Source organism: Micromys minutus (genome assembly GCF_963924665.1).
Source record: "Micromys minutus genome assembly, chromosome: 29".
Classification (NCBI taxonomy): domain Eukaryota; kingdom Metazoa; phylum Chordata; class Mammalia; order Rodentia; family Muridae; genus Micromys; species Micromys minutus.
This window is the reverse complement of record NC_137964.1, coordinates 33,186,877-33,420,887: the sequence shown is the minus strand read 5'-3', so window position 1 is coordinate 33,420,887 and position 234,011 is coordinate 33,186,877. Positions and strand designations below refer to the sequence as shown.

General features: G+C 51.1%; 6 protein-coding genes and 1 pseudogene across 8 annotated transcripts; 4 read left to right on the top strand and 3 right to left on the bottom strand.

The window, feature by feature from the left end:
• The first annotated feature begins 17,318 nt into the window (after window positions 1–17,318).
• Window positions 17,319–78,607, top strand: CORO1C (coronin 1C). Its single transcript, XM_080940509.1, has 11 exons — window positions 17,319–17,407; window positions 39,149–39,348; window positions 57,707–57,829; window positions 69,482–69,611; window positions 70,950–71,131; window positions 71,900–72,019; window positions 72,893–72,997; window positions 73,899–74,044; window positions 75,045–75,102; window positions 75,797–76,042; window positions 76,733–78,607. Exons 2-11 carry the CDS (start codon window positions 39,154–39,156, stop codon window positions 76,850–76,852), a joined length of 1,425 nt encoding a protein of 474 aa, XP_080796635.1. The 5' UTR covers window positions 17,319–17,407; window positions 39,149–39,153; the 3' UTR covers window positions 76,853–78,607.
• On the bottom strand, window positions 55,647–56,209 carry LOC308439249 (V-type proton ATPase subunit E 1-like; annotated as a pseudogene). Its single transcript has one exon. The product of its transcript is annotated as a V-type proton ATPase subunit E 1-like (transcript).
• A 9,437-nt stretch (window positions 78,608–88,044) lies between the features above and the next one.
• On the top strand, window positions 88,045–99,080 carry SELPLG (selectin P ligand). Its single transcript, XM_080940804.1, has 2 exons — window positions 88,045–88,083; window positions 97,691–99,080. Exon 2 carries the CDS (start codon window positions 97,696–97,698, stop codon window positions 98,983–98,985), a length of 1,290 nt encoding a protein of 429 aa, XP_080796930.1. The 5' UTR covers window positions 88,045–88,083; window positions 97,691–97,695; the 3' UTR covers window positions 98,986–99,080.
• A 19,430-nt stretch (window positions 99,081–118,510) lies between these two features.
• TMEM119 (transmembrane protein 119) lies at window positions 118,511–124,774 on the top strand. The gene is made up of 2 exons (XM_080940564.1): window positions 118,511–118,624; window positions 122,862–124,774. The coding sequence occupies exon 2, from the start codon at window positions 122,877–122,879 to the stop codon at window positions 123,708–123,710; it is 834 nt and encodes a 277-aa protein (XP_080796690.1). The 5' UTR covers window positions 118,511–118,624; window positions 122,862–122,876; the 3' UTR covers window positions 123,711–124,774.
• Window positions 124,775–137,902: 13,128 nt separating this feature from the next.
• ISCU (iron-sulfur cluster assembly enzyme) lies at window positions 137,903–143,752 on the bottom strand. Its single transcript, XM_080940592.1, has 5 exons — window positions 143,595–143,752; window positions 142,254–142,367; window positions 141,464–141,574; window positions 139,129–139,207; window positions 137,903–138,327 (listed from the first exon to the last, which is right to left on the bottom strand). Exons 1-5 carry the CDS (start codon window positions 143,706–143,708, stop codon window positions 138,242–138,244), a joined length of 504 nt encoding a protein of 167 aa, XP_080796718.1. The 5' UTR covers window positions 143,709–143,752; the 3' UTR covers window positions 137,903–138,241.
• A 1,090-nt stretch (window positions 143,753–144,842) lies between these two features.
• Window positions 144,843–169,608, top strand: SART3 (spliceosome associated factor 3, U4/U6 recycling protein; the record flags this gene model as incomplete). Of its 2 annotated transcripts, none has more annotated exons than XM_080940404.1 (19): window positions 144,843–145,157; window positions 150,184–150,310; window positions 151,489–151,593; window positions 152,641–152,825; window positions 153,969–154,020; window positions 154,998–155,122; window positions 157,746–157,901; window positions 158,986–159,124; window positions 159,816–159,923; window positions 161,011–161,088; window positions 161,206–161,264; window positions 162,117–162,226; window positions 164,257–164,369; window positions 165,116–165,192; window positions 165,360–165,525; window positions 166,082–166,533; window positions 166,887–167,039; window positions 167,418–167,608; window positions 168,809–169,608. In XM_080940404.1, 19 exons carry the CDS (start codon window positions 144,843–144,845, stop codon window positions 168,981–168,983), a joined length of 2,886 nt encoding a protein of 961 aa, XP_080796530.1. In that variant the 3' UTR covers window positions 168,984–169,608. The 2 variants fall into 2 exon arrangements, with proteins under 2 accessions (XP_080796530.1, XP_080796529.1); XM_080940403.1 differs by having other exon boundaries at window positions 153,915–154,020.
• Window positions 169,609–171,482: 1,874 nt separating this feature from the next.
• On the bottom strand, window positions 171,483–176,112 carry FICD (FIC domain protein adenylyltransferase). Its single transcript, XM_080941307.1, has 3 exons — window positions 175,873–176,112; window positions 174,759–175,110; window positions 171,483–173,896 (listed from the first exon to the last, which is right to left on the bottom strand). The coding sequence occupies exons 2-3, from the start codon at window positions 175,060–175,062 to the stop codon at window positions 172,821–172,823; spliced, it is 1,380 nt and encodes a 459-aa protein (XP_080797433.1). The 5' UTR covers window positions 175,063–175,110; window positions 175,873–176,112; the 3' UTR covers window positions 171,483–172,820.
• Between the last annotated feature and the right edge of the window lie 57,899 nt (window positions 176,113–234,011).

Sequence of the window (234,011 nt, the reverse complement as noted above, 5' to 3'; positions counted from 1 at the left end):
GGTCTGTCAGGCTGTACTTCGGGGCTCTGAGGGTCTCGTGCCCGCTCTTACCCCCTCAAGAAGCCTGTGGAAGTGTGCGTTTGGCCAATTTTCTGTCAGACTGACACTATAGTCATATGAAAGGAGGGAACCTCAATTGAGAAAAAGTCTCCATAAGATCCAACTGTAGGGCATTTTCTTAGAGACGGGTGTGGGAGGGGTCAGCCATTGTGGGTGGGGCCATCCCTAGGCTGGTGGTCCTGAGCTCTAAGAGAAAGCAGGTTGAGGGGGTGGTGATTTAGCTCAGTGGTAGAGCGCTTGCTAGGCACTGGGTTCGGTCCTCAGCTCTGGAAAAAAAGACAAAATAACAAAAAAAAGCAAGCTGAGCAAGCCATGGGGAGCAAGCCAGCAAGCAGCACCCTCTGTGGTCTCTACCTCCAGGTTCCAGCTGTGCTTTAGTTCCAGCCCTGACTCCCTTCAGTGATGGACTATGATGTGGCAGTGTCAGCGGAATTAACCCTTTCCTCCCCAACTTGAATCGGTAGTGTTTATAACATTGATAGTAACCCTGACAAAGTGATCAGCCTGTTCTCACACCCACTTTCTATAGCTGCAGCTGTGATGGGGGCTTGGCTGGGATCTTTAGTCAAGGATGACATTTTTTTGTCACACTGGACAATGTGGGTGCCACCTCTTCAGAGGCTATAAATGACTTACACAGGTACCTCAGCTAGAGGCAGACAGAATCACGGAGCTGCCTCCTCCAGGAAGTCACGTCTGGAAGGACCTCCTCTAAACTCTGCTGAGATGACCTTTCACTGTGGGAATTCCCAGGACAGTGAACTGAAGGTAGCAACTGGGGCAGGCTTATCATGGTCTACCCTGTGCCAGATATAGTATGTGTTCAATAAACACTTGTTGAATTGAATTGAATACCAAATGAAAATCACTAATAAACGAACGCAGGAGCTTATCTCTCTTCCTTTCTTGGTTGTGAGATGTATCGGGGAGCAGGCAGGCTTGAGTTACGGTTTTGTTCTGCCACTTCCTGGCTGTCCATAACCTCTGAGTGTCTGTTTTCACTTCCACAAAAATAAGACATGCAGTCTGAGGGAGATTCGGATCTCTGGCTGGCGCACAGTAGGTCTCAGCAGCACTACAAGGAGATGATTCAGGCCCTTCTGTCCATCACCAGGGGTTTAAAGCTCTATGTCAGTACTGATGGTCACTGTGTGGCCTGAGACAAATGATTTCCAGACCTGAGACAAACAGTGTTTCTCGGAGACATTTGTGTAGTTAAAGCCCCTGTGAGCATGGCTTTGGTGACCCCGAATAAGCTACTAGAGAACAAGGGTGTGGTCGTCTCTTTCCACCCATTTAAGGCCACACTCAGTGTCACAGGCACACAGTAGGGACACAGACTTTTGGAAAGCACTGACTCTCCCAGTGTATGCCCTGAACATCATCCTCGCCCTGAGGTTTTCTCCGAGGGGCTTTCGGTATCTTTGCAGCCCAGGCGGACACAGCAATGCTCTGGTGGCCTCTTATGCCGACTGCGGTGGAGACCGGTCATTCTCCAGCTCCTCTGGCTGGAGGACAGCAGAGGTGTGGGGAGGACCTGGGAGAGAGTTGAGACACTCCAAAGGTGGCTCAAGGAGACCCGGTTACTTAGAGAGGAGAGTGGTATTGGACCTATCAGCATGATCCCTGTCCTGTGAGTGTGCCCAGGTCCCTCCATCGTTTGGAGTGATACTTCCTGGGTGGGGAGGTTGGCAACACTGGGGGCAGGATGGAGGTTGGAAAGTGAGCAGAGTGTAAAGTATGCAGTAGGTACTCCATTAGTGCACCAGTCTCTGCTGCCCCTGTGGTTATATTATGGCATCTCCCTAGCACAGATGGGAGACGGAGGCCCGGAGAGATCCCCATTTCTTGCTGGTTCCAGCCAAACCGTAACCACTCTCCCTGCAGCCAAGCTGTGCTCAGGGTGGACGGGGCAGGGGTCTCCCTGGTCTGAGGGCGGGCTGCACGTGGGTGGGGGAGCACGTTCCCCAGTGGCCAGGAGTGCCTTGCTGGTTCATACCTCCAGTCCTGAAAAAATAACGCCTCCAGAGCAGAAGCCCTGTGGTCACCCCCACTTTACACCTAAGGAAACGAAGGCTCCCACGGGGTGTGAAATCAGTCACCCTAGTGCAAGGGAGTGGGGCAGGCCAGCTCAGGGTCAGGCCAGGAAGGGATAGTGCACCCTGGGGTTGAAAGACCAGTTGTCCTCCAGGACCCCCAAACAGAAGGGACAAGGGAGCCCGTGTCAGCAGCATAGGGGCTGTGACGTTGTTGGCAGCTTACAAAGGAAAGCAGAAGAGTTTCCTTACCCTCAATCCCACCACCACACATGCCCAGGCCACGCCTACTGACCTACTGGCCTTGCCTATGGGACTCCAGGCAACCTCCCCATCCACCCATGATCTCAGCTCAGTGCCCTGCAGACCACGCCTTACTTTGGTCTGCAGAGGATGTGAGCTGGAGCTGCAGGTCTTCTGTGAGGTCCTCAGTCTCCCACACATCGGCATCATAGGGTTTCATCGGCATCATAGGAGGGTTTTACACACACACACACACACACACACACACATCACAGGAGGGTTGCACACCACCCCACACCCTATCCTCCACCCCTCAACTCCACTTCCCCACCCCCCATGGGCATCACAGGAGGGTTCCACCTGGGGAGACATTGGGTCCACACAGACTTTCTGTCACAATGTCTAATCCTCCTTTGGTCCCACTACTTAGCTCAGACTGACCTGAAACTCAAAGAGATCTTCCTTACTCTGCCTCCCAAGTGCTGGGATTAAGGTAAGGACACTATGCCCAAGTCTTCTTACATGCAGGATGCCAGAGGTACATTGTATTCACAGAAGACCCGAGTGGATGAGAGCTAGGAGCATGGAGTGTGCCCCTGACTGAGCTACTTCTGCGTCCCTGTCAGGCCTGTGGTCCAAGCTCCATGCTCTCTCTAGGGCTTTTTGCCATTTCCCTAGCCTTCCCTGCAATGGCGGAATCATAAGGGAAATGGGCACATGTCCCGCCCTTCCTGCTGGCCGCCATCCCTCTTCCCCGAAAAGCCCCTTCCTGTCAGCCTGGGGAATCTCTGGAGAACATCTTTGGTAGACAGGCAGCCAGCGAGGGCAGGCTGGCCCTGGTGCAGGCCCTCACTATGACACAAAGTTTCCGAACCATGTGTAAGAAGCCAGAAGGGAACCCAGAAATAGTGAGATAAAAAGCAGGGGCTGTGTGTGGGAAGAATGCTGTGGGTGGAGCGGGAAGCTAGTGCTCCTGTGTCCAGAGACTAAGCAATCCAGTGCGACAGTGCCCAGGACAGGTGATGGGAGGGGCCCGGCCATGATGAGTGTTGTAGGTCATTATCAGGAAACTGCAGTTGAGCATGGTGGCCCTGGAGCATGGAGGGGTTTGAAACTCCACGGGGCGGGGTCAGCATGTCCATCAGGGCCTTGGAGCATGGGGGCGGGGTCAGCATGTCCATCAGGGCCTTGGAGCATGGGGGCGGGGCTCGAAACTCCATGGGGCGGGGTCAGCATGTCCCCCAGACTCTTGCGTCTAAACTTCACAAAAAAGTAAACTAAAGTTCAGTTCCTCAGCCACCCGAGGCTCATTTCAAGTGTCCTTAGCCACATGTGTGTCCAGAGGACAGCACACACTTGGGACACCGGCCCCAACAGAGAATGGGCCGCAGGCGCACCGTGCTAGAGACAGCGCTCAAGGCTTGCGTGGAAAACGTTTTGGAGAGAAAGAAGGAAGCCAGTGGGGACCGGCCCCAGTGACTCAATGAGACTGTAGGTGGCCAGCCAGTGCCAGCGTGGGGCCTGGCAAGAAAGAACGTTGGATGGTTAGCTGGCCTGCGTGTGGGAGAGATGGCAGGATGGACACAGGAGGTGGTTGTGAGGACTCTCAAGGACCCGAGGAAGCAAAAGTGTGTCATAATATAGGTGGGAGGGAGGCTTGTCCCCTGAGGTACTCCGGTCTGTCTGTTCCCTGTTGTCATCGTAGAACACCTGGGACCAGATCGTTTATTAAGCAAAGCTGACTGAGCTCATGGTTGGGAGTCTAAGGTAAGTGTGGCCACCATTCGTCCTCCCTGCAAAGCCCAGATGCATATCTGCCAGAGACGTCATGTTGCACCAGAACCTGACAGAAAGTGGGACAGCAGGCGAGCATCTGTGGAACTGACAGACTCAAGAAAGGTGGCCTTGAGGACACTGCACTCATTCCCTGGGGACACTGCATTCATTCCCTGGGGACACTGCACTCATTCCCTGGGGGACACTGCATTCATTCCCTGGGGGACACTGCATTCATTCCCTGGGGGACATTGTTCACTCCCTCAACAAGCTGGTTGGTCACCTTGCAGCTTTATTATGACAAGGAACAGGTTTCAATACCATGTTAAGACGAGGCACCTCTGTTTTTAAATCCTGACAGGTAAAATCCCTGGGAGAGAGGAGGGTAGTGGGGGATGGGAGGAGGTGGGAATACTGAAGAATGAGGAGGGAGCAAATGAAGGGAAGAGGGAGAAGGGCAAGGCAAGAGGGAAGGAGGGGGAGAAGGGAGGGAAGTAGAAGGGGGGTAGGTTAAACTCACTGCCAGAGGTGTAAGCCTAGAGCTGTTGGCCTTTTGAGGTGAGCATGGTAGGCTTACTCACTCGGGCCAAGATAAAGAAGGAAAGGGGCAGGGACTGAGAGAAGGGGCCAGAGGATCAGACATGGAGTCAGGGTAGGGCGGTACATGTAGGTGTCGAGAGTCTAGGCAGTGACATGTCCAGTGCACATGAACATGCGGTAGGATCCTGACCTGGGACTCGATAGCCAATGACTCTGGAAAGAACATTCTGATGCAGAAGGAGAAAAGGCTCCGTCTTCTCCTCTGAGATGAAAAAAGATTTGTTGAGGTTAGTAGGCGGTGTTGGCATGTGTGTGCGCAGGCATGTGATCCTGTGTGCGTGCAACTGAGTACAACAGTATTTGTTATGTGTTTAAAATACATCCCCGTTCTCATAGCTGACCCTCTGCACATCAGCCGGATGGAGAGATGAAGACTTGGTGTTCAGAGGGTCTCGGTTTCTTCACCGATAGGCACACAGCACCTTCTCCCAGGGCAAAGGGCCAGCCGCCCTGGGCACTGAGTCCCTTGATGGGCTCGGCTCCAGATCACCTCCCCAGGCTTTTCCACCTTTCCGAATAAACAAGTCACGGCATGAGTTTTCAAAAGCGCCCCGTATTACCCAGTGGGCATAGCTTATTGAGAAGCAGCCAGGACGTATAGAACTGTGGGTATTTACACATTTCAACAGGTGCGCCCTCCTGCTCCTCCCCTTTAACACAGTAACATGATTGTGGCAGTCACTTTTTAAACGCTCCCAGTATGTCCCACACTTGCCTTAGAACTTAAGAGCTATCTCATTAAATGAGGGGTAGGCCCTGTTCTTCTCAAGGTCAGAGGACAGGAAATGGACCCGTAGAGCTGAGGTGGTTTTCCCAAGATGCATCACTACCAAAGACTATCCTTCTGTAAGCGCAGCTGGTCTTGCCCACATGGGAGCTGAGCTACAGTCATCTCGGAAAAGCACACCCTTTGTCTCAGTCACATCTAGCTCGCCGACCGACTGGGGGTGTGCTGCGGTACCGTCTGCCTCTCCACTGGATCAGCCTCTGCCCCAGTTGGTAACATGGGCTGAGTTGCGGCATTTTGCCTGGAAGAAACCTGAGTTTGCAGCCACAAAAAGCTTTTTCAGGCCTGGGAGCCTTAGGGAATATAGAACCAGATGGGGCCGTAGATTTCTCCCAGAAAGAGCTCATTTTCTTCTCGATCCCAGGATAATTAATGTGTTAAGGGTCAAGAACATGGCTGGTGTCTCTCACTGGCCTGGGGGTGAGGGTGGGGGTGGGGACCGGAGCAGAGGATAGCCATCTGCTAATAACCCAGGGACAAGGAGGACCTCTGGCCTTTCCCGGCCCTGGGTGCTCTGTTCTTCATGGGTGTGGGTGACAGAGAATTAGAGAGGTACATGAAAGATAGTCCTTGGAACCAGATGGCTGTCTAATGCTCGAGGGCAAACCCAGCAGGTGGCTGCTGAGCCTCTGATCAGAAAAGCCAGCCTGGTTCAGAATTGGGAAGCCAACTTTCTGGGGATTGAGGAGGAAGTATTGTGGGAAGACAGAGGCAAACCTAAGTTTTCCTTTGCCCCCCCCCGGGGGGGGGTTCCATGACCTTCAGTATTCTGCAACTTGTCCCCATCTGTGGAAATCGCCCTTGCTCAAAGCATAGAGATGGCATTCCTCTTCGTCCTCTGGACATCTGCATGCTGAATTCTCTTATTCCGTTATGAGGAGTGTCAGAGTCGATTTAGCCAGGGTCATAAGACAATTCACGATGGCCTTTGTTGTGCAGGCTAGCTTTATGTCAACTTGGTTCAAGTTAGAGTCACAGAAAGGGGGGGGAGTCTCTGGGGGAAACGCCTCCATAAGACCAGGCTGTGGGCAAGCCTGCAGGGCGTTTTCTTAATTAGTGACTGATGGGGAGGGCCCGCCCACTGTGGGTGGAGCCATCCCTGGGCTGGTGGTCCTGGGTTCTATAAGAAAGCAGGCTGAGCAAGCCATGGGGAGCAAGCCAGTAAGCAGCATCCCTCTAATGCCTCTGCATCAGCTCCTGCCTCCAGGTTCTTGCCCTGCTTCAGTTCCTGCCTTAACTTCTTTCAGTGATGGACTATGGTGTGAAGTATAAGCCGAATACCCACTTCCCTCCTCAACTTGCTTTGGCCGAGGTGTTTTATCACAGCAACAGTGACTCTCTCTAAGACCCCTCCTTAATTCCTTCTACTGTAACCAAAGCTGCCTCGAACACCCTTAGGCATACAACAATCCTAACACCTGCCTTCTTGTCTCTTTTCTTTCTTCCCTTTATAGTTTTCTATTTATCTCTTTTCCTTTTTTTCTTACAGGGTCTCAAGCAGCCCAGGCTATCCTTGAACTCCTTGAACTACCTAGAGGTTCTAATCCTCCTGCCTTCAGTTCCTGAGTTGCTAGGATGGCAGGTACTCCCCACCATACCTGGTTTATGTGGTTTAGGTGGGAATCAAACCCTGGGCTTCCTGTGTGTCCTCTTTTGTGGGCAATATTTTCAGAAATGGCGGGCCACTTTCAAGAGGTCCTCAACAAGCTGCGTCTGCTAACACGCTCTTTTGCGATGCCCTTAACATCGTGTCTCCCCAAAGTCCACAGGTTAAAGTCCCAACCGTAGTGCGGTGGATTAGAGGCGGGACTTCTGTAAAGTAATTTGGATAGAGTCATGATAAGACCCTGCGATGGGACATTTGTCTCTGTAAGAAAATGAAGAGACCAGAGCGTTCTGTGACAGCTTGCTCCGTGTGAGGATTCAGTGAGAAGGTGGATGTCTGTAAACCTGCGGTCCTGCTCTCCGCATCTGTAAACAGGGGGCGTGTCCTCAGCATCCGCAAGCCAGGGGGGCGTGCCCTCAGCAGAGGGTAGCTGATGGCAACCGGTCTCGGGCTTCAGGCCGCCCTCCTACGTGCACCCTTACAGCCTCTTCAGCCGACTAAGACACATGTGTTATCATCCACGTGGAGCCAAAGCTGCCCCTGGCTGTAAGGTAGAACCGGTGATGTTAGGTCGTAAAAGGTACCGCAGCCTCCAGAATGCTGGAATCTCAGGCATTCCGCACCTCGCCCATTGCCTCTCAATCAGCCTGGCTGAGAGCACCACCCAGGAGAGAGGCCAGGGACCTGCGAGCCTTCAGCGGTCCACAGCGCCAGCGCCCAGCCGCTTGCGACCTCAGGAGAGACCGCACCAGAGCCAAGCCCACGCAGTACGTCCTATTCCCAAGCTCGGAAACTGGATGTCAGCCTGCTATTTTCTGCCTAGCTGGTTCTGGTGGCGTCTTTTACAGCAACAGATAACGGATCAAAGACTGGAGCACCTTTAAGATTTATGACCCAGCCTTCCATAGTCTCCCCGCCTCGGTCACCAGATTGCTGCCTCCTGTTTTGTCACGGGACTGGCCCATGTGTGACATTGCATAACCTTCTGATAGGAGTTCCTGTGTCTTGGGGTGTGTTTGGATGCCACGTCCGCAGCCGCTCGCGCTTTCGCTCCCCTCGTGGAGGATGGGGTTTCGATTTGTGTCCACAGTAGGATGTTCACAGCCTGTTACTTGTGCCCAGTTAAACCATCTAATAGACCATGCTGGGCAGCAGGCAAGCCCAGCCTGGTTTCAGTTCATTCTTCTCGTCTCTGTGTTCTCTAGAGCAGAGTAAGCAAAAACATCTGGCTTCACTGGCGGCCACGCCGCTGGAATACGCGGTGCAGAAAGGAAACCGGCTTCCTTTCTGATGATGAAGGCCCGGGCCATTCGAAGACACATCAGGGCCTTGATTCTTTATTAGCACGTTCTACTCAGCATCCAAGACATCGTAGGGTTTGGGAAATTTAAAGGAGTGGGAGTCTCCTTGGTGTCTGACATGACCTTGTTGACATAAGCGGCAGTCGGCATAAAGAAGCCACAGACGCTGCAGCAGGAACCGGGTTCAAATTCCAGTCACACTTCCTACAAGCTGTGTGGCCCTAGGTGGGTTTTTGGACCTCTCTTTGCGTTACTTAGTTTCCTCTTCTAAAGGAGATACAAAGTGTAATTTTGCCAGTTTAAGCTTTTTTTTTTCTTTCTTTTTTTCTGTTTTGTTTTTGTTTCTTGAGACAGGAATTCTCTGTGTAGCCCTGCTGGCCCTGGAACTCTCTCTGTAGACCAGGTAGGTTGGCTTCGAACTCACAGATCTGTCTGCCTCTGCCAAGGCATATACCAGTATAGGCCTGCCTATTTGAGATATCTTAAGGATCCAATGGGAGATGAACATGAGCTAGTACCCAGCCTAAATAGTGTGTGTTAACCCTGCCCAGTGACAATCCAATTACTACTAGACAGTCCCATGGTACCTAGGTGAGGCTGTGTCACAAAACAAGACAAACTCAGTCTTTGATTCTAGCTGTGTGGTGTAAATCAAATGTCTTCAGCAGCACCCAGAGCCTCAGTTTATCAGTCTGTAGAATGGGCCCACAATAGGCATTTTGTTGTATCATTAGGCAGATTAATGAAGCAATGGATAGATGTAGAGAGGTACTTAGCACTGAAGAGGTCTACAACACACACAACGATTTCCTTTTGTAGAGGAGAGCATCTGGGGACCATCACACCCCAGTGTGATTTCTGACAATTCAGGCTGCCATCCTTGTAGGTTCATGGGACCTTTTGACTTCAGGGCAGAAACCCTGGATGACAAAAAGATCGTCCTGGAATTTCTACAAGGGATGAGGCTGTGAATGTCTGTTAGAGCAGCTTCCGGAATTTCACCCCAGCGCTGACTTGGTAAAATGAGGCTGGTGGTTGAAGAAGTCCCCTCCTGCAGGCTCAGGTTTCTTATGCACATGACAGTTCATGGACCAGCGCACACCCGGCACAAGCAGTATGCCAGGCTTTGTTTCAGATTCCCTGTAATGAAATTTATGTATGTATATATGTATGCATGTATGTATGCATGCATGCATGTATGTATGTATGCATGTATGTATGTATGTATGCATGCATGCATGTATGTATGTATGCATGCATGTATGTATGTATGCATGTATGTATGCATGTATATATGTATGTATGTATGCATGCATGTATATATGTATGCATGCATGCATGTATGTATGTATCATCTATGTTTCTGTCTGTCTATGTATATATGTATGTATCTATGTACTTCTGTGTCTATTTATGTATCTATGTATTTATCTATATATCTGTGTACTTATATATGTATGTGTGTGTGCACGTATCTATCTATGCCCTCTTCTGGTGTGTCTGAAGACAGCGACAATGTACTCACATATATACATATATATATATATATATATAAAATAAATCTTTAAAAAATATTAGCATTAATTCTCCCTACTCCGTGGCCCAGGTTCCCTATTTGAGTGGTGCAGGCCTGGCTGTGCTTTGGGTGTGCAGTGGGCACCTATGCACGAAGCACAGACTCCAGCTTCATTACCACTGTCATAAGATGCTTGTGGTAAGCGAGCTATTTGGGTGGCAAGATTCACATTCGAGTTTTGGAAAATCTGCGGTACTGCGCTATCTGGAAACTCCTCCATCTGGCGCTCTGCGGAGAACTATCAAAGGGAGATACTGGGCACATGGACCGTGAATTTATGGAATTCTTTTCCTGTCTGACTGATGGCCAACCACTGAAGACATTTGTGGGAAAATGAGTAAACACGGAACAGGAAGTAGGAACAGAAAGCTTACCCCATCATCATGGTTTGTCTTGTGGGTCTACTTGACTACACAGTCAATGTCCTGGTGGCTGATTAAATATGGCTCCTGGGTGTGTTTAGAGTCTGTGAGGGGGTTTCCAGAGGCAACAGGTTCAGACTGCCCTGCAACTTAGGATCTGCCTGCCTCCATCTGCCTCCTGGGTGATGAGTGCTTATGCCACGGACATTTAAATAGCCACACACATCTTACATTCCAGCACTCAGGAGGCAGAGGCGGTGGGTCTCTAAGTTCGAGGCCAGCCTGATTTACAGAGTGAGTTTCAGGACAGCCAGGGCTACACAAAGAGAAACCTTCCTGAAAAACAAGCAAACATACATACATACAAAGATACATAAAAATAAATATTTAAGTGGGGGACAGAGTAGATGATCTTCCCCATGGATACACACCATATTTCCCATAAAGAGCCTGAACACAAAGGCCGAAGAAGGTTGAATTTCTTCTCCATCTGCCTGTTTTCTGTTTGTTTGTGAGATAGCATCTCACATAGCCCAGGTTGACTTTATTATGTAGCCCAGAGGACACTTGGGGCTTTGCCTCCCATATACTGGAATTAAGGGCCTAGGCCACCACGACCAGCATCCCTCTGCTTGTTTGAGCTAGGACTTCAGTCTTCTGCACCCTCAAAGCTTCTGATTCGTAGACCTTATCACTTGAACTTTGTACGCTGCTGTGTTTATGCAGGAAGACAGGCACAGGATAGAACGAGGCCTGTCATTGGACGAGAGGAAAGGACGGGCGGGAATAAAGTTTTAGAATGAGGAAGGGGGAGAGTCAAGATGGAAGTAGACGTAGATGTTCCTCTCTGAGCATCTCTGCATAGACACAGGTTGTTATGAATATGTTATAAGGGATGGATGTGCACAGGATGATTTGACTTGTCTGGGTGGGCAAATTATATCATACCAATCGGATCAGAGTTTATTGTGTGGTGTTTTCCTTTACACAGTGACTCAACACCAAGGGCAGCCACCGCTGGGACCAGGGAATTCAAGTGGAGTTTCCCGCTAACAAAGAGGTAGCCGGGAGAGAAAGACTAACCAAAGGATGGCTGCCAATAAAATAAATATATTGTTAGTTCCTTGTGGGCTGTCGTCAGAGAGTACTGGGGAGCAGTGTGGAGCTGTGACATGCTCATGCCCTTTAAGATTTACTGCAACAGAACTTGACCCCACTCCACTGGCTGTCTGGTTCTCAGGAGTCTGAGCTGCATCTTCAGCATGCTCCGTCTCCAAGGAGACCAGCGCATCTGGAAGGCCTTTGTACATCATTAAATAACATGTATATTCCTTTAGAGAATTCCTTCCTGCTTAAGAAAGTTCCACAGCTTCTGGTAACCTGGATTATGTTTCCTCACAGAGAGTGGTCTGAGACCACACTCCGTGCTTCTATTGAGCCAAAGCCCTACCCAGAGGTGTGAACACTTGAAGGCCAAAGACACTGACTTCAGGAAGGATTGGGTAGAAGTTGGGTCCAGGAGTCATCTTTGCCTCTCTGTTGACGTCTCTAGTCAAGAGCCCCGGAATGTATTTTCCTAGCTTCTCTTGTTACACAGCAAGGGTGGTTCTACAGTGAATATGAGTTTGATACACGTTCTCACACATACATGGCTGATCCTCAACGGTTCATGGGTTCCATATCTATGAACTCACGTGCTAAGGTGTACATATGTATATGTACATATTTATGTGTGTATATACATATTTATGTATGTCATACACATAAATATATATACATATAAATGTGTATATATACACAAATATGTATATAGATATGTATATTGCAAATATGTAAATATGTATATATTTAACAAGTTTCAGGGTTTTGCTTATGTCTACATATGTGTATCATGTGTGCTTTATGCCTATGGAGGGCATCAGATCCCCTATAACTAGAGTAACAGGTGGTTTTGAGCCACCATGTGGGTTCTGGGAACCAACCCCTGGTCCTCTGCAAGAGCAGCTGATGCTCTTAAACACTGAGCCACTTCTTCAGCCTTCAAAATGTAAATTGTTTTAATATTTACACAGTGAAGGACATATATACCACAGAACACTACTCAACACTAAGAACGAATACACTCTTCATACGTGCAAAGACCGTGTGTGCCTCCCGAGCTTTGCCCTGGGTGTAAAGGACTGATACTTATGTGTTGTGGATTATATGATTTCATTTCTATGATTGTGTTACAAAGCCAAAATTTTAGAAATACCGACCCAGCGAGTGCTGGCCAGCAGTGATGGGGGTGGACTGCAACATGGAGGTGTAGTTCAATGTGACAAGAGACCCCCTGGGGATGGGAGTAGTTTCTATCTGGACTGTGTCAATGTGTGTGGACGCTGTTGTACCAATTTTGCCGGAAAACTGCTGAAGGCTCTGGGTGATTTGTACATATACATATATATGTATACACACACACATATATATGTATACACACACACACATATATGGAGCTAGAGAGATACCTCAGCTGTTAAAAGCACTGACTACTCTTCCAGAGGTCCTGACTTCAATTCTCAGTAACACATGGTGGTTCATAATCATCTATAATGGAATCAGAAGACTCTGGTGCATCTGAAGACAATGACAGTGTACTTATACACACACAAAAAAAATAAAAAATAAAAAATAAAATCTTTAAAAAAAAAAAGAAGCTGGTGCATGCCTTTAATCCCAGCACTTAGGAGACAAAGGCAGGTGAATCTCTGTGAGTTCAAGGCCAGCCAGGGCTTTGTAGAGAGACCCTTACTTAAAACAATAAAAAACAAATGGAGAATTTGAGGTTGGAGAGATGGCTGGGTAGTTAAAAGCACCGGCTGCTCTTCCAGAGGACCTGGGTTGATTTCCCAGCACCCACATGGTGGCTCACAACTATTTGTAAAGGGATCCAATGCCCTCTTCTGATGTGTCTGAAGACAATAACAATGTTCTCATAAGAATATGCAAAAATGACCCACCTATAATATTCAATAATAATAATAATTTAATAATAATAAAAATTAAAAACTTAATATTTAAGTAGAGAAGGACTAAAGAAGACTTCTAAGGTTGACTTCTGGCCTCCACACACAGATTCGAGCCAGGCCTGTTGGCACACACTTAATGCCAACAATGTGAACGGCAGAGGCTGGAGGGTCACTGAAAGTTTAAGGGTATGAAGGCAGGTAGACCCCGGAAGCTGGATGGCCAGCCGGTCGAGCTGCTGCAGGACAAAACTTTTTCTGAGGAGACGCAACGCACATGTCTATGTACCCTAGATAGGGAACCCATGAAAGACAAAAATACAGATACTACCATAGTCCAACTTGGTGATCAGTGAGTTTTATTGGGATTATACAGGAGTATGGGTGAGGGGTTACTTACAGGGGCAGATATGACTCAAAGACAGCTGCATCACCAAAGCCCACCCCAGCATGGGTGACAGCTCACAAAGCTGGGGAGCTGGAGCACACTTCAGGTATCGCAGCAGGTTAGAGAGTGTCCTTTCCAGGTGCCTGGGCTGGTCGAAACCTCCTCCAGGCAGCTGGGCTGGTCTCAGAGTCTTCTTTGCTGCTGAGCTTGGCTGAGAGAAACTCTCCACTTTTATTGCTGACTTTGGCAGGGAGGAGGAGAGTGAGTCTGGTCAGTTTCAGGGACTTCCTTGAAGTATTGTGAATTGTTTATCTTCCTGCTTAAAGAGTTTCCCTGAAGAATGAAATGTTTCAATCCTGGAGGAAACTGTTACACAACAATAGTGAATAATTGGTAAATTCTATTTTTTTTTTTTTTGGTAAGACTGTGTACTGGCTGGCTGTATGTCAACTTGACACAAGCTGGAGTTATCACAGAGAAAGGAGCCTTAGTTAGGGAAATGCCTCCATGAGATCCAGCTGTGAGGCATTTTTTCAACTAGAGATCAAGGTGGGAGGGCCCAGCCCATTGTGGGTGGAGCCATCCCTGGGCTGGTGGTCCTGGGTTCTATAAGAAAGCAGGCTGAGCAAGCCAGGGAAGCAAGCCAGTAAACAGCATCCCTCCATGGCCTCTGCATCAGCTCCTGCTTCCTGACCTGCTTGAGTTCCAGTCCTGACTTTCTCTGGTGATGAACAGCAATGTGGAAGTGTAAGCTGAATAAACCCTTTCCTCCCCAACTTGCTTCTTGGTCATGATGTTTTGTGCAGGAATAGAAACCCTGACTAAGACAGACTGTGTCTTAGAAATATAAGGTAGGGCATGATAAAGACTTCTAGTGTTGTCTTCTGCCTTCCCCATGTGCCATACACCTGGGCTCAACACGCATGTGTAAGGGTACTTGGAAGGGTTGAGCTCACTGGTAGAGGCCTTAGGTTAGAGACTCGGGGTCACAAAAAGTATATAGAGTAGAAAAAGAGGGGAGTTGGGACCATGGGTATCACTTGCCAGGTAAGAACACTTGCTGTGCAATCGTTATGACCCGAGTTCAGATACCCAGTACCTACGTTAAAGAGAGCTGTGGTTTTTTCCCATGCTCTGTTGGAGATGGGAGAGGATTTCTGGGGTTTCTTGAAGGGTACCAGCCCAGCTCCCCCATTCAGTGAGATACTCCGTCGAGAGAGAATAAGGTGGAAACTGACAGAGCAGGGAACCTGATGTCTTCATTTGACTTCAGCAGACACACACCCACTTCACACATAGTTGCATGTACACCACACACACACACATACACACACACACACACACACATATACACACACACACATACACACACACACACACATCAATAAGATGAAGGGAACTGATTTATCTAATATCTGTAACATGATGACTTAAGTTCAGTCTGAATCAAATGACTCAGTTGAAAATCCAAAGTTCATGGTTTTTCTTTTTCTTCCGCTGCCCCTGAGGCAGTCTGGGTAATTACTAACCAGATGAGGATTCCACCTGGTCCAGGCTGGGTAACTTTAGGCAAGTTCTCCGTCTTCATCTTTATAGCCGGATTTTGGGAAGTCTTTCTATGACCACGGGGTTGCTGAAAGAATTTCTGACAATTCTGCACTGCCAGGCACCCAGTGCCTGCTGTATTCAGCCGGATGGCGGATGGCTTCTGTTTCCAAAGGCGTGGCCCGTATTCTCGGTATCGCTCAGGCTTCCCTCAAGCTGTCTGCACTCCTCTTTCTCCCCAGCTCACTCAGCCCCCACAGTCTATGCCCTTGCTTAATTAAGTTTAAGAATCATAACAAAAGCATCTGGTTTTCCACATCACCATATGCCGGTGACTGCAACCGGAGCGTTGCCACCTCTATCTCATTTCAGCGGAGTGGCAAATCTTGGCAGTATAAGGTACTGAGTCCCTCTGGTTAGCATAGGCTGCTTAGAGGCAAAGCAAAACCTACTCTCCATACGGTTGAGTCACAGCAGTGACAGCAATAGGTGCTGTGTGTGTGTGTGTGTGTGTGTGTGTGTGTAAGAGAGAGAGAGAGAGAGAGAGAGAGAGAGACTGAGCCCTGCTAGGGAGGGGCTGCTGTCATAATCACAGATAATGAAATCAAGCTCCGGCTGGTCCTCTCACAACCCACTGTAACTCCAGGTCCAGGCTGGCTCAGTCTCTCCTGACATTACGAGAGCACTGCATGCAAGTGGTGTAATTACATACACAGATGCATGCATGTAAAACAAACAAGCCAGTCTTTTAAAAATGGAACATTGCACAGAATAAAAACTTGCTGAGAAAGCTGTTTGATTCTGGTAGATTTTGATTTACACAACACTTAATTCACACACACACATACACACACACATTGCTTGATTTTTATTTTATTCTTTTTGAGACGGAGCTTCTTTACATCCCCCTGGCTGTCACAGAACTCAGTATGTAGACCAGGCTGGTCTGGAACTGCAGAGATCCACCTGTCTCAGATTCAGTGCTGGGACTAAAGGCGTCCGTTTTGAGAAGGCAGTTTAACCCAATTCCTGACACAGGAGTTCAGGGAGCTCTACCACTGAACGCTGACCACAGATTCCTAGACATTTCTGAGGCTAAAACAGTGAAAATTCGTTCCCCTGTGAATTGTAAAGATGCCTTGCTTTGGTAAATAAATGACCCATTTCCTCAGTTTCCTTAGATCTTGGTATTTCAAAGCTCGATATTTCTGAAGGGGCTTTGGCTAGTAATAGGATAATCTTACACTCAGGAGTAGGATACTGACAGCCACAGAGGTGAGCAAACTGGCCCCCGGGTCACTTCATTTGAGAATAATAGGGGCTGGGACTCAAATGGAGGGACTTTAGCTAGGGAGGCTTCATAGCCTCAGCTGAGGAAAGGAGTCTTTGGATCTCTCGGATAGGTGCGGTCCAGTCCAAGGGTTGCCACCCTGCTCTGGATAGTAGTGGGAGAGCGTGGGTGAGAGGCGTGAGCCAGCCCTGGCGGAGGCGGGGCTTCTAAGATATTGGGGGCGGGGCTTACGGTTTAAGAACGCTCAGGGCTGTGGGCGGGGCTTGGGATATGGCAAATAGGATGATAATAGGTTCCCCGGGGCTTCAGGAAATCCAAGCGGGGATTTGCTGCGGCGAACTGGGGTTTGGGGGGAACCGGGCCCGGCTCACGGACTCAGTGGGCAGTTTGCAGCGCTCAAACGACCAAACTCATAGGAAGGCTCCTCAGGGCCATTGGTGGAGCTTAAGAACGCACGCTTCGGTTCTAAAGAACTGGGTGGGGCTCGAAGGAACCCGTGGGCGTGGCCACCGGGCCATTCAAGTGCCCCGGAAAGCGGGCGTGTGCTCGGAGCCTCCTTGCGCCTCCCCGCGCCACCAGAAGGGGCGCTCTAAGGAGCGCCCGGCATCTAACCCGGACCTTCCGGAAGTGGGCGTGACGAAGCGCGGTTCGCCGGCCCTGATTGGGCGTGGCGCAGCACGGGGGCGGGGCCTGCGCGACAAGGCCTGGGCAGCGGCGGCCGCGCCCCTCCCCCGCGCGGCGCTCAGTGCCAGGCGGGAGGCGGCAGCGGTTGGAGGCTTCGCGGGGCTTTGCAGCTGGGACTTCGGCGGCGCCTCAGGCACCCGGGCTCTGGTAAGCGGCGCGCGCTCGGGCGGGACAGCTAGGGAGCGAGCCGGGGCGGGTGGGCCGCCGGGCCCCCGCGTGTGGAGCTCCGGGCTGACAGGAGCCGGCGGCCGCGCCGAATGTGCGGGGCGCACGCGCGAGCCCGGGCGCTGCGGCCGGGGAATGGCCGTCTGCGGGCAGTCGTGGGCCCGGCAGCCGTGAGGCGGTGTCTGCGGGCTGCGGGGAGGCCGCGGCCGAGAGCTCACGTGGGGCTGGGTGCGCGGGGCCGGGTGTGCGGGGCGCGTCCGGGCGGGGCTCTGCCTGGCTCCCGGTGCATGGCCTCCTGGACCCTGAAGACCTGGGGCAGGGGCGGGCTGCAGCGGGGTGGCCTGGAGGAGGAACCCTGCAGGGAGTCCGGGTGCGGAACCTAGTGACCCGGGGGGCAGGTGGGGCTCAGCCGCGCCGGGATGGCTAGGATGACATCAGAGCCGGAGGGTGGGGACGCCCAGCCCAGCTCCGCCGTCGGTCCCCCGGCGGGCGTACGCACTGCAGCCCTATCTCCAGTGATGTGAATGCGCTGGGGGAAGTGGCCGGCTGCAGGGCTTGCCGAGAAGAAAGGGGCTTCCTCCCGGAGGGAGGTGCCGGCCCCGACGTCCTTTTTTGGGAGTGTTCAAAGGGTTTTTGCAGGCTGGAAAAGGAAATGCAGGCTTTCGCTCCATCGTGGTTTAGAATCACATCCTATATTTGGCCTTCATGTAGGCTGCCCTTGTTTTGTGGTGTCAGAACGGCTTGCTCTACACATTTCGGTCGTGGGATTCAGAGGGAGAAGCAAATTGCAACTTGTTCGTCTCTCCCGGGATTGCTTCCTGTAAGCATTTAAAAAGAACTGACCGCAGTGCGTGCTTATACACAGTGGCACATATGTTTAGTTTTGGAAATGATTAGCACAAAATATTGTACCCCCATCCCGTGGCGTTCCTTACCGGGATTGTATTCTAAAACAGTACTTGCGAGGCTCTTAGTCACCCTATATAATAATGTGTCTCTTTGTCCTTGTCTGGCAGAACCCTGACACTAGGGCCTGCTAACAGAAGCAAGAACATGATTAAGTACAAGCAGTTGCTTCCTGCTGCCGGCTCAGTTGTGAAGGCAAATTGTAGTTCATATTCCTGTCTGCAGCCTCAGAGCAGCTGAACACAGCACTTGGTTCTGCATATGTTAGAGAACACTGACCTGGGGAGACTTGGCAGCGTGTTTCGCTCAGTAATGTTTGGATAGACAGCCTGACATTAAACATCGAACCTAGGAGGTTACATATTGTACTGGCTAGTTTTTCTGTCCACTTGACACAAGCTAGAGTCATCAGAGAGGAGGAAGCCTCAGTTGAGAAAATGTCTCCATAAGATGGGGTTGTAGGAAAACCCGTGGGGCATTTTCTTAATTAGTGATTCATGGGGGAGGGCCCTGCCCATTGTGGGTGAGGCCACCCCTGGGCTGGCAGTCCAGGGTTCTATAAAACAGGCTGAGCCAGCCATGGGGAGCAGGCCAATAAGCAGCACCCCTACGTGGCCTCTGCATCAGCTCCTGCCTCCAGGTCCCTGCCCTGTGTGAGCTCCTGTCCTGATGTCCTTTGATGATAAACAGTGATGTGGAAGCATATGTTGAATAAACCCTCTCCTCCCCCACGCTGCTTTCTTTGGTCACGGTGTCTCATCACAGCACTAGAGACTAGAACTGAGACACATATATACATAGAAAAGAAAAACGTGTTAAAACAGAATTGCCTTGTATCATGGCTCTAGAAGTGCCTTTTGGTAGGTGACAGTCACACAAACAGACTTGATGTAAAAGGTCAGAGACACACTTCCTTAAGAAACGGGGCATGCTTTCTGTGTGTGTGTGTGTGTGTGTGTGTGTGTGTGTGTGTGTGTGGTGGTTATGTGCATATAAGCGCACCCTTGCCGGCCAGAGACATGGGATTCCCTGGAGCTGGAGCAGCAGCGGTTGCGAGCCATCTGCACGGTTGGGGAACTGAACCTGGGTTTTCTGGAAGGGCAGCAGGCGCTTTTAACTTTATCTTAATGTCATCTTTCCAGTCTCTTAAGTGTCATGAATTTATTTAGCGTAAATATCCTGGAGAAACGTAGGTGCAGAGGCATTGAAGGTTTCGAGGTTATCTGCTTGACTAGATCATGCTAATCAGCATTTGTGTCTGTGTACAGAGAGGATTGGATTCGGGACTGTTAAATACCGTTTTTAAGCATTATTTCTGGGATCCACTCCAGTTGTGTGGGGAGTCGCTCCAGTGCTGGTGTGATAGTGTTTGGAATGTTCCTGGTTTCTTACTTAAATGAGTGAGGACTTGGAAGACTCGGTTCTTGATGAGAGCACAGTATCCGCTTAGTATTTTGATATGTCACAAACGGATGCTTTAGAGACACAGTAATTGAGGTGCCATCTCATGGCTTCCCTGTGTCAGCGAGCTCTGGGTGATCAAAACTTTTCTGCTACTCGCCAGCATCTTTTAAACTAGAGGTGGCCTTCTGTATGAAAACATGGAATTCATGAATATTTCAGCACGGCCTGGGACCTAGATGTTGAGTAATGGAATCTCTTGGGTTTTCGTTGCCCTAGTTGAGGTTCTGAAGTTCATAAACAAGATCTGCTACTATGTTAGCGCCTGCTCAGTCCTCTGACCGTGCACAGTGGGCTCTTTTTTGTTTTATGGCGGCTTTATTCAGCTATGACTCATATATCACACACTGTAACTCACCTGCGGGGCACAGTTCACGGGTGTGTATTGTCACAGAGCAGTGCAGGGTTTTAACCACTGAAGCTCAGCCAGAGCATTGCCCAGCCAGGTGAGAAGCTCCCTGTGCACCAGTTTCCCACCTTAGTCTTCCTTCTCAGTGCTCGTCCGACCGCCTCTGGGTCAGCCGTCCTAGGATAGACCGTGTGCACAACACTCCTCACTTTGTCACCATACCTTAAGATTTATGTATTCTGTCGTGCATGTGGAATAATCTACTTATGCTTGAGTAATATTTCATTGTATGGACATACCATGTTTATTCATTCAGACTTGGTGGGTGTTTGGGTGTTCGCCTTTTGGGCTAGTCACTACAAGTAAGTCGGCTGTGAGCATTCATTTGTAAGTATGTATGTGAAGATGTGAAGAGAGTGGAATTGCTGGTTATCTGAGAAGCCTGTATTTAACTCTTTGGAGGAACTGCCGCGGTGATTTCCAAAGCAGCTGCAGCGTGGGGCGTTTTTAACCCACAGTGAGTGAACGCTGTATTCTCTGCCTTTGGTTCTAGCCAGCCAGTGGGGAGGCGTACCTTGTGTGTCTGACTTTCGTTGTGAACCGGTGATGGAAAGTGTTGTTTCATGAGATCGGTGGGCACTTGCTTGCCCTCTGTGGAGACCCCTCTATTTAGAAGCTTCACCTGTTTTTAAAATAAAGATTGTTTTACTTTTTAAGAGTTATTTTTTTAAAAGATTTATTTATTTTATTCATATGAGTACACTGCAGCTGTCTTCAGACACACCAGAAGAGGGCATCGGATCCTGTTACAGATGGTTGTGAGCCACCATGTGGTTGCTGGGAATTGAACTCAGGACCTCTGGAAGAGCAGTCAGTGCTCTTAACCACTGAGCCATCTCTCCGGCCCTTAAGAGTTATTTTTATAAACACCTTTTCAGTTATACAATTTGCCGGTTTCTGTTAGTTTTTCCTGATAGTGCCCATTGAAGTACGAAACTAAATTTTTATAAGTAGTCAGTTCTTGCAAACTAGAAATTATTTTCTTAGACTTTAAATCACATTTTCATCTGTCTGTCTGGTTTGTTGTTTTCTTTTTCGTGTTTCTTTTTTCTTTTGTTTTACATCAGAGTCTCACTCTAGCCCAGGCTGGCCTCAGTGTAACACCAGTTGTCCTGCCTCAGTCTAACACCAAGTGCTCTGGCAGTTTAGTTATGTAAGTTAAAAGCCAAACGTAAGAGGGGTGGAGAGAGAACTGAATTAAATCACTGAGAGGGCTGTTGAACAGAGAGGTTGCTTTTTTAAGTCTTGTAGCCGCTCACCCTTTAAAATAAGTTCAGGTTTATTTTTTGTTTCATTTAGCATATGAATGATGAGTATGTGTGAGAATGATCTTGTGTCCCTGTGAATGGTGCATGTGAATGGTGTGTGTGTACACTTATGTTTGTGCATGTGTATATAAATGGTGTACATATGTAGACACGTATGCCGCACAGTTCCCGCGCTGTGAACGTCTCCAGCCACTGAGCCGTGCTGTCAGCCCCAGACTTGTTAACGCGACTTCGGATGGAAATACTTTCTCATGGCAACCTGCCTCGTCTTGCACTGTTGCTCCTGTGTCTTCTCCAGGCCACTCCCTGAATTGTCCCTCCTCAGGTCTCCTGAGGTACTTGCTCACACCCCACCCCTTCCGCTCTCTGGATCCTTGTCCTTTGGGAGGTTTGACTCCTTGACAACTCCTCACTCCAGCTGACATTGCTCCTTGCCCTCGGCTATCATAATTTACCATCGCTGTCTGCCACAAGGATCCAGGCCTGGATTTGAGCAGGCAGCATAAAAGCTGTCTTCCCGGTGGAGGCAGAAGGCCAGGGCAAGCCCCATGGAAGGAGGACCAAGGTTCTTGTTCATAGCTTAGTCACCAGTGCCCACTGGGTGTTTCCTGGGCGGAGTTAACTGAGGTGATCCTGAAGACAGTAAGGTTCCTGATTGCTGACATCTTTATTACCTTTATAGAAAGAACATGAAGGATGGGTGGTAATTCCCTCTGCCTTTCTGCCATCCAAGTCAAAGTGCTCAGTTATAAAACTGAAGTGAGACCTTTCCCCAGGCCAGGCATACTTGTCTGGGCTTCCTCCCTCTGACACAGCCTTTCTTTGGGTGCGTTCTGGCTGGCCTTGATGGCACAGGTCTGCGGTACCACCTGCCAGACTGGTGCACTCAGAGGAGTGGGTAGAACGTGAATCCTAAGTTCACAGTCTTGTTGTTCGCTTTAGGACGGGGTCTCACTCTGTGCCCCTGGCTGTCCTGGAACTTAGTCTGAAGATCAGGGTGGCCTGGGACTCAGATTCCCTTGCCTCCCGAGTGCTGGGATTAAAGGTGTCTTCTCATCCTCTGTACTTTCTAGTGTCTGAAAGACACTTGAGTGTTCTGTAACTGGGATCATTTCTGGTAGTCTAATTAAAAACCTTTCCCTTACTGTCTTTCTGCACAAGGAGGAACCAGTTGGGGACTTTATCTTTCATTCACTGCAGCGGCAGGGTGGTAAATAAACGCCCTTGGAAGCCCAAGGCGTCCGATCCACTCTGGAGCTGGAGTTAAGCTTTGGAACCTCTCAAAGAGCACTAAGAGCACATGTGAGTCATGCCTCTAACCTCTGTCCTGAGCATTTTAGACATGGAATTGATGTTTAGGCTCTGCAGAGGGAAGAATGTTTAACTGTAGGGGTGGTTGATGAAACGGAGGCTGTGGTTTCACACCTATCTATCTGGAGATGCCTGTTCAAATGCGTGTCCCTAGTCTCCTTAGGCTTGTGTTCATCTGATCTGATTGGCTGTCCATCTGTCTGTTTTAAACACAAGGACTTAGTTCCAGGTATCCGACGGGTCTCCTCAGGGCTAGGAAGGCTTGCACTGAGGCACTCATTGATCTTCTATGGCTTGCCCCTCTCTCTGGCTTTTGGGTGTGTGTGCACAGAAATGTTAGAATAATAAGGGCTGGGCATAGTGGCACATGTCTTTAATCCCAGCACTTGGGAGGCAGAGACAGGTAGATCACTGATTTTGAGGCCAGCCTGGTCTTATAGTGAGTTCTAGGATAGCCAGGGCTATGTGGAGAGACCCTGTCTTAGAAAACCAAAGTGGGGGGGGGGGCAGGTGGAGAAAGATGAGAAAAAAAAACCATAAATATTAAAATAAATATTAAGCATTAGAAACGGATAGTGACATACCTTTTAGTATCAAGCCACCTTTTAAGGAGTATGTCTTAGGGGTAGGAGTCCTCATTCTGGCTGCCTGGGAAGTACCACTGTAGATCTATCTCTATGAGTCCAGCTACCAGCCTCGCGCTTCCTAATGGCTCTACTCATGGGCAGAGCTGGAGACACCAGGCTGCCCTGCCTCTGGCTTTTCACATGCCAGGGCTGCGCTCAGGGGAGCCTTCAAAACACACTCAAGAGCTGGAACACAGCTGTGCCCCCACACCCCCATTTCATTTGTAGTGTAAAGGTAAGGTGGGTGTGAACACAGTTCAGGCCCTTAGGTTAAAATCAGTTTCCTTTTGATAATTTGACCCTGCCAGTTTTAGTGTCTGACCCAGTTCCATGCCTCCTGGGCTTCTGCCAGACCTACAAACAGCAGGTATGGGGCTGTCACTGCAGTTTCCTGCCTCAGCCCCTTCTCACATGTTCTGGCTGCGCCTGGGTTAAAACACTGGTGGTTGGGCTGTGTTTTCAGGACCCTGGGTGCTTGCTGGGTGCATGTGGCAGTCTGGCCAGTCTTGGGTGAGCTTTGCTGTGGACTTCTTCCTAATTTTGTTTGGGACAGGGTCTTGTATGTTGCCTAGGTTGGCCAGGAACTTGTTCTGTAGTCTAGGGTGGCCCACAGATCATTTCCCTTACCTTCTGGAGTGCTGGGGTAGCAGGCGTGTATCCGGTCACATCTGGCTGATTTTTATTAATTAATTAGTTAATTAATTAATGGTGCTGGGGGATGAAGACAGTAAGTATTAGTCATTTTTATTTTTTCAATAAGATAAGCTGTGATCACATTTATGTTTTAAAGGCCAGTCAAAGATGAGTTTATCTTGTCTTGCTGGGAAAAAGGGCCCTTGTCTTGCTGAGTTAGGGTGGGAACAGCACTTGTGGCTGTTGCTGGAACAATTGACAATCACCGATTCCCACTGGGCAGCCAAGACAGCCTGCATGTGAGTGTAGTCACACGGTGGCTTGCTGGGTGAGCCACTGTGAGTCCCCAGGTGCTAACAGCTGCTGAGGGCCCCATCCCAGGAGAACAGAGCATGGAGAGAGCGCTGCCGGGTCGGAGGAGCTGTCTTCCCTTCTCGGCACTGGATGGGTGCCCAACCGGATTCAGAAGCTGCGCTCCTGGGGACGAAGGGTTAATCATTATTTGCTTACTTCACACAAGACACACTTAAATTCCTTTTCAGAACCGTCAGCATTCTTTCCCAGTTAAAGATTCTAATTCCTCTCATTCTTAGGGACTTAAAGAATGGAGACTGATTTGCTCATAGGAGAGCTCGTGCTGCCCCATAGGTGTCTGGGGCACTGGTGACAACTCGAGTTGTCATCGCCATTAAACAGAGATTTGTGTTAAATTTTATTTGTATTTTTAAATTTTACTTCGCTTTTATTGCAGTGTCTAACTCAATATGACATGTAGTTAAAAAAAGACTTTACTATTGTTTATAATGCTTAAAAAGAAAGTAGATGCTAAAAGCAGTGTTCCTAAGATTTAAGAGAAAGATCTAATTAAACACTTGTAATAAGTCTACATCCAAATAATTATTTTGGGCCAACCCTGAGGTCATTTGGTCAATACTTATGTCTGCAGTGTCTCTATACAGCCTCTGATTTGGTCTCCAGCCATTTTCCCAACATAGCAGGAAAGACACATACGTAAAATTATATTAAAGGAAGGAATGGAGCGTGCCCAAGGCCTCCGACATATGTACAAGCATTTACCTTTTCCAGAACTAAGCACTTCTTCCATAAAAATATTAGATAGCTAGGGCTGGAGAGATGGCTCAGAGGTTAAGAGCATTGACTGCTCTTCCAGAGGTCCTGAGTTCAATTCCCAGCATCCACCATCTGTAATGGGATCTGATGTCCTCTTCTGGTGTGTCTGAAGACAGTGACAGTGTACTCAATACATAAAAAACAGGGGGAACTGGGAAGGGGATAACATTTGAAATGTAAATAAATAAAATAACCAGTTAAAAGGGAATAAAAAATAAAAACACTAGACAGCTAGGGCTGCAGAGATGGCTCCATGGTTAAATCACTGGCTGCTCTTCCAGAGGTCCTGAGTTCAATTCCCAGCAACCACATGGTGGCTCACAACCATCTGTAATGGGATCTGATGCCCTCTGCTGGTGTGTCTGAAGACAGCTACAGTGTACTCATACATAAAATAAATAAATCTTTAAAAATACATATATAGAAAGAAGGGGCATAAAGGCTTTGGGTGGTATCTGTACATTTTCATTAAAATGTTATTTCCATTAAGCAGAGGGATTTCAATTCTTATTTAAAAATGATGTACTTTTTCTGTGTGCCTCTGTGTGTGTGTGTGTGTGTGTGTGTGTGTGTGTGTAGGGCTGTGTGCCTGTGAGTTCACTGAGGATGACCTGGAGCTGGGAACCAGACTTGGGGTTTATGAGAACAGTTTTACAAATGGGGCGCTGAGCTCATTGTGTGGTTAGCAGTGTCTCTAGCTTAACATTGTCATCTTAGTTTCTCTTGGCAAGCAGGAGCGCTGCGAGAGCCAGCAAGGGCAGGCCACTGCTCTTTGGATGATACTTGGTAAGGTGTGTTGTCTAGTCTTACTTTGTTTTTAATGTTTACAATTTACTGTGAGTGTTTGTGAGTGTGTGGTGTGTGTAGCAGGACGTGTGTGCTGTGCCATGGGTACCGTAGAGGACGGCCTGATGGGATTGGTTCTCTATCTTGATTCTAGAGATCGGCAGGTGGCTCTCTGGACAAGTGCCTTTCCTCCGCGCTGGCTTGCTGGCCCGTGGTTTTTTAGGAATAGGGTGGCTGGCTGCGTGGGGTTCTCTCCTATGCGGCCCACTGCTACTTTACAACAAAGCTTCAGCAGGAAGTTGGAAATCTTTGGGTTTTTTTTTCTCCCTAAGACTGCCACTTCAATCTAATGCAGTGTGGGTGTCTTGCATGCCCTGGGCTGGGCTCCATGGTGAGGGGAACTAGCTGTGACCCATGGAGTCTTCTGAGTGACTCTGAACCCAGATGCTGACTGCTATCTGGAGGCAGGCGGTGTTTGCAGGCCCACTTTGACTCAGAACTAGTGCAGAGACTGACTTGGGTGTTTGGGGCTCAGATGGCTTTTTAGCAACTGATTCAGCTTCATAAACCCCAACCACAGAGAAAGCGTTTGTTCAACTGACAGCAGTGTTAAACTGCTAACGGTGGTGGTGGAATTCTGGGTCTTGCTTGCTAAGAGTCGTGTGGAAAGGAAGAGGATCCTTGGTCCAGCTCCTAGCTTTTCTCTGCAGGACATGTATCCGGAAGTCTCCTGCCTCAGCTGAGCAGCATCTCCATGCCTACTCTGACCTCTGAATGGCGGGAGCCAAGCAAATGGCTCAAACTGTTCTCTTGTGCCTATTGATGGTCATTATCAAAGACTAACCAGTGACAGGCTGTGTGTCAGCATTGCAGCTGATGCTCAACCAGTGTTAGTTCAATAATTGCCTGCCACACCTGTGGGTAGAGACTCACGTGTATTTTCTTTAAAAAGCAAAAGCAAAAACAACAAAAAATTGCGTGTATGAAACAATTTGGTACTTGGGCCACTGAAGGTCGTAGGTCAGAGGGCCGCTCATAGAAGCTGTTTTTTCCTAAGTGTGGGTCTGGGACGGGAATCTGGGAGCTCAGGTTCTCAGGCTTACCCACAAGCACCCTTACTCTCACTAAGCCATCTTGCCAGCCCACATTGTAGGTATCGGAAGTTTACTTGGTTGGGTTCTTGAAGAAATTCAGAATATTGTAGGTATTGGGAGTTTGTATGTTGTGCTTGGCCGTGTGTGTGTGTGTGTGTGTGTGTGTGTGTGTGTGTGTGTAGCAGTGTTAAGTCGCCAGCCCTCTGACAGTCTCTGTTACTGCCTTGAGAAGGCCCTCCCTGAACCAGAAGCTGCCAGTGTAGCTAGGCTTGTTGGCCCACTCAGGACCTGCCTGTTTTGAGTCCCACAGTGCTGGGGTTCCAGCATGTGCAGCTACCCCCCTGGTTTTAGGTGGGTGCGGGAGATTGGAACAGGTGCTCCATCTTCCTAGCCCCTTGCTTGTTTTCTCAAAACACTATGGCCTTGGCTGCTCTCCTGCCTCAACCTCTGGAGTTCTGAGGTCATAGGCTACAGCACCTCCCTCAGCCAGCAATTCTTACAGCTTTGTTTCGTAGCTCTGGCCAGTGAGTTTAGCTTTAACCAAGAGCTGAGCTCACTTCCTGGCTGATGTTTTCAGTCACCTGAAATTGTCCAAGTGGATTCAGGGAAAGCGTAGTGGGTAGGGAAGGGTCGGCGTTCTGTTCAGTGCCCCTCCCTTTGAGACATGGGCTACATTGCAGATGTCCTCACCGCAGTGGGGACTTCTAGTCTAGTCCCAGGGGAGCTGTAGTGCAGGCCAATTGGGTAGGGCAATTGCCACTGCTCCTCCTGGTCAGTGTCCCACCCAGGGCTCTTTTGTACACTGTAGTTTGAACAGTGGGCTTCAGTGTTACAAATGGGTACAAAAATGGCTGCACCAGGCCACCCAGCCCTTTCTTAAGTCTTGATAGGGTTTGGAAAGAAGTGGGTTGGGGTGTGCGGGAGCTTGTTGGCCAAAGCTGCTTGTAATGGAATGGAGACTACTGGGCTCCACTGTCTCCTCCTAAAGTGGGTTTTCTTTCTTTGCCTCTCCTTCCCGGCAGCTATTTTCATTTTATTGATCAAATTGGGGTGTGGTGTTCTCTTCTAGCTCAGACATCCCCCCACACCACCCCATAACTTAAAAAAATTATTAAATGTATGAGTGCTCTGTTGCATATACATCCACCCTCCTGAAGAGGGCATCAAATCTCCCTATAGGTGGCTGTGAGCCACCATGGTTGCTGGGATTTGAACTTGGGACCCCTGGAAGAGCTGTTAGTGCTCTAACTGCTGAACCACCTCTCCAGCCCTGGCTCAGACATTCTTAAGGATTGCGTAGCTGTGACATATTTACAGTAACATGTTTTCTCAAGAGAGTTCTGACAATTTATTTGTTCTGGCAACATTAAATTGTGGAGATTCACATATTGTCATTTTTGCCATGGAACCCTCTTAGGACAGGGATTGTAAGAGCCACTTATATCCCCAGCCACAGAAGACGAGGGTGCTGAACAATCTTTCATCTTTATTTTCTCTCCTCCCCCTCTCTCCCTCCGTCCTTCCCTCCCTTTGAGATGGATCTCTGTGTAGCTCTGGCTGTCCTGGAACTTGCTCTATAGATAAAAGCAAACTCAGAGATCTGCCTGCCTCTGCTTCTCAGACGCTGGGGTTAAGGTTTGCACGCCGTTCCCAGCCATTCTTATCTTCAAGTACCCTCCTCAGTTTATTTCCTTTCAATACACTTTGTTTCAGGTGAAGTACTATATGTGTGTGTGTGAGTGCAGATGTGTGTAAGTGTGTGTGTATGAGTGTATTTTTTGTATATATGTGTGTGCACATGTGTGTGTGGTGTATGTATATGTGCATGCACATGTGTGTGTATGTGTGTGTGCGTGTATGTATGTGTGTGATGTGTGTATGTGTGTATGGTGTGTGTATGTGCTGTGTATATGTGCATGCGTATGTGTGTGTATGTGTGTGTGGTGTGCATGTGGTGTGAGTGTATGTGGTGTGTATATATGTATGTACATGTTTGTGTATGTGTGTATATATTTGTGTGTGCACATGTGTGTGTTTGTGTGTGTGTACATGTTTGTGTTTGTGTGTGTGTGTGTGTACATGTTTGTGTGTGTGTTTGGTTGACTGCTGAAGCTGGGGCTGCCAACATACCAAGCAGATATTTCAGCTCTGAGCTGTATCCCAGCCTCAAGTGGCAGATCAGCCATCATTGTGGAAAGGTGCTGGTTTTGTGCATCTGGCTGTGTGAGGAGGGTTTTGAAGCAGCTGCTGAGGTGGGAGGTCGGCCATCCTTGCCTCTTGCTCTGGGCAGGAGCGCACAGCCAGCGTAGATCAAAATTGAGCCAGTGCAGGCCTGGCCCCGAGTTCAGTCTTCAGAGCCCACAAGGTAGGAGACACTGTCCCAGTTGTTCTTTGACCCCCATGCCTGTGCAACAGCACACACGCCTGTGCAGTCAGCTGGGACTAACCCTTCTGGCTCAGACAGTACACCCCTGAGTGCCTCAGATTCTCCTGCCTGCATGTCCAGTCTCCAGCTGCATTCAGGAGTGTGTAAAATGCTGAAGTGATAATGCCAGACACTGGGCGTGTGCGTGTGTGTGGGGGGGTGAGAATGGGAATTAGTGTGTGTACCTCCCAGCCTTTGCAGGTGAAGATGAAATCCCTAAGTTGGCCTGGAGCTTTTTGTGACCTGACATGCTGATGTCCTGCCTATTTTCCCTCACTTGCTCTGGGCTCCACCCTCAAGCTTTCTGAAGCCCTCTGTTCAGGTGGCCTGGCCCTTGATGTCCACACTCTGTCCCATCACCCTCCTCCTGTCCTGTCCAGTCTGCCTATGCCTGGAGTTAGCTTCTGGGACAGCAGAAGCTTCTAAGTGTCCTGCGGTGTCCAGTGTGGTCCATGCATACGACTGGGGCTTAAGATGTTGTTGAAGAAATGAACCAGAAGGATAAGGGCCTTCACATTTGAGTGTGTCATGTGTGTGATGGATTTGTTCTTCGTGACCCACACATGTTTTCCTAGGGAGGTATGGGCTGATGGACAGTGTGTGTAGACTTGGGCTTTGCCTGATGATAAAGAAACAGTTCATTTTATTTCTTTATAAACAGTCTCCCAGTTTACAGCTGAAGGAATAACCAGGGGCTGGAGTAACTTAGGCAGGTAGGTGGCAGTCAAGGATGAACTTGTCTGTTACCAGAACTATCGTTTCTTGTGTTCGCCTGCAGCTTCCTGTGACTCCTCACCAGGAGTGTGTGTTCATGAATCCTTGCTTGCACAGGGTGTTAGAGAGACACCAGACGTCTTCAGCTGAAGCTGTGTCTTTAAGAAGTTCAGTTTCTGACTGCATTGCCAGGCTGGACTAACACTCCCAGCCTTCCTGCCTCAGCATCCCGGGTCACAGCTGGCTTCCTTTTGTTTTGCGACACTGCTGCTGTCTATGGCTGGTACTTCTTGTAAACCTGCCTTCTTATTTTATCATATTCGGATCAGAGAATCCAGTCATTGCATTGCTTGAAACAGTAACATTTCCAAAGAATTATTAAAATTTTATTGCGAGAGGAACTTCATTAACTAAATAATGAAAAACAGACTTAGCAAGTTTGGACAGTCATATTCAGCCTTTTCTTTCCTGTTGTTGATAAGAAAAGTAGGTCATCGGTGTAGCTGCAGAGTTTTGAAACACGCTGGGCTGTCCATATCTGCAGAAGCTCTGCACTCAGCCTGAGCACTCTTGGGATCAAGTTGGTTCTTTACAGAGGCCTCTGGGAGGTGCCTGCAGCCATGGATGGTTTCTGGGCGGCCACCATGTGTTTTCTGGGGCAGGGAGACCCTGAGCTGTCTTCAGATGCAGGCCTCTCCTGCCGCCTTTCAGAGCCCAGGATGGGGAGAGGCGGTTACTGTAGAGACTGGTGATGAGCAGAGATTAGGAGAGGGGAGGGCTTCTGAACACACGTCTTTGCATGTTAGATCTGTAGTAAGAACGTGTACTGTGACATTGGAGAACTGTCTCCTTGAGTCCTCTGTGTGTCACTCTGTGTGCTCCTCCTTGGGTGACTTAGAATGTCTATAATGCCACATGGGTTTTCAGGGATCTCTGGATGCAAGTGTGGGCATGCTCACATGACCCGACGTTCATTTCCGGTCATGCGTGCTGCTGCCGCTTTCTTGGATTTCTCAGAAAGTGCTCAGGTGCTCTCTAGCTTTTTTCTTAAAATGAGTACAAATTGGAAAATAGGAAGGTTCTAGAAAGCTTCAGAAAGTGGAGAACTGTTAGCAAAAGTTAGCCTTTAAGGATTACATTTTTGGTGGGTGCGTGTGCACACGTCTGTGTACATGCATGTGTATACAAGTTCACGTCTGTTTCTAGTGCTTTATGATCACTGGATGTTCTCCGACCGCTAGTTGAACGGTTATAAAGCTTTTTAACTCAGAAGTGAGGATTCACTTCCTTGGGTGTGACTAATGCCGTCTTTGCTTCATCTCAGTATAGGTTTTCCAAACCCTTTCTGAATTTCGACTTTTCCGTTTGTTCCTACGCTCATGAAGCATAGACTCAATGTAGTTTCATATTTAAAAATCACGTGGAACTGTGGCCTGTGAGGCAGCCCTGGGAAGGGCTCTGAGGAGCGTTGCATACTGACTGAGAAGCGGAAGGGATGTGTGATGTGGAATTTAGAGCTGAGGAAACAGGAAGGCCGACTGGCCATGCTCTGTGGTCTGGGTCACTGACTCTCAGCAGCTCTTCCTCTCTGGGCCAGTGGCATGATGTCTGCGGCGGGGGAGGGGAGTGTGGAGCCTGGAAGCAAGTCGTGCTTCAGACTCCAGTGGCCCAGGCCTGCCCCACCATGCCTGTTTTCTTGTTTCTCTGTTTCTAGAAACCTTTTAGAGCCAGGCTGTTTTGAGCTATGGAATGGAGACATGCGTCTGCCCAGACTGTCAGTCTGTGTCTGGCTGAAGAGAAGTTACTTGGAGGCCTTCATGAGTTTGACTGTTGTTAGCATTTTCCGTCATGATGTTCTGAATGCACAGCAGCTAACCCTGTACTTGCAGCCTCCGTGTAAGGAGGTAGCGGTCTCCAGCAGGAACTCCTTCAGCAAGTCCAGCAAGCCAGAGCACAGCTCCCTCCCTCCCCTCCTCAGAGCTGCAGCTTAGCCCGTTGGCTGTGTGTAACTTGCTGTGCCTGTGGTCCTCTTTCTAAAGCAGTTTTCATTGGAGACTACAGGGATGGTTTGATTCCCAGCACCCACATAGTGGCTTATAGTATCTGGAACTACAGCTCCAGAGGGTCTCAGCTTCTCTTCTGATCTCAGGCACCAGGCATGCACAAGGCACACAGAGAAACATGCAGACAATACAACCATACTCATAACACACAAAACTAATATATATTAAGTTAGGCAAGTCTGGGATTTTTGTTTTCTTAACTAGGTCTCACTGGGTAGACCTGACTGGATTGGACTTGCTTTGTAGGTCTGGCTGGATCATGAACTCACAGCAAACCACCTGTTTCTAATCCCCAGAGTTTTGGGATTAAGGGTGTAAGCTACTAAACATGGCCTTTTTCCCCCTCTTTAAATGTCTCCTGTGAGTGTGTTAAATGCAGTGAAAATGTGTGATTTATGAGGATTCTTTGAGCATCATGGACAGACAAATTAAAGGCCAGTGTTGCGTTCAATGTTTCATCAGGAATCTCTGCATCTGCTTTAATCATCTTCTCCTGTGAACATGTTCCACGTGGGTGGACAGGGAGAGACTTTGGGGTTCACGACATTTGCCTCAGCTGTTACCCTACTGGGTTTGTCTGTTGTCTTATTTTTGTCTGCAGTTTATTTTTTAAATATTTATAGCTTGGCCTACATACATACAGGTCTACCACATGTGTACTGATGGCACTGGGTCCCCAGAACTGGAATTACAGACAATGCTGAGCCATCTCTTAGCTCCCTACTGTTCTCTTAATATAAGACATCCAGTCTGCACTTAAGAGTGCCTGCCATGGGCCGGACAGGTTGCTCAGTGGTTAGAGCACCGACTGCTCTCCCAGAGGTCCTGAGTTCAATTCCCACCAACCACATGGTGGCTCACAACCATCTGTAATGGAATCTGATGCTCTCTTCTGGTGTGTCAGAGACAGTTACAGTGTATTCATATATAATAAATAAATACATCTTTTAAAAAAAGTGCCTGTCATGAAAACAGCAGCTTCTTGGGGGTATGGCCTTTTCCTCACAGAGGCTGTGGAGCCTTTCTGGGGTTGCTGCCGGCTGGAGGGATGCTGGAGGCCTGCGAATTCCTCACTGATGCACCAGAATGGTGTCTGCAGAGTTGCTGGCAGGGTTTTGCTAAGAGGAGTTTTCCTGTGTTTCTCGCAGGATGTGTTTCCTCTCACACGCACCATAGAAATACATCTGTATGAATCTGTAAACAGACAATGTCTCAGTGAGCAGGACAATGCAGAGATGGCGGTTGGTGGGCTGGAGAGAATGGAGGAACAACCACCACGGTGTCACTGGTGTCACCACACTCTGCTGCATCAGCTGCTCTTCCCCCTGGGCGGGCTTGCAGGGTCTCTGCTGGTCGCTCCTGCTTCCTTCCTTATGGTGCTTCTTGTTTCCTTGGTGTTAGGTTTAGGTTTTCTTTATTTGGAGTCAAAGCTCTGCTACTGACATGTTACTATGGCTGACAACGGTGGCAAAGGCCTGGAATCCAGCACTTGGGATGCCAAAGCAGGAAGACTGCAAGTTTGAGTCTAGCCTGGGCTACATAGATCCTAAGAAACAAAAGAAAAGCCTGTATTGCTGGGTAATCAATATCGCTCTTGGCTTCAGTGATACCTAGAAACTGGGACAGAGAGACAAATGGCCATGTTTCTGAGATTGACACCAGCCCTAGAGAGGACATTTTTGTGGGCCTGGGCCTCAAGCTTCCTCTCTACTGGGCTATTCAGATGTTCTGGGCACAGTCACTGCTGCTGTGAAGAAATGTGATCAAAGCAACTAGGGAGGAGAGGGTTAATTCGCCTCACACTTCCACATCCCTGTTCATCACTGAAGGGGGTCAGGACAGGAACTCACACGGGCAGGAACCTGGAGGCAGGAGCTGAGGCAGAGGCCATGGAGGGGCTGCTTCCTGCATTGTTCTTGAACATTTCTCTGATTTGCACAATGGCTCAACTACACCATCATTTTAAATAGCTTTGTGTACGTGTGTGCATGTGAGTGTGCAGGTGCGTGTGTGTTTTCAGGGAGGTCATTCTTGGTGATTTTCCTTGCCTTTTTTTTTTTCTTCCTTTTTTGACTTCCCCAGGACTGGAGCTAGCCAGGATCCCTAGCACTGGGTCACAAGTGTCCACCATCCCAGCTCTTCCACAGTAGTGCTGGGGACAGTCGGGCCCTGTTCCTTCTATGCCAAGTGCCTCAGTCTCCATTTTGCCTGGCTCGCTGCCCTCTTATGTCTGAGACGTTCTCAGCATCTGCCACGGAAGGTCATGTGCGGGTGGGAGCGCTCACAGCTCACAGACAGCTTCTTTCTGGCAGAGCGTCTAGAATTGTACCTGGCTCTCTGTGTTCAGGGTTGTTTCATTGATTCTTTCTCATACAGTTGGGAACCAGCTTCCCTTACAAAACATTTTAGTTTTTAATTCTTTATTTGATCACTTAGAGGAGGAAACTTTTAAAAAATCTAAGTTTGGTAAGACATTTACTTTTTTTAGTTTGTTTTTGCTATCTTAGTTTTCCAACTGAACTTCGGAATGCCATTTGTCAATGCTGGTGGCTCTTAGAGAGAGGTGTAGTCTTTAGAATAGTTTTTAACCTTTTCTTTGTTTGTAAGGGTATTAATGGTGCTGAGGTGGGAGAACACAGGGCTTTGTAGAGTTTTTGGTTAGCAGTGTTCTTTTGTATGAAAATTAAACTCATGTCCCCTAGTCCGTAGGGCATGGGTTGGGATTTTCCCCTTTGGGTAGGGAAACTTAATGGGCTCTTAAGTAACAGTTGCTAGTGTTTACAAATCAGTGAGGACTACAGAGTCTATGCTGGACGCTGTACAGACTTAAAAACAAACGCCCCTTTATACATGCCATGCATTCACTTAAAGCACAAGATAGAGAAAACCAAGCCAAAGCCACGTGCGACCATTCCTACGGTGACTTGGGAACAGTTTCATGACCCCTAAAAGAAGCCTGTGGTGCTGGAGAGATGGCTCAGTAGTTAAGCACACTGTCTGCTCTTGCAGTGGACTGAGGTTCTGTTCCCAGCACCCATAGTAGGTTTACAACCACCTGTAACTCCATTTCCAAGGGAACTGATGCTCTCTCTTGGCCTCTGCAGGCATTGTATGTGCCCCCTGCACACACGTGAGCACGCACACACACACACAGACACACACACACACACAAATAGGTCTTTTGTTTGCTTTGTTTTGTTTTTTGAGACAGGATCTTTCACTGTGTCTTTGGTTGTCCTGGAACTTGATAGTAAACTAGGCTGGCCTCTGCTTCCTGAGTCCTGAGATTAAAACATTTGCCCTAGTACTTAGGCAAAGTGAGTCTTAAGAAACAGCCTCATGGAGCTGCAGAGATGGCTCAGTGGTTAAGAGCACTGCCTGCCCTTTGTCTTTAGCTTTTAACCCACACAGCCCCCAAACTCTCTGTATTTGCCTAGTTCAGGCTTATACACAGTTATGCCCTGTAGGTCTCTGCTCTGCCTTCCCTGTGCTGTGCCGCCAGGCTCTGTCCTCACTGCAGGCTCGCTGCTGAGCTGCAGTCTTCTGTGGCAGCCGCCTTTTGTCTATAGACCAGTGAGCAGCGGCACTCAGGGTTCTCCTGTGCTGCGGGGGCGGGGCGGTTATGTGCTCACTTTCAGTTCTCAAGAGCCGGGTCAGGTGGAAATCTGGTAGAGCACAAGGAACATAAGGCCCTGCCAAAGCCGCACCCACCGGACACCTCAGGGATCCCAGCAGCCCACACTTCCATCGATTCTCAGACTGCTGGGTTTTCATTCTGGGCTGAGGACCTGTTCATGGAGGGTTTGGTTTTCGCTTCCCAAACGACAGTGCCTTGCACCTTCTGTAGGCGTTGGTCAGATAGGCGCGTGTCCCCTTTGGGGAGTGGTGCTGGTTACACACCTGGGGCCTTACATACGGTAGGCAAAAGCGAGATCTCTCATGGCTGAGGCTGGCTTTGAAGTCCTTGTCTTCCTGTGTCCACCATGCCTGGCAAGTCCATCCTTAAGTAGGATTTTAAGTTGCCCTCCCTACTCGTCTCCTTTTTAATAAGCTATGTATTTCAGGTGTCAGTGAGTGCCTTATTAGATTTAGGGTTTGCAACAGATGCCTTGTGTTTTTATTTACCTTAGTGTGTGTTGATATGACATGTGTGCCATGGTGTGTGTGTGGAGGTCAGAGGCTAACTTGGAGAGCTCAGTTCTCCTTCCTCTCGCTGAGCCCACGTGCAGGCCTCTGAGGTGTCAGCTCCTTGTCTGTTGTTGCAGCTTTGTGTCACACGTGACCTGCCTTTGCCTTCCGGGGCCAGGAGGACATGTTGCTGTGCTTTCTCCTGGGAGCTTTGTAGTCTCAGCTCTTGACCCATTTGCTCACCGGCTTCCTTCTGTTTGCTTGCTCTCAGGGCTGGTCTGTGTCACCACCCTTTGTTGACACTCCATGTCCCGGGAGTGGTTTTAGTTCCTGTGTTGAAAGTCAGCTGGCTAGAGAAAGTATGGGTTTACCTCGGACTGAAGTTCTTTTTAAAAAAAATGTGATTATTATTATTATTGTATGTTTATGCGTGTACACTGTGTACGTGTAGGCATGTGTATGTGGGTATACTGTGTGTGTATGTGTGGGCACGTGTGATGTGTTTACTCTGTGGGTACATGTGTATATGTGTGGGTTCATACATGTACGTGTGGGTATGTGTGTGTGTAGGCACATGTCTGTGTACACTGTGTGTGTGGGCACGTGTGATGTGTTTACTCTGTGGGTACATGTGTGTATGTGTGGGTTCATGTATGTGTGTGTGGGGGGCACATGTACAGAAATCAGGACAGCACTGTGAACTTAGTTCTCTCCTATCATTTTCACTGTGTTTGGGGACCAAACTCAGGTCACCAGGCTTGTACAGCAGGTGTCCTCTCCCCCTGCACCTCTCTGTGGCCCCGGACTTTGAACTCAGCCACATTGATTCCTGTCTGTCTTGTCAGCTCTCATACTGTTGTGACAACTATTTCCACTTCCTGCTTATGAAAATGTGCATGTGTGTGTGTTTCTGTATGTGTACGCTCTTTTCTGCTTCTGCTAGGAATTTACAGCGTGCCTCTGTCCTTGTGAGCTCCTCCCAAGGTGCTCAGCTGAGTGTAGGGTACGGCCACAGCGGTCACTCGGTGTCACAGGCTTTCTCTCTTCTGAGCTTTGTTGTTGGGTTTGTTTTCTGGTGGACTCCCTTCCTGTCCTTATCCATGTGTGTATACCTGTGTGTGTCTCCCTCTGTGTGTGTGATTGTATGTCTGTGCGTATGCATGTATATACCTGTGTGTCTGTGTGCAGGCATGTTGCTTGAAAGCATATGTGTGTGCGTGCTCAAGCGTGTGTGTGTGTGTGTATGTGTGTGTGTGTGTGTGTGTGTGTGTGTGTATACCAAATGTGGGGGCTCTGAGGGAGCAATAAACACTCTAACCACTGAGCCATCTTTTGAAACACTTGCTGAGATGTGCTGGTGGGGACTCTAGCCTTTGTGACTTGAAGAACTGTGGCTGAGGTGGTGGCTTTGGCGAGAGGCCAGTATGGAGGTGTGTTGCTTGAGTTTTTGCCACAGTCGAAGCTGTGTCTGACTCACTCCTGAAGGAAGAACTCCTACTGTTTCACAATTAAGGCTGTTGGCTGAGTGTAAGCCCTTAGCATCTTGTACCAAGCATTCAAAATGTGCAGCCCCAGTAGTCAGCAGGGAAGGTCAGGCAGCAGCTGGGCTACAGAGCATGGGGTATGGGGCCTGCTACCGGGCTTTTGCCTCTGCCCAGCCACACATCCCAGCAGTGCAGAGAGGACACTGCCACACAGGCCTTGCAAAGGTGACAGAGACTCTGGCATAAGCTCTGTCTCTGCATCTAGCAGTGGGAGGGACGAAGAGGGCGGAGAGACAGCATTGCCCACCTCAGCTCCCACGTGGCACAGACAGCTGTTGGCCTCTTCTCTTCCCCGAGGTCTGGTTTTCAGTGAATTTGTCAGGGTTTGGCCATGTGCCGGTTCCACTTAGCTTCATCCGAGTTGCATTTGTCTTGAGCAGAATGCTCTACAGCGGCAGACGGGTCAATTACATCAAGTGCTGGCTAGAAAACCCGAGGTGTGGGGAGCTGGGGCCCCAGGGCCCCAGCTCGCTGTCACCCACAATGCCCATGCCCAGCTTCCTCTGCAAGCAGTTGAATGACCTGACAGGAGCCCCATCCTGATCTTTCTCCTCCACACTGGCCTGTCCCCTCCCTTGTGTCCAGCTGCCGCTGCCGTGGCTTGTAGCCCAGTATATGGCTCTTCATGTTCGCCAAAATGGAGCTGGCAGACTCAGTGCCATCGGGAGGCCTTGATCAGCTGCTTCCCACTTAATTACAGCTCCTTGTTCTAAGACCGGGCTCTTGACTTCTGCGGCAGCCTCAGGTCAGGTTTCCTGCTTCTCATGGGCCTTAGCAGCCAGCAGTTGTCTGGGTGACTCTGCAGCACGGGGGGGGGGGGCGGGGGGGCAGCAGCCTCTCCTGAGTTGGTCGAGTGGAGTGACTCTAGGGAGCCAGCACAGTGCTCAGACAGGGCTGATGTCGGTGAGGGAGGATGTTTAAAACTGGGAAACGACCCTGGCAGGCTGAGGAGAAAGCCACCAAATCATTTCATGTTTGAGGATTTCCTTCAGCTTCCCACCTACAAGGTTCCTTTGCATCTTCCAGTCTCCAAATTAGGAAGGGGTGGGCTTTCCCACCCACCTGAGAGCGGGTCTTCCCTCGGGTCCTGGCTTCGTCTTTCTCTTGAAGTGAAAAGGCTCAGACTGCCTCTGGGTGTCATGGGGGTGCCATGAGCTCTCTGAGGCGCTGTTTCCAGCTTTGGCAGCACATGGTTCTCACACATTTCCTGCTTTCTTTTCACAGACACGATGCGGCGAGTGGTGCGGCAGAGCAAGTTCCGGCACGTCTTTGGACAGGCGGTGAAGAATGACCAGTGCTATGACGACATCCGCGTCTCCCGCGTCACCTGGGACAGCTCCTTCTGTGCCGTCAACCCCAGATTCGTGGCCATCATCATAGAAGCGAGTGGGGGAGGGGCCTTCCTGGTGCTCCCTCTGCACAAGGTGAGCTAGCGAGCTGGCGAGTGGAGGTACAGGCCGCTGGTTTCTACGTTGCCTCATGTGGGTGGCTGGGAACTGAAGTAAGGTCTTCAGCACTTCAGACTCTGGTCAAATCTTTTGGGATTTGAGTTGTAAGTGGGACACGAGCTCAAGGAAATGTCCGAAGGGGTGGGTTTGAGCTCTGCAGTTCCGCTCTCTTGTTGATCATGGTTCTGCTCCTGCTGCCAGAGTAGCGGGTGTTGGAGGCATCCACACACTCAGACACAACACAGGATTCAAGGTGAATCCCGACTCTGGGTAATTAGCTGTAGCCCAGGATGTATGCTCAACAAGGGTAGGAACAAGAGGTCCTGTCTGGGTGGCTCTGTGTGCACTTCTCAGTGTGTTTTTTCCTGGCATAGCCTTCCCTTGAGCCCTGTCCCAGCTGGGTATAAGATGGCTGCTGTGCCCCCTTCTCCTGAACTTGCAGGAGGGAAGGGGATTTGGTGAGTCCTGAGCTCTACAGCTAAGAGTTCAGTGCCCTGACCTTACGTAAGAGTGCAGGTTTTGGGTACGGCTACCTGTTTCTATCGGGTGAAAATCGTGTCTCACCGTGGATTGTGGGTTCTCAAAGTAGACACCGTGAAGTCCACGTTCTGTCTGAATCTGCTTGACATCACGTGTGGAATACGTTCCTACAGTCCCTTTCAGATGTCCATGACGAGCTTGTTCTGGGCTAACGAGGTGGGTGCCTTACCTTGTTCTGTGGCTGGATTGATTGTTGCACAGCTGAACCAATTCTGGAGAGGAAGAAGAAGCCAGTGCTCAAGGGTTAGAGGCTTGTCTCGGTGCACCTTCTAATTGCTGGAGAATCGAGAGAATCTATCATCAGTTGGAGCATTTTCTGCTTGGATACTTTGTTTCCGTTTACTGATGCCATACCATTGTGCCTTAGCCTGATTCTGGAGTGAGGGTTTGAAGTGAATGTCAGTTGTGTTTAGCTCACACATCTGTTTAGTATGTTCCTCCAGGGGTTTACTTTTAACTGTGTGCTTGTGTGTGTGTGTGTGTGCGCGCGCGCGTGCGCTCATAGGACCCGTGCATGTGGAGGAAAGAGGTATTGGATCCCCTAGAGCTACAAATAGTTGTGAGTCCCCTGCTGTGGGTGTGTGGGGTAGAACTTAGGTCATCTGGACATGCTCTTAGCCACTGGGCCGTCTCTCCAGCCTGTGTATTCCTTTATTAGTAGTAAGGAGCAGTCAGGAACTTTATTTTTTGTTGCTAGGGCTCAGGCCGGCCAACTGAGAGGACCGCCAGTCTGTCAGCCAGGTCAGGAACTCAAGGTCTGCTTGGAGTTAAAGCATTTTTCTTTTTATAAACTGAGGAACGAATTCAAGACATTCTTTTCTTCAAAGAAATGGAACAAGCCAATTAAGAAGCCCAAAATAAACTCTGAATGGCTAATCTTCCACTGAGTTCAGACAGTTCCTTCAGTGTCCACATCCACAAAAGGCTCTGTGAGTCCGCCTTCGCTTCTGCAAACCACAGGAGAGTTTGGCTCTCACAGCGCTTGCAGGGGACCAGTTTGGTCCTTACCAGTGTTTAGTGGCCTGTGCTAGTCAGTGTCACGTCGCTCTGTGACCCTCCTCATGGGGATGGGATTGCAGCGAATCCTTGGTTTCAGAGAAAGCTCAGTGGGTAGAGTTAGCATGAGGATCTGACTTCAGATCTTAACCCCATCATTAGGGGGGCGGAGTCAGGAGGAGCCTGGGGGTTCTCTGGCTGCCAGTCTGTCAAACTGGCAAGCTCCAGATTCACTAAGAGACACTGTCTCAGGGCGGGGGGTGGGAGGGCTGTAGAAGATACCCCCACATGTACACACACAGGTGAGCACATCACATGCACATGCACAGACACCCACAGACACACATACATATACACATCCCTCTCTTTTGGGAGGCTTCGATTTTGTCTGTGTGGCTTTGTCCTGAGTGTTGTTTGTGAGGAGAGGCTGACATTGGTGTGAGCTTAGTGATAGCATCAGGACGTAGAGGGTACTTGGCTGTTGGCTTCTCTGTCAGTAGGTCTCCAGGCTCCTCTGGTTTTCAGGTGTTACAGTGTGTTCACTGCTGTAGGTGTTAACTCTTTGTGTCTGAATGGCACTGTGGGAGGAGTGCGGCCTGGGTGTGGAAGAGCTGGGATTTGAATCCCGGCAGGGCCACATTGCTATTCGACACGAATCTGCCATTCAGTCCTTCACTGTTCCGTCTGTAATATGAAGGAGCGATATGTAAAAATGACTTTCTTCATCTCTTCTCCCACTGCTGTCCACTCCGAGGAGATTTCTGAATAGTTTGTTCAGAATCTGTAAAGAAAATGCTGGTTTCTCCTCGGTCTGACTCGTAACTCTGGGGAACAGATGCTGGGGCCCCACCCAGCAGGTAGGGGGGTGGTGGTCAGTCTTGTGCTGTGGAGGAAGGCCTGGCTCGCCCTGATGTTTCTGCTCTTCCTGCGGCATCAGCAGCTGTTGTAGATAGAACCGTCCTCACTGTTGGTAGGAAATGCCCACCCTGTAATAAGATGGTCTGACCCTAAGTGTTTGCGTGAGGGCTGTGGATTTTACGTTGTTGATGTTTGATTGTTAGTCACTCGGTCAGATTTCATTGTTGTGTGACCATCACATGTGAGCACCGGTGGTGTGCTGTTGGAGGCTCAGCACTGCCCTTTGCAGGGTTTCTGCCATTGTAGGGGAAGGATTGAGTCTAACCGCTGAGCCATCTCTCCTGTCCTGTAGACTGTTTCCTAAGCTGTCCCTTACTTATCAGACCGCTGCTGTCAGCCCTGTGTGGTGCTTCCCACCTGTAATCCCAGCACTTGGAAGGCAGTCCACATAGTGAGCTCCAGGCCGGCCATGGTGCGATCTTGTCTCTGCACCCCACCCCTCCCACCCCAAGAGGGGGAAGATAGCAAAGACTCGGCATCCCAGTGTCTTTAGAGTAGAGCTTGGGAAACCATAAACAAGTACACAGTCTCCGTCTTCCAGGATTTAAGATGGAAGATGGGAACAGTAACAGGGACAAATATAGTGACATGCACACATGTTCCTGTGCTCACACCTGAGCGGTCAGCACACACGCGCCTGTGCTCACATACAAGCACCAGCACACACATGAGCGGCGAGCCCATTGGCTTGTCGGAGACCACTGCTTGAGTAAGTGGGTTCCCAGCTAAGGTGTGGCAGCTTGGCTTAGCCTGCATGTGCCCTGGCTCTTTGGCAGCACCGCTCAAGCCGAGGCCTGCCGCTCTCCGGTGGTTTCTGCAGGTGTGGCTTGATGAGTGCTCTTGTTCTCCAGTCTCAGAGAGAACGAGACAAGGCTGTCTTGTTGAGCACGCCTCTCCTGCAGCACGCAGGCTTTCAGTCCCCCATCAGCCTGCCAGGCTCACTCGACTCCAGCACACAGCAGTTCCTGTTGGCACACACTTGAACTTCGGACCTCAGAAAACCTGCCAGTCTTGCCTGAGATAAGTAGGGTACAGGGGTGCTCTGAGAACCGTGCCCCTCACCTGGATGGAGGATCCAGAAGGAAGGCTCCCGGCTCCTGGTCCTCTCTCCATTCTGATTGTAAAGGTCCTTTGTGTCTAGGAGTGACTGCTGACTTTCTGAGCAGTAGCTGTCTACAGGGGTGTGGGTGTGGCCAGGGCTTCTTTAACCTTGCCACACTGTCTCATTGTCCCTGCAGGTAGTCTTGGATGTAGTGTTTGTTACACTGCATATGTGAGAAGTAAAAGATGTGCTGGCTACTTTTATGTCACCTTGATACAAGGTAGAGTTAACTGAAAGGAGGGAACCTTATCTGAGAAAACGCCTCCATAAGCTCCAGCAATGGGGTATTTCTTCTTAATTTGGTAGGAGAGGGCCCTGCCCATTGTGGGTGGAGCCATCCCTGGCCCCGCCCACTGTGGGTGGAGCCATCTCTGGGATGGTGGTCCTGGGTTCTATAAGAAAGCAGGCTGAACAAGCCATGGGGAGTAAGCCAGTAAGCAGCACCCCTCCATGGCCTCTGCATCAGCTCCTGCCTCCAGGTTTCTACCCTGTGTGAATTCCTCCCTGACTTCCCCCTGTGACAGACTATGACCTGGAAGTGGGATCTGAAATCAGCCATTTCCTCCCCAGCTTGCTCTTGGTCGTGGTGTCTCATTACAGAGATAGCAGTCCTAACTAAGACAAGTGGCTTTCTGATTCTCTGTCCTATCCTGGCCTGGTGAGCTGCAGCCACTGTACCCCTCGGGTTAGCTGTGAGTATTAGAACAGCTACAGATAGAGATATGAATGCATACACCTGTGTGTGAGACATTCTTTTTGAGATAGGGTCTTCTTGTGTAGTGCACATCCCTGAAGCATGAATGAAATTTAAGAGTGCTTTAAGACTACAATCATAGGGTTGTAGTAGCTCAGCTGGTAGAATGATTGCCCAGGACACACAAGGCTGTGACTCCCAGCCACAGACCAGGCATGGCGACCGCCCCTGCTACGTGGCAGGCTGAGGTGCAGGAAGAGGTTCAGAGTTGCCCCTAGTGGTGGTTTGCACGGGAAACCATCCCGAAGTCTAGCACTTGAATGCTGGTCCCCGATGGTGGACCTGTTGGAACCAGGAGGCACGGCCTGTCACTGAGAGCGGGCTTTGACGTTTCAGACACTCGGCCAGTCACTTGACTTCTCAGTCCTGTGACTGGGTCTCAAGATGTGAGCTCTCAGCTCTTGCCCCAGCACCGGAAACTGAACCTTACTCCTCTGGAAGAACAGCTTTTGTTGCTGAGCGATCTTTTCAGCCCCAAGTGCTTTTTGCCTGGACCCGTGCTGGGGTGTTACTACTTTCATTTAAACATTGAAATGAATCTTGCTGTTTGCCTTCCTTGTGGATTATTAGATGGTGGGAGGCAGAGCTGCTTCCCTGTAGCAGACAGAGAGCAGACAGAAAGAAGAAGCCTGGTGTTGTACGTAGGTCGTGTGCCAGCCAAGTCATGACAGGTGAGAACCCATCTTACCTGAGCTGTAGGTACAGGCAAATAACGGAAAAGAAGATAAGTAGAGAAAATAAACGGGCAGACGCCCTGTCCTCCCTACGAAGATGCTAACCCAGCTACGCACTGCTTTGGCGTGGCTTTGGGCTAACGGTCTGGCAGGCCTCTTCTGTGTGAGATGCTAGCACCAGCAAGTTTAGTGTCCCCAAGACTAAGATCCTATGCATGGAATAAGCTGTAAAGGTGCAGTGTCGCATGCTTGTGATGCCAGTGTTTGGGAGGCAGAGGCTAGATTGCTGTGGGTTAGAGGCCAGCCTGCTCTACAGAGCGTGTTCCAGGGCAGTGGGGCTACGTAGAGAGCCTTCTCTAAAGGGAGAAAGTCGTCATTTGTACCAGCAGGTTCTACAGTGGTCATGACACGGTTCATTTGCCCCTGCGCTCTGTACTGGGATGCGTGCCTCCTGTGAATTCCTGCCATTCTCCTGATGTCATACCCACTCTGGGAACTTGTCACTTGAGATTTCAAATACCGTGGCAGGAGGGTCTGTGTCTGAGACCAGCCTGGGATCCATGGTGAGACCCTATCTTAAAAAAAAAAATCTAAAAACCAAAGAATGTATTCTAGGTCAGAGCAAAGCATACTGTGAGTGTAGCCAGCCACACTCAGGCACCAGACAGCGTCTGCCATGAAACCACCACTGAACAGGCAGGACTCCAGCCTTCCTGTGACTCTCAGGGCAGCAGACATGGACATAATAAGTCCTCCCTCCAGAGGGGACAGGAAGATGATGTGCCCCTCATGTGTCTCTCAGTGAGTCCCTCCTAAGCCTTAGCTGCCTGTCTCCCACACAGGGTGCGCCCTGAGGTTTCATTTCTGTTCTTGTCTTACTCTACGGTGACCCATTGGCCCCCAAGCCCTTTACCTAGAGCCAATGTCTCCTTGTCCTTTTCTGTGTAAGAAGGGACCTACTTTCCATTCGGGGCCCAGCAAGCACTCTGAGGACTCAAGGAAGTCCTTCCAAGAGGGGCTGCATGTTCCTGGAGCAATGTAGGAGAAATGAGAAAACCCCAGAACTTCAGAGGGCTTGGAACTGGCAGCTGGCGTCGTTCCCGCTGCAGCGTGGGGCTGCTTGCTCCCTGAGCCTTCTGCCGGAACACTGTCTCTGTCGCTGTGCCTGCAAACAGTCAGGAAATATTTCATAAGGTGTCGAGAACAGTTTCCACCCTTGACCTGCTGCGTGCAGATGGCTTGGAGAGGATTCATCTGTCCCAGAAGGCTGACCTTGGGCCCAGCATGGAAGGCCACACCCCAGGTGGCAAACCTCTGGACCCTGGGTCTGTCCACAAGGTAGCGAGCAAATACCCGAAGGCATGTTGGCCTGATTCTTCTCAGGAGGCAGCCATCCGTCTCATTTGAAGCTGACCCTGTCAAGTTGGCCCTGGGTGGGGTGGAGCTTTTTCACAGGCACATTGAACAGGTACCAGTACACTGGGTCGAAGTCTCCTGCAGTGGGGCTTCTCTAAAGGCAGAGGGACTTGCAGCAATATTGTGCTGCAGGGAGATTCTGGGATGGAACATGTGGTAGATGTCATAGTTCAACAGTTCAGAAACACCATGTAGATCTGTGAATCGGGACCTGCACCTCAGGGAAAGGCCACATTCCGATTGGTGCAGAACAAACTCCTGAACTCAGCATTATAAAAGTGGTCTTTCTTCTCATCCTCTTCCTCTCCTTCCACTGCAAAGCCAGCAGCGACTGAGCCTGTGAGTGTTCCCACAGCCTACTCAGGTGTGCAGCAGTCAGGTGTGCAGCTGTCAGGTGTGCAGCTGTCAGGTGTGCAGCTGTCAGGTGTGCAGCAGTCAGGTGTGCAGCTGTCAGGTGTGCAGCAGTCAGGTGTGCAGCTGTCAGGTGTGCAGCTGTCAGGTGTGCAGCTGTCAGGTGTGCAGCTGTCAGGTGTGCAGCCGCACCCTTTCTGAATGTGCTCCCTCATATTCATGGTTCTGGTCTTAGAGCATGGTTCTGGATATGCGCCTGCCAGGTGCACTTGAGCATCATGTCTGCCAGATTCTTGTATGCATTGTTGCTAAAATACAACTTTGGCTCCTTTCTACCCAGTAAGCTTCAAAAATTCATGCAAACTGTTCTGTGTATACATCCGGCCTCTGTAACGTCAGGGTTTATCCCACAGTCAGATGCCGTTCTTGCTTTCCTCCCAGGGGTCCCACTTAGCCACTCGGGAGCTGAGCTTCTTGCCTGAACTGTGACCACATGGACCAGCCCCCCACTCTTTCCAGTGACATGCCTCACCCCTTGTCCACGAGCTGCCGGGGCTGGAGGTGATGAGGAACATCTTCTGCCCAGCGCAGAGCAGACTTTGCAGTATGTGCTGGCGCTGTCTGTGCTGTTCCTTTGATGTGGACATCTCTAATCGAGTCCTTGACATCTTTGTACAGGTGTGCAAACTCACACCAGACAGCAGTGTCATCCCGGGTAGAAAGATGTCCCTGACCTGCCTGATGGTGCTCCCTGAGGACTCTTCCCATGACGGCATTCATTTGCTTCAGGGCCATGTGGTACCTGTAGGCTTAGATTCTTTTTTCAAGACCTACTTTAGTTAGGGTTCTTAAACGCTTCAACCCCCAGTCTAGCTCGCCTACCAGAGGCAGGGGAAGAAAGATGAATAGGAAACGGACTTTGTGGACCTATTTAGAAGAAGTTCTTTGGGGAGATCTAAGTCTTCGTTGTTAGGATATCAGTAGTTCAGTCTGATCTGCAAACAACAAACACAAATCAGTAGCAGTGCCCAGATCCAGAGGAAACCTCAAGGCTCTGCCAAATCACAAGTCCAAGGGAGCAGCAAGAAGTTGCCAGAACATCACGAGAAGCTCTTTGGCGAGTTACTCTTTGTGAAGTCACTACACGTGAAGATCAGCAATGAGGCGCAAGGCAAACCAACGCAGGAGCCTGGTCACTGTCTGTGGGGTCATATTTACATCCTTCCTAAACGTCACGACCCCTTCAGCACATCCTCTCACCTGTGTCTGCTTTGCCCTGGACGCCCAGAGTCTGTGACTGCACAAAGCACCGGTTGATGAATCCCACCAGAGTCTGGAAGACATCCCAAGAGATTGTTTGCATCCAGGAGCCAGAGGGACTCTAATCCGAGAAGGGGAGGTGTCCCACCCCAGAAGGGCAGGGGCGGTGGCCACATCCTCCTCCAGACTGCTACTGCAAAGTATAGGCACGCGGGACATGGATCTGACCATCTGTGGGTCACATGGGCCAACATTTAAGTCGGAAGTGGATGAAAGTAACTTTATGGTAGGAAATCACACATTTGTTGTTTTTCCTCTTCATTTCCAGTACGGCTTGTGTATAACTGGCATTTCCCGTGAGAGCGGGGCAAAAACCAGAACAAACGCTCAGGTTCTGTGGCAGCTCCATCAGCTGGTGTCTTCCCTCAGCCGTCTCAGGAGCCAGGGCTGGAGCCACACAAAAGCGAGACTCCATACTCTGTCCCATGCAGTTGTCCTTCCTGAGCTTGGTGTCTGCTGCCTCCTGTTCCTCAGAATTTGAGTCTGGGGTGGAGTGCTTTGTTTGTTTGTTTGTTTGTTTTTTGACCTTCCATGTCTAAATCTTCTGTGACTTCCCGGTGTAAATTGTTATTTCTCTCCACTGGCCAGTTGACCCTCCTTTGCATTCTCTCCCTGGAAGGAAAGACAGTCGCTTGGCCTTCGTAGTATTGGCCCAGAGGCCCACAGTTTGCTGGCTTTCCAGTCTCCGTGTGCTGTCTTCTGGTCCTGATGAGGTCTGAGCAGCTGTCAGCTGAGGGCTTCCTTTGCGCTGCTGCCACACTGAGGAGTTGTGTTTGCACAGGCTCCCAGCGTGCCGTGCTAGCACCTGCCAGACTTGCATTGGCTGCACTGCCCCGTTGCTGAATACGCTGACAGGCGGTTGATGCCGATTGTCCACTGTATAGAGGTGACTCACGCGGCATAGCCACTGGTGTTGATGGTGGAGGTTTGATTAACACCATTCCTCGGAGTGTGTGACCTTCCAGTTCACTGCTTACCAAAACAGCTTCTGCCTGATGCCTTTAGCACCAGAATTCTGAAGTGTGGGGGTCTTGAAAGGCTGGGGGATGGTCTGGGGACTCAGCGGGAGGGCACCAGGTGCAGAACAATGACTTGTAAATTGTGTCCCGAGCTGCCAGCCACATGAGTGCTGCGTGGCCTCATTACCACATGAAGTGCCACAGAAGGGCCCTTTCATTTTCTCTCTGGGCCTGTGCTCTCCAGTCTCACTGGAGGGAGCAAGGAGGAGGGCTGCTCACCACCCCCAGCTAACAATGAAGCGCAGTGCTGGCCTAGGAGCCTCAGTGTGCCCTGGGGCTGTGAGTCACCGAGAGTATGCCCAGCAGATGATGTGTCCCCCCACCCCCCCATGAGCAGCAGGCTGCCTGTCCTTTGTGCACCCCTCGCCTCATCCAGCTCCTGCTGCCGCCCGGGCCCAGCCAGCCTGCAGCTCTGACAGTGCTTTTTACCATATAAGGCCATCGGCGCTCCGCGGCTGACAGCTGGCCGGGATAATTTCCTTCCTCTGCTTTGATTGGCTGCACAGCTGCTTTGAGAATGGTGGGATCTGGAAGTGTGTGGTGAGAAGCCGCCTCGCCCAGTGCGGAGAATGTTTAACTCTTTCCTGGGCTTCTGGAGATGGGGAATCCCTGCTGGGCACGCCAAGCCACCCGCACTCGGGCCAAGAAAGGGTTCTGAGCGCACGCACTGCTTCTAAAGTCCACCCAGTTTGGACTGAACACGTTTTTACGATGTCACTTACACGTGTAGCAAGCTGCTCTTGCCAACTTGAAGGTTGGGTGTGGAGTCCCGAAGACTGAGAGGGGAGGATGAGGCTCATCTGGCTGAGAGGTCTGTGCTCTATGCAGGCGTGATCCCAAGGCCCTCTCCCCGCCCCCCAAGGCAGTACTGTTCTGCTTCTCACCCCTCCTTCGGCTTCCCGGAGGTTGCATCCCGCCTCACCAGTTTGGACTAGACAAGCGGCCATTGTCCTTACTGCCGGGACTCCCTCTGTCCTTCCCTTGGGTCCATACTTCTGCTCTTGACTTGTAAGTTGGAACGTTGGTTCTGACTCTTGCACTCTGTCGCGGGCTTGTGATGTTTGTTCTCAGTGGTGGTCAGCAGTGCTGAGTTGTCACTTCTAAGTTCTTCTCCCACATCACTGAGAAAATCCCTAGGCAGCCTTTAGGGTTAGGGTTACAGTACACATCTTTAAATTAATCCCAGCATTTAGGGGCAGAGGCAGAGGTAAGCAGATCTCTGAGTTCGAGGCCAGCCTGGTCCAAATAGTGAGTTCCAGCCAGCTAAGGCTACATAGGGAGACTGTCTTAATAAACTAACCCCCCACAACCAAAAAGAAAAAATATTTTTTAGGTTGGTATTTTGTATTTTTTGAAAGCGGAGTAGACACTTGATTATTAAGGAGGCATAGGAAAGAACTCTTCGGGATGGGGGCCGAAGGCTGGTGGAGGGGCAGGTTCAGTGTGGGGCTTTTATGTTCTGTTGCCACAGAGATTGATTTTAGGACTTGCCTCTGTGTGTGTGTGTGTGTGTGTGTGTGTGTGTGTGTGTCTAAGGCTCTACCACTGACCTACAATCCCAGCGTACTTGAATAAGAACATGTTAGCTTTTTCACTTTTTTTTCCTTCAGGTAAACTACTCACAGTTTATCTCCTCAAGTTCTCAATGGCTGTACGTCTGGTCTGTATTAAATCCACTAAATCCAGTGCCCACTACTTGAGGCAGCAAGATGGCTCGGAGGGCAAAGGTGATTGCCGCACAAGCCTGGTGATCCGAGTTTAGCCCTGAAATGTGTGTAAAGTAGAAAGAGAAGCTGTTCCACACACTTGCCCTCTGAGCTCCATATGTGTGATGTAGCATGCACGTGGCCCCCACCATACACATGCATACATACATACATACATACATACATACATACATACATACATTATAATAAATTTAAAAGTTATGTTAGAGGGTGGGCATGGATATACACCTTAATCACAGCACTTGGGAGGCAGAGGCAGGCAGATCTCTGAGTTCCAGGACAGCCAGGGCTACACAGAGAGATACTTGTCATAGACAAAGGAAAGAAAAGGGAAGTTGGTGAGCCCAACTCTGGGGCTGCCTATGATGTGCCAGTTTCCTGTGTGCCACAGTCACTTCAGGCTCTTCTCCCAAGGCCACACCTCCCTTGCACCCTTAGCTGCTGGCTTGCCTCATAGAGCAGTTCAGTCTGAAGTTTTACTCCAGAACACTCCCCTGTCCCCGAGGCTGGTGTTTCTGTCCCCTTACAGCAGGGTTCCCTCTGTGTGTTTCATCAGCAAGTCACACATGCTGTGAATCTCTATGGCTGAGGCCATTCCTGTCATTTGCAGTCACAATGGCTCCTCCCCGTGGAGCAGCTGAGGCTCACAGATCCCAGAAGAACATGTACCCGCATAAATAATTCTGTCATAGGAAAAGGAAGCTGGAGAAAAAGAAGCGGCTTCAATACATGCCCTTTCCTGACTCCTTTGAACCCTGCGCATGTGAATGGAGCCCTTATGCCTGGTGGAAGTTTCCTCTGCTTCCCATTCTCAGCGCTGGAGTTCACGAGTCCTCAGTTTATCCCCCAAAGCCAGAAATGAACTGTTACTGACATGGGCACAGCAAATGGGTACAGTTGGTCCTCATTTCTTTTCCTTAAAAAGCAAACAGCTTGTCCCTCTTCTGGGAGTCATGAGACCTGAGACCTAGGGTGCTCTGGACCCTCACGTGTGCCTGGCCACACCCAGTTTGGGCCTGAGACACAGAGGAACAGCTGAGCAAAAGAAAGGACGGGAAAGCAAGGCAGCTGCCTAGATCTATAGGAGACCAGCAGAAAACAGGCCTCCGTAGCTGGTTCCGGGATAGCAGCTAGGATGGAATGTGTGGCTGTTTCAGCATCTTGAGATGGAGGACATGAGCTGCCTGTCACCGGAGTCGTTTGCTCTCTTTGCTTATGAAAATGTTAATGTGTTCCATGTTTCTACTCTGGAAGGGGCCAATCTCTGCCCCTTGGTCCTCTCTAGTTCCAGTTTTACTATTGCCTAATTGAGTGGAGTGGGAACACAGGTAGTGTGAGGAATTGATCTTACTTTGTGTGCTCTTGTATAAGCCACACAGCACACATTACAGCCTTGGGTCTGGGTGCTCTTCACTGAGTTCCTCTGTGGCAGTGTCTGGGGATCCCTGTGTTGTATGCACTGTATACACTGACAGTTGGAGTGCAGTGTGTCCTTAGCACACAGAGCATGCACCTTCTGAGAGGGACACAGCCTTACACAGAGAGGAAGCCACTGTAGTTTTCTCTTGGAATTGATGGGATACTTTGTAACTAGAGACTTGGGCTGTATTTTAAGTTCTTAAAGAGGAATGCCTTACCCCGTCAGCTCCGTTAGAACCTTTTTTTCATTTAGGGCCATTAGATAAGGCTTTATGATTACTGACATTTCCGTTGTTTTTGTTTTTTACTCTCTCTCCCACCCTCTCAAGCCCGGACAGGAAACGCTCTAATTGACTGGGCTTTGTTAAGAGGCTTGAGCTGGCTCTCTCTCCGCAGGCCCTGCTGAGTCTTGGTTTGAGATTTTAAGGTCTTGCCCCAGACCCAAAGCACATGGCAATGCTGGCATCAGCTTTACTGTTGTGCTGGGGGTTGCTGGCTGGGACATGCTCAAAGCTGTCACCCTCAGCTCGGGCCAGCCACGTGGAAAACTGTGCCCTTACACCTCTGCCTTGTGCCAGCTGTCTGCATGCCTCAGAGGCTGAATTTTCCCTTGGGTTCATGTTGCTTGGCTCAGAGCAGGCCACTAGATCTGTCAGGTACTAACGCGACTGTGCCAGGGTCCTGACCCATTTCACCACTGTCCCAGCACCTGGAACTGCTTCTAGAGTCTTGGTGATGGTTTTGACAGTCACCGAGTTGACTCCCGGTATCTCAGGCACTCGGGGTTGTGGCCGGAGAGGCATGGTGTGCCCTGTGGGTGAATTAAAATCTCCTTGGAGGCTCAGAACGAATGCAAACGGCTGTAGTTTCCATCCTAGAAAAGGACAGATGCTTGGTGACATGGCACACACACCCAGGATCCAGACCAGCCAGCTACACAGTGAGACACCGTCTCAGAGAAGCAAGTAAATAAAGCAAAACCAAGTCAGTGACACCCAGGCCGATGCAGCGTCAGAACGGCTTCCTATGCAAGCTGGGCAGTCTCTGTGACCTCTCTGTGACCTCTATAGTGTGCACAGCACTCACACGCAAGCACACCATACACACTAATAAATAAGATTTAGAAAGAAAAGGAGGGATACTCTGTCTAGATGAGGGTTGTGGTGGCTTACCCTTAAGTGAAGCAGCATCAGTAAAACAAAATTATTCTATATAGAACATGGGAAAATTGGAGAGAAGTCCTTAAAATGTCACTTTTTCCTTAGAAAAGGATACAGGAAGCTAGCTTTACATCTGCAGGCTTTCCTGCCTGGCTGTTTTTGCAGCATCACAGGGTGGATGGTCCTCATTGTTCATGGGATGGCAAATGAATGCATGTCTTGGGGTGCACTGAGTTGCTCGCCCCCCCTTCTCCGTGATGTCTGCTTGTCCTTACACATCAGTCTGTTGTCACGGTAACCAGAGTGCCCCATGATGTCCTGTTTTGTTTGTTTACCAGTTGCATGGGGTACCAAATGGAGGTTGGAAGGTGACTTGCTGAAGGCGTTGCAGGGATTGAACTCAAGTCCCCTAGCTTGGCATCAGGTATCTTTCAGCTCGGAGCCATCTTGCTGGGCCTTATTGTCATATCTTAATAGTATATATACCCTTTGGTAAAAGTCTGATAGCACTTTAATTTTGTTATGGGTGAGAAGGTGCCGGAAGGTTGTAAACCGTGAAAAGAGAGCTGCCATGTCCCGTTCGGCGTGCACGTAGACCGCCATCCCTCCCTCCGATGGTGCCTGCCTCACTGTGTGTAATGAGGGTCTTTTGTGCTGTGTCGCTGCTGTGTTTGTTGGATGGATTTATGGTGACGTCACAGCCAGAGGAAGCAGCTGCTTGCAGAGTGCCATTGTTATGAACTCCGTTTCCAATGGCAGCTGTCCGCACTGCTGCTGTGGGAAGGTTTTCCTATCCCAGTGATAGCTCAGACATTATCTCTGAGTAGCTGAGTTTCCAAGTGGTCTTGCCCACACCCTGAAGGCATTAGTTGCTATCTCTACCTGCCAGGGTTTATTTTATTGTTTGTGTATCTGTTGACTTGCTTGTAAGTTGCTATACAGACCAGGCCAGCCTTGAACTCACAGGAGCCTCTGCCTCCAAGGTGCCAGGATTAAAGGTGTGCAGTAGCTCGCCCTGTTTGTTGCTTTGGGTTTCCGTAGAGAGGATGTATGTGATCCTTCAGCTGTAGGCAGGGTCCTCTGCAGGCGTGTTGTGCCTCTGCTGGGAATGACAGCATTCTGCTTATTCTCCGGGATCTTCTAGGTTAAAGGATATGTGTGGACACCTGCCTAGTAACTTGTAGCTGGCACTGTTTAATCTGGGGTGCTTAGGGAAACTTCCCGTGTGTAGTTAAGCCAGTTAACTAAGCCCGGCGCTCCTTTCATTTTCGACTGGTCTTGCTCTCATCAGCGGCCCCACATGACCCACACCAAGTACCACCTGTTGTTCTGGGGACTTCAAGTTTAGAAATACATTTTCTGTCATGGTGCCAAATGGGTCTTGCTGAGGTGAGGCTTGGGATACAGAAGCCTGGGATAAAACAATTCAGCAAAAAACATTTGCTGGGTGAAAATATCGTTGGTGACCAGCGAGTGTCTCGGTGGATGAAGGCTTCTTCCACCACGCCCGGAACCAGATTCTGTTCTTGAGATACCCACACGGCGAAAGGAGAGACCTGACTTCCAGGAATTGTCCTCTGAGTTCCACACACCTGGGCTGCCATGACTCATTATGCACACACACAAATAGTGCAATTTAAAGTCCTACTGTAAAATTCATGATAGAGCATTGATATGTTTGAACTTTCCTGTTTTCTATAGGAAGCATTAAATAAAATGAGGTGCTCATGTACTTACCCCGAGGTTGGACAGATGTTTTCATCCCTATTGTAAGGAGAGTACAGGGCTGGACAGGTGGCTCAGTGGTTAGAGCACTGGCTGCTCTTCCAGAGGTCCTGAGTTCAATTCCCAGCAATGACATAGTGGCTCACAACCATCTGTAATGGGATCTGATGCCCTCTTCTGGTGTGTCTGAGGACAGCAGCAGTGCACAGCAGCAGTGCACACACACACACATGAAGGAGAGTACAGCAGCTGTGGCTGGCCCGCCACCCTTCTCTTTCCTCATCTCAGATTCACTCGTGTGTGTCTGTTCCAGGCTGTGGGCCTTCCAGTCCACGGCAGCCCCAGCGGTGCTGACACACGGCACAAATGTTTACACGCAAGTTCCGTACCACAGCCTAAAATCCGCTCCTTCCTTCTGCACTGCTCGAGCTGCTGCACGGAACCTTTCTCATGGAAAGTTCTCATGGACTTTTGTTTCCCTTCCCAAGGTCATTTAGGAGGTGACACTTCACCTGCCGCTGTCACTCACAGGAGGAAGTGTGACAGGGATGACTTGGTGCTTTGGTTAGACAATGGCACCTCCAGTTACACTTCTGCTCCCTCGCACACTCTGTAACGGAGATCACATGTTTTCTGTCACTGCTTCCTGTCTTCTTTAGTTGATTTGTGGGTGTGTAGGTGTGCACACGCAGATGTTCATGGAGGCCAGAGAGTGTGTGGGATTCCCTGGAGCTGGAGTAAAAAATGGTTGTGAACTGCCTCATATGGTTTATAGAGTATGTTTGTGGTTTAGATTCTAAATCACATTTGCAGATAAGGGAGACTAGGCCTAAACAGTAACAGTGAAGCTAGTGTTTCTGGAGGAATGTGTGCCCCACATGCACCGTACGCCCAAAGAGCAGGGTCAGCATCACAGCTCCCTCTAGACTAGAGCAGGAGCAGGGAAAGAATGGGTCCTTGCTGAGGGCTGCGCAGCACATCTGACCCCACCCATGCCGCTGCTAGACAGTGCACAGCTGTGGCGTCAGATGAGCTGGGGCTGGGGTCTTGCCTACACCAAGTGACCCTTCTGTTGACAGTGAGCCAAGGGCATTAGTGGTAGAGGGTGTCCACTGGTTACCAGAGTTAGAACAGAAAGAGGAAGCCACACAGATCATGTTTCTCCAAGAGTGTTGGAAACCTTCCTCTTGCGATCCCCATTATAGATTTCAACTCCACCAGCCATGCATGTCCTCAGGCAGGTAGGCCTGGTCAATCTGGACGTCAACATCTTTTTTGATGGCAATTTTATACATAGGAATTGCTTTTTGTACTGCAGCCTTCACCAGAGGGAACTCCTGTCTTCTGTAACGCAGTCATTCGAGGCCCCGACAGCTGGGTCAGGCCCTGGAGGACCAGCCCATCCAGCGGCCTTGGTACCTGGTCGTATCTTCTACCTCTTTGAGCAGATCAGTGATGAGGTCATCTCTTGCTCTGAGGACTTTGAGCCTTGCTTGATTCATCAAGTTGGACATCTGAATCTTCTCCTGCTCGATCTGCTTTTCTTTCTTCTCGTAGTCAGTATTCCGTAATCTTCAGTCTCTGGGTTTGCACGAGACGACCTTTCTCGGTGGCGAGCTCTTCTTTGCATCCATTTCTTCTGCTTTCTCATTGGATTGTTCGGCGGAAGCCAATGTGCTTAATCTGCTTCTCTACATCTGCATCGCTGAGCGCCATGGCGAAGGCAAAGCTCGGCCGGGGAAGCCTCGAATCTGGGCTCAAAGTGACAGAGGAGCAAACCTTACACCTAGCCTTGTCCTTTTAACTGGCAGTTATCCAGTCACCAGTGAGCCCCAATATCTTCTCTCTCATCTGCCGCTGTTCTGGCTGGCTGTGCTATTGTCCTGTGTGCTTGCAGACTTGTCTCTTTCTTTCGCTGGCCTATGTGAGTGTATTTGTTCTTTTGTTCTGCGGCTCTTTGCAGCCCAGGCTGGTCTCAGCTCACCTGTCTCTTGCTCATTTTCCTCAGTCTTTTAGAACAACTCACCGGGGCTGGCTGGCTTCCTTCCTTCAAATGTTACACATTTATTTATTTTTGTGTGTTGTTTGCGAATGTGCCTTCTTGGCACCCCCTGAGGCCAGCAGAGGGCACTACATCCTCTGGATCTGGAGTTGTAGGTGGCTGGGAGCTGGCACCTCAGTGTTGGGAACCAAGCCTGAGTCCCCTGGAAAGTCAGCTGGTTCTAACGGTCGAGCATCTCTCCAGCCCAGTTTTGTTCAGTGACCTGCTTGGTGCTCTGGTCTCCTCGTCCAGTGCCTGTGGCCCTCCTCCTGTCTCTGAGTCCACCTCAGTGCTGTTCCATCTCTGTTCTCTGGAAAACTGGTTCAGGCCATCTTTTGGCCAGGGTCTCACTGTGTAGTTCCTGATGGCCAAGAACTCATTCTCCAGTGTATTTCAAGGTTTCTATGTTTTTATTTTTTATTTTTTAAAAAAACTACGTTTCAACAGGTTACATTTTTGCACATAAAACTGTTCCATCTGGATTTTCAGAGGACTCTGGTGTTGCTCCTAGACTCTGACCTGTTGTTCCTTGTATTCCTCTTTGTGTTCTTGAGTGTATTTGTTCCTTCTCGTGTTTGCTAGGTAAGCGATCTCCCGCCAGGGCAGCCCCTGCATTTAATGACTTTTGTCCAGGAAGGGTAGTCCCTGAAGAAGCCTAGACCATAGGCCTGTGGGTAGGACAATCTTTAAGCCTCAGCATAATTTCTTCTTAGCAGAAACTCTTGTCTATGCTGTGACAACACACACTGTCACTTGCTCGTCAACTCCACTCCTTGATCAGCACAGGATCACAGCTTCCACACCCAGGCTCTAGTGCTCGGTGTCTCATGATAGAAGTTTACAGCTGTGGTGCATCAGCGAGTTAGTGGGTAATGTAAATACTGTGCTGGAAGAACCGATTGTGACAGATTTATTGATCCTCATTAGATTCATAATCATCTCTACATATACCCAGGTCACCGTCATGGGACCTTTGTTGGGTTCTCACTGTAAACCCGGGAGACGGGTATCGCTGCCACCTACCCTAAGGTGATACCTACGCTGAGCTGTTGGCTTTCCTTGGGCCAGCCTCTGAGCAGTGACCACAGCAGAGGTTGGGGTGGCTGTGACTGACAGCTGCTGATCCATGGATGTCACACAGTGTTACATGATCCATCTGTCTCTTCTTTCAGACGGGGCGAATCGACAAATCCTACCCTACGGTGTGTGGCCACACGGGACCAGTGCTGGACATCGACTGGTGTCCACACAATGATCAGGTCATTGCCAGCGGCTCAGAGGACTGCACCGTTATGGTAAGTCCCCAGGGTGTGTTGTGACACAAACCACTGGTGAACATGTGTGTAGACTCCTGGCAGTGTTGGCTTTATTGGTGTACCATACGGCTTTGTGAGAGGTACACCCTTCTTCACAAGCCTGTGTTGCCGAGTTTCTGTTTCTTGTTTCTCTTTTCTGAGAGAGCGCTACTCATCAGCAGTTGATATCTATAGGGAAGATTCGGGTGCAAGTAAGGTATTTTCTAATAATTTTATTAATGACATTTGTCTACACCCTCTACCAAAAAAAAGGTGGGAAGACTGTTGTCACCCACTGTGCAGATGAAGTAGGATAAGGCAGGGATGGGGATGTGGGAGTGGAGCAAGGCTGGCTCCCGAGCTCATGTTGGAAGATGTTTTCTTCTGTATTTTATAATAGTGTGTGGGGGTTTTACCTGTGCACATTCATGTCTGTCTGCACCCTGCAAGCACAGGACCTAAACGGAGCTGGAGTTAAATGGTTGTGAGCCTCCATGTGGTTGCTGAGAATTGAACCCAGGTTCTTTGTAAGAGCAGTCAGTGCTCTTAACCACTGAGCCATTTCTGCAGCACCAGAAAGTGTATTTTGAGAAAGAATTTTCTTGCTAGGTAACCCATGCTGGTGCTGAAACTCCCAGACTCTACTGATCCTCCTGCTTCAGCCCTCTGACTACTGCCTCACCTTCTAAGACAGTGTTCCTGAGTGTGAACTTGCCCTCTGAGTAAGTTTAGTGACCTGGTTTAGTTCTCAGTATGTACTGACTGGTCCGATGTTGTCTCCGTTAGGGTTTTACTGCTGTGAACAGACACCATGACCAAGGCAAGAACAACATTTAATTGGGGCTGACTTACAGGTTCAGAGGTTCAGTCCATTATCATCAAGGCAGGAACATGGCATCATCCAGGCAGGCATGGTGCAGGAGCTGAGAGTTCTACATCTTCATCTGAAGGCCACTAAAAGAATATTGGCTTCCAGGCAGCCAGGATGGGGATCTTAAAGCCCACACCCAATGGCATACCTACTCCAACAAGGCCACACCTTCAAATAGTGACAGTCCCCAGGCCAAGCACATACAAACCATCACAGATGTCAACTTGATACAAGCTAGAGGCATTTAGGAAGAGGGAGTATCCCTTGAGAAAATACTCCCACCAGATTGGCCTGTGGGCATTCTCTTCAGTAATGATTGATGTGAGAGATTCCAGCTCACTGTGGGCAGTGACACCCTTGGACATGTGGTCCTGGGTTCCATAAGAAAGCAGGCTGAGCAAGCCGTGAGGACAAGCCAGTAAACAGCACTGTCCATGGCCTCTGCATCAGCTGCTGTGTCCAGGTTCCCACCCTGACTTCCCTCGGTGATGGGCAGTGCTGAGGACTGTCTTCCACAGATTGCTTGGGTTGTGTTTTCACAGGCGTGTCAACCTAGGACATAACACTTTCCCAAGTACATTAACAAGGTTAGACAGAAGCATGGGCATGGGCAGGCTACTGTTGCCCTGAGATAGCAAAGATTAACCCACGAGAGTCCCTGCCTCACCTCAGGCAGGGACTGGAGAACCATACTCCTCCTAGTTCTTCCTAGTGGCTTGTCTTGTTGTTTTGTTTGTGTTTTAGATTCTTTCTGTTGTCTTTTGAGCAAAACATTGTTTAGGATGCTTTATTAGCTAAATAGTTTACATAGTCAAATTAGTTCCTGAACTGTATTATTCAAACAGTTCTCCACTGTGGGCTTTTGGCAGCTGAAAGTGTATTAAATATGCTGCCAGTTAAGGAGTCCTTCTGTATGTGCTTTCTGTGTGTGTGTGTGCCTTCTCTGTGTGTGTGCTTTTTGTGTGTGTGCCTTTTCTGTGTGTGCCTTCTGTGTGTGTGCCTTCTGTGTGTGTCTTCTCTGTGTGTGCCTTCTGTGTGTGTGCCTTCTCTCTGTGTATGCCTTCTCTGTGTGTATGTTTTCTGTGTTTGTGCCTTCTGTGTGTGCTTTCTGTGTGTGTGCCTTCTGTGTGTGTGCTTTCTGTGTGTGCCTTCTGTGTGTGCTTTCTGTGTGTGTGCCTTCTGTTTGTGCTTTCTGTGTGTGTGCTTTCTGTGTGTGTGCTTTCTGTGAGTGTGTGCCTTCTCTGTGTGTGCTCACTAGACTGATAACTAATGACTGAATACACTCGCTACTGGAAAGGAGCATAGGTTAGACCTGCTGAAAGGGCGGTCAGCTGAGAGTCCTAACTGCTGTGGGGAAGCAGGTTTGATGTGTTTCCTTGTTGCCAGCCTTGCTGACCACATTCCCCTTTAAAACAACTTCCACAAAACACCAGTGTGTGAAGAATGTAGCAGTGGGTGAATGGTTTCTTACTCTGCTTCTTACATACCCTCCCTCAAACCCTTCTTGTCACGGATGCTGCTCGCTCAGTGGGCCTCTGTAAACAGCAGGTGGGCGTGCAGTTTAAAAACACCAGCTTTTAAGTCTGTCTGTCTGGTCCCTGTTTTTTTCCGGGCGTCTGTTGTAGAGCACCAGCTGTCTGGCCTGTGCTTTTCAGTCTAGATTTTGCTGACTGTGTCCTTCTGGAGCAGGTAGGGCTCTGGCCTGATTTGCTGCAAGTGTGCAGATCCTGAAGTTATGTAGGCCCAGTCCCTGGAGAGAGCTCTTGTGGTTCCATCCTGTTGGGTCTGCATAGCGACTGGACTTTTGTTCCTACGCCTGGTGACTCACTAAAGGAGCCCAGAGCGGCTCTCGTAGTTGCTGCTTTTCTGTTTTCTGTAAATTTTACAGGGCACTGCTCTGTCTGTTAAGTTGCCTGGTGTTCCAGATCAAATAGGAAGGGGCAATAAGCACCAGGTTCTTCCATTTACCCCGTTTCCAAGGCGATGACTCAGTACTTCTTAGTCCTCAGTAAATGAAGTTTTTCCCTTCGCTTCATTTGAGCTAACGGATTTGAACATATCTGGTTTAGAAACTGTCATATCCTAAAGCTCAGTTTGTCCTGCCTTCTCCAGTGAGACCTGAAATGGCCATTGATCACTTTTTTCTGTGATTCATTCATGGTCTTGGGCATCTCTGCCAGTCTTTAAATTGTCTGTTTCTGTTGCCCCTAGTATTGTGGGGTGTTTATTGTAAGCCGCATCCCTGTGCTCAGAAGCAACATAGCTGAGTGTTTGTTCTGTTTACAGATATCTTGGCCTTGAACTTTGGCTCATTCTCCAACTGCTCCTAACCTAATATTCAGTTTATTCTGACCCAAGTTCTGCCCCATGGCCATCACCTCTGCCCAGCTTTCATGACTTTTCCTCCTTCCTCCTTCGTGTCCCGGGATGGATCTTCAGTGCTTGGCTCTGTTCCAGATCCCTTCTGCTTATGGGATACCCCACCTTGTCTTCTGCACTTTCCTGCTGGCCGTAGGGAATACGACAGGGAACATATCCATCAAATAGGAGATTCTCCCTACATCCTGGTTTCTTTAGATGGAGAATGATGTTTCTGCTTCCTGGTCTGGGTGCTAGGGGTGATTGTGACCACAGTGTTGTAGCCAACCCCTAGGGATCTAGATCTAGAGCCATGGTTCTTAACCTTCCTAAAGCTGCGACCCTTTAACGCAGTTTCCCATGTTGTGGTGACCCCCAACCATAACATGATCTTTGTTGGTTTGTTCGAACGCCATACAGTGTTACTGTTTTGTTACTCTTGTGAATTGTAGTGTAGATATCTAATGTGCAGGATATCTCATATGTGACCCCCAGGGGGTCACTACCAGCAGGTTGAGAACTGCTGATCTGGGGGGTGCAAGCATTAAAGGTGTAGCACTCTTCAGCTGAAGTTCATGGCAGGACAGAGTCAAACCTCCAGCAGTGTCCTGTCCCCTGTTTTCCTCTCTGAGTGTCCTGCTTCCCAGGAGTGCAGAGGGTAGATGTGAACATCCTGACCTGTCACTTCCTCTCCCACGTTACAGAGAACAGACTCTGGGAGGATGCAGGCACCTGTCAGCTGTCACCATTTGTCAGGGGTGGAGGCTCAGTCAGAAGGATGTGGCCTCCAGTTAGGGTTTCTAAGAATAGTGTGGCTTAAAAACACAAAAACAAAAAAAATTATGTGTCCAAGCGTTTTGCATGCATGTGTCTATGTTCACCACATGCATGCAGTGTCCACAGAGGCCAGAAGAGGGCATCAGACCCCCTAGGACTGGAGTCACAGTTTATGTTGTGGTCTGTCACATGGGTGCTGGGATCAGAACCCAGGTCTTCTGCAAGAGCAACTAGTAAGTGGTCTTAACCATGAAGCCATCTCTCTTCCCCCTAGTTTTAAGTTCTTCCCCTGATCCTGGAAAATTAACCCAAATTCCCAGGTCTCTTTCTGTTCTCTTGAGATTGGGTCTTGCTTATAGCCCAGACTGGTCCCAAACCCTCAGTGTCCTGCCTCCGTCCCGGGCCCTGTGTGTGCCCCACCTGCTCCTCCTCAGTTCTTGTCAGCTTGCTGCACACGCTGCCGTTGTATTTTGGGATACTCTCTGTAGTTCTGCCTGGAAGCTCTATGTAGACCAGGCTGTCCTGGACTCTCCCAGAGATCCTCCTGCCTCTGTCGCCTGGTGGGATTTGATTTGCACACCTGGCCTTTGCTCCGGGAACTTTCCTTCCTTAGACTGTAGGTCTTGGTCACCTTGGAGGACCTTTGCCTTCCTGGCTGTGCAGTTGAGGTACAGACTTTAGAGGAGGAACGAGACCCTCATGGCCTGTGTGAAGGCAGGTGGTGTGCCAAATGTGCATCTGGTCTTCCCGGTGACAGCGCGCTTAGAAAGCACCCAGCGGGAAGACAGCGGAAGACAGCACGTGTGCTGGAGCACCAGCTGAGCCCTGTTCTCACTGGAGCTGCTAAGGCCGACGGGGCTTTCCTCACCCCTGACCAGCAGTCTCTACTGCTTCCCTGGTCTGTCGCTGTCTGTCCTCGAGGACCAGCTTGAGCAGTTGGAACGTGGCCTGGTGAATGGCAGATGTTTGCAGAGAAAGCTTTGACTGCTGCAGCCTCCAGAGCAGGTGTGGGGGCCGGTGTCCTCTCCAGTGCCAGCACCCCTTCCTCAAACCAGGCTCTTCTTGGCCTCGTTGTGACAGCTAGGGCCCAGCTGCCATCTTCGCTTGGGTCTTTGCTCCTCTTGGCATCTCCGGTTGCTACTTTTTATTTGGAGTACATTATTTGTTTTGTTTATGTTTGGTTTTTTTTTTTGTGTGTGTGTTTTTGTGCACACATGAGTTTATGTGCATGCAAGAGCCCCAGAAACGGAAGACAGCATTAGATCCTTTGGGACCGGAGTTAAAGGTTGTGAGCTGGTGTGTGTGTGTGTGTGTGTGTGTGTGTGTGTGTGTGTGTTAGAAGTTTCCAGAAGATGGCTTTGGTTTGACTCACCACTCTCACAGAGTATGTTGATGTTCAGAAACTGGGGTGGGGGTGGGGGGAGAGAGTTGCCTTAGTTTCCCTAGCCTGGCTGTTTTGGGCCTTTCTCATTCCTGTGCTCTACAGGGGGTGGACCCTCCCCCATTCCTCACCTGCTCAAATGGCTTCTTTCCATTGGCCTGCCTTGGGGAGAGAAGCCCTTGCCGTGGGTTCTGAGAGCACTAGGCCCAGCCTACACCTACCTCTCCAGTCCTGGGGTGGAGGTGAGGGCTCTAGTGATCAGCGGCTGCTAAAAAAGGCAACCTCTCAGTTCCCAGAGTGTGACAGTGGCCTGCTCCGTTAGGTCAGAGAAGTGGGATGCCTCTGTCACTAGGATTTTGGGGTCCTTTGGTCTGTTACCAGCTTTGTTGTTATTTGAAGTTTGGGAAAATTTCAACACCAGCTGTAACTGAGACGTCTGTCTTAGGAAAGCCTCTGCTGCTGCTCCTGCATTGGCAGAGCAGACATCTTGTTAGGAATGGTGCTCTGGGCCAAATCTCATTTCTTTCCATCGTTAGTGTGGGCCACACGGAGGCTACTGGTCACTCAGTGGCTCCACGTGAGTGTGCTGGCAGGCTTGGTGTCAGAGTGGAGCTGTGCTCACACACACACCCCCCCCCCCACCGTGCTAAGAAGAATTAAAACTGGCAGGAGATTGTAGACTTTCAAGTCTCCACACCCCACCCCATTTTTAAGTAAACAGAAGCGGTCTAGATAGTTGTTCCAACAGGGGCTAGTGGCAGTGTCCCTGGAGCTGTGGGTAACAGGCAGAGTTCCAGGGTCTTGGCCCAACTGAGAAGTCCCTAGTCCCTGGGTGCGCTCAGCCTCCACCTCACATGGAGAGGCCAGGCCTGTGGAGAGAGGATCAACAGAGCTGGGCATGCAGGGCTTCCGTGGTGAGTGTGGGGCGCATCATGGATACCCGGTAGCAAGGACAGCTTTAGTCAGCGTCCTGTAGAGACCAGCAGAGCCATGAGAGGATAAAGCCCAAGTTCAAAACTGGTTTCGAGTTATTCAAGCCCGCTGAACTGTAAACATGGGCCTGTTCTCTCTGCCCTGACTTGGGAGTGATGTCTCTGTGTTAGGGGTGGAGTTTGAAAGCCTACAGCTCCACCGTTCACCTGCAGCTCTGAATTTAGGATTCTCCTGCTTCCGTCTCCCAGGTGCCATGTTATAGGAATGGCCTCATGCCTCGGTTCTCCTTCTTTTTGTTTCTTTGTTTGGTTTGATTTTGTTTTTCTTTTGTTCGAGACAGGGTTTCTCTGTGTAGCCTTGGCTATCCCGGAACTCTGTAGCCCAGGCTGGCCTTGAGTTCAGAGGTTCATCTGCCTCTGGAGGGTTGGGATTAACGGCGTGCACCGCCACCTGACTGCTTCTCCACATTTCATTATTCTTATTTTTGAGAGTCGGTTCTTCCCACCTTGCTGAGGCAGAGCCTTTTGATGCTCCTACACCTGTATTCCAGGGTTAACCGGCTGGCTGGTGGTCTCTAGGCGGCTCTCCTGTCTGTCTGTCTGTCTGTCCGTCTCCCTATAGGAGTGAACCACCACAGCCATGTTTTCACATGGCTTCCACCAACTAAACCCTGCTGTCAGGCTGTGCAGCAAACACTTCTGCCCACTGAGCCATCCTGCCAGCCTAGCCTCTACTTTTAAAGGGACTCTAAAGCCTGGAAGTGGAGTGTGGTAGGCAGCTTGCATTTTGGGGCCAGCTGTTGAGAGCAATGCCTGACACTAGCAGGCGGCAGGTAAACTCCCATACCATCCGCTACCCTTTGCCTCTCCTGCAGTGCCCTCGCTCTTTGATGATAGCGCCTTATGGAGTTTTTCAGATTGTGGTTTCTCAATATTTTACTTAGCAGAATCTTAGCCCCAGTAATTGGCAGTGATTGAAATAATTCCAAGAACAGTCAGGTCAGATTGTGGCTGCTGCTGCCTACCCTCGTCTGGAGAGCAGTAATGAGACACAGACGCAGAGGCTGTGGTTCAGACGGTGAGAGGAGACGGAGAGAGGCAGCCCTTAGCTGTCCCTTAGTTGTCTGTCCCCTTACCTGTCCGCAGCTGTCACATCCTAAACAGCTGTGATTGTTTATTTATGGTGAGTGCTTTCATCTCCTCCCACGTGGGTCCTTATCCTATGGAATTGAGCAAAGTGAGCGCTCTACCAGGTTTACCTGCACCTTTATTGTGGGTTTTTTCCTTGGACTGACTCAGTACAGTAGAAGCAGGAGCCCTGCTGTGTTTGCTGTGGTGTGTCTGACGAACAGCTCACCTCTGCGCTGTTGGCAGATCCAGCCTCAGTCCCAGGTCCGCTCGCCCTCTAGAAAACATGGAGGTGCCACGCTCTGCCTCATGGGGCCTCCTGGCTGTTCTGCAGCAAATCCCTCGCCTGGCGTCTTGAGGGACCATCTCTTCCTGTTCCCTTTGAATCAGCCCCCTGGGCTCTTTACAAACATGACCTTTGCAGGCAAGCAGTTCGCGCTGTAGCTCCAGTGTCTCACTCAGTAGTCAGTTCCCGGCGGGCCATCAAGATAGGAGAGTGGGGTCTGGAAACACTTTGTGTACTTTAAATCTGTGCCATGTTTGAAAAATAAAACCATTAAACCAATTGCATTGACTCCTTACGGGCGGCTGGTTTCCCCTGCCTGTCTCCTGTTGGCCTGGCTTCCTGCAACCTGTGTGCCACCCCGTCAGCCCCCAACCCTCCCCCTCCCCCTCTCTGTGTGCAGGCCTTCTCACTTGGAGGGGACACAGCTGCAGGTTTACACATCGGTGGGTTTTCGGTGGTTGAGTTCCACTTTCATCTGGAAGCCCTTTAGGCTGATTATGTTGTTTTCCTTCCTTTCAAAATGAAACATTACTATGGTCATGTGTCGTCCAACAGAATTTAGGGACTTAGAGATTTTCTTTTTAATAGGCAGGGTAGTGACCTGTCCTTAACATGCTGAGGTGCTACTCTGTCTGCTGTTTGTCTCCCTGCTCAGTGAGTGTTTTCTGAGAAAGCAGGTTGGTGTTGGGCACCAGTCTATAGCCACGGCCTGCACAGACAGCACTAATTGTCCCAGACATAAGCAAGGACTTTCACACACAGGACACGTGGGGTATAATAGGGTACTAGTGAGTTCACTCTAACCTAAGTGTGCGCCATCACAGGAGCATAGCAGGCCGTGTGCTCTGCCTGGTCCACGCCTTGATCTGCATGTTTGTATTGGGTCACGGGGATGGCACAGCATCCATCTGTGGAACAGGAGCAGAACACATCACATGGCTTAGAAACCCAGGCTCAGATGACAGTTTTGTCAGAAGGTTCATGCCACTGAGGAGGGCAGTGTGCAGAACCCAGGCCTTCCAGCTGCAGAGCCTGCGTCCTCCCCATGAGCAGTTCCTATTAGGGTAGTGCTGTGCAGAGCATCAGCTCAGTTGACCTTTCCAGAACCCTCTGTAAGCCAGGCCTTGCTCCCTTAGTGTAAACAAGGAGCTCGGCTCCCAGCACCTAAGGGTTTAGTGCTAACGTGGCTAATTAGCATCCCAGCCCCAGAGGCCCAGGCCAGAGGGCAACTTGTACAAAAGAATGAGAATCGAGTAGCACCTGCTCCTTGTCTCTGGAAGACCTTCGTCCACATTGACAGCCCATTACCAGAAGTGCAGCACCCTCCGGGCACAGAGCCAAACGGTGACAGCCTTGAGGAGGGCCTGCAGCAGCAGCCGGAGGGCGGGGAGGGCGCTGACTGTGGCCCACAGCTCTTTCCCACCGCTGTGTTAGCTCTGTTTCTCAGACTTGCCCAGACACCTCTTCGGCTGTCAGCATCATCTTGACTGGTTCCTTTCCCTGCTGCCCCCCAGCCTCTCCCCAGCATTGTTTACATGCTTTTTAGAAACTGCCTTGTGCATTTGTTGGGTTTCTTTTGGAACTGGCTACTTGGTTTCCTTTTTATTCCCCTTCCCCGGTTCTTTTCATGCTTACAAGTTTCTTCAGAGACTCCTGAAGGACGGGCTCCTGTGGTGTGACCCTGAGTGCACTTCTGGTTTCCGTCGGCACCTGCTGGTCTTGCGGGCATCACCCTAAATGTTCACGTTAGCACGCCCACTGTCCACCATCAATCACCTCACAGCACGTCGTCAGCCCAGCGGGAGCACACTGCTTCCGGGGTCCACATTCAGTCGTGGAGCGCCAGCGTCCTCCATCTCTGGTTGTCAGTCTGTGGGGAAGCTCTGTCACTGAGTCTTTAGTACCTGCTTTGTGGCGGCTCCTCGGGAGGTGCGTGTTGGACCCCGGGGGTGAAAAGAGCCAAGTCTCTGTCTAGTGCGTGTGCATGCCAGGTGGGAGCCATCACATCCGCTCGGCACAGCATCTGTATGATGTCTGAAGCCTCTTCTGTGTGCATGAAAACAAGTGCTTGTATGTAGAATACGCAAATAAGAGACATTTAAATTCTGTCCTGTGTGTTCTGATGATGCTTCCTCTCCAGCGAGAGGTGAGTGAAGGAATGGAAGCTGAGCTCTGCTGTGCCTGTCACAGTGCAGGTGCTGGTGACATCAGCCTTCACCAAGGTCACTATTGCTGGCCTTGGGAATCTTAGCAGCCGAGGCGAGGGCGACACCTGGGGGTGGCGTATGGAGTTACTACACTTGCAGTTAGAAAAAAAAAAAAAAAAAACCAGAACCCAAGTGCCTCCTGAGCTAGTCGCCCACATTCATGACTGTGTCTGCCAACACCATGCTTTCGTCAGAGGGAGCCCCACTGTGTCTTCGCGTGTTCCGTTCAGCTTCAGCTGATTATACTCGGCCAGGTTCAGCCGGAGCTGTTTGGCTAATCAGAAACCAACGTGTCAGGGTGAAGTGCACTGCCCTACTGGAAAGTAAAGCAGCTGTCCCTGCATGCCCGGGAGCAGACCTGTCCTGCCAGCTCAGGTCGAGGTGAAGCACACTGTCAGCTTTCCTTTTCCTCTGGCCTCCGCTGCCTGTGTCAGCTTCACCCTAAAACAAGAAACAAGACAGCCCTCGGCCCCCAGTGTTCAGCAGGAGTCGGCTTCCCTCCACTGCTGCATCCTCCCCTCCCCACCCTGTGAGACAGTGTCCAGTCTGGATGTGCTGACCCTTCTGCTTGTCACTGTCAGTCAGCAGTGTGTGTGTCTCTCTGTGTTTGTCTGTCTGTGTCTGTGTGCAGTAAATGCACTAACAATGTTGGCAGGCATTGCCTCTCTACCTTACCGCCTTCTGATTCACATCCTCACTAAACCAGGAGCCCACTGGCTGGCCCACAGGCTCAGAGTCGTCCTGTGTCTACCCCCCCTGCCTCCACCAGTGCTGGAATCAGAGGCATGCACGACCATGGCTGGTTCCTTATTTGGTGCTGGCAATCCAAACTCAAGATTTTCCTGGAGCCATCTACAGCCCCCAAAATGGCTTTTTATTATTATCATTATTATTTTTAAGTGTAACCTCATTAAGGTATAATTCATGGGGCCAACAAGATGGCTCCACAGGTAAAGGTATTTTCCATGCAAACCTTGTGATGTAAGTTCAATCCCTACAACCATGCAAAGGTGGGAGAAAAGAAACAACTGTGCAAAGTTGTCCTCCATGTACACACACATGCACACATGTACACACACAGGCATACACGCAGGCAGAAGCGCATGTGCGCACACACATACAGGGAAGCACACAGCAATAAATAAGGTTTTTTTTTTTTAAGATACAATTTCTACAGAATGGGCTCATTTAAAATGTACAGCTCTAGTTTCTAATACGCTCATGAATATGTATAACCTCCAACACAAACTTTTGAATATTTTCACCATCTCAAAAAGGAATGTGGGGTGTGGTGACTGCATGACATTTCACAAATGATGGTTAAAGCTGTCTAGCACCCTCTACACGATGGTTAAACACCGGGGGGGAAAAGCACAAAGTGGCTGAATCCCTCAAAGATCACTGAGGTACGCCTTCTGCCAGCACATATGTGTGAACATGCGCTCTGTGTTTTTACACATGGGATGTGGGAATATTTCTACTATAGAAAGGAAATCGTACAAAAGCGAAAGAACACTACTCAGTCAAAATGAATGACCGGTGCCAAGCAGGCCACAGATGAGGAGGCAAAGTTATCGAGTACTTAGTGTATTTGCATCTCTAAAAAGCCACACACGCGTTGCATGTGCCTTTCACCCAGGTGTCACTGGGTGGCCATAGGGAGTCGAAGGTGACAGGCGGTGTACAGAGCAGTGATCTTCCTGTTCCAACAGGTTTGGCAGATCCCGGAAAATGGATTGACCCTTTCCCTGACTGAACCTGTGGTGATTTTAGAAGGTCACTCAAAAAGAGTTGGCATCGTGGCCTGGCATCCGACGGCCCGCAATGTACTTCTCAGTGCAGGTAGGAGCCCTTGCCTTGTGATGGGCTGCGCTGGGTGGGACTCCACCTAAACACAGGGGAGCTATGGCAGACTCCAAGTGCCTGTTTGTGCCCTGGATGTGACACTCCGCTGCCTGCCCACATGCCGGGGTGTCCTTCCCCTCCCCCACAGTGTAGCTCTGTAACGGCCCACACTGCCCTCTGTGCCAGCGCTCAGCTGTCTGCCCGGCTCCCAGCCCTGGGCACTGACGCTGCTTCTGCATCTTCTGTTAAATGCTCCACGGTGAGCCCTGGCGCCTTCCGGCTCTCTACTTACCCGCTTCCTGTGGCCCGATTCCAAGTTCATCTTACAGAAATTTTTGCCTTTGCTCAAATTTTAGATTTGTCCATTCATTCGTTCGTTCATTCATTCCTTCCCCTCCCGCCCTGTCTTCTTCCTAAAAGCAGCACATCAGCCAGTGTGGTGGTGCAGTAAGTTTAGGACTCCCCTGCTGGGAACAAGACTTGTTCAGTAAAGTGCTTCAGAGCCTTGTTAGGGAGGCCGGGTGTGGTGGTGAGTCTTTGTTATCCCAGTGCCAGGGGAGCAGAGAAAGAAAGGCCGTTAGTTCCCTGGGACAGATTGGCAGGCCGGGCCTGTGGGACACTACCTCAGGAAAGACATATCCTCATCCTTTGGCCTTCACACACACACATACACACTCGTAGGAATACAGAAAGCAGTAAGTAGTTCGGCTTTTGGGGTAATGGAAATAAGGTATTTCTTATGGGTATTTGTCAGAACTTACCCTAGATATATGTAGTTGATATTGTGAATTACACCTTAATAATACTGGTTTGTTTTGTTTTAACATATTTATGCAAGCTGGCCAGATTAATTTTTAACTAAGGATAGGATCTGTTCATGGTGTGTGAGGTTAAGATTGTAATGCCAGATAAATAGGAAATGAAAGGCCTGTTTACAAAGGCGTCGTAAGGTACCAACTTAGCCACCGTTGACCATCTCTGAGCCCTTCTGATGATCTCAAGAACAAGGTCAGGGGTGGGGCAGTTAGCTGAGGGACAGCATGTCAGAAAGGACCTGCTGTCCTCCCTGGTCCTGTGGGAACCGTGCAGCCCACCCTTTTCCTGTTCGCCATGTGCGAGACTTCTGTGCTCTGCTTCTTGTGGGGTTGACAGAGGGTCTCACGGGGCTGCTTTAATAGTGTTCGTTTACAGAGATCTTGTCACTCTAACCTAGTAGGCGGGGCCTCTTGTCACCCCACCTTCCTTCCCTTGCCTCTATGTCCCTGTGGGGCTTGCAGCTTTCTCTGACATGCTGTGTGGACCTTTCTCACCCTGTGATTGATCTGTTTGGCACAGGCTGTGATAATGCCATTATCATCTGGAACGTGGGGACAGGGGAAGCCCTCATCAACTTGGATGATATGCATTCAGACATGATTTACAACGTGAGCTGGAGCCGCAATGGTAGTCTCATCTGCACAGCATCCAAAGACAAGAAAGTGAGGGTCATCGACCCTAGGAAACAGGAGATCATAGCGGTGAGTGATCTTAGCACACAGCCCTAGTGGCCAGTCAGTAACCTTTACTGGGCTCTGAGGGCTGCCACACATAAGCCACGCTGTCCTCATGGGGTATGGGTATCAGCTGAGTGGGGAGGTGGCTGCCCGAGTCTCCTGTCTCTTGTCATGGCCAGCCTTAGCTCAGCTCTGCCCCCTTGTGGTGGTTTAAGTCAGACTAGCCCTGTCTGTCCTGGAGCACAGAAATGCAGGAGGCTCTGCCTCCCCAGTGTGCACCACCACACATGGCACAGCAGTGCTTTGGAACAGCTGAGCGTGCCCGTAAGGCTTGGATGAGCTCAACCAAACTGTCTGGGAGTCTACGCTGACTGCACCCCAGCTGATGCCCACCTGACCCAGGTGCCCTGCAGACATGCAGGAGGTCCTGCTGTCGGCTTAGAGACAAGCCCTGTGTGTCCACCTGGCGTCTTCCAAGGGTGGATACTTGGGCACACTCATTCACCAGAAGAGGCCTCCATATGTCCTCTGCCGGTCCCGTGTGTGGCAGAGCCCACGTGTGTGCTCAGTCTGTAGTATGTGGGCTGAGGCAGCAGAAGAATGTGGGGGGAACCAGGTTCTCCACCTGGTTCTGAGGCTCTGACTTGGACCAGACCACCATGGCCTCAGGGTCAGCTCAGGATGGGCCTGTAGGGGAGGGGAGGGAACTTGGGGTGGGGTGGGGATCAGGGGTGTCTCAGTATGGACTTCCCACGGATGTGTGAAATCTGTATCTGCTCCCCTCCTTCCCAGGAGAAGGAAAAAGCACACGAAGGAGCCAGGCCTATGCGCGCCATCTTCCTGGCTGACGGCAATGTCTTCACTACTGGCTTTAGTCGCATGAGCGAGCGGCAGTTGGCACTCTGGAACCCAGTAAGCCAGTTTTCCTCCCTTTCCAGTTTTCTGTCAGTTTGAGTGAGGCTTTGGGCTGACAAGGGGTCAGGGCTTCTCTGTGAGTCCATGAGCTCTTCTGTCTTGAGTTAGCGGGAGGGTCTCATCCTCGGTGGCACAGGCAAGCTCACTGTAGAAATGCACTGTGGAGCCCCCGGGGCTTCCACTGATGCTTAGACCTCCACACAAGATTTGTTGTTGACCTCGAGGACGGAGCACACAGTCCTGCTGAGGGGCGTGTTCAGAACACGTGCACATGAGGTGTGTGACTCGAGTGTGTGAAGGAAGCAGTCCTCAGTGCTCCCTGCCACCTGCTGGGCTGTAGGACAGACGGACGGACGGACAGACGGGTTTCTCTGTTCTGTAACTTTGTCTACATATATCATTCTTTACAATAAAAAAGTAATGGCTGGAGAGATGGCTCAGCGGCCAAGAGCATTTGCTGTTTGTAACAACTACATCACCTACAGTCCCAGGTCCAGCTCCAGGGAATCAGATGCCCTCTTTTCTCTTTTGTCCCCAGCAGGCCACTGCACTCACACACACACACACACACACACACACACACACACACACACACACGGTTGGCCTGGAACTCCCCGGTTGTCCTTTAAAAACAGAAACCTTTTTCAAAAAGAAGACAGCTCAAAGGAGAAAGTTTTCTGTGTGGACCCATACTGATGTCTGTTGATTGTGCGTGGTCAGATCTACATGCTTGCCAGGGGTTTGCAGTGTTTACAGGCATGAGTCACCCATGTTCAGACTTTAGGTTCTGCTGGGGTAAGGGCGTGGTGAGAATTTGTCTTTTTAAACTGCATACATGTGTGTTTGTGTGTATTTTTAACTTATTTTCAGAAAAACATGCAGGAGCCAATTGCTCTTCATGAAATGGACACTAGCAATGGCGTGCTGCTCCCTTTCTACGACCCGGACACCAGCATCATTTACTTATGTGGAAAGGTAACGCAGCGTGTCTGACAGTGGGTCAGCGCGGGGGGGGGGGGGGGGTGGGACTCATCCTTCCGAACCTTTAGAAGCTAGGCAGTGTAACTAACGCATTTAATGTTTCTTAAAGAGTGCGTGCGTGTGTGTGCGTGTGTGCGTGTGTGTGTGTGTGTGTGTGCGAGTGTGTGTGTGTGTGTGTGTGTGTGTGCACGCTTGAACTCAAGACATTTCGTGCTTGTCCTCTTTCAGACCAGGTTGTAGTGTTGGGTAGCTTGCAAAAACAGCTGACCACTCTAAACATGATGACCACAAGTTTTTGTTTTGTCTGTCTGTCTTCCTTCCTTCCCTCTCTCACTCCCTCCCTTACTTTCTTCCTGTCTATCTACCTGTCTGTCTGTCTGTCTATGAGTGTTCTACTGCATATACACCCCCAGGCCAGAAGAGGGCATCATGAGCCTCTTTGTGGTTGCTGGGAATTGGACTTATGACCTCTGGAAGAACAGCCAGTGTTCCTAACCATGGGGTTTTACACTGCACTGAGAGCCTTTGGTGCTGTCCAGAGTTAGAGGAAGCCGTGAAATGCTGACACTTCTGTGTTTATCTTCCCTGGTTGTCTGTTGTTGCCATGGCCAGGGACTGAGGCTTGGATGCAGCCGCGCTCTCCTTTGCAGTTGTGGGCACTCGTGTGAGAGTAGAGGTGGGGGCCTACAGGAAGTGCTGGTGAGAGTAGAGGTGGGTGCCTACAGGAAGTGCTGGCTAATTCTCGGGAAGAACCTATCCTGCTGGGGAAACAATGGCTTTTAATTCAGGCGCGTGTTTGGAGAGAGCAGGGGGCACCATGGGAGGTGTAGGTACCACACACTTAAACAAAATGTCTCCATTAGCATGGGCACTGACTTGTCTCTGGTTCTCGTAGGGTGACAGCAGTATCCGCTATTTTGAAATCACGGATGAGTCCCCGTATGTCCACTACCTCAACACGTTCAGCAGCAAGGAGCCTCAGCGAGGGATGGGCTACATGCCCAAGCGGGGACTCGATGTGAACAAGTGTGAGATCGCCAGGTGAGAGTGGAACCCAAGTGTCCGGTCGTTCAGGACTACCTTGGTGTTGGTGTGTTCGCGGTTGGTTGTAGCTTGTGACCTGTCCTTGCAGTGCAGCATGGCGGTTCGACATCATGGCTCAGTGTCTTGCATGCTCAGCCCTTCGTGAGGCTGGGGGAAGGGGAAGGAAAGAAGGGGTAGGTGACCGACAGGAACAGAGCTGTGAGGACAGAGAAGGACAGGAAGGAGGAGAGAGTGGCCAGCGGAACATGTGGGAAGAGGAAGAGAAAAGTTCTGTGGATGGCTGAGTGGATGGCTCAGCTGGTAAAGCTCTGGTCTTACAAGGGTAGGTTACACTTAGGTTTAAGAACCCATGGCTATACACGGCAGTGTACACAGTGTACACAGTAATCCCAGCGCTAATGCGATGGGAGGGGAGGAGACCTGTCTGGAACAAAAGGTAGAAGGCAGGGCCAGCAGGATGGCTCAGTGGGTAAAGACATTTGCCATGTAGACTTGACAGCCAGAGTTGCATCCTAGGAATCCTATGAAAGTGGAAAAAGGGAGCTGACTACATCATTGTCCTCTGACCTGCACGTGTGTTCTGTGGCATGCATACCCACGTGCTAACACATGCAGACATGGCAGTGAACCGTAAAAATGACAGGAAGGAGAAAGGTGCCTGCAGACCAGCACAGCAGCTGTCGTCATGTTCACGTATGCGCCGTGCGTGCCGTACCTGAGCTTGCAGGAGACTCACAGGCAGACAGGGCTGCTGCTTCCTGTGGGCTGTGCGCAGCCCCGGCACCAGCACTTGGCAGTCCTGCAGCAGTCTTCCCCGGGCTCTCCTGCTTGCTGCGTACGCTGCATGGACAGTGTGTTTTCTCTGTAGCGGGAGCTCCAGGCCGCTGTTAGCCTGCAGCAGCCGAGGTGGTCAGCGGGGATGCGCTTTGGAGAGCAGGCTGAGGGCTGTCACTCACTTGTCTCTCTCTGCAACTTTGCCTTTGTTTCTCCTTCGCAGATTCTTCAAGCTCCACGAGAGGAAGTGTGAACCTATCATCATGACGGTCCCCAGGAAGGTAAGTGCCCGGGGTTTGGGTGTTGGTTTTAGTGTGTGTTGGTGTTTCACCTGCATGTGCTGCTGTGCACGTCTTCTGGTGCTTGAGGTCAGAAGTGTCCTGGAACCAGAAGCGCCATGAGCGTCCTGGGACTCAGACCCAGGTCCACTGCAGGGCAACAAATGGTTGTGACCACGGGCCGCCTCCCTTAGGGCTTCTGCTGCTGTGATGAAACTTGATGACTTTTACAACCCTCGGGTCCTGCATTGCTGAGCTCACTGTCAGGGCAGGGACACTGCTTGCTCCTCACGGCAGTCTACCGCCGTACAGCGCCCAGGCCCACCTGCCCAGGTCCGGCCCCACCCACCGAGTCGAACCTGTCCACATCAGTCACCCACCGAGGAGATGCACTAGACTTGCCCACAGGGAGTCTGATGGGAGCACTTTGCGCTGAGGTTCCCTCTTCCAAATGCCATTGGTTGTGTAGAGCTAACATAAACGTAGCCTGCAGCACCCCGTCTCTGCAGCTACACGTCCCCAGTTCTACAGCAGCTCATGTTTCAGAAGAGCTCAGGTCACTGGTGTACATCCCTGTCCCAGCTATTCCAGAGAGTGGGGACAGTAAAGGCTGGGGACACTTGTACTGCATCCATGCAGCACGGGCTCGGGGCCCAGCCTTTCATACTTACCAAAGTTCCCCACGTGCCTCTTACAGTCTGACCTCTTCCAAGACGACCTGTACCCTGACACAGCAGGGCCGGAAGCTGCGCTTGAGGCCGAGGAGTGGTTTGAGGGGAAGAACGCAGACCCCATCCTCATCTCCTTGAAGCACGGGTACATTCCAGGCAAGAACAGGGACCTCAAGGTGGTCAAGAAGAACATTCTGGACAGCAAGCCGGCTGCAAACAAGAAGAGTGATCTCATCTGTGCCCCCAAGAAGACCACAGACACGGCCAGTGTGGTAAGGAGTGTGGGCTGGGCTCTGTGGTCCAGGGCGGTGCACAGCTCTGGACGACTGTGGTGTGCTAGGCCAGCCAGCGCTGGCTTTTGTAGTGCCTACTGTGCTGTCTGAGAATGGACAGGATCCTTGCTGGGCTTTCTTAACCGCCTTTCCCTGATAAAACATGGGAGTTGAAGGAGTGCAGGGCTACGGAAGCCGGAGCGTGAGTGTTCTTGGAGAAGGAGGTGGGAGAAGGAGTTACTAGTGCTTGTGCATTGATCGTCTGAGGCTAGCTTGGGGTCGGGAACCAGCCAGCAGGGGGCACTGCTACCTCAGGACAGAGTGTCTGGGAGGGGGAACACGGAGCAGTGGCTGACAGGAAGCCGGCATCTGCCCTTGGTGCCATAGTTTCCAGTTAATAAGCTCGGGTGGGGGACACTGGGTCTTCGTCAGAGCTGAGCTGCTCCTGACAAAGCAGAGTGAGAGGCCATAGGTGTGCCCGGGCGTGCCCTGTGATGGCTCTGCGGTACACGCTCTATCCTGCAGGTGCAGCCGGAGGACTGGAGCCACCCTGAGGCACTGTGCTTTCTTTGTGGGCTCGTCTGTCTCAGAAGTCTCCGTGGTGCCTCAGGAGTCTCCACCCTGTGCTGTCACAGAATGGGGTGCGCTTCGTCAGTACTGTCTGGTCACCTTGTTCTCTTTGTCTCTCAGCAAAACGAAGCCAAGTTGGATGAGATTCTAAAGGAGATCAAATCCATAAAGGACACAATCTGCAATCAAGACGAGCGCATTTCCAAGTTAGAGCAGCAGCTGGCAAAGATGGCGGCCTGAGGCCCGCCCACCTCCACAGACGCTCCGAGGGAGGGCGGCGAGGGAGACACTGCCATTCGGTGACATTCCACTTCAGATCTGTCAGCCAGCGATAGGCCACATTCCAGTCAGGACTCGGTTCCTCTCCCAAATTTCCGAAACATGAAAGCTGAGCTTTTCGTCAGGGAGCTTTTGATGTTTGACAGGTCTGCTGACCTGTTGAACTTTACTACATTCGAAATGCCAGATATTCTGAATTTTAGAAACGGCCCAGCCCAGCGTCCTCCCCACACACCTGCTGACCAGGCCACCGCCTCTGCTCTGTCTCTTCCTTTTTAATGTTGCCAAAACCGAAAGTAGCTTTTTTTTCTTTGTATTTTGCTACTTTGCAGTATTTGTGTGGTTTTTTTTTTTTCTCCTCAATTTGAAAGGGACAGCACTGTGTATGTTTATAAAGTACATGAAGAGGAGATGATTATTTTGTATAAACACTCACGGGAACAATCAGCACAGCCCCCAGGGCTGGCTCACTCACAGCACAAACCTGGGCGTCTAACGGCGTGGACCCACACACTGCCCCTCATTCCGTTGAGTCTTCGATCAAAGCTCATGGCCGTCTCTCCTCTCGCGCTCTCTTTCCTAGAAGCTGGGCTGCACAGGCCGAACGCAGCTCCCCGGTGCTGTGTTCAGTGAGTATAACCTAACCCAAAGCCGCTCGTGTCTCTCAGCTCTGTTCTCGCAGATGGTGGCGCCCGTCCCCTCCAGCAGTGTGGCTCACTTCCGGGCACCCAAGGCGAGCAGTTACCTGTGTTGAGAGTCCTTGTCCACCGAGGCTGCTTGCCTGGCCCCAGGGTATGCTGTGGGGCTTGAACCCAGGCACTCTGCACAGCCTCTGTCCCACACCCCGTTTCCCTTGCTCCCCTCTTCCCTCCCTCCTTCGCTGCCTCCTGTCTCAGGCGCCCAGCCAGTCCTCAAGGGCTCTCGAATGGCGCAGCTGAGGGAAAGGTCCAGAACAGGGTAGAAAGGGAAGTTCAGAGGTGGGCCGTAGCTGGTCATGCACAAGCCCTCTGCCCCACCACCCACATCGGTGCGGCTGCCTCCCGACTGGAGCACTGCCGAGCCCTGGACAGACCCAGCCGTGACTTCACAGCCTCGTCTCGTCCCATGTCTGTGAAAGGGGACGAGCTGGACACTGCCATAGGGATCATGAAAGGCAAACCTTAGCATGTGTTCGTGCTGCTGTGGGCAGCACACATACAAGTCATCGGGACAGGGGGAGCACAGTGTGGCAGCAGCTGCTCAGAGTGTGGACTGACTGGGTACCGTTGTAAGAAAAGGCTCTCGGCTGCCTGGGTGGGGGTCACAGCTCCGCAGCTTCAGGGCCTTCGTGGGTTTCTGTCTGTCTTGTGCTTTAATGTTGGGTAATGAGATGGGGAGAAAACGGCTGGAGAGACACCGGCATTGTCCGTACGTGTGGTTTGCTGAGGACCTGGTTCAAGGCTCACAAATGTTCTGGGGCAGTTGAATTAATTAAGTAAACAGTTGTAGAGGCTGGTGGTGAAGCCAGAGAGAATGTGGTTCAGAGAGGAAGGAGTGACTGTAGTATGTGCCAGGCTGAGTAGGCATCTGACACGCTGTGGTGGGCTCTGTTTCCTTTGTCTTACAGCCCTGGCACCGGAGGAGGACAGTGAACTCCTACACACACTCTTATAGAGTGGCCATGGTGTTCTATCAAACACTCGCTTCGTTTTCAGAGATAAAAGACATTGATTACAACCGTCTGCTGTGCTTCTTTCGCGACCCACTCGGCTGTCTCTGAGGCAGCCACACCCCTGCTGGACACAGGCGCCCTGCGCTGCAAGGATGGGAGATGAGGGAACGCTGGGTCTAGACTCTCACAGACCCGCGGGCACGGCCTCCTGCCTTGTGGGCGAGTGTAGCCTGAAGCCAAGCTCACCTTCCAGTCTTCCCTAGTTTGGGGGAAGGATGGTAATCCCACAAGGAACGAGACACCCAAGATGCCCACTGGCCTTTTACAGAGACATCATGGCCAGTGTGAGGAGCTCCTCCCTGAATTTTTGTTGGTTTGTTTTCCTTTTGAGACAGGATGTCATGTAGGCCAGTTCAGCCCCAAATCAGGCCTCCACCTCCTGAGTGCCTGGGATCACAAGCGTGCCCCACCATACCATGTCTATGTTGTGCAGGGCATCCAGGTCCTCTGTGCATGGTCAACAAGCACTTTACCTACCAAGCCACATCTTCAGACTGGGTTTGGTTTTGTTTACTGTTTAAGACAAGGTCTCAGAGGCAGAGGCAGGGCCAGCCAGATCTACATAGTGAATTCCAAGACAGCCAGGACTACTTGGTACGGGTGCCTCAGGCTGTCTTCCGACTTGCTCTGTGGCTGTAGACAGCCTTGCGCTCCTGCCTCTGTATCCAGAGTGACCGGGGTTGCACTCCCCACCTGACAGACCGGAAACCTTGGCTGTACTTTTGCCCACCAGGTTCTCCGTGTCTTGCATGTTCCTTCCTGACTTCCCCTTTTCTGTTACCCCATCCCCTGATGACACTTCACTTTTTATACAGAAGGAACCCCCTTGTTTACCTTCCTTGGTACTTAAGATGTTCTGAGCAAGTACTGGAAGTCCCTCCCAGGCTCCTTCCTCCCAAGCTGGTGGGGGGGGGCAGCCTGTGGGTCACAGGCCAGGCAGGGGAGGGAAGTTGGCCGCCTTCTCTCTGAGGACCCCCGCTGTGGGGAGAGGCCGGTGGTGGTCTATTTACAACCAGCTCCTTGTCTGGTTTTGGCCACCTTGACTCTTTGCCAGAAGACCTAACAGCTTCTTGCACTGTGTCATCCCCAGACAGTGACCCAGACGGCGTCTGGAGAGAACTTACTTTTTAAGGTTACTTCCCTCCCTGGACTTAGTGCTCCATGGCCTGTCCAGAAACACTTTTTGTTGGGTTGTAAAGATCCTGTTAACTCTGAGTGGCCCTTTCACGGTCCAGTGCAGTAAACAGTTCTGATGTTGTCCCTGGGTCATTGGGCTGGGGGTGGGGTACTTGTTGCCCTCTCATAGGCTATTGCTGGCACTTCCGTGTGCACAATGACAGCACCTTTCTGTCCCAGGCTCACCTCTGGGACAAGACTTAACTGTTTGTAGCTTCTTAGATGTCTCACCTGCAAGCTTCCCTCCAAAACACCAGTGGGACGTAAAACGGAGGCCTTAAGGATTAAGAATTGTTCCCACCATCACTGGTCACCCTCCCATCACACGGTACAGCTACTTAGTCATTTAATAATGACACTGAGTTAGAAACATTAATCAATACGTTATAGCCGGGGCTGGAGGTGTGCATGCAGTTTGGAGTGTGTGTTTGTTGACACCCACATTGGGCGGCCCCATGCCCGGCAATCTGATGTCCTCATCTGGCCTTCAAAGTGCACACGTGCACGCTGATGTACAAATACACATAAAGCTGAATCTTTAAGAAAATGGAGAGTAAGTTACAGTTGGTGTTGTATGCACAACTGGCGGCACACCTACATCCCGGCACTCGGAGAACGGGAGTTTGAGGCCAGCCTGTTCTGCCAAGCAAGTTCGAGGACAGCCAGGGTTGCACGGAGAAACCTTGTCTTGAAAAACCAAAAAGAAAAAAAGCTAATAAGCAGGGTGGTGGTTTTTATGTGCTTTGAGAAAAGGTCTCCACGGTTCTCCCCGGCACAGAACTTACTCTGTGGACCAGGCTGGCCTTGAACTGTCAGAGATTCACCTGCCTCTGCCTTCCCAGGTGTGTGCACCTTGTTCTGGGGTGTGACTGTTTTGCTACAACCTAAAATCCTGCTGTTCTCAAAACCAGCTCAGAGAGGAAAGGCCTGGTTTCATTTAACGGCTTATCCCTCGTCCAGGAATTGGTAGGAAGTCAAGGCAGCAGGACCCTACTGGCGAGGGTCTGCCTACTGGCAAGGGTCTGCCTACTGGCGAGGGTCTGGAGAGGATCCGAGGCTTACAGGCTATGGTTCAGCCAGTCCAGCAGTGGCTGTCACCTGAGGGAGAGTCAAGAATCCAATAGCTGTTCGGTGAGTGGGGCCGGATGTCTTGGCTGGTCTTCATTCTACATCAGAATCCTGAAGAAGTAGTTTGCAGTGCCAATGGAGGAGTTCATTAGCAGCCAGGTCATGAGGACAGGACAGACAGACAGAAAGTAAGATCCTCTTCCATGTCCTTTGTATCGGCCCAGATTTAGGATGGGTCTTGTCACCTCCAGTCATTCAATCAAGAACAGTCCCTCTCGGGCGTACTCGCTGCTTGGATTTTTAGTTACTCCAGAGGACTGTGGTCAAGTTGACTCACAAGAGCAGTCACCACATGCCCAGTGGCAGGAGCAGATACAGAGGCTGTCAAGTGCAGCTTACTGACTCGGTCGGTTTCCTGTACCCTAGGACCATCTACCCATAATGGCTGTGCCCGCCTACATGAATGTCAGTCATGAAGATTCTCCCAGACTTGCCTGTAGGCTGATCTTACAGTCATTTTCTCAACTGAAAGTCCTGTTTCCCAAATGAGTCTAGCTGGTGTCAAGGTGACAAAGCTAACCAGCACAGTTGACCCATCCTCAGTCTGACATACAGACATAACACAGGTCAAGTAGAATTTTCCCTTTCTCATCTGTTGCTAAGGAGGCTTGCTAAGTATAAAACAATATAGCTATATACAATAAATATAGTATAAAACGTCCCAACTTTTAAAAGTCCCACAGCCTTTAAAATTTCAAACATTAGTAAACTCTCTGTGAGCCATCCAAAGTCGAGCTAGAGTTGACTAGGGTTAACTTGTACTTGCAGAGCCTGGGTCGATCACAACCATGTGTTAACTCCAGTCCCCTGACCCTGACCTCAGAGGACACCCAGTATACGAGATGTGCAAACATGTACAGAAATACTCATGCACAAAATAACATAATAAAATATTTAAAAACTAAGAAAAAATCTAAAGTCTCCTTCAAAGTTCAAAGACTAAAATATCCAAAGTCTCTAAAATGTCCATCTCGGTAAAATTCCAGCCTCTGTAAAATCAAAACAAACACTTTTTCACTCCCAAGAGGATGGAACCAGCACACGGTTCTGAGAAAATCAAAGTCTAATGGTGTGAAAAGTTCAATACTTGACCTCCGGGACCCACTCGTGGTCCCCTGGGCTCCACAGACCCGGGCGGCTTGTCCAGCTCTGCCTTCTGTGGCACATAACGGCTTGTCTCCGGCTCAAGCCAGCTCCACGCTTCAGTCTGTGGTGGTGATTCCACAGTACTGGCATGTGTCTCCAAGATGTTGGGGTCTTTACTGCAACCCACCCATAGCCTCCCCTGAGGATCCTTCGGGGAGCCCGGCCCTGCTGCTCTCTGGGCCCTTTGGATACTTACAAAACCAGGACCACCTGAGAAACCCTTACACATTACCAAGTTTGGGGACCACAGACTTCTGTGTGCTGACTTGGAGGAAGTAATCCCGAGATCTATGATTCTTTATGGTGCTGGTCTCTTTGAATCACTGCTGGCTTCTCAGCTCTGGATGACCAGCATCTTTTGTGCCAGTGACACAAAGGTTCACTTCAGTGGTGCTGCTTGCTTATAAGTCCACGGCTGAGTCTTCTGACTCCGCTGACTAGAACCACAGATTCTTAAAGCCCAATATATCAACTGACCCCCATAAGAGCACTTAAGGGACTCTGAGGGCTGGAGAGATGGTTAAGAGCACTGGCTGCTCTTCCAGAGGTCCTGAGTTCAATTCCCAGCAACCACATGGTGGCTCACAACCATCTGTGATGGGATCCGATGTCCTCTTCTGGTGTGTCTGAAGACAGCAACAGTGTACTCATAAAGTAAATAAGTCTTTAAAAGGGGGGAGGGGAAGACTCTGAAACTTCACAAGGCAGGGGAGCAAGCATTCAGGACCCAAACAATGTTTCAGATTCCAACAGTTAGCTCTCCTACACCGTGAGGACTACATGTGCAGCTGAGACCATGGTGGGTCTTCAGAGAAGAGCCGCATTCTTCAACTGCTCTGGAAGGGTAGGCTGCCCTGCCAGGCACAGGCTCCAGCAGGGTGCCCCAGGAAGATTGGAGGGGACATGGATATTTTCGTTTGTGTGTGTGTGTATATGTGTGGGGTTTGTGTGTGTGTGTGTGTGTGTGTGTGTGTATGTGTGTGTGTATGTGTGGGGTTTGTGTGTGTGTGTGTGTGTGTGTGTGTGACTGCGTATCACCATGCTTGCCTTTACCCTCCACCCCAGACCTTCAGCTGTGGGGAGAGACTTGGCCACTCTCTGCTGCTGAAGGCCCCCAGTGAGCTGGAGAGGGGACCGGTCCCTCTGAAGAAATGACCTACACTGTGGTCTCCAGTGTGGCGACGGCTTCAGGTGCTGCCCACGTGGGCATCCAGAATCTGGGGTTGAAAGTGAACCCCCAATACTGTGTTCCTGTTTGAGGAGAGGAATAGAATCTGGCGGGGGGGGGGGGGGAGCAGTAACCATTTCCCCTTCAGATAAACCGCCAAGCCCTGGAGTGGAAGAGGCTGGGAGTGAGGATGGGATGCGGGCCTTCCCTAGCTGGGCCTTGCACTCAACTTGATGACACCTTTGCGTCCCCCCCCCATCCATAGATGGAGAATCTGGAAATATGTAGATAGGCAAAGACTATCTGACTGGCCAGGTTTCGTGTTTTAAGATTTATTTTTATTTTTTAATTATTATTGTTTGTGTATGAATCATGTGTGTGTGTGTGTGTGCGCGCGCGCGCCCCACAGGCTTTTCTAGTGTCTACAGAGGCCTCAAACTGGAGTTACAGACAACTGTGGGCTGCCATGTGGGAGCTGGGAACTGAACCAAGTTCCTCTGAAAAGTAGTCAGTGCCGTCCATCTCTCCAACCCCCTTATAATTCAGCAAAGCCAATGCATGCTGGAACTCATCGGTGGTCTAGCCTGGGAACCAAAGGCTGTTTATAGGTCTGCTGAGAGAATTGTTACTTTTTAAAGATTTGTTTATTTTATTTATGTGAGTGCACTGTCACTGTCTTCAGACACACCAGAAGAGGGCACCAGATCCCATTACAGATGGTTGTGAGCCACCATGTGGTTTCTGGGAATTGAACTCAGAACCTCTGGAAGAGCAGTCGGTGCTCTTAACCACTGAGCCATCTCTCCAGCCCAGGACCTGGTATTTCTTATCTCTACAATGGGTACAGCAGTGGTACCTCCTTGTGGGATAATTAGAATGGTTAAAGAGCCCAGGCCAGGACTTGAGAAACCTGAGCAGCAGCTGTGTCTTAGTGCTAGGACAAGGAAATGCCAGGCCTAGCAAAATGGACATGTCTTTCCTCTCAAAGCTTCCAGGAATATAGGCACACATCAAGCAGGGGCAGAACTGGGCGCTCTGGAATCATGGGGGAGGGGGAGGTGATCTGGGAAGGCTTGGGGAGGCACAGGAATTGTTGATTACAAGGGGGAAAATGCCCCAGGCAGAAGGAACACAAGCCACAGCCACAGAGACAAATACTGTCTTTATAAATAAAGTTTTATTGAAGCACAGTTCAATTTGCCTTTATAGCTGGTGTTATGACTTAACAGATTCACAGAAACAGTCCATATCTACTGTCTGGGGCTGGAGAGATGGCTCAGTGGTTAGAGCACTGGTTGCTCTTCCAGAGGTCCTGAGTTCAATCCCCAGCAACCACATGGTGTCTCACAACCGTCTGTAATGGGATCCGATGTCCTCTTCTGGTGTGTCTGAAGACAGCGACAGTGTGCTCATATACATAAAATAAATAAAATGTTTTTAAAAATGTAGAGGGGAGCAAAGGAAAGGGCTGCCCTTAGCACTTCTGGGAACAGTCACATGAGCTCAACACGGAGCAAGACCCAGCACCCATACAACTGTGTCTTCTGCTTCTCCGTTGAGGGGTGGGCCTGCTTCATAGGCATCCCCACCTCTGTTTATTTGTTTGAAGCAGGGGCTCACCATACCTTCCTTCCTGAGGTTCAGTATGTAGACCAGGCTGTCCTCAAACAAATTTCACCTGCCTCTGCCTGGGATTAAGGTGTTCGCCACCATGCCTGGCCCTGTTTGTATATTTTTGACATAGATCCTGATCCACAGCCCCGGCTGTCCTGGAACACCATCTGTAGTTCGAGCTGAACTTGAACTTGATGTAATCCTCCTGCCTTGGCCAACTGAGCGCCAGAATTACAAGTGTGTGCCACCACACCCAGCTCCACAAATCTCTTATGCAAATGACCGCTGTGTGGTCTACAGCAGATTTGGAGTCTTTCCAGGCTCTGTTTCTAAAAAGCAGAGCAGAGACCGGCCTGCGATTTCAGCTCTGTGGGCAGGCGGGTCATGAGTTCGAGGATTGCCTGGACCACAAACTGAGTTCAAAGCCAGCCTTGGGGATTTAGCAAGGGACTGTCTCAGCCAAAGGGCTGGGAAAGAGAGTGCGTGCCACAATTAATAACAGTGACTCTGGTGCATTTCGAATACTCACAATGTGCTAACGGTGAACTGAGACAAAAGAAATGTTTTTGTAAAGTTTATTCATAAATTATGAAGCTTGGGACTGAGACGATGGCTAAAGGCACTTGCCAACAGGCTTCACAGCCTGAGTTCAATCCCCAGGACTCATAGTGCACCCCAAAACTTCCCTTTGACCTGTACATGTGCACACGCATGTATACACACACACATATACACACACTACCACCACCACACCACACGTAGTAAAAAGTAATAAATCAAGAAGCTTAAAGTCAGACAAGGTTCAGGAACCCTGCCAAGGGTCCTTGGAGACACAAAGGGAAAACAGAGATCTGATTGTCCTGGATATTGACAAATCAATAGTGATTGATTATAACTGTATTAGCTACTTCTGATTGGCTGAGTGCAAATCTGGACTGTCTGCAAATCAAGCAGTGTCTGTGTGTGACCACTTGTCTGTCTGTTCGGGGTCTTTTTTTTTTTTTTTTTACAAAGATCTATCTATTTATCATATATAAGCACACTGTCGCTGTCCTCAGACACACCAGAAGAGGGCATCAGATCCCATTACAGATCAGATGGTCGTGAGCCACCATGTGGTTGCTGGGAATTGAACTGGGGACCTCTGGAAGAGCAGTCAGTGCTCTAACCACTGAGCCATCTCCCCAGCCCTGTTCAGGGTCTTTTAATCTGCCTCCTTTCAGGTTAGCTGTAATAATATGGCTTTTAGCACCTGTGCCATATTCCACCAAGGGACAGATGTCCCTGGTGTGGGACTTAAGTGTTTCCCTAAATGTTCTTTCCAGATGAGTACCTTTGCTCTGTCCTTGAGCGTGGGGAGGGGGGTCTCCCCGGCTCCGTTCCTGAAGGCACAGAACTGCTCACCGTGAGCTCGCGCCCTACAGGTGTCAGGTGCAGGTGGATGTGGCTTTATGGTCCCGGAGAAAGCACGAACTGGAAGCCACGCCACAACGTGGGAGCCTCTAGGAAGCAGGTCTCCTGCTTGAAGGATGTTGACAGGGCTGAGGGGCTGCTGCCTCGCCCACAGAAGCAGGCTGGGGTGGGGTGGGGGACTTGCCGGCGATCAAGGTTGCAGCTCCCTCCCATACTGTCCCTGTCAAAGCCCAGATCTGAGTCCCGTTGCTGCAGCTGGTCTGTCTGTTCAGGCTCAGCGGTGCCCCCAGCGCTGGCTTCCTAAGGCCCTGACACGGCTGACCGGAGCCTCAGATCTGTCTGTCTGTCTAGTTAGTTGGTTGGTTGTTTGGTTTGCTTGCTTTATTTTAAACACTTTTATTTTATGTATTTATGTTTTGGGTGCATGTGTGTGTGAGAGAGAGAGAGACATAGAGACAGGAAGAGACAGAGAGACAGGAAGAGAGAGAGGCAGAGAACAGCTTTTTCAGGATTCATCTCTACTTAGCAGATTCCAGGACTTGAACTCAGGTTATCAGGGTTTGGTGGCAAAGCACCTTCGTACACCGGGCCATCTCATCTGCCCTGCTTTGTATTCTGAGACAAGCTATGTGACCCCAGTTGGCCTGATACTGTATAACTCAGCCTCTCGAGTGCTGGGGTGACAGGCACACACCCCCTCGCCCTCTGGCTTTTGTTCTTACACAACTTAAGGCAGGCATGGCCTTCTCTCTACATGAGTCCTGAGCCTGGCCTTGCAAACCTGCAGGGCAGACCCTGGAGGTCAATCCAGATCCCTGCCGCGCATGCTCGACCTCCAGCCTCGGCCTGTGCTATTTATTATCTGTCTCCTGCCGGAACCTATGGCTCACCCCGGAGTACGCGATTACTGGGGGGTCTGTGGTAATGGTCTACTGACCTGTTTATTGATCGGCCTCACCAGCCCACAGACAAGAGGGATGGCATGAGACACTGGCTGGTGTTCAACCTGAGATGTAGGGTTGGCCTAAGGAACAGATAAGGGAGAAATCCTTGATTGCTGCTAAAGAGACCTGACGGGGTTATTCATGGAGTGGTTATGAAAGGGTCTTACTCTTTAGCCCAGGCTAGCCTCAGACCCACAGTGTTCTTCCTGCCTTGGCATCTCTACTGCTGAGATTAGAAGTGAGAGCCACTACACCCGTTTATGTAGAACCTTGTGAGATGAAGAAAAGCCTCCTATAGCCCCGGGGGAAGGAGGATCCCAGGGCCAAACTGAGCTGTAGAGACCTGGAAGGGTTGGCAGGTATGACATACATACATGTACACACACATACACATGCATATGCACATACATATAGACACAAGTGCAAACACATGTATATACACACGTATATGTGTACACATATATGCACACATGTCCACACTTGAACACACAAGTACACACATGTGCGCACACACACATGTATACATACACATGATGGGACACACACAAAAGTCACTCTACAAAGTTCTCTGAGGTCTCATGCAGAGGTTCCCTCACCAGTAAGGCTCCTATCTTCCTTGAGTTTCCAAGATTGTTATCAGCCCCAACAAAGCCATTACACTGCCCACCCATCTTTAAACAGACTTGTCACCAAAGCTGTCACAAACAAGGGGGTGTGGGGCGTCACGTGACCAGCCCGAGTAACCACATTCTCACTTCCTTCTTCCACACCCTGCCGTTGGGGGTTGGCGGATTGAGACCACAAGCATCGGGCAGTGTGGACTGGGGCCTTGTCACCGAGGCAGAGTCACTTCTGGGCCCCGAGGCAACTGCTCCATGCTCTGCTGCGCACGGTGAGTCTGGTTTGCAAAACCAGGGGGCGGGAGTGGCTGGGGGCCCAAGGGACAACGCGCCTTCGCATTGGTGGTACCTGAGCTCTTCTGTGTGGCACTGGGCCAAGTCTCCCAGGAAACTAGGCTTCTCCACCCTTAGCGGAAAATGCTTCTCTGCATCAGCCTGTGGCTGCTGCCTCACAGTCTCAGAGCCGAGAGGAGACTCAGAGAAGTCCCGGCCCTCCCCCCAGAAACCATCTCGCCCTTCCTCCCCTCAGTGGGAAACTCAAGGCCAGAGCTGAGACTAAGTTTGGAAGGGTCCAGAAAGGGTGTCAAGTTTGTCTTGAAGGCATGAAACATTCTTCGGGATCCTCTCTCTCTCCCTCTCTCTCTCTCTCTCCCTCTCTCTCCCTCTCTCTCTCTCTTTAACTCAGATATGCTCTCCATTTGTTCATTAGGCTAGCCTGAAACTCTATGTAGTCCAGGCTAGCCCCTTGCCTTGGCCTGATGCTAGGGTTACAGGCACACACCACCGTACCAGCCTTCTTTGATCATTCTACATGTTTATTTTCATTTGTTATTAGTAATGGTGATTGTTAGTATCATTGTTTGTGTGTGCATGTGTGCTTGTGTGCACGAGCAGGCACATGAGTGTCATGGGGCACATGTGGAGGTCAGAGGTTAACTCAGGGGAGTCAGTTCTCTTCCACTGTCGGTTCTGGGGACCGAACTCAGGCCTGCAGGCTTCCCCAGCAAGCACTTTGCCCTCGGAGCGTCTAGACTCCACCCTGGCCCTTTGTTTTTCGTTTTTTAAAAATCAGATCAGATTGAGGAAATGGTACATGTTCATAGGAGATTGTTTTTAAGTGGGTCTTATCGATTTAAAAGCGTTATTGTGTGTGTGGTTTTGAGTGCATGTGTGTTTGCACATCACATGTGTGCAGTGCCTCATGAGGCCCAGAGGGATGTAAGCCTCCGTGTGAGTGTTGAAGATCAAACCCGTCCTCTGGGAGAGGAGGCATGCTCCTAACTGCTGAGCCATCTCTTCCGGGCTCAGTGTTTTCAGACAACCTCATGTAGCCAAAGCTGGCCTCAGACTACCATGTAGCCGAGGATGACCTTAATCCTGTGTTTCAAGGGCTCTGATTGTGGGCCTGGTTCACTGGTGCTGGAAGTCAGAGCTTCCTGTGTGCTGGGAGAGCCTGCAACTCACTGGTCACACCCCTAGTGCATTCTCCAGCGCTTGTGCTTGGAGACTGAAGACCCATCCCCCACTCCTGCAGATCTGTGTTGTTGAGCCCAGGCTCTTGCAAGTTCAGCAAGTGCTCTGCCATCCCCTCCCCCTAGCCCTTAGCCCTGTGATGGAGATCAGCTCCTATTGCCTGGGACTTCTCTGGGGTTTTGCTGTTTGCTGGTCTCCATTTCCCATAACTAATTTCCATCTGTAAGGGCCTGCCCTCCTGGTGTCGCAGGGTTAGGGAGGTGGCTCTTCTGGGTGTCTCCGTTGGTACCACACCCTGTGAGGAGGTTCCTTCCTCCCCAGGTTGGCCAGTAGCCAGAGAGAGCTGACACTGGGGGAAAAGGGACTGGGCCTTCCTGCCGAGCTCTCCAGAAAACCTGGGTTGGGTCCTGGGTGGGTCACCAGAGGGACTTTAAGGTGACCCAGGTGCTCCTGCTGGGTGGTACTCTTGTTCATAGGTGGGAAAACTAGGCTCTGAGGGGAGAGGCAGCCACACATGATGTCATGGCTAAGAAGGCACTGAGCTAGGATGTGGCTGCAGGACCCTGGACCCATGGTGACAAGGTCTCTCAGTCCCCTTTGCTGTACAGTGCAGGAGGCAGATAGTGGAGTGCACTGGAAGGATTCCGGCTGGCTGGGCTGTGTGGCATCCATGTCTCCTTAGGAAAACAGGCAATGATAAATGACAGGCCTTGTCTGTTGCTGGCCAGTGCCCCAGGGTTCCAACAAGCCAAGCCTGCTTCCTGGAGTGAAGGAGCCCCACTTCTAACACTGTGGGTGTGGCCTTGTGAGGGGCCAGGGGGTATTAAATAGACACACAGGGTGTCTACTGTAAAAACCCCAAGAATGGAGGCACACACCTTCGATCTCAACACTCGCTAGAGGCAGAGATGGGCAGAGCTCTTATGAGTTTGAGGCCAGTCTGGTCTACATAGTAAGTTCCAGGCCAGCCAGGGACATAGAGAGAGACTATGACCATGGATGGATGGATGGGTGGATGGATGGATGGGTGGATGGATGGATGGGTGGGTGGGTGGGTGGATGGATAGATGGATGGGTGGATGGATGGGTGGGTGGGTGGGTGGGTGGATGGATGGATGGATGGGTGGATGGATGGATGGATGGATGGATGGATGGGTGGGTGGGTGGGTGGATGGATAGATGGATGGATGGGTGGATGGATGGATGGGTGGGTGGATGGATGGATGGGTGGGTGGGTGGTGGGTGGATGGATGGGTGGGTGGATAAATGGATGGATAATAGGCCTGAGTGTCAAGACACACAGCTCTAATCTCAGTACTTGGGAGTCAGAGGTCGCAACCCAAGGTCTTTTGGGACTACAGCCATCTGTAGGCCAGCCTGGGCTACCTGAGCCTGCCTTGGAGCAAACATAAAGTGGGAAAGGGAATTGTCCTCGATAGGTTGACAGAAAAGGCAGATGTGTCGGTTGGGAAATACTGGAGAGGCAGAGACGGCAGCCTACAGTGCTGGGGGTTCAGGGTGCAGGTGGCTGTGGTGCTGAGCTTAGGGAGGTCATGGGTTCACTTGAATGGGGTTTTAGGAAACAAACGTCAGGAAGGTTTACAGAATAGAAGATGTTGGACCAAGCCTTGAGTCGATCCGAACACTCCAAGAACAAATGGTGTGGGACTGAGAAGGCTCTGCAGAGGGATTGCCTGGTGCGAAGCCCCTGCTCCTGGCCACCTGCTGCAGACATGGCTCTGGGCACCCAGTGGGCCTCAGAGTGACAGCTCCTGTCCTTCAGTGGGGGAGGCACCAAGGATCCACAGGCAGGTTTTAGAGCAGCGCCCAGCACACAGGCCTCACTCGGAACATGTGACTCATGAATCTGAGGAGGCTGAGACTGAGTGCTGTGCAGGTCCTGCCGTAGAGACTGGCTTCGGGGATCTCAGTTCTCTAAGGAAGCCAAAGAACAGTCACAGCCTGCCCCAAGGTTGGGGATTTCCCGGGCCACGGCAGCGGTTAGCAGGAGCCCCTTGCCCTAAATGCAAAATTCAAAATTGTGACAATGAGCCATGCGTGATTCTAGTCCCAGCACCGAGGAGGCAGAGGCAGTTGGATCTCTGTTAGTTCAAGACCAGCCTGGTCTACATAGTGAGTTTCCAGACCTGCCAGGCTCACACAGTGAAACCCTGTTTCAAGATAATGATGGTGATGATGATGGTGAAGATAATGGTGATGATGATGATGGTGACAACTGACGTTTATTGAGCATTTACTGTTTGCTGAGCATCTCACAAGGACCATCCCCGACTCACCCTCAGCAACCCCACGAGGACTGGATTCTCTTGTCTCTGCACACGCTGACCCGATCAATGCTGTGATGTACGATGCTCTGCCCTCATGGCACTGTGAAAGTGATAGTCATTCTGGTTTTTGAGTTTGATCTATCCTGGGCTATCGAGCCTTATACCCTGTAGGCTGCTGTTAGACAATGCTACCCAGCTGCAGGCTAAGGTGAGCGTTCCCAGCATGCTTTAGGTGAGCCTGGCTACTCCACAATACTTGTCAGATCAAGTGTGATGACGTATTTCTTACATGTTCGTTCTACCTTGGACTTACAGGGACTGCACCGTATGGTAAACTGAGGCAAAGCCAATGCTGCAGATGGGAGTTCCATGCCTCTCAGGGGTGAATTGAGGTGCTTTTAGGCTGTTTGATCTGACTCTCCAAACAGTGTCCCTTCCACCAGGATATAAATCCCTCATGGGACCCGGGCTATCTGTGCCTCAGTCTCCCCTGGTTGTATTCGAGACTTTGAGGTGGTGTGCAGGGTCCAAGATTCATGAAGGAATGAGCCCCCTAGAAGCCTGTTCTTCATAACGGCCAGGGGTCAGGGAGGTGGTTCCTGGTTAGGGGTGAAGGACAGGAAGCAGGCAAGCGTCAAGACGGGTCGGATGTGGTGTCTTCACCTTCATGGAGTTAGCCCAGCCTCACTATTCTCCTGTCCTCTGAAGAGGGAGGGGCAAGCCATCCCTGCAAGGCTTGCCTTCCTCCTCTGTATCATGAGGGTCAGGAGACCTGCTGGGGACTGGGGGGGGAGTTCATCCACAGAAGGACCCACCCACGGTGGGCTTGACAAGGGTCTTACACCAGAGAACACACAGGGATCTCAGGAAATACCCACCAGCTCAGCTCCCAGAGGGCAGACGGTCCACCTGCAGCGGGCCTGGCAGACGACAGCATTCCAGGGTCTGTCCTGGTGAGGTACACAGATGACAGGGGCCAGCCTGGAGCAGCCAGTGCGCCCTGGGGGAATTTCTGTGACATATGACTCAAGCTGGTCGCTCTGGCCAAGCCCAGGCACAGAGAGTTGGCCTTTCTGAGGGAATTTCATCTCTTCCTTTTCCTGAGCCGAGCAAATGTTCCACCCCAGAGGCGCACCCAGGAATATCCATCTCCAACTCTTGGTTTGTTTATCTGTTTATTTACCATCACACCTGAACCTCTTCCCGCCTCTGCCTCCCAAGTGCTGAGATGTCAGCTGTCCGTCAGCATGCCTGGCCATGTTAAAAAAAATTATAGGAATTAATGCCTTTACTTGTTTATGTGAGAGGATCTTGCTGCCTTGTCCAGGCTGGTCTCAAGCTCCTGGGCTGCAGGGGTTCTCCTGAGCCTCTAGTGGCCGAAGCCTCCACCCCGGTCCTTCCTTCCCACAACAGGGAAGGGCTCTCTGTTCCTGGCTGCCCACGGCGGCAGCATGCTCACCTCTGTGGCCTCCCTGCTTGCTCCCTGACTCCTTCCCTTCAGAAGCCGACATCTGGGGCCCTCTATGCGACATCTTCGAAGCAACGTCACTCATTTTGCATACGAGGCAGCTGAGGGTCGGAGAGGGCGCTCGGAGTCGCACAGTCTGACTCAGGCACAGCCAGACCTTAGGGCTCCCGTGCATACAGGCGACTGTGGGTAGGGCAGATGGCCGCCTGTGGAGAGAGCCCCTTAGGGCTCTTGATTTTCAGACCGTCCAAACTGCCTTGCCCCAGAAACCCGTCTTAGTAGTGCCCCCACCCCCTTCTTTCAGGAAGTGGTTGAGTCTACCTTCCAGGAACCAAGAGGGAGGTGTGTGTACTCAGAGATGGTGTTCTAATGATAGTGGTCCTCGGCACCGGTGGCTTCTTCCTGCATTGCCCGACCCCCCAGCCCCTGCCCCCACCGCCGCCCCCGCCACCACCAGGAAAGTGGGGCCAAGGCAGAGCCAGGTATTCCTCCCCAGGAGGAACCCTGTTCAGAGAGGCAAGCATCTGTCCCCAGGTCACACAGCTTCTACAGTGCAGTGCTTGAACCCCCTCCTGTCCTGCACCACAGTCTGCAGCCCTTTCTAGGACCTCGGTGGTTCCTGAACAATATGGGTCCTGGCCTTTCCCTGCAGCCTGGACTCAAGTTCCCAAGCAGCCCCACAGGCCTGAGCTGAGCCCTCTACCCGCGTCTCTGCTCTTTCACTACCTGTGCAAGCACCACACGCTGTCTTCAGGGTTTCTCTGTTAGATGCCATCAACCGGGGAATAATGGTGCACGCCTTAATCCCAGCACTCGGGAGGCAGAGGCAGTAGATCTCTGGGAGTTCAAGGCCAGCCTGGGCTACAGAAAGAGTTCCAGGACAGCCAGGGTTATGTAGAGAAACACTGTCTCAAAACAACAAAAAACAAAGGACAAAACCCCCCCAAAAGTCATAAAGATGCATTATAAAAAGGTCAGTGCAATTGTAAGTAACCTGTAAAGGAGGTCAGATGGAGCAAAGTAAAGGGCCCACAGGTTAGATGCCCCTCCCGCCTGCCTGCCAATCACACAAGCAAAGGATACAGGAAGTGACGGCTGTGAATGCTATCTGCTGCGAAGACACTATTGGAGGAGTTGTACCCTGCTAAAGGTCACTGTGTACAGGGTATCAACCAATACCCAGAGCCTGCCGCTCACCATAGAGGTTTTAAAAAGATTCTATGTGCGTTGGTGTTTTGCTTTTATGTGTGTCTGTGTGAGAGTGTCAGATCCCCTGGAAATGGAGTTACAGATGGTTGTGAGCCACCATGTGGTTGCTGGGAATTGAACTCAGGACCTTTGGAAGAGCAGCCAATGTTCTTAACCACTGAGCCATCTCTCCAGGTTCACCCCAGCATTCTTAAGGACCAGACTCTGACTTCTATAGCCACTGACCAATGACAGAATGAAGTGAGGGGACAGGGGGATGGTGGCCTATGGGAGGACAGCGGTCCTAACTACAGTCAAGTCTGGAAGCTGAGCTCCCTAAAAGGTGAGATTCCTCCTGGACACTGAACGTGTTAGTTGATGGCTCTGGGCCCTGAGGAACTTACAGGGCAAGTGGACGGAAGCAACAGAGCAACCAACGTTGTCCGAGAGCTTGCTGTGGCTCTCATGCCATCCTCAAAGTGGCTCTGGGATGGGTCTAGCCATCCCTACTGTCCAAGCAAGGACACAAAGGGAACGGGATAGAAGAGGGATGCACTAAGGGAGAGACGCTCGGTAGTCAAGAGCACTCGCTGCTTTTCCAAGTGGCCTGAGTTCAGTTCCCAGCACCCACATCTGGCAGCTCATGACTGCTGTAACTCCAGCTCCAGGGAATCCATCACTTCTGCCCGCTGTGGGCACCGCATGTCCCCTGCACACGCATATCTTACGGATAATTTTTAAATTTTTCTAAAAGGTTTTTTCTTTTAAATTTTCGAGATTAATATTACGCCATTTCCTCCTTTCCTCCTCTTTCAAGTTCACAGTCCCCCTTTTCGTTGTCACGTGCGTGCACGCATACGTATACACATTTTGTTCCCAAATACAACCCGCTGGGGCTGTATGATGTCACTCGCATGCATGTCTTCGGAGATGACTATGGGGTAGTGGATACCCAGTCTGTGTGCTCTTTCCTGGGGGGACTGTTTCTCCGTATTTCAGCATCTCGTGGGTGCCGGCGGTTCTTATGTGGGGCGAGGCCTTTCCCCACCCGCTTTGAGGTTTTTACTGGCGCCCTCATTGTTCAACTCAAATATATTTTTTAAGACAAAGACCTGAGGACTGGCAAAGGTTGTGTGGGGCAGGGAGGGGACAGAGAGCCAGGGTCGGGGGATAAGGAGGAACATTAAGGGCCAACGAGTTGTCCTCAAACCAGGCTGGGGTCTTCTGCTCGGCCCGTTGCCTAATGGTCTGCTCATAACTTGTTCCCATGACAGTGTTAATATCTAAAACAGACACTAAGGGCTGGTGGGAGGGCTCAGCTGGTAAAGGCATCTGCTGCCAAGCCTGAAGACGTGAGTTCAAATCCCTGGACCCACAGGAGAGAACCGACTCCTGTGGGTTGTCTTCTGACCTCCGTCTACATCTACACTTGGCTTGGGTGTGCACACTTGTGTGCACATATGCATACAGACGTGAAAAATAAGTAAGACCAACGAAAGCCAGACATTAAGGAGAATTAAGGCAGAAGTGTGAATTCGGGGGGTCTGGAGAGAGGGCTCACCGTCAAGAGCACCCCCGGCTCTTGCAGAGGGCCTGGATTCAGTTCCCAGCACCCACATGGTGGTTCACAGCCACCTGTTAGCCAGACTCCCTGTTCTAACTGCTGAGGCCACTTCAGACATGTGCACAGTCACACCTGCAGACATGTGCACCTGCAAACATGTGCACAATCACACCTGCAGGCAAAACACTCGTGGACATAAAAGACAAATGAATCTTTTTTTTTTTTTTTTTTTTTTTTTTTTTTTTGAGAAAGGTGAATGTAGTGAATAAGACGTCCTTTGCTGGCCTCAGAGGCACAGCCCCTGCCATGCAGAGGCAGGAGGATTGCTCAGTGGAAGGCCAGCTTGCATTACAGAGTGAATGTCCGGGCAGCCACACTTACCTCTCAGTAAGACCGCCCCAAACGGAACAACAGAAACAGAAGCCAAACTCCATTTACTATGCCCTGATGGGTTGTTTTACCCACAGATCAATGTTCTGGTCTTTTCGTTTGTTTTTTATATTTGGAGACAGGGTTTCACTCCGTAGTCCTGGCTGGCCTGGAATTTAGACCAGGCTGATCTTGAACTCACAGAGATCCACCCGCCTCTGACTCCGGAGAGCTGGTGCATCTCCTTACCCCACTCAGTTTATTTTTTAATTTCTTATTTTGAGGCTTTGAGAGTGGAGCCAGGCCCTTGAACACACCCCACGGGCTCCCCAAGGCTGAGCCTCAGCCCTCACTTGCTTCTGCTTTGGGAGGGGTGTTTATTTTTTTGTTGGGGAGGGTTTGAAACGGGGTCTCATGTAGCCCAGGCTGGCCTCCAGCTCACGTGCGGTGGAGGATGAGCTTGAACTCCTGAGCCTCCGGTTTCGGCCCCGCGGGTGTTGTGATTCCGAGCATGTGTAACCGTGCCCAGGCTCTGCCGGCTTCTTCGACAATTTTAAAAGTATATAAATAAATTTATTCTTCTTTTTTTTCTTTTTACATCTTGACCACACATTTCCCTCCCTCTTCCCCTCCCTTAATTTTTAAAAAAGATTTATTTATTTATTTTATGTGAGTACACTGTAGCTGTCTTCAGACACACCAGAAGAGGGCATCAGATCCCATTACAGATGGTTGTGAGCCACCATGTGGTTGGTGGGATTTGAACTCAGGAACTCTGGAAGAGCAGTCAGTGCTCTAGCCACTGATCCATCTCTCCAGCCCTAAATTATTTTTTTTTCTTTTAAAACAGAACCTCATTAAGGTACAAAGCCTGGCCTTGACCTCAAGATGTAGCTTGGCCTCCTGCAGTCCTGCCTCAGGCTCTCTTCGCCAGGATTGTAGCCGTGAGCTTAGTAGAAATAAAATATTTTAGGGATGGACAGACGTCTGGGTGGTTCAGGCAGAGGACCAGGGTTCCCACATGGCAGCCGACAACCGTGTCTCCAGTTCCAGAGGATCCAACACCTCCTTAGACACTGCACACACGTGGTGCATAGACATCCAAGCAGGCCAAACACCCACACACACAAAAATAAAATAAACAGATTTTTTTAAAGTGCATATTTAACCGCTGATCGTGGTAGCTCCTACTCTTATTCTCGGTGTGCGGGAGGTTGAGGCAGGAGGATCATTAGTGAGGACAGCCTAGGGTGAGACTCTTGTCTCAAACATATAGTAAACAAAATTTAAAAGTACATGAAAGGGGTGGTGGGGAGAAAGAAAACGAAGTCTAACCAGCAGGGAGGGTAATGGGCCTTCTCTGATGGTTGGTTGGCATTATTTGTATGGATAAACACAGAGCTTCCGTCAAGGGTTCCATCTCAAGAGATGTCCGCCACCAGTGTCTGCCCTAAACCAGACCAGCACTGTCTTGAGGTCCTCAAGCAGCAGGGAGGGGCTGATGCCACTCTTCTTCCCTGTCTCCCCAGGTACCATGTTCCCACGCTTCCTTTTGCTGCTCACCATCTTGGGCCCTGGCATCAGCCTTCAGCTGCAAGACCCCTGGGGGCACAAAGCCAAGGAAGCCCCGGGCCCTGTGCATCTCCGGGCACGGAGACAGGTGGCTGGGGATGATGACTTTGAGGACGTTGACTATACCTATGGTACAGAGCCCCCAGAAACGTTGACAAATGTCACCAACACTGTGGCTGCTCATGTTGAGCATCTGACCACGATGGCCACACTAGAGCAGACGGTTTCCATGGCGGCTGGGACTTCTGAGACCGTCACCGCGCAGGTTGCCACCACTGGCCCTGCTGGCCCGGATGCAAGAAAGCTGGCTGTTGGGATGCTGAGGACAGAATCTGCCACACAGTGGAGTCCAACCACAGTGGGTAAGGCCATCCGACCAACATCCACAAAGGCAGAGACCTCACAGCCAGCATCCAGGGAGGCAGAGACCTCGAATCCGGCACCCATGGAGGCAGAGACCTCGAATCCAGCACCCATGGAGGCAGAGACCTCGAATCCAGCACCCATGGAGGCAGAGACCTCGAATCCGGCACCCACGGAGGCAGAGACCTCGAATCCAGCACCCATGGAGGCAGAGACCTCGAATCCAGCACCCATGGAGGTAGAGATCTCAAATCCAGCACCCATGGAGGCAGAGACCTCGAATCCAGCACCCATGGAGGCAGAGACCTCTCAGCCAGCAGCCACAGAGACAGCAGCCACAGCAGTAAACACCAGCCAGCTTCGCACGAATCAGGTTGTAGAAAGTCTGCTTACAAGGTCCGCGGCCACCGAGGCCCCTTCCACCGAACCCACACCCACGGAGACGGTGTCTTCAGAGTCTAAGGAGTCTACCACCTTCTCTGGGACGTCCATGACTCACAAAGTCATTGGCCACTTACCTGACAGTGCCCTGAAGAAAGGGCTGATTGTGACCCCTGGGAGTTCTCTGGCCCCCACCCTGCAGGAGACCTCGGACCTCATCCCGGTGAAGCAGTGCCTGCTGGCCATCCTCATCTTGGCTTCCCTGGCCACCATCTTCCTGGTGTGCACAGTGGTCCTGGCAGTCCGCCTCTCCCGTAAGACCCACATGTACCCAGTGCGGAACTACTCCCCCACAGAGATGATCTGTATCTCATCCCTGCTTCCTGAGGGGGGTGACGGGGCCCCTGTCACAGCCAATGGGGGCCTGCCCAAGGTCCAGGACCTGAAGACAGAGCCCAGTGGGGACCCAGATGGGGATGAGCTCACCCTGCACAGCTTCCTCCCTTAGACTCCCCTGCCCACCCAGCTGAGCAAGACCCTTGCTGGCTTCATGCTCACCCACTGGTTATCAAGACCATAGATATGGGCATCCTGAATGAAATGTATCCTCAGGACCCTTTAGGGAGGGACCTTAGACTATGTCAATCAGGGTCCTGAACTTTCTGCTTTGTTCATGGAGTGGCCTAGTGGCCTCCCAACCAAGGATTACAGTAAACATTACTTACCTTTTTATCTCTTTAGTCCTGGATGCCCCTCCCCAGTGCCTCCTACTGCTCTGTGCACCCTCCCCACCCCAAAGGCCACTGGATTCCTGTTCTTACATTCAAGACTAAAAACTCCCTTATTCCAATCCCAAAGCCATCTCTCTTGGTCGCCATAGTTACCTGATAAGAAAGAAGCATTATAGGAGGCCACCTGTCTGCTCCTCTGTTTCCGGTGAGGAGCAGCTTGGCTTTCCCAGGCCCCTGACTTGGAGAGACGGTCCTTCCTTTGGGTCTGTTTGAACCAATGAGTTTCTGTCCAGCGACAGAGTGAGTGACCTCGGACTGTGGCCCGGCCCAGCACAGGCACATGTCCCAGGCTGCCACCTCCAGCCCTCCTGGAGGGCTCTTAGGCCATTGCCCATGCCGTTCTTAGACAACAGAGATTTCTAGTACACCACTTGGGCAACTGCAGGGGGGACACTGGCGGGCTTAAGCTGCATGTGGTAGCACCTACCCATCATCCCAGCACCAGAGGGCTGGAGAGTCAGGAGTTCAAGGTCATCCTCGACTAAAGAACAGTCCGGGCTACGTGAGACCCTGTCTCAAAGAAAACTAAAACTGGGTCTGGCTGGCTGCCTTAGTGGGTGAAGGGGCTTGCTGCTAAGCCTCATGACTTAAGCTCCACAGGGGCCCTCGTGGTGGAAGGAGAAGGCTGACTTCCCCAAGTTGTCCTCTGACACCCATACTTGCACATAACACATGAACAAACTAAGCAAACAAACAAACTAGAACTTTATTGAATACACCCTTTTCAAGTTGGGCCAAAGAAGGAGGGTCCCTTTGGGGTTGGCTGATCTTTTTTTTTTTAAGATTTATTTATTTATGTTTATGAGTACACCATAGCTGTTCTCAGACATACACACCAGAAGAAGGCATCAGATTCCATTACAGGTGGTTGTGAACCACCATGTGGTTCCTGGGAATTGAACTCAGGACCTCTGGAAGAGCAGTCAGTGCTCTAACCACTGAGCCGTCTCTCCAGCTCTGTCAGATTTTTTTTTTTTTTTTTTTAACATTAAGATGGTGAGTTCACTCTTCACCCCACCCTGGGGGCAGCAGAGACAGTTAAAACTCACTGGCCAGTTAAAATCTACCCTACCTCCAAAAGGCCAGGCCAATAAAAAACCATCTCAAAAGAAAAATCCTTAACAGCTGAGATTGGCCAGAGCTGGCCTCCATGTGTGTATACACACAACACACACACACACATACTCTCACACACACACACACACACACACAACACACACACATACTCACACACACATACACACACTCACACACACTTACTCACACACACACACACATTCATGTCTTTACAAATAGGCACCAAGCTGGATCAGACTCTGTGAATTTATTGACCCCCTGCTTACAAGGCAGCGAGACACAGGGTCACAGTTTTGTCAGTTTTCTCATCTTGGCTTTAGAGCCTATGTTCCAAGAGGCCCTTCGACCCCAGCCAGCCAGGAGGATTGCCCATGTTGGCCACATGGAGGTAGACACGCCCACCTCACTCCGACCCCAGTCGGACACCAAGGAGTACTGGTACCATAACGCTAAGTTGTGTCCTGCCCCAAGTCCTTCCAGTCACTTCCACAGACAGAAGGGAACAGCTGCTTGAAACACACAGCACCCTGTCTCCTGGGGGAGCGATGTTTTTTCTCTTCCAGAAACATCTCTGGGGCCTCTTTGGTGAGAAGAGGCCTTGTCGCACCTGCTGAGGGTGTGACCCACAATTTCAGGGCTTGAAGAAAAGGCTTCATTATGGGAGAGAGAAGTGGAGACAGGAAGAGAGGACAGGGAAAGACAGGAAGGGACGTGGCCGGCGATGGGGCCTCAGTGACGGGGGGGGGGGGGGTGGTAGGGAGATGTCCCAGCATCTGGAGGTGGCAATGTTTGCAGTTTCCCTCTGGGCCTTCAAGGAGGCCAGCGGTGGACGGAGCAGATCCTGGTTTGTCTCCCCTTTGGATCAGAAACAGTAGAGGGAGAATCTTGTCTCCCCGAGGATGCTGTGTAAGAACACGGGTTTTCTTCGTTGGAAGCAGCACACGCTGGGTGAGAGGAACAGCCACCAGGGGGCGCCAGCCACCTGCTCCTGGAGGGCGAAGGTGTCAGGAGGAGCCTGGGGGTTTTGAGTGTGGATGCTCTTGGCTTTTCTGGTAATGTGTTCACTAAACAACTGATTCTCAAAACTTGACACCAGGCCCTTGGGAAGATGCCAGGTGTCTCTTGCTCACAGCTGCCCTCCCCCCTTGTCTGTATGCCCCAACTGTGCAGAGCCGGAGTCGGTCAAGGCACCCGCTCAGCAGACCCACACAAGTCTGCAGTACGTGCCTTAAACAGCCTTTGAAGGAGACGCTCAAATGTTCTTCATTTCACAGAGGAGGAAAGAGAGGCTCAGATAAGTGAACCCCAACCCAACCCCCATCACACAGAGAATCCGGGAGCCCAGGCCCTGCGGCTCTTACCATGAAGTCATTCCATTCTCAAGATCACAGTGGGGTTCTAGGGGAATTCTGTGCCCCGAGACTCACACTGCTGACCTTCCCTGTCTCCGGAACTCTCTCTTGTCCCTTAATTGTCCTTGAAACACAGAAAGGGCGCGGTTTCTTGGAAGGGTAGAACCCAGCCGCTCTGTACAGAGCCGGAGAAAGCAGAGCTGGGGCCTAGCTGGGACCTATTATGCACTTACTGAATGCTGCATGCGCGGCTGCAGACAGGGGTGCAGAGTTCACCCGAGCTGCTGCCGGGGGGAAAAAACTAGAGCTCAAAATTCGGGAGAGCACAGAAGCTGCACTGCCAAAAAGCCAGAAGAGGCGGGGAAGGGGGTCGGGCAGGAGGTGGGGTGGAGCAGGCGAAGGGGTCGGGCAGGAGGAGGGGGTCTAAGTTTATGTTCAGTCCTTGCCTCCACCCACTGTGTCAGGGGCAGCCTCCTCTCACCCCCACATGGGCGCTGGCAGCTGATAGGGCAGGAGCTGAGGTTTTTAGCCACAGGGTGTTAGAGCATGCACTACCATGGGCCCAGATGTCAGGAGCCATAACGGGACAAGCTAATAACCAGCAGGTGGTCACCCTGAGATGGCCGCCTCGGATTATTATATAATCTGCGACTGGTTCGCCCTTATTCAGCAAGGCTGTAAGGGATTCATTTTAGAAAAGATCCCGCTATTAATATGCTTTTCCCGTTATTATTAAACATATATAACAACCACTAAGTTATAGCGCACCCCTTTGGAGCAGATCTACGAAGATGTGCTGTCTTCTTAAGTCCTAATGATGATCCTATAAGAATTCCTAATATTATAACTGATTATTACGCTCTTTTATAGTGAGACTGCCATCAGGTCATTTCTGATAGAACTGCAGTGAGAACTCTGTCAGTCTCCCAAGTGTCACCAGGTAATTGCTCTTAGATGGTAACCAGACTTTCTCCTACTCAGAGCACATTCCAAGAGGTTGTAAAATAATTAGCCAAAGGTCATAAAAGGGAATTGATGATTTATTATCGTTGCTAGGACAGAGGATAAAAAATTGACTGGGTTTATCTATACAAAGCTTCACTAATAACTTAGTTACGGTTTTAAACCTTCAGTGAACCTGTGGAGCTGAGACAGGTGATGGATGTTTAGTCAGATGATTACTCCTAGTGGATATGCATGCAAACATTCTCTGTTGTGAGCTTCTACTTCAATTTATGATTTGATTTTTTGTATGAAATTGTGCTGAACTTTGTATTCTGAAAGATGCGTAAGTGCTGAGGACACAGAGAGAGGGGAGGATCCTTTCCCTTCCCATTCCCTTCCACTCCACTCCATCCATCCCCTTTCCCCGTAGAACAACTTTTTCCCTTAGGAACCTTTTTCCCCTTTCCCCACTTAGGATCTTTCTGCTTTCCCTTTAGACCCCTTTCATAGGATACTTTTTAACTACTTAGGAATACTACTTTTCTAAGAGTCCCTTTTTTTTCTCCCTGCAACTTCAGACCAGCAAGCTAAAAGGTAGAGCCCAGCAGTTCCTGCTGAGATAGTACAGAGGCTATTTACTTTATCCCTTGCTGTTTTAGGAAGAGGTGCTAAGTACCAGAGCCTGCAGTCTCTGGCCTCAGGAGATCACAGAAGGCAGGTCAGCTACAGTAGCACAGTAATTTAGACTTAGATAGTAAACTTTTGTTATACAGCAGCCCTAAATATCTCTATCTTGTAAGACCCTCTTCCCCCTCCGCTGCCTCAAGAAGAGCGGAGAAAGAAGAACCCTATGCAGGAGCTGGTCCCGGGCCCCTGGTGGTGTGAGAGCCATGAACAGGGTGGGGGTTGGGGGGGAAGTATCCAAAAGAGGAAGAGGTACTTGCTGCAGGGTCACGGTGACGGAGACTGAGGATTTGGGCATCTGCTTCCCACGGATGAACAAATGAACGGCGGTGCAGACACACCTGAGAGTTGCTGGAGTTAGGGTGAGAGGAAGAGCTAAGACCTTGGGCTGAGACGTGGGCCCTTGGGAAAGGCGGCCGAGGGCTGTAGAGGGCTGGGATTAGGAAGGGAGGGTCCCTAGTTGGGTTTCCGTCTTGAGAAGTATGAAGGCCTTCTAGGTGCTTCCCTGAGGCAAACGCTGTTTGACACCGTCAGCAGTCAGCGGAATGCACAGGGAAACCCCACCGAGGGTCACGTCACACCAAGACTGGAACCGAAAAGAACAGGCACCCGGCTGGATGGGGAGGCTCTGGAGTGTTCGGCATGGCTGGTGGAGTTATTTGTTCTTGGTAGCACCCGGCCGCTGGTGAAGATGGGGAAGTGATGGGGTGCTCGGCTAGTTCACGTGGGGGAGGGGCAGGGGAGGGGGGAGCCCGGCGTGGTTCATGGAGTCCCAAATGTATCTGCTTTGGAAATCAGTTGGGCAAGTTTCCATAAGGCTACCGCTTGGGTATCCCCCTGCAGACATACTCCCAAGAGAATGCAGACAAATGCTGATCGGAACGGAGCGGGTCCACAGGCTGATAGCAGCCTCAGTCCCAACAGCCGGTTCAGCGGGGGAAGGGGTAACTACACTGTGTTGGGATAGTACACGGAATAGACAGCGCGGATGCCCGCACACGATGTACTCGGGGACGGAAGCCGGACAGTGTATAGAAAAGGATCTCAATGACACAGTATCCAGGGAGGGGCTGGAGAGAGCTCGGCGGTCGAGAGCTTTGGCTGCTCTTGCAGAGGACCTGGATTCAGTTCCCAGCACATGGGAGCTCCCGACCATCTGTAATTCAGCTCCAGGGCATTGCGTGCCCTCTCGTCACTCCCATAGGCACCAGGCTGTATGTGGTTCACACACATGCCTGCAATCAAAACAGTCAAACACATTAAAAAAAAAAAAAAAAAACCAAAACATGAAAGTTCAGGAAGGGGCCGGAGAGGTGGATCTGCGCTTAAGTGCGCTTGCTGTTATTACAGAGGACATGAGTTTAGTTCCCAGCACCTGGGTCTGGTCCACCACAGTCACCTGTCACTCGGTTCCAGCGGTTCCAAAGCCCTCTTCTGGCCTCTGTGGACACTCCATCCATCCACATATGACCATACAGAAACACATCCACGTGTCTAGTTAAAGTATTTTAAAACTATTTATAAACGTTCAGAAGGGGGGCTAGTGAGATGGCTCAGTGGTTAGAGCACTGACTGCTCTTCCAGAGGTCCTGAGTTCAATTTCCAGCAACCACACGGTAGCTCATAACCATCTATAATGGGATCTGGGGTGCCTGAAGACCACATGTCCTCATAAACATAAAATAAACATTTTTTTTTAAGTTCAGAAGGGCTGTGGAGAGGGCTCTGTGAATAAAAATGTTTGTCAAGCAGAGGTTCTGAGTTTGAATCCCCAGAGCCACAAGATGGTTCCTGGGATCCGAGTGCTCTGTGGTGAACTGGGAGGCAGAGATAAAAGAATCTCCGGAACTCAAGGGCTCATCTCTCTTATCAGAGCAGCATCCAGGCTCTGGATGGATCTAGCTGCCACTCCAGCCTCCTGTGTGTCCTCACGCTTCTTCCTGGGGAATGTGACATTCCATCCTCATTCTGGTACTGGTCGTGGAGAAGAGCCTGGCCCCTCCTCCTGCAGAATGAGTGCCTCTGTGTCTGTTCATGTCACCCAGAGGCCACCATTTACCTGGCCACAGGTTCTCCATTCCCTGGGTTAGGAAGGATACAACAGTCTAAAACCCAGATGGCTGTTTTCTGAGAGCCTCTTGGTGTCTCCTGGTGCTTATCTGAAACCTGGGTGGTCCTCGGCCAGAGAGCAGAGGACACTGCCACCCCCACCCACCTGTGCCCCTCTGCAGACAATCAGTCCCAGCAACAAGGATCCCTTGCTGCTAGCTCAGTGTGATCCCTTGCTGCTAGCTAAGCCCATTGTGGCACTTTCCCACTGATTCCTCACCCAGGTGGGTCCTTGCACCTTCATCACCCTGGGGAACTCAAGTGGCAGGACATGGAATATCAGTCACATTGTATCCACTCATACTCAACCCAGCTCCCTTTTTTCCAGACTTGTGCAGTTTGAAATCCCCTCCTAAGGAATGGTGCTACTCACAATGGAAGGTTCTCTCTGATGGAGGAAATCTCCTGTAGACATGTCCCTAGGGCAACCAACCTAATCTAGTTACTTCCTCTTTGAGACTCCCTTCCCAGGCCGATAATCAAAACTACACACAGTCACTTATCTCAAACCACACAGCCTGAAAATCACAGATCTGGATTCTGTCTGTCTCTCTGTCTGTTTCTCCCAGCATAATTTTGTTGTTGTTGTTGTTGTTGTTGTTTGTTTGTTTGTTTTTGGCCAGGTTCAGTGCACCCTGACATCAGGCGGCAGAGACGTGAGTTCAAGGCCGGCTTGGCCTACAGGGAGTTAGGCTCCAAGTAGTTCTAATACAACAAGAGCTACACAATAGAGAGATCTTACCTCATTTAAAAAAAAAAAAACACCCAATAAACAAATAAAACAAAAAAGTATAAAAAACAAAAAGCATAAAATTGAATAAAGTTTAAAAGCCCTTTCAAAGTTTAATTAGCTCAGGATTAAGCACTTTTAAAAATTTTTTTGAAAGAATTTAAATCTTTTTGTTATTTTCTGTTTTTTGTTTTGTTTTGTTTCTTTTGAGACAGGATTCCTCTGTGTAGCCCTGGCTATCCTGAAACTCACCCTGTTGCCCAGGCTGGCCTTAAACTAACAGAGATTCATCTGCTTCTACCTCCAGAGTGCTGGTATTAAAAGCATGCACCACCATCAACCTAGCTTAATCCTTATTTTATGTGAATGTGAGTTAATGTGTCCCACAAACTAGAGGCTGTCACTATGGCATACATGTGAAGTTCAGAAACAACTTTGCAGTCTGTTCTTGCCTTTCACGTTCCTGTGGGCCTTGGGGTGATCAAACACACTTCTCAGGCTGTGTGGCAAGATGACTCATGGCCTTTACCTCAGGAATTCTCTCCCAAAACCCTTGTTAGATTTTTGTTTTCTTAGGTTTTGCTGGAGTAATGGACAGTTGTGAGCTCCTTGATATAGGTGCTGGGAACCAATCTCAGTTTTTCGAAAAAAGCAGTAAGCACCCTTAAGTGCTGGGTTAACTCTTGAGCTCCTAAAGATCTGAGACCAACTATGACCACAGTCTATGATTGATGGCTGGAAATCCCCCAAATTTCTAAATTTTCTGACTTTTCAACAACAGAAAATTACTCTCTCAGAGAACCTTAAGTCCACAGGAAAGTGGGGAAAAGCCACTAGTGTACCCTGCCCACCTGTAGTGCCCATCTGGCAAGAGGGGAAGTGGCCTAGGGTGGGAAGAGCAGAGAGGTCACCCAAGTCCACCAGCTTTGGGTTAAACTCTAGGAGCCCGGGGGCCTCTCAGCACCCTGACCCCATTTGCTTATCTGTGAATTGGGAGTGTATGTTTGCTCCCTCCTGGATGTAGCTCCAAGGGGCAGGAAGCAGATTTGAGACTGATGTGTTGTATGGCAGGCAATGACTCCAGAGAGTGATTATACCTAGCAGCAGGAGACTGCAACTTGAAGAAGGAAAGCCAGAGTTCTGGAACCTCTGTCTGAAAAAAAGCATGAGTTGCTGTAGCTTTACTGTGTTGGGAAAAAAAACAAAAAACAAAAAACCAGGGAGAGGGAAATTGGGAGAGGGAGCACCATAATAGAGGCAATGGGAGAAGGAGGGGAATGGGATTGGTGGAAAGGGGATAACACCTGAAATGTAAATACAGAAAATATCCAATGGTGGGGGGGGGGAAGAAATCATTCCTTATACTTCAAAAAAAAAAAAGAAAAAGAAAAAATAAAGAAAAGAAAAAAGGAAAGAAGGAAGGAAGAAAGGAAGGAAGGAAAGAAAGAAAGAAAGAAAGAAAGAAAGAAAGAAAGAAAGAAAGAAAGAACCCAAATCCATGTGTCAATGGTACTAGGAAATGGGGATTTTGAGAGGTAAACGGAGTTAAGAGAGGCCATGACTATAGGGTGCCATGGCAACATTACCGGCTTTATAAGAAGAGGAAGATAGATCCTTTTACAGGGACCTTGCTGTCCTGAAATTCACTATATAGGCCAGGCTAGACTCAAACTCACAGAGATCCATCTGCCTCTTCCTCCTGAGTGCTAAGATTAAATATGTGAGCTACCATGCCCAGTCTTGTTGAGCTTTTAAGGCCACCATTTCCTCATCACATTCACTCCCCAGGCACAAATAGAACATGTTTGTGAGCAGGAGGAGAGACTTGTTTTTTTTTGTTTTTTTTTTTTTTTTTTTTTTTTTTGTATTGTTGTTGTTGTTGTTTTCTTTCTGTTGTAGCCTCTGGTGACTGAGCAGACTGCAGGTGACCATGGAACATTTGGAAAATATTTTAAGTGAGGCAGGTCCAGCCTATCTTAATAAAATATTCTTCAAGTAACTGAAAATGATGTTTTGAAGAAAATAATATATAACCCAGTCATGGTGGTTCATGCCTGCCATTTTAGCACTCAGGAAGCTGAGTCTGGAGGATTGCTTCAAGTTCAAGGGTAACCTAGGCTGTATAGCAAAAATTATGCCAGCTTGAGCTACAGAGTAAAACCTGGTCCCAAGAAAACAGTACTACAAAACTAACAAGGGTGTTGTAAAAGGATTCCTGGGGTAAAGGCCATGAGTCATCTTGCCATACAGCCTGAGAAATGTGTTTGACGCCCCCAGAGCCCACAGGAGGGTGGAAGACAAAAACTGTATAGTTGTCTTCTGAACTTCACATGTATGCCATAGCATGTGTGCACATGTACACACACACACACTCGAGAGTTAAAAAGACAAATGGGGGGAAACATCCATGATATCTATGTTAAGTGAATTCTGAACTTGTTTTCTTAAGATTTCTCATGGTCAGAAAAAACGCGTTAGTGTGAAGACATCAGGGACCCAGCTGCAGGACACCAGAGACCACACAGGAAAGCTGTGACAGCTTCACCTCTCGGGGGACTGTGGCCACCCTGTAGGTATTTTTAGTTGTCACAGCTAGGGAGGCCCGACAGCCATGAACGGGTGCAGATCAACAGGACACAGTGTCCCCCTACAGGATGGTTTCCAGTTTCTGTAGTGCCTAAGTGAGGACTTGGCACTGAGACCCCCTTCCCAGTGATTTCTAGAATCCCCTTTGGCTTCTTGGTCCTTATGAGCTTGGTTGAAGAGTGATCTCTTGGTAGTGGGAGGTTATGGCCACCTCTGCACTGCAGAGCTCCCACCATAGCCAAGGTTAGTGGGAGGTGAGAGCTACCATGGGGATACTTGACATTCCCCTAGGGTGGTTGTCTGGCCTCGGCTCTGGCCTCTGTGTCCCATAGAGGCACAACTTCAGGTACTAGCCCCTAAGAGTTCGGCAGCCCCTGTGGAGACACTGAGTGCAAAGGTCTGTGAGTGCTACTCACTCAGTTTTTCTTCTTTAATAATTTAATTTATTTTATGTGGACTTTAAACTTATTTATTTACTTTCTTTATATCCCAGTCCCAGTGCTCCCCTTCTAGTACCCCCTCACGTAAGTCCTCCCATTCCACCTTCCTTTCTCTTTTGAGGCCCCTCTGGGTGTTACCTCCCCCACTAACACACACACACACACACACACACACACACACACACACACACACTCCCCCCAACCCACCCTTGCACATCAAGTCACTGTGGAACTAGGCACATCCTCTCCTACCGAGGTCAGATCAGGCAGTCCGTTTAGGGGAGTCTTATCCACAGGCAGGCAGACCACAAGCTTAGGGACAGCCCCTGCTCTAGTTGTTGGGGGACCCGCATGAAGATGAACCTTCTCATCTTCTACCTATGTGCAGGGGTCTGCTCAACTTTTCAGTGGAAGTCTCTGAGCCCCAGCTCTGCCCCTGTTCATTTTAAGACATACATCTGGTGGTTAAAGGAAGGCCCTGTGCTCTTCCTCTGAGTCCTCATTCCTCAAGCCTTCTGCTCCTCAGTAAACAGCTTTCTGCCTCAGGACCTTTGCACATGCTGTTTCTGATGCTGGTACACACGGACCACTACGGACCTCTGCATGGCTGACAACTTTGAATTTTATAGGTTTCAGCTTGAACTCTGCCTGCTCAGTTAAGACCATTCTAACCCCCAGGGTTCACCCCAGCAGCTTCTTTCCCTCATCCAGGTGCCTGTGGATTTGTGCTATGTGATGGCTTAGTTCCTACCCCCTATCACTATATATAGCACGTAGTAAGAATACAAAAAAACCATCTGTGGATCAATAGGAAGGGAAGCTTTGCAAAAAGCTAAGTGGAGCTGGAGAGATGGCTCAGTGGTTAAGAGCACTGACTGCTTTCCCAGAGGTCCTGAGTTCAATTCCCAGCAACCACATGGTGGCTCACAACCATCTGTAATGGGATCTGATGCCCTCTTCTGGTGTGTCTGAAGACAGCGACAGTGTACTCATAAATAAAACAAACAAATAAATTTTTAAAAAAGAAAGAAAGGCTAAGTGGAAATGGAATCTCAAGGTCTCCAAGTCAGAGTAACTGGTTCAAATCCCAGCTCTGATGCTTACTTGGAGCGTGTGTACTATGGGGTAACTCCACCTCTGGGTCTCACTTGCTCTCTTTGAGATAGAGATCCCTTGGTACTGGTCTGTTGTGCCCATCCTCCAGCTGTGAAGCAGGCAGGACCATCATGGGACACCATGGGGGCCTCACATCTCTCTCAGCCTGTCTGCCTCTGTGGTTTTAGGGAGCCAGACCCCGCCCTGCTGAGCGCTCTGTCTTTTGGCCTAAAATTAGCTCACAAATTCCTTGGCTGCCCGGACTTAGCTTCTAAGTGACAATTCAAACCAGATGTTTGCAGCTGTTGGGCCCCCATCCCCCCCAGCCCTGGCTGACCCCACACTGCTAGTCTATGCTTGGGCACCATAGGTTAGACCTGGGCTTGAGGGTCTGTCTGTTGCTTCACCTCCCCAGGCAGTGGGAGGCCTGTGTGCACAGCTGTCCAAGAGTAGGACATTTTCCCTAAAGATACAGGATGGGGTGGGGTGGCGGAGGCTTCCTCTGCCTTGTGGAGCCCTGCTGGGTGCCCCTGGGACCCTCACCTTAGTTCCCTGAGTAGCCTCTGTTACTGATAGGTCCTTGAGTGGCAAGGACTCACAGCCTTCCCACAGCACCCCTTGCTGTGCAGCAGAGGGAAAGGCCCTGGCTGGTTGGCCACTCAGTGTGAGTGTCCCTGCCAAGCCACAGACCCCCGGAGCAGGTAGTGTGCTCTTGGTGACACCAGCTGCTTCCTTGACCTCACCCTCAGAGCTGGTTCCACTTGGTAGGTGGTCTGGAGATCCTGGAAGACTCTCCCTGTGCAACTGCCCCTGGGTAACCCTTGATGCAGAGGTGGAAGGCTGACCGGTGTCGCTACCTGTCCACCTGGAAGATGAGGCAGGGGACCCAGCTGAGTCAGGCCTATGTGGTCAGTGGAAGGAACCCACAGGAGGACCGGAAATCTGCATAGCTGTCTGGAGATGATACTCTGAATGTCTCTTTCCCTGGGTCCTTGAGAAAGGGATTGTGGGTACACAGAAGCTTGATGGGAGAAAGATGTGGCTGCATTTTACACACACACACACACACACACGTACCACACATATATACATATATGTACCACACATGTTTGATATGGAGGAGACTAAATCTCTTCAAATGTCCCCAGAGCCCCAGGCCTGACCATCTGCCTTCTGATTTCATGACCTCCCATGTCTGTTCTGCTTTGGTTCACATGCCCCTCCTTCCCACTCCTGGATGACACCAGGTGACCATAGCCCAGGGTCACTCTCCTGCCTGGACCATGTCTCAGAATATCTCCTGGACCCTCCTGGTTATTTCTGCTGAAATGCTGCTTCCCCTGCCCTGCAGCCTGGTACCCCCAGGACTCCGGCACGGCATCTTTGAAATGGTCCACAAGCCCTGACCAGAATGTAAGTCCCACAAGGATGGGCCTGCCTGTGTGGCACTTGGAAAATAACCAGAACATACCACAAGGTGGTCAGGGCAGGGTGATGTGGAGAGATGAGAGGGGCTTAGTGAGGAGAGAGAGAGAGAGAGAGAGAGAGAGAGAGAGAGATCTGTGACTGGGAACTCCAGACCCCTCCCCGCTATTAGACCCACAGGGTCTGCATTTCTTACCACACTGCCCTGGGGTGTTGGGGTGTGTGGAACAGAGAGGTTGGTGAGGAGCCTGAAAGACCAGCAGGCAGCTGATTCACGGGAAGTGTGGCCACCAGCTGCACCGCTCTCCGATGGCCCCGTGACTCCAGTGAGTCTCATGAAGTGGCTCCTTCCACAGCGAGAATGTAAATGTTTACAAGCCAGTCACAGCTGGCTGGCCACCCGGCCACAGGAAGTTCCGGGACCCCGGTCCTCGGGCTGTGTGTGTCCCCCTGCGGAGGGATGTGGGTTCTGAAGAGCTTCAAACTGACTCATAATCTGGCCTGGCCACGCAGGTCTCTAGTGTCCAGCTGTACCTTTCCACGCGGTGTGACGCATGTGTAACACATGTGTGACTCTGTGTGACGCTGTGTGAGACTGAGGCCTAAAGGCCACAGTATCAGAATCACCGTGTTCCTTGAGCCCCTTGACAGCCAGAACCCCCCCAAGAGTTAATCTACTGATGTCTCACCTCACAGTTGAGTCCGATCTTTCTTCTAGAACCACACAGACTGTGTTCCCTTGTTCTGTGTGAGGGGAGTTCAGTCTGTTCTTGTTGTCCTGTTGTGGGCTACCATATGCATGAGAGGCAAACGTTTTGTTGTTGGTTTGTGTGTATATGTGTGTGTGTGTGTGTGTGTGTGTGTACATTTATTTATTTGTTTATGAGACAGGGTCTCATGTAGCCCAGGATGGTCTTGAAATCACTGTGTACCCCAGGATGTCTTTGGATGCCCGATCCTTTGGCGTCTGGACCCCATGGGTAAGCGCTCAGCCGCTTGAGTTCTCTTGTTCTATTTAGCTCTGTGAGCTGGACACAGCCCATCCCCTGAGGAGAGCTGGGGGTTGTCTTGTTGATTGACGTAGAAGAGCCCAGCCCACTGTGGGCAGCACCATTCCCTGGGCTGTATGAGAGAGCCAGGTAAGCTCCAGCCTGAAAACAAGCCAGCGAGCCACGTTCCCGCTTGAGTTCCTGCCCTGGCTTCCCTTCATGATGGCAACAAAAAGCCAACCAATGCAGCACCTGTATCTCCAGCTTGTCGCAGCAGGCCTTGATGTCACCTTGATTAGACCGACAAATGTCTAGGAGGCTGGTGAAACTCCGAGGGTCCGTGGGTGAGCTGGGTGTGGATGACAGGTAGGTGGAGGTCAAGCTTTGGGGTTGGTGAGTCACTTGGGTGTCTATCTTGCCCCATTCTGTGTTCCTGTTCTCTTCATTTCCTGTCTGTGAGGTAAACAGTTTGTCATTGCCACAAACACCATCCACCCCAACATTCTGCAGTAAAGCTTCTGAGATCACAAGCCGGAACAAAACCCTCCCCTCCTAAAGTCAGGTGGCCACCAGGAGAAGAAAGTTTACTAATAGAAACCACACGTGTGCAAAACTTCCTGCTGAGGGCAGGGATGTTTCCAGTCCAGGGTCTGCTGTGCACAAAGCTGTCACTATCGCCTGCCTGTGTGTGGGTGTGTCTTCATCCCCTTGGGCACTTACGTTGGGGGTACAGATTGCTGGCTCATGGGTCAGGTTTGAGATCCTCTTTAGAAGGGGCTGGAAAGATGGCTCCTTGGTTAAGAACACTGACTGTTCCTCCAGAGGTCCTGGGTTCAATTCCCAGCAACCACATGGTGACTCACAACCAGCTGTATCCAATGCCTTCTTCTGGTGTGTCTAAAGAGAGCAACAATGTATTCATATAAATAAAATAAATAAATATTAAGAAACAAATGAGATCCTCTTTAGAAACTAAGAGCCTTGTCCACGGTACTCCGTCATTTCTCTCTCCCACCAGCACACGATGGAGAAGATCACAAGATGCCCAGAGGTAGTAAGCCACCCTGGTCCAAAAGGAGAAACTGAGGCAGAGCCTGGTTTCCAAGTGCTGGGTACAAAGTAGATGCTCACTAAACCCACCACACCTTCCAGGGACTAAAACACCAACCAATGATTTTGCACAAAGAGACCGAGGGCCCCAGGTGCATATGCAGCAGAGGACAGCATTCTCTGGCATCAATGGGAGGAAAGGCCTTTGGTCTATTGAAGGCTCATTTTCCCAGTGTAGGGGAACACCAATGTGCTGAGGTGGGAGAGGGTGGTTGGGAGAGAGAGCACCTTCATGGAGGCAATGGGAGGGGGAGGGGGGATGAGACTGGGGGAAGGGGATGACATCTGAAATATAAATGCAGAGAATATCCAATAAAAATGAGAAAAAAAATCACACACAAAAAAGTAGGTGCTCAATAAACAATGAATGACTGTATAATGTTTTCTAGTGAGAAAACCAAGGTTCAGGCTGGTTTCATAGCATCCCCAGAGCTCTGGTCCACTCAGACCTAGCCACCGTGCCTCTTGGGAGCCCCAGGCAGGATGCTACTCACGGGTAACTTCCCAGAGACCCTGCTTGGACTGTGGTGGTGCTGCAGCCCAGGACTCCCTGGCCACATGAAAGACGCAGCTATTTTTGCTCGGAAGGCAGGCCCTGATGCAGGGTTATGTAATGAGATGTGGCCCTGGACACATAAGGGGCTGGGGCTGGGGCCTGTGGTGGGCTGGCACTGAACCAGAAACAATCTCGGCAGAGACCCAAGCAAGGGGCGTTGTCTGGCCCTCCCAAGCTCCACTGGTCAGGGCTGCCGAGCAGGGTTGTGTGGATGCTAATTGCAAGGGGTTCAGGGCAGGGTCTCTGACGTGTTTTCGGATGGAGCAGAAACCTTGGCAGTTTCTGGGCCCCTGAAATTATGGGTTGCGAGTGAACAGCTCAGCCTGTGCTCTACACCGCAGGCCTGCCTACGCCCCATAGATGCCACAGCAGGGTCCCACACGTGTCCCTGGAACCGCGAGACGTGGTGCGAGGTACCGAAGGATGGGACTTCCCTCGTAGTGTTCGCCAACCAGTGCCTGAAGATGCAAGATCAGATGGCAGAGGCCCCGTTCAGATGGCAGAGGCCCCGCACCGACCAGTGCCTGAAGACGCAAGATCAGAGATGGCAGAGGTCTCGTTCAAACCTCCAGCGCCATACTTTCTGAGCCCCATTTTGTTCCAGGCAGTGGTTTTTCAACCCGTGGGTTGCAAAAGCTCCAAAGGGTTGCATATCAGAGATCTTGCATCTCAGATAGTTACATTTTGAGTTAGAGCAATAGCAAAGTTATAGTTATTACGTAGCAATGAAATAATTTTATAGGTGGGGGGAAGTCACCACAACATGAGGAACCTTAATAAAGGGTCGCAGCGTTAGGAAGACTGAGAACCAGTAACGTAGATGTAGAGTTAGGATCAGCCCCAAACAAGCAAAGTTCTTTGTCCCTGTTGACCGGGCTCACCCATGCTGGCCTGAGAATATTCCGGAACTGCCTCGGTGGCACTGTGTGTGCTCCTCACCACCTCAGGACCTTTGCACATCCCGCCCCGCTGCTGGGCTGCTGGGAACTGTCCCACATGCCTTCCTAAATACCGCCTCTCCTTCTTTGAGGACAACACCGCAGTCACTTCCTGAAGTGGAAGCCTGGACGGGACTAGAACTCCCGTGGTGTGGCGCACGGAGCCTGAGCAACCCCTCCCAGCTCTCAGTCCAGCTCGCGGTTCCCAGGTCTTCTTTTGAGGTCCACTTACCGTGGTTCTGCCTCTTGCGTGCTGAGGGCCTGACTCAAAGTTAGATACGGCAGTCTCTGGATGAGTTCACTCCGAAGGACGAGTGAAATTTGCAATGTCTTTCTGTGCCAGCCTGAGGACAGGCAGGGTCGACCCCCAGCGTCTGACACCGCCCCCCCCCCGTGTCTGACCCCCCCCCCCCGAGTCTGACTCCCTGGTATCTGACACCTGTCTATGACCGAGAGCCATGTTTAGCTGTGGCCCAGGGGAAGCGCTGTGATGTGTGGCGGCTGTGCTCCTTGTCTCTGCTCATGAGTGGCACTCCGTGAGCGTCTATAGGTCATGGGTGTGGCACAAGGTGAGAAAAGGTGTAGCCGAGTGTGTGTGTGTCTGTGTGTTTCTCTGTGTGTGCTCCCATGGTCCCTTTCCTGAGGCATGTGGAGGTAGGAGAGGGGCTGTGCTGTGGGAACAGCCCAGTCAGAGGTGGGGTCACTGGTCTGGTGGTGGCACTTTCAGAGGTTTGGAAATAGAACCGGGTGCATCAGAAGGGGCCCTAGGGTCAGCCTTCCATCACCCCAGGGCCTGCCACTCGGCTGTGAGCCTCAGTTTCCCATTCTAGTACGGAGCATCATTTTCTCACATCTCCATAAACACCACCAGAGCTGTGTTCGGGCCCTACAGCAGCAGGCTCCGCAGGGCAGGTATTGCCTAGGTGGCAGGGGCGACCCCTTAACACCTTTGGATTCCGCACCCTCAGGCTCAGCAGAAATGATCTCATTTGCAGTTAGCATGTTCAGACTTTCCCTTCACAGTGTGCCTTTCATAGCGGAGGGGAGTGACCACCGTAGCCACCCGTCACTCAGGGAGTCAGCTCCGTGGCCCAGCAGGGGGTCCCGTGAAAGCCACGCAGGAGGCTGAAAACCCCAGCCCCCGGGAGGGTCAGAAGCTCAAGAAGGTGCTTGGTTATGTGTCGAATTTGAAGCAGCCGAGGTGCAGGAGACTCTTGTCTAGGAAGAAAAGCAAAAGAAAGAAAAAAAATGAAGAGGAAGAAAAGTCATCGGGTCACACGGAGACAAGGTATGTGGGGGTGGGGTGGGGACAGGACCCTCTGTAGAGTGGCACAAGGGACTTGAGCATGCCTGAGCGCCAACATCTGAGTCTGAAACCAGCCCCCAAACAGCACCAAGGTAGGACCTTGTTTTCCTTGGGGCAGAAGACAGGAGTGTGAAGACCCTGATCTGTACCCCAACCCTTGGTCTACCCTGTGATTGTGCCATGAAGGGTTCCACGTCAAGGAGTATTGCTGTGGTGAGAAACCCTAGCTGAGGACAAGACTGTCCTCGGTCACCCCGGCGAGGGGCCTTCGCCCAGGGAAGAGAAGAGGCCGGAGGACACTGAGCTGGCTGCCCAGGGAATTCTGCACGGCTGCCGGACAAGGAGGGAGGGTGAGGCCTGTAGCCATGGCATGTAGGAAACCCCCAGAAGCCTGGTGGGACTGAGAATTGGGCCCTCCCCTGAAGACCAGAGTCCCGACACAAGCTGCAGTCTGTTGAGAACAGCCGCCCCTGAAGTCGATGATCTGGCTGAGACAGGCAGGGCCATTCTCACCTCACTGTTTTGAAGTAAAAGGAGGGGCACAGGCCCTACATGCACATGTGTGCCCCTGGTAGACATCCCTCTCCTCCTTCTACGATGGGGCGTGGGAATGAATCAATTCAAGGGAGAGCAGAGAGGCCTCCATCCTGATTTCCAAAGGACTGACCTCTTATGGCCGAGTAGGGGCTGCTGGGACTATCGCGAGGCACAGCCACGCCTGGAAGACCCAGCTCCTAAGTGCAGAGGATGAGCTCCTGGGTGCTAGCCCTGAACCTCCCGCCAGGTACCACCCCTGCCGTGGACCTCGATCCTGTTCTCCCTCTGTCCCTTATGCCTCCCGGTCACACCAGCTCCTTCCTGGACACCGCCACTGGCCGCTACCTGAAGTGCCTTCCCAGGCCCCCTTTGTGGGAATTCCAGGGTGTGTTAGCTTCCCTGCCTGGCTTCCCTGTGCTTCTCTCCTGACATGGAACCCCCTCTGTTTGCGGAAGGGCAACGCACACCCCGTGGTGAATTTTGGTGCACACAGTTCTGTCTGTGTCTTGTCTGGCTGGGTCCCGCACAGCCCTGACCTTCAGTGTGGGGATGCATCGGCCATTGACTGAAACAAGCAAGTGCACAAGTGAGTGAGTGAATTAATGAATGAGTGAGTGAATGAATGAATGAATGTGTGAATGACTGAGTGAATGAATGAATGCGTGAATGAATGAGTGGATGAGTGAGTGAATGAATGAGTCAGTGAATGAATGAGTGAGTGCAAGGTCCCACGGATCACTGGGCAGTTACCCCTGGTGCTTCAGGGTCAGTTAATTACTTACTGTACTCAGGGCCCAGCTGCTGTATTTGAACTCCCCCATCCCCCTCTACTTCTGTGGAATGGGCTCATAGTTTCTGCTCAAGCTGCTGGACCCGGGCTGTGTGAGGCTTCAGAGTGCAGGTCGCCAGGACCTCAGGGAGCTCCCCATCCCCAAGAATGGAGAAACTGAGGCCCGGGAGGAAGGGCCGAGGCAGTGCCTGAACTCAGCACCCTCAGGCTTCCCTGAGACACCCCATTCCCACTCTGCCCCCGAAGTCTGGAAATCCTGAGTCACGGTGAGTTCTCCTTCCCACTTCCAGGGGCCCCGGAGCTGCCTGACCTCATCCTCGAGGAGTGTGGGGGATGGGACGGACCTCAGCTCAAAGTTCTGGGGACGCGTTCCTAGAAGCCCTTTGTCAGTCAGTCTGTCTGAGCCTGCCCAGGGGGACCTGAGGTCAAGGAGAAGCAAACTCGGAGTGTGAGGAGGGTGGGACTGCGTGTGGCCCCGCATAGTCCCGCCCCATGCTGTCCCCACCCCAACCCTCTTAATGAAATCAAGCTGGCCCTCCAGCCCAGCGGGGAGGAGGAAGGGGGAGGGCCTGGAGGCCGAGGCGGGCAGGCACAGCCAGAGCAGCTGACGGCGGGCAGACAGTCGGACGGTCTAGCGGGCCTGGCTTGCCTTCCTGGCAGCTGCACCGGGTCCTTCACCCAGAGCTGGTAAGTCCCAGCCTGCTGCTGGGGACTCTTGGAGGACTTCGCATGGTTCCTAAGTGTATGTGCAATCTGCGTGTGTGTGTTTGAGGCCGCATGCATGTGATTGGATGTGTGCGCGCGTGGATGAAGGCGGCGTGCATGTAGTTGGGGTGTGGAGAGGATGCCAAGGCGACATTTCCAAGGCCGATGTGCTGATGTACACCAACGTGTGCTGTCCTTCGAGTTGCTGCTGTAGGTTGTGCTTGGGATGGCTGATGCACCAGTTGGTGTGTGTGTGTGTGTGTGTGTGTGTGTGTGTGTGTGTGTGTACAGAAACTGGGGACTGGGGGGAACTTACTGGAGTGTCTTGGGGTTATTTACGAGTCTTCAAATCTGTGTTGTGGGCTCTGTGCTCTGGCTGCTGCTGTGGGCATGTGTGTGTGTGTGTGTGTGTGTGTGTGTAGTGTGTATGTGTGTGTAAGCCAGTGTGTAGGCTCTGAGACCTCAGACTCCTTCCAAGCCTCTTCTTCAGGGGCCCAGGTCCTGGTCCTTGCAGGCCCAAAGGGAAAAGGCTGAGGATACAGTGTTTCAGCTGGAGCCCCCTCCCCCCAAGTCTGGTAATTGAAACCAGGTTTCTATGGCTCGCCTCTCCATCACTGGCCATCAGTTTCCAAGTGATGCCTGGTGGAACAGAGGTTCTGGCTTAGCTGTCTAGGGTCCTGGGGTACCTAGTTCTTTGGGGTGGATTCACCTTGTCTGCGTATTCCTGGACATCTGGGTTTTGAAAACAGAAGCTCCTAAGACAGAGGGTTTAGGAGGGCATCCTGGACAAGTACATCCACTTGCTAACATTTATTACTCGTTAAGCTCTGCTAGGACCTGTCCCCATTGCATAGATGTGGAACTCACGGGGCTGACATGCCCAACCCTTTGGGAGGACACATTGGGCTGTTCTGAGCCTCCTCTCCATCGGGGCTCTGTTGGGCAGGCTGTTTACAATCTGACTGAGTTCCCTCTGGCATGAAAGCAGAGGGCTCAGCAGCCTGAAATCCAGAGTAGGACAGACCAGGAGCCAAGCAGGCCCTGCTCTCCCCAGCAGGCAGGCAAAGGGTGCCTGGTACCTCAGCCACATTCAGACCTGCTTAGGTCAGTTCTTCCATCCCATAGGGGGGAAACTGAGGATCAGAGAGTTTCAGGGAACCACTCAGGGTCCCATGAGCATCTCCTGCAAGGTTTGGCTAACTCCATGCAGACTTGAGTCCTTTTAGTCAGCCGCCTGCTACCTCTCAGGGAGCAAGGAGAGACTGAGGAATTGGGGGAAGCTCCAAGGGTTGGAGTCTTGCTCTTTAGACACAGGAATGGTTTCTGCTCCTCCTTCCGCTCATCTTTGGCTGATTCCAGGATGCCACAGAGAGGCTGAAGCTTTCTTGAATCCCCACTGCAGTTCACACATATGTGTTCATGCACACGTGTGTGTGTGTGTGTGTGTGTGTGTGTGTTCTGCTCTTTTGCTGGGGGTGTTGGGGACCAGAGCAAGTGAGGACAGCCATGGATCCACCAAGAGGAAAATGCTGGCTTATCCTGGAGCATTCCATTCCTGAATTCCAGCTTTCCTGTGGGACTGACCCCGTGCTGGCACTTCTAGAATGTTCCCTCGCGCAGTCCTGACAGCTCTCTGAGTCTCAATGTGGACTCCCTCTTCTGCTGCCCACTTGCAGTTGGGCAAAGTGAAGCTGGCAGATTTAGATATGATGGAGTCAGGTAGATCTAGCCAGCCCAGTGGCTTTTCGGCTGATGCATCTGGGGACAGCATGTCTGGGGACTTCTGCAGTGCTCTGGTACTGTGGACACGGCGGCCAGTCCCTCTGGAGCAACAGCCCTCACTTGCCACAACTGTATTTTTAGGCGGTGTCTAATATATAGCTCATGGTGCTTTTGAATGTGCAACCCTGCCTCTGTCTCCCGAGTGCGGACCCAGGGCTGTGGAGTAGTTCAGTGGCAGAACCCAGCATGCATAAGACTCTCAGTCCAATAACCAAGCGCCACCCAAAAAAAGGGAGCGTGCTAGGTCATAAAATTCTTGCCAAGAAAAAAATAAGAGAATTTGAGTTTAGTCCCAGCACCCAGGTAAAAAGCCAGGCAAAGTGATGTGTGCCCCAGATCTCAGCCTTGGAAGGTCAGAAATGGGGACCACTCTGGCCACTTGTGACTCTCAGCTCCCAGGGAGAGATCTCCTGGGGGGTTAGTACTCCAAATTAGACTCTGGCTTCCATGTGCACACTCACACATGCATATATATGCACACCCTCATAGAATGCAGATACCCTCACCAGACAGAGGACTCAAATCCCAGCCCAGTCACAGATCGCCTGTTCATCTTTGAACATACTACTGTCCATTCTGAACATGAAGGTGTTGCCACTGCAGGACTGGCCCCCCTCCGTGGGGCCCAGGTCACCTCTGTGCATGAGCCTGGGGACTCAGCAACACTTGCCTAGTTCCCACGAGGCTCCTGCTCGGTGGCAGAGAACGGGAAGAGAAACAGAACAGGCCCCTCGGTAATGTAACCACTTTAGACAAGTTACCACATTTATATCTTTCTCGGGGGCCGTGCAGGCCATGGTGGGTGACTAGAGGTCAGAGGGTAGCCTGAAGGAGATTAGTCTCTCCTTCCTCCCTGTGAGTCCTGGAGATCAAACTCAGGGCTTCAGGCTTGGCAGCAAGCTCCTTTCCCTACTGGGCCGCCTCGCTGGTCCATATAGCCTCTTTTGACGTTCTGAAGTGAACAGTGAATGGCGTCCTTTGTCACGTGAGCCAGTCTGACTGAACTGGCATCAGTGGGTGCATGCGGCTGCCTCTGCTGCAGACCCAAGCAAGAGAGAGAATTTAAAAAATTAAACCATAAGAATTTAACAATTAAGAAAAAAAAAAAAAAAAAAACAACAACAACAAAGAACAAAAACCCAAAGGACACAATGATCCCCAAAACGTTTACGGTGTTTCGAGTCACCCAGAGCTGACTGGAAGGGCCAGGAGGCTGAGAGATGCTCCCTGCAAACTGTGCCAATGGCTTCATTTGGGTGCCTTTGGGTGGGGGTGGGGCACCCTGGTACTTACTCTCTGTGATACCAAGGACTCACCGCATGTAACTGGGAAAGCTGTGTGGCTTGTCTCCTGCTCCGGACCTCTGTCTCCCCATCTCATTCCACGAAGAAAGACCCCCCTCTGAGCAGGGCCTTAAACCCTTCTGTCTTAGACCTCAGTAAGCCTCGGGGACCAGAGCCCTCTTCAGGGGGTTTGAGGGGGGCAGCAAATGTTTGAACCCCAGATCCCATTTCCACAGGCTGGGAGAGTTCATGTAAACTTGGGTAATGAGGAATTTATTAATCAGCCTGGCTGTCTGGGCCAGATGGGGTCTGGGGGGGGGGAGTTCATGCCCGGGAGCAGCCTTCCAGCGGGGAGGGACACATCTGGTTCCCATTTAGTGGTGGCGGTGGGGAGGGGCTGCAGCTTTGGGGAGGAGCTACAGTGTTAGCTAGCTTTGTCTCCCCAGGAACTGTGGCTACCCCTGGAACCTCTTGGGGGTTTTGGAGGTTCGCAGTGAGGTCCAGGCCTCCATGGGTTGGGGGGGTCACAGATATACTCAGCCCCACCCTGGTATTCAAACCTCCTATAGAGCCTGCAGACCTGGCAGCTTAGAAACCTAGAATCCTCTGGAAAAGCAAGTGGGTGGATTGGAAAAGCCTCCATTGGAGCCTTCAAGGCATCAGGGTAATGGTGCCCTGGGGCCACTTCCTGTGCAGAATTGTCCCTCAGCTTCCTGGTCTCCCATCCCCCTCCCTACCTCAGGCCCTGCCTCGAAGAAGTGGAGGGTCCCTGCGGAGGAAGGACTTTTGGGGTTATCCTCTGGTCTCCAAATACACCCCTCATACACACAAAGACACTTCCATCAGCATCTGATGCCTTAGGAAACGGTGAGTGTAAGCTAGGATTGTGAATTCAGCCACGTGGATACAGCAACTATTGAGCACTTAGTGTATACTCAAAGTTGGAAACACTGAGGACAGAGATGAAAAAGATGCAGTTCTGTCCTTGGGAACACCGGAAGGAAGCAGGACAGGTGGCATCTGTGTGCGTGTGGCTCAGCTAAGGGACTTGCTGGAGTGTGTTCTGGCTTCCTGGCTGTCCTCAGGAACTAGCAGATCCTGAGCGCCGGAGCTACAGGAGACTCAGCCTGACTTCTCTCTTGCTCCCCGTGCAGGTTCTGTGGGTCAACATGGTCCCCTGCTTCCTCCTGTCTCTGCTGCTACTCGTGAGGCCTGTGCCTGTGGCGGCCTACTCTGTGTCACTCCCGGCCTCCTTCCTGGAGGATGTAGCGGGCAGTGGGGAAGCTGAGGGTTCTTCAGCCTCTTCCCCAAGCCTGCTGCCGCCCAGGACTCCAGCCTTCAGTCCCACACCGGGAAGAGCCCAGCCCACAGCTCTGGACGGCCCCGTGCCACCCACCAACCTCCTGGATGGGATTATGGACTTCTTCCGCCAGTATGTGATGCTCATCGCGGTGGTGGGCTCGCTGACCTTCCTCATCATGTTCATAGTGTGCGCGGCACTCATCACGCGCCAGAAACACAAGGCCACAGCCTACTACCCGTCCTCTTTCCCTGAAAAGAAGTACGTGGACCAAAGAGACCGGGCTGGGGGACCCCGCGCCTTCAGCGAAGTCCCTGACAGGGCACCTGACAGCGGGCCGGAAGAGGGTCTGGACTCCTCCCAGCAGCTCCAGGCTGACATTCTGGCTGCTACCCAGAACCTCAGGTCTCCAGCTAGAGCCCTGCCAGGCAGCGGGGAGGGATCGAAGCCGGTGAAAGGGGGGTCGGAGGAGGAGGAGGAGGAGATGTTCAGCGGCCAGGAGGAGCCCCGGGAAGCCCCAGTATGTGGGGTCACTGAAGAGAGGCTGGGGGTCCCAGAGGAGTCGGCCTCAGCAGAGGCTGAAGGGGTTCCTGCAGCCAGTGAGGGCCAAGGGGAACCAGAAGGGTCTTTCTCCTTAGCTCAGGAGTCCCAGGGAGCAGCGGGTCCTCCTGAAAGTTCCTGTGCCTGCAGCAGTCTCCCCTAGTGTGTAACAGGCCCAGGACTGCTGGGCCTGGCTGTTGGGTCCTCTGGGTCACCTCCTTTGTCAAGAAAAGCACTCAGCGCTGACTGCTTCTTGGCATTCCTGGCCATTGCTGGTGCCGATCCTGACCCCGAATGGGCAGAGCTGCTGGCCTTTGGTGAACCCCAGGAAACATCACCCCAAGTTCCAGCACCCTTAATGACTCTTGCCCTCCTGGGGGCTTCACCCTAAAGCACCACTTCTCTGGAAGGGGAAGAAGGTCACACATCCCAGCAGGAGCTGCAACGAGGCAGTCCTCGGAGCAGACGGGAGCAGACCACCTGTGGTGCCCGCAGGCAGCTGCTGTTTGCATCCGACTCTGGACAAAGGGTGGGCCTGTGGTTGTGCCTTGCAGGATAGGAAGGTTCAGTCCACATCTGGCAACACCAGGGACGGCAGAGCCCTTTGCATATCCCCGTCACCACAACGTCTCTGTCACTGCCCTCTTCAGTGGATTTGATTAGTTAGGAAGCTTCTGGAAGGGGCCCCTACTTATATTACAGAGTTTCCTCTAGGCACCACATGGAAACACAAACTCGAAATCATGTGACTCTAGGAGCCGCCAAGTGCCCCTCCACAGCTGACTCTGCTACTCTAAAGGTTCCCATTGGGCTGGCTTTGCTATGCTTTTCTCAAACTGCTTATTATCAGGATGTCTCATAGCGACAAAGTCCAACCTCACAGCACCCGCTCCGGAAAATACCGTTCTCGAGGAGTTTTCTCCAAGGCACCCCGCTTTCTGATTGGTTCAGAGTCGGAACATGGACCGCAGGGCGCCTGGCTCTCTCAAGTGCAAAACTACCCCAACTTGGGGGTGTGCGAGACTTCTTGCTGGGGTGAGGGAGTGGACAGAGCTCTTCTCTGTCAGCCCCTGGAGCAGACTAGAAGCCAAGGGGATGCTTGGGGGTACCTGCCATTCTGGATTCTGACGCCCAGCCTGGAGCAGGGGCCTGGCCCATCCTATGCTCACACAGTGGTCTGGCAGCCTTGACAGTGCTGAGGCTCTGTCCTGTTGGGGATCTTGGGGGTTCCCCACACCTCCATTCAGGGCTCCCCAGTCCTCAGCTATGACACACTAGCATAATAAACCTTGATCTGGCTTGAGTCTCTCTGGACTATCTGGGGCTGCACAGGTCTGTAGGGGTGGCATGTTTATGGGCTGGGGGCGGCATGGGGAAGGGGACTAGTCAGGTCTGAGCTGAGTGTGGGTGCTCAGAGGTGTTGGACCCACATACCTGAGGAGTCCCAGAGGTGGTGTGTCAGACACACAGACACTTTGCTGCCTGGCTCTGCAGCTGGTGTGGCCATACCACAGAGACCTTTGTGTTGTGAGACAAGACAGGTGTGAAGCCATGGCCACCCTGCAGGTGGGTGAGTGCTGACTGGGCCTCAGGGACAATGTTGGCTGACACCCATTCTTGGCAGGTCTTTTGGCCTCTAGAGATGAGCCTTTGGCACCCCCCCCCCCAGCTTCGTCTTTCCCCTTGATGATCCCTTGCCTGGGTCTAGAATCCAGCTGTGGGTGGGGGTTGGGAACATGTGCCAGGATCCCAGGATGGTGGCACTCAGCCCAGCTCAGCTTTCTCCAAGAACCAGGAGAGCTGATGTGAACACTCACATACCTCCTGCTCCAGAATGCTGTGTGGCCCTGGGCACGTGGCTGTTTCTCTGTGTCTGGCTCTGCCATTATTGACTAACTCTGAGTGTGTCCGGGAAGCACATAAGCTCGCCCAGGGTCACGACGAGACCCCGGAGACACTGGAAGGTAATTCTCTGGCCAGCAGCCTCCCACTAATTCCAGGATAGCTCCCCGGAGAATGTGGGGGTGCAAGGCCTTAACAGTAGTGACTCTGATCCTGGAGGGGGAGGGGCTAAGGAGGTGACTGCTTTTGCAGTGTGGTCCCTGTGACATGATTCCCTCCGGTCTTCCTACACCTCACCAGAGCTACTCAGGCCTGTGGTGAACATGGCAGCCCGTGACTGGACCCCTGCCCTCGGCCAGGACCACTCGCAGTACCTGACACTTTACCTCTGACCCTTGGACTCTGAAGCACTGTTATTACTTCCACAACCCAAAGAAAGAAAGAAACGGGCCCAGAGCAGAGCAGCCAGTAACCCATGTCCCACAGCTCAGTGGAGACCACTCTGAGTGTTCAGTGAGGGGTGGAGGAGGGAAGGAGAGGAGGAGGAGGGGGAAGGGAGGGGAGGCTGACCGGAGGGATGATGAATGGATGGATGCGTGGGTGTGCGGATGGGTGGAGAGAGGCAGGGAGGAGAGACTGGCTCCCTGGGGAAGAGACAACAGGGTCCCACTCAGCTTAGAGCCCTCTAATTTCTCCACATCTGCAGGCATCTACCCAGAAGGCTTGTTTTGTGGGCACACCCAGGAAACCAGAGAGGGAGAGCTTGGGTTGTGGGCTGGGACCACAGGGACCGAACTAGGCTTGAAGGTCAAGGGAAACACCCTCAGTGTTCCCTCGGGGGTTGGGGGGATCGAGGTCTGCACAGGCTGTCCCTGTCCTGTTAGTAACCTGTTCTTCCATCTCCGGCCAGGCCTGCTGCCACTGTGTGCATGTGTGTACATGTGTGTGTGCATGTGTGTGTGTATGTGTGTGGGGTGCTGGTGACCTGTGGTGGAGAGGCTGAGAAGCCACAAAGGGAAGCAGGCACCCCCTTTCCTTGCCCTGCTCTGGTCAGCCCCAGGGATGGGCTGGTCCCATTCAGGTGAAAACAGAGTGTAGCCTCGGCACAGGTTTTTATCCTCATGGTGGGATCAGAACTTCTGGTTCAATGCCAGCTCTACTCCCAACCGTGTGACCTTGGGCATACCTCACCTCTCTGGGTATCTGTGTGTGAAGAAGGAGGTATTAGAGCCAAGGTGTAGCGGCTTGTTCAGCATGAGCAAGTCCCTAGTTCCAAGCCTTCAGGGAAGGAGGGAACAAAGCCCACCGAGAGCAGCACCAGTCTCACTCCCTGGCACAGAGTGGACAGAAGAGGGGCGTGGGCTCCACCCCCATCACTGCTGCCCTGGCGGTCAGACGGGGTGTGCAATCACTTCACGCATGGGTACACAGATGCAGCGTGAGTGCAGGTAGGGGGTTACCTGGCCGGCCCATGCCAAGGTACCCCCTGGAAATCAGGTTATGCCACAGAACCTGGAATAAGGGAGATTTATTTGGGGGAAGGAGAGGTGTGAGGACCTGGAGAAAGGGTGGACAGGTAAGAGCAGAAAGGACAGAGAGAGAGGCTGTATGGGAACACAGGGAAAGGGAGAGAGAGAGAGAGAGAGAGGGTGAGAGAGAGAGAGCACTAGCTGGGGTGAGCTGTCATTTTATATCCCAGGGCCACCAGGACTTGGCAGGGCTGCAGGTAAGCCGGTGATAATGGCTGCTGGGTCCCTGGGAGGAGCCTGTCAGAATCACCTGTAGGCTAACAGTTGGTGCTCTCTGTACGTTCGTTACTCTTGTGTGAAGAGCAGGGAAGACAAACACCAGGATCCACATAGCCACATCTAACCCTCTTAATAAAGGACAACATCTAAAAAAATCTATTTATTGTGTGTATGTGAGTGCACTATCACTGTCTTCAGACACACCAGAAGAAGGCATCAGATCCCGTTACAGATGGTTGTGAGCCACCATGTGGTTGCTGGGATTGAACTCAGGAACTCTGGAAGAACAGCCAGCGCTCTAACCACTGAGCCATCTCTCCAACCCCAAAAGGACAACATTTAATTGGGGCTGGCTTACAGATTCAGAGGTTCAGTCCATTATCATCAAGGTGGGAGCATGGCAGCATCCAGGCAGGCATGGTGCAGGAGGAGCTGAGAGTTCTGCATCTTCATCTGAAGGCTGCTAGCAGAATACTGACCTCCAGGCTTAAAGTCCATACCCACAGTGACACACCTACTCCAACAAGGCCACATCTATTCCAACAAGGTCACACCTTCTTCAACAAGGCCACACCAACTCCATCATGGTCACACCCCCTCCAACAGGGCCACACCTCCTCCAATAGGGCCACACCTCCTCCAACAAGGCCACACCTCCTTCAACAAGGCCACACCTCCTCCAACAAGGCCACACCTCCTCCAACAAGGCCACACCTCCTCCAATAGGGCCACACCTCCTCCATCAGGGTCACACCCCTTCCAACAGGGCCACACCTCCTCCAACAAGGCCACACCTACTAATTGTGCCACTCCCTGGGCTGAGCATATACAAACCATAACGCTCAAGTCCGAAGCGTGGCTTCAGTGGTGCGCAGATATGCAGGCGGCGTGCCTCCGTTCGGAGTCTTCTTATAGCGCCTTCTTCTGACACAATGAATAACAAGGTATAAGTGTGCCGGGCGTCCCTGAGATCTGAAACGCAAATGGAGACTCAGAGAAATGGAGTCCAAAATCACGTGGAAACTATGGAACTTTAAACACAGGACATGAGGGATGTGGAGCCTCTAATAGGTGTCAGAACTGTGGTGAGTCCTCACTGTTGCCTGTTGGGACCTGGAGTCACCCGGGAGACACACCTGTGAGCCCCTCTGTGAGCCCCTCGGTAAGCGTGTTTCCAGAGAAGATCCCAGAGATGTTAACATTGTAAGGCCCAGCCTGAGGACAGCAGCGCATCCTGTGGGCTGGGGTCTCAGACCAAAAGCCAGGGGTGGGTGGCGTGACAAAGGCGTACCAGCATTCGGGAGCCGAGCGATCTGTGTCAGCACCGCCACGGTGCCGGGACTGCATCCTTTCAAACCTGGAGCCAGGGTAAAGCCTTCCTTAAGTTGTATCTGCAGGACGCTCTATCTTGGCAAACCGACCGCGGAAGCAGCAGAGCTGGAGTGACGGATCAGCGGTTAGGCATGCTGGCAGGATGGGGTTCAACTCCCAGCACCCGCGTGGTGGCCTGCCCATCGGTAACTCCGGTTGCAGGAGATTCAGCGTTCTCTGCTGACCGCCAAGGGCTCCTGTGCACACATATGCACTCTCAGCCACACATAAAATAAGTAAATAAATACCTACTTTATATTTTATTTTCTTCTTCCTCTGTTTCTTTTAAAGATAGGGTTGCAGTATGTAGCCCTGGCTACCCTGGAACTGGGTAGATAGACCAGGTTAGCCTCTCAGTTTAATCCCTTCAAACTTTGGGGTTAAAGGTGTGTGCCATCATACCTGGCTGAGAAATAGATTTTTAAAAGAATCATCTGGGGTCCCTCTGGCTCTTCAGGAGACAGATCAGGTTGATCTAAAGCAGCCTCCGTATTCTGTTTTATGTGTGTGAGTACTTTGTCTGTGTGCATGTGTGTGCCATGTGTGTGAGCAATGTGTGTGAACCACGTGTGTCACTGGTGTGGGTGGACCCAGGAGAGGGGATTGGATCCTTTGGAACTGGAGTCATAGATGGTTGTAAGCTGCCATGTGGTTGCTGGGATTTGAACCAGGGTCCCCTGGAAGAACAGCCAGTGCTCTAAACTGCTGAGCCATCTCTCCAGCCCCTGTTCATTATAGTACACGTGGCTACATGAGGGCCGGTCGGAGCTGGGCAGACTCGGGCTGGTTCCGCTTTGGAGAAAGGATGGGCTTCTGTCGGCAGCATGGAACGGGGATTTACTCCTCTTTCAGGAGGTTTGAATTTCAAGATTTTTCTGGCTGCTCAGAAATAGCAAGCGGGGTGGGGGTGGGGGACTTGGCGCCAGCTCTGGGCCCCGGAGACCCCTTTACAGCTGTTCCCCCTCTTGGGGGTGGGATGGGGGGCAGGGTTTATGGTAGCAGCTGAACGGTGAAAAAATAGCCAAGCTCGTAAACCGGCCTTCCCAGGAATGCTGGTGCCTGTGACGTCTGTTCCTCCCTGTAAGGGCTGTGGGGGGGGGGTGGCTTCTCAGAGGGGGGAGGGGTTGAACTAGATGATAGAAGGCAGGGGATGTAGTAGGACCTGGGTCTTCGCTGTTACCAGGCCTCCTTCCTCCCCAGAGTGACGTGGGGCTCATGAGTGTGAGCGTCATGGGGCCATGGCACAGTGACAGGAATACAGGGTTGGGATCTCAGTGCTGTCTGTCTCCCAGCTGTGTGTCATTGGGCAAGTCACTTGACCCCCCTCCAGGGGGTCCTGAATGGACTTGTTTGAAATGGGGCAGGCAAAGGGTCCTGAGGGCTGAGAGGTCAGAGCTGAGGCTGCCATCGTGACCGATGCTTGGGCAGGGGAGGGGATCTGAGCCACACTTCCTTGGGCACGAGTGGAGTGTTCGACGAGGTCAAGGGTCACAGCTCAGCTGCTTCTTGTCTCCCCTTGGGGATGAGGTGACCATGGCCAGTGCTTGAATGTTGTCTGGGTCAGCAGCTGGAGACATGTCTGGCCGTATGGATGGGGGCGCCTTGACCCCCCTGGGCCAGGTGCCAGGCTGTTTGTAGGGGAGGGGACCCTGGGGTTAGTTTTCAGGAAACCTGGCTTGTGTTCCTTCCTCTACAGGGTCCAGGCACAGTTGGGGGAGGGTGTGAGGTGTCTGCCACAGGTCCCCAAGGGCCTGGGTTAAATCTCAGAATTTAATCCATGCCCTGACTTAATCAGTCTGTGTCCCCAACTTGGAGCCTCTGGACACCACGCCTGCAAGTCCACAGGCTCTGCCCGGCTGGGAGGCTCAGCCCCGAACCTTTAGAGGGATATTTTTGGGCCGTTACTGCTCATAGTAGTGGAGGCTCTCATGCTGTGGGGTCCCTGGACTTTGTGATCTTTCCTTCCAACCCTGCTCATCAGGAGTGTGGCACTCCTTCCGAAGCCAGGCAAGTTGGAGCCAGTGAACTGGACGTTCCCTGTGCCCCTTCCTGGGCTGTGATTGGCTCCAGGCCTCCCAACCCCACAGCTCTGTCTTTCCTCAACTTTACATCTCACTTTAGATCTCCCCCCTTCCCGGGCACCACCGTAGACCAGGAATGGCAGTGACACTTGCTTTTGTTTATTGAGAGACAGGGTGTAGCTCAGGGCAGTTTCAAACTCTGGATCCTCTTTCCTCAGCCTCCCCAGTGCTGGGATAATGCTCTTCCTTATGCACTGGGCCCTCCCAAAGCTGAGAGAAGGGCTGAGGTCACTGGCCTTCTGCCAAGGAAAGACTCAGAAGTTCAGAGAGGTAAAGTCATCTGCCCAAGGTCACACAGCCAGAAAGTGTCTGGGCCAAGCTTTAACTCCTAAATGGTTGAAGTCTACAGTCAGTTTCCTGCACTTACTACAGTGGCTTGAATAAATGAATCAGTGAATGAATGAATGGGTGGATGGCTGAGTGAATGGATGGATGGATGAGTTGATGAATGAATGGGTGAATGAATGAATCACGGAATGGGACAGTGGGTAAATAGGTGAGTGTTTTGAGAAAAGGAACACAAGGCCAGTGAGTTCCCACTTCCTGTGGTGACCTCTCAGTTTGTCTCTTGTGGCTTGCCAGAGCATCTTCAAAGGCTCTGACTGGAGCTGGCTTCTTACCAGGCTCTTCCTGTCTGTCTGCTGGCATGGTGCAGCTGTCCCTGGGCCTCTAACCTCCAGGGGCACCCGTGTGGCAGACTGCGTGGCAGCCTAGCACCTTGCCCACATGATCTTCCTCTTATGGTAGGGAAGTTGCTGAGGGGCCTACTCCAGGGTCCAGTGAGTGACGGAGCCCTGCCTGTTAGACCCGGGGTGCAGCATGAGGGTCTAAGAGGGCTCTGGAGCCCAGCCCACCACCTTGAGGTTCTCCAGACATGTAGATGGAAGTGGCGTCCCTGGGCAGTAAAGCCTGGCTGTTGTTTCCTGCATAGCTGGGCCTCTGGACCAAGTCGGTTGTCCTTTCTGGGCCTCAGCTGCGTCTCTGACTTAGGGGAGAATGAGGATTATGCTGGATTTAGCCAGGGACGTGTTACCCCAGACCCATTTCCACACGAGATGCTGTTGTTAAGTTGGGGCTGAGGGCTGCCATGACACTCTTTGCTAAGCAAAATCACACAGCCCTTCCATGAGAGCTCAAAATTGTCTCCATCTCCTGGAATTCACAGGCGAGATATCAAACCACTTCCGTTCCCCTCTTCAGACTCCCCCCTCCCCTGCTGCCCAAGCTGTCTGTACCTCTCCACTATCCAACAATCCCCCCACCCTGGAGATGTCCTTATCCTGTCTAGCCCAAAGCTGAGCATCTCAAACCCGAAGGCCGATTTCCTCATGGCCCAGCCAATGCAGAACTGTGTTGGAGACCCGGCCCAGCATGGGGGACAGCCGGCCCAGCTTTGTCTCTCAGCACACAGTGCCTTGGTCTTGTTCTCTGACTGGTGGGGGTCAGTTAACCCTCCTGGAAGATGACCGGCACTGGTGAGTAAGGATCAGAAAGTCTTTTCTAGAAATGCATACAGAGGACTGGAGAGATGGCTCAGTGGTTAAGAGCACTGACTGTTCTTCCAGAGGTCCCGAGTTCAGTTCCCAGCAACTACATCTGTAATGGGGTCTGATGCCCTCTTCTGCTGTGTCTGAAGACAGCTACGGTGTTCTCATACATAAAATAAATTAATCTTAAAAGAAAGAAATGCCTGCGTGTCTACATATGTCCACACCGGGGTGTACACGAGAGGCCGGCTGTGTTCTTGTTTAGAATGAGCAAGAACAGGAGAAAGGGAAACAGAGCTACAGAGAAATGGTCACTGTTGCTGTGACGACCATGTCTATGAGGACGAAAGAGTTTGTTTCATTCACAGGACCACATAGCGTTCATCAACAAAAAGTCATGAGGGCAGGAACCTGGAGGCAGGAGCTGATGCAGAGGCCATGGAGGGATGTTACTTACTGGCTCACTCCCCCTGGCTTGCTCAGCCTGCTTTCTTATAGAACCCAGGACCACCCGCCCAGGGATGGCTCCACCCACAGTGGGCGGGGCGGGACCCTCCCCCTTCAATCACTAATTGGGAAAATGCCCTACAGTTGGCTCTCTTGGAGGCATTTTCTCAATTGAGGCTCCGTCCTCTCCGTCCTCACATGACTGTAGCTGGTGTGGAGTTGACAGAAAACCAGCCAGGACAGCCACCGAAGAGACTGCAAATGCTTTCCAGACTCTGAAGGGAACGCAGCTCACCGTGGGAGCATGGGTGGACTGCTCCTCAGTAAGCTCTGTGAAGAGCACGGACCCTCCTCCTGACGCCTTGGCTAGTGTCTCTCTGAAGTGCTGACCCTGCAGAGCTGGGAGCTGGGCCGACAGGACAGGCAGAGCCATCCCAGGGACAGCATCCCCTGCTCTTTGCTGGCTCAGCACTTTCTCCGCACACTTCTGCTGTTTGCTTCGGCTGGTGGGATCCCAGGGGGACGGGACTTCCCCCCAAGCTGTTCCAGACAGAGCTGGCTCCCGACATTCTGAGGCTGCGCAAAAATGCCAGTGGCAGACAGGCAGAAGGGGATCTTGATGCCCTGAGTTCTACCCGCCCTTACTTGCGGCTGGGGTAGGGGAGACGTGCTTGTGAGGCTGGGGGGAGGGGAGGAGTTGTTCTAGGCAGAGCTGCAGATGAATCATGTGCTGGCTTGTGCTGGTTATTGGCTACCACGAGGAGCTTTCCGAATTTGTGGAATCTTTTTGTTTGCGCTGGAAGGGAATGTGGCTCACGGGATCCAACTACCTCATTTTACAGACAGAGCGACTGCAAGTGAGCAGTAAGAATTGCCCAGGAGTTATCGACAAACTCTGCCTCCTGGCTTCCCACTGTGGATGGGATGTGGAGGAAGGTGACGGGAGGCCCTGTGTGGGTGTCAGGGGTGCTGTGGAGGTGATCTCTTTCTGAGTAGGAGAGATCTAGAGAGACCGATGGTGCAGTGACCAGGCCTGTGTCACTTGAGCTGTGGCTATTGGGAACCAATCTGGTGCCAAGTTGGCACTCAGGTGGCGTGTAGGTGAGCCGCATTTAAGGAGGCAGTAGTCTTGGGGAGCGCTAGGGAAGATGGTTCCTGGCACTGGGGTGGTGTTGGGCACTCCCCATGTTTCCTCTTGGTGGCAGAAACCACAGTCCTGTAGGGTGACCCAAAGGAGCTGAGCAAATGGAGCCCCGGGGAGGCTCTCACATAGTTGAGGATCAGGTCCCCCTGAGGGACCTAGATTAGGTAGCTAGACCGAACCCAGAGAGCTGCACTCATGCACTGCCCTTTGTTTAGCTCCCCTGAAGATTGGAGGAGCTTGGGAGGATGCCCAGAGACAGAGGATGCCCATGCCACCCTCCTGATGGAAAGGGGGGGAGAGGCTGGAGCTGTGGGGCGGTGCAAGATGTTCTCAGCAAGACCTTTACCCCTGGACAGCAAGTTTTGAGGATGCTCGGGATTCCAGTGGCTTAGTCATTGGTGTCTTATCGCCTCCGAGTGTGAGCGAGAAGTCTCCAGGGGAAGGAGATAGCAACAGTGTGAAGGAGCTGAGGGACTGTTGAAGCACCCGGCCTGGAGTACTGAGGCCTTGAGTGGGCTACCCCATGCATATCTGTCCTCTCTGCCTGGTTCTGAATTCTTATTTCACTGTCTCAGGTGTGGGCAGAGCTGAGAAGTAGTCTCAAGTGAACCCTGGCTTGTGGCGTCCATTAGAGAGTCTTTTTCTGGGGAAAGTGGGGTGGGGCTGATTATGGTGATGAGATGGGTGTTGATCCTGTTGGTAGGAACAGTGATGGTGACTGTCTTGGTTAGTTTTTGTTGTTGTTGTTTTCCAACTTGCCACAAGCTAGAGTTATCTAAGAAGGGAGAACCATAATTAAGAAAATGCCTCTGAAGGATTGGCCTGTAGGGTGTGGTGGCTCACATTGTTAACCCCAACACTCAGGAGGCAGAGGCAGAGGGATCTCTGTGAGTTTGAGGCTAGCCTGATCTACATAGCAAGTTAGCCAGGGCTGCATGGTGGTACCCTGTCTCAAACAAACAAACAAACACCCCCCACTCCCTGCCCTGGTCTGTAGGCAAGACTGTGGGGCATTTGCTCATTAGTGATTAATGTGGAAGGCCCTGCCCACTGTGGGTGTGGCCATCCCATTGTGGGTGGAGCCACCCCTGGGATGATGGCCCTGAGTTCTATAATAAAGCAGGCTGAGCAAGCCATAGGAGCAAGCCAGTAAACAGCACCCCTCCATGGCCTCTGAATCAGCTCCTGCCTCCAGGTTCCTACCCTGCTTGAGTTCCCATCCTGGCTCCCATTGGTGCTGGACAGTGATGTGGAAGTGTGAGCTGAATTAATCCTTTCCTCCCCAAGTGGATTTTAGCCATGGTGTTTGTCACGGCAATAGAAACCCGAAGACAGTGGTGATGGTGATGCTGGTAATGTCTGTACTTGTATCAGTGTTTGGCCTGTCCTAACAAAGTACTGCACACTATGTGGCTTCCACAACAGAACTTTATAGATGTGGGACAGCCTACTGTTCAGGTTCCCATGTGGGGTCAGTTTCTGATGCACCATCTTTCCTGTAGTGTAGAGAGTCACATTGCCTCCTGTCGGAGTGGAGAGAGGCCTTTTATAAATCCATCACTCCTGTTGGATTAGTGTCTGTTGATGTCATGATTGAATAGGGGTGGGGGAGAGGAGGATGGTTCAGATCAAGGTGAACTGGATAGATTTTATCTTGTCTAAGTGGGCGGTTTATGTATTAATTGGCAGTGAACTTATTGTGTGGCTGTATTGTGGATTGAGAATTTAACATATAAATCTGTTTGATAAGGTATTTGATTGTTGAGTCATGTTTTTACCAGGTTGCGGAGGGCAGTGTGTGAAAGCAATGGCTGAGAGGCAGCTGTAGTTCCAGCTCTGTTGCCTGTGTGAGGGGCCCGTGGAACGAGATGTGTGGGTGCCAGGCTTGGCAACTAACCGCCTAGGGGATTGTGCTCAGCTCTGCACTAGAGCGGTTCAGCGGAGTGAGACTCCATGGGACTGATAGCAACAGAATCCTTTTTTATTTTTACCGCAACAGATTAGGCTCACATTTGCACGTCTGTTTAACTTGAACTGCCACACCAAGGCTGTCTCCAGAGACAGTTGCTTTGGAGGGAAGCATTGGATTTGAGGACAAGCAATTTGCTATGTGGCAGGGAGGCTGTCAGCCACAGGGGTGTTGACAGTACTGGTGGTGCTAGTGCCTGCTAGATGCCTGGTGCTGTGGAATTTTCCACTTAATGTGGGAATTAACCCTCACGATCATATCTTCGGAGCCTGTACTGCCTGGCCCAGCCTCCCAGTGAGGGATGAGCGGCTCCTCGAGGTTAAGCATCTGCTGTAGCTAGAGCATGGTATAGTTACAGCCAGAATTCAGGCCTTTGAATTGTCTTCCAAAGTTGTTAGGGTCCCATGACCCTGCTCACAGGCTGCAGGGCAGACTAAAGTCCAGTCTGTTTCTCCACTCAGGCTTCCTGTGACCCCACTGGTCAGAAACTGCCCTGGGCTAGCAGCTCCAGGGTAGTGAGGGTGTTTCTCCCCTCGGGGACTCCTGGGAGTGAGGTTTCCATGACTCGAGACCAGGATGGAAGTGGGTAGAGGTTCCAAAGACAGCTGGTGGTGGGGACGGTGCTCAGCCCAGTGGCAGGCAGGCCGGCTGTGGCAGAGTGTGACAGATATTGCTGGGGTGTTGCTGCATGGATGTTGACAGGATTGACTGGGAGGAGAATCTGTGTAGTACTGTGTAGTAGTATGCAATACCGTGTAGTACCATGTAGCACTGTGCAATACTCTGTAGTTCCAGGCTAACAACACCAGAGGCTGCAAACCTTGAGCTCAAGCTCTTATAAAAGACAGCCAATGGTTGCCATGGTGATGTCAGTCACAGAGCAGCAGCAGAGTAAACTATGCAGGTGTTCTTAGCAGCTACAGTAACAGCCCAGGTCCAGCCTGAGCTGACTCCTGACTGGAGAGGTCGTGACCTTGGAGCTCACACTTCACCTTCATCTTTGTTAAACTCCTCGCTTAGACCTCTCTCCACTGAGCTCCCAGTGATGGAGCCTGGTGCGTGGCAGCCTGAGGTGCCAGCCACCCAATGGTGACTCCCTGACTGACAGTCACGACCAGTGAGGCCCAATGTATCTTTGTGTAGGATTCAAGGTGACGCCTTCCAGGGACCTCAGAGATTCATCTTGTCTCTTAAAACCTATCGTGTGACACACCCATGGTAGCACAAACCTGTAATGACACTCGGGAGACTGCGGCAGGACTTCGTTTGAGGCAAAAAAAAGAAGATACCTCCACCCCCAAACAGCAGCCATTGCACGAAAGAGTTCCTTTAGGGTTCTGAGACACACATGGAGACTGTGACAAACCCCCTTAGTTTGGTAAGGAGTAAATTTATAGGAAGTTAGAGAAATTGGACCTGTTTGTGGGCTGCACCCCACATTCTTAGGGTTTGGCCGTGCCAGCAACTTGATGGGTGGAATTCAGAAGCATGTCATTTTAAAATCAGAAATAGAGGTGGGGAACTGTGGCACTGTCACAAGTAAGGGACTAAGTTACACAGCCACACCATGCCCTTCAGGACAATTTGACACGGCTCCACCCAGGGGCTAATTTGAGATTGTGATGGATCCTGGCCTGTGGTCTCCCCGCACTGCGGAGGAAGTGGCCTTTGAAGTTCTGAGCCCTTCACCAGACCCAGAATATTTTAAAATAAAGGATGATTTAAGAGTCAGCCTGTGTCCGCCCAGACAAAAAAGCCACCGTCAGAGAACAGCTTGCTTTTGAAGTTTGCTGTATCTTCCACTGCTATGACTGGAAAACAGGGCCCTTCCCTGCCCTACACAACTGGGCAGCTCAGGGCAGGGGTGGCTGCTTCCCATGTCTGAGTCAGCGTGTGTCCTTGAACATGAGAAACACACACTGGCTCCAGGCAGGGAACAGATGAGTTTCTCCAGGCGTCCCCAGTTCACTGTCCACATGATGCCTGGGAGGCTGGGCCTGGGCCTTTAGGACAACAGTGTAATCTCCCGAGGCTTTTGGCCAGCTTCTGGGGTCACTTTGACTCTCACAGACTAGTGGGTCACTGCAGGAGCTCCCAAAGTCCCTGTGAACTGACCATACTTCCCAGAGCGAAGAGCAGCATCCCCTCCAGCCTTTCAAAAGCAGCTAAGTGGCTGTTACCCACCGCAGTCTGGCCTTGGGAACCCCGAGGTGCTTTGGGTGGCACTAGGGGGTGGGCAAGGGAGTCAAGAACCAGGTTCAGTAGAGAGAACCGTCCCTTACATTCTTTTAATAGAATATATATGCAGATCTGCTAAGTACACAGTAATAGATCCGAGCAGACAGCCAGCATGAGGCTGCTGACTGTCACTCTCCGGAGCTTAAGACTTCGGTGCTGATCTCAGTTCCAGGCCACAAACTAAATCAAGACATTAACTGTACTAAGGACACACGTGAGCTGAAAGAACACAGCATGAGGCGAAGCCAACTGCACATTCTGCTTGCAGGAGAGCCACAGTAAATGGTGAATGTGCGTTTGCGTAGCTTCTTTGATGTGCAGGGTGGCAGGAAGCAGCTGCCGTGACTGGCTGGAGCGTCCCCAGGGCTCACTGCTTCTCTGGCTCTTCCTTCTTAGACTCTTGTTTCAGTTTATAATCAGCCAGGGCGGCCTTGATGGCATCTTCCGCCAGCACTGGAAGGCATGAAGGGTAGACAGTGTCAATTCCTAGACACGAGGGAATTCACTACATTCTATACACTTACATGCATCATGGTATATTTGTATGCTGTTATAAATCTGTATCTATTTAGAATATGTATGCATGTATGTCACATGTATGTCAGTGGGTGAGTGTGCCCTGGCATGTGTGGTGGTCACAGGACAACACTGAGGGTGGGTCTGAAAGTTCTAGCTCAGGCTTGGTGGCAAGCCTTTACCTGGGCTGTCTCCCTGCTGAGAGGTGGTCTGAAGGACCAGAACGTTTTTAAGCTGGAGGATATCAGAGTCAGAAAGACACAAGAGTGTGCTACTGCCACACTGGCTGTGCCGGTGAGGGCATTGTGGAGAATGCCTGTCACCTGGCATCAGAGACTAGGTCCCAGAGAGTGCGGCTGGCAGTCACAGGTGCTGGTGAGCTCAGTCTTAAGCCAAGAACTGTGGGGCAGCCGGTGTGCACACCTCCCACAGCCCCACACCGGAAGGCTTGTACTGAGTTGGGGGGTACTGAGGGTGAAGCTATGGGGGAGCAGAAGCTGGAGCATGTTAGGATGACGTCTCATTTTTGCTTTCTGGGGCAGGCTTAGGAGGATGGAAAGGCTTCAGATCTGACTGCAGGCTCCGAGGTGCAAAGCTTCCCGTGGGGCAGTGCAGTGGGCAGCGCGCCATGGCCTCAGGCAGAGACTGCAAAGGCAGACTGGGGAAGTGCAGGGCACGGGGTGGAGAAGAGCTGCCTGTGTCAGCTGCCCTGTCACCGTGTGGTGGGAACAGACTCACTGGAGCAGTGCAGTTTCACAGGCGGCAGGCAGAGCTCCTTGGCGATGTCTGTGTTTTTGATGGTCAGGGCTTCCTCCACCTGAAGTGTGGGGGGAAAAGTGCAGTTTTAGTGAATTTGACCTCGCTGAGGGTGGGCAGAACACACCTCAGAACAGGCTGTCTGGGGAAATTCCTGCTAAGTAACTCAACACAATTCCCAGGCGGGGCTGCCACTGTGCACCAAAGGATCTGGAGTCAGGGTCACACACTGCGCCATTGAAGGCAGGCACTGCCTAGGCTGCTGTGCAACATCTGTCTGAGGACGCCTGGGTCACAGTGCTACCTGAGGACCCACCTATACCACTCCTGGGCATATACCCAAAAGATGTTCTAACATATAACAAGGACACATGCTCCACCATGTTCATAACAGCTTTATTATAATAGCCAGAAGCTGGAAAGAACCCAGCTGTCCTTCAACAGAGGCATGGATACAGAAAATGTGGTACATTTACACAATGGAGTACTGCTCAGCTATTGAAAACAAAGACTACATGAACTTCTTAGGCAAGTGGATGAAACTAAAAAATATCATCCTGAGTGAGGTAACCCAGTCACAAAAGAACACATATGGTATGCACTCACTGATAAGTGGACATTAGCCCAAAAGCTCAGAATACCCAAGATATAATTCACAAACCGTATGAAGCTCATAAAGAAGGAAGACCAAAATATGGATGCTTCAGTCCTTCTTAGAAGAGGGAACAAAATACCACAGGAGGAAATACAGGGACAAAGAGTGGAGCAGAGATGGAAGGAAAGGTCACCCAGTGACTGCCCCACCTGGAGATCCATCCGTATGCAGCCACCAAACCCAGTCACTACAGCAGGAAGTGCATGCTGACAGGAGCCTGACATGGGTGTCTCCTAAGAGGCTCTGTCAGAGCCTTACTGATACAGATTAAGATGCTTGCAGCTAACCATCAGACTGAGCACAGGAACCCCAAAGTTAGAAAAAGGGCTCAAAGAACTGAAAGGGGATTGCAACCTCCTAGGAAGAACAACATTATCAACCAACCAGACCCCCCCAGAGCTCCCATGGACCGAACCACCAACTACATGGAGGAACTCATGGCTCCAACAGCACATGTAGCAGAGGATGGCACTGTCTGGTGTCAATGGGAGGAAAAGCCCTTGGTCCTGTGAAGGCTTGTTTCCCCAGTATAGGGAAATGCCAAGGTGGTAATGTGGGAGTGGGTGGGAGGGGGAAGCACCTTCACAGAAGCAGGGGGAGAGGGGGAAACCGGGAAAGGGGATAATATTTGAAATGCAAACACATAAACTATCCAATAAAAGAAAAGAACAAAGGCAATTTCCTTCAGACAGGGAGGGACTCAAGGTTAGAGAAAGGGTGTTCAGAGCCCTGAAATGGCAGTTCCCAGGAGCATGTGTCAGTCTTACTTCCCCTTTCTCCGAGGCTCAGTCTTAACCAACTTCCTTTGAGCCATTTTCTCCCACAACAAGCAGGCCTGGGCCTCCCTGGCCTCCAGCTCAACAGCCAGAATGCCTGAATCCTGCGGAGCAGGTGGCTGTTAGAGCTGGCTGGTGTGAGCACGGCAATCCCTGACTGAGCTTCCTGAACTGGGTCCCATGAGGGCAAAAAGGGTGAGCACACTGCTTTAAGACAGGGCCTCATGCTAGTGTGGGTGTGTTAGCAGCTGCGGATCATGGCACTTTCAGCTCTTAGATTTGATTCCTAAGTCCTCTCTTTGACGAAGCTGCTTCTGCCGATCTGTGCGTGCCTCTCTGGACTCCTCCTTGAAGCAGGGGATGGGAGGAGATAAACAGCAAATGCTGCAAAGCAGCTCTCAGGGGACTTTGGTGACCTTAGGGACATCAGGGAAATACAAGACTGACTTTCAGTTTGCGGCTGGAGGCCTGGTGGTGGGTCCTCACCTACTGAACCAGCAGTGACAGCAGTGATGGACACGTTGCCTCAAGCAACAAGATGGCCCTTAGCTCCCAGTACAAGGAACATAGCCGGCGCTTGGGTAGGAAGAGAAATTAAAACTTAGAAAAATGGCTTCTTATTCTTTTTTTTTTTTTTCTTGGTTCCTGGTGTGTGTCTCAGGCTGTCTTTGAACTCACCATCTTCAACTTCTTCCTGCTTTGTGACTCATGACTAGACTGTCCCAGAGCCATGGTGGCAGGGAATTCTAATTTAATTCCATATTTTTATCAGGACAGGTCTTATTATGTGTACCATGCTGACCTAGAACTCAACAGAGATCCTGCCTCTGCTGGGCTTCAGTAATTCGGGATTAAATAGCTCTATAGGATCTGTGAGCAGCCTTACCGTCTTCCCCTTTACCCACTCTGTGGCTAAGGAGCTGGAGGCAATGGCGGAGCCGCAGCCAAATGTTTTAAACCTGGCATCCACAATCTTCCCTTTTTCATCCACCTGGATCTAGAAAAGAAACAGGAGCTAAGAGGCCACAGCTTGACACTGGCAGTCCGAGAGCCTGGAACTTGAGGAGGTCCCATGAGCCCCGTGTTCCACATGAGCCGCAGCTCGCTATCCACTCCACATGCTATGACATTGATCACTGTATTTTGTTTTAATAGCTCAGCAACAGAAAGTGAAACATGGGGTCCACATAGGCCCAACCTGGAGGGGGACAAGGAAATGGTGCCTCTCACCCCACTAGGTTGTTTTCAGCCCTAGCCTGCTGTATTGAATTCTGTCTTGCAGAGGTCTCTTTACAGTGGCTGCCCCTACCAGCACCTCAAGCGCTGAGATAGCCTGCAGCCAAGGTCTCCCTCCATCAATGCCTTTCTCTTGGGCACCAACTGTAATTAGCGGTTCTTTCCTGCTCGCCATTAAGGAGGCTGAGCTAAAGCTTGGTGAACTGAGGCACAGCTTGGCCCTTGTGCCCCCCCCTTTCCTGGAGAGGTTTGGTTAACACATTCCTTTTCTTACTGATGCCTCGGGAGGTGGAGAATGAAGTCATCTGTTTCAGAATGAGACCAGAGTCTCTACCCTCACTGTACAAGTCAGCCCTCCTCACAGAATAGACAGACAAAATACTCTGTGAGCAAACATCCTGTTGGGGTGCAGGTGGTGACCCTTTTTCTCCAGCCAGTACCTGCAATTTCATGACGTCACCACATGCTGGAGCCCCCACCAATCCAGTTCCAACATTTTTAGATGTCTTGTCAAGGGACCCCACGTTCCTAGGGTTTTCATAATGATCCACAACCTGAAATGGCAGATCAATAGAAGTCACTATGGCTTTCCTCTCTCCCTCAGATCAGTGATCTGTACAGGACAGAGGTGGAGACCAATGTACAACCCAAGCTCTTCCAGTCTCCTCCCCAGCGACCTTTGTAACGGAGACACTGTCCAAGAAATTGGTGAAAATTCAGCCACATCTTCGTTTCAGAGGGCTGTCAACAACCAGAGACTATCGCTTGACTCACACATTGAACCAGATCTGGGCTCAAGCACTGTTTCTGATTTTACCCAACACAACACACAAAGAGAATCATGCACTTAAAAATCCCAAGAATTAAAAATGGCCCCGAATGGAAGATTTCCCCCAGAAGTTTCAAGGTGACTGTTATTGGCGAGTCATCTGTGGCTGTAAACATATAAACACAGCGCCACCCCGGTGTAGGAGCGCCCCCTGGTGCCTTAAGGCTGCCTGCCCGCCCAAGGTCCTGTATCTAATGTCAACAAAACAACCTTCCCTTTGGGGTTGAAGGCCTTGGGCAAAGTCACCCAAACCAGAAGAGAACAAACAATCATTAAAGTCAGGGACACACCAAGATTTAATAACCGAGTTCCCCCCATCTTCCCTAGTTTACCAGGAGGCACCCTCATCGGCAGATTGAGTTTAAGCCCTGAGGCCCCCAGGGCCTCGCATCATCTAATTGGGACCTTTGGTATCTTGTACAGCTGTGGCAGTCTTGTTTTTCCGAATGAGTCTCATGTCAAGGGGACTCTAACGTCCCTAGAAGACGGGGGCCCAGTACCTTCCCATACTTTATGCTCTCTACAAGTTAAAAAATAACTGAGAACCTAAGTGTTTATGTTGGCTAGGTCATCAGCTCCTAAAATAGCAAATCTCCATAGGTGGTTTCCAGTTGTCGGACCGAGCGCTCCACACACAGGCACTGCAGAAGACCCGTCAGATATGACAAAGTTTGGGCGAGGGCCAGTGACTTGCTCAAGGCCAACTGGCCAGGTCAATGGCCTAGCTGCTGAGGACGCTGGTGCTGCAGAGTGTGTTCATGCATGTGTGTGTGCTGTCCCTTGACCCCCGGCATGACATACCAGGACCCTCCCTTCTGGGCTGTCAGAGTTGGGACACGCGGAGTGGCGGCCGCGGCGGGGCTGAGGTGGCCGCGGGGTCCTCGGTGGTTGTTATCTGTGCAACGGCTGCAGGTCCCCTCGGTGGTGCGCGCACCCCCTCGCCCGCCCATACCTTCTTGTGGTAGAGCCTGGCTGGAGCCGACAGCTCCCGGGCGGGCAGGCGCGGGCTCCGGAGCAGCAGCGCGGACGCCGCCCGCCTCAGACGGCCCGCTCCAGCCGCCGCCATCTTGCCGGATTGCACCTGCGTCGACCTCGGCGACGCCGAAGGAAGGGCGCGCTCGTCTGACGTCACCGCAGCTTTACGCTTGCGCTCTCCGTCCCAAACGCGTGCCGGGCTCTTTGACCACGCCCCTTCCGGGGGCGTGGACGGGCGCAGAGCGGGAAGGTCTGAAGCGGCGGGCACGTTTGTCTGGTGCTGCTCAGACGTGGGGCTGGCTTGCCCAAGGGTTGCTTAGACTCAGGCTTGTTTGGGGTTCGAACTTGCATAAGTCCGTGTTAGACTCTTGTTCAGGCTGTGTGTGTGTGTGTGTGGGTCTCTTTATACTAATTTAAAGGTAGCCGTTTCATCTATGGAGCAAATGACATTAAGTGTACCCTAGATGTCACGATGAAAGAAAGCAAAACGGACGCAACTCCTGTATCGTTGACCTTCCTGATAGAGGAGAAGGGCAGTGCAGAGAAAAACAGCAATACTTTTCTACCTCAAGAACGAGGAGTATAAAAAATCCCATGCCTCCTCGACCCATATCTGTTTGTTTTACAATGCACGGCATTCCGAATAAATACTTACTGTATTATTGGCTCTAAGATCACGAAACTGACGTGCTTAACACCTAGGTACTAGGTGTTACAAAGGGGAGGGAGCTTTATTCCGAGAGAATTTTCTCATGAATGGTGCATTGGGTCGTGGAGGAACTAGAATTTTGTCCGCACTTGAGGGTGGGTTGCTGGGAAACAACCACACACTAGAACGGGCTAAGCGAGCAGAACCTTACAGAAGGTCTTTGGTCCAAAAAATGACTTTGACCTTCCAAAGATGGCGTCTCGACTTTAACTACGGACATCACGCACACAGTTTCCGGTATGGCCGCCACTTCCGGTCCCAAGACCCGACAGCTGTCCTAGGTTGTAGCCGTACCCAGGTTATACTAGCGAGCCTTTCTTTTGGACAGTGGCGTCTAAAGACGCCTAAGGATAATGTTAGCGGCGGATTTTTCACCGTTTCCTGCGACCCGAAACCCTCCATACCACTCCCTCTGGTGGCCGAGCGGAGTTTTGGTCAGGCGCACGCCACGGACAGCCCGATGTTCGCCCGGCTTTGGCGGGCGAGGGAAGACCCGAGAGTCGCGGGCTGCGCAAGATGGCGACGGCGGCCGCATCCTCGGTGTCTGAGCCGGAGGTTGAGCCCCACACCAGGCCTGAGGCCGAGGGAGAGGAGGATGACGCGAAGCCGGCCGGTGTGGGCAGGAAGGTGCGGTCGGGCGCTGTGGCCGCGGAGGCGGTCAAGGCCAAGGGCCCGGGGTGGGAAGTTCAGCAGGAAGGCATGAGCGAGAGCGATGGGGATGAGGAGGACGCCATGGCTTCCTCCGCTGAGAGCTCCGCCGGGGAGGACGAGTGGGAGTACGACGAGGAGGAGGAGAAGAACCAGCTGGAGATCGAGCGGCTGGAGGAGCAGGTGGGCCCGGGTGGGCGGCGGGCTCCCCTTGGGTCCCCAAGTCCGGCCCGCCCCCTCGGTCCTCCGTGGTTATGGAGACCGCTGAGGTCTCCAGGGCACTGTCATCCACCGTGTGTCCCGCGTCCCGGGCTCAGTGCGTGCCCAGAGCTTTCCTAAAGTATTCCATTGGATTCTCCCTACAGTTGGGGAAGTAGAGTTAGTCCGGTTTCATTGGGAAACTGAGGTTCCTGCACAAGGTGACACTTCACTGAAAGTGTTTGTCTTTTTAGGCTGAACTCTGGCTCTTACCCTCTTTTTTTTTTTTTTGTACTTTAAACTTGTGTTTGTATACATGCGGGGACACGGTTTTCTCTTAACCTTGTGGGTTTCGGGGATTGAACTCTGGTTATGGGGTGTGGCGGCCAACCGACTTTACCGGCTGATCCATCTCTCCAGCCCTGGACTGCCACTCTTAACCAGATGGCGTAACTGTCTGACAGTCGGAGGAGAACTTATTTTCTTTTAGGGATAGTAATAGTGGTCAAATGTCGTGCAGAACGGAAAAACGATCGCGACTGTAATAGAGGCGCAGAGGTTGAGGCTTTGGGTCAAAAGCCCAGATCTCTTTCTTCTTTCTTTCTGTGGAGGCGGGGTTTCAGGCAGGATCTCAGTATGTAGCTTTGGCTGACTTGGAACTCATCATGGAAACCGGGTTGGCCTAGAACTTATAGAGATCTGCCTTCCTCTGTCGCCCTGCCAGGCGAGAGCCACCATTCTCAGGCCTCCAATTCCCTCTTAACTTATTTTATGTGTATGAGTGTTCCCCGTGCATGCGTGTATGGGCAGAGACCAGGAGAGAGCATCAGGTCTCTAGGAACTACGGTTACAGACTGTTGTCAGAGGCTCGGTGGTTGCTGGGAATCAAGCCTAGGTTCTCTGGAAGAGCAGCCCGTGTTTCTTAATTGCTGAGCCAGCATCTGAGTTCTGTAATAGCTCCTTCTACTCACATGTTCTGGAGTGACTTTACAGCTTCCGATGTAGACTAGGAGCAATAATTCCTGTAAAATGTGGTTATCATAATCACTATAACCCATGACACCTGCTTAATGAAGTTGCCACAGTAATTATGACCCCAGTGCCTGGTCCTTAGTAGTAAGGTGGTCCCTGATCTATTGGTGATAGCTCCTTTATAATTCAGTGTGCTAGCAGGGATAGGTGATAAAAATCAAATTAGAATAGTAGGAGCAAAGATGCATGAATAGTCACTGTCTATAAACGTGGGCAGGGAGACAGGGATGCAGGTTTTTGTCCCCATAGCTAGTCATAGCAGGACTCGGTGCCCACGTTCAGGCCCGCAGGGGAGAAGGGAGCTTTGTGTCACTTGGAAAGCCTTGAGTTGGTGGAGGTAGCACCTGAGTGAGACCTGACACGGTCCCCATGCTTCTGCTTGAGTCTCCTGTTGGGCAAACCCAGCTGTAAGCCATTGTGCCAGGAAGACCAAAATCTAGTGCACCCCAGTTGTTCATAGGGCAAGGAGAAGATGTGGAGGACTGGGACTCCAAAGAGATGAAGCCTGTTCTCGTGAGGAAACAAGGCTCAGCAAATGGCAGGGTTACTTTTCTGAACTCACACAAGTGGGACTTGATCTCTTATGGTCATCTGTGAGGTGCAACCCCTCAGTGGTGTGGGGCGAGTGACACAGGCCAGACAGCTAACCTTGCCGGGATTTATAGCACTGATTTTTCTAGTTACAAAGTGAAGAGCTAGCTTGTCCTCTTGTTACTATGTCCATTAGAGGCCTTTTGGAGCAGGTGGTTATCAGTCCTACTTGTTAGTAATAAGTGTTCTGAATCCTTTTTGTTGTTTGGGGAGACAGGGTCTGTTTTTGAAATGTACATTTGTTTGTTTGGCACCCAGGCACAAGACAGTTTATAGGAGTCATGGTTCTCTCCTTCCTCATTGCTGTCTCAGGGATCCAGGTTATGTTGTTGGGCTTGTTTGCAGGTGCTGAGCCATCTCTTCAGCTCCAAGAGGACTTTGTAGCTCAGGCTGACCTGGAATTCATTCTCTAGCCTACGCTGGCTCAAACTTCTGCCTTAGCCTCAGCCCCAGCCTCTCGTATACAGTTATAAGCATTTAGCTGCCATGCCCAGGGGCAGTTGCATTGACTCAGCAGAAACTCTGGTGTACGGGAAGCAGACTGGCTCTCCTGGCTCTTAAAGAAGAAATGCCCTTAGACTGGCCCACTTTGGTGCATAATGCATGTTAAGTGAAGGCCCTTCCCATCCTCCCGTCTGCAGGCTAGCAGTACCCTCTCCACTGTGCCTTTCTTGTGCACAGGCTGGAGCCTGTGTGTGGGGCGTCCTTTGTGCTCTGCCTTGACCAGGTAGCTTCGGCTGAGTCTCTTTAAAAAGCCTTTATGTCATTAATGATGGAATAGAGCAGAATGTATACTCGCTCATCACTGAAACTGTTTGGAAATGCCTCTGTGTGTGTGTGTAGACATTTGTAGGCTGAGGTCATCCTTTCCTGAACAACACCTTCCCCCACTCCCCACGCCCACCCCCAATCCCTGTCTCTCCTTCCTCAGCTCTGGGACTGTTAGCATGCCACATGCCTGGCTTCAGGTGGGTGCTGGAGATCACCTCAGATTCTCATGCTTTTCCACACACACCTGCCCTCTGAGCTGCCTAGCTGTCCTGATTATAGGTCAGGTGCACTTGCCACTGTGCTTCCATCCAGGCATCTCTCTTGTTTTAGAAAGTCTGAAGCTGACACCAGAAGCCACCCTGTTCAATTCAGGCTTCTTTTTGGCTTTTGCTCTAGACCTACATGTGGTGTCTTAGTTTTTTTAGTTTTGTTCACTGTTGACTGTGGTGAACCCGACTGATGCAACTTAGGGGCAAGTTCCTCACAGCTTGAGGGTCTAGTTTATCACTACAAGGAGGTCAAGGAGCAGGAGCATGGAGCAGCTGTCAGTCACACATAGTCAAGTGCAGAGGGAAGGAGTGCATGTGTGCCTGTGAGTTCTCAACTCAGTTTGGAACTGGCCTGCCTAGGGAATGTGCCACCCACAGTGTCAACTCACCTAGTGCAATCAAGACAGTCCTTTGCAGACACAACACAGGCCAGTTATGTCTAGAAATCCCACACCGAGGCTCTTTCCACGTGATTGTAGGTTGTGTCAGGTTGACAGTGGGAACTAATGAACACACGGTGTTCATGGGAAGGACACTACTCATCCCAGCAAGAACCTCCTAGTCATGGACTCACATTCAGACTGGACTCCCAGGACTAAGGTGGTGTGATGGTGTTCTCCCTGAGGAGGAACCTGAAGTGCATCCCTGCTGACCTCTCTCTGTTGCTCTTACCTTGTATCAGCTTGACACTCAATCTTAAGCATGGATGCATGTGAGGTGTTCCCTCCCCAGCTCCTCAGCACAGTGCAGTGCAGCCTGCAGGATTACCCCGCTCACCTGCAGCCCGAAAGATTACCTCACTCACCTGCAGCCTGCAGGATTACCCCACTCACCTGCAAGCCTGCAGGATTACCCCACTCACCTGCAGCCTGCAGGATTACCCCACTCACCTGCAGCCTGCAGGATTACCCCACTCACCTGCAGCCTGCAGGATTACCCCACTCACGTGCAGCCCGAAAGATTACCCCACTTGCTCTAACTCTGGCCTGTGTAGTTCACCCCATGACGGGATAGATGGGCTTCAGATGTGTGATGATCTGTTGCCTTAGCTTCCAGATGCTGGGCTCACAAGCATGAATGTAGCTTGTCTTTGCTACTTTGTGGGTTCCTTTTTCTTCTACCCATTCAACCCCTTAATACTAGGTAGGAAAGACGAGGATAGGGGAAAGGGACGTTTCCTGCTGACTGGGGCATCGAGCTCCTTGGGGCAAGTTTGATCTTCGCCATTAGGATATCTAGTCTCAGTCTCTGCACAGTGACTACTTGACAAACTGCAGTCAGCTGTATCCACCCACCAACCAGCCTCCAGCTTTTGGGCCCTAGTGTTTGTCCTCTGGAAAGTCCCCAGAATTCCAAACATCACTGTCACAGGAACTGTCTGCAGCTGGCCAAGTCTCGCCCCTCCGAGGGCCGAGACCAGTCACAGTCAGCTGTCGTGGACGGTCTGAAGCAGTCCCGTATCCCACTCCTGGGATTAAAGCAAACATTTTTATAACATTTCTGTGTTTTTAAAGAGACCCTATTGCTCACTCATGTAGTTGGAGGCCAGAGAAGGCGTGGGTCCCTGTGACTGGCGCTAGAGATGATTGCAGGCTGCCACACGTGTGTTCAGAAGAGAACCTGGGTCCCTTGAAGAGCATCTCCGCAGCTCACCTTTAAGTCATTGCTTATGTTTTTGTCACATCGTCCTGTGCATTTTGGTAGCGAGCAGCTGGAGAGCGTAAGAGTCGGGCTCTTGAGTCCCATTTACAAACTCTGGGTCGCAGTCAGGCCATTGGCTGTTTCCAGCAGGCGGAGCAAACACTGCCCTGTGTGTGTGTGTGTGTGTGTGTGTGTGTGTGTGCGCGCGTGTGTGTGTGTGTGCTTCCTTACACAACTGTCTTGCTTTCTAGACTCTGAGAACAGCTGATGTCTGCTACCTCAGAGCTGCCAAGTAAAGAAAATATTAAAAACAAGAAACCACCAGAAAAGCTGTGGCCATGGCAGTGCCTGTCTAGAGTCAGCCCAGGTGCCTGTGGCTCTCTTGTCACACAGGAGCTGTTATGTAGGTTTGGGGAATGTGCCAGAGTCGGTGGCTACAGTCATGGATTCCACACCAACTTCTTGCTGTCCTTACTTCTTTCCGTTCAGTAAAATGAAGGAACTCCTGTACCTGCCATTTAAACTCCATGCCTCTGTGGGCGGAGACTGGCAGGGCCCCCACATAGTTGGAAGTCACAGGTCTTTGTTAGAGAGCCTGTGCTGGGGCTGGGGCTGCTGTGCCTGCTCAGGGCTGCATCTGCTGTTATCCAGTGACAAATGCTAAGCCGTGCTGAGGCTGGCTCTTACGATTGTCACTGTTCTCTCAGCTGTCCCTCAACGGCTATGACTACAACTGTCACGTGGAACTCATCCGGCTGCTGCGGCTGGAGGGGGAGCTCAGCAAAGTGAGGACGGCCCGCCAGAAGATGAGCGAGATCTTCCCCTTGACGGAAGGTAATGCTGCGGGGATGGGGCGGTGGGCTTGCAGAGCGAGGGGAAGGAGAGCTGCCTGCTTCTCGTTTCTTCATTGTCCCAGACTGTTTTGCAGAATGTGGTTTGATCAGTTATACAGATTCACGCGGAATACTGGTTTCTTACCCCAATACTATGAAAAACATTCTTTTAAACATAATTCCAATTCACTGTAGTCTCTTCCATTTCAACACGTGTGTAGTTAACCTATTGTACCACAGATTTGTAAATTTAGGTAAACATTTATAGTTTTTTTAAAAAATTACTTATATAATGTATATGAGTACACACACCATAAGAAGACATCAGGTCCCATTACAGATGGTTGTGAGCCACCATGTGGTTGGTGGGATTTGAACTCAGGACCTCTGGGAGAGCAGTCAGTGCTCTAACCACTGAGCCATCTCTCCAGACCAGATTTATAGTTTTAAATCTCTTAAGCTTTTCTGAATATGGGTTTTTTTTGCCTGCGTGCATGTATAGGTGTATCTTGTACACACTGAGGCCAGAAGAGGGAATCAGATCCTCTGGAACTGGGTTATGTATGCTTGTGAGCCACCATGTAGATGCTGGGACTCGAACCCTGGTCCTCTGGAGGATCAGTAAGCTCCTTACCTCTGAGCTATTACTCCAGGCTGAAAATGCGCAAATGTGTGTTTGGGCAGTCGTTGTACATCTTGTTTATGTCCACACACTTGCTCCTGAGAAACACAGTGGCGGTGAGCAGCTCTGTGGCTGGGCCTGTATGTGTTCACAGCTGAGCGTTCAGACATAGCTCTCCCCACCTCTCCCTCACAAGGCAGAGCTCCCTGAAGCTTGGGAGAGACCACACTGCACAGCTCTGTCAAGCCTCTCACTAGCAGGCCATAAGCAGATCACGGAGACGGGGACGGGGTTTTCCAGCAGTCAGCTGAGCGTACACAGCAGAGTCGGATTTACGTCGGTGTGTCACGGGCTAGCTGGCCCTGAGTTACCAGATGCATTTCATCACTATTAGGATCTTACAGGATTGGCCTGCAGAGTGGATGGGAACTTGTCAGGGTGGTGAATGTCTGACGCCGGCTTTGGCGCCCTCTGTCAGGAGCGCAGTCTGCTCTGCTTTAAGACCCCGTGGGAGGGAGCAGGTGCGGGCGTGTGCTGAGCCGCGCTGTTGTCCCTAGAGCTCTGGCTGGAGTGGCTGCACGATGAGATCAGCATGGCCGTGGACGGCCTGGACCGCGAGCGCGTGTACGAGCTCTTCGAGAGAGCCGTGAAGGACTACATCTGTGAGTGCCGCCCTTTCCTGCCCTGTGCTGTGCTGTGAGGTATTGCCAGGGACGGAGGATCAGTCTAAACGTAGAGTTGTGTTTTCTCTGTGAGCACTACTGTTCAGTAGAGTTGTTTGGGCCTAAGATGAGAGGAGAGGTATTTGTGGGGAGGAACTAAGTGCCTCACTCAGCATTTGTCCCATAGGGAGGGCTTACACTTGAACCCCCTCCCCCCAGTGTGTGAGCATCCTGAGTGCTGGGACTAAGACCCGACAGTCTGTCCCTTTGTCCTTTTCGTCACTAATGCTTTAGGCGAGGTCTCAGCATCAGCCTCGTCCCCACATGTACACAGGTGTGTGTCCTCACACGCTTATCCCTGTCATCATGAGTTCCAAGCCAGCCTGAGCTACACAGTACCTGGGTAGACCAGGTAGGCATTCAAGGGTAGCCCTGAGTGTCTAGTGAAATGAAGGCTCTCCTGGGACACATGGGATCCTGGCCCAAATTAAAAATCCAACTGCTGAGAACACTATATGGGTCCTAGCTCTAAGATGACCAAAAATAGGTCTGTCAAAAGGGGCTGTGGCCTTGTGCCTTCATGTCGGTGGTGATCCTCCTGTCTGCTTTTCTTGCACTGGGTACAGGTGTCATCACCACATCCATGAAGGTAGACTTATTAGTTGTCACAAGGGTAGCACTCAGTGCAGATGTTGGTATCAGAAGCTCCACGGTGTGCGTGAGCTCTCAGTTTCAGGACAGGCAGGGATGAAGAGAAGACTTGCCTCAGAATCTCCAAACAAGTGGATTTCTAGTCATAGGCTCAGTGCTCTTGGTGTATCTTTCCCTTTTCGAGAAACTAAAACACTTTGGACAAATGACTCAGATGTATAGTCATTGAAATCTGTCTGTCAGTTCCTTCAGACCCCACCCATGTGTGTGTGTTGCTTTGTTGGGGATAAACCCACAGAGCCTGTGGGCTCCATGTGGGCATGCGCTTTGTCTTCATGAGGGTGACAGGGGGCATATTAATCAGCTGAACTTACAGATCACTTCTTGTGTTTTTAGGTCCGAACATTTGGCTAGAATATGGCCAGTACTCGGTTGGTGGCATTGGTCAGAAAGGTGGCCTCGAGAAGGTTCGCTCTGTGTTTGAAAGAGCCCTGTCATCTGTTGGCCTACACGTAACGAAAGGCCTGGCCATCTGGGAGGCCTACCGAGAGTTTGAAAGTGCCATTGTGGAAGCCGCTCGGGTGAGTGCCCAAGCCTCTGATTCCAAACTGGCAGGAAGTGCTGTTTGGAAACAAACGTCCAGGAGTCTGGCTAGCTTTTGCTCATCTGTTAAGGGATGGGCAGTAAGCAAAGTCACTCTGGCAGTGAGTGACTTACCTGATTTAGAAGTAGATGACTTTTCTTGCTTTATGTAGCTCTGTGTGTGTGTGTGTGTGTGTGTGGTGCATGTATATATGCATGTGTATGTGGGCACAGACATGGGTTTTTGTGTCTTGGTGTGTGTGTGTGTGTGTATTATGTGTGTATATCTTTGTATTATGTTCAGTGTGACTGAGGGAGGTTTCCCACGTGTGGATAGACAGCTGGGCCCTCACTGGGCCCTCACAGGTGGTTGTCACAGGTCAAGCATTTCTGATCTAGAACTCAGAAATCCAGAATGCTTCGTGTCCCAAACCTTTTGAGCACTTACTGACAGTGGGACAGGGACACTGGCCCTGTGGCTTCCTGACCTCCTGTGACATTGTGTGAACTGGCTTCAGGCTGGATGAGGTATTTCTGCCAGCAGTGGATGCCGGGCTCATTGTCTCTGCTCTAGTCTCCCGTCCAGGGAAGGTGCTGATGAAGCCTCGGCGGTTTCTGTCCTCTGTCTGCAGAGACTGTGCTCTGCAGTATCTGTTCCCCTGTCCCAAACTTTGTCTGGACAGGCCCAGGCTGGCCTCAGACAACAGTGCCGGCTGCCTCTACCTCCCCAGTGCAGGGCTCAGGTGCCCACTGTGCCTGGCTCTCCAGACACTTGTCTGCTTGTCTGCTGCGGCTTGGCTCTGCCCTGGGCTAGATCTTGCCGCTGCGCTGTATGCATTCTCCCAGCCTCCCCCATTCGCCACAGCCGCATGTAGAAGTTGGTTTTCTCCTTCAGCCTGTGGACCTAGGAACAAACAAGCCCTCTTACCCGCACAGTCATCCCACTGGCCCCTGGGTCCCTTTTACTCCTTTTCTCTTGCCACAAGCCCTAGAGGCAGCAGTACACACGACGCCAACTATGTAAAGCATCATAGGCTTTTTCCTGAAGTAGGAACCAATGTTCTCCTTTACTACTGATTTGCCTCTAGCCCGTAGCCGCCTTCCTTTCCCCTTCTGACCGGGAACAAACCTTTGATTCACAGCTGGAGAAAGTGCACAGCCTCTTCCGGCGACAGCTGGCGATCCCACTTTACGGTAAGAGGAGCAGATTTGTCGGCAGCCAGCCCTCGCTCGGCTTTGCTGGTCCCTCATTCACGACCTTCCCCAGCATCCTTCGGGGCAGGCAGGATTGGAGCGCTCGATACGGTTGGAAACGTCTGTTTTGAGTTGTTAATGCTAAGAGTTATTAGGCTTAGTGGCAGGGCGAGAGACCATGTTTCCTGGAGCCCAGTTGACATTACTTTCTACTTTAAGACGTAGCTGGGAAGGGGGACATGATCACAGCACCTCATTTCCTAGGATACTGTTGACCTGGAGTCCCGTGCCGGTCTGTCTGCATGTCACGGTGTTCTGCCCATTCTTCATGGACTTTCTTTAGAAGTTGACTGTAGCCATTCAAATCTCAGTTTTAGCGGCTTTGCCTCGGGATCTGTCATGGGTGAGCCCATCTTGGCAAGGCTCAGCAGTGTGCATGGGCAGTGTTGGGAAAGCCTTTCGTGTGTGTGGAGTTGGCGCTGCCCTTGTCTATCTGAGGTCCTGCTCAGAACCTTGGCAGCTGCCAGAGCCCTGAGACCTGTTAATGATGGCTCCCTGGACGGTGGATGTCATGTTAGCAAGTGCTGTCTCCTGGGATAGTTGGGTGTCGTCCAGAACTGACCTGTCTGTGGATTCCATCTGACATGGTGGCCTGAGGCAGCCGGGCTGCTCTGCCATTGGCTTCAGCTTCTTTCCTCCCTGACCCTGAGGATTACAGTAGAGCTTACCGTGTGGGGTGGGGGACAGTGGTGTGGCTCGTGGTCAGTGCTCTCCCCGATCATTAGTGGGGAGGCTTGTCTGGCTATTGTTCTGAGATGTTCCGTGGGCTCCTGTGGGCTCCACAGGACGGGGACCTGAACAGAGAGGGCTGTGGTAACCACAGCTGTGGGAGGGTGGGCAGCACTTCCGACTTCTGGCTTCTTTATGTTGATAAGACTCAGTGGCCCAGCCCACAGCCTGACTCCATCTTTCTGCAGAGATGGAGTCCACCTTCGCAGAGTATGAAGAGTGGTCAGAAGAGCCCGTACCGGAGACGGTTCTTCAGAGCTACCAGAAAGCCCTGGGGCAGCTGGAGAAGTACAAGCCCTTCGAGGACGCGCTGGTGAGTGCCCGTGCCCGGGGACCTCCCAAAGCTCGCCACAGCATGCAGTCATAGTCTCTTGCCGTGTGTAACATGTAGTGCATATAACAGCGTGAACTCGCATGTTCCCAGCACAGGTTACGAGAGAGCACTGCAGAGCCCTGGGAGTCTCCTTCGTGCTCCTCCCCCTCCAGGTCACGCTAGTCCCGCCCCCTTTGATAGCTGTGCTCATGTGAAAGGACCATTAATTAACACAGTGCTCGATCTGCTTGTAGAGCCTGACACAGTGATTCAGGCTGCGTGTGTGTGTGTGTGTGTGTGTGTGTGTGTGTGAAGTGTTCAGCCCATGTGTTGCCCCTTGGGGTTGTATGTGTAGCAGTATGCACAGGGGCACAGCATCTGTGTACACAGAGGAGTTTCTCTAACGTGTTAGGAGAGGAAACTTGCTGGTCCCAGGTACCTGCACCCCACCAGCAGTGACCCTTCCTCAGCTCCCAGTCCTATGTTGGCATTAGTGAGTTTAGTTTGTGCTCCAAGTTGGGTTGGAGTTTTATGTTTTCCTTGATTACTAAATACAGCACCTGCTCGTGTGTATTGGCCATTGGGGTTTTTGTTCTGTGAAGCCTTCTCAGCTTTAGCAGCTGTAAAGCCCTTTCTTCCCTTTCTTTTTCTGGGTACTTTTTGGGAGTCCTGGATTCTGATGGTGTATTTTTGCTTTTGAACTACTGTCTTTGTAGTGATGGTTCATCGTCTTGAAACCTTAACTCGGGTTTCCTGTCTGAGTCTCCATCTAGCAGGAACAGGCAGGCAGTAACAATCTGAACCTGTGTGGAGAGCCAGTGTGGTCCTTATAACAAGTGTGTCCTTGTTGCAATGTAGGGCCGGCCACACGGTGACTGAGTGTGCGCCGTGGCTCTGCCCACTGCCCTGCTTGTGCTGACAGTTGACAGCTCTTCCCTGAGTCTTTCTGAGGGACTGGGGTTTCCTTTGCTTTGTTTCCAGACCTACACTTAACTTTTCAGTTCTGTTAACTGTTTGGTTGCTGCTGCATGGGTCTGTGGTCAGTGTGGGGAGTTCGAGTCTCACCTGGGAGGCTGTGGTGACTGCAGTAGCACGCCCACTGTCATGGAAGCTTTAAGCAGTGGCTTTTGGTGAACTTGTAAGCTATTTCTTTTTAAAGAGCTACTTTCTGCTGTGGTTGCGGATGTGCAGAAAGCAGTTGGTATCTCCACATCGTGTGTTTTCCATCCATAAGCTTGTTCATGCAGGAGTTAGTCTTCAGCACCTTGCATTTGTGGGTGGCGTTTACCACACCACACTGTGCTCTTATTTTCTTGAATTATCTTGCTGTTTGGTTTGCTGCTTCAGGCATCGCTGCCAGCACCACCTTAGTCTTGGTAGGTTCACATTGGCAGCCTTTCTGTGAGCGCTGCTTTCTGTGTTCACTTCTTCCCGTTGAATCTCAGCTCTGTATCTGGAATCCTCTGGCTTGAAGTTAGTGTGTGCTGTCTCCGCACCAGGATTCTCTGGCAGCAAAATTTCTCTGTTTTGTTTCCAGCAGGCCCTGTCTTTGTTTCTCTGTTGACAGCTGTTTTTAGGCTGTAGATTGCACTGGTGTGATGTTCTTGACAACAGTACATGTGTCTTTTGTGTATTGTCATAGACAACTCAGCTGTCTGTCTCTGACCTGCCTCTTGGGAGGGAGTCGGCAGTGTCCGCGCTTTGAGCCTCCCGTTGGTGCGGTGTGAGAGCCACAGTCTCGTTACCCAGTGGGCAGGCAGCCTGTCGTCTTTGAGCTTCCTTGGGCATCTCCGCTGCTTTCAGTATCTTTCTGAGCACAGCGAGTTAGAGAGCGAGACTGTGAGAGTCAGGATGTGCCTGGTTTGAACCCAGCTCTACCACTTACAAGCTCTGATTCTGGGCAAATGTGAGCTTCCCTGTGCCTTAGTTTCTCTGGCTATAAGGCAGGGACAGTACCAAAACCTGCCTCTTCTATGTTTTAAGGATCAGATTGTTAAAGTCAGCTGAAGCAACTGGGCACGGTGGTGCACACCTCTATTCCCAGCACTTGGGAGGCAGAGGCAGGTGGATCTCTGAATTTGAGGCCAGTGTGGTCTGCATAGTGAGTTCCAGGACAGCCAGGGCTACCCAAAGGAACCCTGTCTCAGACTCCCCCTCCAAAAAAAAAGGGGGGGTCAGCAGAAGCTTGACCCCAGGGGTCTTTGCCCTCCCTAGACTCCACCCTCTGTTGCTGTTACTGGAACAGCTTGTGTCCTTCAGTGGCACATGGTCACTGTGGGAAACTGGCTCTGCAGTATCCTGCTGCTGAGTGCAGGAGCCATGTGCTCTTCTCCCTTTCGTCTGTAAATGGCATGTGTGCACTTACGTGTAGCAGAGTGGGACTGAAGAGGGTTAGTGGGCAGTGTGGCGTGTCAGCCCGGCCTGCCCGTGTTCTAACACTGACACCTTCAGTGCTCGGGATGTTGTAGGACAGGCTTTGGATGCTGGTGGCTGAGGTCCCCAGTGCTTGTAGGTCATGGATCTGTCCTGTTGTGGGCAGTTCTGAACAAGAAGAGCTGGTGGCTCTCATCCTGGGTCAGCTGCTCCTGTCGGGCTCACGTGTGTGGTTTTTCCTGTGTCCCAGCTGCAAGCAGAGGCCCCGCGACTGGCGGAGTACCAGGCTTACATCGATTTTGAGATGAAGATTGGAGATCCTGCTCGTATCCAGTTGATCTTTGAGCGCGCCCTGGTGGAGAACTGCCTGGTCCCAGACTTGTGGATCCGGTACAGTCAGTACCTAGTAAGATAACGGCTCCACTTCTGTTTCTTGCAAGGTAGACCTTAGCAGCGGTGGCGCGGTTGCACGGGGCCCTGTCTGCTCTTCCCTGCCTGCCGTCCTGCTGTCCTCTTTGTCATTTGCATAGGGACTTACTGTGTTTGATGCTACTTTAAACTGATTGGCAGCTCTAGAGGGATGTCTGTGGTCTTCTTGAGGACTCTAACAGATCTGTGCTATGCTTCCATTACGGGAATATGGTAAATGTCAGAGATGGATCAGGTGAAGCCTTCCACACACCCCAGCGCTGGCCTTAGCAGCAATCAGCCGTGTGGCTGGGCTCCCTGTTGGCTTCACTGTATTCTTCCCTGGGTCTCCATCTCTGTTCTTCACCGCTGACCCAGCATGCACATTGGTGGTCCTTCTGCGTGAAAGGACCCACCACCACAGATGGTGAAGTCCATCTGTCAGGGACATGTCCAGTGACAGCTCCCTGGTGATTTCTTCCTGAGGAAGCTGGGCCACAGCTTTTTTTTTTAATTTATGCTTTTGACTTCATTTCTTTTGAGACAGGCTTAATATGTAGCCCAGGCTGGCCTCAGATGTGTGACTCCCTGCTTCAGCTTCCCGAGGGCTGAGGTGACAGGTGCACACCTGTGCAGGCCACTGTGATGAGAGACATTTCCAGTCTGCTGTGCTGTGCTGGGCATGTCTCACTGACGATCATGGGTTTTCTCACGACCAAAAACCTGAAAAGAAGCAACTTAGACTAGGAGGCTGAAGGGGCGTAGTCCCTGGTGGTGGTGGCAGGGTGGGGTGGTGACGTGGCTCTGGCACAGGTATCTGCTTATGGCATGGTCTTAAAGACCAGAGACAGGGTACAGGGTTAGGTTAGGACTGAGCTGTAACTCAGAAGGCTCTCACTTCTGTCCCAGGTACACCTGCTCAGCAAGGGCCTGCCTCTCAAAGTTTCAGAACTTCCCAAAACAGTGCCAGCCACTGGTACTGGATATTGTAAACATGAGCCTATGAGAGGAGTTTCCGTTCAAGCTCTCACACTGAGGTGGTCTTACGGTCTGTCCTCTCACTCTGGAATTCTTTGTCATAGGATCGACAGCTGAAAGTAAAGGATTTGGTTTTATCTGTACACAGCCGTGCAGTAAGGAACTGCCCATGGACAGTCGCCCTGTGGACTCGGTACCTCCTGGCCATGGAGCGGCACGGACTGGACCATCAAGTGATTTCCGGTGTGAATGTTTATGTGGGAGAATCTCTTAAGTTATTTTTTCACAGTGTTCTTCCTGTGTAGCTCAGGCTTGCTGGGGTGGCAGGCATCCATGTCTGACAGCTCTGAGCCTTCTGTCTCAGTTGAGGAGCAGAGGCGGCGCCCAGGCCTGCTTGCAGCAGCCAAGGCCCTGTGGCCTGTGAACTGTGCCTGTCTGATTGCCTAGTGCTCTTCGCCTCTGCTACTTCTGAGTTTTGTAGAAGTCCCAATCTGTCCTCCTTGCCCAACTAGGGCTCACTCACTGTGGAGAAGACCACAGTGCACCTTTGGGTCTGTTCTTTTCCTTCCTTGGTGTGTGGTGCTGAGGATGGGAATTTGTAGCCTTATGTATATATGTATGTATTTATTTTTGAAAAATTTTAAAAGATGTATTTATTATATATAAGCATACTGTTGCTGTCTTCAGACACACCAGAAGAGGACATCAGATCCCATTACAGATGGTTGTGAGCCACCATGTGGTTGCTGGGAATTGAACTCAGGACCTCTGAAAGAGCAGCCAGTGCTCTAACCGCTGAGCCATCTCTGCAGTCCTGCCTTGTGTATTTATAACTGCATAGTTTATAAGTGCATAAGTCACATGTTTATTGAGTTTTGACAACTTTCCTTGTTTTTGAGTGGACAGTGGTAAATGTTGTCTCTCTGCATTGCAGCAACCTTCGAGAAAGCTCTGAGTGCCGGGTTCATCCAGGCCACTGATTATGTGGAGATCTGGCAGGTGTACCTAGACTACCTGAGGAGAAGGGTTGACTTCAGACAAGGTACGGTGGTGTGGTTTCTTCAGACTGGACTTTGTCGTTGATTCCCCCCACACCTGTGTGTGTGTGTGTGTGTGTGTGTGTGTGTAAGATCAGCCTTGGGTGGTGTTCCAAGAGCTATTCACTGATTTTTGAGACAGGGTCTTAGATTGGTTGGTCCTGAGCTTAAGCTGGACTGGCCTGGTTGTGTGTCTCCAGCTCCCCAGCGGTGGGACAGCAAGTGTGTGTGTGTCACCTCACTAGCTCTTTGCTTGGGCGCTGGGATCAGGCCCTGTGCTGGCGCAAGCACTTTAACTGCTGTTCTCTTCTCACACATTGTTTGGGGCCAGTGTCCTGTTCAGACACCTCGTGATGGGAAGGGCGGGCGAGTGACTGCTGTCAGTGACGCTCTTCAGAGTCAGACCGCAGCCGCTGGCGCCTCTCACCCTTGGTTTTCTGTGTGTCCTTCCATAAGCCTTGTCTTAGTGTCTTTTCTGTTGCTATGGTGAATAGTCAGACAAAAGCTCCCAGGGAGAAGGGTTTAAAGTCTCACAGTTAAAGGATAGTCCAGCACATTGGGAATTGTGTGGAACTTAGGGCAGCCATCACAGACAGTTGTGGTGAGAAGGTGAGAACAGCAGGTGCCTGTGCCTCTGCCTGCGCCCTGTCCCTCACCAGCCCAGGATCCAGTCAGAGGACAATGCCACCCACCGTGGGCAGGCTTCCCTACCTCCATTAATGTAACAGATCATCCCTCACAGGTACCTGCTGGTTCTAGATTCTATGGGGTTGACACTGACTGTCACAAACCCCAAATCTTTTTTCTAGTAAGACTGTCCTGCTCTTTTAGATCTTTGTCCACAGGGTCCCTGTTCCACACCAAAGATCAGCTATGGTGCTGCTTCATACAGTTTGTGCCACCTCCGGTCCCTGGTTCACATGTCTCTGGCCAGTGTCTGTGCTTCTCCCTGCCACGGTTGCTTCCTGCCGTCTGTTACTGTGAGCGTGTGTGGCAGGTCCCGTGTTTATAGTAGGCTCCGTGGCTCTGGTATGAGATTCTGAAATGTCGGCTTTGGTGGCTTTATGGAGTTCCTCTCACCTTTTCCAACAGACTCTAGCAAGGAGCTGGAAGAGCTTCGGTCCATGTTCACGCGTGCTCTGGAGTATCTGCAGCAGGAGGTTGAGGAGCGTAAGTGCCCAGCCCACTGTCTGCCCAGCTGCCTTCCCTGTTGTTGCTTTGGAGTCACTCTTCCCAGCCGGATGCTCACTGTATGGCCATCCTAATGTTTGCATTCTGTTCTGGAAGGTTTCAGCGAGAGTGGGGATCCAAGCTGCCTCATCATGCAGAGCTGGGCTCGGATCGAGGTGAGCATCTTCAGGGACCCAGGCCCTGAGCAGTGTCTAGGGCCCAGAGGATTTGTGTGCTGTGCTTGACTTGTCTTCCTGTTGAAGATATTCCCAGCCAGAGCAGCTTAGCAGCAGAGCCTGGGCGTTGGCTGTGACCCATCACCCCCTCAGCCCTCACCTCACTCACTTCCGCCTTAGGGTTGCTGAGGGTGTGCTGTTCACAGGCTCCCTGCAGGTGCTGTGTGAGCCCAGCTCTGAGCGAGAAGCTCTAACCTTGTCCAGAAGATGGACTGTTTGAGCAGCAGCACAGTAGATGCTCCTAGGACAGCGGCACCGAGTCGTATGAGCTGTGAGCCTTCCTCCCCAGCGGAGAGTTCTACAGCTCCAGTTCTGTTCGGTGGAAGGAGTTGGGTCAATGAAACTAAGCTTTGTTGGTTAATTCTGGATGAGATTCTTGTTGAATTTGGAAGGATAAGGAAACAGGTTCTGCACTTAGATATGTTGCCAGTTTAAATCACATGACTTTGAAGTAGCAGAACTGGCTTCTGCTGGTGGATCAGTATCTTCTTCTGGAATGATCCCCAAGTGAAGATTGGTAGTCGGGTTTGGGAAGAGTAAATGGCTACTCAGAACGACCATGTTTGCAGGAACTATTCCAAACCCCTTACTTGGGAGCCAGGGCCTCACTGTTACAGGCGCTGCCTGAGCTGCAACTCCATATGCAGACCTCTGGAGGCTGCTGAGCATTAGGACTCATGGTGCTGGAGGGAGGCCTGGGACCTTCGGGATTAGTGTGGCAGTCGTGGGGCAAGAAGTTCTGAGGCGTGTGAGGGTTCGGGTGTCCTAGCTCATCTTGCTCTGGCATTTTAGGCTCGCCTGTGCAACAACATGCAGAAAGCTCGAGAACTCTGGGACAGCATCATGACCAGAGGAAACGCCAAGTACGCCAACATGTGGCTGGAGTACTATAACCTGGAGAGGTGAGGGGCCCAGCGTGGGTGATGTCCTGTCTGGTTAGGGCTAAGGTAACCTTTCTCCAGATCAGTGTTTTCTCTCCCCCCCCCCTCTGTGTGTGTGTGTGTGTGTGTGTGTGTGTGTGTGTGTGTGTGTGTGTGCTCTAAATGTTCTTGTTTTGAACATGCCTGATTGCACTGGGGTGTGGAGTCAGTGTTTTATATTATATTATGTATAGGAAAGCATGAAGTACTAAAGAGACGGATCAGATGAGCCAGGAGACCAGGCTCATTGTCACTCAGGGTTCAGGGTGGGCTCCGTCACGGTGTGCTGTGCTGTGTCCACCTGTAACAGTTTCCCCTTCCTCTCTCCCAAGATTGAGGCTCTGTGTAGCCCAGGCTAGCTCATGGGGATTCGCCTGCTTGGCCTTCCCAGGGCATATCAAGATGGCAGGCGTGAGGTGACACTGCCGCTGTTTGATTCAGCACATGTTGAAGATCCAGTGTTTCTAATGCTTGTTCCCTTTAAAACAGTTTGTTTTCTTACTTTAAAAAAAGAAAAAAAAAGTGTGCCCGTGTTAAACTAGTTAAAATGCACTTAGAGGTGTGTGGTGGAGCGTGAGCATCTCATGGCCCCGCCCCGTCCCCGCAGCGGCTCTCAGGGTTCATCAGTGTTTGTGTGGGGTGCCAGCTTTACTGCACCGGGAAATATGCAAATAAAACTTATTTTAAAGATGACAGAGTATACATTTAACATAAAACCCTTTTTAAGAAAAAAGAAAGAGGGCTGGAGAGATGGCTCAGCGTTAAGAGCACTGGCTGCTCTTCCAGAGGTCCTGAGTTCAAATCCCAGCAACCACATGGTGACTCACAACCATCTGTAATGGGATCCAATGCCCTCTTCTGCTGTGTCTGAAGACAGCTACAATGCACTTATATATAATAAATTAATAAATAAATCTTTTTTTTAAAAAAAAAAAAAAAGAACTTTTTATACTTTCCAACCCCCAGATAATTTTGTGTCACAGTCTGGGATTTAAAAAACAAAAACCACAAACATTTGTTTTTCTTTTTTTGAGACAGGGCCTTACTGTGTAGGCCAGGCTGGCCTCAAACCCATAGAGATCTACCTGCCTCTTCTCCCTGCTACTGGGGTCAAAGCACCGTCACGACTGGCTCAATACCTTTTTAAAATTTTTATCTTTTGTGGGCGGTGTTCGTGTGGACGTTTGTCTGTGTCTTACATGTGTGCCTGGTGTCCACAGAAGCCTTGGAACTGGCATCACAGGTGGCTGTGGGCCACCATGTGGATGGTGCACTCTGACCTCTGACGCCTGCCAGAGCTCCTGATGCTATTAACCGCTGGACCGGCTCTCCAAACCCGAGCCTCGTGTTGTGGCAATGTATTCACGTCATAGGCTGTCTGTCTGTCTTTCTGCCTCTTGACTTGGTAGACCTTTGGCCTGAGGTGTAATCCTGCAGTGTCTGCACTTCCGTGCACACACAGCTTCTCACAGGGAGGCTCCATTGCTTCCCTACCTCTGTGCCAGCGCCAGCACTGTAGCAAAACCTCAGGATTTCAGATGCTCCACTAAGGCTCCTGAGGCCTTGGGTGTGCAGCTCGCAGCCAAAGCAACCCTGCTCTGAAGATCTGAGTGTGCGAATACATGCATTCACACATGCCAGTGTGATCAGCATTCTGTAACTCCTTAGGGTAAAACCTGACTCATCCTGAAGTTAAACCATTTTGGATTCATGGGTTCTCAGAGCCCTCCAGTGGACTGCAGGAACTTTGTGCAGGCGCATCAGGACCTGCATTGTTCCTCCCACGTCCACAGAAGGCCTGGCTCCAGGCTGCTGCCCAAGGTGCATTTCCAGGTGCTCCTGTGTGGTCAAGAGAAAGCGTGCATGGAAAGTCTCCCCCATGACCGCAGAGGCCTGTGGCAGGAGAGAAAATGCCGTGCTGCTTCTGAGAGCTGCAGTCTCTGCCTCAGCAGGCAGCCTGTCCGTGGTCTTTGCCATGGGCCATGATGGCAGCTGTTGGTTTTCTGCTCCAGGGCACATGGTGACACACAACACTGTCGGAAGGCTCTGCACCGAGCTGTCCAGTGCACGAGTGACTACCCTGAGCATGTCTGTGAAGTGTTGCTCACCATGGAGAGGACGGAAGGTAGGAGCCTTGCCTCTGCTGTCGGCTTGGGGTGTGGTCCTTTGCCGGTAGTCTCCCGTGGAAAGGCCCTCTGTGGGGACAGATGGTTGCTTGCCTGTGGAAGGGAGTCTTGCAGGAGCTCTCAGTGTGCAGGCACAGGAAGGCAGCCGTCAGCGGCGCGGATGTTCTGTGTTCTCAGGTCTCAGACACCCCAGCCTCACTGGTTAGTGCCACTAGCTGTCCTGTTGACCAGCGGGAGCCTGAGTGAGCACTGCCACCTGGCGGGGTCTGCACCACAGCCGCACTTGGAGACACAGGGCTCCGCGTGGCCTTTGGTCCCTTGTGGAATTTTAGAGCCACAATGTTGTTCCTAAGCTGTAGCAATAGAGCTTTGGGGAATAGCACAGCTCTCCCTCTCCTGGGGCCTGTCTGGATTAGGGTGTGAGACCTCGGCAGAGGGCAGAGTAGCCCGCTCACTGGAGTAGCTGCCCGCCTCTTAAGTCTCACATGCACTTTGCATTGGCACGTTTTATAATCTTTACCGTCAGGAACCTGCAAAGTCAGTTCCATTTAAGTCTGTCTGTGGAAGGAGAAGAACACAGGGCAGCAACCCAGAAGGATGTCGGAACTACAGACTCACAGCCTGGTGCTGTGCATTGTCTTAAAGCAAGAGCCGCTGCAGCTCTTGTGAAGGGAGCAGTGGGGTCAGGGCACACTGCCAGGGTCTGGAGTGAGCGTATCAGAGCTCTGTTTCTCTGTGTCTCCAGGGACCTTAGAGGATTGGGATCTAGCCATTCAGAAAACGGAGACGCGCTTGGCTCGTGTGAATGAGCAAAGGATGAAGGTAACCGGGGTGCTTCCTGAGGGCTGGGGCCTGTACTGCTCTGCTCCTTCATTTGCTTTGGGTCTTTTGTCTGCATGAAGGTTTGCACCATGTGTGGGCAGTGCCCACAGAGACCAGAAGAGGCAGCATGGCACATCTTCCAGTGTGTCCTGTCTTCTCGTTCCCAGGCCGCGGAGAAGGAAGCAGCTCTCGCACAGCAGGAAGAAGAAAAGGCCGAGCAGCGGAAGAAGGTGCGGGCAGAGAAGAAAGCACTGAAAAAGAAGAAGACCAGAGGCGCAGACAAGCGCAAGGCGGACGAGGACGATGAGAGAGAGTTGGGTGAAGAGGAGGAAGGTAACGTCAAACAGGTGGGGCTGCACATGCGCCGCATGGAACCTCTGAACTGAGCAGGAGTGGCATGGTTTCCTCAGGGTGAGCACTTGCCACTGACCTCACCTGGAATCATAGCACTGTCACCAGCTGCCACTTCTCTCAGTAGTGACTCTGCTAAAGGCCCAGTTGAAAGCGAATGCTCTGTGTGACCCTGTGTCGCTTCTCCTTGAGGCAGTGGTAGAGGCCGTCCGAGCCCAGACGGTGTCTGCTGGCAGCATGCAGAAGGGCTCTGGCCAGTATTGAAAGCGCATGTGGGGCTTCCCAGTTCTGGTCTTCATGGCTGACTTGGGGACATAGGAGAGGGACTTCTGACTCTGCAGTGATGGCCAGACAGTGGGCATTTATGCTCTTGACATAGCACCGTTGCTGTGGTGTAAGTTGGGCCCACACTGTGGAGCACGGTGACTGTCCCTCCTGTGTACACGGTACAGTTTGATTGTGGTGGGCCATGCCCCACGCTGAAGGAATGAACTCAGGCCTGATTCACTGTCTCTGCTTCTCTTTTCAATGCCTGCAGAGCAGCCTTTCAAACGCAGACGGGTGGAGAACAGTTTGGCCTCTGGAGAGGCTTCAGCTATGGAGGAAGAAACAGAACTCTCTGGGAAATGCGTAACAATAGATGTTGCTCCTCCGTCCAAGCAGAAAGAGAAGGCAGCCTCCCTTAAGCGCGACATGCCCAAGGTGGCTCACGACAGCAGTAAGGACAGTGTCACCGTCTTTGTCAGCAACCTGCCCTATAGCATAGAGGAGCCAGAGGTGAAGCTCAGGCCGCTCTTTGAGGCCTGTGGGGAGGTGGTCCAGATCAGGCCAATCTTCAGCAACCGTGGGGACTTCCGGGGCTACTGCTATGTGGAGTTTAAAGAGGAGACGTCAGCTCGGCAAGCCCTGGAGCTGGACAGAAAGACTGTGGAAGGAAGGCCGATGTTTGTGTCCCCCTGTGTGGATAAGAGCAAAAACCCCGACTTTAAGGTATGTTTTTCAAAGAGCGATGTCTTTAGGATGGGCTGCCAGATAGGCAGTGCTCAGTGCTGGGCCACAAGGACTGTCTGCTGGCAACAGCAAGACTTGTGAGGAGCTCACGGTGCCTCATGGGTTGGTTGCTTTGAGCCTCCTCTTGATTGGTGATGGCCAGAGTTAGGTTTTGAAAAGATGGCTGCTTTCTTTTGTGTGCTTAAGAGGGTGGCAAGAGTGATCCTTCACCTCTGTTCAGTGCATGGCCATTTACAGAGGTGGTGTGCCCAGGTGACTTTGTCACATAAGTCTCTGAGACCAGATATGGCTTGGGTGTGCCTGCCCGAACTCTGGGCTTTGCCTTTTTGCAGGTGTTCAGATACAGCACCACCCTGGAGAAACACAAACTCTTCATCTCCGGCTTGCCCTTTTCCTGCACCAAAGAGGAACTTGAAGGCATCTGTAAGGCTCACGGCACTGTTAAGGACCTCAGACTGGTCACTAACAGGGCTGGCAAGCCAAAGGTGAGTGGCTCCAGCAGACTTTGGGTCTGTTGTTAGAGTGGCTGGGCTTCCCTTCCCTCCTCCCTTTGCCCTGCTGGATCGTGTTTGGGACACAGTTGGCTTCACTTCCTAGCTCTGAGTCTGTTCACATTCGAGAGTGGTGGAGAGCCAGGCGAGGACAGTGGGGTGCAGGTCTGCTCGCCTCCTCCACCTCAGGCTGGGTTTGCAGGGCTTCCAGTTTCTTTCTCTGGAGTGAGCACATGTGAGAGGCTTTTCAGATTTCAGTCAGTGACAAACAGCCAAACAGTTAGCAGAGGTAATCTGTGGCAGGATGGCGCATTCGGAGGTCACTGCCGATGAGCGCCTCCCACTGACCTGGCTGTGCACTGTGTGTTTTAGGGCCTCGCGTATGTGGAATATGAAAATGAGTCCCAGGCCTCACAGGCCGTGATGAAGATGGACGGTATGACTGTCAAAGAGAATGTCATCAAGGTGGCAATCAGCAATCCCCCTCAGCGGAAAGTTCCAGAGAAGCCAGAAGTGAGGACAGCACCAGGGGCCCCCATGGTTCCCCGGCAGATGTATGGAGCGTAAGTGTCTGCTGCTGTTTTGTGCAGATTTGTCCTGGCCATTGCTCAGGGACAGAGAGTCATGTCTGGGATGGTAGTTAGTCAGAAAAGCCAGGACCTGCTGCTCTGAGTGTGGTCTTTGGTTTCACTGGCCAAGATGTGCACAGCAAGTCTCCAGAGGGAAGAGGCCCTAGCGGCATGCTGTGGTGTCTGCCAGTCTGCTCCTTTTTTTTTTTTTTTTCTTGGTGGCATTGGGGATGAAACCCAGGGCCTTGTGAGTGCTAGGCAAGTGTTAGGTTTCTGTCCTGGTGAGAAAGAACCTGGGGAAGAAAGGGTTTGTTTGGCTTATCACATAGTCAGTCCATCCTCAGAGGAAGGCAGGACAGGAACTGAGGCAGAGCCATGGAGGAACACTGCTCACTGTTCATACACAGGGAGGACGTGTGTGCAGTGCCTGTGGAGGCAGGTGCTGGGACTTAGTCTCCAGTCCTGGAAGAGCAGCAGGTGCTCATCTCTCTAGCCCAGCCTGCTTTCTCATATAACCCAGGACCCCTGCCCAGGGCTGGCCCATCCTCGGGGACCGGGACCTCCCACATCAAGCACTAATCAAGAATAGTGCTCTACCAACTTGTCCACAGGCTCAATCTGGAGGAGACATTTTCTTGATCAAGGTTCCCTCTTCTCAGACGGTTCTAGCATGTCTCAAGTTAAAACCTAGCCAGCACAGCTGCATTTTTAGCTTTTGACATTTTGAAACAGGATTTTAGCCTCCTCCGGAGCTGGGGTCACAGGCATGTGTCTGGCGAGCCCCGAGGCAGTATGTGTCGCCTCAGTCTCCATGCCTAAACCAGAACTGGAACCTGCCTGCTTCCAAGACATGGTAGGCGCTCTGCAGGGCAGCTGACATCCCATAAGGAGCCAACAGTGAGGTTGGGGAGATGGCAGCCATTTTTGTCGCCTCTGTGACTTGACATAGGGATGCTCCTTGTCAGAACTGAAAAGGAGGAGACTTATTCAACTGCTCCTCACTTCCTAGTGGGGATCCAGTGCCTTGTGGGTCCTGTGCTCTTTTCTTGGTGCAGGTTAGAACTCAGCTGTGCATGCTGGGTCAGCAACAGTTCAGTTTCATGTCTTCTGACTTGGTCTGATAATCCCAGCATCTGAGTCCAGCTGGGGCCGTGAGTTTGTGCTGCCAAAGGGTCATTGTGTTTGCTCTTCTAGGCGCGGGAAGGGAAGGACCCAGCTCTCTCTTCTTCCTCGAGCTCTGCAGCGCCAGGGTGCTGCTCCTCAGGCTGAGAACGGCCCAGCTCCGGGGCCGGCAGTCACCACCTCCATGGCCACGGAGGCTCCTAAGATGTCCAATGCGGATTTTGCGAAGCTGCTTCTGAGAAAGTGAGCAGGAGTCTGAGATGGGGATGCCTTACCTACTCCTTCATGCTGGCTGGGCTGGCCACTCACCTGCGCTCTCTCAGAGTCTCCTCTGCTGTAGCTGGGAAGGGAGAGCCTACCTTGAGCATGGCAGTGAGGAGTGTTCCCTCACATTGAGGGCGGCGGCCGACCGCTCTACGGGCTGTCCCTAGGTACATTAGTGTCCTAACAAGGAGGGACTCAGCTTTCGAGGCCCACTTGTCCTGATACTCTGACCGCCTCTGGCCCTTTTTCTACGAACCCCCTCCCTGGACCTGCACAGCACGCGTGCCCGTCACTCTTAAGTGTGAAGATGGAAGAGCTGTCACTCACCAGAATGCCCTGTTCAGTGACGTGCAGGACATCACAGAAGGCACGTTCAATGGGTTTTTGTCCAAAGAAGCTATGAGTTTTTCTATTATGTATTTGTAATCGACACTTTGTTTTATGTTCCCTAAAGTGGAATGTCTGCCACATTTGTTCATAGGACTTGTATGTCACCCATGGACCATTCTCTTTGCCTAATGACTGGAGACCTCAGCCCTCTGTTCAGACACGTCTAAATGCCGTGTCTAGTGCGAAGTTGAGTTTCCCATTTAGTTTTGTTTATTAAACTGAGGTTCTTATAGAAGCCTGCGCGTTGTGGCTGGGTGGGTGTGAGTCACAGTGGGTGGGCGTCACATGGTGCCCCTGCTTTTCCTCAGTTGTGTGTTAACAGCTTGTGCACATCAGTCCTGTGTTGCTAATCGTGATTCCGAGTTGACAGACTTGAGTTTCTAGCAGCCTGGCACTGCTGGGAAGATTTTACTTCCCACTTTGCAACAGCTTTTGCCCTCAAAGCCCTGCAGCAAGGGCAGGGCAGGCAGTGGGGAAAGGCCTCGCTGTATCACTCTGGGGGCCAACGTGATTGATCTGTGCGCGTGTGCTGGGCGCTGACTGTTGTGTGCCCACATGTCAGTCAGGCTTTCTGTGACGTTTGTTTAGGTGTTAGCAATGAAACCAAGGCCTCGTGCAAGCTAGGCTCCTTCTCTGCACGGGAGCCCTCGGCCTACATTCAAAAACTAGGAAGAAAGATTTTTACTTTTGTGTCTGTGTATGTACACGTGTGTGCCATGTGCCCAGAAGAGTGCATTGCTGTGTCCCTGCAGCTGCTGGAACTGAACCTGGGTCCTCTGCAAGAGCAGCGAGTGCTCTCAACCCCTGAGCACCTCCAGCCCCGCCCACGTTAGAAGCAGCTTTAGAGAATTCAGTGTGCATGACTGCTGTGGTGTGCTTGTGGACATCAGACAACTGTCAGGCTCTTGCTTCCACTGTGGGGTCCTGGGATGGCTCAGGCTGCTTTGTGTAAGATGGTAAGCCATCTGCCCAGCCCTACATTTTTTTTTTAATTAACATTTTTTAACTTAACATTCTAAAGAATGACTTATGAGTTTTGCTTGTATGTGTGTATGAGCAGCAGCCCGTGCATGTATGGTGCCTGTGAAGTTTGGAGGAGGGTCCCATGGGACTGGGGTTACAGGTGGTTGTGAGCTGCCATTTGGATGCTGGGAATGGAACCTGCAGGAGCAACAGTACGCTGAGCTGCTGAGCCATTTGTCCAGCCCTTTAACATTTTTAAGTGTAGTTGTGACTGTGTGTCCTGGAGCTCTCGACATTCAGCTCCTGTCCCTCCCTCGGGGTCTGCTCACTGCTCCTTTCCAGACACCAGCATCCTCCTCAGCCACCCAAGAGCAGTGTCTCACGAGCAGCACACAGCAGTACGCTTAATGCCATTAGAACCCGAGTTCAGTTCCCATCTGGCAAAGGTTTACTGTTCCTATAAATAGTATCATTTTCAAGATCTCCTCCATCTTCATTACATAACAAAGACCTTTTTCTAGTACACAACAGTTGCGGACCACAGGGACGACCTCCTGTGGCATGGGCTCCCCTTGGGTCAGCTCCGAGGGCAAGCCTGGGAAGACTGGCCCTGAGCTAATCCCACTGGGTTCATGTGACTTCCTTGCTTGTGTTATAGACACTGCCTTGGTTTCTTACTGGTAGCCAGTGCCCAGGTATGACTTGCATGCTCTCTACAGGCATCATGACACAGCTGAGCCTTCCCACACGCCAGCAGGGCCCACTGAGTCATTTTAAATGTGGGTAAAATCTCAGTAAATTTAACTCTAAGGCAGGCACAGTGAGGAAGCAGGGGAGGGTGTCTGTTGGAAGCTTACCAGCCAGGTAAAGCTCTGACCCATGTGGTGGATGGAAAGAACCAACTGCCCCAAACTGGCCTGCTGTCAGTTTATGTGCTGTACACAAGCACATGTAGAGAAAAATCAGCCCGTGATGCCAAGAAGGCAGCCTTTGAGCTGCTCTGGAGTGTGGTTCCAGAACGAGACACATGGCGGCAGAAGTCCTGGATAGGACGACATGATGCTTATGTAATAAAATACTTTATTAGAACCAGGGATTTGTTAAAATAGTATTTATTGCATGTAGCTGAAGTGCAGGCTCTCACTACAGAAGATTTGGTGTGCAGAGAAGAGCCAGGAGCTTGGGGCTGCACCTGCATGCGGTGTCTTGCAGGTGACATCTGCGGCTGCAGGCTTACAGTGCTGAACGCACACATCTTTTCATCTCTCTCAGTCCGCCGGAAAGCTGCCCGAGCATCTTTCTAAACGCTGGATATGTTGGTTGGCAGCTGGTGTGTATTTACTATTCAAACACAAAGTGCAGTGTGCTGGGACACAGTAGCCGTCTCAGAACAAAATCCAGTGACTCAGCCATTGTGACTAACTAGCAGCAGTCAAACCGGTACTTAGCCGTAAAGATGATTGAAAAAAGATTAGTTTTTTTCTAAGATGGAAGTGTGTCAATCAGACATGACACCATCACTTCACAAGTTACTAGAAGAACAAGGCCACTCCAAGACAATCTACCCGCCTGTGGGGACGCTGGACCCTGTTGTGGTGTTAAGGGGAAGAGGGTTTGAAACCACAGGTCAGAAGGAGAAGCCGTGTTGTGGTCACGGGCTCCTTTTAAATCTTTGATCAGAACTGCTTGCTTGGGGTCGATGTGGTATCTCAGATATATTCTCTTGTAATGCTAGGGGCGGTGCCTTGTGTGTGGTGCATGCTGGGTAGCATTCTACTGCCAAGCCTCACCTCTGGGTCCTCAGATAAGAGTCTATAGTGTCTCCATGCAGGAGATGAGTGGGAGGTGAAGGCGGACCCGCCTTATGGAGTGATGGGGTAGGTTGGCGAGCTTGGAGCCGCCCACCCTCCACCCTCAGTCTGGGTAGGAAAGCACCACCCCCGCACTCAGGTCAGCAAGTTAATAGTTCAGGGGGTCTTCGGAACTCTGCAGACTCCCACTGGAGATGACAGCGTTTGCTTCCTGGGCCAAAGGACTGTGCTGTCAGCCTCTCAGGAGTGAAAGCCTACCACAGCACAGGGCAGGTTCTGCCTTGTCCTGAGGTCACAGGCCCTCAAAGGCATCCAAGTGATCCCTGTGGCCCTGGGCCCCATCTCACAGATCTGGCTCCCTGCCTCCACCCTTAGTGCAAATTCTGTCTCGACACCCAGGCTCAGGACACCGGGGAAACATGGCTGCCCTCTTGGGTGCTGGGATCACAAGTGTAGTTATGGCACCGCTAGCTCACCAAAACAAGTGAGATAAATAACTTGGCTGAACTATAGATTATCCTAAAGACGGTTTTAATAATTTAGGTTTCTCAACTGAAAAACATCTGGAGGTAAAGACTGTTTACGGGTCTCCTTTTGCTACAGGGAGAACTCGTCTCTAGAAAGGCCGCCTCTGAATGCCAGGGGAGGGCTGGCGGTTAGGGCCTCACAGGAAGTGTCTCTTGGAACCCAGAATGGTTGGGCTGGGCTTCTGGCAGCGCCACAGAGTACTCGGTGGTGGCGAGGAGCAATGTGTCCAGTGTGACTTCCGTGCACTTGGCTATGAATCGGATGAAAGGCCGCACGTCACCCTCGTTGGCGACTTCCAACACGTGGTAGTACTCCGACCGCTGCTCCTTGCGGATGGTGATAGGCGGGTATCCCGCCTGCATCAGGATCAGGTTCATGAGCAGGCGGGAGGTCCTCCCGTTACCGTCGATGAAAGGGTGGATGTACACCAGTTTGTAATGGGCCAAGGCTGCGAACTCAACCGGGTGCAGGTTCATGGCGTCCTCTGAATTGAGCCACTGTGTGAACTCCTGCATCTGCTTCTCCACATCCTGCGGATGGGGTGGGATGTGGTGTCCCACCAGGACCTGGGTCCTCCGGAACCTGCCTGCCTCCACTGGGTCCACGTACCCCAGTACTCTCCTGTGGATCTCTAGCATGTCGTCGATGGTGACAGACCCGATGCGGGAGACCAGGGTGGTGTTGACGTACTTCATGGCCGCGTGCATGCCGATCACCTCGTTTTGCTCCTCCAGGCTCTTGCCTGGCACGGCGTAGCGGGTTTCCAGGATGTGCCTGATCTCCGAGAGGGTGAGGGTGTTACCCTCGATTGCCACGGTGTGGTAGATGTGGTGGTAGTAGGTCTCTTCCATGACCCTGCGTAGCGCTGAGCTCCCCTTAGGGATGGACATGACCTTCTTCACTTTGCTGTCGATGACACTGAAGTACCTCTGGTCGATTTCCTCCACAAGGGGCAGCGTCCGGTCCCGGTTGACCAGCGCTTTCTCGTGGAGGGGGGAAATGGTCAGCGCCCTGGTGTATAGGTAATCCGCCTGGATGATGTCCTTGTCCTCTTCCGAAAAGATGCCAAACTCATTGAGCGCGTCTACGAAGCCAGGGTCCATCTTGAGGGCGTGAAGGAAGAGCTTGTGGGCTTTCCCCCTCTTGCCTTGGCGCTTCATCTCCAGGGCTTGGTTTAGTGCGGCCTTGGCTTCCAGTTTCCCTGCTGGAAGAGAGCCAGAGATGCCTGATGAGGAGGGTGGGCTGTCCGTGTGCAGGCCTCCTGGGGACACCACCACAGGCATGCCCCGTGTGTTAATCAGGTACTGCCGACCGACAGCTCTGTCAGGTGGAATGCTGATTGCTGTCCAGTGTCTTGGGCCACTCTACATTGGGAGGTACCAGCTGGGCTCCACTGCCAACTGTCTTGTGCCTGCACATAGTCAGTCTGGGCATTTGCTGTCCCCTTGCTCGAGTGGCTGCTCTGGGTGGCCACCTTCCCTGTGGACAGGTGGCTCTTATCTCTTGAGCCCCTCTCCTTCAGGCCTGGGGGTGCCAACACCTTTCCCTCAGTTACCTCCTGGGCCCTTCCCATACCTGAACTATTTCTGTTTTCGAGCAGTGCTGGGGAGGGACCTGGGCCCTTGTGCATACCAGACAAGTGCCACCAGGGCTATGCCCCTGCTACCAATGATGGGATTCCACTGTGGTAATATCTGGTTGTCACCACTGGGGGCAGTGTGCTGCTGGCATACTCTGTGCACATGGGGCATGCTAGGACCTCACTTTGGACTGAGCCCTCTTCCCAGCTCTGTGCACCCACACTCAGCTCCCCCGAATTCCTGGAGTGCTGTATAGTTCCATCCCCAGTTTTCTGGCCAGAGCACTGTCCTCAGGTGCTTCTTGAACCAATCCCATTTAGAGCTGAGGTGCAGCCCAGCACCCACCTTTTGTGTGTCCCCCTCCAAACAGTGGGGACACCTGATCTCAGTCACGTGCCAAACCCGGAGTTCTGGACTGCCTCACTCACGGTGACACAGGCGCTCTATAAATATCTTAACTGAGGGGGAGATAGCCAGCGCGCTCACCTGGAGACGCCTTAGTCTTGATGGTCAGCAACCCTGTGTCCCTGGAGGTGACACTGAGCTCCGTGGACGGGCTGGTGCACTTGGTGACCACATGCTGTGCCCTGTCCAGTTTGCTCCTGAGCAGGTGGAAGCCTCTGAGCACAGCCAGACACTGCTCCTCCACAGCTCCCAGCGGCAGCAGTAGGGCCAGCAGTGACCCCAGAGTCATGCTCAGCAGCGTCATCCACAGGAAGCGGCCCCAGACTGAGACCAATTTGGGTTCAGCCCCCGCCGCCACCACTGACGCCATCGGCATGAGTATCATCTGGACTAAGGGCTGGGCCCAGAGCGCATGTTCTGTCACAGAGGAAATCTGCGGGGAACCAAGCATCGTAAAGAATGAGTGGACCCGTTCCCAGTGAAAGTGATTTTAGATGCAGAGACCAACATAAAGAGTCATCACATCTTCTAATTCATTAGGGACCAGGGAAAAGGGGGAAGGTGAGGGGTCTCATGGTTGCAGAGCCAGCCTGGAAAGACTCATCCTAACTAACCCCTAGCTCCTCCTGGGTGGGGGGATAGAAATCTAGTGCATTTACAGAGCACACATTACATATATTAACGTCCATAATCCCAGACTACACCCCGAGCAGGTGATGCCGTCACACCGCCCCCCAGATGCAGTAAGAACTCAGAAAGTGAAGTCAGGGACTTGTCACCCCTTAGTCCACCGGTCCACTGCAAGCATCTGTTGCCACAGGACACTAGTGTTTGGGCCATCGCTCCTGCACTCTCCCGTGTTCACACACCACACTCCTCGGTAATGTCTGGTGTCCTGATGTTACCACACGAATGCCTCCTCGGTGCCCACAGTGTTGCGTCCCTTCTAGCTTTCATTTCTTGGCTTGTCCATCATAGACAGGGAGCCCAGGGCCTGGGCAACAACAGTGGGTGTTGCCCTACCTCAGCGAGGGTGAACACAACAAGCTTGGGGCTGGCAGGGGGAAGCGAGGGGTCAGGTATGCAAATGCCATCTTGCCAACAATTAGCATTTATTGGGCAACTATGGTGTGCCGGGCACTGCGAGGGCGGCTAGCCTTGCATGCTGTCAGCCCCCTGCGGAAGAGCAAGCTACCTGTAGCTCCGGTTTACAGATGAGGGATGACGCGGTTCTGACAGGCGGCGCCGGAGCTCCAGGGCCTTACCCGCCACGTCATCACTCCGCGCAGCCTGTGCGGCTGCTCCAGCCCAGCATGCTGGACTTACTCCCTAAGTGGGAAACTGAGGTTGACGCAAGGTCCGTCTGCGAACCGGCCCAAGGCTCGTGCACGCCGCACCATCCAAGCCCGTGAGGCAGTTCCTCGGAGCCGCGGACGCAGACCCGGCCCCTACCGCCTCGCCCCGCCTCCGCCGCATCGCCATTGGGCAGCCAACTTCCCTTGCCGCGGAGGATTGGCTGTCTCCACTTGTCCATCCGTCGCGCTTCCGGGTTCTCCAGTTCGCCTGGGCATCCCCGAGAAAAGGCGCTCCGTGTGCCGCTCCCATTGGCTGTCGCTTGTGTGCGTCTCGTGCCGGCAGCAGCCAATAAGCGGCAGGGGGCGGGGTCGAGGCTACCGGCCAGTGCGAGTGCTCGCGTCCTGTCTCCGCCGTTCCTGCAACTGCTACCTTCTTCTGTCCTCCGCCAGGGCTCCGTGTGCCTCAGTTTCTCTGGTGTGCAATGGCGGTGGCCACGCCACCCAGCGTATTCCACTTCCTGGTCCCGGTTTCGCCGTTTGTTCCTTGTCCTTTCTAATCTACTTTGTAGCCCAGGCTGGCTTAGAATTCACCGGGATTCTTTGGAGAAGACCAGCTATGGCCTTCTGTTTACAGATTGTTTTTTTCTTTGGTGCAGAGGGATCTCCGCCCACAAACACTGAACCGAAGCTTCCAGGGCCTGCTTTGAGAGGTTACTGGCACGCTCTGGAGTCAGATGGCCCACAGATTCAGATTTTCCTCTGAGCCTGTTGTGACCTTGGAAAATGTTACTCCCTTCTGCAGTTTTCTCAACGGCAGAATGAGACAACAGTTCTCCTCTCTTAATTAAAAAAAAAAAAAAAAAGTTGTGTGTATGTGTTTGTGTGCGCGCGCGAGCGCACATGCACAGCGATCAGCCTGCAGCCCTTGGGCTTTCTACCATATGGGTTTGTGGATTGAACTTAGGTCACCAAGCTTGGTGGCTCCTACCTGCCTTAGTTAGCCCTCAGGTTCTGGATTTGGGACTCTTCCATGGAGCCACACAGCCCTGGGTTCATATCCCGGCTCTGCTGCTTGCAGACTGAGAAGAGCTGACTTGGTGCCAGTCTAGTTTGCCGATCTGTTACCTGCGGGCAATGTGCCGATGGAGCCCTTTTACATTTTTTATTTTATTTTGATACTGTAGCTCAAATTGGTCTGAAATTCACTGTGTAGCCCGGTCTAGCCCCAACCTCCTGCCTCTGCCTCTGCCTCTGCCTCCTGGGTGCTAAGATTAAGGGCATACACCACCCAATCCGGGTTTCAGCTTGCTTGCTTATAGAACCCAGGACCACCAACCCAGGGATGGCCCCACCTACAGTGGGCAGGGCCCTCCCCATCAATTAAGAAAATGCCCTACAGTTGGCTCTCATGGAAACATTTTCTCAATTGAAGTTCCTTTCCCTCCAGATAATGCTAGCGTGGTGATTCTCAACCTGTGGGCTGTGACCCCACAGGGGTCCCATATTAGGAATTTATATTACAATTCATAACAGTAGCAAGCTTACAGTTATGGAGTAGTAGTGAAATACTTTTATGGTTGGGGGTCACCACAGCATGAGAAACTATGTTAAAATATGTTATAATGCAGTGTATTAGGGTTCTCTAAACCATATAGAAGTAGGTGCCAACAGATGTGCTGGCCAGTAAGTGCAAGTGGGTAAAGAGAGGATTTTCCTTCTTCCAATGTCCTCATGTAGGCCTCCAGCAGAAGGTGTGGCCCAGGTTAAAGGTGTCTGTCACCACATTTGGATCTGGGACTTGCTTTGTCCAGGCCAGGGATGACTTTAAACTCAGATCTCCTTGCCTCAGTCTGCCGGGATTAAAGGTCTGCACTACCTTCCCTGGGCCTAAGCTTTTCATGGCCTCTGTGCCTCAAGATCTCCATGCCAAGATCCAGGTCAGAAACGTGTATCTTCCAGCCTCAAGATCTGGAGCACAGCCGAGCCTTCCAATTCTGACTTGTGGTTCATCCCAGATACGGTCAAGCTGAGAACCAGGAACAGCCATTACATACATGTACTGACTGCGTTAGGAAGGCTGAGAGCCATTGCTCCAGCCTGTGTCAGGATGCAAAGAACACAATTCAATGAATACAAACTGCACGCCTAGATTGGGCAGATCTACTCTCTTCCCCGGCTACCTGTGGCTTCTCCAAGCCACGTGCTTCAGCTCCGTCTTCCCTCCATCTCCTCTTCCTCTGTCTTCTCCTTCTCACCCTCCTCTCTCCCCGCAACCCTTCAGCTCCACCTTCTCTTCCTTCCCCTGCCCAACCACCGGCTCCTGCCTTTATTTTATAAGTTAAAATGGGGAGAAAGTTCCAAAGAAGTCACCTGAGTACGTGATCGTCCTCGGCAGCCCCTCCTGGGGAAGCGTGATTAGTATCAAATACAAACATCCGGGCAACTCACACCACGTGTAGCATCCTCCTCTCTCCAGGACTTCCTGGGAGACCAACATAAACAATCTCCAGTGGACTTGGGCTACCAGAGGCAAATCCAGAAGTTGTGGGGGTCCTGTGATGAATGGGAGACACAGGGGAGGGGCGGGGACTGTGGGGTACCTGAGAGCACAGGGCTTCCTTTGCAGATGCTGAGGTCTAGCCCACAGCTCTTATGTTGGGTTAAGTCTGACAGGTGACTGCTCCCCTGACCCCCAGTTCTCAAAAGGCTCGTCAGGCTTGGGTTGATAGGTGACATTTTCAGAATTTTTAACAGTAGGCATGTCTGTGGGCCAGGCTGTAATCTGAGAACAGCAGATCTTGGAGGCCTCAGGGTTGGCGGGAGGAGGGTGGGGGAGGGAGAGAATATAATCTGAATATATCCAGTGGGAAACGTAACAATGTAACCACAACAAAACCCAAACCACAAAATGTTCAAGGGAGAGGGAGGCAGGGAGCATCAGAGCGCCGGGTGTCCGAGCTGTCTGGCCACCAGGGGGCGGTAGCTCCTTTGGAATGGCTCTCCTCCTCCAGTCCTGGTCAGGAGATGCTGTGGTCCTTCTGTGTTGAATATACAAAATATGGTCCCTGAAGAGATCCTGAAAGGTTGGCTTTCTCCATCTTAAGCATTCTGTATTATGTAGAATCGCCTCCTTGGGGCACATAGGATTAAGGAGTTTTTTTTGTTTTGTTTTGTTTTTTTTTTTAAAAAAACTAACATTGATTCACAACAACAAAAAACCTAGAAAATGGCTGTGAAAAATATGTCCATATGAAAACCCAAACCAAACACAAGCCTTTGTATCTCTGTATGTCTGTCATGTTTTTTCTAGTTAAGGTAGATGTCTTGGTTCCAAAGGACAGACCCAACTGAGGCAGCCCCTATACGTCATTTTAAAGAGGGGAAGGGACTGGATGGGTTGAGAGATGGCTCAAGAGCACTGACTGCTCTTCCAGAGGTCCTGAGTTCAATTCCCAGCAACCACATGGTGGCTCACAGCCATCTGTGATGGGATCCGATGCCCTCTTCTGGTGTGTCTGAAGACAGCTACGGTGTAATCACATAAAATAAATGTATAGGTCTTTTTAAAAAAAGATTTATTTATTTATTATATGTAAGTATACTGTAGCAGTCAGTCAGGCGTGGTGGTGTGGTGACGCATGCCTTTAATCCCACCCCTGGGGAGGCAGACACAGCCAGATCTCTGCCTCCCAAATACTTCCTGGGCAGTGCCTTTAACGGTTTATCTTTGGATGCCACATGCTATCTGTCACCTTGGCTCTTGGTATGACGTGGGCGGGTTCCCTGTGAGACTTGTCGTGGGGGAAGTCTGTTAGAGCCATCTTTCATGTCAGAGCCTCTGACCGCACACCTCAGCCCCTTCCTTCTTCAGGCCCCTCAGTGGTCTGCAGGGAGCTTCTGCAGGGGTGGCGGCGTATCTGTGAACGCACAGGGAGCTTCCCTAGTCTCCAGATCCCTGTGCTGTGCTGTGTGTGAGCCTTTCCCAGTCAAAGGGCTCTGAAGTTGCCACAAAAGCCTGAGGAAGCAGTGAGACTGCCCCAGGTGCTCCGTGTACTCTCTCCTCCTCCCACTTGGGGACAGTAAATCAGGATGCAGTGGGGCCCCCAGAGGAGCCACCCCCATAATCTCCAGCTCCCCCAGATCCTCTGCTTCATCTGCTCAATGTGACCAGGGCAGGGGGCCTTCATACCTCCCCGACCCTTTGATTCATCCAAATACCCAAAAGCTCTGTGGGTAGAAAGTGCTGTGTTGTCATAGTAACAGGAGCCTGGAAATGAACACAGGCTCTTGCTTGCCAGGAAACGCTCCTTTCTTACTGGGAAATGAGCCCGGTCCTAATCAGAGAGGTTGGCTGCATCTGGGGGCTCTTAGGAAGAACCAGATGTAAGCCGGGAGCCTAGGCAGCCTGTTCTTCTCAGACTAACAACTCCGGGCTGGGATCCATGGGTAAAGCACCTGCCACACAAGCATATGTCACCCCAGGTGTCTGCAACCCCAGCACACCAGTGTCAAGACAGGAGGCTCATGGACCAGCGAGACGGAAGTGCACAGCAGAGGACAAGAGGCCCTGCCTCACACAAGCATGTTCTCTGACACGTGTGCCACGGTGCATGTCCTTCCTCCCTGTCCTGTCCTGGCTGGTTTCTGCCAATTCGACACAGGGTATAGCCATCTGAGAGGAGGGAGCCTTGCTTAAGAAAATGCCTCCATGAGATCAGGCTGTGCAAGCCTAAAGGGCATTTTCTTAATTAGTGATCAATGGTGGAGGACGCAGCACATTGACAAGGGGCCTCCTGGGCAGCTGTGCTGGGTCCTATAACAAAGCAGGCTGAGCGAGCCACGGGGAGCAAGAAGCACCCTTCCTATAGCCTCTGCATCAGCTCCTGCTTCCAGGTTCCTGCTCTGCTTGAGTTCTGAATGAACCCTAATAAGACACCAACTGGGCTGGAGGGACGGCTCAGTGGTTAGAGCACCGACTGCTCTTCCAGAGGTCCCGAGTTCAAATTTCAGCAACCACATGGTGGCTCAACACCATCTGTAATGAGATCTGATGCCCTCTTCTGGTGTGTCTGAAGACAGGTACAGTGTACTTATATATCATAAATAATCTTTTTTAAAAAAAGACAACAACCAAACTGTGCTTAGGGCCTGTTTCTAGAGAACCCAGTGATGACCCCAGACTGGGTTTGTGTGCCAACCCAAAACAGCCTCAGGTCCCCAGTGAGGACCCCAGACCATGTGGCTCCACTGAGTTTTTCATCTGACAGAACTATGGTTCTGGCCCTGTCAGAGTCATGTTAATCTTAGGTGTCAGTTTGAATGGGCAAACAAACGGTGCCCAGATAACCTTGAATTTATGTAGAGAGATCTCTTACAAGCATCACCTGTCAACAAAAGCTGCCTAAGGCCAAGGAACAGAGGCAGGAAATAGAAGAGAGAGGATTCTGGGAAATAGAGGATAAAAGGAGATTTGAGCCAGACGCTGAGGAGGAAGACACTAGGGAAGAGGCATGCCGGGACTGAAGGAGAGGTAACTAGCCATGTGGAGTTATGAGCTAGTTAGGGATGAGCCAAAGCTTATGGCCTAGGCATTTAATAATAATTAATTGGTCTCAGGAGCAGGGGCTGGGAAGGAAAAAATAATCCAGTTTTTTTTTTTTTTTTTTTTTTTTTTTTACAAACTCATTCTGTGTAGCTGAGGATGACTTTCAACTTCTGATCCTTTGGCTCCCACCTCTGGGGCATTGGGTTGAAAATGGATGCCACCATGCCTTGTTTATACAGCGCCAGGGATTGTACAGAGGATGCCACATGTGCTCTGCAAGAACGGAACTGCGGCACCACCTCTATGCCGACCAGCATCCCCTCTAGACTGACTCCGTCTCTCTGTTCTGTTTCTTCAGGAAATTCTGAGTGTGCTCTGGACTTACCGTCTGAGGGCGGCACAGATCCGCCGCACAGATCCGTGCGGGGGTGCTGGTGAGTTAGGGAGGCTGACATTCCATTAGTGAACCAGATGATGTCGAAGGAGGGACCAAGACAATCCACAGTGACAAGGGGCTTTCTACTGGATGTCTGGGGATGGTGGTGGGATAGAGGGCGTTGGATGAAGGACATTTATACTGGTGTTTACAGCAGGGAAGGGGGTTGAGGGAAAGGAGGTCTTGTGAGGGACGTTCCAAGGCTCAGGATCAGAAAGAGTCCACCAGTCATAGGGACTGGCTTAGGGTGAGGATTTGAATGGTTCCTGTGGAGAAGGATATGGATAAGGAAGGGAACAGGCAGGGCTTCTGCACTGTAGGCTGCAGTGAAGAACTTAGGGCTTATTCTAAGGCCGACGGGAAGCCACTGGGGTTAAAGGGAAGGTAAGTTGGTTTAATGTACATCCGGGAAGGTTGCTGTTCTTCTGTGAGACAGGATTGGGGATGGAGAGGTGAGCAGGTCGGAGAGAGCTGTCAACTGGAGTCTGGCAATGCAAGTGTGACAACAGCCAAGAAGCCAAGTGGGTCAATAGGGGATCTGCGAAGGATCCATCCCAGGTTACCTTGGTAACCATGGCCAGATGGATCCTGAGGAGGTGACGTCATCGGAACCTTGGACCCGGAGCTGCCTGGCAGGAAGAACCAGGTTGCTTCCGAGTAGCATGAGCATATGGCAGACCTGGATTTCAGCCTTGCCAGGCCAAGAGCAATGATCGACCTTCCGGAGAAAATGCAGATTACCAAGGAAGAGTTCTTGATTGGCCTTGGTCAAGACTCACGACTACTCCAGGACAAGCCTGGCTCAGGAGTTTGGGTTTCTTACTTGGACCAGGCCCACTGCTTGGAAGGCTCACGAGTGTCAGAAGTCATTGGTCCTCATTTTTTATGGCCCGCCCCCTTGGATTATTGGCAAGTTTGGAAGGCCCACGAATGCTCAGAAGCCATTGGTCCTCGTTTTAAGGACACAGAAGAAAAATACATCTATTCTGTCTTAGGAAATGAGAAAGCTCTATGGAAGTACAATGGTATCAGACAAGCCACAAAAGGGACGACATCATGGCAGACTGAACCCCAGCCACCCAGGCAGCGGGCGCTCAGACACAGCGGAAGAAGGAGAAGCTGGCTTTCCAGCTGCATGGATGGACCCATAGTTCCTTCCAGACCAGGCCTTATTCCTGGGAGGTGGTTTCTTAACTGACAAGCCAGCAGACAGACAGGGCCAGTCATTAGCTGCACAGTCAGTTCGAGCTCCAAGGCCAATCAGCGTGGAGCATCAGGTTGCCCAGTGTCACGCTGGACCCTCCATTTTAGCCTCAGCCCAAGTTCCAGCCTACACAGAGCGGGCGTCCCTGCATCCGGCTTCTCTGATGAAACCGCCTGAGACTCCATCTCAGAAGGCTTGCAAGTACTTGTCCTGAAGCTCGGAAGAGCCTTGGAAGACAGGAGATGGGGGATGGGGGAGTCAGTGTGACTGCCTTTTCCCCGGATGACAGTTCTGAGATGCTTCTTCTGGACTTTTAAGAGTGCAGTCGTCAGCCAGTTGTGAAGAGATACCCATAACTTCAGCCGCTGAGTGGCGGGAGAGCTGCCTCCAGTTGAAGACAAGCCTGGAGGAGTTGGGGGCAGGGGTCTGATCATCATACATTGTATACATTTGTGAAACCATCAAAGACTTGTGTCTGCTCTCCAAACAAATGAAGAGCCTTTGGCCATCTGTTTCCCGTAGGAGAGGTTGGGGTTTCTGTTTCTCCTCCCTGGATTAGGTGACTAGGGATGTGGCATGTGCTAGGGACGGGAGTGTGGGAGTTGGGTGTTGCTCATGAGGTAGGTCATGTCCTGTATTTTACCACTCACCCCCCCCCCCATCTGGCATGACATATGACAGATTGTGAGCATTGTCTGCAGAGTCTCGTGTATTTGTTGGGTTAATGTGGGGGTCCTTTGTCTGCTTTGCCACAGGGCACGGCTGCTCAGGAAGGCAGGATGCTGGAAGTTTTACCAGGCTTACCCCACGTTGTCACCATGTAGGGCAACTGCAGGACACAGTTCTAGCAGTGGGGACGGGCAGGGAGGAATGTCTGGGAAGAAAAGTTAATTGGCTAAGCCTCCAGGCCTTTAGGTACCTCATTATAATGGAGATCTGTCTTGAGCTTACGTGACCTGTGGTCACATCCTCTACCTGGCTTGGGGGCATTGCCCTTATGTGACTGATGGCCACAAATCTATGGAGGGCTATGGCTAGTGATGAGGTCTGATTTCTCAGGAGTCAAGCAAAGCGCCTACTATCCCTTTCAGGTTCCCCGGGATTTCAAGCCTCCTCAACCAGGAACCAGGGTGCCTTTCACGGTACCACTTGTATTTCCTGTCAGGAGCCATAATAGAATTAATATTACAAGCTACTAACTAACAGGTAATCTTCCTGAGATGGTCTGCTTCGTTTATAATATAATCTGCAACAGATTTGCTCTTATTTTTAAAACCATTTCTTTAAAAAAGATTTATCCCTTTATTTTATGTGAGTGCACTGTAGCTGTTTTCAGACATACCAGAAGAGGGTGTCTGATCCCATCACAGATGGTTGTGAACCACCATGTGGTTGCTGGGAATTGAACTCAGGACCTCTGGAAGAGCAGTCAGTGCTCTAACCACTGAGCCATCTCTCCAGCCCAAATGTTTAAATCATTTAGCATTAGAAGGGTAGAAACATTTTCTCTATGCAATAAAGATTGGAGCTCATTTTTCATCCAGAATGAGTGAGCTCTTTTTGCACCGGTGCTTGGTCTTTTGCCCCAAATGCATATGAATGTGTGTGTATAAGTATGTAATTGTGAGAATGCATGCAAGCTGGACCCAACTGGTTTGAATGGAAATGCATAAACATGCATGTGTGAATCTGTATATGAACTTATGTACGTTTATGTGAATTTGCCTATGAAAAGTTTTTCCTTCTGCAAGCCTTATTCTCTTCTCCTGCTCCAGACTTCTCCCTAGGTGGACAAGTAGGAAGTTAGTTCTTTACTCAGTCTCCTGCCATTTTAGGAAGAGGTGCTAAGTGCCAGAGACTGCAGTTCCTCTCCTCAGAGGAACTCAGACAGGTCAGCTACAGTAACATAGTAACTTAGATAAGTAAACTTTTTATTATTATACAGCAACCCTAAATATCTCATAAGACAAAGTGTTACCCTCCGCCAACGTTCCTCCCCCTCTGCTGCCTCAAGAAGAATCCACAAAAAAGAAGAGCCCTGCTGGGACCAGCCTCAGGCGATTTCCCCTTGCTCTGTTGGCACCCATCCTACCCTCATGGAAACATGCCCAGGGCATCTGAGCAGCCTTCCAGGGGAACACATGACAGACACTTGCAGGGAGGAAGAAGGGAGAAAACCTGGCTGTCCAGGTCACCAGATACCAACCAGAATGACTGGAAACTGTGTGTGAATCTAGTTGGGGCTAGAAGAATTCCAGCCAGCCTTCAGACTCAGGGAGGCAACCATAAAAAGAAGTTTTCAGTCATCGACTTGTTACACAGCAGCATTGTGGCAATGGGTAACTGATAATTTGTATCCTGCACAGACCTCCTTCCTCTCTACTAATTTTCCTGTCCCCTTCCTCCTCACAACCAATGTTTTTATGGAGCAGTTGCTATGTATTTGGGCTACAGCAGTGCATAAACCTAGACAGGGTTCCTACCCTTAGATTTTTCTAGCAGTGCTCTTGGTTCCATCAGACATCTTGAGAGTCAGAAGTTCAGTAAGAGAAGACAGATCTGGGTAGGTCTCCACAGACTGCTCTGTAGGGTTTTCTCTGCTTCTTTAGTTAATTGTTCCCTCTGCCACCATGGGAACCACTTCCAGTAGAAACAGCAGCTTCCCGTGATGGGAATCCGTCCATGATAACGTATGAACTCAGGCTGGCCTTGAGCCACTCACGGAGAGTGAACAGTTCTTGGCGTGTTTTTGTGAGGTGGGAGGATTTATGTACTACTAAGTCAGATGTATTGTTATAAATTTTGATTTGGTTTCAGGCCTATGCCCCCCCGAAAAAAAAAAAAGAAAAAGAAGAAAAAAAAAGTTTGGTGTCTCTTTGAATTCTAGGAAACACACCCTGAATAATTTGGTGCTTCTGAGCCCGGAATTCCTCTTGTAACATAAAGCCACGTTGGCATCTATATCGTTTTTGTCTGTTGAGCCACCTTGCCTGCCACCCTCAGTCCTTAGCTTTAAAAAAAAAAAAAACTTTAAAGAATTAAAAAATATTTTCTGAGACCATAATGTAGTTACAGCATCATTCCCCCTTTCACTTTCTCCCATGTACCCAGCCTCTCGCTTTCCATAGTCTTTTTCTTTAACCATTATACACTCCTAAATATGTAAATACAGCCTGCTCAGTGCATGTAACGTTATCTGTCTGTCTGTTTTCAGGGCTCACCAGTTGGTATTGGATAACCAGTTGGTGTGCTCTTCCCCACCCCTGGGAAGACGGTTCTGAAGTGGAGAACTTACTAGTTTCTCTGGAAAGTCAGTTATGTGGAATGATGCTTGGCTGGGGCGCACAGGTGAAAGGATGTCTTGCTAAAGCAGACACGTGAGAGAACGTTTTCCTGAAGCAGACACAGGTGAGAGGACCCGTGATGAAGGAGTGTAAATCTGACCCAGACAGAGGGAGCCGAGCACTGAGCACTGGTTTGCTTTGCTCTGCCTCGCTATTCTTTAATAAAGGCACACATGTACTGGTTTGCTTACATAGCCTTGTTGAACTTGTGGTAACGCTGCCATTGAGAGAAGCTCACCCAAGAACTGCTCTTGAGGTAGCCGAGGCAGCTTGTCTCTTCAGGAGCCTTGCAGCTTCTTCAGGATTGAACTACAGCTGCCTGGTGTCTGTTTGCTGAAAGTGCTGGTCTGCAGCTGACGGTTCATCCCTGGTGCCTGCCTGCTCAGAGGACTGGTCTGTAGCTGCTGAGTAGTATTTGGTGTTTGCTATGGGACTGAACTGCTGCCAAAGAAGATCAAGCTCATTCCCAAAGAACTATTACAGAACAGGTCTACTTCCCCAAAATCCTACTAACTTTTCCACTATCTCTGCTGGGTGGTGTTAAAAATAGTCTGCAAAATATTAGGCATACACTATTTCTCCCACCCTCAGCAGTCCCTAGTTGCCTGACTCTCTCTGATTAAGGTCAAAGCCTTGAGAGTTTTCCTGTCTGCCTTAGCATGTCTTTTTTGTCCAGGTTATATTAGGCAGCCATGTTGATGTGACTTCATGCATGTAGCTTCTGATATTCTGAGAAGAAACCTCATGGCAAAAGTTACCAGATCCTCTGTCTCTTACAGTCTTTCTGCCCCCTCTTCTGAAATGTCTCCTGAGCCTTAGGTGCAGGAGCTGTATTATAGATGTTCCCATTGGGGCTAGGTTCCAGAACTCTACACTTTAAAAAAAAAGATTTATTTTTTATTATATACACGGTATAGTATACAGTACACTGTCACTGTCTTCAGACACACCAAAAGAGGGCATCAGATCTCATTAAAGATGGTTGTGAGCCACCATCCTTCTATATGGGTTGCTGGGATTTGAACTCAGGACCTGTGGAAGAGCAGTCAATGCTCTTAACCACTGAGCCATCTCGCCATCTCTCCAGCCCAGAACTCTACATTTTGATTGGTTGTAAATTTTTTTTTTTTTTTTGTAACACTTGCCATCTGTTGCAAAGAGAAGTCTCCTTGACCAGGGGTGAGGACTCCACCTCCCTGTGGACGTGAGGACAAATGTTTAGAGTGTGCTTAGGGATTGTGCTGGCTTAGCAAAGCGGTGGCTTTAAATTTTCCTCCAAGGTCTAGGGTCCTCCTCCAATGATCAGCTCACCTGCAGCCTGCAATTCCCCTCTCCCTATTGCTCCCCAACCCCCTCTCCCTTTCCTGGCCTCGGCAGTTACTCCAGGATCTATACTCATGTCTGAAGATGGAGAGCCAGGAGCCTCTGGTAAGAGAGAACAGGTGATGCTTGCCTTCCTGGATCTGGGTTACTTCACACAGTTGGATCCATTCGCCTCCAGAACTCATGACTTCATTTTACAGCTGAATCAAATTCTCCCCGTGCCCCTCTATGGCTTTTCTAGACAGCGTTTCCCTAGATAGCCCTGGCTGTCATGGAGCTGGCCTTGAACTCAGAGATCTTCCTGCCTCTGCTTCCTGAGCACTGGGATTAAAGGAGTGCGCCACCACTGCCCGGCTTCAATCCTCTCTTTTAAGGGTATTTATCTTATGCACGAGGGCCATGACAGCATGGCTTCACTGCCCGATGCCCCTCCAAACTTAGATTCTAGACCAGACCCTGGTTCAGGCCGCCTGCAGCTGCTCTTTCTAGACATAGCACAGGCTCAGCCCCTGTCCTTGCTTCCTGAGAGGCTAGGCATGCCAAGTAATCTCACAAATAAATGTGAAACCGCCCAGGGAAGGGATGGACTGGCTGGAGACACCCTGAAACAGCACTCACTCCCTTCCCATGCCTTGTTAGGTCTGGGACGCCTGCCTGTGGTCCCAGTATTCAGGGGCAGAGCTAGGAGGTTTAAGATTCCAACATTAGTTTTGGCTACAGAGTTTCATCTCAGACAAACAGCGAAAATAACCAAACCCACATCCTCACCTGGGACCTGGGAATCTGCAGATGCAACTAGGAATAGTTGACTTTTCTTGGCTTTGCCTTAAACTAAACAAAAAACGACAAAGGTTTTTTACAAGGGAGCAAAGCTGGCAAAGTAGGACTTTGATTGGCCAGAGAGTCTAGGCTGGAGTCGAGGGGAGAGGGAGGGGACAGCCAGGCAGCAAAGGTGTGGCGGTGGAGGAGCTCCCCCCAGCCATAGCTCCCCAGCTCTCTGCAAAGACGAAACCTCTTGCTGAAGCTTTTTGGGACCAACCTAGCGGAGTCCACTGTCTCCACTGATCTTAATTTCTTCATAAGTTCACTTTAACACAATAGGGATGGTGGTGGCGGACGTCACCTCGGCTCTCAAAGCATCGGGACATCGTGATAACTGGTGTTTTTTAAACATCTGTGGGTGTGGGGGAGGTTGCTACAGCACTTGTAGAGCTCAGCACAGCTTGCAGGAGTCTGTTCTTCCTGCCATCTTGTAGGTCCTAACAAACCCTTAGGGCTTGATGTCAAGTGAGCGTCCTGCTTTCCTATTCAGGGCAGTTGGCCTCTGGGATCCTGTCTGGGGCGGACACTGCACAGCCTCAGGCTTCATCTCACCCCAGGTGGGTCTGGCCTTCTGTGGTGGAGCAGGGGGCTATTGTGGTTCACTGGGGATCCCACACTGGCCCAGCCCCCTTTCTTTCTTTTTTAAAGATTTGTTTATTTATGAATACACTGTAGCTGTCTTCAGACACACCAGAAGAAGCCATCAGATCCCATTACAGATGATTGTGAGCCACTGCGTGTATTGAACTCAGGACCCCTGGAAGAGCAGTCAGTGCTCTAACCGCTGAGCCATCTCTCCAGCCCCCTTTCTATCGAGGAGCCACTCTTCCTTGTTCAGCCAGTGTTCCTCCCCTGGCTCTCAAGGACGCTTGCTAGTCAGCTCCTGTTGTATAGACATGGCCTTATATTAAAATTCTTGGGCTAGCAAGATGGCTCAGTGGTCATCCCACCCACAATCCTGGGGGCTGAGTCTGGGACCCATGTTAAAAAGGTGAGAGGAGAGAACTCTAAAGAGTGTCCTCGGACAAGTATGCAGTGGTACACATGTGCACACACGCACTACACACTCAACTTAGAAAGCCCTTAAAAGGCTTTGGTGACTGTTAATGAGTGGCCCTGTGTAAGCCCATGGTCTTTCACTTTGACTGTGTGTCTTTGGTGGGAGTGTCCACGATTTGGCCAAGTGACATTCCTATTGGCATCCATGACATCTTGTGACAGAGTCCTCAGGAGAGCCACTGAGAAAGCTCTGTGCAGTGCTCTGGCGCCCGCCCGATCTAGGATGCTTGCCCTCAGGATGCAACTGTCCATTGCCAAGGCTGCCTCCCTGGTTAGGCTGGGAGTTGGGTGAGCAGCTGCTGGGGTCCAGTTCCTCGGCTCCCTGGTGGGCTCTTCAGCCGATGACTTTTCTCAACCAGCAGATGGCGCTGTTGAAAGGCAATTGGATCATGAATGTACCAAGCTCACTCTTGGATTTGTTGCTAACTGGCTGGCGAGATGTTGACTTGTCCAGAAAGTACTTGTGTGCCTTAAAGGTTATATCTCGTTCCCAATCCACTCCTCAGCTCTCTGCCTCTTGACAACCCGATGCTCTTGGTTTCACAATGTTGAAACCAAGTGCCTGCGCTGAGACCCAAGACCGAGGGCAGAAATGAACGTCCCTCCTCTGAGCTGCTTTTCTAACGTGTTCTGTTGTCACGGATAAGCAAACTCTATTTCTGCTCCATTTTCCTACCTGTCGGGGCTCCGTCTGGTCCATCCCTGGGGTACCTTTCTCTCTGCATCCAAAGCCCATGCAGGTCATGCATCTCGTCCTGGGTTGGGGCTCAGAACCCCTGCTGAGGATGCTGTAGACCACATTACCTCTCTCACAGGCCATAGCAGCCACTCACAGAGGTGTGGCCAGCGGGAACTCGGAGCGGATGTCCCGGTTGAATGCATTATCATGAGCCTTGAAGTTCCAATCACTGGGGGACTGTTTGTTAGAGCAGCCTAACCTGACCTGACCTGTTCAAGACTGGGTGTGTGAGAACAGGTGCTGATGGAAGAACAGAATCCAGGTTATCTCAGACAAGGCTAGTTCGGTACTTTGAGAGAGGATGGGGTAGGGCTGGGGTGGGAGAAGGGCAAACGTGACTGGTGAACGACCCAGGCTAAGGGTTACTGGGAGTTACCCCTTAAAGACTATCCCAGTTTGATGTTAGAGAATGACTCCTATCTATTTGACTCTCACAAAGCGGGTCTCTTCCCTTTTCAGGGGACAAGGAAAGCCGAGGCCTTCTGCTGGCGATGATGGCTGTGACAGACCTAACAGACGGACCACATGGCGCTCAGCTGGCCCCACAGCCGGCCTTTCTTTCCGCTCCAGGGCCTAGCTCTGCCCCACAGTAGGAGACAGATTGCATCAGCTGTGCCCAGAGCGGAGCTGGGTCCCTCCTCCCAGCCTTGTGCGGTGTGGCCTGGCCTCAGCAGAGAGGGTTCTTTAGAAGCCTGTAAGATGGGTCAGCCAGGGGACGTCTCCTTAGGGGGACCATGTCAGGAAGAGGACAGTGTCCAGGCTAAGACTTGAGCTTTGCAGGTAGCGCCCAGAACGGGGGCCCCAAGGACAGGTAACAGGGGCAAGTGCCGCTTTCTTTGGAGACCTTAGGGGTCCGGTGTAAGCAAAAGTGTCTTATGCCTTCGGACTTTCACCCCAGTGTCCAGTATGTTCACCGTCAGCCTCACGGGGCCGTTTGCATTTCAATTTATTAAAATTAATTATAATGAAAATTTAAAATGAAAAAAGAGCAGTCCCTCAGTTGCACGAAGCACATTTTCAGCCTTTAGTGGCTCTGTGTGGCCAGTGGTCACTGGTGAGGGACAGGACAAAGAGCGTCACCACCATCACTGTAAATTCTGTTTCAAATTCTGGGGTGGGGATGGTTTTGTGTCAGCTTGACATAGCTGGAGTTATCACAGAGAAAGGAGACTCGCTGTAAGGCATTTTCTTCTTTTTTTAAAGATCTATTTATTTTATGAATATGAGTACACTGTACCTGTCTTCAGACACACCAGAAGAAGGCACTGGATCCCATTACAGATGGTTGTGAGTCATCCTGTGGTTGCTGGGAATTAAACTCAGGACCTCTGGAAGAGCAGCCACTGAGTCGTCTCTCCAGCCCCTGTAAGGCATTTTCTCAACTAGTGATCAAGGGAGGAGGGCCTAGCCCATTGTGGGTGGAGCCATCCCTGGGCTGGTAGACCTGGGTTCTATAAGAAAGCAGGCTGAGCAAGCCAGGGGAAGCAAGCCAGTAAGTAACATCCCTCCATGGCCTCTGGATCAGTTCCTGCTTCCTGACCTGCTTGAGTTCCAGTCCTGACTTCCTTTGGTGATGAACAGCAATGTGGAAGTGTGAGCTGAATAAACCCTTTCCTCCCCAACTTGCTTCTTGGTCATGATGCTTGTGCAGGAATAGAAACCCTGACCAAGACAGGATTCTTTCAGATAAAGTTGGGGGTCTTCCCAGCCTGACCTTTAGGGGCCTGGTGCATGTCACCTTTGTCTTCAGCTGAGATATGAGGACCTGGGGGTCTGAACTTCCCAGCCCCATGTTGCACTATCCTGGCCTTTGTTACTGCTGTGTCCCGTCATTCCTCCTGGACTGTCCACCTGATAAAGGGAGGACAAGGATACTCTGTTCTTCAGTCCAACAGCCCACAGACATCCAGTAAACATCAGAGAGAAGTAATGGTCTAGTGTGTGTGCATGGATGCTTAACCTCTTCCAACCTCAATTTTCCCACCTGTAAAATGGGAGCCCATCAGGGGATTTTGTAGGATTAGGATAAACAGAGACAGTTACAATGTTGCACAGCATATAATAGACGCCAAATGAACAATTACTATGGTTACAGGGAAGCAGAGGCTGGGGATGTAGTTCATTGGCAGTAGGCGAGCCTAGCACATGGAAGGCCCTAGGTTCAGTATCCAGTACAGGAAGCTAAGTGGAGAGTTCAATTCCCGTGTCCACCTATGTATGTATTTGTTGTGTGTGTATGTTTGTGAGTGTGTGTATGTATGGTTTCTAGATGTCCTTATTCTAGATGAGCTCTCATGGGTGAAGGACCCCCACCCCCACTACCCAGCTCCCTCAGTCTGCCTCTGCTTCTCCCTTCCAGGAATGGCTGGAGATCCATCACTCTCCTTAGAGTTCAGGATTAGGCTGTTGTAAACATTTTCTACCCCACTGGCTATGCTGATTTTCCATCTCACAAGGTCACTCAGGTGTGCACCCCACACTCATCCCGCCAGGGTTTGGATTTCCTGTCGTGGCCTCTGCTCTCATCCTGAGTATTCTTGAGAACCACAGGGCGATAGAGTAGACAGGACGAGTCTCTCCTTCTGGTGACCTGCCCTGATCTACCAGGGGGCCTGTCTTAGAGGGCTTTAATATTCATAAGCCGCTTCTCCCCAGCCCCTCTGAGAGGTCAAAGCCATTAAAAGGTCCTTGACAATCATGCAGGAGCGTTCAGCACTGGATGGCTGATTCCAAGGGCCTTGTCATTTATCAGCCTTCTCCCCCACACAAATCCACAGGAGGAAAAAAAACGTTGCAGCTGAAACGAACCCCCATTTGCTTTCTATAAAGAGGAAAATTAGCTGCTCTAATAATCATGAATATTAATGTACAGCCAATTTCACCCAATTAAACCGATGAATATAATTCTGCCTTCACACTTTTTATTTAGCAGTTCATGGGAGCCATTTCAGTGACGCTCAGTATGGGGGTGCTTAAACCTAGCCACAGGTTTGGCTCAGCTCTCACTCATTCCTGGCCTTTGTGCACAGTGGATGAACTTTCTCAAGCGTCGACTGCACCCTCTTCCTGGTTTGGGGCCAGGATGTGTTGTTGCCACCAAGAGCTCACAAGGTTGTCCAGCTTACTGTCCTGTAAGCAGTTTCTGTCTGTCTGTCTGTGAGCCAGTGTCTCTGGATGGTGTGGCCAGTGCCTAGCTCTCCCCTGACCACGGTGGAGTGAACTAACAGGGACGTGCAGGTCAGGGCATTTCCCCTGAAAGTTGTATGCGATACAGAGAACCAGAGCAGATGCCTTGACTGTGTGGTCCCACTGATGGCTTCTGTCACCTGGAGTGGCATTCATGTGCAGGGAGAAGCATTGCAGGGCACGGGAGGAGGCAGCAGCTTTCTGATAGCCACCGGCAGCTGCTCAGGGCTCTTCTGAGTCTCAGGCCTCTCCAGATACTTCTGCAGGCTTGTAACAAACAAGCCCCTGTTTGCTTCTTTTAAAAACTATTCAGTGTATTATTTAAAAATTGTGTATGTGCATGGGTGTGTGTGTACACACGTGTGTATGTGTGTATGTGTATGTATGTGTATATGTGTCTACGTGTGTATATGTATGTGCACGTGTGTGCATATGTGTGCATGCGTGTATATGTGTGTGCATGTGTATGTGCACATGTGTGTGCACATGCATGTGTATGTGTGTGTGTATATTTGTGTGCATATGTGTATGTGTGTGTGTGTGCATATAACTCCCCACAAGGCTGCAAATGCTTGTAGAGCTTAGAGGAGGGCATCAGATGCTCAGAGATGGCATTGCACTAGGCCAAGAGCTGTCTGATGTGAGTGCTGGGAACACTGCAGGAAGGGCGAGGTCTCTGATTCTCAGAGCCTTCTTTCCATCCTCCACCCTCCTTCTCAGTAATGTTACTTTAGAGCCATTTCTGTTACCCAGGGGCCCCAGCGAACACGACAGCCAGAGGACACAGCTCTGTTTGAGGCAGGGTTTTCCTTTGCTTCAACTCTGTGGTGGTTTAAACAAGAATGGTCCCCACAAGCTCAGCTCTGAGTACCAGGTCCTCAGTTGATGGATGTGTGCATGTGTATGTGCACGTGTGTGTGCACATGCGTGTGTATGGGAAGGGTGTGGAGGCATGGCCCTGTTAGAGGACGTGTGTACCTGAGTCGGCTCTGAGGTTTCAGAAGCGCCATTCCCGGTGTTCTATCTGGTGTAAGGTCTCAGCTGCTCCTGCTACCATGGCTTCCCTCTACCACCATGGGCTCCAATCCTCTGGAACTGCATCCCCCACCCCCACCCCCAAACCAAACCAAACAACCCCCCCAAAACCACTCTCCTTGGTCATGGTGTCTTATCACCATGATAGGAAGACCCATGAGCTTCTGGGTGATTCTCCTGCCTCCCACCTCGGTGTAAGAATGCTGGGGTTTCAGACATGTACCGTCCTGTCTAGCCATTGATGGTTTCCGGGGATGCAAACTCAGGTTGTCAGGCTTGCTCATCTAGCAAGTGCTTTTATCTGCTGACTCCCTGCCCCCTGCTCTGACACCTCCCCTGCCCCAGCTAAGGAAGGTCTCCCTGTGTACTTGAGATTGGCCTTGAACTCAGTATGCCATTCAGATTGGATTCAGACTCATAATCGCCCTGCCTCAGCTGCCTGGGCCTGGGGTGACTGGGACATGCTGTCACGACTGACCAGGACAGTGCTTTGAGATGTATGGAGAGAAACTCTGGGCAACTCAGTGAAATCCTGGAGCTGATTAGCCCATTTCCCTTGATCCCCAAGCAATGGGAGTGTGGGTACATCAGGCGGCCTTGAGACCGAATGTGTGTTGGAGCAGAGAACAAACCCGGCCCCACCTCCCGAACTCCACTTTCTGCCGAAAGCTAAGGATGCAATCACTAACAGAACTTGCTCTTCCTTCCTCTCCCATCCCCTTTCCCCTCATCTCGCCTCCCTCCCTCCCTTCCCTGACTGGCTTCCCGCACCCTTTGGAACTCTCCATGGTCCTGAAGCCAGCGAGCGCATTTCTCTCGGCTGTTTACAAAGGCGGTGTGAACAGCCTCCTCTCCCCGGGCGGTCTCCCCACTCCCCTCAGCTTGGTGGAAAGAGAATGAATCCTGTTGCCAGTACATTGGTTGCCATAGCAGCAGAGAGGGAGGACGAAAGCCAGGCTCTCACCTAAGTGGAATTAAAAGCCACCCTCTTAAGGAACAAATGACTCCACGGGGCTCCAAGAACTGGAGAGCATTGGTTATTTTTTTTTTTTTTTTTTTTTGTTTATTTTTAACTCATTCGGTCTGGTGAGATGAGGCTCCTGGAAGGAGAGAGGGTGGGGTTGGGGTCTGTAACGCCTTTTTATGGAGGAAAACCGGAACGCAGTGATACCGATAGAACCGGTGATATCTCACGGTGCCGCTACTCTTTAAAAATGGTGACAGATTTTTCAGAATATAAGTGAAGTATATAACCATGGGCTATGTGAGGGCAACAAAACCAGAGAGCACCATGAAGTTACTTGAATGCTGTCTATAAGAAGTCTTATTACCCGGGGCTTCTGGTCACTTGACTAGAGCAATGCCTAGACCATGACACTGCCTCTCCCATCCTCCTCCTCTTCCTCCTCCTCCTCTGTCTCTGCCTGATCCTCCTCCCAGACAAGCACTGGATTCCACCCTTAGTCACAGAGCCAAGGTTACTTCTGGGGACAGCATTCAAGGCCAAATGGTGGCCAAAGACCTGTCTGCCATTTTGTCTGGCTAGAGAAAGGGGGGGTGTTCAAGCACATGCGGTTTCTCTTTTCTACCAACAGGAAGGGCTGTGGCTATACACTCAGTCGCAACGATTAGTTTCCTATCCTGTAGACCACAGGACAGCCTGAGGCAGCAAGTGCCGGGTTATCTACATTTTACAAGATGAAGCATACAAGGCTCAGAGAGGCGAAGTTGATCTCAGAGTTCACACAGCTAGGAAGTGCCACAGTTGGGATTTGAACCAGGGAACTCAGCTTGCTAGAGCCCAAAGAGCAGGCACTCGGGGGACTTTGCCCATCAAGAGCATCTTTGGATCACAGAGATTTGCACAGAGAAAGGTTTGCATCCAGCTCCTGCAGGAGCTGCTCAGTTCGTAGCCAGTAGCCATGTACCTCAGGGTCACAGGGGAAGCTGGGCTTCTTGCCTGCCATCCTGGAAAGAATGGGTAGGTTTTCTTCCCCCCCCCCACCACGTGCCACAGGGCTGGGCAGTGGTGTTGGCTTGAGATTTATTTTTACAGCGCGTCCCCCTTCCGGATGCTGTGAGAGCCAAGAACTCGAGTCATTGATGACCAATAGTTGTACTATTGTTGTGGAAGGGGGAAAATGTGTGTCATGTGCTCTTACTTATCCTAGAACGGAAGCCAACACTGGCTCCAAGATTCGCTTTATGGAAAACAGGGGAGAAGGTGCCTCAGGTAGGAAAGGAATCTCAGGTGCAACCGAGGGAGTGAGGTTGAATTTGTTTCCTGTCATGGTTTTGTATCTGCTTAGCCCAGGGAGTGACGCTATTTGGAGGTGTGGCCCTGTTGAAGGAGGTGTGGCCCTGTTGAAGGAGGTGTGGCCCTGTTGAAGGAGGTGTGGCCCTGTTGGTGGAGGTGTGACCTTGTTGAAATGGGTGTGGCCTTGTTGGAGGAGGTGTGTCATGTGGTGTGTGGCTTTAAGACCCTCCTCCTAGCTGCCTGGAAGCCAGTATTCTGCTAGCAGCCTTCAAATGAAGATGTAGAACTCTCAGCTCCGCCTGCACCATGTCTGCCTGGATGCTGCCGTGCTCTCACCTTGATGATGAGTGAATTCTGAACCTGTGAGCCAGCCTCAATTAAATATTGTCTTTGTAAGAGTTGTCTTGGTCACGGTGTCTGTTCACAGCAGTACAACCCTGTGTCTTTGTAAGAGTTGTCTTGGTCACGGTGTCTGTTCACAGCAGTAGAACCCTGACTGAGACATCTCCCCAAAGGTTTAAAAGGGATGTGGACAGATGAGTGAGAGGTGTGGTCAGGATAGAATCATAAACACGGCCACAAAGACAGGTACAGAGGCTTACACACAGAGACACAGATTCATATGTGTACACACACACACACACACACACACACACACACACACACACACACGCACACACACACATGCACCCCATTGGAGATGGATTTGCTCCTCCCGGTGTGATTAACCTCCCTGAGGACAGGAGAGATGCCGGGACAGATCCTGGAGGTTCCTTGTGGGTAACAAAGTAGGTCCAGATTGCATAAACCTTTCCCATTTCTAACCCACAAATACCTGTAAATATTCTTCAGTGTCAGCCCCTCCTCCTCCGCAATCGGGCTGCCATGCCGTTGGCCTTAATGGATTCCACTGCTGAACTAGACTGTTCTCCCCAGTCCTGCAGAACCTGCCCGTATGGGTAAGAGTGCCAGCCAGGGATGCTGCAGAATCGAAACTGCGTTCTTCTTGTTAAGAAACCATGAGATTGATTGTAAGGAAGCAGCTATGGTTAGATTTAACTGGGCTCCTGGGCCTCACCCAGCAAGGAAAAGACCTTCATCCAAGGCTGGGGTAGGCTCATTCCTGCTTTAGTGTGAACTGCTGGGGCGTGCTGGTACTGTGTCCCCGAAATAACCCTTCCTACAGCATCTGTGTCCTACCCACCTGAGCTTGAGTCTCACAGGCCTCTCTGAGCCCGGTTCCAACCGTAAAACAGGCTGAGTGGTTCCCCATTTGTGAGACTGTCATGAGGAGGGATGAGGGACAGAGCAGCCCCCTCCCCCATTCCCCCCTCCCCCTTTCCCCCTCCCCCCTTCCCCCCCATTGGGTTTTATGACTTTTGCCTCCATGAGCAGTAACTTTTTGTTTCTTTATGGCCTTTTGTCCCCAGGAATAAGTCTCCTTGTCTCTGCTGCATAGTGGGGGGTTTGGGCACACAGTAGGTCTTTATGGATCCTTAACTGCAGAGAAGGCTGAGCACCTGGGCTTACTCCAGCCAATCAACAATTCAGTCATGCCCCTGCTTCCGAACAGAGACCCAATCCATACCAGAGGAAGGGTTCTGGACCAATAGAAAAAGGGAGGAGAGGAATTGTCTCATAGGACACCTGAAACTCACATAAAACTCCAATCTGTTAGACTCTGTGGTGTCCCCAGCTCTGGGTCCTCGTCTCTACCTGAAAATTCTAACACTTGCCAAAACCAACCAACCAGACAAACAAAAAACCAACCGCAACCCCACCAACAAAGACAAAAATACACACATTGCACTGGGCTCTTCTCCTGTCTTAATTCTTAAGACCCTGCTCAAAGCCTCTGTGAAGCACAGGGCCCAAGCCTCGTGGGCTCTTCCCGTTATGATGTGCGGAGTGAGGAGAAGTAGATGAACCAGCCCCACACAGACAGAAGCGTTTGTGGAGATGTGGCGGCACCAGAGAGAGAAGGGCTGCAGAGCTCCTGCCCTCTCCTCTGAGATTCTAGCTGCCTGACTAACCTCACTGGAAGCGGAGGGATGGGGGTGGGGGCAGTTGACCTGATTGGCTAGCTGGTTCTTTCTTTCTCTTTCTTAACAATTTATTTATTTATTTTAGGTGTGAGTACACTGTAGCAGTCTTCAGACACACCAGAAGAGGGCATCGGATCCCATTACAGATGGTTGTGAGCCACCATGTGGTTGCTGGAAATTGAACTCAGGACCTCTGGAAGAGCAGTCAGTGCTCTAACCGCTGAGCCATCTCTCCAGCCCTAGTTTCTTCTTTCATGGGTGGCCAAGGCTATGGGCATATACGCTCCTAGAAGCCCATCGGATCCTCCAGTTGCTCAACTCCCTGTTCCTTACCTCCTGTGTTCTGGGTGTGTGGACAGACAGACAGATCCCTATCCTGGCTGTGTTGGTATCAGCCCAGAACAGATCGACAAAAAACCGGAGCGGTGAACCAGGTGATTTGTGAAACTTCATAGTCCCCTGAAAGTTGAGGCCGGCTGCTGAGTTGCTGAGGGAAGGAGGGAGGGAGGGGACTTTGGGTCTGGAGAGGCCTCTCCAAGGAGCTGACCCTTGAGTAGAGACCTGAAGTCAGAGGAAGAGGCCGGGTGCAGACGCCTGGAGGCTGGGAGTCCCAGAGAGGGCACATCAGGGGGCAGTGCCCAGCAAGGGGGCAGAGCTGGGAGTTTACTGTTTCCCTGGGCAGAAAGGGGAATTAGGTGGGTGAGGGAGCCGGCATTGCAGGAGATGAGTCTGGGAGCCTGGATGTATCCAATCCTGCCAGGGAGAGGAATGAAAGCATTTAATTAAGTATCACTGAAAAGCATTTGCTGGAGCTTTGGAGTTGGGAAAGACGCGAGATGGAGATCCAGTTTATATTTCAAAAGGAAGGACTCTGGGAGCTTTGCGCCAGCGGCCTGTGAGAGCAAGGGTGCAGGTCAGAGAGCAGAGAAACTCCGCCCCGGCCCCGCCCCACCCCGCCCCGCCCACTCCCACAGTAGGAAATGGCAGGACTCAGCGGGGCTCGTGACAGATAGGACTGGATTGGGGGTAAGGGTGGTAGCTTGGCCTTGTCTGTCTTGATGGAGCTCCTATTCTGTTTTAATATTAGCCTTCTGATGATGACTGATATTCTCACTCATCTGGGAGGGCAGGCGGCATGAACTCTGCCGGAGACTCCCCTCCGCTTTGACAAGGAGGAAGTGATGTCAGGAAGCTGGGCTGTTGCCTGGTCACTTGTTCAGGATGCAGGTTAAATCTCATGCCCTCGATCTGGTCCCACGTCCTTTCTGGATCGGGGAGGAGCGTGGCAACAGATCAGAGGAGAGTTCTGAGGACAACGGGAGTCAAGGGGTCACCACATGCAGGGTCATGGGGTGAGGTCGAGGGGTGAGTGGTAGGTAACGTTGCATCAGAGGAGCCCTCTCAACTTTCCCTTCCCACCCCTACAAATTCTGTTGGGCTAAAACATTTATTGAGCACCCACTGTCTGCCAGACGCTCCCCTCCTACCAAAATTAGCATGTTTCCATAACTTATAGGGGGAAATGTCCCTAAAGCCAGCCCCAAATGCTCAGACTTTATAGGGTTGGCTTTTGCTTCCCTCTCCCACAACTAGATCATTGGCTCTCGCCTCTGGCTTATATTACAGTTTGGTATGAGAAGATAGTTGATTTAGCATGAAATTTTATGTGGCAGGATAATTTATTGAGGTATTAATTTGTGTTCTGTTTCACTACAAGAAAGGGATGAGAACAGATGGGCTACCCGAGATCTCCCCTCTCTGCTGGATGTGGTTTGGAAAAAGGAAGAGGCGGGCAGGCAGAGATGGCTTCAACAGGAGCTCAGTCATTGTCTGCCTCTCTCTCCTCCAGTGCGGAGGGGTGGCCATCTGCAGCACAAGTGTCCTGCCAGAGTCCGTCAGAGCCTGACCCGTCATTGGGCTCTGGGGACATGGACCAATCAACAGAATGCTTGCTGTCTACGCAGAAAGACCTTGGTTTGAGTCCCAGCTTCCATGAGCAGGCTGGGGGTCACAGTCTACACCCGGAATCCCAGTGCTGGGGAGGCAGAGACAGGAGGGCTCTGGGTTTTGCTGATCAGCCAGTTTGGCCATTCAGTGAGCTCCTGATTTAGTGAGAGACCCTGACTAGAAACAAAGGCAGTCATTAAGTCCTTAAGAGCATTTGCTGTGGACTGGAGAGATGGCTCAGTGGTTAGAGCACTGACTGCTCTTCCAGAGGTCCTGAGTTCAGTTCCCAGCACCCACACGGTGGCTCACAACCACCTGTGACTCCAGTTTCAGACCTGCTGTCTTCTTCTGACCTCCACAGGCACCAGGCTTGCATGTGGTGCACAGTCATAAAGGCACTCTCGTATAGACAAAAAAGTATAATGAACAGATCTTTTAAAAAGACAATCACTATCAACCCCAAGGTGAGACCGGGAGAGGGCTTAGCGGTTAAAGCCAGTGGAAGCAAGGATCTGAGCTTGAACCCCAGAAGTTGTGTAAACGCCAAGCAGGAAAGGTGGTGGATCTGTAATCCATGCCCTGGAAGGCCGGAATGGGCTCGCCCTAGCAAGCTGACGAAGACTAGCCATATTAGCAAAGTCTGCATTGGAAGGGGAGACTCTACCTCAAAGAATAAGGCAGAAGATTAGAGCTCGAGCCTATACATGCACATGCCCATGCATGCACACATGTGAACATGCATGTACATGCATGTATATCATATGTACATATGAAAAGAAGGAAACAAATCAAGATGGAGAGAGATAGAGGAAGATGCTGTTGGGGGCTGGGGATGTGGCTCAGCTGGCATAGTGCTGGCCTAACAAGCTGGAGGCCCTGGGCTTGAGTCTCAGCAATCCAGGTATGTTGAATGACTACCATCCCAGCAGTCAGAAGGAAGAGGAGAGAGGAGCAGAAGAGCAGGGTTATCTTTGGCTACATAGCGACTTCGAGGCTAGCCTGTGTCACAAAAGACTCTGTCTCAACAAAACAAACAAACAACTGTGTGGTGGTGACAAGCACTTTAATCCCAGCTTTAGAGAAGGCAGAGGCAGGCAGATCCATGAGTTTGAGGCCAGCCTGGTCTACAGAGCAAGTTTTAGGACTGCTAGGGCTGTTGAAATCCTTCACAGAGAAACCCTGTCTTGAAAAACCAAAACCAAACAAATAAACAAAGAACCTGTCTTAGTTAGGGTTTTACTGCTGTGAACAGATACCATGACCAAGGCAACTCTCATAAGGACGACATTTAATTGGGGCTGGCTTACAGGTTCAGAGGCTCATTATCATCAAGGTGGGAACACGGCAGCATCCAGGCAGACATGGTGCAGGAGGAGCTGAGAGTTCTACATCTTCATCTGAAGGAAGCTAGAAGACTGACTTCTAGGCAGCTAGGAAGAGGGTCTTAAAATCCACACACACAGTGACACACCTCCTCCAACAAGGCCACACTTCCACATAGTGCCACTTTCTGGGCCAAGAAAATTGAAACCATGACACAATCCCCACAAATTAGCATAAGATAAAAAAGGAAGGAGTAAAAGCAGACAGGTGCTGTGGGGGATCAGTAAAGGACACAGACACCATCTTTACTGTGGAGCCACAGGAGCGTGGCTTCCAGGGCTCTGCGCGCGCAGACCCGGAAGGAGGCACCCAGGCCGGGCCGACTTAGCATGGACGCCCTGTGCTTCTCTTTGCAGCCAGGCATCTCAGCCAGGAAAGAAAGTCATTTAACTAAGACTGTCTTCTGGCTGGAAGGCTAGAGATGACTTCCTGTTTGTCTCCTAAGACCGAGCAGCAGTCCCTGGCCTGCCAGCGTCAGGCAGGCTGCGTGACATTGATCTTTGAATGGAGTCAGTCTATGCTCCAGTGGCTGTGAAAGCTACGTCCATTTGCTCCTGAGCTTGAAGTGAGCTCATGGGCTTCACAAGAAGCCGGGTAGGAGCAATGGGGCCTGGGAGGGTTCTTCTGCCTGCGGAGGTCGGCTCTGTTGTCACAGCGTCACTCGACAGGGACAGAAAAAGAAAGTACCACTGTGTACAATCACATTTGCTGGCACAGAAGGGTCCGGAAACTTCTTCTGTGAAGACCCCATAGTAAGTATCTTTAGCTGTGTAAGGCACGTGCGTGTCTTACATCCACGAGGCTCGGAGCTCATTGGCCAGCCTGGCCCAATCCGTGAGTTTCAGGCCAACGAGAGATCCTTCTCACAAACCAAGGGCGGTGTCAAGAGAGATGGCTAAGTAGTTTAGAGCATTTGCTGCTTTTTCGGAGGACCTGGCTTGGTTCCCAGCACCCACATGGTGGCTCACAACCACATCTAACGCCAGGTCTGACCTCGGAGGACACCAGGTCTATCTACATGCATAGATGTAGGCACACACACATACATGTAAAAGGACTAAAACAGCCAAGGTGGGCAGTGAAGGGCACTTGGGTCAGCTTTCTTTTGTGTTGTTTTACGGTGCCGGCGTGAGAAGCAGGGCCTTGAGCATACCTGGTAAGCAAGCTACCATTGGGCCACCCAGCCCTTTAAATTCCACTTGAAATTTCTATGAGATGTTACCTGTGTGCAGGCCGCCATGAGACCCTGGTCGGACTTTGGAGATACTGGACACTGTGCTTTACAGACCCATCTGCTGTCGTTGCAACTCTGCAGAAGGTCTGTTGGCTCCATGGGGGCTGGAGAAATGGCTCAGTGGTTAGTGCTCGATGCTTAGTCAAGGGGACCGGAGTTCAGATCTCAGCACCTGTGTTAGGTTGAGAGACCAGACGGACTCCATCTTGGGTTCAGGCTCCATCTTAGAGAACCTGTCCTAAGGTTTAACCAACAAACCTGCACCTAGCACTAGACTCCAGGTCACTCCCTAACAACATTCACCAGGAGGAAAGGTGGTCTTTGGGGGTTTCAAGTAACAGGCACAAAAAAGTGGCTCACAAACACCTGTGACTTCAGCTTCAAGGGTTATAGGGTCCCCTTCCATGTCCAAAGTCACCCAGTAGAAAATATCGTCAAGTCAAGGGGCAACCATCTGGGATTGTCTCCACTTCCACATTCTAAGAGTAAGTCCCGCCCCCTGGCCACAGTGATTGACACTCTCCATAGAGTCATCTGAAGCTGGATCTGCTGGAGGAAGACTTCCCTTTGTCTGTCTCTGTCTGTCTCTGTCTCTCTGTGTGTCTCTGTGTCTCTGTTTCTATGTCTCTGTCACTGTCTGTCCCTGTGTCTGTCTCTGTCTCTCCCTGTCCCCCATCCCTCCTTGTGCAGCTCCCCATTCTAGAGTCCTCTTTCTCATCCGTACCTATAGGATTACAGAGAGAATAACTGGAAACCCTCATCGCTGGTCACAGTTGGTGGCTGGAGGGTGAAAACTTCTAAGAAAGACATTTGCCCCATGATGGCTCTGAGACAGGACCACATGTTCTCTGATGTTCTTTCCCCGCTGCTTGCATTTGGTGGGGCTCAGTGAACACGGTCATGGTAAGCCACCTCCACGGCTGGTCAGAGAGCGTGGCCCCCGTGAATGCTCACCATCAGCATTCCTCTCTTCAGGGCACGTCAGCAGCGGTGTGTGGGGATTGCCAGGCTCCCATGAGCCCCCATGCTAATTCACCTTACATTTGTGTGAGCTATCTTGGGATGGGTTCTCCAGCCCTGAGCGACCCTTCCCACAGCTTCTGGAATAGCAGAACCAGAACCATCCAGCTAAGAACCCTGGTCTCCCAGTACATGGGAACTATGTGGAATCACAGTCCACTCAGCTTGGGGCTCTTTGTTATGCAGCAGGAGATGACTGACACAGGTCGGCCTTCAGAGGTTCAGTATTGAGAGAATCAGGCTGAGTGGGTGTGGGAGCTATTGGCAGGCATATATGTTCTAGCCACTAAGTTTAGGATACCTGAAGCAACCCAAGTTTCATTGTTTTTGTTTTTTATATATATATTTTTGCTTTGTGTGTGTGTGTGTGTGTTTGTGCACATGTGTGCACAGATGCCTGCAGAGGCCAGAAGAGGCCATTTGATCTCATGGAGAACCACGTGTGAACCACTCACTGTGAGCACTGGGGTCTGGACTCTTGTTGTCATGATTAACTGCTGAACCATCTCGATAACTTTTGGAAGTTAGCTTTCAAAGACGGAAGGAAAGAAGGATGGAGGGAGGAGGGAAGAAGGATGGGGAGGAGGGAAGAAGGATGGGGAGGAGGGAAGAAGGATGGGGAGGAGGGAAGAAGGATGGGGAGGAGGGAAGAAGGATGGGGAGGAGGGAAGAAGGATGGGGAGGAAGGAAGAAGGATGGGGAGGAGGGAAGAAGGATGGGGAGGAGGGAAGAAGGATGGGAGAAGAGGGAAGAAGGATGGGGGAGGAGGGAAAAGGATGGGGGAAGAGGGAAGAAGGATGGGGGAGGAGGGAAAAGGATGGGGAAGAGGGAAGAAGGATGGGGAGGAGGGAAGAAGGATGGAAGGAGGAGGGAAGAAGGATGGAGGGAGGAGGGAAGAAGGATGGGGAGGAGGAAAGAAGGATAGAGGGAGGAGGGAAGAAGAATGGGGAGGAGGGAAGAAGGATGGAGGGAGGAGGGAAGAAGAATGGGGGAGGAGGGAAGAAGGATGGAGGGAGGAGGGAAGAAGGATGGGGAGGAGGGAAGAAGAAAGAAGGGGAAGATGATGTGACACATGGAGGGGGGTTCAGCCACACCTCCGTTTTTTGATTTGTTAGAGGGGGGACACCCCTGTTGAGTTCACATAGGTTGGATAAAATCTAATTTCACTCCAGAGCTTCCTGGGTGAGTGTGTCATTTGAGTGGTTTTGTACCTGTAGGAAGGAGCTATGTACATCAGTAGCCAACCCCTTCCCCACTTTTCTGTGCATAAAACAGCTTTGGCAAGTGCCAGGCTCCATTGTGAAGACAACATAAGCAGGTGACGTGCTTTCTGAAAAAGTACAAGTTCCCAGATCTAGCCGCTCCTGAAACCCAGCCAAGTTCCGCTTTTAATAGAAGCATCTGGAACAGCAGATGTTTTGTTGAATGCTGTAATAAGTCCTACCTTCTGTTGATTCGGTTTCATTTGTGGCCAAGAAAGGGAGAAGGAGCACAGTAACCATGGCTGGGGGACTGGAGTTTGTCAAGGGGAACAAACCAAAAATAACAGTTTACAGAAACAGGAAGAATGGGTGAACTCAAAGTCTATGACTAAGTCCCAGAGATTGTCTAGACCCATTTATTTACGGGGACTTCTGGTGGCCACACACCCCATGGCCAGTCCTTAAAGTACCTGATGCTAAGCTAGGGGTCAGAGGAGAGTACGCAAGGCAGATATGCCTGGAAGCCTTCTAAACAGTTGAGGTGAGGACCCAGGTTGCCAAGGTGGGAAGGATGGCTGCACCAGTAAGCACTTGTTTAAGCTGTGTGGTCCAAGCTTGATCTCTGTAGCTCATGGTGGAAGTGACTCTTGAAAGCTGTCCTCTGAACACCACAGGGTGCTACAGCATGCACACACCAATACAATAATAATTAGGAGAGAGAGAGAGAGAGAGAGAGAGAGAGAGAGAGAGAGAGAGAGAGAGAACAGAGGCAGGCAATTGTTTGCTCTCCATAAACCTCATTCCTTGTTTATTTCTATTGTTCTTTTTTAGAGTTCTTTTTTTTTCTTCTTTGCCTAGAATACAAAGTATCAGTCCGGTCTGTCCTCCCCGGCTACTTCTGAACAGCTTGGCGCACATCTTTACAGGGCTTTCTTCCATATTTGAACACTTGCTGTGTGCAAGTACTCACACAGTCTGTTGCAAGTTTTTCTTAGTTACTTATAAGTAGGTCTTGGGCACAAGGAGACCTGGTTTCTTTTTGAAGGAGCGCTTTAATAACCTAATGGAATATTATCTATGCCCCTGTGGACCAACTCAGGCTTCCAGATTGTCGTTTTGTCTGTGCGTGTTTCTGTAGGTGAGGAGGCAGGCTGGACTTGCAGGCCTGGAGCCCTTTCCTATTTGCTGAAGGGTCTCCACCTCCTTCTACCCTGTCAAGGGTGAGCAATTAGTTTCGGCTAATCTAATTAACAATAAGACTTCCTTTTATTGTTTTAACTCGAATTTCCTTTAATTTTTTTTTTTTTCAGCTCTCAAACACTTTCCTTGGGTGAGCAAGCCCTCTCTTCCTCCTGTTCCTCTGGGTCTCCACAGCATTTCCTTTCTGATTGGTGAGCTACAAGCATTCCTTTCAAGCTGGAGAGCGGCCCTCCCCAGGGTGTAATTAGCACGAAGGTGGCTCTGCACGCCTGTCTCCTAGAAGAAACTCAAACCTTTGTCTGGAGTGGTAAAATCCAGTGTTTGACTAGAGGCCAAAACTCAAAGAAAATGAACCAGGCCGGACAAGCAATCGAAGCTAAATAGACTCAGAGCGCTAAGCACCCTTCCCAGGGACAACAGCTGCCTTCCTATCTGCTCGCCATTACTCTGCATCCCCCCACCCCCACCCTGAAGAGAGATCCTGACAAACGCTCCCACTGAATGATGTGCTGTTCTCTGGGAGTTTTCAATTTGGCTGTATTGATTTATAAGGTCTTTTCAATTACTGAATTCTTGTAGGTTGCAGAGTGGAGGACCGCGGACGTGAGCCCCACGCTCTATCGATCCTAGGTACTTCCACAGGGGTGTCTGTGTGCCAGCCGGAGATTGATGAAGGCACGAATAACGAGGCTTCCCGCGCAACATTTATTAAATGAGAATCTAGAATTCATTAACACGGAACTTACCTGGAGAATACGGGGGTGGGGATAGGGGAGGACTCTGAGCCTCCACCCTTACTGGTGGCTTATATATGATGGCCATTCTCATTCAGGGAAAGGCCATTTGGAATCTTAGGAGATTTCCTCTTTCCTTTTATTGGGCGGTATGCTTGGGTGGCTTCTCCGAGGGAACCGTCTGTCAAAGCTCAGGTTCATGGGGAGATGGAAAAAGAGGCCATGATGTGTTTATAAAAAGATGGGGGTGGGGGGCATATTCTATGGAGGTCTGTGGGAAGGGGGGTGATTCGACCGGCTCGTGCTGAGACATCTCTTCCCCCAAGGGACCAGCCACAGGGCTGGTATAGTGGAGAATAGAGTTTATTCAGGGCATGGGGAAGAGAGTCAAGAGAGTAATAGATGCAGAGAGAGAGAGAGAGAGAGAGAGAGAGAGAGAGAGAGAGAGAAGAAGGAGAAGAAAGAGGAGGAGGAGGAGGAGGAGGAAGAAGAGGAGGAGAGGGGAAAGGGGAAAGAGGGACAAAGGGAAAAGAGAGGAAGAGAGGAAGAGAGAGAGGAGGTGGCAATACTGGCTTAACTTGTGTTAGTGTTTTAGGACTGTCCTAACAAAATGCCACCAGGTGGGTGGTTAAAGGGGACCAGATTTATCTTCATGTAGCTATGGAGGCCTCATGCGCAGGATGAAGGTGTCTGTAGGAACTGTCCCACATTCTGATTCTGCCAGGTAAGCTCTGCCCCACAGTTACCTGGCAACAGCCAGGTATACCTGACACTATAAAAGGGCTGCTTGGCCCCTCCCTTGTTCTCTTGCTCCTCTCTTTCTCTTGCCTTCCTGCCCCCTCCCCATTTCCTCCCCCCCATATGCTCATGGCTGGCCTCTACTCCTCTATTCTCTTTGCCTTTCTCTGCCTCTATTACACTCTTAACCCCCTTTCCTATAAACTTCCTGAATAAACTCTATTCTATACTGTACCATCGTGTGGTGTGGCTGGTCTCTCAGAGGAAGGGATGCCTCAGCAAGGGCCTGCCGAGGAACCCCTTTATTTTACACCTCAACACACCTCCATAGAGGATATCTTCCCTCTCTTTATCTTATTTTTTTTAAAAAAACTATTTCATGTATACACATACAGTGTCCCTGTCTTCAGACACACCAGAAGAGGGCATCAGATCTCATTATAGATGGCTGTGAGCCATCATTGGGTTGCTGGGATACTGAGTCATCTCTCCAGCCCTCTTCCCTAGATCATCTTGGCTTGAGGGTACCTACCCGCCCTTCCTGCTGCTTGCCTTCAAATGCCACTTTCCCATGTGCTGGTGACTCTAAATCTTTCCTATACAGACGCCTGTCACTGAAGTGACTTCCCTCTCCAGACCATTTGTGACTTCCCCCAAAAGGGTCATGTCTCCAAAAACCCTGCTTTCAAACAAGGTCAGGTTCATAGGTTCTGAGTGAATCTGAATCTCTGGGTGACACCGTTCACCAAACAGAAGCCGTGGGGAACAAATTGATTCCCACCCTTCCCTGCAGGCAACAAAAAGAAGGGATTAAGGAGCCTCGCGCCTGTCATGCTAGGAGCAGCTTTGCCCCAGAGCCCTTCCTGCTCCATTCAAGCAGCAGGAAGGATGCCAGTAATTCTTTAGAGATGAGGAGACAGAGAGTGAGGCAGGTGCCTCCTCACAGCTGGAAGGGGCCGCAGCCAGGTCTTGCCAATTCCCTATCATAAGTGCCTGAGGAAACAGAAGTGTATAACGCAAAATCATATATTCCAACCACACCCTGGGAAACACTACTGAATCCCAGAGTTTTCCATGGACATTTAAAAAAAATAAAAGATTTATTTTATTTATATGAGTACAATGTCGCTGTCGTCAGACACACCAGAAAAAGGCATCAGATCCCATGACAGATGGTTGTGAGACGTTGTATAGTTGCTGGGAATTGAACTCAGGACCTCTGGAAGAACAGTCAGTGCTCAGGACCGCTGAAAGAGCAGTTAGTGCTCTTAACCGCTGAGCTATCTCCCCAGCCCCCTCAATGGGTATTTTTGTCTGGGCGTCCCACCCTCCCTTTGATACCTTTATTTGCTTCCGTACACTGTTCTTAGGCACAATCCTCTGAACCTGCCCAGAGCGGCTTAAGTCAGGTATGGTCTCTGACCTGCACCAAACCCATTAGCCCTTGTTCTAGAGGCTTGGAAGAGAGACCAAGGGATTCCTAGCTTCTGTTGGGAGCCTGATACTGAGCAAAATCCTGCACCAGCCACCCTGGTTCTGGGTGCGGTGCGGGCAGCCAGCAGCCGCCACTTAGTGGGCCAATTACCGGGAAGCTGGGCGAGTACAGCTTCATAGGAGGTTCCTGCAACCTATTTGGAGTCTATTAACATACAGCCAGCTTCCACCAACCCCAAAGCTCACAGAAAAGCTCCTCGGTCTCTCTGTGCCTGCCTCTCTGATATACCCACCGATGTGTTTAAACTTGCCTTGGTTTACGACTCTCTCAGTTTTGTAAAACTACAAAAACTTCACGAAACCAACTGCATGTTAGAATTTGGGGCAACCTAAATCTGTGATTCCAGGCCACAGTTACTCAAAATGGGGCCCAGAATAAACTTATTCCCTGTGGTTTCTGTGTCACCAAGACCAGCGACTGTCCAGGGAGCTCCAGGGTTTTGCTGCCATCTTCTCTGCTGGGGCACTGGGCCTTGTGGACTGAGTCTCTCTCTACTGGGGTGTTGGTTTTTCCGGAGAGAGACAGGCATTCTGGGGCTCCTAATTCTAGTTCTTAGCCTTTTGGGGTGAGAGATGGCCTCATACATTCACATACATAATATCTATATATCTACACACTCATCTTGTGGACTGTGTCTCTTCAGAGGTCCCGGAGTGCTATAGCCTTTCTCAATCATGTCCCATCCTATTTTGGGGAAGAGACATCTGGTGCCGCTGTATTTCACTGGCGTTCGTTAATAAGCTTGGGCAGTGGATTCCAGGATCTTCCTGTCCCTCCAGTGCGTTGGGATTTTAGGTGTGTAGGTGCGTGTGGTCGGTGTGTGGTTACTGGGGAATTAACTCAGGTCCTCATGCTTGGAAACACTTCACTGACAACCATCTCTCTAGCTTCCTTCCCTTTCCTGCTTTCGGCGTGTGCATGTGCATGTGCATGTACTCACATGTGTGCATGTGTGGAGGTCAGAGGTCAGTGTTTGTTGTTAGGAAAAGGATAGAGTAGGGGAGGAATGTTCTATGGAGGTGTGGTGAGGTATGGGGCAAGAGGAATACCTCTGGCAGAGCCATGCTGGGCATCCCTTTCTGAGAGTTTATTCAGGGCATGGGGAGGGGAGTTAAGAGGGTAGTAGGGGCAGAGAGAGAGAGAGAGAGAGAGAGAAAGGGAGAGAGAGAGAGAGAGGGAGAAGAAGAAGGAGGAGGAGGAGGAGGAGTAGAGAAGTGAAGGCCGGCCATGAGCACGTGGAGGGGGGAAGGGAATGGGGAGAGGAAGGACAAGGGGGTAAGGATGAGAGAAGAGAGTGAGGAGGGCCAAGCAGCCCCTTTTATAGCGCCAGGTAACTGACTCACTTTTCTCCTTCTACTATGTGGGTTCTGGGTATCAAACTCAGGTCGTCACACTTGGTGGCAATCACCTGTACACACTGAGCCATCTTGCTGCCCCCTCAGCCTGTTTTAGACAAGTCTAAATCTATCCTCCAGAGATGGCCACGAGATGGATCGTTCAACAGGGCTCTCAGTGCTGAACAGGTAAGGGAGAAGGGCGCTGGTCCTGGGAAGGTAATCAATAGCTGCTTCCTGAGTCCTTTTTGAGAGCAGTCCGTGGTTTGGTACCAATTACACTTCAGAACAGCAACCCACAGCCTTCTAGGGCCAGAGATTTCTCCTTTCCCCACTCTCCCCTTCCCTTCACTTTACCTCCCCCATTCCTCTGCCATTGCCTTGGCAACAGTACAATCTCTGACCCTGCTGTCAAGGACAATGGCATCTTTGCTTTCCTCCCATTTCTTTGTTTGAAATTGTTTGCTCTTCTCCCCCAGGTAAGATATGAGTTCTCAGGGAGCATCCTCAGCTGCCTTCCTCCTCACACCTGAGGCCCGAGTGCCCTTACCTTGGGGGATGGGCAGCCTTGTCTTTCAAATGGCTTGGGAAAGGAAGATGCCCTGGGCTGTGGGAAGGACCAGTTGCTGCTTACTGACCACAGGGCAACCGTGCGAATCCTTTGCCTCTGGGGACTTATATGAGTCCCTACAGGTGGACTGCAGCTGTGTCCTCTGCACTTCTCGGTCCCTCTGGCCATAGGGAAGAGGGCAGAAAGGCTGTGAGCATCTAGGCGGATATGGGTTTGAATCCTGCCTCTGCTGCACAGGCAGGAGCCAGTTCCTTCCCCAAAGCATCCAAGAGGAATTTGAAGAATGTGAAGAATGCCAGCCTCTTGGACTGGTGGTACAGCATGTTTTTACAGTTTATAGTTAACTTTTTACTGTTTTCCTGGAGCCAAGCAGGCCCTGGCAGGTGCAGCAGGTGCAGCAGGTGCGACAGGTGTGGCAGGTTCAGGTGTGCACCCGCCCCCTCGTGTAGCTGGTGGGGGAGTAAGCTGAACCATCTGTCTGGAAGAAGAGATACTTAGTAACCACAAGGAGGGCTTCAGCTACTATGTTGCTGGGCAAAGGTCAGATGTTCTGAGTCTGCTTGTCCGCTTGCTTTCTGTGCATGTGTGCTCAAACCCAGGAAGCATTTTCAATATGTGCAACTTATTGGTAAAGTAAGTCTGATCATGAGCTTAGGGAGTCCAGCAAACTGGACTCAGATCCCCAGCACCAAAGACCCAGGCACTGCACACAGAGCACCAGACATCCCATAGCACTGCCAGAAGCCCCGGATGCTCTCCAGCTCTCTTGAATAGCCTTGGAGCATACCGGAGGACAGACAGCTTGTATTTTAGGAAGGACACCAGAGGACTTAGTGGGCGGTGGCTTGCTACAGTTCGCTTCTGATTCCCACTGGGCTTGGTCGGACACACTCCTGCGCACACCTGCCGTCCTTGCTGCGCCTCACTCTCCCTGCACCCGCCAGCCCTCCTTTCCACGCTGGTCTTAGCTCAGTTCACAGGGTGCTCTTTCCTTCTGCCTCCAGCCGCATGGCTTCCGTGCTAAGCCACACTCTGCACAGCTGCAGCCACCCCTGTCTGGTCCCTTGCTTGTGTGATGTGGCATCCCTTCTGGTGCCTTCTCTGGTTTCATTACTCAGGGGAGGCTCAGTGTTTTGAAGGGACACTGGTTCTAGTACACTGCACTGCATTGGTGGCAGGGCAGGAGAGCCACCGGCCACCGGAACCATGTCTGAGGTTTGGGCAGCTTGGCTGGGCACTGTCTCAGAAAGACCAGGAGCCCCTGGTGGAGCTGGGGATGAGTTCCACCCACCCCTGGCTGGCCACGGTTGGTTTTTTTTTTTTTTTTTTTTTACATTGTTTCTGCCTTAGTGCTTCCTCCCCACCACCCACTCCAGCCTTAACCCTCCGAGCTTCCAGCAACTTCCAGTGTTCAAGGACACTGGGGCGATGGGGCACGTATCAGTTTAGCTCATCCTACCAGGACCTCAGCCGGCTGGAAAGCCTCTTAAGAGGTTCCGTCTCTATCCTACGACAGGCCCTCCCTCCCCCAACTTTAAAAAACTCGAGTTATGAAAATGAGGTCAACGTGAGCGAGAGAGGGAATGAAAATGCTCCCAGGGGACCCCACACACTCACGGCAGGCTGTGTAACATTTGCTTAATAACCTTGTTAGGTTATTGCCACGCTGCAGTGGTCCCCAGAGTTCTGCAGTGAGCCGGGCTTTTCTGCCTGTGTGGACTGTGTCCTCACTCTCAATCCTTAGGGGCACCCAGGTCTCCTCCAGGTGTCTCCACCCCCCCCATGTTTGGTGAGTGGGCTTACATGTACACCCACTTGGGGGCATTGGATGCACATGTGTTTTCACTTGCACGAGGAAGCCAGAAATCAACATTAGGCATCTCCCTCCAACTCTTATTTTTTGAGACAGGGTCTCTCAATGAAATCAGTGCTGATTGACAAGACTAGATCCAGGGACCCACCTGTCTTTGCCCTCCCTCTCCACCCCTGTCCAAGAAATACAGACATGCATCACTGTGACTGAGTTTTAGTGGGTGTTAGCAATCCACATCCTCATGTATGTGACAAGCAGGTACTTTATCAACAGAACCATCTCCCCAGTCCCCTTTTCTAAACCCACCAAGCAGCCAGAAGTGAGCATTGTTCCATTGAGGAAATACACATTTTTCACAGAATGGGCAGGTATCGCTGTAAGGTCCCAGGTCACCATCCCATAAGGAATACTGGAATTGTGAGGGTGACCTTGAGGTAGCACGCTGAAGGAAGGTGAATTGTCATCCATCCCAGGTGAATTCTAACTGGTCTTGGGATTCAACTTCTTAAGGACCCTTAAAGACGTCATTAGCCATGTGTGATACAGCCTGAAAAACCCTGTCACCTGTATTAATTTCTCAAACTAAAGAGCAGCATCTGGTTCAGCAGCACAGGTGGAAGGCCTCAAACTGCTTAGTTCCCCCCCGCAATTCCCCCCTCCGCTTAGCTCCTCCCTCTTACCTTGCTAAACCCCTTCCACGCTTAGCCCCTCCCTCACTTAGCCTCTCCCCTTCTTTCCCTCACTTAGCCCCTCCCCCTTCTTTTCCCCACTTAGCTCCTTCCCTTCTTTTCCCCACTTAGCTCCTCCCCTTCTTTCCCTCACTTAGCCTCTCCCCTTCTTTCCCTCACTTAGCCCCTCCCCCTTCTTTTCCCCACTTAGCTCCTTCCCTTCTTTTCCCCACTTAGCTCCTCCCCTTCTTTCCCTCACTTAGCTCCTCCCCTTCTTTCCCCCACTTAGCTCCTCCCCTTCTTTTCCCCACTTAGCTCCTCCCCCTTCTTTTCCCCACTTAGCTCCTCCCCCTTCTTTCCCCACTTAGCTTCTCCCCCTTCTTTTCCCCACTTAGCTCCTCCCCCTTCCCCTGTTCCCCTGCTAAGCCCCCTCTCTGCTTAGCTTCTCCCCCTTTCTCCCCTTGGCATGGACCACCTGCCTTCTCACTGCCACGCCTGCTGTCAGGAGCGGCTGGTGGCTCCGTGAACCAGGGAGTTGATCGGCTACTCTCAGGAAAAAGGTTGGTTCTGAGCAGCTATACCGTGGCAATGGTACATCACCCAAACTGCTAATCACTCGTGTATACTTGGGAAGGGTGTAAGGGTCTTTGTCAGGATTTGTTCGTGGTTAGATTTAAGTCACCGGTACTTCCTGCTCACCTGGTGAGCCTCCCCGTCTTCCCTAGAACATAAAAGGCTTCTATGTGGGAATCACTGCTTTGCTGGGGTCAAGACAGAAATGGCGGTCACGCTGGGAGGACAGAGCTCCACAGCCACTGTAATAACAGCGACGACGATAATAGATATAGAAAATGGAGGTGGTCGTTCAACGAATAGCAGGACAGTCTCAACAGCTCTTAAACAAATACTTAGTGCCCCTGTCAGGAAAATAACCATGTGCCGTGGATTTATCTTCGTACAGTTTCAGAGGCCGGAAGTCTGAACCCATTCTCACTGCACTGAAATGAAGCTGCCAGAGGAATACTTCTCTCCGAAGGGACCGAAGGGCAGCCCACCCTTGTTAAACCTTCTAAAAGGAAAACTATGTGCTTCAAATGAGACCCAATGAGCCAGAGCTGACCCGGAAGTTAGCATTCATGATGCTAAAAGGATCCAAGCAAACTTTCAAAGGAGGGGAACAAACAACAGTACCACATCAGTGACCAGCATGGCACCATAACCCTGGGGACGCAGCGGTGGCACACACATCACAGCAGTAACCAACAGCTCCCCAATTGGACTTAAAATCCACTCAACAAGATGGAGACTATGCTGGTGCTGGAAACCTAGTGGGCAACCCCGTGCTAGTGAAGCCATGGTTTCTGGAGGAGACTATACTCACAGATAAGTGCAGTCGCTAACCCCTCGTCAAAGCAATTTCTCTTTGCAAGAGACAGAGACCATTAGAGAGGAGCACAGCCAATCAAAATGCAGAGCTGGGAGCCCAGTCCCAGGGGATACATCTATAAAAGACCCCCTCACCTGAAGCTCGGGATCATTGCAGAAGGAGAAGTGGAAAGACAGAGTCAGAGAACGGGGAGTTTGCTGTGAGATTGTGTCTCCTAAGAACATTTGTATGTTGATAGATCAATGGGAAGAGGTTACCATCGGGGCTGAAAAATGACTCGTTGCTGTGCCTCTGTATCTGTGGGTACGCACATCTATCTACTGTGTCTCTGTAGCTAAGATGTCCTCGAGGCAATGGGGAATAATCACATTTATGTTTTAGACATAAAAATTACACACCCCTGAACGTTTCCCTCCGCCTCAACTCCCAGTCATGAGCTTGAGTCACTCTCGAGTGACTTTGATGATGTGGTTGGGCTGAAGATGCTCAGGCCGGGAGAGCAGGAGAGGTTGTCCAGGGGCCTGAGCAATCCCGTGCTTCCTCAGCAGAAAGAGGGCCAAGTGGATCAAGTCATAAACAGCATAGGCTCACGGGATGACGCAGGCAGAGAGGGACCTCTGATAGTGCTCAGATGTTAGCCTTGAAGACGGAAGACGCCCGAGCGATGCTGTGGACTGCCTCAGAGGCAGGTCCTTCGTCAAAGGAATCAGCCCAGGAACCTTGCCCTCAGCAATGCCACTGTCTGTAACTTCAAAGCAGGGAGAAAATATGTGGATTTTTAAGCTGCAGCGTTGGTTCTTTGACACACAGCAACCTTGGGAGATGAGCGCTCTGTCTCTGCATGTGTTTATGTGATCACACCGAGGTGTGAGGAAGCGTTTAGGTCTGAGGAATCTGCACAGACGCCGTGGGACTTCTGTGTGCCACATTTACAATGTAGCTCCCAAGTTATCAGGGACAAGGGGGAAACAAAATGCTGTGATTGCTGGGACCTAGCTTCCCTTCTGTCTTCTCTGGAGTTCGTCTGCCCTGCAGATACAGGCCCTGCACAGTGTGTCCCCTCATCTGACCTTTGTGAGAACTGTGGCTGGGGATCATTGCTTGAGAGCACACACTGTCTCTAAGTCCAGCTGCAGGGCATCTGACAGCCTCCTCAGTGTGAACTCTCTCTCTCAGGTATATACACACATGACATATATACACACACTCTCTTTCACGTGTATACACACACGGCATATACACATAGTGTGTACATACACATGGCATGTATACACACAGTGTGTATACACACTCACACAATCACATGTGGCATACACACATACACACTTACACACACAGTGTATATACATGCATGGTATACACCCATACACACAGAAACAGTATGTACACATACATGAAATACACACAGTGTGTGCATACACATGACATGTACACATGGTATGTACACACATAGTATGCACTCACACACACACATACACGGCACACACATACACACTGCACAGAGAGGCATCTGTATAACAACAACCATACCCAGCACCCTTTGAGGAAGGTCTTTCCATGGCCCCATTTAACAGACAGGGTGATCAAGGACTGTCAAGTCTGAGAGTCTTGTGGGGGCTACAAGGTCAGTGCACAGCAGATCCAGCACCCAACCCCTAGTCTTCCCAGTTCCCTTCCTGGAGGGGAGGGAACTGGAGAGAGGACTCAGTCTGTCAAGTGCTTGCTGAGCAACTGTGGGGACCCACATTTGATCCCTAGAATCCTTGTGAAAAGGCTCAGATTGTGTATTTCCAGCATCAGGGATGTACAGACAGGTGGGTTCCTAGGCTCACTGGCCAGCCAGCCTACCCTAATTGGCAAGCTTCACTTCCCAACGAGAGACCCTGCCGTGAGAATTCATCACTGCAGGCTGACTTCTTGCTTCCACATGGGAGTGTGTGAGCCGACTCACGTGCTTGCACACGTGTGCATTTATCTCCTGGGGTGGCAGATACCGAGCTCTTGGTAACTGATTATGTGTGATTCACAGGCTACACACTCCAGACCTCCTAAAGGGACATCCTGGGACAGGATTATAACATCAGGTTGTAGCTAGCCCCCTGTCTTAGAGGGCCTGCTTCCCTATGCCATTGTTGCATTATTTATGAGTTTCATTAATATGCAAATTTCTGCCCCATTGATTGGCTGGCCCAGCATGGTTCCCCGGATTCATAAATCAGCTGCAGCTGAGCTATCTTGTTTAGTAATTCTTCAACCGTGGGCGGTGTGTAGCTGCGGTGAAATCAGTAGATCCTGCACAGAGCATGCTGAAGTGGGGTAACCGCCATCTGCGCAGGATCCTCAGTGCCGGAAGCTCCACTAGGCCCAGGGAATTGCCAAACGGACCTGGCATCCGGGTTCCCTAGTCAAGAAGTTTGAGCTTCAACTGAGAGTCAGGAGACTCCTTGCCCATTCCCATCTGGGAGATGGAGGTGGGATAATCTCCAGGCACCAAATGGATGGGTCTCGTTTCCATCCGTCTTGGGGAACGGTCCTTTAGGATGCAGGCAAGGTCACAGGGCTATTTCTCGTTGGAACTTTTTAAAAATCCGGCTACAAGGACCCCAGGCTTTAGTCTTGCATCCGAAGTGATGTTTTAGGGTGTCACTGATCCATGTTTTACTACTGATGTTTTCGGGGACAGCGGCACAGATTGTTCCCATGTACCCAGGCCAATGTTTCTGCAAGACAGACTTCTAGAGAGGGCGTGGCTAGGGTGAGGGAATGTTCGCCGTCAGCATTTATTAACTGTCTCTGCTCAGACTATGATCCGGGATGCAGGGGCCCGGTCTGTCTCCTCCACAGCTGCGTCCCTCACACCCACACAGCGCACCGCAGACTAAAGGACAGAGCTTTACTCCCGACATAACCCCACCGAGGAGTCCTGGAAATCTAATTTCGCCAGCTTATGCGTGTCTACCAAGTCCCACTGTGCTTCTCCCAGAATATTTCAGAAAAATGATTAAAAGTTTTTTGCCGTGTGCATCCGCTGGAGCCAGTCCATTTAGCAAGACCGTCACTTCCTTAATTAGACTTAGGAAGCCGAAGGCGAAGCCGAATCTCTTCCCAGGTGTTCCCAATTAACTCAAGGGCACCTCCAGTCGCCTCTGGCTCCCCCCGGTCTGGGATCCTGCCTGGGAGAGTTGCAGAAGAAATGTAATTATATTCTGACCACACAGATGGAGATCCGAGTGACCCGAGTTCACTTGTTCCTTTGTTTATTCGGGGCAGAGTCCTAGGTGTGTCCTGAGGCACTCGAGAAGAATGGGTGTAGTCCCCAACACTGGACTCCCTGTTACATCTGCACCCAGGGCAGTCTTCTGGGGGTGCAGGTTGGTTCCTCTTCTGTTACCCTCTCCCATCGCCTCCATTTCTTTAGATAAAACCCCAGCGTGTGCATGTGTGTGCTTTCGTGTGTATGCACTGTGTGTGTGAGTGTATGTGTGTGCATGTGTGTGCTTGCATGTGAACACATTGTGTGTGAGTGTATGTGTGTGCATGTGTGTGTTTGCACATGTATACACTGTATGTGTGCATGTGTATATGTGTGCATGTATATGCACTGTGTGTATGTGCATGTGTGTTCCTGGGTGTGTATGTACTATGTGTATGTGTCCGTGTGCTTGCGTGTGTATGCACTGTGTGTGAGTGTATGTGTGTGTGCATGTATGTGCTTGCATGTGTATACACTATGTGTGTGAGTGTATGTGTGTGCTTGCATGTGAATACACTGTGTGTGAGTATATGAGTGTGCATGTGTGTCCTTGTATGTGAATACATTGTGTTTGTGCGTGTGTGTTTGCATATGTATACAATGTATGTGCATGTGTATTTGCATGTATATGCACTGTGTGTATGTGCATGTGTGTTCCTGGGTGTGTATGTACTATGTGTATGTGTCCGTGTGCTTGAATGCACTGTGTATGTGAGTGTATGTGTGTGTGTATGTGTATGCACTGTGTGTGTGCATGTGTATGCACTGTGTGTGTGCATGTGTGTTCCTAGGTATGTATGTACTATGTGTGTGTCCGAGTGCTTGTGTGTGTATACACTGTGTGTGTGAGTGAGTGTGTGTTTTTGTGCCCATGCTCAGGGCTGGAGGTCAACACAGTATATCTTCCTCTTCTGCTTTTATCTTATAGTTTGAGACAGGCTCTTCGAACCCATCGCAGTTCACAGCTTTGGCTCGACTGGGTGGCTGGTGCTGTCTGCCTTTCTGCTCCCCAGCTTTGGGGTTACAGACATGAGTGGTTGTGCCTGGGTTTTATGTGGGTACTAGGGAACTCTGGTGTTCTCGAGAATGTGTAGAGCCACAGAGCCGTCCCCCAGCTGGTGATGTAGCTCAGTGGTTAGACCACTGGCCTAGCATACAGGAAGCCCTGGATCCGTCTCAGCACTGCATCAGCTGGGTACTGTGGTTTGCACCTACCATATGGATGCTAAGAGGGTGGAGGCAGGGTGAGCCTTGGCTACATAGCTCCAGGGTAGCCTGAGCTACGCTCTGACTTATACGTGGACAGGCTTTGCGTGCAGACATCTGACTGTCAGTCAGCATTTATGGACTCATGGCTGTGACTGATGGGGCACCAGGACTTCATGTGATGAGATTCTCTCAGGGACTCCAAGGGCTCTCAGGCTGTGACCCTTATAGCTGTGTGGTGGTTTGAATGAGAATGGCCCCTATGGGCTCCTGTATTTGAATGCTTTGACACAAGGGAATGGAACTGTTTGAAAGGGTTAGGAGGTGTGGCCTTGTTTGAGGGAATGTGTCGCTGGAAGTGGGCTTGGAGGTCTCAAAAGCCCATTTCAGGATCTTTGACTGTCTGTCTGTCTGTCTGTCTGCCTCTCTCTCTTCTCCCCCCCCCCCCTTACCACTGATTTGATGGTAGTGGACTAAACTTCTGAAACTGTAAGCAAGCCCACAATTACATTTTTTTCCTGTATGAACTGCCATGGTCTCGGTGTCTCTTCCCAGCAGCAGAACGCTGACTACTGAGGTATGACGAAAGCAACAGAGCATTTATGGACATCTGGACAGGAACCCACACTACGATGGTGTCCTATCATAACCGGCCATCTGAGGGCTGGTGACCTCTGACCCCAGTTCTTTACATCTGCCTTCTCTCTGAGTCCAGCACCTGATGGGAGGGGAGTTCACGAAACTATGCAGGCAAGAATCAGAGGTGAACACCCACCTTCCAGCCTGACCATCACTCTTCATTGAAGCCTCTTTTTAAGAAAAAATATTTATTTTGTTAATATGTGAGCACACTGTAGCTGTCTTCAGACCCTTCCGAAGAGAGCGTCCTATCACAGACGGTTATGAGCCACCATGTGGCAACCTTGAAACTCATCCGGGCAGAAAGCTGCGCTTTTAAAAGCTGGTTCTCAAGGCCTGAAAATAAATACCTCTGGCTCTTGGCTTCAGCACATGGGCTCTGGCTTTCTGTTGTTCTTCCTTCTCTGGAAAGATGGCCTGCGTCTGATAACCACAGAGGATCGAGAATCTAAAATCTATAGTTTCTTTCCCTTCCCCAACTCCTCCTTCCCAATTCTTTCTCCTTGATCCCATTCCTGTCCCTCCCCCATTTCTACCCTTCTCCATTCCTCTCCATGTCCCATCCTCTCCCACCCCTCCCTCCCCTCCTCTCCCTTTCCTCCTTCCCCATTTCTTCCCTCCCTCTTTCCTCCTCCCCATGCCTCTCCTCCCCCATTTCTATCCTCTCCCATTCCTGTCCCTCCTCCATTCCTCTCTCTTCCTCCCCACTCTGCTGTCTTCTTCCCTTTCAAATTTTCCTCTCCTTCCTGTCAAGATCTCACTACAGAACCCAGGTTGACTTAAAATTTTCAGTCCCCCTGCCTCAGCTTTCTGATGACTGGAATTCTAGGCCAGATCTGCATCATAGGGATGCAGGACATCCTCTTTCCAACCATTTTAAAGTCGTCTTTCTTAGCCCAGGCTCCCTGCATTTCTGACTTGCCTTAAGTGTGTGCGTCTTTTGTGAGTCTTGGTGGGGCTCATTGTGCTGGGTGAAAGCCACACAGATCAGTGGACATGAACTCTTCCTGATTTGGGGCGTTTGTAGGTAACCCCAGGCAGCAGAAGGCAATAACTCTGCTATAGTTAATAAAAGTTACGTGGTTTGACAAGTTGGTGGTTGGAGGCACAATGAGTCTTTGTCAGTAAAAAATTTTAGACACCCAAACTTCATCATTATACTGACTTTTCTTTTTAAAAAGGATTTATTTATGTTATGTATGTGAGTACACTGTAACTGTCTTCAGACACACCAGAAGAGGGCATTAGATCTCATCACAGATGGCTGTGAGCCACCATGTGGTTGCTGGGAATTGAACTCAGGACCTCTGGAAGAGCAGTCAGTGCTCTAACCACTGAGCCGTCTCTGCATCTCCTATACTGGCTTTCCTGATCCTTTCCCAGAGGCAGTGTCTGACTTTTGTTATGTGTCACAGAGGCACACACTTTAACAAAGCCAGCAAGTTCTTGTTTCTTCCTGTTCCATCCATCCTTCCAACATGTCTCCGGCCTCTTTTGTGCTACCATAAGCAACAAGAGGAGGCCGGTGCCACCTCAGCACTGCCGGGACGCCTAAATCGCCCGCGTGCTGGCTGTCAGCTTGACAGAGCTACAGTTACTGGAGAGGAAAGAGCTTCAATTGAGTTAATTATTCTATAGGATCAGGCTGTGGGCAAGCCTGTAAGGCATTTTCATAATTAGTGATCGATGGGGGGAGGGCCCAGCCCACTGTAGGTGGGGCCATCCCTGGGCTGGTGGTCCTGGGTTCTATAAGAAAGCAGGCTGAGCAAGTCATGGGGAGCAAGGCAGTAAGCAGCACCCCTCCATGGCCTCTGCATCAGCTCCTGCCTCCAGGTTTCTGTCTTGAGTTCCTTTAGTGATGAACAGCAATGTGGAAATGTAAACCAAATATCCCCAACACACACGTCTTCCTTTTGGTCATGCTGTTTCAGCACAGTGATAGAAACCCTGACTTAGTCCAGTAGTTGCTTTTCGAGTTATCGAGGTTGGTCACTGCCTGACTTCTCTTTCCTTCAGCTTGCTTACACATACACAAAGTTATGAACTGATGTTTCTGTAAGAGTCTCACACATGCACACACACACCCCACTGCTCCCAAAACCTCAGGAATTACTATAAAATAATCATTTTACAAATGAAGAGCAGAGCGGTAATAAGGATCAGAGGGACTTGGACCTGTGTCTGTTTAATCCCGGGACTTGTACTTGGTAAGTTCCATACATGAAATTTAATTTCCACACTACTTGACAAGATATAGAGCCCTCTGTGTCTGTTTCTTTCTTGAAGTTCATTGCTTACCCAGTATTTTATCTGTGTCAGCTTGTATGTGTAACATGTATGCATGTATGTGTAACATGTATGTATGTTGCAACACACATATGTGGCAACACACATGTATGTTGCAACACATGTGACAAATGCGTGTGCAGTACTCATGCATGTGCAACATGTATTATGTGTCTGGTGCCCAGAGCATCCAGACCTGCTGTTACAGATGGTTGTGAGCCACCACGAGGGGACTGAGAACTGAATCAGGGTCCTCTGAATGAGTAGCCAATGCTTTTAACAACCGAGCCATCGCTCCAGCCCTAGGTAGGCATAAACAAAGACACGCTTCCTGCACGGGCTGGGATTGTTTTGGCACTGAGGGCTCTTCAGAGGACCCCTCGCCCCTCCAGTGCCAAGAGAGCTAACCAAGAATGGACGAAGCTCTCCCACAATTCCCCTTGGGAGAGTCCGGGCAGGCTTCTCAAGCAGCAGAAGTCACTGGCTGCTGAAGGGCGCTCACGTCGGCTGCTTGCTCGCTCCGGAGAGATGAGAAGACTACGGTACCGGCGGGGAAAGGAAATGACACGGTCACAAGTCCTTCGGGAATTGCGGTTTTCTCTCCTTCCAACCTTGCTGCTGCTTATGGGGCTGCAAGGCCCAACTGCTTAATAGCATCGGGGATGGGGGTATGGAGGGCAGGACGCACCGGTGAAGGGCAAAGCTTCCTCCATGGCTGCTGCGAAGTGTGCTGCGTGTGCACGGCCCTGACCTTGGGTTACACACACCGGACCTTTTCCCTAAGCTGCACAAAGGTGGCTACATTGGCTGCAGTTAGCCAGTCGCTGCCTGGAGGGGTTCACCAAAACTTTCTGTTAGGGAGGCAGAAGAGCCAGAAGTGAGGAACTGTCTCACATTTTCTGTTCACTGCAAATCTTCCCAGCAGGCCATGTGGGCACAATAATTCAAGGCTGTGGAGGTCTGTGAATGGCTCCAGGGCTAGCTACTTGTGTCCCTAATTTGATAGTCGACTTGACAGAATGTAGAGTCATCCAAGAGGCACCTGGGGGCACAGCTGTTGAGAGGATTGTATAGATCAGGTAAGTTGAGTTCCGAAGAGCCCCCTTAAAAGTGGGCGGCACCATTCCCTAGGCTAGGACCCACACTGCATAAAATGGACAGAGTTAGCCCACCACACCATTCTTCTCTGTTTCCTGACTGTGGACACAGGTGACCTACTTCCTCATGATCCTGGTGCCATGGCTCCCTGGCCCTGGTGGGCTATATGCACGGGAACTGCAAACCCTTGCTTTCTTTAATCTGTTCTTTCAGCCATCTTGCTACTGTAAGGACACAAGAAACTAACTCACCTGCCAATGCTAATGAGAGAGGCAGGTTCTAGTGGAGTTCCTGGGGAGTGGGGCCTCCAGCTTTGAGTTAGTGCCCTCTCAGGGGAACAGGTCCAGTCTAGCCTGGTTCTGTTCCCACCAGAACAGACAGTTACACCAGTGAGTTTGGTCCCTCCTGTTTTTTGCTTTCTTTCCCAGTACATGAAGTCATCCACCACTGGGGCCCTCACCGGAGCCGAGGAGATGGTAGTCACAGCATTGCCAAACCTCTAGAACTCAAAGCACACAAGCCTCTTATGTGTGAAAGGACCCAGCCTCCGGTGTTCCCTCTTAGCATCAGATTCTGACAGGATTCTTCAGCCTTTAATGTTATCAGAGTCCTGCTTCTCCTTATCACAAGTAGTGAAATATTTAGTGACTGAGCTGCCTCAGTTTCCCCAGGCTTCTGAGGAAAAAAGAATTCCTGCTGAATGAACATATATTTGCTTGGCTTGTTCCTGCCCTGATGCTCCCATGAGTGTGGGTGGGAGGCCCCACCCCGAGAGCTCAGGGGTCGCCTTGTCCTTTGCTGTCAGGGGCAGCTGTAGCTCAGGAGCACTGAGGATGCTCTGTGTTCACCTCCTTTCAGTCCTCGATTCAGCCAGGTCAGAAATCAACCACTCTAGAGTCACCCGTGGCTTGGTGGCAGCTCAGCCATCCTTGGACATTGGAAACCTTCCCTGGGCCCGGGAGAAAGCGGCTGGGCATATTTTTTTGCTTCTCGGATTAGTTTATCTCCCAAGGCTCTGTGCATGATACAGATGTCTGCTGTCTTCTGTGGTCTGTCTACAGGGAATGTTGCTAAAGTGACTTCCAGAACTCTGGCCCACTTTACCAGACAAGAGAGGGAAAAAACCTTAGGTAAGGCCTTGCAGCTGTGGATGGCATGACTGGGCAGCAAGCCCTGCTCTCTCTCTCTCTCTCTCTCTCTCTCTCTCTCTCTCTCTCTCTCTCTCTCCTGTAAACCCCCCCACTCTCTGCTCTTCCCCTTAAGTACCTTCCCTTTCCTCTCTTTTCTCCTGAGACTTGGGCGTTTCCTGTTCTGTCAGGTCTCTCTCTGATTCGTCACTTTGTCTGCCACTCAATTAAACATCCCTTCAAACATGGCTGCTTCCTTCTACAAACTAACCTTCATGGTTTGGGATTAAAGGTGTGTACTAGGGGCTTGTCTATATTCCAACCAGAGGGATTAAGGGTGTGTGTTAAGGCTGAGCCACACCACAGCTAAAAACTAAAACAGGTTTTAGTAAAGAACATAATCTTGGGGTTCACAGTGTAATCAAATATCCTGCAAACACCCATAGGCTCATGTGTTTGAACCACTGGGGAGTGGAACTGTTTGAAAAGATTAGAAGGATTCCAGGAGGAGGGGTGATCATGTTGGAGGGATTGTGCCACTGGGGTGGGATTCGAAGTTTCAGAAAACTCACTGAAGGCCCAGTCTGTCTGTCTGTCTGTCTCTCTGTCTCCCTCTGCCTATACATCATGGTGAGGTCCTTAGCTGCTTCTTCAGCACCTGTATGCATGTAAGCCGCCATGCTCCCCACCATGGTGATAATAGACTAGCTTCTAAAACTGTAAGCTCCCAACGACTTCTTTTATAAGAGTTGCTGTGGTCATGGTGCCTCTTCACAGCAATAAATTGGTAACTAGGACACCAATCTTTCATGAAAAACTCACTCTTTAGGGAGGGACTTGGCTGCCCTCCTTTCCTCCATCCCTCCTTTTTTTCTTTATTCCTCCTCTACCCTTAAGGCAGGTCATGATGTGGCAGTGAAGCCCCTTGCCAGATGTTGGCATCTGGACTCTGCCCTTATCAGCCCTGGGAACTGTGGGAAAGGAGTTTCTGTTCATCACAGACCTGTGGGTGGTGTCACCCCAGTGCCCTGGGCCAGATCAGAAAAGGGAAGGGAACAGCTGCCTGGCTCCTGCCTTCTCTAGACCCTGCAGTCTCTTGCCCAAACTTCCTTACCATTGAAAGTAGACGGTCCCTCTGCTGACCCAGGTGCTGTGGGCTGGGGTGCTCAGAGGCATAGGCTGAACTGTGGCATGGAACATAGATGTGACAGCCAGTTGCCTAGGCCTGGAGTGTAGCATGGGCAGGAGCCCTCCCCAGGGAGCCTTCTCCTTTGCCCAAGACCCATGTCGTGTCTTTTCTTTCTTCGTATGGTTTGCTGCAGGACATCCTGTTCCAGTCACCTGGTCTCCTACCCATGACAGATGACCGACTAGATGCAGGGTCCCACACGCCTTATTTCCTTCCTGGGTCACTTGGGGTTTCTGCTATCCCAGGCTGGTGGGGCATACTAGGTATGATTTAAGCCAGACTGAAGCCACCCAGGTGGAAAACGGCAGCTAGAGTGTGGAGCCAGGGGATGTTCTTCCTCCTTGGCAGAGCCAGTGCCAGGACACCTGTCTGGGTTGGCAAGTCTCACTGTGGCAGATGGTTTTCATGGACCTCAGTGCTCCTAGGGGAACAGTTAGATTAGGAGAAAAAGTCCAGATGGGCACCCACATGCTCAACCAGGTCAGGTGGCCGAGGCAAACCTGCTCACTTTGTGTGGAATGAGATGATGGCGCTCTTCTGGGGTACTGAGTGGATTTCTGCATTAGGAGGCAGTCACGGTATCTTGGAGGAGAGGAACCCCACCCATACCCTGGTCTCACTCAAAAACAGAACTCAGAGGGAGACGTCAGAAAGCTCAATTTTCAGAGCAGGTTTCAGATCACACCTTGCCACACTCAGCCTTTTGGTTGGTGGAAGGTAACGGTTTGTCTGTTAAATTGGTTTATTCCAGAAGGTCTCACCTGTTAGTCACAAGGACGTTAGGCCAGACTCCAAGGTGGGCAGGAATTCTATTACCGGGTTGAAGATAACACAAGACGAATTGTAATTAAGTGCTGGAACTGCACCAACCTCCCCACAATCCTCAAAGGGCATTGTATGGTTCTTTCCAGGAACCCCCACCTACATTTAGAACCCTTAACAGCTTCCGGTGGCCTCACGCCTTGCGCCTTGCAGGTGTCTCAGGCCTGGTCCCGGCTTCTATCTTGAATCTCACTCACCCCCACTCTCGGCCATACTGAGTTCTGCTGGGTCCTCAGGCTGTGAGACTTTTCTCACTGCCTCTCAGACTTTACCTATTCCATTCCCCACCTACCTGCCCCAACCCCTCCCCTCGCCCCGCCCCCGCCCCGCCCCGCCCCCGTCCTGCCCCTCCCCATCCCGCCCTGCCCCGCCCATGCAGGGGTGCGCTCCACCCCAATCACTCCTCAGGGTTCTGTTTGCAGGTCCGTCTATCCGCTGAACACAGCTACTCACGCACCCTGACTGAAGACTGCTTCGGTCTAGGCGCGGCACCTTCTTTGATCTAAAGTGACATTGTGGAGAGACTCGACATGGTGTGGTGTGGCGTGCTGAGGAAGGAAGGGGACATTTGCCTAGCTAGCCAGATCACTGAATCAACCCTGGAGATGAGAGATGACAGGTGTCACAGCTGGCTCGCTCCCACACTTCCTCTTAGCACCCTCTACACACCAACTGTCCACGATGGAGCCAAAGCAACCCCATTGCTGTTGGTCATGGTGTGGACCAGAATAGGAAGCACTGATGTTCTTGTTTGATGGCTGAAGGTTGTTCCACCTTGTCCCTCCTGATGTCTTCCTTGGTCCCTCTGGAGTGTGGCGCAGTCATGTGCTTCTCTCAAAGACCACATTTTTGTTTCAAGGTCCTCCCTGAGGACGGGTGACAGTCTCAACCCTCTCTGTGCCTTCAAGGCTTGGCAGACCAGACCAAACTCTGTCTTCCTATCCACCAGAGCCGTTTTCCTCTCCTTGGTAACATTAGTCAGTGTTACATGTCTTCTACAGTAAATCACTGCTGACATATGTACAAAGAGGTCCATTTGTTTTGGAGGCTTGGTGTATGGTACCTGTCTGAAGATCCCCTCTGGGGAGGGTCGTCGATGTGAAGGCAAGGGACCTGTTTGAGATGAGAGGTCACATCATAAGCCAGGAAGCAGAAAGAAGAAACTATCAGAGCCCCGGAGTCTCTTTCAGAGCTGGGTCTCAGCACCGAGGATCCTGGCATAAGGCTCTAATAGCCAAGGTCCAGCACATCTCCTGACCCCATCACCCTGGAGCAAGCCCATACCTGAGGGCCTCTGTCGGACACTCCCTATATCCGAACTACAGCAGTGGGGGTTTGGCTGAGTGGCAGGACTGGGTGTGACAGAGAGAGGGCAGACTCAGTGGTGGGACCTAGGGCTTAAGCAGGGAGCAGGAAGGAGACAGAGCGGATTAAGAGGGTGGGGTGGCGGAGCTCTGGCAGTGGTAGGGTCATAACAGTACTTACTGGACTGCTTCCAGGGTCACAGTGACCTGAGGGTTACTGTGGCTAAGGACCCAGACAACCAGAACTTGTACAAGAAGGCCTCCTGATGGAGAGACCTTGCCAGGCTTTGACCTCGGTGCCCTCCATTGTCCTCAGTGGAAGAACAGTGCAGCTGGGTCCCACGCCCTGGGCTTCTCGTGGGAACTTGGAACTGGGAGCTGGGAAAAGTCTAGAACAGGGGCAGCCACACAGCACACGGGTACTGCACCCTAGATGTTGTCTATTGTTGGTTTCTGACTCGTGTGACCAGCCAAGGGTCAGTATTACAACCTTTATACCATGAACCATCAGTGACTCGAGCTGATAAGAGATGGCTCAGTCTCAGTGGGTGAAGGCATTTACCACCAAGCCTGAGTTTGATCCCTGGGACTCACATGGTAGAAGGAGACAGCTGATCTCCACATGAACATGCATGAGTATGTACACACCATACCATACATACATACACACATACACATATATATACACACACACCACACACACATATACATGTACACACACCACACACACATATACATATACACATACACACCACACACACATATACACCACACCATACACACACACACCACACCATACACACACATACACATATATATACACATACCACACCACACACACATCACACCACACCATACATACACACACACCACACCATACACACATACACATACACATATATATACACATATATATACACACCACACACACATACACACACACACACACACCACACACACATCACACCATACACACACCTGGTGCACACAACCAGGATTGGTGTTTCCACGTGGGTGTTAGGATCTAAACTCAGGCCTTCTGCTTGCACGGCAAGTATTCTTACCCACTGAGCACCTCCCTGGCCCTGGAGTGTGGGTGCCATTGCGTGTGTGTCAGGGGAGGAACAGAAGGTTTGGGAAATGGAGTCAAATGTGAGAAAGAAGATGGAGGGGGTTCTGCCCTGGAAGGGGGCATGGAACCATGGCTCCTTCCTCCTCTTTGCTTCTCTAGCTGCTCTGAAGTGAACAGGTCTCCTCTGTGTTCCTGCCTCAGCATACTGTACCATTACAGCCCCAAGCAAGAGAACCAGCCAACTATGGCTGAGCCAAGCTCAAATTAGCCTCTCTTCCTTTTAACATTGCTTCCATTGGGCATTTTGTTACAGTAACAGAAGGCTGACTAAAACAAAGGAACATTGTACTTTTTTTTTTTTAAAGATTTATTTTATGTATGTGAGTACATTGTATCTGTCTTTAGACAGACCAAAAGTGGGCATTGGATCCCATTACAGATGGTTGTGAGCCACCATGTGGTTGCTGGGAATTGAACCTGGGTCCTCTGGAAGAGCAGTCAGTGCTCTTAACCGCTGAACCGTCTCTCCAGCCCGACACTGCATTTTTTTAAAGAAAGATGTCACCGAGGGTAGAACTAAGGGCCTTGTGGGGAGTGAGATCTTCCCTGAGTCATGCCACCGGTTACTGTGAGACACTTTTCCTGGGGACACGTGAAAACATCTACTCACACCAGGCAGGGATCCCACGACAGATCCAAGTACAGATGCCACCAAAGTCCAAACTTTGGTGAACAATGGGTTTTACTGGGGTTACCTCTAGGAGCAGAAGTGACTCTAAAGCAGCGGTGTCATCCCGGCATGAGTGGCAGCTCATAAAATCTGGGAACCTGGAACACACTGCACAGCCTGGTGACAGCTCAACAGGGTGGGAATGTCCTTTGCAGGCAGATCAATGGTCTGGAAGAGTCTCTGGGCAGGACTTGCACTTAACCACATGTGGGGTTAGTTTGGGAGACCTGAAGCTACTAGCTGCTCACCTGCTGAACTTAGCGTCCCTGAAGGATGGCCCTCCCCCCAGAACATGCTGTCTAGGACCTGTCCTGTCTGAAGGCACTTTCCTCTAAGACGGAAGGTGTTGCTCTCTGGGGAACCACCACACAATGGCCAGGTTTCTTTTCTCAGCTTCTTACTTTGAGGTCTGGTCTTGCTAAATCGCCTGGGCTGAACTCTGAACCGCAGCTCACCCTGTGGCCTAGGCTGGACTTGAACTTCTGCTTCTCTTGCTCCGGGCTCCTGAGCAGTTCGGGTCACTGGCCTGCAGCAATTTCTGTAGGGGTTTTAAAGTGTGAGCCTTTTCTTTAACCTGGTAAGACATAAAGACAAGCAGGTGACAGTTGGGCAGAGATGACACAAGCTCAGAAAGCTCTGAGTTTCTGCGCTGGGAGGTGGTGAGGCCAAAGCCAGACAAAAGGCTTGACTGGTCAGCTCCTAAGCGGTAGGCTTGGCTCAGAGGTGGAGGGGTCCCTAGCAGGTAGTGTATAGAGTTTATTCCTGGAGGTTCCCTAGAGTCAAATTATCTTTCTTAGCTCTCTGCCAGGGCTGTGACCCCGAGGCAGGTGTAAAAATTGTGTCTTCTGCCTGGCACACACTGGGGTGGGGGTGCTCCAGAAGCCTAAGCCCTCCAGTCCCTTGTGAGCGGCCCCCCCCCTTGGGCCTCAGATGCATTATCTGCACACTGGAGGCGGAGCGGGAGAGGGTGATGCTAGACCAAGAGAACATGTGTAGAGTCTGCTCAGTGGCACACAGTGGACCAGCTACACAGCACTGTTGTTATTAGATGTGTGTGTGCACACACACCCTTGTGCATTCGTGTGGATGCATGTGTGCATGTGTATGCCTTACATGTGTGTGCATGTATGCGTGCTTGTGCATGTGTGTGCATGTGTACTTACTAATAAACGTGGAGACCAGCGGTCGACACTGGGCATCTTTCTTTGCCATTCTTCACTGTTTTTGAGACAAGGCTTCTCTATGTAGCTCCGGCTGTCGCTACGTAGACCAGGCTGACCTCCCACTCACAGGCTGCCTCCGACTCCTGATTGGTGGCATCAGAGGTCTGCATCACCAAACCTGGATCACTTTATTTTAAAAATCTAAAAGATTTAATTTTATTCTGTATGTATGCATGTATGTCCAACACATGTATGTAGTATGTACAGAGGCCCCAGAACTGGAGCTGCAGGTGGTTGTGAGCTGGTTTCTCTGAAGAGCAGCCAGTACTTCCAACGGCGAGTCCCTCTCAGGCCCCTTCATCTTATTAAACATAAAAGGGTTTGTTTATTTTTATGTGTGTGAGTGTTCGCCTGAGTGTATGTGAACCATGCACGTGCCTGGTACCTATAGACAGTTGTGAGCCACCACGTGGATGCTGGAGATACAATGCAGGTCCTGAGAAACGAGCTCTCTTCACCACCGAGCCATCTCTTCACCTTAGTTTTCGTAAGGTAGAAATCTCCCACGGAACCTGGAGGTTGGTGCTTTGTCTCAGCGGGCTGTTCAGTGAATAGCAAGGATCTGCCTGTCTCTGTCCCAGCCAGCACGAGGTTACAGGCATTCACTGGCGCTACCTGGAGTGTTATGTGAGGTCTGGGAATCCAGACCCAGGTTCACATGCTTCTACAGCGCGCCCTTTACCTGTGTAGCCATTTCTGTGGCCCCTCACTCCTGCTGAAAGGGTTAACATTAGGAAAGCAGCTAGTGCTGCCCTGAACCACCATCTTTCCCCTGCACACCCAAGAAGGGTGACTAGTGACGCTCTCGGGGAGGAGGAAACTCAATTTTCTCTCCCCCCTCAATACCAGACCCATCTCCCACTGTGTCTCCCTGGCTCCTACAGTCAGTTGTCAGAGGACAGAGGGTGTGGCAGATGGCTGGAACGGCCTTCAGGAATATTTATGGGGCTGTTACCTGATGGTATTCTCCAGATTTCTCTGGTCCCAAGGTGAAGAAGCAATTTTGTATCAGCCATTAATCTTGCAAACAAATTCTGAGAACTGGTTCAGCTCCAGGGATGGAGCTGTGAGCCTAGGTTCTGTCTGGGTTCCTGAGGCTGCTGCTGTTTGGTTCCCCAGTGGCAGAACCCTCGGGGTCTGGAACACCAGCAGGGAGGGAACTGAAGCCTTGGAGATGCTGAGGGCAGGCTAGGGAGGCCCTGGAGTGCTCTGAGCACCTACTGGTCCAGGTTGGGAAAGGATGCAATGTTCAGTCGTTTAGAAACTGGGGTGACTTTCTCCCTGCCAGAGCGAAGGCCTGGACCTCTTTGGATCTGAAGTCCGTGACTTTGACGTGGAGGTTAAGTCATCGCTCAGAGCTGAGGTCACTGGAATGGCTAAAACAAGCTGCTCAGTCACCTTCACCTCCTGCACAGCTACTGCTGGGGCTGCAGTGATTGGTCCTCACAGGACCATCTGCTATAAAATGGGTTCTATGTTATGTGTGTACTAAGGCACACACATATAAACACATCTAAGCTACGCCCAAGTGCAAACCCCCACACACCTAGTTGCTGCCTGGCACACTCTGAGGCATGGTGTGGGAGAGCAGGGCTGTTTGGGAGGAAATGAGAAAATGCATGGCTGGACATTTGGGCGTGGAGCCGAGGACCCCTGCAGTGTCCTGGACGACACAGCATTTAGAAGGCTCCCAGTCATGGGCTCACCTGTCTGTCCTGTTCCAGGAGCTGGTGGAGTTTCTGGTGATGTGACAACTGTGGATTCTCCATCTGTATTGTCTGTTCGGTGCCTCTTCATTGTGGGACTTATCCAAGTCTCAGTCTTCTCCAGAGCCCAGAGGCAACCCCACATCCGTCACCCATGCACACCGTGACTCACCTTCCCACTCACCCATCTGCCCTCCTCACCCACCTATGACTGGTTCACCTCTCCCACACGGATTCCCCCACCCGCTCGCTCACAGTCGCCTACCTGCTGGCCCATGTGATTGTTCAATAGCCCACCCACACCCCTACACCCATTCCCACACCTACTCACTTTCCTGCCCAATCACCCATAGACCCATTCAGTCACCTACACACTGAGGAGCCAGGCAGAGAAACCAGCTGATCATTTAGTCAGCCAGATGGCCAACTGATCAATGGACTCACTGTCCAACCGGTCAATTGTGTAGACACCTACCTGAAGATCCTCTGGAGTAATGAGCCAGACAGTCTACCCCAACAGTCATTCGAGCAGCCAACTCCTAAGCAGACCCACCATTTTCTCCCCTGTTAAGAAGAGACCTACAACCAGACTGGGTCTTGGTCGGGGCCAGTCAGTCAGTGTGACATCATCATCATCTCTCCCTCTGTCTGTCTCTCTGTCTA

What these genes read in the sequence shown, in the direction of transcription:
- CORO1C (XM_080940509.1), top strand. Translation starts at nt 39,154, where the DNA reads ATGCGGCGAGTGGTGCGGCAGAGCAAGTTCCGGCACGTCTTTGGACAG. An exon ending in CAGAGGACTGCACCGTTATG is followed by an intron (nt 57,830 to 69,481) that starts GTAAGTCCCCAG and finishes CTGTTCCAACAG; the next exon opens with GTTTGGCAGATCCCGGAAAA. An exon ending in CCACAGACACGGCCAGTGTG is followed by an intron (nt 76,043 to 76,732) that starts GTAAGGAGTGTG and finishes TTTGTCTCTCAG; the next exon opens with CAAAACGAAGCCAAGTTGGA.
- SELPLG (XM_080940804.1), top strand. Translation starts at nt 97,696, where the DNA reads ATGTTCCCACGCTTCCTTTTGCTGCTCACCATCTTGGGCCCTGGCATC.
- FICD (XM_080941307.1), bottom strand. Translation starts at nt 175,062, where the DNA reads ATGATACTCATGCCGATGGCGTCAGTGGTGGCGGCGGGGGCTGAACCC. An exon ending in CAAGACTAAGGCGTCTCCAG is followed by an intron (nt 173,897 to 174,758) that starts GTGAGCGCGCTG and finishes GCTCTCTTCCAG; the next exon opens with CAGGGAAACTGGAAGCCAAG.
- TMEM119 (XM_080940564.1), top strand. Translation starts at nt 122,877, where the DNA reads ATGGTCCCCTGCTTCCTCCTGTCTCTGCTGCTACTCGTGAGGCCTGTG.
- ISCU (XM_080940592.1), bottom strand. Translation starts at nt 143,708, where the DNA reads ATGGCGGCGGCTGGAGCGGGCCGTCTGAGGCGGGCGGCGTCCGCGCTG. An exon ending in GTGACGTCATGAAATTGCAG is followed by an intron (nt 141,575 to 142,253) that starts GTACTGGCTGGA and finishes TTTCTTTTCTAG; the next exon opens with ATCCAGGTGGATGAAAAAGG. An exon ending in TGTGAAACTGCACTGCTCCA is followed by an intron (nt 138,328 to 139,128) that starts GTGAGTCTGTTC and finishes CATGCCTTCCAG; the next exon opens with TGCTGGCGGAAGATGCCATC.